Raw genomic sequence first — 254486 nt, 5'->3', positions numbered from 1 at the left:
TTAGCAATGTTTCGGGCTTGAGCCCTTCTTCAAGGTCTGAGATGACGCTATTGATAATTGAGAAATGCAATACATGGTTGTCTAAATATTCTGTTTCATGGCTTCACACAACTTGTCTTGGATGCCTTAATAGCTTTAATTTTATTATAGTAACCCCAATGAGTTTGCTTTCAACCTGTGTTAATGTGATACCTTGACCAGAGAAAATGTCCTCAATCCAGGCATGTGCTATCTCTGGCCCCTCTTTCAATCCATTGCATTGTTCTGCCACACAATGTTGAATCTGAAGTGTGGTTGATTTATAATCCTGACACATTTCACCTCCCACCACCCACCCCATTTTGCCTTCCTGGAAATGTTGCTGGAGCAATCTTGACCTCATGGGACAAACAAGAAATGCCAAAAGTATTTTGATTTAATAATGTAAATTGAAATGAACCATAATAATATTTCTCTAGACTGAAATTAGAGGTCAGTTTCATGTAACTACAGTTTTAGTCATTTGGGGAGCTATCATATTTTTTTATAAATGGTAAATTGAGGCTTGCAGAAGTTGAAACTGAAGTGGAAGGATATGCTTGCTGGTAATGGTGAAATCTACATCAATAGTATTGACATGTATTCTAGTTTAAAGAGCATGGCATGGAGGTTAGGAGGAAAGCAAAATATTTAAAGAGGAGTTAATGCAGTTTATGATGGTAAACTCAAACGTTTAAACCAGCTTAATTTTCATTTCAAATTTATTCGGGTAAATCATGTGCAGTAATGATTTAGTCAAGGTTATTGTGATTTGATTGAACAAGTACAATCAGACACAACACACATACAAGCCATACATATGTAGGTCAAGTATTAATGTACAAATAAATAAATATGGTTTTGTAAATGTGAGAGTCTCCTGACTAGTAAGGAGATATTGAGTGTCCATGATTCACAAATTGTTTAAAAAAGGAAAACTCTTCAAAGTCTTCCCATCCTTAGTGTCATATCCATGCATTTTCATCAATGTACATTGTTACATCTGTTCTCTGACACCCTTACCACCACTGTGGCACCTTGTCACTTCACACTTCTGTTGTTTGAGGGACTTCCCCTCTGTCTCAGCCCTTCAATGCCTAGTAATGGGAGGACTCTAAACTGTGGTCCTTCCCTACAGTGACCTCACGCTGGCTGTGCCAAGCCTCACTATGTCCCTCAGCAGTACTCCTGCAGCCTGGAATGTGCTAATTGGCAGCAATTCCCTTGTCGACATCTCTGCGCTGAAAGAGCAACAGTTTTCAGACAGATCAAAGTGTGTCTTTCACTGAGTTGCTGGTCTTCCAGCAGTTCTAGATGTCTGTCCCTGGGAACAGACTGTAAGTCAGTTCTCTGTCACTGCTGCTGGGTTGAACCGTAACAAGGACGCTTGCATCCTTCTCCACACAATCTTAGCTAATCTGCATTCTGCAAACAGGTGAATGACTACTTCCATTCCACCGCTGACTTCTCAGGGAAAAGGTGCTTTTGTGGGTGATGTACAGGAAGGATCTGCCGGGGAGACTCCTCTCCCCACCAGCCTGTCGAAGTTCTGATGCTTGTTAGCACTGGCAATAAGGCTTTCCGGCAGATGACCTGGATCAGAGAACCAAGTCCTCGACTGCAGGATATTCCATGCTGACCACTACTTGATGGACTTGTGGCTCAGAGACCTTTTTCCACTAAGGTTAGGTAGCGTGGCCAAATGCAATTGACTGGGACATGGCTCAATAATGGGGTCAGGACCATCCTTTGAATATGTAGAACCTCAGCGCATAGTAGCATTTGATGCCCTCATAAATCCCCATATGAAGTGAAAGACTGCCAGGGTTGAGGTGCAGGGCCACATCTGTGTAACATACAGCAGTAGTGTTATGAACTAACAACCCTTTTAATTATTTTTGGGACTAAAGTGACTGCTAGCATTAACAGAGGAACAGCAATGGAAAATTCACCAGACAATAGTTCAAAATAATTTTTTTATTAAATTATTACCAACATTTACTTATCTCTAAACTAACAACTCTAAACTTAATCACACTATGCACAAATATAAATATATGTCTCCATGTACAATTAAAGTCCCATTCTGAAAAGTTGATCTTTAAAAGTTCAGCAACATTTTAGTCTTGCTTGAAGTCTTAAATCCTCAGTTCAGAAATAATTATAAAGCGCTTTTAAACGTCATATCTTCAGGACCTTACTCACAATGTGGCTATTTTTTTCCATGATGAATTCACAAACCCAGACATGGGAGAAGCAAATGTGGTTATTTTCTTCCATGATGAAGTCACTAACCAGACAAGGATTAAACAAAGTGGCCACACAAAAATAGGCCCAGTAGAAATCTGTCCTCTTTTCCAAAGAGACAGTGAAGTGGTTTTCCTTATTTCAAAAGCCACTGATTCTGTGTTCCCTTTTCCCGGCGTAACCCACAATAGCACAATTTCTGATCACTGTGATTCAACCTTGCCTTTCATAAGATTTCAACCCCGTGTCACAGGATTTTGACTTCTTTACTCCCCAAACTAAATGCTTCCAAAACTGAACTCAAAATGTCTGAATTCAGTAATATGGTTCTCCAAATCATGTGACCATTACATCATCACTGAGGTGAGTTCCAATTCTTGGAAACTACATGACCATTAGTTTTATTTCTAATCCATAGCAATCTCTGTTCAAGAGGTTTAAGTGGCTTCCTTCAGCAGTTCTTGAATAATTAAGACCCACTTGAAATCCATTAACTCTGTCCCAGATGTGACTCCAAGAATGAATGCTCTTCTCTGAGTACCATGGTGTATCTAAATGTGTTGTGACCTGTGTTTAAAATGCTAATATGATGTCTTTGTGCCTCTGTAACCACCCAAACTAACTTACTAAGAATGCAGATACAGTATTTGAACTATAATTTACTAACATTTTATGAAATATAGTTTAACATTAAAGATTAACATAAATCCGATACAGTATCTGATGACCAGGTTCTTCCCTGTTATTGAGAGGGAGCAATGGGTCCACAGACCCAATTTCTGCTGGACCTTTACTATCTGCTCCAACCCATTTCTATGGCACACCTCAGCCCCTCCAAACTAGATCACTCAGATCTAGCTGGAGGGGATGGCGGACTGGTCGGGCCAATAACCGAAGAGCATTGCCCCATCCTCCTGGTTTACCCTAGTGCCTGCTGCAGACACTCACTGGCCACATGTACTGATCAGTCTGTGTTCGGATTATGTGTCTGAACAGAAAACAAGTGACGTTGTCCACGTACAGGGAGGTTTTGACTGGTGTGCCTTCACTGCTTGGCAACGCCACTCCTCTTATGGTCTCACCCTTCTTGATGGATTCAACAAACAGCTCCATGCATCATCACACAAATAAGGTTGGAGAGAGCAGGAAACCCTGCCTCATTCAAGACTTGATGGGGAAGCTATCTGTTTCCACCCAGTGATTCAGACTGCACTATGGATGTCTGTGTAGAGCAGTTTAATTTTCAGATTCCTTTCCCAAAGCCCATTCTGGAGAGCATGTCAAAAGCCTTTTGGTCTAAGGTGACTAGGCAGGTGTCCACCCCCTGTCCTGCACGTAGGTGATAGTATTTCTGAGTAACATGAGGCTGGCAGAGATTTTCCTGCCTGGATCCATGCAGGTCTGGTCAGATTATTTGTCCCAGGGCAAACGTGACTCGATTGGCAATGGCTTTGGACAGAATGTACAACAATGATATCAGTCTCTAGTTTCTGATCTCCTCCTTCCCCCTTCTGTTTGAAGATGACGGTGATGATGCCCTTCCTCATGGAGTCTGACACTTCCTTTAAAATATTTTTATTGATATTTAAATAAAAGGTTGGACAATCCAATTATGAAGTGTACTACAAGACCAAAAAAAGTTATAAAAATGATCATGTTCCAAAACACAATCACGATTATAAAACAGAACATAACAAAAGACGAAATATTCAAAACCCCTTCCCCAAAACAAGGTTGAAAATTAATGTTCTGTGGTGCACTGCGCAGTTGAAGAAAGCACAGCCACCACGTTGAGGGTGGTTAATGACTTTATTTGAATTCAGCGTGCGCCCCTTTTAGGGCAGTGCTGGCTCAGTCACCACTGATGTCATAATCCCTGCCCGAGGCGCTGTATACCAGTTCCACCGACGAGGCTTGCAGGTCCTCCTTGGGTGCTGTCTTGAACCCAAAGAGGACCCAAGGCAGTTTGTCTGGCCAGTCCGGGCCAGTGAGTCGGGCCAAGAGGGCGGACTTTAGGTGCCGGTGAAACCTCTCCACCAAACCGTTGGACTGTGGGTGGTAGGCCATGGTGTGGTAGAGTTTAACCCCCCAAGAGCCTTGCCAACCGGGCTCATAATGCGGAGGTAAACTGGGCGCTCCTGTCGCTGGTGATGTGCGCCGGCACGCTGAAACGGGCGATCCACTGACTGACCAGGATCCTAGCACACATCTACCCCAAAGCTCTGATCGGGATGACCTCAGGCCATCTCGTGGCTCGGTCCACTACCGTAAAGAGGTAGCGCGCCTCCCTGGACACTGGCAAGGGGCCAACGACATCAACATGGATGTGCTGGAACCTCCGCGCTGACAAGTCGAAGGGTTGGATTGGAGCCTGCATGTGTCTGTCGATTTTGGAGGCCTTGCACCTGGTGCAGTTCCTAACTAACTCTGCCACCTCCTTGAGCCCGTGCCACACGAATCACTCCACAACCATCCGCACGGTCATCTTCACTGAGGGATGAGTGAGGTTGTGGATTAGGCTAAAGACTCTCGCCCTCCACTGCGGCGGAACTACCGGGTGCAGTGGGCCTGTGGAGACGTCGCAGAGCAGTGTGTCCGGGCTGTTGGGCAACTGGATGTCCTTGAGGTCAATGCCCGAAATGGCAGTCCGGAGGGCTTGTGTCTCTGCGTTGTGTTGTTGGGCCTGGGCTAGCTGTGTATAGTTAAGGCCGGGGGCTACCATGTTGATGGATGGGCGTGAGAGTGTGTCTGCTACCACTTTGCCCTTGCCTGCTCTGTGCTGGATGACGGTAATGAATTCCAACATGTAAGAGAGGTGGAGCTGTTGTCTGGCTGACCATGAGTCCTTGGCCATGGCGAGTGCCTGGTTGAGGGGCTTGTGGTCTGTGAAGACCATGAAGGATCTGCCCTCCAGGAAATAACGGATAGCCAAGTACAGTGCCAGGAGCTCCCGATCGAACGCGTTGTACTTGAGCTCCGGCGGGTGCAGCTGTTAATGAAAAAGGCCAGCGGGCACCATTGTCCATCGAGCTATTGCTCCAAAACTCCCCCAACCGCCGTAGCTGAGGTGTCCACCAAGAGCGCCATGTGTGTGCCTCTGGGCATGGGTGCACCAGCAATGTCGCACTGGTGAGGGCTTCTTTCATTGCCGTAAAAGCCTTGTCCGCCTCTTCTGACCAGGATAAGATCTTTTCCTTCACGGCAATAAGTGCAAACAGTGGGTGCATGGTACAAGCAGCGCTGGGGATGAACCGATGGTAAAAGTTCACCATCCCCACGAACTCTTGCAGGCCTTTGAGGGTGGAAGGTTTGGGGAAACGTTGGACAGCTACCACCTTATCCGGTGCCAGAGTGGCCCCAGCCACCAAGATGGTGTGCCCCAGGAACTGCAGTGACTGCTTGCCGAACTGGCATTTGGCTGCGTTGACTGTGAGGCCGAACTCCGCCAGCCGGGCAAACAGGGTGCGGAGGTGGACCTTGTGATCTTCGCGGTTGCGACTGGCGATAAGGATATCATCTAAGTAGATGAACACAAAGTCCATGTCCCTACCCACTGCATCCATGAGGCGCTGGAACATCTGGGCCACATTCTTTAACCCGAAAGGCATCTGCAGGAACTCGAAAAGACCGAAAGGGGTGATGATGGCAGTCTTTCCCACATTGTCGGGGTGCACTTGGATCTGGTGATATCCCCACACAAGGTCGACCTTGGAAAAGAGTTGTGTGCCATGGAGGTTGGCCGAGGAATCTTGTATGTGGGGGACTGGGTACCTGTCGGGGGTTGTGGTATCGTTCAGCTGTTGGTAGTCTCCGCAGGGTCTCCAGTACCCAAACGACTTGGGGACCATGTGGAGCGGTGATGCCCAGGCACTGTCTGAATGTTGGACGAACCCCAAACTTTTGGAGCCTTGAAAACTCCTCCTTTGCCTGCTGTAGCTTTTTGGGCGGCAGTCGTCTGGGCTTAGCGTGTAATGGGGGCCTTGTGTGGTGATGTGGTGGAAAACTCCGTGTCGGGGGAAAGCGACATTGAAGTATGGCTCCAAGATGGTGGGGAATTCATGGAGTATATCGGCATACTCATTCCTGGTGGTGGCCACAGCAGTGATTTTTGGTCTGACGGCGACGGCGGTGTCCAAAAGCACGGAGTGGAAAGTGCGGGCGTTGACCAGCCTCTTGCTCTTCATGTCGACCAACAAGCCGTGAGCTCTCAAGAAATAGGCCCCCTCCACCCCGGAGGAGTCACGTGATGGAGTAGTGGGCGGTCAGGGAATTTCAGCTCTCTCCCGAAAAGTTAAAAAAAACACACAAAGCACAAAGGTACAAGATTAAAATTTACAATAAAGTAAAAATAAAGGTGAGAAGAAAATGTCAGCGAAGAGAGAAAAGTCGAAAACAACGGGAAGAAAAGAGGAAGAAAGAACGTCGGAAGAAGAAGGTGAAGGCCTTACCTGTCCGAAGAGGCCCGCCGCGGAGAGAGAAGCCCGCTCCCTCAGGTCAGTGGAAGTCCCGGGCTCGGGACTACAAAAATGGCTCACAGAGCCGAGTAAAAGTGCGCAACTGCGCATGCGCGATGCACATGAAAAAAAACACACTGACGGGAGGGAGGAACAGCTGCGGAGTCGATCTCCACAGCTGAGAGAGACACCTGCAACACAGCAGCAGGTGCAGAACACAGAAAATAGAAGAGGGTAAAAAGAAAACAAGGAAACAACAGATGGTCAACCCAGAGGAAGAAGAAGAAGAAGAACAGAAAGAAATGGAAGAAGAAGAGAAAGGCAAGACAATGGATATATCTTTTTTAAAGAATATATGGAATCAGTGAAAGAATGGCAATTACAAGAATTTAATGAGATAAAAAGAAGAATTAAGAATGCAGAAGAAAAAATGAATAAAATAGAAATGGTCATGTCAGAGATAGGAAAAAGAGTGGAAAATATGGAAGAACGAGAAATAATTGTAGAAATGGAAGTAGAGGACTTAAAAGAGAAATTAGAAGAATCTAATAAAAATGTTAAAGAGGCACATGAGCTGTTAGCTCAGAAGATAGATATAATAGAAAACTATAATAGAAGAAATAATATAAAGATAGTGGACCTTAAGGAAGATGAAGAAGGCAAGAATATGAGAGAATTTACAAAAGATTGGATCCCTAGGGTCCTCGGAAGACCAGAATTACAGGAAGAAATGGAAATAGAGAGGGCACATAGAACTTTAGCCCCGAAACCACAACCGCAGCAAAAACCAAGATCCATTTTAGTTAAATTCTTAAGATATACAACAAGAAAAAATATATTGGATTGGAGAAAGCAATGAAGAAAATAAGAGAAGACAAAAAGCCACTGGAATATAAAGGTCAAAAATTTTTTTCTCTATCCAGACATAAGTTTTGAACTCCTGAAGAAGAGGAAGGAGTTCAATACAGCAAAAACGATCTTATGGAAAAAAAGGTTATAAATTTATGTTAAAGTACCCAGAGGTACTTAAAATAGTTATTCCAGGGCAACAAAACAGACTATTCTCGGATCCAGAGGAAGCAAGAAAATTTGCAGAACAACTACAAAACAAGCAGAGAGATGAAGACATGTAATAAGAGTAAAAATGACCACGATTTATATGTATGTGTGTAAAGGGGTATATTTGTGTATGTATATAGTGTGCATACATGAATGTATCCGTATTTAGAGGAAAATATATAGAGTATAGATAAGAATTAATAAGGGAGGGAAAGGGAATAGAGGGAATAAGGAGGGAATTAAAAGAGTGACCTTTGTTACATATGAAAATTGAAATCTTTTCTGGGGGGGACTGGGTGGGGAGGAGTTACGGTCACTGCAAAATCAGTTGACGTTCACGAGTGAATTCGCAAATCCAAATGGAGAAGGGAGATGTGGTTGCCCGACAAGGGATAAAGGGCAACTCAGGAGGGGGAGGGGAGAATGGGGTTAAAGAAGTTTTAAGTAGGAGAATAAGGAAAATGTTTGATGTTTTAGAAAAGTTGTCTTATAAAGTGTTCACAACAAGAAAGCAGAAATGGATAAGAAGGAATGGTGATGATGGAGAAACGGAAAGGGAAGATAAACAAAGTATAAAATGGCTACGTTGAACTATATGACTTTAAATATTCATGGAATACATAACCAAATTAAAAGGAAGAAACTTCTAAATTTACTGAAAAAAGAAAAAATTGATATAGCATTTGTGCAAGAAACACATTTAACTGAATTGGAGCACAAGAAATTAAAGAGAGGTTGGGTAGGACATGTAACAGCAGCGTCGTATAATTCAAAAGCAAGAGGAGTAGCTATATTAATTAGTAAAAATGTGCCAGTTAAAATAGAAGAGGAAATAATAGATCCAGCAGGGAGATATGTAATGATAAAATGTCAGATATATTCGGAGTTTTGGAATCTACTCAATGTATATTCACCTAACGAAGAAGATCAAAAGTTTATGCAAGATATTTTTTTGAAGATAGCAGATACGCAAGGGAACATATTAATAGGAGGGGATTTCAACCTGAATTTGGATTCAAATATGGACAAAACTGGGAAAAAAATTAACAGAAAGAACAAAGTAACCAAATTTATAATTAAATCGATGGAAGAAATGCAACTTTTGGATATATGGAGGAAACCACAACCAAAGGAAAAGGAATATTCATATTACTCGGCTAGACATAAAACATACTCAAGAATAGACCTATTTTTGTTATCAGCTCGTATGCAAGATAGAGTAAGAAAAACAGAATATAAAGCTAGAATATTATCAGACCATTCACCCTTGAGATTGACAATAGAGTTAGAGGACATCTCTCCAAGAATGCATAGATGGAGATTAAACTCCATGCTACTTAAAAGGCAGGATTTTAGAGAATTCATTGAAAGACAAATTAAAATGTATTTTGAAATAAATACGGAATCAGTGAAAAGTAAGTTTATACTATGGGATGCAATGAAAGCATTCATTTGAGGGCAAATAATAAGTTATGTAATCAAGATGAAGAAGAACTATAATCAGGAAACAGAGCAGTTGGTAAGGGAAATAGTAAATATAGAAAAAGAATTAGCAATGAAGGAAGATACAACTAAAAGAAGAGAATTGGCGGATAAAAAATAAAATATGAAACACTACAAACATATAAGGTGGGGGAGTCACGTGATGGAGTAGTGGCCGGACGGTGAACTCCAGCCCTCTCCAGAAAAGTCAGAAAAAACAAAGGAAAACACAAAGGCATAAAAATAAAAATTAAAGAAAAGTGAGTATAAAGGTGGAAAGAAGATGGCGACGAAAAAAGAAAAATCGAAATCAACGGTAAGAAGAGAGGAAGAGAAGACAATGGAAGAAGAAGGAGAAGGCCTTACCTGTTCGAAGAGGCCCGCGGTGGAGAGAGAAACCCGCTCCCTCAGGTCGGTAGAAAGTGGACTACAAAAATGGCTCGCTGAGCCGAGTAAAAGTGCGCAACCGCGCATGCAAAAAAACACACCGACGGGAGGGGTGACCAGCTGGGGAGTCGATCTCCACAGAGATGACAGCTGCAGAACACCTGCAGCAAGAGGAGAACATAGAAGACAACGAAAACAAGAAAGAAGAGAAGAAAAGGGCAACAAAGAAACAATAGATGGCCAACCCAGAGGAAGAAGAAGAGGAAGAGGAAGAGTACAGTGAAATAGAAGAAGAAGGGAAAGGCAAGATAAAGGACATATTTTCTCTTATTAAAGAATACATGGAGTCATTTAAAGAATGGCAAGCGCAAGAATTTAATGATTTAAGAAGAAGAATAAACAATACAGAAGAGAAAATGAATAAAATAGATATGACCTTAACAGAAATGGGAAAGAGAATGGACAAGATGGAAGAGCGGGAAGCAGCAGTAGAAATGGAGGTAGAGGACTTAAAATAGAAATTAGAGGAATCTAATAAAAAAGTTATAGAGACACAAGAGCTGTTAGCTCAGAAAATAGATATAATGGAAAATTATAACAGAAGAAATAACATAAAGATAGTGGGCCTTAAGGAAGATGAAGAAGGCAAGAATATGAGAGAGTTTATAAAAGATTGGATCCCCAGGATCCTAGGATGTCCAGAACTACAGCAAGAAATGGAAATAGAAAGGGCACATAGAGCAGTGGCCTTTAAACCACAACCACAACAAAAGCCAAGATTTATTTTATTTATTTAAGATATACTACAAGATCTATTTTATTTATTTAAGATATACTACAAGAGAAAAGGTACTGGAGAAGACAATGGAAAAAGTAAGAGAGGGCAACAAGCCACTGGAGTACAAAGGGCAAAAAATTTTCATTATTCCAGATATAAGTTTTGAACTCATGAAGAAGAGAAAGGGGTTCAATACAGCAAAGGCGATTTTATGGAAGAAAGGGTATAAATTTATACTAAAGCATCCAGCGGTATTGAAAATATTTTTTCCAGGACAACAAAACAGACAATTCTCGGATCCAGAGGAAGCACGAAAATTTGCAGAACAATTACAAAATAGACTGAGGGATGAAGACGTGTAACGAGAGTACAAAAGACTGCGAACTAAAACGACACATAAGTTTTGAACTCCTGAAGAAGAGAAAGGAGTTCAATACATCGAAAACGATCATATGGAAAAAAAACTATTCTTGGATCCAGAGGAAGCAAGGAAATTTGCAGAACAACTACAAAACAACCAGAGAGATGAAGATATGTAATAAGAGTAAAAATGACCACGATTTATATGTATGTGGGTAAAGAGGTATATGTGTGTATATGTATAATGTGCATACATGAATGTATCCATATTTAGAGGAAAATATAGATAGTATAGACAAGAATTAATAAGGGAAGGAAATGGAATAGAGGGAATAAGGAGGGAACTAAAAGAGTGACCTTTGTTACATGTGAAAAGTGAAATCTTTTCTGGGGGGTGCTGGGTGGGGAGGAGTTGCGGTCACTGCAAAATCAGCTGACGCTTGCGAGTGAATTCGCAAATCCAAATGGAGAGGGGAGATGTGGTTGTCCGACAAGGGATAAAGGACAACTCAGGAGGGGAAGGGGAGATTTGGGCTAAAGAAGTTTTAAATAGGAGAATAAGGAAAATGTTTGATGTTTTAGGAATGTTGTCTTATAAAGGGTTCAAAACAAGAAAGCAGAAATGGATAAGAAGGAATGGTGATGATGGAGAAACGGAAAGGGAAGATAAACAAAGTATAAAATGGCTACGTTGAACTATATGACTTTAAATATTAATGGAATACATAACCAAATTAAAAGGAAGAAACTTCTAAATTTACTGAAAAAAGAAAAAATTGATATAGCATTTGTGCAAGAAACACATTTAACTGAATTGGAGCACAAGAAATTAAAGAGAGGTTGGGTAGGACATGTAACAGCAGCGTCGTATAATTCAAAAGCAAGAGGAGTAGCTATATTAATTAGTAAAAATGTGCCAATTAAAATAGAAGAGGAAATAATAGATCCAGCAGGGAGATATGTAATGATAAAATGTCAGATATATTCGGAGTTTTGGAATCTACTCAATGTATATTCACCTAACGAAGAAGATCAAAAGTTTATGCAAGATATCTTTTTGAAGGTAGCAGATACGCAAGGGAACATATTAATAGGAGGGGATTTCAACCTGAATTTGGATTCAAATATGGACAAAACTGGGAAAAAAATTAACAGAAAGACCAAAGGAACCAAATTTATAATTAAATCGATGGAAGAAATGCAACTTTTGGATATATGGAGGAAACAACACCCAAAGGAAAAGGAATATTCATATTACTCGGCTAGACATAAAACATACTCAAGAATAGACCTATTTTTGTTATCAGCTCGTATGCAAGATAGAGTAAGAAAAACAGAATATAAAGCTAGAATACTATCGGACCATTCACCCTTAATATTGACTGTAAAGTTAGAGGACATCCCTCCAAGAATGTATAGATGGAGATTAAACCCCATGTTACTTAAAAGGCAGGATTTTAGAGAATTTATTGAAAAACAAATAAAAATGTATTTTGAAATAAATACGGAATCAGTGGAAGATAAGTTTATACTATGGGATGCAATGAAAGCATGCATTAGAGGGCAAATAATAAGTTATGTAACCAAGATGAAGAAGGACTATAATCAGGAAACAGAGCAGTTGGAAAGGGAAATAGTAAATATAGAAAAATAATTAGCAATGAAGGAAGATGCAACTAAAAGAAGAGAATTGGTGAATAAAAAAATAAAATATGAAACACTACAAACATATAAGGTGGAGAAGAATATAATGAAGACAAAACAGAAATATTATGAATTAGGTGAAAAAACGCACAAAATCCTAGCATGGCAGCTTAAGACAGAACAAGCTAAGAAACTGGTATTGGCATCAAGGAAAAAAGACAAACAAATTACATATAATCCAAAAGAAATTAAGGAAAACTTTAGAGAATTCTATGAACAATTATACCGAACTGAAAACGAAGGGAAAGAAGGGAAAATAGATGAATTTCTGACTAAAATTGAACTACCAAAACTACAAATAGAGGAACAAAATAAATTAACAGTGCCATTTGGAACAGTAGAAATACAAGAGATAATAAAAAAATTACCAAATAATAAGACACCAGGAGAGGATGGATTCCCAATAGAATTCTACAAAACATTTAAAGACTTATTAATTCCGCCCCTCCTGGAAGTAATCAACCAGATTGATAAAAAAACACAAAGCTTACCAGATTCATGTAAAACAGCAATAATTACAGTAATACTAAAGCAAGGGAAAGATCCACTCACACCAGCGTCATATAGACCAATATCTTTACTTAACACAGATTATAAGATAATAGCTAAACTATTAGCAAACAGATTAGCAGAGTATGTACCGAAAATGGTAAATTTAGACCAAACTGGATTTATCAAAAAAAGACGCACAACAGACAATATTTGTAAATTTATTAACTTAATTCTTGCAGTAGAAGGGAATAAAGCACCTACAGTAGCAGTTGCTTTAGACGCAGAGAAGGCCTTTGACAGAGTAGAATGGAATTATTTGTTCAAAGTATTGCAAAAATTCAGTTTACCGGAGAAGTATATTAATTGGATTAAAGCATTATATAAGGGACCGTTAGCGAAAGTGACAGTAAATGGACATGTATCAATGCAATTTAACTTAAGCAGGTCAACACGGCAGGGATGCCCACTATCACCTTAAATGTTTGCGTTAGCTATAGAACCACTAGCAGAATTGATAAGAACAGAAAATAATATAAAAGGAATAAAAATAAAAGACAAGGAATATAAAATCAGTTTATTTGCGGATGATGTTATAGTGTACTTAACAGAACCAGAACTATCAATAAAAGAATTATATAAGAAATTGAAGGAATATGGAGAAGTGTCGGGTTACAAGATAAACGTAAATAAAAGTGAAGCAATGCCTATGAATAATGTGGATTTCTCAAAATTTAAGAAGGAATCACCATTTAGATGGCAAATGCAAGCAATAAGATACCTAGGTGTACAAATAAACAAAAATCTCAGCCAACTATATAAACTCAATTATTATCCACTAATGGAAAAATTACAGGACGATTTAGAGCATTGGAAAGATTTACCACTAACACTAATAGGAAGGATAAACTGTATTAAAATGAACATTTTTCCAAGGATATTATACTTATTTCAGGCATTGCCAATACAACTGACAGAGAAATTCTTTAAGGAGTTAAAGAAAATAATAAGGAAATTTTTATGGAGAGGGGGGAAACCGAGGATAGCACTAGATAAATTAACAGAATGGTATAAACAAGGAGGCTTACAACTGCCAAACTTTAAAAATTATTATAGAGCCGCACAATTAAGATACATATCAGATTTTTATCAAACAAGGGAAAAGCCAGATTGGACGAGATTAGAATTAGATAAAATAGGGGAAAAGATACCTGAACACATATTATATAAATGGGATGAAAAATTGGTACAACATAGAAGTTCTCCAGTATTACATCATCTCCTCAATATTTGGAAGAAGATTCATGTAGAAAGAAATAAAACAAATGATCAATTTCCAAAACTAATATTGACGCAAAACAAGTTACTCCCTTTTACAATAGATAACCTTTCCTTTAGAGAATGGGAAAAAAAAAGGGATTAAAAGAATAGAAAATTGTTTTTCAGGAAATAGATTATTATCCTTTGAACAAAAGAAAGATAAATACAATATAACTCAAGATACAGCGCTGGCATATTACCAATTGAGATCCTACTTGAAGGATAAATTAGGAAGCAGTTTGAGTTTGCCAGAGGGAAGTAACCTTGAATATGTGATTACAGATACAATGATAATCAAAAGATTTATAACAAATATGTATATTAAACTGCAAGAAAAGGAGAATGAGGAAACAAATGGTAAAACTAAACAAAAATGGGAACAAGATTTAATTATAAAGATAAAAAAGGAAACATGGGAGAAGTTATGTTCTGGAATGATGAGAAATACAATAAATACGAGGTTACGTATGATACAATATAACTGGATACACAGGCTATACATTACACCTCAAAAGTTAAATAAATGGGACCCAACAGTATCTGACAGATGTTTTCGATGTAAAAAAGAAATGGGAACAACAATTCATGCAATCTGGACATGTGAGAAAGTCAAAAAATTTTGGGAAGATCTAAACCAGATATTAAATAAAATTACAGAAAACAATATACCAAAAAATCCAGAGATTTTCCTCCTAAGTAACATAAAAAACAAAGAATTTGGAATTGATTTGGATGGTGCACAAAAAAGATTTGCTAAGATAGCTCTAGCCGTAGCAAAAAAATGTATTATGTCAACCTGGAAATCGGAAGATAATTTGAAAATACAACAATGGTATATAGAAATGAATAAATGTATTCCATTAGAAAAAATAACATATAGTTTAAGAAATAATATTGAAATATTTGAACAAATATGGGAGCCTTACATGAAACACAATAGCGAAAACCTACCGGGGACATTCACTACCTAAATTAACAAAAGGAGAAGGTAATGAAAAGAATTGACTCAGTGGAGTTTCTTGTTTATTTTTATTGAATGACCACATTGTTTGACTGGTTTAATGTATTCTAGATTTTGTACTCTAAATGGATGGTGAGGGGAGGTAGGGAGGGTGGGATGGGAGGAGGGGGGGAGAAAATGACACTGTATATATTTGAAAAGGAAAATGTATGTATCATGGTTAATGTGATTTATGGTGTGAAAAATAAAAAATTTAAAAAAAAAGAAATAGGCCCCCAACAGCGCAGTGCCCACCGAGGCAAACACTAACTTCCAGTGGAATTTTTCTTTGCCGATCTGGATCCGCGCCCTGCGGGTGCTGTAGGTCTTGATGGTGGAACCATTGGCTGCCCGGAGGGTTGGACCAGGTGATCTGGTGTGAGTCTCCAGTGCTGTAGGTGGTAGGATGCTCAGCTCAGCCCCTGTGTCCACCAGGAAACGACGGCTGCTAGATTTATTGGTGACATAAAGGAGGCTGTTCACGGCGGCTGGCCTGGTCATTTCCCTGGAAGCTGCAGGGTTGGCAGCACTTACGGGCTTGCACTCCTCAGTGCTGGTAATAATAGCACTCCCCAGTGCTGGTAATAATAGCACCACGTCAAATGGCTCTCTTCTAGCTTTTGCTTGGGGGAGGCTTCCGGTTGACTGGTTCCTGGTCTTGAAACCTGGTTGAGAGCTGCTTCATGCTCCCTCTTCGTGCACCAGAGGGCGTCTGCTCGGGCTGCAACCTTACATGGGTCCACGAAATCCTCGTCTGCTAGGGGCAGCTGGTTATCCTCTGGCATTTGTTCAAGTAAAATCTGGCGGAAGAGGAAACAAGACTTATGATCCTCTGCCAGAACCAGCATTTCATCCATTAACGCTGATGGGCTGCAGTCCAGGTGCAAGAGCCTGGAAGCCCGTTGCAGGGGGGTGAGGCCAAAAGTCCCCAGGAGCAAGTTCTTGAGGGCTGTGTATTTACCCTCAGCCAGAGGATGATGGATGAAGTCGTCCACCCTGGCTGCTGTGTCTTGATCCAGCGCGCTCACGACATCGTAAAACATTGTGACGTCTGCTGAGATGTTTTGAAAATGGAATTGCGCTTCCATCTGCCCAAGCCACGTGATTGCCTCGGCATTAACCTCAGCCAAATCCATGACTTTGAGTTCAGAAAGGCATTTGGGCTCGTCGGGGTCACCACTGTGGCGCACTGCACAGTTGAAGAAAAAACAGCCACCATGTTAAAGGGTTGTCAATGACTGTTTATTTGAATTTAGCGCATTCCCCTTTTAGGGCAGCACTGGCTCAGTGACCACGTGCGTAGTGACATCATAATCGCTGCCCAAGGCGCGCGCTGAGAGGGAGATTTGAGTCAGGAAGAACCCCTGATGGCGCCATCTTCCCATGGCTGCCCCGCCACATGGCGTTACACACGGAGCCGGTTTGCCATGAGAAAGTGCGCCACCACAGTTCATAAATTCATGTGGTACACTCTTAGAGAGGGACAACACAATACCAAAATTCCAGTATATCACTAAATCTTAAAGTTATAAATGAATGTGCCCCATATCATTTGGAATTTAATATTTGAATCATTGATTGTATATCTTATTTTTTTTCCTAATTTAAACAAGACCTACTGTCCCTTAGTCACTGCATGTATAGGTGGGGTATTATCTTCCATTTAATCAAAATTGCATGTCTGGCCATCAACGAGGTAAAAGATAAAATGCAGTATTGAACTGGAGTTAGCAAAACATGATCTTCTCGGAATGTTCCAAAACAAAAAGGCAATTAAAGGGCTAGGTTCCAATTTTAAATTGAGAATCGCTGATAATGTTTGAACAACTTCTTTCCAAATTTTTCTAAGCTAGGGCAGGACCAGAACATTTTTTCACATTGGGGATTTATGTCCAAATTGAAAACAAGAAAATTTAACTTTAGACATATGTGCTCTGTGTACCACTTTGAATTGCAGTAGACCGTGCTGTGCACAAAGGGGTGTCATTTAAAAATTGGAGAGTGAAAGGTTCAAATCCTGCTCCCAGGCTTTCTTGATTTTAATTTACAGGCCTTGTCTTAGACCAGCCAATTTGTCATAAACAAGAGATGTTAAGCTTTTATAGCAGGGGTCCCCAAACTTTTTAGACCATCAACCCCTTCATGGAATCCCTCATAGACCCCAGCCATGTACAGAAAAATAAATAAGATTAGCAATAAAAATGAATAGTCTCGTCCGCCCCCGGGCCACGTACCAATAAATAAATAAATAGATAATGATAATCAAGTAGATTTTCCATACTTAATTGAAAATAAAGCTCAGACTTTACAACATACAAGCAAATGATTACAATAACAGTCAAAGAAAACATCTGCTTCTGGCCAGGAAGGTGCCAAATGGAGCTGGGTCCAAATCTTCAGCATCAACTGCACTCACAGTCAACAACAGCGACTCCATTCTCAACATTGGGGGCGGTGCTGTCCTCATCGAAGAAGTCCCCTCAGGGCCCCCCCGGGGCTTTACAATTCTTTGAACTCTGAAAGATCAATTAACCCCCCCTGGCATTTATTGACCCTTGGAGAGTCCTCTCAATCCCCCCAGGGTTCGATAGCAACAACTTTGGAGACCCCTACTTTACAGAGAGGTTGTAGTTCAAAATATGTTTCAAGAATATTCACCTCAGGATACCCAGAAATATCAGGAACCTGAGATTGAATAAAGTGTCTAATTTGTAAATACCTAAAAAAAAGCTTTACATAAGTTAAATTTTGCAACCAATTGTTCAAACGATGCAAAATTGTTGTCAATTAAAAGGTCTTTAAACATTTGACAGCAGCGAATCCACACTGCTGAAGATCCAACTGCGCTGGGTAGGTCACGTCTCCAGAATGGAGGACCATCGCCTTCCCAAGATCGTGCTATATGGCGAGCTCTCCACTGGCCACCGAGACAGAGGTGCACCAAAGAAGAGGTACAAGGACTGCCTAAAGAAAGCTCTTGGTGCCTGCCACATTGACCATCGCCAGTGGGCTGATATCGCCTCAAACCGTGCATCTTGGTGCCTCACAGTTCGGCGGGCAGCAACCACCTTTGAAGAAGACCGCAGAGCCCACCTCACTGTCAGAAGGCAAAGAAGAAAAAACTCAACACCCAACCCCAACCAACCAATCTTCCCTTGCAACCGCTGCAACCGTGTCTGCCTGTCCCGCATCGGACTTGTCAGCCACAAACGAGCCTTCAGCTGACGTGGACATTACCCCTCCATAAATCTTCGTCCGCAAAGCCAAGCCAAAGAGAAAGAAAACATTTAATACCCAATCTGTGCCAACCATTGAAGGAAGAGTCTGGGAAAGAAAGTTGAAAAACTCTAAAATCTAAAAATAAAATCCTTCTAAATTGTGTCTAAATTGTGTTTAATGACAGGGTTGTCGGTTAATTTGTATAAGGAAGAGGATAGCGAAGACCCCAAGAATTGCCAACCATAGTTGTGCACTTTCCGTACAGGAACCCAACCACAGAGTCGTGTACAACTGAGCTGGGAAGCCATTGTTTCCAAAAACAAATGGAGCCTGTCAGCTCCCCCAGGGTAATTGGTTGGTCCAGACTCTCCCACTTGCTGTCATCTATAGCCCCCATGAATAGAGGACAAGAAGCTCTGGAAGGCTATTCTGCTTGTGGCCTGATCCTCTGTTTGTCTGTGAAGATGTGACTGAATCCTTCTCTTCCTCCAGGCTGTGGACCACAGAGCCCACGCTTCAGGTCTTAGCCCTCGGTCAAGGTATGAGCAAAAAGCAGGCAGGGGAGGAAGGGGATGAGTACAGGCCAACAGGTGGATCAAAGGTGGGAGGGTAGAAGAAAAGCTGAGAAGTGATAGGGGAGGGGTGGTTTTCTGAATGGAGAGGGAAGGGAGTGGGGAGCTGGAGGAGAGGAGTCAGGGATAGGTAAAGAGAGAGTCACAGGGGAGAGGTTCGAGAAGTGAATGTTATGCAGTGTGGGTGGAGAGTGCCTAGACTGTCTATTAAGTGTTGTTCCTCTACTCCCAAGCTGATGAGTCTATCCATGGCTTCATGCACTGCCAACCCCCAATCCTCGAAAATCGGTGTTAAAACAGACTGGCATAAAATGATTCCCCCCCCCCATCACTCAGCTTCCCCCCCCTTCTGCCCTCCCACCTGCGTCCATCTTACCTATGAGCCTGATATCCTCCCCTCCCCACTTTTTTCTTCCTGCCTTTTCCTCGCACCTTGCCCAAGGCATCAGGCTCGTATTGGTCATCCTTCCTGCAGATGCCAAGTGATGACCTGCTGAATTTCTCCAGCATTTTTGTGTTTTACAGGCACGCTTGGCACTTGGCTCAGTCCAGTGGGACCATGACATCAAATTTGATTTCAATAGGGACGGAGTGGCAAAAACATGAACATTTAAAATTCTGTGCACTGAATTTTAATGACTCAATAAATACATTCACGCATTTTAAGTTTAAACACACACTACCAGCTGGCTCTGCCAGCACTCGTTTACGGCTGCGACTGATCACAACTTGGGCAGTTGCTACATAACACAACCATTCCCCCATCTGGGTAGACTGAGATAACATTGCGTGAAGAATGCAGGCTGTGACAGGTTACCGCCTTGCCTGCATTTTGCTCCTACTTTGATCAAGGGCTCAAGCCCGAAACATCTTTTATGTGCTACATAAAGGACACTGTTTGACCTGCTGAGTTTCTCCAACTTTGTGTTTGTAGGGTAACCACAGAGACAAGCTGAGGGAATGATAGGCTTTAATACACAGAAGAACCTTGCTGGCCTGGATCCCAGGATAGGAATGGCAGCAAGGGAAAGGTGGCTCGACCTTTATGGCCCAGGACCCCGGTGGGGGGGGGGAAGAGTCATGGGGTATGAGTCATCGGTGGGCGGACCAGCTCCCTATATACAACCGACAATGATAACTATATACAATGGAGGACACATATCACCGCAGTGTTTTATTTTTCCCTCCTTTCAAAGTGCTGCAAAGAAGCTCCTTAGGGAAGGGCAACATTTGCAAAAGCCTCATCCTCAACAGCGTTGACTTGGGAGGCACAGCCTTGGATTTCTCAGTGTGAAAACAGATGCTCTGTTCCTGTGGCTGCGATACGGAAGGGCGCTGAACACTTTGGTTATTCTAGCCTTCATTACAATAACATGCTCAAATGGGGCTCTCGCTCAGATTTAAATACATTTCAAAATACTGCAGCTAAAGCGTATAAATATTTTTCTATTGCAATCACGTAATTTCTTTAAAACTGCTTCTCAATTCAGCCACAGACTGAACTGGCCACTGCATTTGGAGGTCCAATTGCATTCTGGGAACTGTAGTGCGGCCCTGCCCCACTGCTCAGTCAAACGATGAGCAGACGACATCTGCCATGATGCACTGGGGCCGGGTCATCCCAGGTGACTCTGGCCAGCCAATTGGCGCTGGCGTTACAGCGCAACGCTGAACGGTTTTTGTAAGGCGAAATGGCGGCGCGTCTGCCGGGAGCCCGGCTTTGACTGGGCGTTTACATCAAGGAAAAGGGGGGAAAAAAAACTCTCTACCGAGTAAGGTAATCGTATTTTGTCTTAACGCTATTTTTGGAAGGAGTTAATTTTAAGATAGCAGCCGGTCTTCTCCAAGTGACACATCATCGCCACCAAGGCTAATCTTGCAGCTTTTAACGCTGGTCGTTTTCTGGTGCACACTCACATTCCAGGGGGGCGCGGTCCGGTGAACTGATTGACAGCCAGACCCACCAATCAGAATTCAAAGCTGCAGGTTTTCCCGGGTTGAGACCAATTGGAATTGGAATTAAGGGCAGGTCGACCGCATGTCAATCATCTGGCAGTCATAACTCGCTGCTGCCCTTGGCACAAGTTCGACTTTCCAGATGTTCATTCTTCGTAAGTTGGTCAGAAGTCCACCAATTAAATACTAAATGGATGAGGCAGCTTTCAATGTCCTCTCTCTGGAAAAGGCCCTAGCATCTTGCTGTGATGGTTTGTATCACACTAAAACCCTGCATCCTTTGCCTCTCCTGTCTGGTTGCACCATCCCGGTCATTTCATCCCCTGCAAGGACCTTGTGTAAATTGGTCAGCATCTTGCTCACCATCGTTGATCATGTTCCAGGATGGGACGAATGAGGTTTCATGTTGGTTCAACTGCGTGAAAGGTTATCTGCTAATATAGATTGTTTCTTTCTAAAGAGGAATTCCAAGCATTTTAATTGTAATCGTTTACTTCATTTTAGTTTCTGGCAAAGACCATATTTCACGTTACTGATGCAGTGTTTACATAAAACGTTAATGAAAATATGCTAGTTAAACTTGACAAGTATACTATATTTTTATATATGTCCGTATAAGTATATATTTACATATGCACACACATATACACATGTATGTGTGTGCATATATGTGTGTGCGTATAGATTTATGTATAGATGTGTATATATAAACCTCTATACATACACATCTATACACACACACATATATATATGCACACACACACACACACATATATATATAGATACACACACACGCACATATATATACACACACATATATATATACACACACACACATATATACACACACATATACACACACACATATATATACACAATATATACATATATATATATATATATTATGTATATATATTTGTATGTGTATGTGCATATATAAAAGTACACTAGTATACTATAGAAAATATACTAGTTAAACACCGAATTTTGTGACTTGTTTTTGACAATAAATTCTGATTCTGCATTTGAAGTTTTAAAAATAGGAGCATATTTTGCATGATTTTTAACCGTTAAATTTATGGATTCCTGTGATGAAGGAGCAAAGGTGCAATTTTTAGGTGAAGAATGTTTTTTAAAAAAAAAATAACTAGCTTTGTTGCCTCTTTCAGGATCGACCAAATGTCACAGCTCCTGTCTCTGACAATAATCGTCATGGTCGTCTACACTTCAAAGAAAATATAATTTCAAAAATGCCATGGCAAAAGGAGAAAAAAATTAGTGCAAGAAATCAATGTTTTTGACAACAACTTTAAATGTTTTTTTTAGAAAAAAGGGCAAGGAGTTCCAGGGAGGGCTCTTGAGAGCTTAGGCCCTATGTAACTGAAGGCACAGATGCCAATGTAGAGTGCAGGCTGCAAAAGGATAGGATTTGACTCAACGTTGAATAAAATTATAGAATTAGAGAGGCGAGATCATTCAGAGAATAGTGGATGGAGCTAAGAAATTTTAAATTGTGTGAGGTGGTGCCTCAAGAAAACAGCAAAATTATAAAGGATACCAGTTGCCCTGATCACACCCTCTTCTCATTGCTACCTTCAGCCAGAAATTTTCATAAATTTATGAAAAAGCAAAAGAACTAGATGACGGAAATGTAAAATGAACATGTGAGGGAGAGAGCACAGAGTCTACACCCCAGATCTACAGCCCCCTTCCTGCCCAGTCGTGAGACATCATTGACCCAAAACAACAACTCTGTCCCCTCAACCACACCCCCCCCCCCCAAAATAGATAACATGGTTGGCGTAACGGTTAGTGCAACGCCTTTAAATCGCCAGTGATCAGGATCAGTCCGCGCTGTCTGTAAGGAGTTTGCACATTCTCTCTGTGTTTGTGTAGGTTTTCCCCAGGGACTCCGGCTCCAGTTTCCTCCCACCCTTCAAACATGTAGGTTAATGAGGTGTAAAATGGGCAGCACAGACTCATAGGGCCGAATTGACCTGTTTTAAAAAAATTAAATTAAAAAAAATTTAATCTATGGAGCACTTCCAGCAGTCCTTTCCCTTTACCAGACTCGGTCATTAATGGACCTTCAGCAACCTTGATGCCAGACTATGTCCTCCATCCTGCCTCGGTCTCTCCAGCCCTCCCCTTTAAACATAATGGTTTTCTCAGTTTTCCCAGGAAACAGGTCATCACCCTGAAATATTATTTCCCATTTTCTTGGATGCTTTCTGACCAACATTTTACAATTTTTATGCTAAAAGAAATCGTGTGTATCAAGGCACCTCAATGTTTCTGTGGAATGGAATTGTGCCCTCCCTTTCTTATCCACTTGTTACTTCTTCCCTGAGGGCCTGTACTCCTTCTCCCCCCCCCCCCACCCCCCCCGTAAGTGGCTGTCTACATTTCGCTCATACCTTGTTGAAGGGCTCTGTAGCAAAGATAAAGATGCATAACCACATTTCGGGCTTGAGTGCACTCTTTCTCCAACACGCCGTTTTTAACTTCAATCACTGTGTCTGCAGACTTTCACGTTTTACTCCAAAGTTTCATTCATCTCAGTTTTTGCCTCCCATTGATCTCTGTTGCTGAGAACGCTAGCCACCTATCTCATCCCTTTTTATTTAGATCAAGCCTTTCAGCGCTGAGAACTTCTCTGCATTCTTTCCAGTGTAATCACAACATTCCTGTGACATGATGATACCTGAGCAGCATAATATTGTATGAGGTTCTTGCATCACCCTCCTTGCTTCATAGCATCATTTATCCTTTCTAAACTATACATTTTAAATTTAGACAGAGCTCAGAAACTGGCCCTTTTGGCCCACAAACCCTGGTACATTTTGAAGGGTGGGAGGAAACCAGAGCTCCTAGAGGGAACTCACGCAGGCACAGGGGAGACTGTACAGGCAGTGCCAGATTAAAACCTGGGTCACTGGTGCTGTAACAGTGTTGCACTCACTCTCTGCGCTGCTGAATATTATTAACTTATTCCTGGTAATTCTTCTTGGTGATGGGGGCAAGTTTTCCAATTTATTTCTGTGTTTCAGTCTTATTATATTCCAAGCCTTTTTTTTCACTGTTCCAAGAGTAATCCCTCTGCTCTCTCTTGTAGGGTTTCATAAATACTGGCCTGGTAAGAAATGGAGCAACATCCGGATAGAATGAAAACTCCAGCTTTTCTCGCTGATTTGGGCAAACCCACCCTACGGGGCATTAAAAAGTGTCCAAAGTGTGGCACGTTCAATGGTACGCGTGGGTTGAGCTGCAAGAACAAAAGTTGTGGGGCTGTCTTCAGGGATGGAGCTCGAAAGCAACAGCCCAGCATCGACGCAGTTCGCATTGTCACTGGATCGTCTTCGCAGGTGTACTCCGTGAGACTTCGGGATCGAGGACCTGACTACAGAGGCTTTGTGGAGCTGGGCGCAACTGAGTCGATTCAGACAGTAGATGGGACCATTATTACCCATATAACTGGTCGATGCTTGGTCCCAACTTGCTTCAAAGTGTCTTCCAAAGGAGGCACCCAGAATCGATGCCAGCATATTAAGCTTGCGGTGGAGTGCCACATGGAAGCCACTCCGCATACTCTGAAGAGCTCCGTGCTGAACTCTCTTCAAGTGGCCACCGAAACAAAGCAGGCCATCTGGACCTTGGCGACTGAGTCAAGTGGGCCCCTGGTGCAGCGGATCACGAAGACCATCATGGTGGTGAAGTGCAAAGCCAGCCCGAAGCACAGCTTAGGATTTCTGCATGTTTCCTTTCACGAGAGGACGAGGACTAAAGGTGTTATTGAGCACAAATTCTACTGTTCTTGCCAGGCCTTCAAGGCCAGCAAATCAGGCACCAGCAAAGAAGAGACATCAAGACTTTGCATCCACTTCTATGCATGCGTTTGTGCCTTTGCAAGTGATGAGAAGTTAGGGCAGGAATTCTCCTATTTCATCAACTTTTATTCTGTTGGTAGGTACAGAAACTCTGGTAAAAATATCAACTGCATTAAATAGTACATTTCCAAATAATAATACAATGACTCTGAGTTCATAAGAACAGGGGTCGGCCATCTGGTCAGTTGAGCCCGCTCCGGCCTTCTCTGAGATCATGGCTCATCTGATTATAGGCTCATCTCCACCTTCCTACCTTCTTCCCCATTATCCCTTAAAATCTAGCCAACCTTGTCTTAACTGAGGTCACCTCCGCTGCTTCACTGGGCAGTGAATTCCATAGATTCACCGCCATCTGGGGAAATTATCTTTGTCCTTAATCTGCTCCCTTGAATCTTGAGGCGATGTGCCCTAGTTCTGGACTCCCCCACCAATGGAAACAATTTGCTTGCCTCTATCTTAAATATAGTCCTTTTTCCCTCTGGCATCCCAGTTATTTGGCTAATCAGTGTTCCTTTGATGTTTCCACTGGGCCTCTTTTAACCGGGACACAAACGGCTTTCCCACTGACCACAAGTCATCCCCGGGGATAGGAGAGTCTACCTTCAACAGTAGACCAGGGATGGAACTTTTCCTTTTTCCACTGGTTTGATCGGCACACCGGCATCAGCTGACACCAGGGATGTGAGTAGGGGTTGAGCCGTCAATCCCCAGCATGACTTGATGTCATCTAGCCCCAGCATGTTGATTGTTTCCTTTTCCAGTAGTCCTTTAATCGGTAAGTTGGCTGACAGTTCCTGGGACAAGGTTCCAGTGGAAAAGGGGCCATTGACTTTCATAATTTTGTACAATAAGATCCCCCCCCTCATTCTTCTAAATTCCAGCGAGTACAGTCCCAGATGACTCAATCTCTCCTCATAGGCTAACCCTCTCATCTCTGGAATCTACCCAGTGAACCTCCTCTGCACCACCTCCAAAGCCAGTACATTCATCCACAAGAAAGGAGACCAGAAATTCCACACAAACTTCCTCCCTTCGCCTATCTTCACCTTCATTCACTTGTATTCCTTTCTCCATTTGTACCTATCCTGGGCCTCTTATGTCATTTGCTTCAAGCACTCATTATAATTGAATGTTATACATTCCAACCACTTTTTTGTGGGTGAAATATACCCTTTAATTCAATTTGAATTTATCAATTTAATTTTGCAAAGCTAATAATCATTGTAACTTTTTTAAATTAGGGCTTCATCCAAATTCTGAGAGACAACTGCTGGCAATTTATCCTCAAGGCTATTCAGCACAGGCTGCAGGCAATGCTAATTCCAAAGCAAAAAAGAGGAAAAAGGATGAGGTTACGGGTAAGCTCTCTCTGAAAGTCACCCTACATTTTTACCTGGGCAATGTCACAAGGTGAAATCACTAAATATAGGTGCATGTGAACCATTTCCAACGCTGCAGTTTAGATTCCTCAACTCTGTGCTGATCCTGATGTGGAGTTTAAAAAGCCCTGCTGCATTCTCCAGAGGTCTGGTGTTTTATTCCAGTTCTCAACTCAAACGACTTAATTGCTCCACTCTTAGCAGCTAGGTACAGTAAAATCCCTGGTATCCAGAATTCAAGCAAATGGCAGCCTCAAGCAACAGGCAAAAATAAAAGATGAAAATTAATTGTAAAAATTAAAATAAATAAGACTAAAATAATATGTCAAAAATATGCAAGTTTAAAATTGTAAAAGTAAATGTTCTCTGAGGTAGTGCATAGACCGTTGGTGAAGATGGGGCAAATAATCAGTTGTGCTTTGCTCGTAGCAGCTGTTTGAATAAAGTTGTGTGAAACGGCAATGGTGTCGCCCAGGATGAAGAGCTGGTTGATGCCACTCGCCGTTGGGGGTGACTCTCTTAATAGTAAGAGTCACCCTGGTCAGAGGCTTTACCTTTAAACTTGGGGGGGTTGGGGAGGGGTGGGTTAATTATCCATAATGTTTTTCAGGCGGCTCCGTGGAAGGGGAGGAACCTGCAGATGCAGTGACAGTTAAATGTTTTCAAAGAATGTGAATGAAATTAAAGTAAAATGCTTTAAGGTTTATATATTCATGCAGGTAAAGTTTGTACAGTGTAAGTATAGAATAATATATTTCTATTTTTAACTGTTTATTGTTAATGCAGATGTATTAGACATTGGAAGAGTAAGTTTCAAGCATCTGGAAAATACCAATGCCCATAGATGCTGGATAACAGGGATTTTACTGTATTTTGCTGCCTTAAGCTTTGGAATCCTCCTTTCTCTCCCTTTTAATACATTTTAAATCGAGTTCTTCCACCAAGATTTTGAGTCCTACTATCTCCTTCTGTGGCTTGGTTTATTAGAATAAAGCTTCCATAAACTGCACTGGGACATTAGTTAAGTGCAGGTTGTTTTTCCTTAATAATAAGGAAGGATGCCCATCAGGAAACATAATGTCACTCAAACTCTTTTCAGCCTTTGTCATTCAGTCACAGTCACGGGACTCAAACAATAGTCTGACACATCCACACCTTCAATGTGGTGTTTTCAATCAATAGTGCAGTCTCCTCGATCATGATCGTATGATAGCTTCTGTCACATCGGTAGAAAACAGTCACCAGAGACTGCATCCCAACCATGCCCACTTGGAAAGGTGATGTTAATGTTGACATCAGATTCACAAATTCTTTATCATCAGACAAATGAGTATCGACCAGTGGCATATCAACTCCAGTCTGAGTGGTGGCATGGATACGTTTCAGTTCGCCTATCGTAGCAGCAGGCCTACAGTGGATGCATCTCACTGACTTTACACTGGAACATCTGGACAGTAGAGATGCATTCATCAGGATGCACTTTATTGATCACATTTTGGCATTTAACACCGTAATCACAAAACTGATCAGCAAACTCCAAGACCTGGGCCTTAACACCCCACTGTGTAATTGGATCCTGGATTTCCTCACCTCCAGACCCCAATCAGTGAGGATTGGTAAGAAAATCTCCTCCACTGTCTCCATCAGTACCGGAGCACCACAGGCCTGCGTTCTTCTCTTGCTCTGCTCACTTTACACCTACGACTGTGTGGCTCAGTACGACAATAACACCATCTACAAATTTGCTGACAATCACAGTGATGGGTTATTTAAAGAAAGGTGATGAGTCAGCAAACAGGAGGGACATTGAAAACTTGGCTGAATGGTGCACCAGCAACAATGTCTCACTCAAGGTCACCAAAACTAAGGAGCTGATTGTTGACTTCAGGAAGGGAAAACCAGAAGTGTATGATCCAGTGATCATTCGGGGATCAGAGGTGGAGAGGGTGAGAAAATTTAAGTTCTTGGGAGACACTATCTTGGAGAATCTTTCCTGGACCCAACCACTAATGGGATTTGTTTTGGGTAAACTTATACCTCTCATTTTGTTCATTTTAGATTGGTCACCGAAAGAAAATAGGCACACACACACACCGAGAGCAGTTCAGTTTATACAAGTCTTTCTTATTGAATCTAAAGCTGAATTCACACTACAATTATGCAAGCCTTTCCCAATTATACTTATCGATGCCTGGACTGGTCCCAACTGCCGAAGCGAGGCAATGACTGCACACTTGTAGTAGGTTGTTGAGGTGCCGGTAGCAGCTTCTCTACCTCCCTCAACTGGGACGTTAGCTGGACTCTTGAAGTTCTTCTTGCTGAGAGATGTTGCCACCTCTTGGAGAGTCTCTCACTTCAGCAGTGGGACCATGGCTTATATTATCCAAAAGTTGTTTACTTCAGATCTTATCTCTTTGAACAAATGATTTAATTATCTTCAAGATCTCCTGACAGTCTGCAACCAACAAAAGACAACTGCATCTCTTGGCCTCATGGTGGAAGTTGGATAATGTCTACTGATTCATATGCATCCCTGGGCCCCATAGTGTAAATTTAGATAATGTCTTCCTATTCAACTGCATCCTGGGCCCCATGGTGGAATTTAGGTGTGTCTACTAAATATGCATCCTGGGCCTCATAGATCCAACTGCATCCCTTCTTTAAGGGACCAGCCAATCAGCTGGTCTAGGGCCCCAGGATGGAATTTAGATTATGTCTTCTGATGCAACTGCATCCCTTCTTTCATAAGCTAGTCTAAATCCTCCATTACAGCATCATGAAGAAAACATGTCAGCGCCTCTACTTCCTCAAGAGTTTGTGGAGGTTTGGTATGACACCAGAAACCCTGGAAAATTTCTATAGATGTGCGGTGGAAACTGTGCTGACCGGCTGCATCACGGTCTAGTACGGGAACACAAATAACCCTGAGCATAAATCCCTCCAAAAGGTAGTGGAAACAGCCCAGGACATCGCAGGCAAAACCCTCCCCATCATCGAGAACATCTACTGGGAATGCTGCCGTTGGAGAGCAGCAGCAATCATCAAGGATCCACGCCACATGCTCTGTTCTCACTGTTGCCATCAGGAAAGAGGTATCGGTGCCACAAGACTCACACCACCAGGTTCAGGAACAGCTGTTACCCCTCTCAACACAGTCATTTAAGGACTTACTTATGCACTTCATTGATTTTTTAAAACTCTGTATTGCACAGTCAGTTTGTTTACATTTGTTACCTGTTTGCAGTTCTTTATTTGTTTACATGTTTACGATGTGCAGAGTTTATTTTTTGCACTACCAATAAGTGGTAATTCTGCCTCGCCCACAGGAAGAAGAATCCCAGGGTTGCATGTAATGTCACTGTCTTGGATAAACGTGTACCTCTCACTTTGATCATTTTAGATTGGTCACAGTGTTTGAGCTACCGAAAGAAAATAGACACAGTTCAGTTTATGCAAATGTTTATGACAAATTCAAAAGCTGATTTCAAACTGCAATATGCAAGCCCTTCCCAACTATGCTTATCAACGCCTGGACTGGTCCCAACTGCCGAAGCGAGGCAACGACTGCACACTTGTAGTAGGTTGTCAGGGCGCCGGTAGCAGCTTCTCCACCTCCCCCGACCGGGACGTTGGCTGGACTCTAGAAGTTCTTCTTGCTGAGAGATGTTGCCACCTCTCGGAGAGTCTCAAACTTCAGCAGCGGGACCATGTTACCCAAAAACTGCTTACCCAAGCACCTATTCCCAGCAAAGCAAGAAAGATAAGCGAGCAAGCTAGCATGCTAGGCTTCTATCGAATAACATAATTTTCAGCTTATCACTTTGAATACAATGGTTTATTTTGCATCAAGGCTAGGCCTCTGACAGTCTGTGACCAAAACAAGCAGGAAGATTAAACGTTCTTGGTACACAGATGTCCTTTCGTCAGATAACTGCATCTCTGGCTCCTCGGAGGAATTTAGCTTATGTCTGCTGATTCTAAACAACAAGCAGGTTCTCAGCCTTGCAGAAGCAAAGGCTGCAAAAGTAAAAAAACACGGTTAGAATCTTCCATTACAGTCGCTTATGCACTCTGACAATAAATCTGAAATCAAAAATCAAAGGAAGTCCCTTATTGATCAGCATCAATGGTCTCCTCAGCTGATTAATGATTGAACCACCCACTACTTGGGAGAAACACTGAGAGAAGCAAGTGGATTGAATGAGAAACTTCACTGTTTACCATCACGCCACCACTTTTCGAGTGGGCTGGATCATGAAAGAAACAGCTGCCAGACCAGGTCTGTAGCAGTGAGGACTAACAGAAAGGGTAAACCCCCTTGACCTCATCATCATCGATCCACCTTCATAGAAGGCATTATTTGGGCAATTCAAATCATTCCAGAACACACAAACAAACTGCTAATTAGGGGTATTTTTGATGTGCACTTAGATGGTGGAAAGGCTTGGTATTCTGTGGTGAATGGTTTAACTCCTGACGTCCCCAGCCAAAACCTATTTCACCCAGCAAGGGATTTTATGCTTAAAATTATCTTTGGGAGTGCATTCCAAATGCTGGATATATGGGTGTAAATTTAATAATGTTTGATTAAAGGCAACAAAGTGTTTGTGGAATTAGATCTTGAGAAAGCACCCTTACAAGAGTTGTGGTTTAGAAGATTTGCAATGAACATGGATTTTTAAGTTCTCAACAGTTTGGGGTGGTGGAGTGTTCAGTCGTTATGTCATGGATTAGTTACAAGGCCAATTCTCGTACCAGTTCCATTTCTTATTTACCAGTTGCCATCAGTAGTATTGGGTTTGATTTGCTTTCCAACATGTGAAGGGGTTCCACAGTAGTGGTAGCTTGTGCTGAGAGAAACGTTATCGGGTGCCTATAGCATGCAAACACTTTGTCTTCAGAATCAGAATTTATTGTTTTGGGGGCAGCATTGGAGATCCAAAATTGCCATAACTTACATTTTTTTAAAAAAAGTGCTAAAGAAGACAAAATTAGGTAGTTTTTGTGGTTCATTGTCCATTCAGGAATCTGATGGTGGAGGGGAAGAAGCTGTTTCTTCACTGTTGGGTGTTTGTCTCCAGGCTCCTGTACATCCTTCCTGATGGTAGCAGTGAGAAATGGACATGGCCTGGGTGGGGGGGGGGGGGGGGGGGTGGTCCTTGAGGATAGAGGCTGCTTTCTTGAGACTCTGGAGTGAAGACTGAAGTCCATGATGGCAATGGGCGAGTTCACAACTTTCTGTAGTCTCTTCTTGTCCTGTACATTGGCACCTTCAAACCAGAGTGTGATGCAACCAGTCACAGTACAACTGTGGAAAATTTCAACAGTCTCTAGTGACATGCCAACTCTCCTCATCTCCTCACGAAGTATAGCCACCTTCATCGACATGGAGGCCCCAGGATAGATCTTCAGAGATGCTGACACCCCAGGAATTTGAAGTTATTAACCCTTTCCACTGTTGACCCCTCAATGAGGACTAGTTTGTGTTCTGATTTTCTCCTCTTCCCTCCGCCTCCCCCACCCCCCCCCCACTCCCCCCCACTCCTGGTCCACAATCAGTTCCTTAGTTTTGCTAACATTGTGCAGATTTGTTAGTGCAGCAGGCTCTTGTGGATGTAGAGTGATCTTGTTTTCATCTTTCAGCTGTGAATCAACCCATAGATGAATCGCAAGTGATCATGTCATTTCAAGACTGGCTTGCAAGTGTCACCGAAAGGATCAATCAAACTATGCATTACCAGTTCGATGGTAAGCAATATACTTTTACAAAGTCCATAGCTTCATTAAAACATTTTAATTATAGAATTGTTTTTATTGATGATGTGTGTGTGGCCTCCATCGGTCATTGTTGGCCATGGGTACTGTTACTAAAGTGGAGCTGGAGTAGCCTCTCCAGGGTGCAAGCCAGGGCAAAGTTGATATGGAGATCCATCTGCTGCCCATGCAGTGGGGATCCCCCCCACCCATGCTAATGATAGATCCAAAGGAATGATGAAAGTCGTTACAATTTGGTGCCAGCAGCATTGCAGGAGTTGCCGTGTCAGCTGCCTTCAGGACTCGGACTCCAGATTTTTCCCTCAGGGTTTACTCCCAAAGCCTTTCCTATGAGCAGGTATAGCCACAAGGCAGCGAAGTTTTGAAATCGGAGTTTTCCCTCTTAAATGAGTTACCATCCGCGGTTAACGACCCCCATCTACCCGGAGCAATGGGTTTCAAGTGCCGGTGGCCTGCCTTTGCCACTTCTCCTATCAGTGAGAACAGCTCCGCCAGGCTTAAGAACTAGGCCACACGTGAAGGACAGGAGTTGGACTTGGTTATCAGAGGCTGTTTGAGACGTGCGTTATGAAGAGCATTTGTGCAACGGTGGGAGCTTGTCCCCACGACTTCCCTTCGGCTATGACAACCTTTATCCCAGTGGTTCTCAACCTTTTTCTTTCCATCCACATCCCACTTTAAGTAATCCCTATGCCATCGGTGCTTTGTGATTAGTAAGGGATTGCTTAAGGTGGGATGTAAAGGAAGGGAAGGTTGAGAATCACTGCTCTAGACCCAATTGTTACTGAACTATTTTGCTTGAGAAAATTGTCATTGGCCCATTTCCTTTGGAGTTCTGAAACTGTGCACATAACAAGTCAATGAGGTACGATTATAACAGTGGTTTTCAACCTTTTTCTCTCCACCTATATCCCACCTCAAGCATCCTTTACCACCGATGGCTTCGGGATTACTTAAAGTGGTGTGTGAGTGGAAAGAAAAAGGTTGAGAACCACTGGTTGAGAGCCCTATTGATGATGATTAATATATATTTTTATTATTATCACTTAGTCTTACTTTGTGACAGTTTTATTTAGTGCTGCCAGAAGATTTCAAAACAATACTGCAGATGCTGGAATCTGGCACTAATTTAATGCTGTCCTGTGTGATGCTGATGTGTATTGGAAGAAATTGTCCATGCTGTTTTCATATTCATTTTAATAGAATGTCGACCATGAGGTGTATTGAGGCAGCAGAATCTTTGCTCACTAATCTATGGCTCAGGAAGAAAAAACCTTTGTTCTTATTTCCATTATAGATATTGGGAGCCTGTTCAAAGTATAAAATAGTTGACATAAAGTCCAATATGCATGAAAAAAAGTAATCAAGGTATTTGGAGAATCTGTCCTTGGCAAACATCCTCTCAACAACAACAATTTGCATTTTAATAGCAACCTCCAATGTAAAGAAATAGAAACTGATTTGCTTTACTGATACTCTTTGCAGTCATACCATCTTCCCATGGTGTTCAAAATTGTGTGTGTGTTGGGTTGCATTGATATGTCTCATCATTTGGGATTGTCAATGGATGTGTTTCAAAAGATTTCTGCAGAGATCCTCTGTGCATAGACATGGTTTAAATTTTTTCCCCCTTTTGAACTATTTGCAACAGTAAGTCCTACTTGTTGCAGGAGTTCTCTCTCAAAACTCGAACTCTTTGACTGAACTGTCGATCACTTCTGCTAATTTCCCTTCCTTTGGCTTGAGATCAAAAGAATTTTTTTTGGTCCCATTACAATCCTGCAAAAACTTGTAAAGATTTGACCCCATGGACTATTAGTGTAAATTGTTGTTGTATGAGGTGCTGCAAAGTTGAAAGCTGTGCTTGACAATATTAAGGGTGTAATTTCAATGAAGGTTGTTGTTAATGCAGGCAAACCCGAGCCCCTGGTGTTCCACGTTCCTCAGGCTTTTTTTGATGCTCTGCAGCAAAGAATTTCCCTGGGCAATAAAAAGAAACGGCTTCCCAACTCCACCACAGGTAATGTGAATTTCTCAACCATGCAGGTGTCAGATTACATGAGATTCCAAGATGAAGGTGTCTTGGTTAAAGTATGTGGGGACGAAGTACCGGATATACCCTGTAATAGTTGATCCCATGTAAAAAGTCGACCCTTCCCCCTCATTTTTGGCCCCGACTGTCCACCCATCCAAGCTCCCGACGCCCTGACTGTCTGATGCCCCAACTGTCCACCCAACCAAGCTCCTGACATCTCGGTCACAGACTCTCTCCAAGGCCTCGGCTGCCTACCCATCTGAGCTCCCAACGTCCTGAATGCAGGTTAACCACTTGGTTCGGGCATCTGTGCTCCTGGCGCCTTGAACGATGCAGGTACTTAAGTCGACCCCACAAATTTGACCTGAACTATTGCATAAGTATATATGGTACATCCACAAGTACGTCAAACCGATTCGATCACATAATAATTCATATAGGTGCATTAAACTCGATGGCCAATTTTATTAAACCCAACGCTAAAAGTAGGAACATAGGTTTCATCCATTCTTTACAAGTGGCTGATGTCTCCCATAGAAACATAGGACAGTAGTGTGGCCCTATTGATCAGGGCTTTGATGATTCACCATAGCCATGATCCATTGAGCAAGGGCTAGACTGAAGACAGTGAATCTCAATAATACCTGTTTGCTGAGAAGTGGGGAGGGTTTGTGAATTAGACATCTCTTGAGTGATTTTGCATACTTGAATTTACATTTACTAATGGTTGCTTTTAAATCTGTGACTCCTGGCGCTGGATTGTTGAGGCCAGGAAAAAGCGGCAGAAAGTAACCCTGTTACATCATGTGTTTGCAGGTTTTGTTCGGAAGGATGCATTACCTCTGGGAACATTCTCCAAATACACCTGGCAGATCACAAATATTCTTCAGATCAAACAGATATTTGATACCCCCGAGGTAAAAGGTTGATGGGGTTGTGGAGAGAATAACCTGCACTGTGTTTGCATTAGAATCAGAATTTATTGTCAAGAACAAGTCACAAAAGTTGGTGTTTTACAGCACCATTACAGGTCAAACATTCATATTGTGAACCAAATTACATCAATAATATATTAAAAAATAGTGCATGAAAAGTAAGGCAGTGCCTTTCTTTCATTGAATATTCAGGAATTCAATGGGAGTGATCCATTCCCATAGATCAAAGACCAGCCTTGATCTCAAGGTTAAAAAAAGGCTCATCCTTGAATTTTCACTTTCTGGGGCGACATGAGGGAATATTCTGTGTATTTTTAAAATTTAGATATACACCACGGTATCAGGCCCTTTCGGCTCATAAGCCTGTGGCACCCAATTGACCTACAACCCTGGCAGGTTTTGAACCGTGGGCAGAAATTGGGGTATTCAGGAAACATGCAGATATTGGAAGAAGGTACAAACTCTTTACACACAGTGCTGGATTCGAAGCCTGGTTACAGCTGCTGTAACAGTGTTGTGCTTAACTGCTTCGCTCACCCTGCCGTATACTTCATTTATTGATTACGTCATGTTATGATTTTTGTCCTGATTCATGGAATCTTACTGCATATTCCTAGTGCAGGTCAGTGGGACTAGAGCAGTGGTATTCAAACTCACATCCCTCTTTAAGTAATTCCTATGCCATCAGTGCTCTGTGATTATTAAGGGATTGCTTAAGGTGGGATGTAGGTGGGAAGGGAAGGTTGAGAACCACTGCTCTAGACCCAATTGCTACTTGAATAATTTTGCATGAGAAAAATTGGGTCATTGGCCCATTTCCTTTGGAGTTCTGAAACCGTGCACATAACGAGTCAATGAGGGATGATTAAAACAGTGGTTTTCAAACTTTTTCTTTCCACTCACATCCCACCTTAAGTCTTTCTTTCTTTGGCTTGGCTTCGCGGACGAAGATTTATGGAGGGGGTAAAAAGTCCACGTCAGCTGCAGGCTCGTTTGTGGCTGACCAGTCCGATGCGGGACAGGCAGACACGATTGCAGCGGTTGCAAGGGAAAATTGGTTGGTTGGGGTTGGGTGTTGGGTTTTTCCTCCTTTGCCTTTTGTCAGTGAGGTGGGCTCTGCGGTCTTCTTCAAAGGAGGCTGCTGCCCGCCAAACTGTGAGGCGCCAAGATGCACGGTTTGAGGCGTTATCAGCCCACTGGCGGTGGTCAATGTGGCAGGCACCAAGAGATTTCTTTAGGCAGTCCTTGTACCTTTTCTTTGGTGCACCTCTGTCACGGTGGCCAGTGGAGAGCTCGCCATATAATACGATTTGGGAAGGCGATGGTCCTCCATTCTGGAGACGTGACCCATCCAGCGCAGCTGGATCTTCAGCAGCGTGGACTCGATGCTGTCGACCTCTGCCATCTCGAGTACCTCGACGTTAGGGGTGTGAGCGCTCCAATGGATGTTGAGGATGGAGCGGAGACAACGCTGGTGGAAGCGTTCTAGGAGCCGTAGGTGGTGCCGGTAGAGGACCCATGATTCGGAGCCGAACAGGAGTGTGGGTATGACAACGGCTCTGTATATGCTTATCTTTGTGAGGTTTTTCAGTTGGTTGTTTTTCCAGACTCTTTTGTGTAGTCTTCCAAAGGCGCTATTTGCCTTAACAGACTCGCCCACCTTAAGTGATCCCTTACTAACCACAGAGCACCGCTGGCAGAGGGATTGCTCAAGGTGGAATTTAAGGGGGAAGTTTGAAAACCACTGGACTAGAGGAATGATGTTTCGGTACAGACTAGAAGCATAATAGCCTGTTTTCTGTGCTGTAGTTTTCTGTGGTTCAGAGTAGAGGTCATCATGCTCTGTGCTGATTCTTTAAAAGCAAAGATGTGTAGTTCTGCAGGTTTTTTTTAATTTTTATTTTTCACACCATAAACCACATTAACCATGATACATACTTTTTCCTTTTCAAATATATACAGTGCCATTTTCTCCCCCCCCTCCTCCCATCCCACCCTCCCTACCTCCCCCCTCCCGTCCATTTAAAGTACAAAATCTAGAATACATTAAACCAGTCAAACAATGTTGTCATTCAATAAAAATAAACAAGAAATTCCACTGAGTCAATTCTTTTCATTTCCTTCTCCTTTCGTTAATTTAGGTAGTGAATGTCCCCGGTAGGTTTTCGCTATTGTGTTTCATGTAAGGCTCCCATATTTGTTCAAATATTTCAGTATTATTTTTTAAACTATATGTTATTTTTTCTAATGGAATACATTTATTCATTTCTATATACCATTGTTGTATTTTCAAATTATCTTCCGATTTCCAGGTTGACATAATACATTTTTTTGCTACGGCTAGAGCTATCTTAACAAATCTTTTTTGTGCATCCTCCAAATCAATTCCAAATTCTTTGTTTTTTATGTTATTTAGGAGGAAGATCTCTGGATTCTTTGGTATATTGTTTTCTGTAATTTTATTTAATACTTGGTTTAGATCTTCCCAAAATTTTTCTACTTTCTCACATGTCCAGATTGCACGAATTGTTGTTCCCATTTCTTTTTTACATCGAAAACATCTATCAGATACTGTTGGGTCCCATTTATTTAACTTTTGAGGTATAATGTATAGCCTGTGTATCCAGTTATATTGTCTCATACGTAACCTCGTATTTATTGTATTTCTCATCATTCCAGAACATAACTTCTCCCATGTTTCCTTTGTTATCTTTATATTTAAATCTTGTTCCCATTTTTGTTTAGTTTTACCATTTGTTTCCTCATTCTCCTTTTCTTGCAGTTTATAATATATATTTGTTATAAATCTTTTGATTATCATTGTATCTGTAATCACATATTCAAAGTTACTTCCCTCTGGTAAACTCAGACTGCTTCCTAATTTGTCCTTCAAGTAGGATCTCAATTGGTAATATGCCAGCACTGTATCTTGAGTTATATTGTATTTATCTTTCATTTGTTCAAAGGATAATAATCTATTTCCTGAAAAACAATTTTCTATTCTTTTGATCCCTTTTTTCTCCCATTCTCTTAAGGAAAGGTTATCTATTGTAAAAGGGAGTAACTGGTTTTGCGTCAATATTAATTTTGGTCATTGATAATTTGTTTTATTTCTTTCTACATGAATCTTCTTCCAAATATTAAGTGGATGATGTAATACTGGAGAACTTCCATGTTGTACCAATTTTTCATCCCATTTATATAATATGTGTTCAGGTATCTTTTCCCCTATTTTATCTAATTCTAATCTAGTCCAATCTGGCTTTTCCCTTGTTTGATAAAAATCTGATAGGTATCTTAATTGTGCGGCTCTATAATAATTTTTAAAGTTTGGCAGTTGTAAGCCTCCTTGTTTATACCATTCTGTTAATTTATCTAGTGCTATCCTCGGTTTCCCCCCTTTCCATAAAAATTTCCTTATTATTTTCTTTAACTCTTTGAAGAATTTCTCTGTCAGGTGTATTGGCAATGCCTGAAATAGGTATAATATCCTTGGAAAAATGTTCATTTTAATACAGTTTATCCTTCCTATTAGTGTTAGTGGTAAATCTTTCCAATGCTGTAAATCGTCCTGTAATTTTTTCATTAGTGGATAATAATTGAGTTTATATAGTTGGCTGAGATTTTTATTTATTTGTATACCTAGGTATCTTATTGCTTGCATTTGCCATCTGAACGGTGATTCCTTTTTAAATTTTGAGAAATCCGCATTATTCATAGGCATTGCTTCATTTTTATTTACGTTAATCTTGTAACCCGACACTTCTCCATATTCCTTCAATTTCTTATATAATTCTTTTATTGATAGTTCTGGTTCTGTTAAATATACTATAACATCATCCGCAAATAAACTGATTTTATATCCTTGTCTTTTATTTTTATCCCTTTTATATTATTTTCTGTTCTTATCAATTCTGCTAGTGGTTCTATAGCTAACGCAAACAATAAAGGTGATAGTGGGCATCCCTGCCGTGTTGACCTGCTTAAGTTAAATTGCTTTGATACATATCCATTTACTGTCACTTTCGCCAATGGTCCCTTATAATGCTTTAATCCAATTAATATACTTCTCTGGTAAACTGAATTTTTGCAATACTTTGAATAAATAATTCCATTCTACTCTGTCAAAGGCCTTCTCTGCGTCTAAAGCAACTGCTACTGTTGGCGCTTTACTCCCTTCTACTGCATGAATTAAGTTAATAAATTTACAAATATTGTCTGTTGTGCGTCTTTTTTTAATAAATCCAGTTTGGTCTAGATTTACCATTTTCGGTACATACACTGCTAATCTATTTGCTAATAGTTTAGCTATTATCTTATAATCTGTGTTAAGTAAAGATATTGGTCTATATGACGCTGGTGCGAGTGGATCTTTCCCTTGCTTTAGTATTACTGTAATTATTGCTGTTTTACATGAGTCTGGTAAGCTTTGTGTTTTATCAATCTGGTTGATTACTTCCAGGAGGGGTGGAATTAATAAATCTTTAAATGTTTTGTAGAATTCTATTGGGAATCCATCCTCTCCTGGTGTCTTATTATTTGGTAATTTTTTTATTATCTCTTGTATTTCTACTATTCCAAATGGTTCTGTTAATTTATTTTGTTCCTCTATTTGTAGTTTTGGTAGTTCAATTTTAGTTAGAAATTCATCTATTTTCCCTTCTTTCCCTTCGTTTTCAGTTTGGTATAATTGTTCATAGAATTCTCTAAAGTTTTCCTTGATCTCCTTTGGATTATATGTGATTTGTTTGTCTTTTTTCCTTGATGCCAATACCATTTTCTTAGCTTGTTCTGTCTTAAGCTGCCATGCAAGAATTTTGTGCGTTTTTTCCCCTAGTTCATAATATTTCTGTTTTGTCTTCATTATGTTCTTCTCCACCTTATATGTTTGTAGTGTTTCATATTTTATTTTTTTATTCGCCAATTCTCTTCTTTTAGTTGTATCTTCCTTCATTGCTAATTCTTTTTCTATATTTACTATTTCCCTTTCCAACTGCTCTGTTTCCTGATTATAGTCCTTCTTCATCTTGGTTACATAACTTATTATTTGCCCTCTAATGAATGCTTTCATTGCATCCCATAGTATAAACTTATCTTCCACTGATTCCGTATTTATTTCAAAATACATTTTAATTTGTCTTTCAATGAATTCTCTAAAATCCTGTCTTTTGAGTAACATGGAGTTTAATCTCCATCTCTACATTCTTGGAGGGATGTCCTCTAACTTTACTGTCAATATTAAGGGTGAATGGTCCGATAATATTCTAGCTTTATATTCTGTTTTTCTTACTCTATCTTGCATACGAGCTGATAACAAAAATAGGTCTATTCTTGAGTATGTTTTATGTCTAGCCGAGTAATATGAATATTCCTTTTCCTTTGGGTGTTGTTTCCTCCATATATCCAAAAGTTGCATTTCTTCCATCGATTTAATTATAAATTTGGTTACTTTGTTCTTTCTGTTAATTTTTTTCCCAGTTTTGTCCATATTTGAATCCAAACTCAGGTTGAAATCCCCTCCTATTAATATGTTCCCTTGCGTATCTGCTATCTTCAAAAAAATATCTTGCATAAACTTTTGATCTTCTTCGTTAGGTGAATATACATTGAGTAGATTCCAAAACTCCGAATATATCTGACATTTTATCATTACATATCTCCCTGCTGGATCTATTATTTCCTCTTCTATTTTAATTGGCACATTTTTACTAATTAATATAGCTACTCCTCTTGCTTTTGAATTATACGACGCTGCTGTTACGTGTCCTACCCAATCTCTCTTTAATTTCTTGTGCTCCAATTCAGTTAAATGTGTTTCTTGCACAAATGCTATATCAATTTTTTCTTTTTTCAGTAAATTTAGCAGTTTCTTCCTTTTAATTTGGTTATGTACTCCGTTAATATTTAAAGTCATATAGTTCAGCGTAGCCATTTTATACTTTATCTTCCCTTTCCGTTTCTCCATCATTACCTTTCCTTCTTATCCATTTCTGCTTTCTTGTTTTGAACACTTTATAAGACAACATTTCTTAAACATCAAACATTTTCCCTATTCTCCTATTTAAAACTCCTTTAAACCCAATCTCCCCTCCCCCTCCTGAGTTGTCCTTTATCCCTTGTCGGACAACCACATCTCCCCTCTCCATTTGGATTTGCGAATTCACTCGCAAACGTCAGCTGATTTTGCAGTGACCGTAACTCCTCCCCACCCAGCCCCCCCAAGAAAAGATTTCAATTTTCATATGTAACAAAGGTCACTCTTTTAATTCCCTCCTTATTCCCTCTATTCCATTTCCCTCCCTTATTAATTCTTGTCTATACTCTATATATTTTCCTCTAAATACGGATACATTCATGTATGCACACTATATACATACACACATATACCCCTTTACACACATACATATAGATCGTGGTCATTTTTACTCTTATTACATGTCTTCATCTCTCTGCTTGTTTTGTAGTTGTTCTGCAAATTTCCTTGCTTCCTCTGGATCCCGAGAATAGTCTGTTTTGTTGCCCTGGAATAATTATTTTAAGTACCGCTGGGTACCTTAACATAAATTTATATCCTTTTTTCCATAAGATCGTTTTCGCTGTATTGAACTCCTTCCTCTTCTTCAGGAGTTCAAAACTTATGTCTGGATAGAAAAAAAATTTTTGACCTTTATATTCCAGTGGGTTTTTGTCCTCTCTTACTTTCTTCATTGCTTTCTCCAATATATTTTTTCTTGTTGTATATCTTAAGAATTTTACTAAAATGGATCTTGGTTTTTGCTGCGGTTGTGGTTTCGGGGCTAAAGTTCTATGTGCCCTCTCTATTTCCATTTCTTCCTGTAATCCTGGTCTTCCCAGGACCCTGGGGATCCAATCTTTTATAAATTCTCTCATATTCTTGCCTTCTTCATCTTCCTTAAGGCCCACTTCCATATCTACAAATGTCTTTTACTTCCATATCTACAAATGTTTCTCATTTTTCCATATTTTCCACTCTTTTTGCCAATTCTGATATGGCCACTTCCATTTTATTCATTCTTTCTTCTGCATTCTTAATTCTTCTTTTTATCTCATTAAATTCTTGTAATTGCCATTCTTTCACTGATTCCATATATTCTTTAAAAAAAGATACATCCATTGTCTTGCTTTTCTCTTCTTCTTCCACTTCTTTCTGTTCTACTTCTTTCTCTGGGTTGACCATCTGTTGTTTCCTTGTTTTCTTTTTACCCTCTTCTTTCTTGTTGTCGTTATTGTCTGTGTTCTGCACCTGCTGCTGTGCTGCAGGTGTCTCTCTCAGCTGTGGAGATCGACTCCGCAGCTGTTCACCCCTCCCGTCAGTGTGTTTTTTTTCATGCGCATCACGCATGCGCGACTCCTCGCGCTTGCGCGGTTGCGCACTTTTACTCGGCTCTGCAAGCCATTTTTGTAGTCCCGCGCCCGGGACCTCCACTGACCTGAGGGAGCGGGCTTCTCTCTCCGCGGCGGGCCTCTTCGGACAGGTAAGGCCTTCACCTTCTTCTTCCGACGTCTCTCCTCCTTCTTTTCTTCCCGTTGTTTTTGGTTTTTCTTTCTTCGCTGCCATTTTCTTCACACTTTTACTTTCACTTTGTTTTGGTTTTTAAGTTTGTGCCTTTGTTTTTTCTCTATCTTGTTTTAACTTTTCTGGAGAGGGCTGGAGTTCCCCTACCGGCCACTACTCCATCACGTGACTCCCCCCCCTGCAGGTTTTTTTCAAGTGTTTATTGAATTTACGTTTGAAAGTCACAATTGAATCTGTTTCTACTACTCATTTTGATAGTTCATCCCATATCATAACAATTTGTTTAAAAACTGAAATAAAATCTTTTCCTCTTGCCCCTTTTGATTCCCTTGCCTTTTCCCTGGTTAATAACCTATCATAAACATAAAAACATTTCTCCCCATTTGATCACCTTTGTAAACAAGCTTCTTTAGTCTTGTCGTGAAAATGTAGTGGGTCACCGGAGGCCTAATCGAACTGGTTTGGGAGGTTCCGAGTGACATTATGACATCACAAAATTCTGTGTGTGTGTATATGTATGTGAGTATATATATATATATAATGTGTGTGTGTGAGTCTTAGGCAGACTGCAGGAGCATGAAGGGTTTTAAAAAGCTCTGCGTGACTGTTTGAGTAAACAACCTTTCCTGAACTTCGACTTGATTACGTGCGATCATTTTTCATTCTTCATTTTGCCCTGTTACATACTCATCCAAGACAAGAAAAACAGATGAATTTATATCATGCTATGGAGTTGGTGAAGAACTTTAAAAGTACTTTATTGGCTGCATATTATATTAGCTCGTCTTTATTTGTACAGGTACACGATCCTTTATCCGGACATCTAAAAGCTCCAAAAGAGAGAGAGACGGCAGCGCGAGTTGGGCGGGGGAGGGGGAGAGACCGGCAGCGTGAGTGGGGTGGGGGAAAGATGGCAGCGCGACTGGAAGGGGTGGGGGTGGATACGGCAGCACAATTCGGGTGGGTTTAAATCTGGCTCCGGAAAAATTCGAATTTCAGGATACACCGTTCCCCAAAGGTTCCGGTTAAAGGATTGTGTACCTGTATTGAGTGTAATACATCCACAACAAGGTCCATGAAAAGCAATGTGGCAACAATCAAATAATCATTATGATGGCTGAGGGGTAAGTAATGGTTTGGCACAGAGAAATAAATCATAATTTCAAGGCTAACAGAGAGCAGCCACTTAATGTCTCATCTGCATTTCTGACTGCCCAATAGCCCTCGGTATTGGGCTGGAGAGTCAGGCTATGTTTTTGTACTCAAGTCATGATAATAAAACTTAAATCAGAAACCTTTGATTTAAGGGGATGTGGCAAACAAGATTGGACACGGTGGGCTGCAAGGTCTGTTTCAGTGCCCTGGGAGAAGTAATTATTTTGTTCTTGAGTACAGCTGACAATGTACCTTTTCAGCAGTTGTTCTTATTAGTATCTATATATATTCACACCAATGTTGGTGCAATAATGGAAGAAGATTCAGATGGTGAGAACCTGATATGGGTGATCACAATAGTGAAATGTGAAAGACACTTCAACAAAAGAATTAGGAAAATGGTAAATAAAGAAAGTCATCCACTCAAAGTCTGAGAGACAGATATTTAATACTGCTAACATTAATTGGTAATAACTCTACCTAAACAAAATCATCTGTTTCACCTCGCAGATGCCACTGGAAATTACCCGCAGTTTTATTGAAAACCGTAATGGCACCTATGTGCCATTCAAGTGCCCGAAGGTTCAGGTGGAGCGCATTGCTGAGGCCTACAGTCGGGTGGAAAAGCAGCAAACAATTCGGCCACTGGAACTTAAGACCTTTCTGAGAGTAGGTGAGTGTACTGCTGACTGATATTTGGGTGGTGGTCTTTTTAATTTCTGTGGGTGAATATTAATACTGCCACTTTTCCTCATTCCTGAACTGGCCTTAATTTTGATTATCGATCAATTTGTGGCATTTTGTCAAATATCATCCAGGAGCCAAAGTCCTCTGGTAGACAGACATTCATTGCCATAAATTCTAATCTACAGCTGTGCAAGAATCCTTGAGCTTGCAGCTCCTGGGGTCAGCCTGATGCAATGTTACCAAGGGTATCTCAGTGAGTTGGCGGTCCACTCACTGTCTCAGAAACTCGGTCACTGTTGCTATTAAGCTTGCTTCCAGAGATTTCAGCGAATAAATTCAGTTGAATGCCAGGGAAGGCTGCACTCCTTGAGGTAGCATCTCTAAGCCGATATTCAGCTTCCTTCCTCAGGCAGATGTAACAGATCCCAAGGCTTTATATAATGAATACTGGGGAGTCCTTTAAAATATTGTAACTAATATTTAGACATCACTTTCATAAATTATCTGATCATGTGCATTGAATTCGCCCATCGTTATTGAATGAAGATCGACCGGGACCAATGCCTGAAGAGGGCGCACAAAATCAGTGACCGGTGCGGACTCGAAAGGCCAACGTGGCCTGTTTCCGCTCCGTAAATGGTTCTATGAATGAAGATCTTTGGAGAGCAGGACTTCTCCACTGGTAATTCTCATGTGGCCCAGGATATTGCAACTTGTTTCCTATGGTTCTATTGATCTTCTGCACAGTAAGATTTGCTGAGAAATATTCAAAATCCCACCCTGCTCCTGTAGCTTCACAGACAGCCGCGTTGATCTTTAATGGGACCAGTTCTCTCCCTAGCTACCCTTTTATTCGATACACCTGTTCAACACTTGGAATTTTCTTTTATTGTCTGCCAGCTCCATTTCCTTCTCCTTTGCCCCTTCTATTTTCCCTGTTAAGTGTGCTCATCAAGGAATATGTTTGTTCCGGATTGCTTAAGTCTGGTGTTTTCCTCCTTATTCTCACCTGAACCACAATATTCCTCGTCAACGATGGTTACTTGAACTTGCCAATCTTGCCCTTCACCTTAACAGGAAAATGAAGTGCCTGAACTCAGCTATAAAAATTACCCACCCCTTGCCTGAACATACCCTCTCCCAATTAACCTGCAAGTTTCTGCCTAATTGCTCCAAGATAAGCCATGCCCTAATTTAACTTGTTGACTCATTCCGTCTTTCTCCACAACCTTTTCAAAATAATGGAGTTATGCTCACCGTGCTGCCCCACAGTCACATCCAACTTTGCTCCCCAAGAGGAGGTCCAGTGCTGTGCCTTCCCGTGAAGGGTCTAGATAGAACAGATAGAAAGAAACTTCCTACTGCAGAGGGATCAAGGAACAGGAGACATGGAAAGGAAATTCTCAGGTGTTTTATGTGGCTACTTTATAATTGTTGCTTCTGAGGAAGTGTCTTAACATTGATATAGATGGACGATAGATTCAATCCATTTATCACAAATTTGACTACCTTGTGACACATTCTTCTGCATTTATTAAGAAGCTGTGTAATTGTATCATGTAGAATATAAGAGGAAGTGTACGTTTTGACATCATCTTCCCGATTAATAGTAAAGATATTTATTTAACCTTCACAATAAACATCAAGGAAGAGAGAGGTTTGTCTGAGGATGTGCTCTATATTTGAATAAGAGGAAAATGGCAGCAAGGACACTCAGCTCAAAGCCTTTCATCACATGTTTTATTATGCATGAAGATTACTAAGAATTCTTGTTATTTTGAAATAAACGGCATAGAATCAAGCTTCTGTTAAACGTTAATGAATACGACTAGTTTAGTCTGGGTTAGTAATAAAAGCCTGAGTTTAAAACAGTAAAACGCCTGGTATCCAGAATTCAAGCAACCGGCAGCCTCAAGTAACCAGTAAAAAAATTGAGGAAAATAAATTTTAAAAATTAAAATAAATACCGTAAGAATAAAATAATAGGTAAAAATACGTAAATGTAACCCTTTGGACTCTGTGTCCCTGTTTTCAGAGACAACCAACAAGCACATGTATATGCCATGTCCCCATTTTCAGGGACTACTAACAAACACATTTTCTCCATGTCCCCATTTTCCAGGACTGGTTTTGTACCCAACTACCAGCTGGTTTGTACTGGTGTTCGTACTCATGGTCCAGAGTATATGTTATGAAAGGTTAAAAATAGCTGGAGTCCAAAGAATTAACACTGTAAGAGTAAATGTTCTCTGAAGTAACACAAACCTTTGATGAAGATGGGAGCAAATATTGAGCCAGCAGAGGGCCTTGGTTGTATTTTGCTCGCAGCAGCTGTTTGAATAAAGTTGTGTGAAACAGCAATGGCGTTGCCCTGGATGAAGAGCTGGTTGATGCCGCTTGCTGTTGGGGTGACTTTCTTAAAATGTCTCCTTACCCCTGCTTAGTAAGAGTCGTCCCAGTCAGAGGCTTTATCTGTAAACTCAAGTGGGGAGGGGGGGTTAATTTTCTATAATACTATTGTTCCTCTTTCGGGTGGCTCCGTGGAGGGGGAGGATCCTGCAGCTGAAAATAAAGCAAAATGCTGTGAGGATTTTGTATTCATGCAGATGAAGTTTGTTCAATGTACGTACAATTAGTATTTCTGTCTTTTAAAGTAAGTCTCAAGCAATCGGAGAAAAAAAAACACTTATCTGGCATCTACCAATCCTCATAGGTGCTGGATACCAGGGGTTTGTTTTACTGCATCTCATCAAGAGCAACAATCTCAAGAATGCATTGAGATTAGCTTCAGGATGCAAAATTAGAACCTCTACTTTCTTGCTCAATTGAGATTGTAGCTGACTAATCTAGGGTATATTTGGGTGAGTGGGTGTGTATGGGGTGGGGGGGTTGGTGTGGCTTTTTAGCCTATATACATCCTGGGTTAAAACCATATTTTGTTTAACAATCTTACATCTGCAGATCTTTGATGAAATTTAACACGATATTAATTTATTGCTTATCGTGAAATTCACTGTGGAATTTTCATTCTCTACAGGGAACATGTCGCCTGACCAGAAACAACCCACTCCTTTTATAATTGAATGGATCCCAGATATTTTGCCCAGATCAAAAATTGGTGAAATGAGGATTAAGTTTGAATATGGTCACCACCGGAATGGACACATTGAATACAGAGAACAGCAACCCTCACTCGGTCCTTCCCTAGCCACCATCAATATTCACTGAAATCCCTTCGTTTCTACCTCCTGTGCAGGTAGGGAGGGGGAAAAGTCCAGTGCAGCATTCAAACAGGACACAATGGAAGGTCTGCAAGTTCACTTGAAACTTAAAGGAATGTGGTTCAAATGGCACAAATTTGGAACCATTAGACAGCACACTAATGGACTGAGTTTTGAGCTACTTGACATGTTTAACCCTATGCAACTGCAGCCTAATATGGTCATCGATTTAGACATTGAAAATGCATCACAATATTTAAAAGATTCATCATGTGAGCATTCAAATATGCATTTTCTCATTGTCTGGGAGGCCATCGCGAATGTGTACAGAAAAAGGAGAACATCTAATTGTACATTTTAAATCATGAACATGCCCTAATTTTGGCTTGCGTACTTGTGACAAAGATCCAAAGAAATGTATACCTCACGCCACAAAAATAGGGAATTTGATATTTAAGTTTGTCACATTTGCCGCATAGTTTGCAAGGATACTGACAGGGTGGCAAGAACCTACAGTGGAACAGAGATGTTCACTCCTTGGGACTGGCAGCCATTTGACACCCTGAAGTTGGAGCTTGATGTCAATCATTGCTAGCAGGAAAGGAGAACTTACTATACTGTGTAAAATAAAAGCTGAAAATAGTGAAAATTCTCAGCGAGCTAGGCACTATGGAAAGAGAAACTTAAATGTTTATCTCTGAATGCTGCCTGATAAGACAGCTGAGTATGTCTTGCATTTTTTTCCACATTTTTAGTTCATATTTCCAACATTTGCAGGTTTTTGCTTTGCTTTAAGGCTTTCTAAAATTTTTGTCAGATGAGAAAATTCAAGGATTTTCAACCTTGCAGTAAATTTCTAAAAGTTAAATACCTTGCTTTATCTCCTTGTTGCATACAATGTGTCTGAACATCAGACAGTGGGAAGAAATTGTTTGTGTTTATATAGTTGGGTCCTTGAAATGCCCCAAAATTATTTGTAATTATTTTTGAAGTGCAGATGCTATTTAGCGGGAAAATAAAGTTCTCTTAACTGTAAATTAAAGAAATAGGTTTTTTTTAAGTGTTAATGGTTAAAGATGGATTGTTAACCACAATGCTGTTTGAAAGTTCATGTTCAGTGAATAGACCCTGTCGTGGCTATCCCTCGCAGTCAACGATGATGACCTTCATTCCGTTGCCCACAGAGTGAAAATGCCTGAGCGTGTATTTGTTTGACATGTACTTCATACTGCACACCAAGAAGCACATGATACTTCACAAATCAACCAACTAATTCCAATGGCCTGGAAACCACGAAGTTTGATCCTACCAGGAGCATAGCTCCAGACGACATCGCTCTCGGGATCTGAGGACCACAGAAGCTTTTCCACCACGACAAGATGACAATCCACGAAGAAGCCTGTGGTCTTTGTTTAATATCTTCATTTCAGATGTGCCGTTTATTGTTAATAATGATCATTTGACCACATACCAATGTGGAGCTTGATTGGGAACCTTCTAACTGAAGGCTAAGTATTGAAGGGAAAAAGAATGCTCCTTCTTATGTCTAATTTTTTTTCCCCTGTTGATTCTCCAGCAACACGTTTTAAATGTAGAATTTTCATTTCTATATAATTTTCACAAACTCAAGACATTTGATAGTTTTTCATAGCCACTTTAGTACTTTTTAAATTTCTTTTGACCCTTTAGAGCAGGGGTGTCAAACTCAAATTCACAGAGGGCCAAAATTAAAAACTTGGACTAAGTCGTGGGCCAAACTAAATATTTATTGAAAATTTTCAACAACATCTGCATGTTTTCTCTTCTTTCAACATATGTAATGTTAAACTTTTTCTTATTAAAATAAATGTTTAATAATAGTTTTGGTTAAACTCTTTCCAGAAGAAGCATTAACAAATGAGAAATAAAATATTCAATAAATAATATTTCTCTATAGCCTTTAAACTCCTTTTAAATGTATTTTTTTTCACAAGCCAACAAGTCAAAAAAATAACAACTTGCTTCAATGAAAATCCAATCTTTCAACTATGAACAGTCCAAAGTTAAGCAAAGAAAATATGAATCCAAACTTCGCTTGCTACACTGTGATTTACTCTGATGCACTCGGGTCTAAACCAGATACTTGGCATCTCTTCTTAGATGCAAGTTCATCAAACTCTGGGGTCAGAGTTTGCCTCCCACCTGTCTTGAAAGGTCCTGTTTTCTGTCTTTCGTTTGGCCATTTTTCGTAAGGGGTTTATTACATGTGAGTTAGGCGACAGGTCACAGATGCTAATGAACGTAAACAGAGGAGGTGGGGGCGATTAACGGGCTGACGCCAATGCATTTGCAAAGCATTCTGGGATTTGTAGTATTAGCTGTGCATGTGCTATACTGGCGCAGCAGCCAGCGGGCCAGCTCTAATACATATTTGATATGATCTTGCGGGCCAAATATAATTATATCACGGGCCAAATTTGGCCCGCGGGCCTGAGTTTGACATGTGTGCTTTAGAGCATGCTACTGTAGCAGCCATTGTATGAGCAATAAAGGACACACAAATACCAATGAGATTATGTCCAGTGAATCTGAGTTTAGTCATGTTGGATGGGCAATTAAAAAAAATTGGCCAAGACAACAAAAGATCGGCCATGCTATTCAAAATAGTACCATGGAATTATTTATAGACATCTCAGAGGGCAAGTTTAACAACTCAACCAAAAGACTATCTCTGACAGTGCAGCATTCCCTAACACCACAGTAAAATGTCCACCTAAATTAGGTGAGCGACTAAGCCCTCAACTTCCCATTCCCTGATACTCTGCCACTCCCAGTTTCCACTACCCAAGCCTGAGCCCTTTGTGTGGAACTGTTAGCATCCCTTCGCACTTGTGGCTGGATAGCATTCGTCTGTACATTATCTCCGCCTAAGAAAGTACTGCTTAATTCTGACGGATTGTGCTTCACTTATTGATCATTGGGATCCCAATATGCAAACCTGATTGATGAACTTTAAGCAGGATGTGCACAATAGAAGCAATATTCCTACTGGCACAAAGTTTTTTGGTAGCAATCTTCCTTTGCTGCCAAATTATCCTGCTTCTTGGCCTGCTGCAGTGTCCACATTACTGTCAGCAGCTCTATTTTTTAAGATGGCCACTAAGTTGTTTGTCATAGTGGTCTGTTGCAAGGAGTACTTTCTACACAGCTATAAAGTTATTAAAATAACTGTTTCTCTGATGGCTAAGTGGGCTTTCAAAGTTTATTGCCCAGAATCAAAGGGGAACAGGGAAAACACAAAAGTTTGCAGACACCTTGAATTAATAACAATCCTGGAGAAATTCAGCAGATCAAACAGTGCATTTTATATAGCAAAGATGAAGATACATCACCAACGTTTCAGGCTTGAGCCCTTCATCAAGGTATGTGCAAAATGAGGGCTAGTGCCCAAACAAAATGCTGGGGAGAGGTGCACAGGCAAGAGGTAAAAATAGATGGAATTGGGAGGGGGTCACTCCAGTAAACGGGGGGATGGGCTCTGAATGTAAAATTTGTCGAGAGAAGCGGAGAAAACAGCAGTCAATGCTGTGTAAGTACCTCAAACAAGCCTCATAAGCCTTCCCCATGACATCCCAGCCTTATCCACCTATTATTCAATTTGGCAGCCTGTATTTTCTCTAATGTAGGAGATACCGTATTGCAGTTGGGTGTATCAAAGAACAACCTGCAATACCATTTTAAGAAGATATCTTACAATTACTGTATATGGAATCTAAGCATTTAAATTTCCTGAGGATTTGATCCCTTACTGTTCAGACCATAGGGAGATCAAGTACAGTCTAACTATGTCAACACAAATTTGTTCGGATTACTTCTAATTTCTATTGGATTGTTGTCATATACCAAAAAAACATGCATGAGTGTACAGAGGGCATGAAGAAGTCTGGTTTACCCCTGCCTGGTCATTTTAAAAATGATAAGGGCTTTGTGAATACATTTTGCCATGTAATGCAGTTGCATTTTGGTCTTCCTTCGCTGTGTCTTCACTAAAATATAGGATTTGCATTCTCCACACTGTGTAAGATTTGCAAAGTACTTTCACTTTTTGTTCAATGGAGAGAAATAATATTAAATGTTGTCTTGAGAATGTAAGTCAAGCTAACTCCTGTTGATGGTGAAATGTTGGCTGGCAGCTCTGTGCTCATCCCAGGTTATGGTATGGAATTCACTTTGCAGCCTTCCAATTTGTTAACTGTCATTTTATGGTACAAAAAGACCCTCACTTGGTCGAATGGAACACCTCCAATTCCTGGAGCTTTGGAAAGAAATGGTTTGTTTTTGCTGGTAGAACATCAAGGGCCTGACGATAGGGAATTATCCTTTCCTGTTGAAGGCCTCAGGCCTGCCCATTGCTTTCCAAGGATGCTGAGCTCCTCCAGGACTTGTATGTGTTGTTGCTGTAGCTTTCCTCCAAGTTTCCCTGCTAAGTAATTATTATTGGCCCAGCAATATATAAATGAGGGTTGTTGACATTGCATAGACCAAAAGCGACACTGCCATGAAATAACAGGTGGAATATGTCTGTTTTAAAAATCAAAATCCTTCAGTGTTTTGAGAACAAAGCAGCATTGAGCATTGGCGAGTCGCCATAGTGAAGAGTCGACAGGATATTGAAGTTCAGCCACAATCCTAAATATTCACCTAATAGACTTGAATTAAATTTGTAGTTTAAAGATTAACATTGTAGTGCTATCAATTTGACCTGACATACCAGAAGTTGAGATTAACAGGCTTTAATCACTATAAACAGTTATCTCTTGCATGCTGTTGGCCCAATTCCAAAGCAGTACTGAGGGAGGGGATTGAGCCTTTATTAGGAATCCTGAGGGGGAGGAGTTACAGTATCAGGGGTGGGATAACCTGTACAATACATGTATTACAGTGTTCCACCACAACCATTAAACACGTAGCCACATTTTTTTTGCCATTAAAAGGGGGGGGGTGGTGGAGAGGAGAGAAGTACTTATTGGTGAACTCAACGCTTCAGGCAGCATCAATGGTTGGGAAAAGTATTCGAGGTTAAGGACCATTATCTCTTGTCTTCCATAGATACACCCCTGACCCTCCCTCCTCCCTTGCATTCCTCCGGTATTATGTGCGTTTCTCCAGTTTCCCAGCATCTACTGTCTCTCTTGTTTACCTATTGGTGAACTTTTATTTGTCATGACTGTATATTTAATTAAAAAGAGTACTTCAAAGTAAATTTCATTCTCAATAAATAAAAATACATAGAAGCAGTGCAAGGTCTTTCACAGAGCCACGTTTGAATATACACACAGGAAAGCAAAGTAAGTCTATTCTAGGAAGCCTCCCAAACCAGGAACTGAGAGACGGGGATTCATTGCCTTGGACACATTTATACTCCGCCCCGTGGCTCTCATTGGCTGCGACCTTTCCACTCTCGGTTACACCATGTTCCTTCGAGTTTGTCAGAGGTGAGTAGAATCGAGGCGTTTGCATCGAGAAATATTCAGAGTTCAACGCGCTGTTTTCCCGATGTCCGTGGATTGGGAAATGCTGACTCAGTGGGATTTGTCTGGAAGTGCACGGGGTTTTCGCGGCCACCTTCAGCAGGGTTGCACGCAGGCCCGATCCGTGCAGGCACAATTTTATAACGCTCCCAATGTTTGATAAACGGTCCAGTTTTGCGGAAACGCTCGAGAAAGGAAGGAGTTTGCAGACCAGCTGTGGGCGTGGGAGAGACCCAAGAAAGTCATGGCGACCTCCAACATTCCGCTTTGTCTGGGACTCTCCTGGAATTAAACAATGTCTCTCTTAGATTTTACACAATACGCAAAGAAAAAATCGCGGGGGGTTTGAACGAGCCATGCTGGCCACTTGTTGGCGAGAGATTGACAGCATGAAGATCAGTAAATGGCGACCATCAAAGAGGGACCATAAAATATATAACCGCAGAACGTCCAAGTCTGAAGGAGGAGGCTGGATGTAGAAGGACTGGGGGAGACGAGCAGAGCTTAAACAGCAGAATTAGTTGGACTGATTGGTGCTGAGTGACGCACTGAGACTTGGTGCAGCCAACGCGAGAACACAGTGGGGTAGGACCACCTCCCATTCCCGTGCTGAGATCGAGGGGAAGTCCTTCAAACAAGGGGGGGGGGGGGGAAGGTGAGAAGGGGGAAGGTGCCACAGTGGTAATTGTGTACACCAGTTGTTTTCAACCTTTTATCTTCCACTCACATCCCTCTATCATCGGTGCTCTGTGATTACTAAGGGATTGCTTAAGGTGGGATGTGAGTGGGAAGGGAAGGTTGAGAATCACCGCTTTACACCCAATTGTTACTGAAATATTTTGCTTGAGAAAAATTGTCATTGGCCCATTTCCTTTGGAGTTATGAAACCACGCACATAACGAGTCAATTAGGGACGATCAAAACAGTGGTTTTCAAACTTTTTATTTCCACCCACATCCCACCTTAAGCAATCCCTTACTAATCACAGACCACTGATGGCAGAGGGATTACTTCAAGTGGTATGTGAGTGGAAAGAAAAAGGGTATGAACCATTGGTTTACATGGAATCGAATATAACCAGGCACAAGTGACGGGAATCTATGGATATGAAAGGGTGGGAACACTACGGTTTTAAATAATTTATTGTGAATAATCTATTTTTTGGTTTTTTTAAAAAAGTTTCCCTGCTGTACACAATATTGATCCACGCTGTTTCCTGAGTCTTCTTGACTTTTGCCCTCCGTATATTTTTTTGATGCTTTTTTGTCAGTAAATTTCTCAGCTACTGTGGTTCTTTCTGGTACTGAGTTCCTCACTGGCAGCACACTTTCGGAAAGGTGAAGGAACCTGCAGCCTTCTTGTAATCTTAAGTTGCATAGGGCAGCTGATCAAACATCAAACCTGGAAGATCTTGTGAATCAAACATGTTCTCAATTGCCAGAGAAGGCAAGCAGGATAAGATGAACTATGATGTGAGCAGAATTGTGAACTTTAATTAATTATTTATTGATTGTGGACTTCAGGAGGACGAAATCAGGCAGTGGCGTCACTAGGGTTGGTATCACCCAGTGCGCTAACTTATGGTGCGGTAACTCTTTCCACTCCCACCCTCCATGGGCCTCCTCCCGTAACAGAGCGTACAGAATCCTTAGTAATGTTTTTTTGTACTAACATTACTCGTAATTCCCATAGATCACTGAATGTAATTCTTCTTCTTTGGCTTGGCTTTGCGGATGAAGATTTATGGAGGGGTAATGTCCACGTCAGCTGCAGGCTCGTTTGTGGCTGACATGGTTGGAGCGGTTGCAAGGGAAAATTGGTTGGTTGGGGTTGGGTGTTGGGTTTTTCTTCCTTTGTCTTTTGTCAGTGAGGTGGGCTCTGCGGTCTTCTTCAAAGGAGGTTGCTGCCCGCCAAACTGTGAGGCGCCAAGATGCACGGTTTGAGGCGATATCAGCCCACTGGCGGTGGTCAATGTGGTAGGCACCAAGAGATTTCTTTAGGCAGTCCTTGTACCTTTTCTTTGGTGCACCTCTGTCACGGTGGCCAGTGGAGAGCTCGCCATATAACACGATCTTGGGAAGGCGATGGTCCTCCATTCTGGAGACGTGACCCACCCAGCGCAGCTGGATCTTCAGCAGCGTGGACTCGATGCTGTCGACCTCTGCCATCTCGAGTACTTCGACGTTAGGGATGAAAGCGCTCCAATGGATGTTGAGGATGGAGCGGAGACAACGCTGGTGGAAGCGTTCTAGGAGCCTTAGGTGATGCCGGTAGAGGACCCATGATTCGGAGCCGAATGTAATTAGTAGTGAGATAAACAACTAGCAAAATTAAAATTGCACCTTTAAATTGCAATACACACTGCCTAAATGTATTTACATTTTCATGGTTTCATGTGGTTAAAGTGAAAATTTGGTAAGAAAACAGCAAAATTCTAAATTAATCATAAACTTTATTTTTACACGAGGTACTTTAATGGATTAAGTATGCATAATCAATAATGGCTCAAATAATGGAGAACATTATTCAGTAACAAATGCATATGGAAATATAGTCAAATGAAAAAAATACCATAAAAATAAACAGGAACAAATACACAAGCATTTAATGAACATCTCGACTAATTTTGAACTTTCCTCGGCTTCAAAGCTGCAAACTTGTGAATCACTTCATCGAAATCAATGCCTTTCACCAACTCACTTTCAATTGATCGCGAGATTGGAAAACCTGTCTGTCCCATGGTAGATCGCAAATAGTTCTTTGAATTTCAGCTTTGAAAAGCTCCTCTCACATGAAGCCACAGACACAAAGATTGTCAGAAATACAGTAAAACCTCGTTAGAACGCGGTAGTTGGGGTCCAAGATTTCATACCATGTTACAGCTGAGTCACGGAACAGATGCAGACATGTCATGATTCAGGAAGCAGGAAAAGAGAATAATGTGACTCAAACCCTATAATAAGACCTTTAAGACTTTTAAACTCCACATATTAACATGCACCTCTTGTAAATGAGTCATAAGAATCTATTTTTGAGTTTGTGGCTGTTCGCCACTGTTAGCCTGGCATCCTAAAAGTCAATGTTTGGGGTCCACGGACACCCGTGCTATAAGCGATTCCATGGATTAACGAATCGCATTCTAACGAGGTTTCACTGTAATTTTAGGCTTAGTGAAAGGGTTGAGAGAGATACTATGATATCCCATTCAGCTGTGAATGTCAAAATGTCTAATGTTGCCCAATCTTTAGCTTCTTCCAGATCAATTTCTGCTGCTTTCAGGTGCCTTCTAAGCCTCGGATTTTCTATTAAAACTCACTCTCGGATACCTCATCATAGAAAGTGGTCAATTTTGGAATGGACACCCTTAACTCTTCTTCAGTGGCAGATAGGAGACTCTTCACTTGAACAGCCTCAAACATGGCTACTATTTCCTTGATGGCTTTTGATCTGATCTGGAGTTCCGAATGAAAGCAATTAATGCACTCAAGCAGCGCCCTCTTATTTTCTTGCAGAGTGAGTCCAGCATTGCTTGCCTGCTACCCTCCATCCTCTTCTTGAACCTGGCTCTTCACTTTACTGCAATTCCATATTCGTCTGATTTTAAAAGCGCCTGTCCGATTGCATACACCTCGTTGTGCCTCTCCTGCAGAAAAAGTCTTAGCGTCTCTCACTTTGTCTCCACCTTGTCGAGAGTTAAGACCTTAGTCTACAGGTACTGCTCTGTAAGATTAACTTCCTGAAGTACATCACACCAGAAGTACAAGTAGCACAGAACAGTGAAATCACAGACAGTAGGCAAAATACTTTGTGCTGCTTCTCTGGTGTCCAAATTTCTATGTGGATCATAAAGATCTCCTTAATATCACTTCTATTATTTACAGTATCATGCTAGAGTCACTTTCACCACTTTCTTCTATTTCAAATTCTGTCATTTCCACTCCTTGCTCTTCTGAAGAATATATGCTAGCATCAGAAGAATATCAGCTTTAATTAATTGGATACTGACGAACAGTGTCTTTTGATGAATCCTGAACATCATCCAGTCTTTTGACATATTGAAGCATGGATCCATTGTTCTTACCTCTTTTGCTGGCATCCACTTGGCCTCTTTGATACTGATTTATACTTTCAATATGGCGTGATTGAATATCCTGCACAATAAAAAAAAAGACAAATTAGCAATATTTGAAAAATATATATTGTAAAAATATAGAATAATATGTGATAAATATAGTTGTAAATTGTTTAAATCTAATATTTCTTAGATTATATGAATACTAACAACAAAATTGTTTTGCAAAATCTTTCTACATTAAATTGCAACATTATTAGTAACTGAGCGGAAGCTTTTTTTAAATTTCTCCTCTCTTTCCTTTAATTATAACTTTATTCTCAAAAAATTAATTGATGTAGGTTCACAAATACTAATGACCATAATAGTGTAGCTAAAATACCAGAAAATTTGACAAAAGCAGCGACTATAAAAACACTAGCAGTGATGAAAACAACAGCACGTGCAGATAAAACCATGTGATTCAAAGCATCATTGCAATTGGGTAATAATGACAGCTCTGACCAGAGGGCATTAGAAGGTTCAAAAAGTAAATTAGCATCAAGTTTTAGCCTTGTAAGTATATTGATATACTGGGCTTACGAAAAATGCTTTTGTTGTTATAACTAACTTCAGGGATATTTTTATTAAAATAATACATTTTTGCTGAATCACTGTACAAAAATTTTATAGAGTCATTTTGGTGTCACCCCCTCTGATAGTGTCACCCGGTGTGGTCCGCACCCCCCTCATGATGCCAGTGAAATCAAGAGAATATGAACCAGTCCTCGTTGAAAGGTCAGCAGTGGAAAAGGTTAAGAACTTCAAATTCCTGGGTGTCAACATCTCTGAAGATCTGTTCTGGGGTCTTCATGTCAATGCAATCACGAAGAAAGCTTGCCAGCGGCTATACTTCGTGAGAATTTTGAGATCTGGTATTTCATCAAAAGCTCTTGCAAATTTCTACAGGTGCACCGTGGAGAGCACTCAAACTAGTTGCATCACTGGTATGAAGGTGCCAATGCACAGGACAGGAAAAGACTACAGAGAGTTGTGACCCCACTGCTATTACAGCCATCAGTCTCCACTTCATCGAGGACATCTACATGAGGCAGTGTCTTAAGAAAGCAGCCTCTCTCCTCAAGGACCCTTACCACCCAGAACATCCCCTCTGAACACTGCTTCCCTCAGGGGAAAAAGGTACAGGTACCTGTAATGGAAGATTTAAACTGTGTCTTTTGCAGTCTTTGATTCTGTAAGGCTGAGAACCTGTTTGGAATCAGCAGACATCTAAATTCCACCATGAGCCCAGGATGCATATTTAGTAAACACCCACCATGAGGCCCAGGATGCAGTTGAATAGGAAGACATTATCTAATTTACACTTATGAGGCCCAGAGCAATTTACATTTGTTGGTCGCAGACTGTCAGGAGACCTTGAAGATAATTAAACCATTTGTTCAAAGAGATAGGATTTGAAGTAAACAACTTTTGGGGTGATATGAGCCATGGTCCCACTGCTGAAGAGAGAGACTCTCCAAGAGGTGGCAACATCTCTCAGCAAGAGGAAGATAATAAACCATTTGTTCAAAAAGATAGGATTTGAAGTAAACAACTTTTGGGGTGATATGAGCCATGTCCCACTGCTGAAGAGAGAGACTCTCCAAGAGGTGGCAACATCTCTCAGGAAGAGGAAGATAATAAACCATTTGTTCAAAAAGATAGGATCTGAAGTAAACAACTTTTGGGTAATATAAGCCCTGGTCCCACTGCTGAAGAGAGAGACTCTGGAAGAGGTGGCTACATATCTCAGCAAGAAGAAGAACTTCAAGAGTCCAGCTAACGTCTCGGTCGAGGGAGGTAGAGAAGCTGCTACCGGCGCCCCGACAACCTACTACAAGTGTGCCTCGCTTCGGCAGTTGGGACCAGTCCAGGCATTGATAAGTATAATTGGGAAGGGCCTGCATATTGTAGTGTGAATTCAGCTTTAGATTTAGTAATAAAGACTTGTATAAACTGAACTGCTCTCGGTGTGTGTGTCTATTTTCTTTCGGTAGCTCGAACACTGTGACCAATCTAAAACGAACAAAGTGAGAGGTATAAGTTCACCCACGTCAGTACCTAAGGACAAATTCCCAATGGTACAAAAATAGGTTCTTCCTCTCTGCCATCAGATTTCTGAATGGACAATGAACCACAGACACCATCTCACTTTCTCTACTTTTGCACTTATTAAAAATGTAATTTATAGGAATATTTATACCTGTGATGCTCCCGCAGAACAACAAATTTTGTGACATGTTCATGACAATAAATACTGATTCTGATTCTAAATTCTCTTGCAGCTGACTTCTGTTGGTCTATGGGGCATCAGATCCACTGTCAACAAGACCCATGGCGTCGGCTAACCATAGTTTGGACTGTGCCTGCTGTTCTAGTGACTCCTCAGTGCCAAGAAGTGTACATCAGACACTAGAAGAAATGGATTTTGACAGAGGTACAGCATTTAAGCAAGGATGTTGGTGGGGGGAAAAATATTGGTCAGTCAGCCAGGAACTCCTTCATTCTTGACTAATAGTGTTTTGGAATCTTTTGTATCTACCTGAGAAATTAGTTGGAGTCTTCCTGATAATGAAGGAAAATATTTTTTTTACTCCCTCCTCAAACAAATAATGTATTAGCCTCGAATTGTGCTGGTAATGAGTTTGCACAGGCCGATTTGCTGAATTGCTTGAGAACCCCCAACTCAACAAAAGTTGAGCAAATTTAAGTTTTTGGGAGTCACTATCTCAGAGGATCAATGGGATCATGAAGAAAGCATGTCGGCACCTCTACTTTCTCAGGAGTTTATGGAGGTTTGATATGACACCAGAAGGTCTGGCAAATTTCTACAGGGGTGTGCTGATTGGCTGCATCATGGTCTGGTATGGGGACACCAATACCCCTGAACATAAAGCCTAGGACATCACAGGCAAAACCTTCCTCACTATTGACAACATCTATAGGGAAGACTGCCATCGAAGAGCAGCAGCAATCATCAAGGACCCACACCACCCAGCACAAGCTCTGTTGTCACTGCTACCATCAGGAAAGAGGTACTATCTAGGTGCCACCAGACTCGCCCCACCAGGTTCAGGAACAGCTGCGACCCCTCCACCATCAGACTCCTCAAAGACAAACTCAATCAAAGACTCATTTAAGGACTCTGACTTGTGCATTTTATTGATTTTCTTTTTTATTCTCTCTGAATTGCACAGTCAGTTTGTTTACATTTGTTATGTGTTTATGGTTCTTTATTTGTTTATGTGTATACGCTGTGTACAGTTTTTTTTGCATGACCAATTAGTGGTAATTCTGCAGCGCCCGCAGGAAAAAGAATCTCAGGTTTGTGTGATGCCATGTATGTGCTCTGACAATACATCTGAAAATATGAACTTCTTCAGGAACTTCTTTCTGTTCCTCCTTCCCAAAGTTAGCAATGAGAAGAGCGACTAGGGTAATGGGGATCCTTTATGATGATGTCTGCCTTCATGAAATAGAGCCTCACATAGTTAACTTCCATGTGGATGGGAGGTCAGTGCCTGTGCTGAACTTTTGTATGTTTGCTCCTGTCTGCAGCCATCTTTGTTCCTGGACTACTCGAATGACCAAATCAGGCCATGATGCAACCCATCAGTAAACATTCTACAGCCCACCTGTAGCATATTCAAGGACTTGCCATATCTCCTCAGACTTCTTAGAAAGTAGATCAAATGATTGCTCCAAGTGGAGCAAGGGGCATTCAGGATGGCAGTGACAATTTTGAATTCATGTATCAGAAGTACACAAAGGATGCACCACTTCTCAGACCACCAAAATGCCCTTCCAAGCATCTCTGATTCCATCTATAGCAGAGTCCATTGGTCACTCATTTTTATCAGCCACACCTAAGAATTCACAAAACCATAGTGGATGAAAGTCATCCATGACCCTAAGTGACTCCATAAAATGAACTTGATTGCTAGACATGGAGCAGCTGCCTTTCATCTATGTTAGGAATAATATCAGGCAGGGGTAGAAGTATAAATATGAAGTCACTTTCCAGGCCCATGAATGGGTGATTCTTGAACATTAGAGAAACACCTGAATAGCAATGAGCCATTTAGATATGGAGTTAGTGGCATGTGACTAAATCTAATCAGTAATCAGGCAGGAAGTCTGCGTAGCTTTAAAAAAATACTTACATGGAGCAAGTTTTATGAGCCAAATAACTGGGAAATCATTTGACTGAGTTTCTGCTCTTTCCTCTATGTAGGCATCTGGTCAGCTGCCTGTAATGGTGAATTCAGTAGGGTGCAGAGTTTTTTGGAAAAGGGAACTGATCCTAATTCACCTGATCTATCAGGCTACACAGCATTGGTGAGTTAATGCTTTGCAAAGTGATCTCCATTGTAAACTGTCAAAGATCACCTCATTTAACTCACTGCCCAGAGTGGTAAGGGTGGAATTATCTTTGGATCACTAAGCAATTTACATCTTGGAAAAGGATTGTAAAGATCAATGCATTTACAGTGCCCTCCATAATGTTTGGGGAAAAGACATTTTTTTAAACTTTATTTGCCCCTGTGCTCCACAGTTTTAAATATGTAATCAAACAATTCACATGATTAAAGTGCACATTCCACATTTTATTAAAGAGTTTTGTGTTATGGAAGGTGGTAGCTGAATGCCCTGTATTCATGTGTATGACTTGATGGTAACTGCAGGGCTTGATAGTCCCATGAGTTTACTGCATTTTTCTATCTTGGAGCCAGGCATTGAGGGCTTTGGATGTCCCATCCTATGACCCTACGTGATCAACTGTCATGTATTTTGTACATGGAACACATGGCAGTTGTGATCAGAGAAATGGATTTTTCACTGAATGTGGCATCAATAGAGGACACAGATTGACAACAGGTTTAAAGTGAGTTCAAAATTTTTACAAAAGTGGTCAGGATTGCAAAAATAGTCATATTCATAAGGGAGTGGTATAATTCCCTGAACAAAACATTTACAGTACTTGGTGGAATGGTTAGGATAATTACTGGATAACTCTTTCACAGAGAAATGTCATCCAACATGGGGCTAATGAAAAACTAGCTGACCCAAAAGAAGAGGGGAAGTTTAATGATTAAAGGCATTTTTTTTCTCTCAGTTGAATGCTCCTTCCAGGTTACCTCTGTATTTTGTTCACAGCACTATGCCAGTCGCCGTGGTGATTATGACATCTGCGCGTATTTGCTGAATAATGGAGCAAACAGCAATGCTCAGACCAAAGGAGGGGCAACCCCACTCCACAGGGCTGCCTACTGTGGCCATCTCCTTGTTCTCAAGCTACTACTATCCTATGGAGCAACCCCGACTATCACAGATGATGACGGTGCGACCCCCTTACATAAGGTATGGTGATACGTCGGCGCCTTTGCTTTGCTCAAATATAGTCATCTTTTGTTTAGAAATCCATGTTACAGTTTCACCTTGCTCTTTGCAAAAGGGGGCTTATCAACCTCATGCAAAATATCACACTGATGTGCCAAACAAAAGTCATCCAATCCTTGATCCCACACATCTCCCTTAAACTTCCTCCCCCTCACCTTAAACACACATCCTTTAGTATGTGACACTTTTAGCTTGGGAAAAAGATTCTGACCATCCACCCTATCAGTGATTCTCATGATCTTATACACCTCTCTCAGATTATCCCTCAGGCTCGCTCGTATGCTCCAGAGAAAGAACCCACGTTTGTCCAATCTCTCCCCATAACTCATACACTCTAGCCAACATCTTCTACCATCAAGTTCATTTATCATTCGATTGAACAAGTATGACCTGACGAAACGGCGTTCTCCGCTCCTTGATGCAACACATATATAAACATAACATACATACAGACAAATGATACATATGCACAGTATGTTTATAAATAAATATTATTGTTAAGTAAAGAGTAAAGTCACTGCCCATGGGAAGAAGCTGTTTGTCAGCCTGGTGGTTCAATCCTGAAGTTGTGCCCTCTTGTCCTTGACACCTCTACCACGGGAAACAACTTTGCCACATCTATTCTGTTCAGGCCTTACATTATTCAAAATGCTTGTGAGGTCTCCCCTCAGTCTTCTGAACTCCAAGGAGTACAGTCCAAGAGCCGTCAAGTGTTCCTCAAATGCTAATCCCTTCATTCCACGAATCATTCTTGTAAATTTTCTCTGAACTCTCTCCAAGCCAGCACATCGTTCCTTAAATAAGGAGCCCAAAACTGTACCCATACTTCAAGTGAGGCCTCACCAATGACTTATGAAGCCTCTACATCATCCCTGCTCTTGTATCCTATTCCTGTGAAAGAATGTTTAATAAATATGCTTAACAAAGAGTTAATGAATTAGGTGAGAAAATATAGTAGTTTCCTATAAAATGGTGGGAATATAATTGCCTTCAAACATGACCTTCTATGTGCTGTAGTGAAATAGTAACTAACACCACAAAAATGTAAATACACCTTGACTAAAGGACACCCTGACATTTCTCAGCCATCTATAGACACAAGGGAACATGTTGTGTTTAAAAAAAATAAGAAAACACCAGCTGTGTGAAACTTGTAGGGTCTCTTACAGACGTTTGCCCAAAGGTGTATAAAAGTGCAATGAACATTCCTTATGCTTTAAGTGGGGCTTAGTATTGAGAACGAGTAACTAAACTCATTCTTGGTACCCATCACTCCCGCTAGCTTTATCAAGGTTGAATAAAGAAACTGTTGTACGCTTAATTGGTTCTGCTGTGGGTTTTATTACAGTGCGAGCTGACTTTCACATTCCTCTAGATATGAATGCCCATATTGCTTTTGCCTTCAGCACCGATTCTAACTGGAGAGTAACCTTTAGAGTATCCTGTTCAAAGACACCCAAGTCCCTTTGCATCTCCAAATTTTAGATTTTCTCCTCATCCAAATAATAGCCTTTTACCAAATTGCATGACCATACACTTTCCAACATTATATTTCATTTTCCAATTCTCCTTTGTCTCTCTAAAGCTTCTCTGTTTCCCCCTCACTACCTGCCCCTCAACCTATCTATGTATCATCTGCAAACTTAGCCACAAGGTCATTTATACCACCATCCAAAACATTAACATACAATGTAAAAAGAAATGGCCCCAAAACTGATCCCTGGTAACTGATAGACAAACAGAATAGAATATTCCCACTCTATTTCATGGTTATCAGCCAATGCTATACCCATGCAGATACTTTCTCTGTATTCCATGGGCTCTCATTTTGTGAAGCAGCCTCATATGCAACATCATCTGAGGATTTTGTCAAAGGCCTTTGAAAGTCTAAATATACAACATCCACTGCATGTCCTTTGTCTTGCCTGCTTGCGGTTTCCCATAATATTCCCATTTCCTTATAATATTTGGGTTTAATCCTTCCTCAATAAAGGGTGAGAGAGGAGGTCGACTGCATTGTCCCCATCTTCCCTCTTGTTTAATAAAATTGAGTTTGATTTTTGCTGGGATTTATTACAAGAATTCCAACAAAAGACCATAGCCCCAACCCCAAAACACTGACTATTTCTCTTTTCCCAGATGCTGCCTGTGTACCATTTTCCATTTTTAGTTTCAGACTTTCAGCATCTACAGAATGTTTTAATTTTTCACCAATTGGTAGAGAATAGCCTATGCTATTTTTTTTGTCACTATCTGTAGCTCTCCATTTGTTAGCCCAAGGTACCTTTTTTACCCATCAAACTGGTTACACACCTGTTCCAGAGTGGGTGGATGGGTCCAAGTTGCTCTTCTACTTGTAATTTCTGGATGGCAGGAATAAGAGAGGGATTCTCTCCAGGCTACTTTCCTTGCACTTCTGATATGGTTATGAAGAAACAGTCAATGTGCTTGATTTGTGCATCTCACTCAGCTTCCACTAACATTCACAGCTTAATTAGCCAACAACATGCATAGAATTGGCTCTCTCAATGAAATTATTGCAGAAAAAATGCTTTACAAGTTGTAAATCTTTTGTCCATAGGCTGCAGAAAGGGGTCATGAAGAGGTTTGCGATGTTCTTCTTCAGGAAAATCCTGCCCTCAGGACAATAAAAGACAGAAGATCCAGAGAACCTCATGATCTGGTGATCGACCATCCAACTTTGAAGGAGCATCTGCAGCCCAGGATTTCAACGTAATCACCATTTTCAAGATTTAATGAGTCTTTGCAACATCATCTGTGGATTTTGGAAAAGCAAGAGTTTTTTTCAATCACTAAGCCATGTTGGGGACATGCCTGGAGACCACCAAGCCCATGTGGCTTGACATGCTGATCATGTGGCTTGACACGCGGATCAAATCTTCTCTCGTCACTCATACTGCAGGCCACAGTTTTCTGGGTTGCTGAATGCTACAGTAATGCAACAACCAATTTGCTACCACTTTATTTTATACTGCTGAATCAGACTCATGTTAAGGTATTAAAATGTTCAAGTTAGTTGATTATTATACATTTATTTTTTTTTCCATGCTGCATTTTACCTTTTCCATCTTTAAATTTAGATATTCTGCACGGTAACAGGCCCTTTCAGCCCATGAGCCCATGCCACCCCAATTACACTCAATTGACTTACAACCCAGTACATTTCGAACGGTGGGATGAAACTAGAGCACCAGAAGAAAATTCAGACACAGGGAGCGTGTACAGACTCCTTATAGACAGCACCAGATTCAAACCCCAGTTGCTGTCACTGTTATGCTGTCACTGTTATGTTGTTGTGCTAACCGTTAGACTAACCATGCAGTTCTCTGCAGTTAATCCTAACCCAAATTAAAAAAATAATTTTATTTAACACAATATCCTCACAGGACTTAACAGGGCAGGATATAATATCAATGACCTCTCTTTCTTTTGAATTGAGGAAACACAGGGCTAATCTATTCAATCTCATACAGAAAATCCATCATTCTAGAAACTAGTCCAGTAAATCCTCACGGTATTCCCTGTAATAACATGTGTATTCATACTCCTAGAGTTTTACAGGCCAGAAATACGCCTTCAGTCCATGCTGACTAATTTGCTCAACTGCCAGGCAGTTTCTTTCCAAGAGTAGCTGTTTCAGTAGAAACAGCTTCTTCCCACAGGCTGTTAACAATCCTAGAAACCCATGAATTGTTTATATATATATATATATATATATATATATATACATATATAAATTTATTTATTTTGGATCGCTGCATATATATGTCATTTGTGTGGGGTGTACTGTTTATCTATGCGTATCTATAGCTTATCTCTGGACCATAGGCTATTTTGTCGGATTGTATATGTGAGAGTTTGAGGAGATTCGGTATGTCACCAAGACTCTTGAAAACTTCTACAGGTGTACTGTAGAGAGCATTCTGACTGGTTGCATCACTGCCTGGTATGAAGGAGCCAATGCTCAGGACAGGAATAAACTCCAGAGGGTTGTTAACTCAGCCTACGACATCTCAGGCACCAGTTTTCACTCCATCAACGACATCTACAAGAGGTGGTGTCTTAAGAAAGCAGACTCTAACCTTAAGATTCCCCACCATCCATGGCATTCTCTCTTCACTCTGCTACCATCAGGAAAAAGGTATAGGAGCCTGAAGATGAGCACTCAGTTGCTCAATGACAGCATCCTCCCCTCTACCATCAGAGTCATGAATGAACAATGAACCAAAAACACTGCCTTGAAATGTGGTTTATAGAAATATTTACACTGTGATGCTTCCACAAAACAACAAATTCTGATTCTAATACAATTAGATGACAATAAACTTGAACTTGATCGACATTCGGATTCCAAAACTGCACAATTTTTAAGTAATTTTGCCAAGTCCATAAATAATAGGGTTCAGACTTCCTTACACCTTAGTAAGGTTCTGATAATAAATGCTGACATACAGCATGTCTTCCAAGATAATTTCCCCATCTGTGGCAAATATAGATGCTGGAAAAATGGAGCACATATTGGAGGAATTAGACAGTATCCATGCTTTCTGGCTGCAACCCTTCAGCATGGTGTGTTGGTCTTAAGTGATCTTTACATAAGGACAGCAAGGGCACTTTGAACATCAACATTTCCCAAGCTGTGCTCCTGTATGTTGTGCATCAGTGGCCACATTCCAGACCGAGCTTCCACATGCAAAGAAGCGTACATCAGGTTGTTCTTTATTGACTACAGTTTGGCATTAAACACCATCATCCCCTCAAAACTGATAGCAAACTCCAAGACCTAGGTGTTAACACCCCACTATGTAATTAGATCATGGATTTTCTTACCTCCCAACCACAATCAGTGAAGATTGATAAAAACTTCTCCATAAACTTCCTGCTCTACTCACTTTACACCTACGACTGTGTAGCTCAGAATGACAATAACACAATCTACAAATTTCTCGATGATACCATGGTAGTGGGTTGTATAAAGGAAGGGGATGAATCAGTGAACAGGATGGAGATTGGAAACTTGGCTGAATGCATGATCAACAACCTTGCACTCAATGTCACCAAAACTAAGGAGCTGATTGTTGACTTCAGGAGTGGAAAGCCAGAGGTGTACAATCCAATGATCATTGGTGGATCAGAGATGGAGAGGGTGAGAAAAGTTAGGTTCTTGGGAGTCACTACTTGGAGGATCTTTCCTGGACCCAACACACTAATTGGATCATGAAGAAAGCACGTCAGCACCTCTACTTCCTCAGGAGTTTGCTGAGTTTGTTATTTCTACAGAGATGTGGTGGAAAATATGCTGACCACGTGCCAGGACAGGCAAAACCTTTCCAACTATTAAGTACATCTATTGGGAACGCTTCCGTCAGAGGGCAGCAGAAATCATCAAAGACCCACTCTCTGTTCTCACTGCTACCATCAGGAAAGAGATATGTGTAACAAGACTCACACCACCAGATTCAGGAACAGCTGCTACCCCTCCACCATCAGACTCCTCTGACAAACTCAATCAGAGACTCATTTAAGGACTCGTGCACATTATTCATTTTCTTTGTTCTCTCTGTATTGCGCAGTCAGTTTGTTTACAGTTCTTTGTTTACATGTTTTGTGCTGTGTACAGTTTACTTTTGGTAAGAAAAAGGAATCTCAGGATTGTATGTGATGTCATGTATGTGCTCTGACAATAAATCTGAAATTTGAATCTGAACATTTACAGCAGGTCTGTGTGACCCCCAGTTCCCTTTCTACACCTCATCTGAGTTTGTCTCCACAGCAAACATAAAATTATGACATTTGGCCGAATTTGGTGTATTGTGCAGAGTTTTGGTCACCTAACTACAGGAAAGATATCAGTAAGATTGATAGAGTACAGAGAAGATTTACTAGGATGTTGCTGAGACTTAATCTAGGGAAAGATTAAACAGGTTAGAACTTTATTCCCTGGAGTGTAGAAGAATGAGAGGAGATTTGATCAGCAAAATTATGAGGGGTATAGACAGAATAAATGCAACTAGGCTTTTTCCACTGAGGTTAGATGAGATACAAATCACAGGGCATGGGTTAAGGGTGAAAAGGGAAATGTTTCAGTAAAACTTCTTCAGACAGAGAGTGATGGGAGTGTGGAACAAGCTGCCAGCTGAACTGGGGTCAATTTTAACATTTAATAAACATTTGGGCAGGTACATGGATGGGAGGTGTATGGAGAGATAGGGACTTGGTGCAGGTCAGTGGGACTAGGCTCAAGGATGAAGGGCGGAAGCCTGAACCGTTGATTATGTATTTTTACCTTTGTTGCATGTGTGATAAGGACACTGTTTAACCTGCTGAGTTTCTCCAGCATTTTGTGTTTTTTTACTTCAATCTCATTGTCTTCAGATTTTCGAGTTATACTTTAGTCAGAATAATAGTTCAGCACAGGCTAGATGGGCTTGTTTTCTGCACTGTTCCATGCCCCCCCACCCGGTCCTCACTTCAGCCACAGCACTGATTTTATGTCAGCCAAGGGCAATTACCTTTAACTATTACGGGCAACAGGTTTGTTGTGTATGCACTCACACAATTAAGACTCAGGGAGTTGATGCTTTCTCATCCTTCTGTTAGACTAACATGGCTACTGACACACAGGGTTCTGCAATCTGTCCCCCACTTGAACAGAGTATGAGCAGGGGCTCAATTTTTATGATTACTCCTACCATGCGTCTTTATATTGTCTATAATCCTGTACCAGAACTCTCTTGCCCACTTCCAATGTTCTCGGTGAGGTTTGTGGCGATGCTGTTTTTTGCAATCGGAGACTCAGATCTGGATGAACTGTGGACAGCCTGGTCCACAGGTTGTGGCCAAACAAGTGGTAGAATGCGGCGTGTTTCTATATCCCAATAGGAAATCTGCGATTTTGTGTGTCCAGGAGGCATTTAGAGGTTTCATGGTTTTCAATGCTCTTTTGAACGTTTGTACAAAACATCCTGCCTCCCCATTAGTACTTGGGTGATAGGGTGCGGACAAAATATGTCTGATATTGTTGTCATGCATAAATTTTTTTAAATGTTCTGATGTAAATTGTGGCCCATTTTCCGTAACTAATTCATGAGGCAATCTGTAAGTGGCAAATATAGCTCATAGACAGTCAATTGTGAGATCTGCTTTGGTATTTTTCAGCTATGAAACTACTGGCCATTTGGAGTGTGCGTCCACAGCTATTAGGAAAGTCTCACCCATGAATGGTCCAGCGAAGTCTACATGAATCCAACGCCAGGGTTTGAATGGCCATTTCCATGGGTTAGCTTCAGCTTGTGGCATATTTGGTTGCATTGTCTGGCATACTTTGCATTCCTCTACTGTTGTTTCAATGTCTCCGTCTATGGAGGGCCACCAGACCAGTGCCTTAATTCATACCATTCCTGGATAGGTGTGGTATAGTTCTGATAACATGGCAGTTTGCCATTTGGCTGGAATAATTGTTTGGGTACCCCACAGTAAACATCCGTCTTCGACTAGCGGTATGTGTGATAAGGTTTTAGATCTTCTGGGATGACTTCAGATTCGGGCCTCCCAAAGGGTGAAGTATAGGATCTTGCCTTTTTGGGTTTCCTGTCCGATCATCTGGAAGCGCTTTCCTCTTAATCTTTTGGCGGGAATTTGTTGGGATTGTTAGGTAGTCGTTTTCTACCTTTCTTCTGTTGTTTTCCTTCTCACGTTTGGTGCATGGAGCACGTGTAGGGTTCATTTCGTTCCTCGTTGCCACGCTTGTGAATTTACTCACACAATTAAGACCCGGGGACGTGATGCTTTCTCATCCTTTACTTCTATTAGACTATCATGGCCACTGACACACAGGGTTATAGAGATGGAAGGGTAGGGTCATGATGTGGGCATCATAATGTCCAGCAGAGGGCGGGCTTCTACCCCAATAAGGTTGATGCCATGAGCAGTAACTGGTTGTATTTAAAGGGAATTATCAGCAAACAAGTTGGGAAAGTATAAAAGCACAGTGTTGGCGAAACTCCGCAGGTCGAAGTATACTACAGCTAAAGCTAGGAAGGTGTAGGTTAAGTATATTTTACCTGAGATAGTCAAGTGTGAGGGCGTCGAAAACTGCCTGCCTGCCCTCGCCGCCTCACGTGGTCCCACGTGACCCGGTCGCGTAGTTACCGCCGCCAGCGTCGCTCCTCGGTCACGTGACCACCTGCCCAGCTTCTCTCCCCCCCCCCCCCCCCCTCACGCCGACCGTTGTGGGGCTCCTTCGTCACGCCGCCCGAGGAGGGAGGAGGCCCCTGCGCTGCCGCTGGAGATGCTCAAGGTCGGGGGGCTGTCGGCCTCTGGGCCTCAGAGGTCCCGCCTCTCCGTGTCCGTGCTCTTCAGAGGTGAGGGGCGGGAGTCTCGTCGCCCTCGGTAACAGGTCTGGGGCCTGCAGTGGAAGAGCCAGCCGACCCGGGCAGCGGGGCGCACCCTGTCCTGGACACCCTAACCTGGTCTCTCCAAACTTTGCTGAGTCAACAAGAAAGTTTGCAGATGCTGGGAAAACTTTGCCTCCTTTGAACTAGAATTCAATGATATCAGACTTTTTTCTGCTGGCCCTGTATTTTCCACTGCTTAAAATATTTGACCTTCCTCAGTTGATCCCCGTAACAATATATTGCAATTATAATTGCAAGAAAATATAAGAATTTGGATCATATTCTGTAGTCGTTTTAAGGGAGACTACATCACATTGAGACCTTTCATTCCCACTAATATTTCAACTGTAGTCCCAATATGCCTAATTCTTCTGTTAATTTATCTGATACAGTTTTATTTTCTGTACTACTGCATTTTCTTTTATGTCTGATGGAAACTGAATACACTGGACAACAATCGTTCTTTCAAAAGTTCTGCTTTCTGAAAAGAAGATGAGGATTCTGATAGACAACTTCAAGATTTGCTGCATTACCGGGGAAGTTGACGAAACATTGAATGAACTTCTATTGAATTTAGCATGTTTAATGATGCTGACACATTTCAGTTCCCCATCCCATTCCCTTGCTGTCATGTCTGTCCATGGTCTGATCTTCTATCTGGGCACTCTCCAACCAGATGGCATTAACATCAACTTCCCTGGTTTCTGTAAACCGCGCCCCCCCCCCCCCCCCTCCTGTCGCCTTTCCCCTGGTTTGCTTGCTTTTTCTTGCACTCTCTCCTTTTCCCTTGTCTCCAAAATCAATTCTTACCTCTTATCATATTCAATTAACACCTTTTATTGGTCTGGATTTGTCCCCCAACCAGATTTCCTGTGTTTCATTTTTCTTTGTTTATTCCTTGAAGAAGGTCTAAGAACTGAAACACTGGCAATATATCTATCTCCTATAGACACTGTGAGACTGGCTGAGTTCCTCCAGCATTTCTGTGTGTTTTTACTACAATCACAACATCTGCAGACTTTCGTGTTTCACTCTGCTGACACATTGCATTAGTTCGACTGACCTAAAAATGTTTTGCTACTGATTTTCATCTGTACTCAACATCTGATGCCTCTTCATTGTAAGTGTCCAACAATAGATGCCCTGGTACCGCTTTTCTATGGTCGCTATCTCCTGGTGAAACCTTTCATCATGTTTATAACTGACTGCACCAAGATCAGAAGGGAAGAAAAACGAATGCAGAAAATGAAATATTCAGTGTATGCTTGTGAAGGAAATCACAAAAATTCATTATAATCTAAAAAACAGTGTGTGATAACATTTTAACACCCAAAAATGTTCAGGAAGCAAAATCTTTGCTGTCTAGTGTTATTAAAATTGGAAAATGTTGGTGAATTTTGGGCTGCCAAGGAAGATTGGACAATTCAGTGTGACGGTAGATTATGCTGGTCTATGTGATCTTTGGTTGTCTTGCACATAGAACCTTGTTTGAGGATACCTCTTTCCTGTAGGTAACTTACAATATCCTTTATAATATTTTGAACAAAAATGCTCTTTTCCTTTATTTGCTCCTGTGCTCTAGTTTTAAATTTGTAATCAAATAATTCACATGTCATTAAAGTGCACATTCCAGATTTTATTCAAGATTATTTGTACACATTTTGGTTTGACTATGTAGAAATTACAGCACTTTATACATGGTCTACTCATTTCAGGGTACCATAATATTTGGGACATTTGGCTTCACAGGTGATTATAATTACTCAGGTCTGTTTAATGGCTTAATTGATACAGGTATAAGAGAGCTAGGCTTGCTTCTTAGCATTTGATCAGCTTTAGAGTATGCAGTTGCCATTTTTTGACATGAGTATTAGAGTTGTACCAATAAAAGTTTTTAAAAAGTCCATTGAGGCTGAAAAACAAAAATTAAAAAGTGAGAAATCTCCCAAACCTTAGGATTCCAAAACTAACAATTTGGAACATCGTTTAGAAGAAAGAGCATACTGGTGAGCTCAGTAATTGCAAAGGGACTGGTAGACCATGAGTGGCCTCCACTACTTTTTTTTAAAATTTTTTATTTTTCACACCATAAATCACATTAGCCATGATATACACTTTTTCTTTTTCACACATATTCAGTGACTTTTTCTCCCCCCCCCTCCCTCCTCCCAAGCCACCCCCCCACCCCCCCCCCCTCTCATCCATTTTAGGTATACAATCTAGGTTGCATTAAACCAGTCAGACAATGTTGTCATTCAACAAAAATACACCAGAAATTCTACTGAGTCCATTCTTTTCTTTCCTTCTCCTTCCATCAACTTAGGTAATGTTTGTCCCCGGTAGGTTTTCGCTATTGTATTTAATGTAAGGCTCCCATATTTGTTCGAATATTTCAATATTATTTCTTAAACTATATGTTATTTTTTCTAATGGAATACATTTATTCATTTCTATATACCATTGTTGTATTTTCAAATTATCTTCCAATTTCCAGATTGACATAATACATTTTTTTGCTACGGCTAGGGCTATCTTAACAAATCTTTTTTGTGCATCCTCCAAATCAATTCCAAATTCTTTGTTTTTTATGTTACTTAGGAGAAAGATCTCTGGATTCTTTGGTATATTGTTTTCTGTTATTTTGTTTAATATCTGATTGAGATCATCCCAAAATTTTTCTACTCTCTCACATGTCCAGATTGCATGAATTGTTGTTCCCATTTCTTTTTTAGATCGAAAACATCTATCAGATACTGTTGGGTCCCATTTATTTAACTTTTGCGGTGTAATGTATAGTCTGTGTAACCAATTATATTGTATCATACGTAACCTCGTATTTATTGTATTTCTCATCGTTCCAGAACATAATTTCTCCCATGTTTCCTTTTTTATCTTTATATTTAAATCTTGTTCCCATTTTTGTTTAGTTTTACCATTTGTTTCCTCATTTTCCTTTTCTTGCAGTTTAATATACATATTTGTTATAAATCTTTTGATTAACATTGTATCTGTAATCACATATTCAAGGTTACTTCCCTCTGGTAAACTCAAATTGCTTCCTAATTTATCCTTCAAGTAGGATCTCAGTTGGTAATATGCCAGCGCTGTATCTCCAGTTATATTGTACTTATCTCTCATTTGTTCAAAGGATAAGAATCTACTTCCTGAAAAACAATTTTCTATTCTTTTAATCCTTTTTTTTTCCCATTCTCTAAAGGAAAGGTTATCTATTGTAAAAGGGAGTAGCTTATTTTGCGTCAATATTAGTTTTGGTAATTGATAATTTGTTTTATTTCTTTCTACATGAATCTTCTTCCAAATATTGAGGAGATGATGTAATACTGGAGAAGTTCTATGTTGTACCAATTTTTCATCCCATTTATATAATATGTGTTCAGGTATCTTTTCCCCTATTTTATCTAATTCTAATCTCGTCCAGTCTGGTTTTTCCCTTGTTTGATAAAAATCTGATAGGTATCTTAATTGTGCGGCTCTATAATAATTTTTAAAGTTTGGCAATTGTAAGCCTCCTTGTTTATACCATTCTGTTAATTTATCTAGTGCTATCCTCAGTTTCCCCCCCTCTCCATAAAAATTTCCTTATTATTTTCTTTAACTCTTTGAAGAATTTTTCTGTCAGTTGTATTGGCAATGCCTGAAATAAGTATAATATCCTTGGAAAAATGTTCATTTTAATACAGTTTATCCTTCCTATCAGTGTTAGTGGTAGATCTTTCCAATGCTCTAAATCGTCCTGTAATTTTTTTCATTAGTGGATTATAATTGAGTTTATATAATTGGCCTAGATTTTTGTTTATTTGTACACCTAGGTATCTTATTGCCTGCATTTGCCATCTGAATGGAGATTCCTTCTTAAATTTTGAGAAATCCGCATTATTCATAGGCATTGCTTCACTTTTATTTACGTTTATCTTGTAACCCGACACTTCTCCATATTCCTTCAATGTCTTATATAATTCTTTTATTGATAGTTCTGGTTCTGTTAAGTACACTATAACATCATCCGCAAATAGACTGATTTTATATTCCCTGTCTTTTATTTTTATTCCTTTTATATTATTATCTATTCTTATCAATTCTGCTAGTGGTTCTATAGCTAGCGCAAACAATAAAGGTGATAGTGGGCATCCCTGCCGCGTTGACCTGCTTAAGTTAAATTGCTTTGATACATGTCCATTTACTGTCACTTTCGCTAACGGTCCCTTATATAATGCTTTAATCCAATTAATATACTTCTCCAGTAAACTGAATTTTTGCAATACTTTGAACAAATAATTCCATTCTACTCTGTCGAAGGCCTTCTCTGCGTCTAAAGCAACTGCTACTGCAGGTGCTTTATTTCCTTCTACTGCATGAATTAAGTTAATAAATTTACAAATATTGTCGGTTGTGCGTCTTTTTTTGATAAATCCAGTTTGATCTAAATTTACCATTTTCGGTACATACTCTGCTAATCTGTTTGCTAATAGTTTAGCTATTACCTTATAATCTGTGTTTAGCAAAGATATTGGTCTATATGACGCTGGTGAGAATGGATCTTTCCCTTGTTTTAGTATTACTGTAATTATTGCTGTTTTACATGAATCTGGTAAGCTTTGTGTTTCATCAATCTGGTTCATTACATCCAGGAGGGGCGGAATTAATAAGTCTTTAAATGTTTTGTAGAATTCTATTGGAAATCCATCCTCTCCTGGTGTCTTATTATTTGGTAATTTTTTAATTATCTCTTGTATTTCTACTGTTCCAAATGGTTCTGTTAATTTATTTTGTTCCTCTATTTGTAGTTTTGGTAGTTCAATTTTAGTCAAAAATTCATCTATTTTCCCTTCTTTCCCTTCGTTTTCAGTTCGGTATAATTGTTCATAGAATTCTCTAAAGTTTTCCTTAATTTCTTTTGGATTATATGTAATTTGTTTGTCTTTTTTCCTTGATGCCAATACCATTTTCTTAGCTTGTTCTGTCTTAAGCTGCCATGCTAGGATTTTGTGCGTTTTTTCACCTAGTTCATAATATTTCTGTTTTGTCTTCATTATATTCTTCTCTACCTTATATGTTTGTAATGTTTCATATTTTATTTTTTTATCTGCCAATTCTCTTCTTTTAGTTGAATCTTCCTTCATTGCTAATTTTTTTTCTATGTTTACTATTTCCCTTTCCAACTGCTCTGTTTCCTGATTATAGTCCTTCTTCATCTTGGTTACATAACTTATTATTTGCCCTCTAATGAATGCTTTCATTGCATCCCATAGTATAAACTTATCTTCCACTGATTCCGTATTTACTTCAAAATACATTTTTAATTGTTTTTCAATAAATTCTCTAAAATCCTGTCTTTTAAGTAGCATGGGGTTTAATCTCCATCTATACATTCTTGGAGGGATGTCCTCTAGCTTTACTGTCAATATTAAGGGTGAATGGTCCGATAGTATTCTAGCTTTATATTCTGTTTCTCTTACTCTATCTTGCATACGAGCTGATAACAAAAATAGGTCTATTCTTGAGTATGTTTTATGTCTAGCCGAGTAGTATGAGTATTTCTTTTTTGGGTTTTGTTTCCTCCATATATCCAAAAGTTTCATTTCTTGCATTGATTTAATTATAAATTTGGTTACTTTGTTCTTTCTGTTAATTTTTTTCCCCGTTTTATCCATATTTGGATCCAAATTCAGATTGAAATCCCCTCCTATTAGTATGTTCCCTTGCGTATTAGCTACCTTCAAAAAGATATCTTGCATAAACTTTTGATCTTCTTCGTTAGGTGAATATACATTAAGTAGATTCCAAAACTCCGAATATATCTGACATTTTATCATAACATATCTCCCTGCTGGATCTATTATTTCCTCTTCTATTTTAAATGGCACATTTTTACTAATTAATATAGCCACTCCTCTTGCTTTTGAATTAAACGATGCTGCTGTTACATGTCCTACCCAATCTCTCTTTAATTTCTTGTGCTCCAATTCAGTTCAGTGTGTTTCTTGGACAAATGCTATATCAATTTTTTCCTTTTTCAGTAAATTTAGTAGTTTCTTCCTTTTAATTTGGTTATGTATTCCATTAATATTTAAAGTCATATAGTTCAGCGTAGCCATTTTATACTTTGTTTATCTTCTCTTTCCGTTTTTCCATCATTACCTTTCCTCCTTTTCCATTTCTGTTTTCTTATTTTCAACTCTTTATAAGACAACATTCCTACAACATCCAACATTTTCCTTATTCTCCTATTTATATCTTCTTTATCCCCAATCTCCCCTTCCCCTCCTGAGTTGTCCTTTATCCCTTGTCGGACAACCACATCTCCCCTCTCCATTTGGGTTTGCGAATCCACTCGCAAGCGTCAACTGATTTTGCAGTGACCGCTATTTCCCCCCACCCAGCCCCCCCCAGAAAAGATTTCACTTTTCATATGTAACAAAGGTCACTCTTTTAATTCCCTCCTTATTCTCTCTATTCCATTACCTTCCCTTATTAATTCTTGTCTATACTATCTATATTTTCCTCTAAGTACAGATACATTCACGTATGCACATTGTATCTATTCACTCTTATACCTCTTTACCCACATACATATCAATCGTGATCATTTTTACTCTCATTACCCGTCTTCATCCCTCAGTCTATTTTTGTAATTGTTCTGCAAATTTTCGTGCTTCTTCTGGGTCCGAGAATAGTCTGTTTTGTTGTCCTGGAATAAATATTTTTAAATACCGCTGGATGCTTTAGTATAAATTTATACCCTTTCTTCCATAAAATCGCCTTTGCTGTATTGAACTCCTTTCTCTTCTTTAGGAGTTCAAAACTTATATCTGGATAAATGAAGATTTTTTGCCCTTTATACTCCAGTGGTTTGTTGCCCTCTCTTACTTTTTCCATTGTCTTCTCCAGTACCTTTTCTCTTGTAGTATATCTTAGGAATTTTACTACAATAGATCTTGGTTTTTGTTGTGGTTGTGGTTTAGAGGCCAATGCTCTATGTGCCCTTTCTATTTCCATTTCTTGCTGTAGTTCTGGACATCCTAGGGTCTTAGGGATCCAATCTTTTATAAACTCCCTCATATTCTTGCCTTCTTCATCTTCCTTAAGGCCCACTATCTTTATGTTATTTCTTCTGTTATAATTTTCCATTATATCTATTTTTTGAGCTAACAGTTCTTGTGTCTCTATCGCTTTTTTATTAGATTCCTCCAATTTCTTTTTTAAGTCTTCTACCTCCATTTCTGCTGCTACTGCCCGCTCTTCCATCTTGTCCATTTTCTTTCCCATTTCTGTTAAGGTCATATCTATTTTATTCATTTTCTCTTCTGTGTTGTTTATTCTTTTTCTTAAATCATTAAATTCCTGTGTTTGCCATTCTTTAAATGACTCCATGTATCCTTTAATAAGAGAAAGTACAACCTTTATCTTGCCTTTCTCTTCTTCTTCTATTTCACTGTACTCTTCCTCTTCCTCTTCTTCTTCCTCTGGGTTGGCCATCTGTTGTTTCTTTGTTGCCCTTTTCTTCTCTTCTTTCTTGTTTCCATTGTCTTCTGTGTTCTCTTCTTGCTGCAGGTGTTCTGCAGCTGTTGCCGGCTGTGGAGATCGACTCCCCAGCTGGTCCCCCCTCCCGTCGGTGTGTTTTTTTTCATGCGCATAGCGCATGCGCGACTCCTCGCACATGCGCGGTTGCGCACTTTTACTCGGCTCAGCGAGCCATTTTTGTAGTCCACTATCTACCGACCTGAGGGAGCAGGTTTCTCTCTCCACCGCGGGCCTCTTCGAACAGGTAAGGCCTTCACCTTCTTCCTCCGTTGTCTTCTCTTCCTCTCTTCTTACCGTTGCTTTCGATTTTTCTTTTTTTGTCGCCATCTTCTTTCCACCTTTATACTCACTTTTCTTTAACTTTTATTTCTGTGCCTTTGTGTTTTCCTTTGTTTTTCCCGACTTTTCTGGAGAGGGCTGGAGTTCACCGTCCGGCCACTACTCCATCACGTGACTCCTCCGTCCACTACTGATGACAGAAGAATTCTCATCATAATGAAGAAAAATCTCCAAACTCCTGTCTTGGCAAATCAGAAACATTCTTCAGGAGGCAGGTGTGGATGTGTCAGTGACTAATGTCCACAAAAGACTTCATGAACAGAAATATAGAGTCTACGCTGCAAGATGAAAATCACCAGTTAACCACAGAAACAAGAAGGCCAGATTACAATTTGCCAAGAGGTGTTTAAAGAGCCTGCAGAATTCTGAAATAAGGTATTATGGACAAATGAAACCAAGATGAACCTGTATCAGAGTGATGGCCAGCCCAAAGTGTGCCCAGATCAAAATCATGTCATCTTATCTGTGAAACGTGGTTGTTAAGCCCTGAATGATCCGCTGCCACAGGTACTGACACACTTAATTGATGTAACTGCTGATGGCATTAGTGAAATGAATCCTGAGGTGTAGAGAAACACCTGCTTACGTTCGAGCAAATGGCTCCAATCTCATTGGACGACCCTTCATCCTACAGCATGACAATCATCCAAACCATGCTGTTAAAACAACAAAGGAGTCTTTCAAAGATAAAAAACTAGAAAATTCTTGAATGGCCAAGCCAATTGAGCATGCCTTCCATATGCTGAAGAGAAAACTTAAGGGGACAAGCTTCCAAAATCAGCAGTAACTAAAGATGGCTGCAGTAGAGGCCTGACGGTGCATCCTGAGAGAAGATGGTCAGCACCTGGTGATGTCTATGAATCACAGACTTCAAACAGTCATTGCATGCAAGGAATATGCAACAAAATACTAAACATGACAACTTTAATATACATATCATTGCTATGTTCCAAATGTTATGGTGCCCTGAAATGAGGTGATTATGTATTTTAAAAATGCTGTAATTTCTACATGGTTAAACTACAAATCACCTCAAATAAAATCTGGAATGTGCACTTTAATCACCTGTGAATTGTTTGATTACAAATTTAAAACTGGAGCACAGGGGAAAATAAAGGAAAAAAGTGTCTGTCCCAAACATTATGGAGGCCATTGTATTTTTAGGCTTCCCAATCCTTTTGTGCTCGTGTTTTGTGAAGAATGGGGTTTCAACACTTAACTGTATGGCTAAAGAAATGTGTGTGTGTGTTTTAAATTATATATAAAGCTCTTTTGGCACTCAAGTCACATTTTCTTTTTGCCAGTCAATATTTTTATATCTTTAACTCACACTTGCCTATCTTACTGAGACTCTTAATGTATAATAAACTAAATGGATTTGCCACTTGAATGCAGACTATACGAACCAAGTGACAATCTGGGTGACCTGGTATTAGTCGCATCCTGACACCCTGAAGGTAACCATCCATAAATCAGGAGTGTGATGAAAATATTAATTTTAAGCAGCATTGCGTAACTAAGTTATTTTCTAGGTAATAAGAAGAGAACAGGCTTATCAGAGGAAGAACAAAATGTGCGATGGAATGATGTAAGTGGAACGGCATTATTGAGATGTGAGATACTTCTAGTTTTAAACTATTCAATCATTTGCAAAAACATCCATTATTTATGAACACATATGAGGTATAATTCATAAACCTTAAAAAGGATCCACCATCTTCTGGAGTCATTTGAGAGGTTTTGGACAACATGCATAATACACCAAGATTGGATCAAGATCAATTCCTCTCAGTTATACTGAAAACCACTGATCAGAAGAATCAGAGGGGAATCTGGGTGGGGGAGAAAGGTGTATCATGGAAACGGGTGAGACACAGAGGATGGGGCGGTTTTGATCTGGGAAGATAGGAATGGAGTGTGAATTGTGTGGGGTAACTTTCAATGTAGTCCGTTGGAGAGATTATATTAAGGCAGTAATATAATTAATATAATTGTGTAATTTAACTAAAGAGAATGGAATTTTGCATACATTGCAAAATCTTAGGGGAGAGCACTGCAGTACAGTGCAGGAAGGAAGCGCAATATACATTGAGAATGAAACACAAGATGCTGGAGGAACTCACTTGTCTCGCAGTGTCCCGAGGAGGTAAAGATACATTGCTGATGTTTTGGGCCTGAGCTCTTACTCAAGGGATGAGTGAAAAAAGGGAGACTGGGGAAAAAGGGAAGAATGGGAGGGGGAGGAGTACAGACCAACAGGCAAAAGGTGCTAATTGGATATGATAAGTGGACAGGAGAGAAAGAGACTATCTCCTTTCACAGAGCCAAAATCAATTCTCACCTTTCCTCTCTCTCCAACTCTCCCTTTCTCTTTCACAGAGCCAAAGTCAATTCTCACCTTTCCTTTTTCCTATCCTCTTATCATATCCCAATGGCATCCCATCCTTTGTTGGTCTGTACTCCTCCCCCCTCCCATTCTTCCCTTTATCCCCAGTCTTCCACACTGACGCCTTTCTCTTTCTTTTTACTCATACCTTGAGGAAGGGCTCAGGCCCCAAACATCAGGTATATATCTTTACCTCCTAAGGGTACTGTGAGACTGGCTGAGTTCCTTCAGCATCTCTGTGTTTTTAATATCTGTTGAGAAACCAGGGAGAATGCAGCAACTGGGGGAAAAGGGGAGGGAAGTGACTGTGGGGAGAGAAATTTTGCAGTGCATGTGAGATAGATGGAGAGAGTTGCAGTGTGAAAGGCTGAAGGTATGTGGTGAGGGTATGGAAGTAGCGGCAGCATAGATTGAAGCAGAAGAGTGGCGTCAAGTGGCACGAATATGTGGGCACGGGTGTAATGGGGGGATGGGGGGGTTACCTCTCAATACCATTTGCTGTTTGTGTCAATTTTTTTTAGAATTGTGTTCATCTTTCTCTTTTTAATCAGAGACTGGACTTTAAATTGAAAGGAAATCCTTTAGGTGCAAAATCCTCTCTGCAACTTCAGCTGAAAGAAAATGTCAGAAGCGGAAAGGGCAGGTAACATTGTTTTTCACTTTAAGGACACATTAGTTCTCAAGCTAGCATCCGAATATACAGTAAACGTAACTTCAGTCAGGGTCCTCTAAACATATAATCTTTGTAAAAAATGACTCCATGTCCTGTAAACAACCATTGTAGCCGTGGGTCCACGGAAAGTCTGGAGCTGCTGAATAATAATAAACTCAAGTCAAATTTATTATCATTTGATTGCACAAGTACAACCTGATGAAGTTGCGTTCTCTGGTCCTCAGTGCAAAACCTGCAGACACACAACCAGATGTAACAAACATACAGACAAACAATACATATGAAGGACAAATGTTCATATATTCAAATAAATAAATAGATGTTGTTTTGTCAATATGAGAGCCTCAGATGGTGAGTGCGAGCAGTTCCTTTGGTCGTTCAGCATTCTCATTGCGTTTGGGAAGAAGCTGTTCCTCGGCCTGGTGGTGCTGGCTCTGAATCTCCTATATCTTTCTTTCAATAGTTGCATCTGAAAGATGATGTTGCAGGGTGATAGGGGTCCTCAATGATCACATCAGTGGGAGTGGTTGGGGGGGGGGGGGGGGAAGCGGGGAACTTCCAGTCATCCTCTCTGCCACTTTTTTGGTCCTGTGTAGTGACCTCTTCATCAGAATGGGAAATCAGTCTCCAAATGGATCAACAAGGATGGGTTCAGTAAAATTTAGTGGCAAAAGAAAGTAATTAGAAGTGAGACAACAATTTGAATTGGAAAATGACATGAGAAAGGTATACACATTAACTGTTGTGGTATGGTAAAAGCCTCAATATTAGAAACCTCCAGTAGCTAAACACCAGTACCTGGTGAGTAAATTAGGATCTGTTGAGAGGTCACCAGCAAAGAATAGTTTCTGCTTGATTTGGCTCGGAGGAATGAAGTAGTCTGGTACACTGGAAACAAAGGAGACTGCTGTTGGCAGATTCACTAAATTAATATCGTAAAAGTGCAGGTCCCCCAAAAAATTACAGTTCCATTGAGAAAGGTTAAAATCTTTGGAAATAGTTTTATGTAGCTGGTTGCTATAATGCAGAATTAGCAAGAGTATTAGATAAATATTTGTAGGGCTTTGGAGAAAAGAGGAAAAGGACTTTTACCTTGCACATTATTTATTACTGAATATTAATCTTTTCTTCGGTTGCAAGTTGTCACTTTGTTTCTTTATTTACATTTCTTTTTTGTATACATATCTTTTCTTGAGTATAATTTTTTTTGCACTACTGATAAGTACAAATCCAACCTGGCCTGCAGGAAAAAAATCTCAGGGTTTTATGTACTCTAACAATAAATCTGAACTTTGAAAAGAGCGGGGAAGGTCGGTAATTGGATAGTTCTTACAGAGCATGAACAGTTCTCTTGGGCCAAATAGCTGACTTCTGACTGTACCATACTGTAACCATGTTGCCACCACCCCAACCTCCCCCCCCCCCCCCCCCCCCCACTTTGAAGTAAATTTTTGTTTTGCCTCCTGTGGCAGGCTATAAAAGTTGAAATGACATGATGTGACTGATATTTATTTTGTTTATCTTCCTCAGACTTATTGGATCCACTGTTGTTCAGCTTGGCAGTCTGGTTGGAGAGAAGAGCAAAATTTTGACTTTCAAGCAAATTCCTCTCATGGATAAAAACAAGCAAAAAACTAAGGTGATATCTCTGGAATGATACAGAACTGATTTGATTCTTTGGGTTGTGGAAAGAAAATCAGGTACCTGGAGAAAACTCATAGCACAGGGTGAACATGGAAACTCCACACAGATAGAAATTGAATCTTGGTGGCTGAAGCTGTGATGCAACAGCTCTTGTAGAAAAAAAATGGCAGCACTGCCGGAACTTTTGTCATGGCCTTTACTGCCACTGGTGTGGACCCGTGGGAGTGGAGACACAGTGCTCCCTCGAAGAATCTTACGGTCCAATTCTGCAGCCAACATCTCCATACATAAGGTTTTAAGTGGCCTAGTGAAAGAACCCATGGTAATTAATTTAAAATGCTGCAACCGTAGGGTCTGGCCCAAGCTTGTGGCACCTTTGTTGGGGAGCATCCTCGAAGGGTTATGGACTGGCATAGGGCACCGGTAATGGGGAGAATATACCCCCCCATTGAGAAAAAGTAGAGGAGATCCTAAGGAGAGTGACAACAGTGGTGGACTAATGAGGGGCTCTGAAAGACAGAAGCAGACAGTGAGCTGTTGACGACTTGTGGGCGAGGAACCCCCATAGGTTGCGGGCTGCTGATGACACAAGGTCAAAGGACTTGCACCAGGCTGTGGACTGCTGGAGATTGGCTCATGGGAACCAGGTATTGGAGCTGGGATTCGAGAGAGTGCAGAGGGCAAGAAGGGCTCTGGGCACTGAAGGCTTCCTCATCATGTTGAAGGTTTGGATCTGGACTCAGGTTGCCAATGGTTGGAATTGAACTGGAGACTGTGCGGTTGCAGCAGCTGTGAGAGCGGTGGAGGTGAATCCATTGACACTCTGATTCTGAGGGGACCCTTACTTTTCTTGATCTGACTGTAAGGGGCGCCAGGCAATGCTAATGCTATAAGGCAGACTAAAGGCAATTTTGTGTAATATTACATTTCTGTTTTATTACACGACAATAAATAGTATCTGGCCTGATTGTGCTGAGCTAAAACACTGCCCTAATGCAGTAATCTAAATCAGCATGGATAAAGAATGTATTACCATATTAGCTCTCCCATTTCTTCTTACCCTCCGTTGGTTGCATCGATCATGGGTATTGTGCCTCTGGTAGTCACTGATTTGTTTAGCAGCGTTGATTGTGGCTATGGAGGCCAATCGTGGAACGGCAGGTTCTGCCACGGTTGCTGTATGTGTAGGGCATCATTGAATTGTTGTCTGTTATCCACTGTGCTCTTCGCTTAGCTCTCTGCCTCTCAAACTGACTCATGATCAATCTCTTGCCTTGCTCTAGGTGTTGATGAAGAGTACTGTGCTATTTGCCACGGTCATCTGCTGTATCCCCCCCCCCCAGCACTGTGTTGATTTTTAAGGCTTTCATGTCATGCTTGCAAAATTCCTTGAAGCAAAGCTGGGATCTACCAACATTTCTCTTGCCTATTGCTAGTGCTCTGTAGAGGATGTCCTTTGGAAGTTTACCATCCTTCATACAATGGACGTGGCCCAACCAGCGCAGTCTGTGTTGCTTAAAAGCATGAACAGCTTCTTCCCCTCTGCCTTCAAATTTCTGAATGAACAATGAACCGCAGATACTACCTCACTTTTTCTGGCACTATTTTTATTTATTTTGAAATGCAGTTTATAGAAATGTTCGCACAGTGATGCTGTCACAAAACAACGAGTTTCATCTCATGTTAATGACAATAAATTCTGATACTGCCTTGGTTCAGTTCTGACCTCTGACGCTGTCTTTGTTAACTTTGTTTATTGGCTACTGCAAACTGCCTCTAGTGTGTAGGTGAGGGATAGAATCTGGGGGGAGAATTGATGGGGATGGAAGGAGAATGGGATGTGTGGAATTTAGTGTTATGTGCTGCATTATGTTTGGAGATCAAAAGGATTTGTTTCTTTGCTGTAAATATAAAAATTAATTCCAAGAACACGGGTAATCTGTGTCTCAATTCTCTTAATTTAGACATACAGCACAGTAACAAGTCAACGAGTCCGTGCTGCCCAATTTACACCCCATTAACCTACATCCTCGGCACGTTTTGAATGGGGGGAAGAAACCGGAGCCTCAGTAGAAAACCCATGCAGACACAGGGAGAACGTAAAAATTCCTTACGGACAACATGGGATTTGAACCCTTATCCAATCCCAATCACTGGCGCTCTAAAGGCATTGTGCTAACCACTACACCAACTGTGCCACCCATATTATTAATGTATCAGTATTCTTTGTATCTGCTATACCTATCCAGATATTCCAAGATTGGGAGGAGCTGTGAGAAAAGCCATGTCAGATTGCTGCAATCAATTTTGTCGATGCACATGTGTCACTTGTTTTGCACAGGTGGTGGGGAATTCAAGCCAATTAGGCATCTGATTTGCCTATTGTGGAGTTTTGTGAGTGTTTACGGAGCGAGACTCATTCAGAAAAGTGGAGGATATTTCAGCACATTGTGAATGTGCTTTCTGTAAAGGGCTCAGGGAGTTAGTTCTGAGATACATTCATGGGGAGTGTCCTCGTAAGTGGTTGCTGGGGAGGAGATCAATGGAAACACAGTTGCTGCAAGTTTTTGAATTTACGGAATTGTAATATTGCACCTTGTTCTACACAAAACAACAGATTTCATAACATGTTCATGACAAAAACCTGATTCTGATTTGTCTAATATTCATCTCCCTTTCATTTCTAGAACACCATAAGTTTTGACATATTCTATGAATCACCTACAGCTAATAAAAATCAAAAACTGGATGGTAAGTGAGGGACATTTTTAAGCATGTATACCCTGCTTTATGAAACTCGAGCGTTCCTAGGAAACCTTTTGTAAGCTGAAATGGTGTAAAGTGAAGACCCATTCTCTACTATTGTAGGCTATTTTAGTAAAAGTGAAAACCCATTCAAATCCTTTTGTAAAAATGAACATGGCTTTCTTCATAAAAGTGAATTTTTGAGATTCGAGAATTCATACCTACTTATGTTTTAAGTTGAACAACAGACGCCACACTTATGAAGCACTTTGAGATTGTGAATGGCTCTGTGGAAATGTAAACCTATCTCTTGAGGAACGTTAATGCTTGCTGTGGATGTTTCCATTCCCGACCTTTAGTCTGAGATTTAAAGTTAATAGACCTTCCCAGTTCATGCTGACATGGTAACTCTCAGAAACTCACAGGGGAAGTAAGACATTAATGCTAAAGGAAAAATCCCAGACAAAGTTTCAAATACTCCGCTCAGCAGGGTGGGAGTGGCCAGATGTCACGGGACATGTGTAAATCTCCAATGCTTGATGAGGTTCATCTCCAGTTACTACTGAAAGGAAGGCAGTAAATAGCTGGAGCTCTGATAGAAATGTTTATACCTTCATGAGCCATGGGGTTAAGCCGAATTACAGACTTGAAGTCTAACAGTGGGAGGGACATCATTGAAGAAAATCATAAAGGGGGTGGATTTATGAATATTTGGAAAAACAGGTTTGTTCAGGGTTGGTCAGTGTGGATTTATGCATTCAGTTTCTGTCTCGTGAATGTAATGGAGCTTTTGAGAAGGTATCTGAAAAGACTGATGAAGACAGGGCTTGAATGTTGCCTGTGTGGAGGTTAGTAAGGCATTTGACATGGTCCACATGGTAGGCTGGTGCAGAAGAATAAGGCACATAGGATCCAAGGCGAGCTGGCTAATTGGACCCAAAATTGGCTTGATGATGGGAAGCAGAAGGATGCTTTTCTGATTCTAAGCCTGTGAGTTGTGACATACCACAGGGATTAGTGCTGGGATCTTTGCTGGTTGTGATAATAATTAATAGCTCGTATGTGGAGATAACACGAAAATTCCTGGTGTTGCAGACACCATGGTTGAAGTAAACACACACAATGCTTGAGAAACTCAGATCGAACAGTGTACTTTATATTGCAAAAATAGAGATACATCACCCACATTTCGGGCTCAAGCCCTTCATCGAGGTATGAGCAAAATGTAGGTAGGTACCCAAAATGTGGTGATGTATCTTTATCTTGCTTGGTAAAGGACACTGTTTGACCTGCTGCGTTTCTCCAGCGTTGTGTTTTTACTTCGTCTAAGACCATAGTAGGATATAGATCAGATACGAAGTTGGGTGTTAATGGGCAGTAGGAATTTCATCCTGATAAGTACAAGGCGATGTATTTTGGAATCAGTGTTAGGGTGTTAAGGGATGTACCTTGGTTCAAGTGTATAGTTTACTGAAAATGGCAACGTAGGTAAGAGAGGGTGGTGAAGAAGGCATTTGGAATTCATGCGTTCATGGTTTGGGGCTGCTATGTTGCAACTTTACAAAACGTTGGTTTGACTGCTCTTGTGCAGTTCAGGTTGCCCAATTACAGGCAGATGTGCTTATGCTGGAGAGAGTGCAGAGGAGATTCATTTGGATTTGTTGCCTGGATTGGAGGAATTTAGTTAAGGAAGGGATTGTTTTGGCTGGGCTTGTTTCACTGGAGCGAAGGAGGCTCAGGGGTGACCTGACTGAGGATATGAAATGATAGGAGGCAGATCATCAGAATCTTTTTTTCATGAAAGAGGTATCAAAAACAAGATGCGCAAGTTTGTGCGAGGAAGGAGTTTTAAAGGGGATTTGAGGAGAAATATTTTTATACACAGCGTTTAATAATGGGAACTTGCTGTAAAGGAGGTAAGATCGGATAGAGTCATTATGTTTAGGCAGGCATTTTGAACAGGTGAGGCACTGAAGGATGCTTACTTCCTGAAAACAAATTGGGTAAATATAGAAGGGCAAAATGTTCCACATCCAAAATGGATGTGTTGGGCTGAAGGGCCCATTTCTCTGCAGTGTCACTCTATGATTCTCTGCTTGAATAAACATGTTGATGTATTTATATAGAAGAGGGGCATAAACTATTTGTCCAAGATTAGGTGTAATGGGAAAGTTGCAACACGTGGTTGCAGTGTGTCTGTCGTGCCTTGTGTGGAGGCATGGACTGCTATGTGCATTCTGCATCTGTGTTCAATAAGAGGTGTAGCTTGTGTGTGTGTGATGTTTGAGTGACTGATATCTGTTCTTCGGCAAAACAGAACAACTGCCATCGGTAACAAATATCACTGGAATACAGGAACCAAAAGCAAGACCTCAGTCATTGCCTCCAGAACAAGATGCAGTCAGGGGGACCTCAAGGTTTACCAGGAACATCTCAAACAAATCACAGGACTTCCAGGTAAAGAGGATATAATGTCCACAATCTGTATGTTTCCTCATTTGCGACTCACTTGGCAACATTTACATGCTAGGCTGCAATGACTGTCCTTCTATCAATAATTCAGAGGTAACACTGGAAAAAGTGTGTACCCAAGCTCAACTGTTCCCATAAAATACTGTACCACACAGTGAGGATGAATCGTTAATGCTCCACTTCTTTCTTCACAAAATCCATCAGTACACCCTCTCTTAGGTTCCAACAAAGGCCCACAGGCAAAATTCAACCCTTTTGACATGTTGCTGAAGGGGAGATGAGGATATTCTGCAGTGCTTGAAGTAGCCACAGTCAGGGTTTGAAATGTGTCTACTTCAAAGCAAGGAGTATTAGGAATAAAGGAGATGAACTTAGAGCATGGATCAATACGTCGAATTACGATGTTATGGCCGTTACAGAGACATGGTGGACACAAGGACTGGTTAATTCAGCCACCAGGGTTTTGGTGTTTTAAAAGGGATAGGATGAGAGGTAAAGGTTGGGGTGGGGGTGGGGGGGGTAGCATTACTGGTCAGGGATAGCAGCACACCTGTAGAAAGGGAAGATACTGTGGAGGGAGAGTCTACTAAGTCAGTGTGGGTAGAATTCAGAAATAGGAAGGGAGAAATCATTGTATTGGGGGCTGTCTATAGGTCCCCAAATAACTCTCAAGACACTGAGGAACAGATAAGTAGACAGATTTTGGAATGGTACAGAAATTGATGTTATGGGAGACTTTAACTTTCCAGATCTTGCCTTCTGCAAGAGGGGTAAATGGGGCAGAATTTGTCAAATGTGTCCAAGAAGGATTCTTTTTTTTTTTTTTTTTTTAAATTTTTTATTTTTCACACCATAAATCACAATAGCCATGATATACACTTTTTCTTTTCCACACATTTACAGTGACTTTTTCTCCCTCCCCCCTCCCTCCTCCCAAGCCACCCCCCCACCCCCCCCCTCTCATCCATTTTAGGTATACAATCTAGGTTGCATTAATTCAGTTAGACAATGTTGTCATTCAACAGAAATACACCAGAAATTCTACTGAGTCCATTCTTTTCTTTTCTTCTCCTTCCATCAACTTAGGTAATGTTTGTTCCCGGTAGGTTTTCGCTATTGTATTTAATGTAAGGCTCCCATACTTGTTCGAATATTTCAATATTATTTCTTAAACTATATGTTATTTTTTCTAATGGAATACATTTATTCATTTCTATATACCATTGTTGTATTTTCAAATTATCTTCCAATTTCCAGGTTGACATAATACATTTTTTTGCTACGGCTAGGGCTATCTTGACAAATCTTTTTTGTGCATCTTCCAAGTCAATTCCAAATTCTTTATTTTTTATGTTACTTAGGAGAAAGATCTCTGGATTCTTTGGTATATTGTTTTCTGTTATTTTATTTAATATCTGATTGAGATCATCCCAAAATTTTTCTACTCTCTCACATGTCCAGATTGCATGAATTGTTGTTCCCCTTTCTTTTTTACATCGAAAACATCTATCAGATACTGTTGGGTCCCATTTATTTAACTTTTGCGGTGTAATGTTTAGTCTGTGTAACCAATTATATTGTATCATACGCAGCCTCGTATTTATTGTATTTCTCATCGTTCCAGAGCATAACTTCTCCCATGTTTCCTTTTTTATCTTTATATTTAAATCTTGTTCCCATTTTTGTTTAGTTTTACCATTTGTTTCCTCATTCTCCTTTTCTTGCAGTTTAATATACATATTTTTTATAAATCTTTTGATTAACATTGTATCTGTAATCACATATTCAAGGTTACTTCCCTCTGGTAAACTCAAGTTGTTTCCTAATTTATCTTTCAAGTAGGATCTCAGTTGGTAATATGCCAGCGCTGTATCTCCAGTTATATTGTACTTATCTCTCATTTGTTCAAAGGATAAGAATCTACTTCCTGAAAAACAATTTTCTATTCTTTTAATCCCTTTTTTTTCCCATTTTCTAAAGGCAAGGTTGTCTATTGTAAAAGGGAGTAGCTTATTTTGCGTCAATATTAGTTTTGGTATTTGGTAATTTATTTTATTTCTTTCTACATGAATCTTCTTCCATATATTGAGGAGATGGTGTAATACTGGAGAAGTTCTATGTTGTACCAATTTTTCGTCCCATTTATATAATATGTGTTCAGGTATCTTTTCCCCTATTTTATCTAATTCTAGTCTCGTCCAGTCTGGTTTTTCCCTTGTTTGATAAAAATCTGATAGGTACCTTAATTGTGCGGCTCTATAATAATTTTTGAAGTTTGGCAATTGTAAGCCTCCTTGTTTATACCATTCTGTTAATTTATCTAGTGCTATCCTCGGTTTCCCCCCTCTCCATAAAAATCTCCTTATTATTTTCTTTAACTCTTTGAAGAATTTTTCTGTCAGTTGTATTGGCAATGCCTGAAATAAGTATAGTATCCTTGGAAAAATGTTCATTTTAATACAGTTTATCCTTCCTATCAGTGTTAGTGGTAGCTCTTTCCAATGCTCTAAATCGTCCTGTAATTTTTTCATTAGTGGATTGTAATTGAGTTTATATAATTGGCCTAGATTTTTGTTTATTTGCACACCTAGGTATCTTATTGCCTGCGTTTGCCATCTGAATGGGGATTCCTCCTTAAATTTTGAGAAATCCGCGTTATTCATAGGCATTGCTTCACTTTTATTTACGTTTATCTTGTATCCCGACACTTCTCCATATTCCTTCAATTTCTTATATAGTTCTTTTATTGATAGTTCTGGTTCTGTTAAGTACACTATCACATCATCCGCAAACAGACTGATTTTATATTCCCTGTCTTTTATTTTTATTCCTTTTATATTATTATCTCTTCTTATCGATTCTGCTAGTGGTTCTATAGCTAGCGCAAACAATAAAGGTGATAGTGGGCATCCCTGCCGCGTTGACCTGCTTAAGTTAAATTGCTTTGATACATGTCCATTTACTGTCACTTTCGCTAACGGTCCCTTATATAATGCTTTAATCCAATTAATATACTTCTCCGGTAAACTGAATTTTTGCAATACTTTGAACAAGTAATTCCATTCTACTCTGTCGAAGGCCTTCTCTGCGTCTAAAGCAACTGCTACTGCCGGTGCTTTATTTCCTTCTACTGCATGAATTAAGTTAATAAATTTACAAATATTGTCTGTTGTGCGTCTTTTTTTGATAAATCCAGTTTGGTCTAAATTTACCATTTTCGGTACCTGTTCTGCTAATCTGTTCGCTAATAGTTTAGCTATTATCTTATAATCTGTGTTTAGCAGAGATATTGGTCTATATGACGCTGGTGAGAGTGGATCTTTCCCTTGTTTTAGTATCACTGTAATTATTGCTGTTTTACATGAATCTGGTAAGTTTTGTGTCTCATCAATCTGGTTGATTACATCCAGGAGGGGCGGTATTATTAGGTCTTTAAATGTTTTGTAGAATTCTATTGGGAGTCCATCCTCTCCTGGTGTCTTATTATTTGGTAAATTTTTTATTATCTCTTGTATTTCTACTGTTCCAAATGGTTCTGTTAATTTATTTTGTTCCTCTATTTGTAGTTTTGGTAGTTCAATTTTAGTCAAAAATTCATCTATTTTCCCTTCTTTCCCTTCGTTTTCGGTTCGGTATAATTGTTCATAGAATTCTCTGAAGTTTTCCTTAATTTCTTTTGGATTATATGTAATTTGTTTGTCTTTTTTCCTTGTTGCCAATACCATTTTCTTAGTTTGCTCTGTCTTAAGCTGCCATGCTAAGATTTTGTGTGTTTTTTCACCTAGTTCATAATATTTCTGTTTTGTCTTCATTATATTCTTCTCCACCTTATATGTTTGTAATGTTTCATATTTTATTTTTTTATCCGCCAATTCTCTTCTTTTGGTTGTATCTTCCTTTATTGCTAATTTTTTTTCTATGTTTATTATTTCCCTTTCCAACTGCTCTGTTTCCTGGTTATAGTCCTTCTTCATCTTGGTTGCATAACTTATTATTTGCCCTCTAATGAATGCTTTCATTGCGTCCCATAGTATAAACTTATCTTCCACTGATTCCGTATTTACTTCAAAGTACATTTTTAATTGTTTTTCAATAAATTCTCTAAAATCCTGTCTTTTAAGTAGCATGGGGTTTAATCTCCATCTATACATTCTTGGAGGGATGTCCTCTAGCTCTATTGCCAATAACAGGGGTGAGTGGTCCGATAATAGTCTAGCTATATATTCCGTTTTCCTAACTCTCCCTTGAATGTGGGCTGATAACAGGAATAGGTCTATCCTTGAGTATGTTTTATGTCTAGTCGAGTAGTATGAGTATTCCTTTTCTTTTGGGTTTTGTTTCCTCCATATGTCCACAAGTTTCATTTCTTGCATTGATTTAATTATAAATTTGGTTATTTTGTTCTTCCTGTTAATTTTTTTCCCCGTTTTATCCATATTTGGATCCAAATTCAGATTGAAATCCCCTCCTATTAGTATGTTCCCTTGCGTATTAGCTACCTTCAAAAAGATATCTTGCATAAACTTTTGATCTTCTTCGTTAGGTGAATATATATTAAGTAGATTCCAAAGCTCTGAATATATCTGACATTTTATCATAACATATCTCCCTGCTGGATCTATTATTTCCTCTTCTATTTTAAATGGCACATTTTTGCTAATTAATATAGCCACTCCTCTTGCTTTTGAATTATACGATGCTGCTGTTACATGTCCTACCCAATCTCTCTTTAATTTCTTGTGCTCCAATTCAGTTAAGTGTGTTTCTTGGACAAATGCTATATCTATTTTTTCCTTTTTCAGTAAATTTAGTAGTTTCTTCCTTTTAATTTGGTTATGTATTCCATTAATATTTAGAGTCATATAGTTCAGCGTAGCCATTTTATATTTTGTTTATCTTCTCTTTCCGTTTTTCCATCATTACCTTTCCTCCTTTTCCATTTCTGTTTTCTTATTTTCAACTCTTTACCAGACAACATTCCTACAACATCCAACATTTTCCTTATTCTCCTATTTCTATCTTTTTTATCCCCAATCTCCCCTTCCCCTCCTGAGTTGCCCTTTATCCCTTGTCGGACAACCACATCTCCCCTCTCCATTTGGATTTGCGAATCCACTCGCAAGCGTCAACTGATTTTGCAGTGACCGCTCTTTTCCCCCACCCAGCCCCCCCCAGAAAAGATTTCGCTTTTTATATGTCACAAAGGTCACTCTTTTAATTCCCTCCTTATTCTCTCTATTCCATTACCTTCTCTTATTAATTCTTGTCTATACTCTCTATGTTTTCCTCTAATTACAGATACTTTCACATATGCCCATTGTCTCTATTCACTCTTATACCTCTTTACCCGCATACATATCAATCGTGGTCATTTTTACCCTCCTTACCCTTCTTCAACCCTCAGTCTATTTTTGTCTTTACCCACATACATATCAATCGTGATAATTTTTGCTCTCATTACCCGTCTTCATCCCTCAGTCTATTTTTGTAATTGTTCTGCAAATTTTCGTGCTTCTTCTGGATCCGAGAATAGTCTGTTTTGTTGTCCTGGAATAAATATTTTCAATACCGCAGGATGCTTCAGTGTAAATTTATATCCTTTCTTCCATAAAATCGCTTTTGCTGTATTGAACTCTTTTCTCTTCTTTAGGAGTTCAAAGCTTATATCTGGATAAATGAAGATTTTTTGCCCTTTATACTCCAGTGGTTTGTTGCCCTCTCTTACTTTTTCCATTGTCTTCTCCAGTACCTTTTCTCTTGTAGTATATCTTAGGAATTTTACTACAATAGATCTTGGTTTTTGTTGTGGTTGTGGTTTAGGGGCCAATGCTCTATGTGCCCTTTCTATTTCCATTTCTTGCTGTAGTTCTGGACATCCTAGGGCCTTAGGGATCCATTCTTTTATAAACTCCCTCATATTCTTGCCTTCTTCATCTTCCTTAAGGCCCACTATCTTTATGTTATTTCTTCTGTTATAATTTTCCATTATATCTATTTTTTGGGCTAGTAATTCTTGTGTCTCTTTAGTTTTTTTATTAGATTCCTCCAATTTCTTTTTTAAGTCTTCTACCTCCATTTCTGCTGCTATTGCCCGTTCTTCCATCTTGTCCATTTTTTTCCCCATTTCTGTTAAGGTCATATCCATTTTATTTATTTTCTCTTCTGTGTTGTTTATTCTTCTTCTTAAATCATTGAATTCCTGTGTTTGCCATTCTTTAAATGACTCCATGTATCCTCTAACAAGAGAAAGTATATCCTTTACCTTGCCTTTCCCTTTATCTATTTCACTGTACTCTTCCTCTTCTTCTTCCTCTAGGTTGACCATCTGTTGTTTCTTTGCTGCCCTTTCCTCCTCTTCTTTCTTGTTTCCATTGTCTTCTGTGGTCTCTTCTTGCTGCAGGTGTTCTGCAGCTGTCGTTGCCGGCTGTGGAGATCGACTCCCCAGCTGGTCCCCCCTCCCGTCGGTGTGTTTTTTTGCATGCGCATCGCGCATGCGCGACTCCTCGCGCATGCGCGGTTGCGCACTTTTACTCGGCTCTGTGAGCCATTGTTGTAGTTCTTTTTCTACCGACCTGAGGTAGTGGGGCCCTCTCTCCACAGCGGGCCTCTTCGGACAGGTAAGGCCTTCACCTTTTTCCTCCGTTGTCTTCTCTTCCTCTCTTCTTTCCGTTGATTTTGATTTTTCTCCTTTTGTCTCCATCTTCTTTCCACCTTTATACTCACTTTTCTTTAACTTGTATTTCTGTGCCTTTGTATTTTCTCTTGTTTTTCCCGACTTTTCTGGAGAGGGCTGGAGTTCACCGTCCGGCCACTACTCCATCACGTGACTCCTCTCCAAGAAGGATTCTTGACACAGTATGTGGACCAGCCGACTAGAGGAGAGGCCATACTGGATCTTGTAATGGGTAAAGGACCTGGTCAGGTGACAGACCTTGTTGGGGAAGCATTTCAGGGATAATGACCACAACGCCCTGAGATTTAGCATAGCTATGGACAAGGATAAGAGCAGACAAAATGATAAAATGTTCAATTGGAGAAGGGCTAATTATGATGGGACGAGGCTGGAACTAGGGAGAGTAAATTGGGAATACATGGTCTTTGGAGAAAACCGAGAAGTGACATGGAGGGACTACTTGCACGGGGTTCTGGATAGGTTTGTTCCTCTGAGACAGGGAAAAAGGTCAGAGAAGGAAACCGTGGTTCACCAAAGAAGTGAGTCAGCTAGTTCAGATTAAGAAGGAAGCATACATTAGATTTGGGAAGCAAAAAACAGGAAGGTGTTATAAGTGAAGGTTTGTGTGGGTCCCACAGATTAAGAACCAGACCAAGATCGAGGTTCAAAATGTTTATTCTCAAGAGATGCAGAGGAAACAATGGAATTTAAACATACAGTTCGCAAGGGGATGAATATGTACTGCGGGTAACGAGGGAAAATAGACAAAACTTAGGAATGGCACAAACGCGCATACAGTAAACAATCAGATCAAGGTAACGCTACGTGCCCCCACCCCTTGACGTGTACAGACATGGCTCTAACTAACTGACGTCGGGACTCACTCCAACCTAATGCAGAAGATAATACTCACTGGCCACGAGGAGTTGACCTGCACAGGTATTGGGAGGCTAATCACCCTGGGGCAGGCTGGGCCGCATTGGCTGCTGTGACCAATGGCTCGAAACCAAAAGCAAGGGCTTGGCAGGGGTCAGCCCAGGTGATTCACCTGAACCAATTAGGTGAAGGTCAGGGCTAAGTCCAGGCAGGCTTCCTGGAGCTCAGTACCTGATAATTTTAACGAGCAAATCATGAGGGTCATCTTGATGGCTTGGGGAAAGTCTGGCCTTGGCATGCCATGTGTCCGAATAGGAGCTTGGCAGTGCCACCATGTGGCGGCCATGATCTCTCCATTGCAGAAGGACATGATAGCCAGAATTATATGATAGCCAGGAAGCAACTTAAGGACTGGAGAACTAGAAGGGGGCATGAGAAGGCCTTGGCAAGAAGGATTAAGGAAAACCCTTTGATGTTTTCATGAAGACTAGAAGGTCCTAAATTAATACTTTGATTCAGTATTCACCAGAGAAAAGGATCTTGGTCAAGGTGAGGTCCGAATAGAACTAGTTTTTGTGCTGGACCATATTGAGATTAAGAAAGATCTTCTTAAAAACATAGACGTTGATTTGTCCTCTGGACCAGATGAGATATACACAGGTTGCTATGAGAAGGGAGGGGAGAGATTGCTGGTGCATTAACATTGATCTTTGTGTTCTCCTTGGACACAGGAGAGGTGCTGGAGGATTGGAGAATGGCAAATATAATCCCCTTATTTGAAAAAAGGTAATCGGGAGAATCCTGGGAATTATAGACCAGTAAGTCTTGCATCAGTGGTTGGCAAACTATTGGAGAGGATTCTTAAAGACAGGATTTAGGAGCATTTAAGGAGTACAGTCTTCTCAAGGATAGTCAGCATGGCTTTGTGAAGGGAAGACCATGCCTCACAAGACTAATTGAGTTTTTTGAGGAGGTACCAAAAAAAATTAATGAAAGTAGGGCAATTGATGTAGATTTTAGAAAGGCATTTGACAAGAACCCCTATGGGAGACTCGTTCAGAAAGTCATGAGGCGTGGGATCCTTGTGTGGATTTAGAATTGGATTGCCTCTAGAAAGCAGTGAGTAGTAGTGGATAGAAAGTATTCTGCCTGGAAGTCAGTGACATGGATTTCTACAGGGACCTGTTTTGGGACACCTCCTCTTTGTGATTTTTTATAAATGACCTGGTCGAAGATGTAGAAGGGGGAGTCAGTAAGTTTGCGGGTGTTACAAAGGTTGGAGGTGTTGTGGATAATGTTGAAGGTTGTCGTAGGTTTCGGGATGCAGAGTTGGGCAAAAAGTGGTGGGTAGTTTTCAATCTGGGTAAGTGTGAGGTGATGTATTTTGGAAGGTCAAACGAAGGCAGTGTACATGGTTAATGGTAATATTCTTCAGTATGGAGGAACAGAGAGATCTTGGGGTTCAAATCCATAGATCTCACAAGGTTGCTGCACAGGTTGATACTATAGTTAAGAAGGGATGCAGGGCTTCATTAGTCAGGGGATTGGGTTCAGGAGTTGTGAAGTAATGTTGCATCTCTATAAATCTCTGATGAGACCATTCTTAGAATATTGGTCACTTCATTACAGGAAGGATATGGAAGCTATGGAGAGGAGATTTACTAGGCTGTTGTCTGGATTGGAAAATAAATATTATAATGCAAGGTTAGCAGAGTTAGGACTTTTTGGAGCAAACAAGGATGAGAAGTGACTGAATGTCTACAAGACAGCCACTTTTTTTTTCCTAGGTCAAGAATAGCAAACATCAAAGGGCATCAGTACAAAATGAAGGGAGGAAAGTTGTGCTTGGAATGCATTGCTAGGGGTGGTAGTGGCGGCTGGAACAATAGACTTCTAGACAGTTACATGGATGAAAGAAAAAAAGAGGGTTATGAGGTAGGTAGGGTTTCGTTTTTCATTTGGGTAGGTATGTAAAGGTCAGCAACATTGTGGGCCAAAGGGACTGTACTGTGTTGCATTGTTGTAAGTTCCATGATTTGCTGCTATTGTGAGAAGTGACAAAGTTGGTGAATAAAACTTAAGAAATACATAGATTTATGAAATAGGGGTTTAGAATAAAATTGAATGATTTCACTGAAACTTTATGTATCAACCTTATTATCAATTTGCTCTGTCGCAGTCCAGCAATGCAGGTTCAATCCTGGCCTCCAGTGTTCTTTTGTCTTCCCACTTTGACCCTGATATCTCCCACTGGTTCTGGATTCCTTCCACATCTCTCTTAGGTTGCTGGGATATTTGGCCACATTAAGTTATCTCCAGTGTAAGATGAATGGGAGGAGAATTCAGGATAGATTGATGGAATGTGAGAGGGAATAAGTTATACAAAGGTAAACTGGAGGGACTGAATTTCTCCGAGAGGCAAACATGCTCTGTACTGAAAAGCTTCCATCTATGCCATAGAAAAATACATGAAAAATTACATAAAGATTTTTTATTCTTGCTCATCTACACATTTCCAAATCATGCGTTTTCCACTATCTTTGCATATTAATCCTTAGAAAAGCACATCTCCTCGAAAGTCCTTGCTATGGCCTGCAGCGCAATGACTGCTTATTTCCCTACCCTTTCTATTGTCATGGTTAGCCCTTAGCAGAAACATTATTGAGAATTCTGGGTACTGCCCTCCAGAAAGGATGTAAAGGCTTTGAGGAAGTTTCTGTTTGTGTTTCCCAGGTTGGTAAATTATGGCAAAATGGTTGCAAGAGTTAGGAATCAAAAAAATTAAGGTGTCATTCTGGGTGAATGGGTTAACAACCAGTGAAAGTAGGTTTTAAATAATTTACAGAAAATCTAAAGGGAATTTGGAGGAAAATATTTTTATTGTGTGTTCATGGGTTAGGAATGTCCAGTGTGAAGTGGAGGTGAAAGCTGGTTATAAATAATTGCAGGAGGGATTTCCGGGAGAGGAATTTTACAAGGTTACAAAAGAAGCAGTGAATTTCACAGAGATGTGACAGATTATGTTATATTTTATGTTGTATTTTATGTTTTATAGAACATAAATTGTGGCAGTTTTTTTTTTAGTGTAGGTCATATACAAACACTTCAAAGTAGATCTCATTTAAAATGCTGGAGCTCTGCTCAAGCCAGACAGTTCAGACTCTGAGTGCCTTTGCACAAACTTGTAAGAATGCCTAGAAAGACTTCACAAGTAGGTGTTAATTGGTCATTCCGTGGAGAAATGGATTATTGTTTTGGAAAGCAACAGATGAACAAACTTGGAAGATTAGGTCCAGAGCTGCAGTCTATCTGTGCAGTTGGCTGTTCTAAGAGGGTCATGCGGTTTTTCTGTGAGAAAGAGAGAGAGAGAGAATTCAGTTCTACAGTTCAGCAGCAGCAGCAGGGACTGGAACAGGACAAGCTGGCAAGCTTGTGGGAAAACCCCATTTTGAAGATGGGCTGTGAGTTCTTAGTTCACCCTGGTCAAAGCCCTTGTGGTCCATACAAGAGGAGATGGCTGGCTGCATAATGTTTCACTTGAAATAAGGGAAAAAAAAGGAATTCTGTGATGACCTGAAAGAAAGAAGCTAACATCTGGAAAACCCTGATGGGACGTTTCTTCGGCAAGACACTGAGGTGGCTGATCGGAAGGAATCAGTCCAATGAGCAACAAATCTCTCTCTGAAAACTGACAAGCGCCTTCCTGAGTGGTAACCATTTACCTTTCAAGCACCAAAGCCTGGTGAAGATCCATAAATGTTCAATTCTGTGCACAGTATAAGAAATTGCCTGCAACCAGTGAACTTGGAAGAAGGAGAAGTGAGATTGGATTGTGAAGCAAAGAACTTTTCTTACATACAAGTGCACTTAGAATTAGAAGTTAGGTTAAGTTAATAGTAATAAGTTAAAATTTGATCCTGCTTTCATGTTTAAAGATAATTAAAAGCAACTTTTGTTTAAGTAACCATTTGTCTTGGTGAATTTTTATTGCTGCTGGGTTTTGGGGTCCTCTGGGCCCGTAACAGAGAGCATGATGGATGGAATGTGCTGTAGGCTTCTATAATTATGAGAAATTTTCATGATTAGGTTCGAATCCGGATCATCGAAGGCCGACATCTCCATGGTGTCAATATCAGACCTGTCGTGAAACTATATGTGGGAGACTCCGCTTTCCGAACCAGGATCAGACGTGGGAACAACCCAGTCTTTGATGAGGTAAAGGAAAAAACTGTTTGGCAGAAATGTCTGGAAAATTGAGACATGCCAGCTAGTGGATGGGTTGCGGGGCAAATCGCAGCATTGTCCTGGGACATCCTTGGCATTGTCCACTGACTGAGGCACTGAGTGGTAGCAAGAAAGAGAAATGGGGAGTCCTGCACAACATGCCTAAAGTTCAAATTCAAGTTTATGGTTATCATTTAATTGTGTAAGTACAAATGGACAAAACAGCTTTGCTCAGTCCTTGGTGTAAAAACATGCAAACACATATATAGACATTGCACACACATTTACAAGCAATTTATATACAGTGAATATATAAAAATAATAAATATTGTGAAATAAATAGTAGAGACTCAGAGGGATTTTATGAGCAGTTCAGCAGTCTCACTGTCTGTGGAGAAAAACCTGTTTCTCAGCCTAGTGGTTCTGGCTCTGATACTTCTGTATCTCTTTCCCAATGGGAGTAGCTGGAAGATGCTGTGTGTGGGGTGGTAGGGGTCCTTAATGATTTTGCAAGCCCTCTTCTGACAACGATCCTGATAGATCACATCGATGGGTAGGGGGAGGGAGACCACAGTGTTCCTCTCTGCCACCTTTATGATCCTGTGGATTGACCCTAGATCCAATTCTGTACAGCAACTGTACCACACTGTGATGCAACTACTCTGATGATGCTCTCGCTAGGGCTCCTGTAGAAAGTCGACAGGATGGTGGCCGGTAGCCTTGCCCATCTCAGTTTTCTCAGGAAGTGCAGTCGCTGTTGCAGCTTCCTGACAAGTGAGGAGATGTGTGTCCATGATAGGTCACTATTTAAATGGACTCCAAGAAACTTGGGACTCCCCACTCTCTCCACTATATGTAGCGGAGGGTGGTTGTCCCTAGTCCTCCTGAAGTCCACAGTTATCTCCTATGACTTGTCCACAATGAGACTCGGGTTGTTAATTTTGCAATATAATATGAGATTTTCCACCTATTTCCTGGTGAGTCTCATCGATGTTGCTGATGAGGCCAACTACTCTTATGTCATCTGCAAACGATGGCTCTGTTGAAGGTAGATCTTGTATTGCAGTCGCTGGTCAGTAGCATGTACAAGAGTGGGCTGAGCACACAGCCCTGAGGTGCACCAGTGGTCAGCATGACGGTGCTCAATGTTCTGCTACCAACCCAGACAGACTGGTCTTTCTGTTAGAAAGTCTAGAATCCAGTTACAGAGAGGGGGGTTGAGTCCCAGTGAGGACAGCTTCTCCATCAGCCTCTGGAGGATGATCGTATTAAACACTGAGCTGAACTGCAGCCTGGCGTAAGCTTTGCCAGACCACTGGGTCATGCCCAGAAACACTACTTCATAAAATCTATTGAAAATTTGAGACTGTTTCATGAAATAACATGAGTGCAGTAAATCTGTTGAAGATTGATCATGATTGGCAGATTGTAGGGATCAATGTGAAATCAAGATTAGTCAAGATCTCATTATTTGGCTGAAGTCTTGAGAGAATTTCATAAGTAAAATTGGGAAAAGAAACAAAGGTGTTCTTGATTTTGTTGTTTATCTGAGTGATTTGGTGGTAGTGAGTGAGTTTTTTTATGTTGAATGAAGATGAATACAGGTCAGAACATGGTTGGGGTCAAGTGCATCGTGATGTGAGGGTCTGCCTTTCAGCAATATGTTTGTGAGGTGTGTGGGTATGAAGGATGTGGGTGTGTTTGAGAAAGTGACATTCATGAGAGTGAGATTAGCTATGTGTTTGAGAGTACGCTTCAGTCAGTTCCTCAGTGTTCACTGTCCAGACTCTTGGGGTCCTTCTGTCCCCGTGCAGAGAAAACACTGAAACTAATTTTACACAACTTGTCAGGGTGGAGTTCTTAAAAAGGTTCCATTTTCTGCTTTTTTTTATTGGCCTTGTCTAAGGAGTGAAGTGAAACCTGCTGTGGATTTCTTGTTTTTCAATCCAGTACCTAATCCAGGGCTGCATTTCTGTTTTGCACAGATTTTCTTTCAGAATTTTCATAAAACACCATCAGAAGTCTTCAATACTTCCATACACATTCAGGTACGTGAACACAAAGCTAACAACAAACTTCTCAAATCATATCTGAAAATATTCTTTGGCATTCAACTGCCAATGTTAACTAAATCTCTCAGCCATTTTAAAGAATTGTGTTGAATTTAGAGGACAGAAACGGACATTTCTGTACAAAGGTCACCACTAATTTTTTTATATATGATTTGCACAAAGTCCTTCTCCGTGGTCCAATTCAATGATTTGTTGGTAATTTTGCCTTCAATGAAGCATTGGTAGATACTCAAGCTATTCTTGCTGAACGCTTGCATCAGTCTATGTAGTGCCCAGTCCAGACATCTCAGGGATATCACATGTGTGACATCCACCTGGCTAACTGGTGTCTCCAAACCCTAAGATGGAAAAAGATCAGTTTCCGCTTTCGATAACTATCATGTTTTGTATCTCACCCTGATTTATTTTTTAATTCTGTTGCCAACTTCTTGTTTAACACCACATAAACATCTTCCCCACTCATTTGGTTTAGTTATGATTCAATCCAAGGTCAAATCACCTGCAAACATGCTGTTTGGACTGTCATGTAAAGAAAGCACATCGATGAGTCATTGGTGGCGGCTCAAATGTTTAATCAAGATGTTCAAAATGAAGAAAAAGCTCAAAGGCAGACGGAGAGAAACTACTCCCACCACAATAGGAGTACAGAACATTTAAAATTAGAACCTGGCTGAATATTTGGTCGGAACGGGTTAGCGTAGCGGTTAGTGCAACACTATTACAGCACCAGCGACCCAGGTTCAAATCTGGTGCTGTCTGTAAGGAGTTTGTATTGTTCCGCTATGTCTGCGTGGGTTTTCCCCAGGTGCTCCAGTTTCCTCCCACCCTCCAAAATGTACAAGGTTGTAGGTTAATTTGGGTGTAACTGAGTGGCACAGGTTTAAATGGCTGGAATCAGCTTCTACCACGTTGTAAATGAATTTTTAAAAAAAATTAAATATTTGGTCTTCGTTCCCTGCTGTAATCAAATGGGAGAACAAGTGGATCCTCATTTCTTTTCTTCTGCATGTAACTTTTTCTTGATGTGTCATATTTCAATTTTTTTTTGCTTGTCAGATCTGATGGTCAATGTTCAATGTTGGCATATATTTTGGAGAGTGATTGTTATTCAACCTTTATCCTCATGGGCCTTTCCTTGTATTTAAAGGTATTAAATTCACATTCACTTCGCTCAGATTCCATGATTGGCGTTTTCAAAGTAAGTGTTTGTGCATTAAATGTTGGATGTATCACAGATTTTAGTGAAATAATTTTGTTTTTGAACTGTCCAACATGAATGTTGTTTATAGTGTCAGTAATAATGCTTTTCGAACAATGCTGTAAAGTTCTACTGTTTAGACCTGTCGAAGGGCCCAGGCCGTCTACTTCCTATGGATGCTGTGTGACCTGTCTAGTTCTTCAGAACGTTTGTGTATTGCACTTGAACCCAACATTTGCAGACTTAATTTATAAAATAAAATAAAAATGTCAGAAGAATGTATCCATTCAATCTTTGGGGGAAAAAAAAGGCATATATAGTAGCAAAAAAAGCAGGTGAAAAAAAAGTTTAAAATTGGCGCCCCCTAGTAGTCAGGTGTCATTCCATACAGCACACAATCTCAAACAACTGGCAGATTCACCTGCCCAGCATCTATAAACCCCCATGGCTGTTGTTTTCCAGGGGTTTTTACTGTACATCTGGATGTAAAACACAAAAAATGTCAAATGGCATATTTGTAATGTGAATTCTCTGCTATAGACCTAAATGGATTATCAAAGTAGCACCTACAATACGAGTCAGGCCACTCTCTTTATAAATTTACAGCAGGCAATTTTAGTTCTTGACTTTGATTCCTCAATTTCTCTCTTCCAATCTCCTAGCATTTTATCGCAACAATGCAGTTGACTTTGATTAATGTGATTTGATTGAACTTTGTCAAAAAGCTGTCTTGCCAAACTGCTCCATCTGAACTTGTGTGAAACAACATAAAGTGGAGGATTGCACGTAGCTGCAGATCTTGGGAAGAAGTAACCAATGAAGAACAAGAAAGGACCCTCTGGTCTGTTCAGCCCCTCTTGAAGTGGTGCAAAAAAAGCCGTCAAATCCTGGCTAATCTGGGAAATGTTATTGTTCTCTTTCAATGATCAATGCTAGGCTGGGAGTGTGGAACCAGGACTCTTAATATAAAAATTAGACCCAGAACTTGACAGGAGTAAAATTAAGCACTCGGTCAAAATGTGATTGGTTTTAGAGCTCTACTTATAGTAGTTGATTGACAGGTTTTCATTAGTCAGAGATATTAAGACATTGGAGAGAAAGGTAAGAATATTTAGTAAAGTGTAGTTGCGCTGTGAGCAAGAGAAAGAAGAAGTCTGACCCGAGTGGCATCCAATTGGAAAACTCTTTACTTATTCACACGTGCACGTTTTAAACATTCCTCCCAGGAACCCCCTCACACCATGGGACTGAAATGATGTCACCTTCCAACCCACAGTTCACTCTGCAGTCAGAGCCCTATCAGTCGCTGATGTCAGCGGTTCACCCATGACTTTCTGAGCTGGTTTGAACTGAGCTTAGGTGAGCTACCATAGAAGTATGATATCTCAACAAAGAAGGTGCATATTCCAGCAACCAAATGACTGGTTCCTGTACAGTGTGTTCAAACTTAGGCACTGACAGCAGACCCTCAATCATTGCCATGTAACATCATGTGCAGCTACTGATAGACGAACAGTTAGGTTTTTTTTTAACCTTTCTATTCCCTTCCTTTTCAGCTGGACATTGGCTCTGTCTATGATTTTCCAGGTATGCAGTTAATTGTCATTTTGTACCAGCTCTAATCCTTCAATTAAAAAACCCACTCAGAGCTAAAATTGTTAAAATTGAACTTGGATAGTATGCATGTATTCTCTTGAGTATGCATGATTAAGGGGTGATCTAACTGATGTGTTGGCTATGATTAAAGACTTTGATAGCGTGGATAGGAAACCATTTCCTCTGGGGGGGCTCCAGGATCTGTATAAATATAGGGACTTGGAGGGGAGATGTTGCGAAGCAATTCTTCACACAAAAGGGAATGGAAATCTTGGACTCTCTTTCCACAGATATGCGAGGTTAGAGGTCAACAGGAAATTTCAGAACTAAGATTGGTGGAGATTCTTTTATGCAGAACTTTGCAACTGTGAAAGGAGTTTCCATCTCTGCTTCCCTCTCAAGCGTGAGTTCCCTTACCACTCCTTGAAAAAAAAATCTTTCTGTTTTGGGTGCCTGAAACTTTGGTACACAACCAACAGTTCAGATTTAAAAAAACTTGTTTAAATTTTAAATGTAAAAAAAAATACATACAGCATGGTTACAGGCCCTTCTGACCCATGAGCCTGGCCAATTACACCAAATTGACCTACACCCCCATACATTTTGAAGGTGGAAAGAAACTGGAGCACCCAGAGGAAACCCACGAAGACATGGGAGAATGAACAAATTCCTGACGGACAGCACCGGATTCAAACCCTGGTTGCTGGTGTTGTAATAGAGTTGTACTATCAGCTAAGCTAACCATGCTGACCCTACCACATTGCTACCACATTGAGAAGTTATAGTGTAGATATGTTTCAAAGGGACAGAAGGAGATTTGGGTGGAAGGTAAATAGTGCCACAGACTAGATGAGCTGATTTACTTATTTCTGTAGTGTATGTTTGATGTAAATGTGTGGCAATTCTGTGACAGGTCATGCAGTTTTGCGGAAATGGCTTCTACTGTATGAAGTTGATGATACACACTCCATGGCCAAGGGTTATCTGAAAGTCAGCATCATTGTCCTGGCAGTGGGTGATGAGGCACCGGTGAGCACAACCAGATTTTTCAGCCAAATTATGATTTGTTCTCAACCTGACTGGACTGGTAGTTCAGAAAAGAAACAGCAACTTGCAACTTTACAAGACTTGTCACAATTTCCAGCCCCTCAATAGTGTTTGTAACTGATTAGGTGCTTTGTCCACATTGCCACTGCCCCAATATCAGAATCGAACATAGTAATCTGTCAGGAAAAGTACAGTACAACTCCAATTATCCAAAATGGTCAGGACCTGGCCTATGTTGGATCAATTTTTTTTTAGAGAACTGGTCATTTTTTAAAAACAGCCCAGTAGCAGCAGCAAATCACTTGTAAAAGTGTTTAAAATACAACAAACAACAAGTGAAGGCTTTTTAAGCATTAAAATAATGTTTAATTCTCACCAAAAGATGTTGGCCACCACCGATCACTAACACCTCCCCAGAGAGGTGCTTCTGCCCGAAAGCCTGAGGTTCCCATTCCTGCTCGAGCTCGAGGTTCCTGCTGCCACCGGCAGCACAAGGACCCCGCTGCCACCGGCAGCCCGACGTCCTCAGTCAGTTCGGTTCCAAAAAAATTTTGGATAAATAAGGATTTCTAATTTGTTTCCAATATCCTCATTTATCTGGGGTGTCAGACGATTTCAAGTTTATTTATCATCTGATTGTAAAAGTACAACCTGACAAAAAAAGTGTTCTCCACTCCTCAGGGCAATACACTGCAAAAACACATATAGACATAACAGAATACTGACAAATGATACACATGCACAATCCGCATGTAAAAATATTATTGTTAAAGAAATGGTAGAGTCTTGGAGGGTTTGTATGACCAGTTTCATCAGTCATTCAGCATTCTCACTGCCCATGGGAAGATGCTGTTTCTCAGCCTGGTGGTTTAAGCTCTGATACTGCCTTATCTCTTTCCCGATGGGAGCAGCTGAAAGATGCTGTGTGCAGGGGATGGTAGGGATCATCAATGATTTTGCGTGTCCTCTTCAGACAACGATCTCGTTAAATAATATTGATGTTGGAGGGAGATCCCAGTGATCCTCTCTGCCACTCATGGACCTGTGGATTGACTTCTGAACTAATGCTTTATAACAACCATACCACACGTTAATGCAGTGGGCAGGATGCTGTCGATAGACCTTAAATGTCACTAAAGTGGCCTGATCATGATTTCACCACCCCCACTCATTCACTAAGGATTGTCCTGAAGCACTCAATATTTTTGGCTCTTCTTTGCCTGTGCCCTGTGTGATTAAAGCTCTTGAACAGGTTTACTCCAATTCTTTTCCCTCCCATGAAATGAAAACTGACAAGACTCGTGCATGGTTGAAGGACATTGGGTACCAGTTACCAGAAGGGCTCAGGCCCAAAACTTCAGCAATGTGTCTCCTATAGATGCTGAATAGACCAGCTGAATTTTCCTTGAATTTCAGCGTTTTTTATTACCAGTTACTAGCTCCCTGTATCCTCCCTCATTTACATCTTTGTCAGGAGGAGTGATTTTATAGTCTGCGAGACTGAGAAACAGCTGAGTTAATTCTTATCTTACCCAGCCTCTTCATACATCTCTGACAGGTTTCATTGCATAATGCTCTATAGCAGGAATCTGAATGATCTACTCTTTCCCATGTTAGAGCACAGTCCCAATAATTTTTATTTTCTTGATTCAGCTTTCACAATTAAGTATGTTGGAGTTGTGTCAAAATTGTTGAGTCAATTGCAGCTGACAATCTGGCACTGGCTTTTCCAACTGTTGTTTAAGTATAGAGGCCTTGTTGAGGCCCTGACGCTGCTGCACAATTGAGATATACAGAGTCATTGAGATAAGCCTTCCAGGTTGGGTCAGTGAACAATTTCAGACAGGTGGACTGAGGCAAGTGGATCTGACCCATAATTCAGATTTCAGGTTTATTGTCAGAGTGCATACATGACATTGTGGCGACTCACCACAAGACAGGTGAACTGGCCCCGCTTGTAAGCCACGCGGAGGGGCAGCCGGCCAAAATGGTGCCGTCGGGGGTTTCCCTTCCTTCCAGCTCGGGGCTTTCCCTTCCTTCCAGAAACCCGCGCTGGGGAACCACGTGACGCCTGGATGACATCGGCGCCCTCCAGCGTGGTTCTCAGCCAGGTCCGGGCTGGGAGTATAAGTGCAGCCCAGCAGCCTGCAATAAACTAGTCTGCTCACTGAGCTCAACCCGTCTGGTTGCATGTGTTATTGGAGGAGCAGTGTAGCTGTCGCTACAACATTACATATAACCCTGAGATTCTTTTTCCAGCGGGTGAGGCAGAATTACCACTTATTGGTAGTGCAAAAAAACTGTTCACAACATACACATGTAAACAAATGTAGAACTATAAATAGACCGTGCAAAACAGAGAGGAAAAAAAAATCAATGGAGTGCAATAGTAAGGGAATAGAACGCAGCAGCGAGAACAGAGCGTGTGCTGGGTAGTGTGGATCCTTGCTGTTCTCCAACTGCAGTGTTCCCTGTAAATGTTCCCGATTGGAAGGAGGGTTTTGCCTGTGATTTTCAGGGCTGTGTCCACCACCTTTTGCAGGGCTTTACGCTAAGAGGTATTGGTGATTGCAGAGCACACCGTGATGTAGCCGATCAGCACTTTTTTCCACCACACATCTGTAGAAATTTGCCAGAGGTTCCAATGTCATTCCAAACCTCTGCAAACTCCTGAGGAAGTAGAGGCACGGACGTGCTTTCTTCACGATGTCCTTAGTGTGTTGAGTCTAGGAAAGATTCTCCACAATAGTTATTCTCAAGAACTTAAATGTGCTCGCCCTCTCAACCTCTGATCCCCCAATGATCACTGTATCGTGCACCCCTGGCTTTCCCTTCCTGAAGTCAACAATCAGCTCTTTCGTTTTGATGACATTTGACTGTGAGGTTGTTTGTGCATCATTCAGCCAATTTTTCAATCTCCCTCTTGTATGCTGACCCATTGCCCCTTTTTATACAACCCACTACCATGGTATCATCTTAAATCAGTAATTGAGAGTTCCAGCATCATTGTTGATGCTGGAAATCTGTAAGAACATAAAATATTGGAAACGCTCAGCAGATCAGACAGCATTTGTGAATAGAAAACCTTTTGGGTTGAAAATCCTGTGTCCGAACTGCGAAACTAAGCTAGTTTTAAGGTGCAGAGCGGGTTGGGAGAGATGGAATAGACAAAAGGAATATCTCACTTAGGCCGAGGCCAGATTTGCTTGGGTAATAAACTGTTAATGAAGCCATCTCAAGATTCCTTTTATCGTACAGAGCATGTAATGTTTCATAAAATTGCCTTCTGCCTGCCATAAGGCAGAGGGTCACCATTAGAGTCACATGGCACCCCCTACAATAAGAAGGAAAGAGAAGCAAAAGAGAGCCCCTTCAGCATTCCTGCAGCCACACAGACTCCTGTTTGATCTATTGGTAACCCAAACTCCAGATCCAAACCTTCGACACAATCAGGAAACCTTCAGTGCCCAAGCCCCTTCGGAACCCCTTCTTGCCCTCAACACTTTTCTTGAATCCCAGCCCCGATACATGTTTCCCATGAGCCAGTCTCTAGCAGCCAGGAGCCTGAGCGGGTCCCCAACTGCATCTGGGTGATAGGTTAATGAGGGCAGTTGGAGAAAAGGAGAGAGCGAGTGGGAAAGAACATGATCAAAGGTCATGAAAGCTGTGAAGTGCTGAGATGTTCAGGTTTGTGGCAGTGCAGAGAAGAACAAACTCTGAACTTAAAAAAAAGTGTAAATGTGTATTATTTTCTCATTTTAATATGTTGCTACACCAGATTGACAAGAAAGGGACAAATGAAGAGGATGATGTGGAAAGCAATCTTCTGCAGTCAGCTGGTGTTCTCTCCCGCTGGGTTACCTTCATTCTAAAGATCTACCGAGCTGAGGACATTTCACACAGTAGGTCATGGATTAATTTTAAATTTAGATGTACAAGACTGTAACAGGCCAAATTGACCCATGAGCCTGTGCCACCCACAATCTACCTACAATCCCCTGTACGTTTCAAACAGTGGGAAGAAACCTGAGCCCCCGGAGGAAACCCACGCAGACACAGGCGAACATTTTAACTCCTTACAAACAGTACCAGATTCGAACTCCAGTCCTGATCGCTGGTATTATAACAGCTTTGTGCTAACCGCAATGACATCTCTTAATGCACCCACCACCTTATACTGGACAATGAAGATATTTAATCCTGAATACTTTTGGGTATATCTTATGGATTTTGGGTTGCTGAACATGAAAATCACCTTTAAAAATTTCTTATCACATTTTATTATTTAGAAATAATCTATTTTTGTGATTTCCTGTCCTATTTTAAGTCTACTAATATATTGCCCACAAAGCAAGCTGGTTTGGTCAGTCCAAGCAGGGCTGGGCAGGCACTCAATGCAGGTGCTATGCAAATGTTGTCTTCAGCCTGGGCATGCTTAGTCAGGATAGATGCAGACAGGCTATAAAAGCAGCTCACATATACAGATGCTGGGCATTACATTGATATTGAACGCATGTTGATGCACATATTCTTCAGGCAGTAGCATAATGAGTGTACTTGACAATAGCATTTATTACCTTCAGGAAGATTTAATGCAGCAGAAATGTCTTGTCAATGTCACAACAACTGCGATACATTCTGTTACATTTGTGGCGAGTATGTGCTTAATGACAAATTCAATAAAAGTTAATTTAATGTTTCTTCAACTTCCTACAAGATACAGCAAATCTGAAATTATCTTTGTATTCAACTTGAAATTGTCTATCATAATCCCCAATTTTTTTTAATGGAAACAAACCTTTTGAAAAAATTTGTTGTCCAGTGTCATTAGAAATCTCTCTTCAGCCTTAACTCATTTTTATGCCCATAGATCAATCTTTTTGGCATTACAATTTAGTGGGATTGTACTTTGAGTGATGCATGTTTACACCAGTGTGGTTGGCAAAATGGGTTGATAGATCTCTGGCCCTTAATGGGCAAATTGTACCTTCCGTCAGGTCTCCCTGTAGAATATCCTAGTGCAGGATAGAGCCAGTTACTTTGCTTCCTTGGGGAAGGACAGTGAGCCCAACTGATGATGAGTTAACTCTGCAACAGCTCCATTGATTGATTGCAAAAGCCACAGAGTAACCAACCAAAGTGTGTGATTTTTTTTTCTCCCTCTTCTTAGAAATTGAACAAGTCTGTACAGTCCCGTCAGTGAATGTGATGTCCTTGTCCTGAGAAATCAATGGGAAAGGTTTGAACACAATCAAAGTTGAAAACATAAAGAAAGTGAGATTAGAGGGTTGGGCTTGGCTTTAAAAAAAAGTCCTGCAAATTACAAGATCAATCGAAACAATTACAATAGAAATCCAGACCTATCGGGGATTGGTTGGTTCAGTTTTTTTGATTTTCGGGCAGTACTTTTAAAATTCAAATTTTGATAGTTTATTAATTAAACATTTTAAATATATATACATGTACAAAAGAAAAGAAATATTTATTTGTTCATTTCCACACTATGCACACAAAAGCCTGCTAAATGTAAAAAGTTTGAGAGTTTTCAAAATGTCCGGATTCTCAGGTGGTCCAGATTTCTGGCATCTGAATTTTTGGATTTCCACTGAAAATGGAAAGAGGTGGAAAGCAGGGTGCAGAGTCAATCTTTATTGCCACAATTACATCTTATGAGTTGGTACACTGTTCTTAGATTTAAATTTGCAATGGTTGAGAACAGAGAAGGCTTGGATTGAAAATTATAAAAAAACTGTAAATGTTGGAAATCTAAAAGAAAAACATAAAATAAAAAATGAAAGAAAATGCCAATCAGGTTGGGCAGCATCTATGGAAAGAAAAACAATTAACATTCCAAGTTGTAAAACACACAAGTCTGCAGGCACCATGGTTGAGGTAAAAACACAATGCTGGAGAAACTTAGCAGGTCAAACAGCATCCTTTATAGCAGTGGTGTCACCCAGTGCAGTAACTCATGGTGGCACTCCCCACCTACCATGGACCAAATGTATGAGTATACCAAGCACAGGTGTATGTTCCTTGTATGTCAGGGGTGGCAATGATGCTGAGTGGTGGTGGTAGGGTGGGGGGCTCTGACCGGAGTGCATTATGATTCAAAAAGTAAATTAGCATTGAGTTTTAGCTTTGTAGTATATTGATACATGTAATCTGGGTTTATGAAAAATGTTTTTGACAGTCATTTTGATGTCACCCATTGTGGCCCACACTGTGCTTTATAGAGCACAGATAAAGATACATAACCAATGTTTTGGGCTTAACCTGTCATCGACATATGAAAAAATATGGTTCAGATTGAAATGTCTTCATTAGAACTGAGAAAGAAAGAAAACCAGTTGCAGAAAGGGTGGTGAGGGACAAATAGAACATTTCTGGTAGGAAGGGATCACATTGCCATGGGGATGATCTGTTGATAAGAAATTATGCGTGAAAATGTGATGAGTATCACAGCTAGTAGAGCAGCTGCTCTCAGCACAAGGTCTGGGTTTGATGCTGGCCTCGGATGCTGTCTGGAATTTCCATGTTCTCCCTGGGACTGCTTGGGTTTGCTCCAGTTTCCATCTACTTCTCAAAAATGTGATTAACATAGGATTATAGTAAATGGATAATGTTTGAAGCTGACTCAGCGAGCTGCAGGTTTCATATCCATGCTATATTTCTCAATGAACACAGGAACAAGGCAATTATGTAGAAAATCAACAATAGAGAAAACCTAAGTCAGTATTGAAGATGGATGACCGAAAGCAGCACTGGAGTCTTCTGATAGAATTGGAGAAAGCAAGTTACCTAAAGATTTTTGAACTTGGAATGTAGTCAAGATTCAAGATCCTTTGGCTGTTGTATAATAAAACAGATGTCATATTACATGAAATTGCATTTAGATTGCTGCAAGGCAGACAAAGATTCAACATCAGAAGGAATTGTCTGGGCCCCTTATAGTCAAAGAAAGAAAAGCAAAAGAGTCATTGAGTTTCCATGGATACGCCTCCAATGCTTCCACAGCCCCTGCAGAGCACAGACTTCACTCCAAACAATCGGCAACCTGAGCTCCAGATCCAAACCTCTGGCATGATTGGGGAGCCTTTCAGTGCCTTCTTAGGAACAGCACCTAATAGCCTGAATTTGACTGGGCTTGTCTGATCTCGGAAGCTAAGCAGGCACAGGACTGGTCAATTCTTGGAGAGGAGACCACCTCAGAATATCAGGTGCTGTACGTTTCTGTGAGGGGTGCTGGACAAAGTGACAACTTTCTGTCTGCCTTACGGTAGACAGAAGTTAAAAGAATTTAATGTACGTTACATTCTAGAAATATTATTACATGACAATAATGGAACCTTTACCTGGCATCCGGTTCTGACACCTCATACCCCTTCAACCAGCCTTGAGCCGTCTGCAGCCTGGTGAGAAGGAAGATGAGGTGCTGTTCCTCAAGCTTCTATTGGGTCCCATTAGAACCTGCATGAGGTCATAAGTCAAAAGACAGTCCCTTCAGAATTGCTGAAAGTAAACGTTCGGCGCCCAAGGCCCTTTGGGAGCTCATCTTATCCTCAGCACCTGCAGTCAATGTTGCAGATTAAGAAATGCAGCATCAAATTTCTACATAAAGATCAGAGAACCAACAATGAGGTAGTGAATAGATGAATGAGGAATGAATATTGACCAAGACACCAACACTGACAATTTGTTTTTCGTCACACTGAAATGACTGCTCCCTTTACAACTCCCAAGTGGCAGAGGGGCACCACTCCTGCTGCTGCCGCCACCTTGAAATCTGACCTCTGGTTCTGGATGAAGTTTGCATTCTCCCTGTGGCTGCATGGGTTTCGTCTGGGTGCTCCAGTTTCCTTCTCTTCCCAAACACGTGGGTTAATTTGCCATTGTAAATTTCCTTTAGTGTTGTAGAAGTGGAATTTGGGGGAAGAGTTGATGGGAATATGGAGAAAATAAAATGGGGACAGTGTAGATGGTGCTTGATGGTCAGCAGGGGGAATGCTTTTGACTTTGGGGTAATCTAAATGCTGTGGAAACAGCAGACAAGGACCTGCCAAAGTAGTCCATTGAATAAACTACATTTCTTATAGTGCCACATTCTTTCAATACTGAGATTGTCAGCCTCTGCTGTTGCAAGTCTCGAGTAGCACTTAAGAAGTTAACTGACTGAACTTCAGGGTGCTGAGCCACAGCTTTCATTGTGGACTGAAATAATATTCTTTCCATTTTCAGTGACAAGGGGACTCATGACAAACTTGAAGCACCTGTTTGGAGCGGATTCTGACAAGAAGGATGGTGTTGACTCTTTTCTTGAAGTCAGTTTTGCTGGAAGTAAGGTAAGCAACAGATCATCTTTTCTCATTGGGTTATTAAATACTGCAGTGAGCTTATATAGTAAAACCTCTGTAATCCAGAATTCAAGCAACCGGCAAAAAAAAACTGTGGAAAATAAATAGGTAGAAAATATGGGTTTAAAATTTGTGTGCCTTGTTGTTAGTTTGCCATCAAGCAACATGCAATCTCAAGCAACCATAAAATTCATTTATTTGGCATCTAAGGAGGCAGCAACGGATGGGGATTGCATCAAGTTAGAGGAGTACACAGTGTCAATATTAGCAAGTGCACCGATGACATCACCGTACCCAAGACCATCATTACTCGCCCCAACTAGAAGTCATGGATGACTGTCTAGCCCAACGAGTCACTTCCGGGACAGCAGTGACACACAGCGCATCCGTGCCCACACCAACCACAAAGCCCCACCAACTGACTGCTGGAGATGTTTCCCTCCTTTGAATGACTTCTACGCACGCTTCGAGGTGAAAAATGATGTAGCTAGTCATGGAGCACATCAAGATTCAGTTACCCCCTCATTGGACCCTCTGCAGTTGCGTACCACCCCAGCTGAACTACAGACTACGTCATTGCCTCCACGCTTCACCTAGCCCTCACCCACCTGGAAAATAAAGACTCGTATGTTCGAATGCTGTTCATAAGATTTCAGGTCAGAATTCAACACAATCATATGGCAGCACCTGATTAGGAAGCTGAACCTGCTGGGCCTAAACGCCTTCCTCTGTACTGGATTCTAGACTTCCTGGCTGGAAGACCTTAGTCGGTCTGGATCAGAAATCCCCAGGGCTGCGTGCTCAGCCCACTGCTGTTTACCCTGCTGACCCATGACTGTGCAGTGAGATACAGTTCTAAGCACATCATTAAGTTCACTGATGACATGATGTAGTACGGCTCATAACCAAGAACTATGAATCAACTTACAGAGAGGAGGTACAAACAGTAATGGACTGGTGCAGAGACAACGACCTACATCTGAACATCAACAAAACAAAGGAGATGGTGGTGGACTTCAGGAGAGCCCAGGGGGATCATTCTCCACTGACCATCAATGGCTCCACTGTCAAAGTAGTCAAGAGCACCAAATTCCTTGGCATGCACCTGACAGAGAATCTCTTGTGGTCCCCCAACACCAGATCCATTGCCAAGAAGGCCTAACAATACCTTTACTTCCTGCAGAGGTTGAGGAATGTCCAGCTTTCACCCTCCACCCTCACTATATTCTACAGGGGATGCATTGAGAGCATCCTATGTAACTGCATCACTGTCTGGTTCAGGAACTGTACCATCCCAGAATGCAAGTCCCTGCAACAGATAGTAAAAACTGCAGAGGGGATTATTGGAGTCTCTCTCCCTACCATGATAGACATTTATATGGCCACTGTTTGCAGAAAGCCATAAACATCGTGAATGACACCCCACCTGCAATCTGTTCTCACTCCTGCCATCTGGGAAGAGGTACTGAAGCATTCGAGCCCTCGTGACTAGATTATGAGACTGCTTTTTTCCCCAAGCTGTGAGGCTTGTTAACTCAAGGGAAACAAGGCTATGTAACATGATATTTATAAGTGATGTGTTATTTATTAAAAAAAAAGTTTCTGATGCAATTTAGCAATGTAAATAATCAGCTACACGGTCTGGAGAAATGCTATCTCATTTTCACTGTACACTGCAAGGTTTATGGTATGAACGACTTGACTTGATATAAAAAGAATAGTTCAAGAAAAATAAGGCAGTTGTCTTTGGTTCATTGATTATTCAGGAACCTGATAGCAGTGGGGAAGAAGCTGTCCTTGTGCCGTTGAGTGCTTGTCTTTAGGCTCCCGTACCTTTTTCCTGATGGTAGCAGAGTGAAGAGGGCATGGCCTGGGTGGTGGGGGTGCTTGATGACCACTAATTTTTTTTAACCCACTATTCAGTAATCACATGCTCAAGCCCATAGTACAATATCTTTTGGAGCTGTAGCAAGTGCAGCCCCAGACCTATAGCTTTATAAGGGGGTAGCTAATTGGGACTCAGAATTCAACTGTACCTGTATAAGGAGCATCAGCGAATAAGGACTGAGAATCAGCAATATGCCATCCATAACCACCTTATTTAGCTATTGACAGTGTAATTTTCCCACTGAATGTACCTTTGCTGAGATTTATAAAATAGTTCCTTAATTTGTCTGTCAATGCGCTTGTATATCTTCACAGTCTACTTTTGCCAAGTAAATGGTGAAGATAGATAAGGGTATTGGCCTTATCTGCCTTCACAGATAATTACCTTGATTTAAATTAAGGACTTTAGTTTCAGCAGAATTATCTCTACCTCAAATTAAATTTTAAATTCCTACATGGTGTGATCACTCTTCCCTTGGAGATTGTTTACATTGAGATCAGTAATTAATCCTGACTCTGACTCATTACAGAGTACCAGATCTAAAGCTGTGTGCTCCATGATATACAATAAACTATTCAAATATGCTGGGCAGAAAGCAGGTAGTTGAGCGACCAGAGGTTAAACTAAATGGTGTTGCTAGAGTGTGATGTGCAAAAAGCCAACAGAGTTTTCTTTTATTCACTCAAGCTGTGAGTAATGATGACATTTATTGCACTTAATTCAATGCCTTAAGCAGGTCATCATGAGCTTTTTGCTAAACTGTGCAGTTCTTGAGATGATAATGTTAAATCTTTAGGAATTCCTGCTAGGAAAGGATTGGAGTCCCAATGAAGGCTCAGCATTCTATTTCCCCCTAGATTTATCTTAATGGCAGCTTTCAGGGGTATTTCCATGCAGGCACTTTTTTATTTATTTTGACATTAAACATTTGTTGTGCACCAGTTGCTGTGGTATTCCAGGTCCCTGCACCTGGAATGAGTCATGTAAACACTAGTAAATGATCATCAAACTGAAACGCTAACTCATTTTCTCTCTCTGTAGATACTGCCTAACTGGCTGAATATTTCCAGCATTTTCTGTTTTTATTCCATGAACACTGTACCTTGGTTAGCTCCTTTGGTTTGCCCAATGGTCGGGCGGCAAATTAACAGTTTGACCAAAAACTTGGTTAAAGGTGAACATTTGTTTCTGTATCCTCCGTACAGGTGTCAACAAAAGTGGTGGAGAACCAGATAAATCCTGAATGGAACCAGGTGATTTACTTGAGGAGCAGGGTGAGGTTTAAACATTCAACATTTATCATAAACTCATAGTAGCTAGATTTCAGTTTAAGGAAGCAGATAAAATATGGACAATATTGATGATAACTTTTGTATTTTCCTCCCCACCCCCGACATAGTTTCCATCACTGAGTGAGAATATCCGGTTCACTGTTTACGATCGGTAGGTGGCTATTGTTCTGTTTTATCTCCACCGTTGGAACTGACTCCCACTCATGCTTTTAAAAAAATATTTTTTAATTTTTCGCACTATGAACCATATCAATCAAAATATGTACAAACGTTTCTCATTAAATTTACACAGTGGTCTTTTCTCCCCTTTTTTTCCCCTTTCCCTCCCTCCCCTCTACCCACCCCCCTCCAAAACCCATAAATATTCAAAAAATACAATACAATAAAACCACAAAACAATGACTCCCACTCTTGCTGATGAATCTGCATCTTCCTTCTCACAGACCATCCCAGTGATCTAACCTTTTTTGCAAATGAAGAATTGCTAGAGGAACTCAATGGGTCAGACAGCATCCATGGGTAGAAATAGCCAGACAACGTCTTGGATCTGAAGCCTGATCTTAATGTTTAAGTTGTCTTTATCATCTTCCCCACAATTCACTTCTTCACATGCTTCTTATGCCTATCTATTCCTTTGATTTGTCCAATTCTCATTAGTGTTGTCTCATTTATCTTTCTCTCTTCAGGATTGTAATATCCATTTTATTAGCATTTAGTGCCACACTCCTTAATTCTGTCCTAAATATTCCACCCTCATCCTGACATCATGACTACTTGATCCTGTACACCTCTTCCCAGAGAAGAAGTAGTCCCTTGACATCTGTCAATCCTCTCAGGGTTGTTGAGCGAAATCCATGCTGCAGTCTCAGGGCTAATATCCTTTCTAAGGTTTGGAGACCAAGGCTGCACAATATTAAAAATGTGATCTCCCCAAAGCTTCAGAATTAGAATTTATTGTCATGAACAAGTCACAAAATTCGGTGGTTTTGCAGCAGCATTTTAGTGTAAACATTCATATTATGAACCATCTTACAATAATATATCCAAAAAAATTAAAATAGTAGTACACGAAAAGTAAGACAGTGTCTTTGGATCATTCAGGAATCTAATGGCACGGGGGAAGAAACTGTCCCTGTGCCACTGAGTGCTCGTCTTTAGGCTCCTGTACCTCATTCCCAATGGTAGCAGAGTGAAGAGGGCAAGGCCTGGGTGGTGGAGGTCTTTGAGGAAAGAGGCTGCTTTTTTAAAACACCGCCACATGTAGATGTCCTATATGGAGTAAAGCCTGGTGCCTGTGATATTGCAGGCCGAGTTAACAACCCTCTGGAGTTTTTTCTTGTCCTGAAATTTGACACCACTGTACCAGACAGTGATGCAACCAGCCAGAATGCTCTCCACGCTACACCTGTAAAAGTTTTTGAGAGAATTCTGTGACGTACCGAATTGCCTCAGACACTTCCTCAGTATAGCCGCTGGCGAGCCTTCTTTGTGATGCATCAACATGGAGGCCCAAGAACAGATCCTCGGAGATCTTGACACCCGGGAATTTGAAGCTTTATGCACTTGTGACAAAATCTTCATATATTTGAACTCCAGGTCCAAACAGAAGCTAATGTTCCATTGTTTTTCAATGTACTTGTTGCATCATTTATTTTCTGCATCTGTCAAGGCAAGATTTATACACAATCTTTGACTGGTTTCCAGTCATCTAAAAAGAATCCAACTTTTTTGATTACTGCCGAAACATTACGCAGTACTTGCTCACTTCTTGCTGACCTATATCAAGGTACTCCATGATCAATCCATGATTTTTCACGCAGTCCATAATCTCCTATTTTGCTTTCATCCATGTGCATATCTAAGAGTTTTTAAAATGTCCCTATTATATCAGCTTCAACCATTACTGTAGCTGTGCATACCACTCTTTGTGTGTTTTTTTTAAAACTGCCTCTGAATCTCCCCTAAACTTTCCTCCACTCATTTTAAACTGTATTGGCTTTTACTAATCTGCAATAAAACTGGTGGCTGACCACTTTGTCTGTGTCCTTCATAATCTTGTACACCCTCTTTTACGTTGCCTCTAATACCCAGTATAGACTACCTGTGACTTTAAATCTATCAACATGGTCAGCTGTTAAGGTTCCTCAGTTCAAGACGAATAAGAATGGTGATATTGTCAGAGCTGTCTGAATTTTGTGAACAGATAAAAGAATACTCAGGCACTGTAACGTCATTAGGGTATGTTGAGGGTTGGATAATGGAGGAAGGCCTGCAGATATATTCTTTAAGTATTCAATGAATTCATTTCTCACAGCTTGTTGCTGGTGTGAATACTTACAATGAAATGAAACATGAAAGTTTGCAGATGCTGTGATTATAATAAAAGCTCAGAGATGCTGGAGGAACTCAGCCTGCATCCATAGAAGGTAACAATATATTACTGATGTTTCTGACGTGAGCAGAACGAGGTACATTAAGGAATACCTTGAAGAAGGGCTCAAGCCTGAAATGTCGATAATATATTTTCCATTCAGATTTATTCTCAGGGTACATACATGTCTCACATGAAATCCTGAGATTCTTTTTCCTGCAGGTTAGGCAGAATTACCTATAATTGGTAGGTCAAAAAAAATGTATGCAGCATACACATGCAAACAAATAAAGAAATGTAAGCAAACTGACTGTGCAATACAGGGAGAAAAAAAACCAATAAAATGCAAAAGTAAGTGTCCTTAAATAAGTCCCTGATGGTGGAGGGGTAGCAACTGTTCCTGAAACTGGTGGTGCGAGTCTTGTGTCACCTATACCTCTTTCCTGATAGTTGCAGCAAGAACAGAGCATGTGCTGGGTGGTGTGGATCCTGATGATTACTGCTGCTCTGACACCATGTAGATGTTCTTGATAATGAAGAGGGTTTTTCCTGTAATGTCCTGGGATTTGTCCACATGCTTTGCAGTGCTTTTTTCTCTGGTATTGGTGTCCCTATACCAGACTATGATGCAGCTGGACAGCACTCTGTCCACCTCACATATCCATATAATTGCCAGGGTTTCAGATGTTATACCAAACCTATGAAATCTGCTGAAGATGCTGACGAGCTTTCTTCACAATGCCATTCGTGTGTTGGATCCAGGAAAGATCTCTAAGATAGTGACTCCCAAGAACTTAAATTTGCTCATCCTCTCCACCTCTGGTTTTCCCTTCCTGAAGTTAACAATCAGCTCCTTGGTTTTGGTGACATTGAGTGTGAGATTGTTGTTGGTGCACCATTCAACCAAGTTTTCAATTTCTCTCCCATATGCTGACTCATCGCCCCTTTTTCTACAATCCACTACAGAGGTAACATCAGTGAATTTGTGGATGGTGTTCCTGTCATACCGAGCCACACAGTCATAGGTGTATAGCGAGTAGAGCAGGGGCTATGAATGTAGCCCTGTGGTGCTGCAGTATTGATGGAGATTGTGGAGGAGATGTTCTTACCAATCCTCACTGATTGTAGTCTGGAGGTGAGAAAATCCAGGATCCAATTACACAGGGGGAGTCCCAGATCTTGGAGGTTAGCTGATCAATTTTGATGGGGATGATGGTGTTGAGTGCTGAACTGTAGTCAATAAAGAGTATTCTGATGTATGCATCTTTGGTGTCCAAGTGTTCCAAGGCTTTGTGTAGACCCAGTGAGATGGCATCCACCATAGTCCGGAATTGAAACAGATCCATTCGCTGCTCTGGCAGGAGCTGATCTGCTTCAACACCAGCTTTTCAAAACACTTCATCACGGTGGATGTGAGTGCCACTGGTTGATAGTTATTCAGGCATATCTTTATCTCCTCTGGTCACTGCAAGGCCAGTTAAGTTCCTCCAGCATCTTGGTGTTTTTACTCCAAATATCCAATGCAGAGAATGTTTGCTCAGCCAGAAACTTCACCGAAAGACCAATAATTGCAGTTCAAATTCACTATCACTTGTTCTGAGGTAATAGTGATAACATTTGTTTTGTTTGTAGTCCAACTACACAACCTATACATAGAACAGCAATAATAGCAGGATTAGATTGGATGATGACTATTTGCTTCTTTTGTCAGTCATCATACGTTAAGATTTTAACTGTGCAGATTATTGAGATTTTTTTTCCCATGGTTCATCTTTTCAGGAAAAGTGCAATCAAAAGTAAACCTTTAGGAACGACACACTTAAACATCTCAAAGATCTCGTCAATGGAACAAGGGGTAGAAGGTAAGTGCTAATGTCTTGAACCTGTTTTTCAGGAGGAAAACAACAGAATCTATTGGGTGCTGAAAGCACCAGTCGACTTTTAGATTGACAGTTTGCATTACTGCTCATCCTTTATTCAGAGTTCACAGTTCCATTAGAGTCTTGGACAAGCTCTGGGAAGGAATAATTTCTGTAGGTATCTTTCACAGGATGTCTCCAAAGTACTTGACACTCAATGAAGTACAGTACTGTACTTGTAACATTTCATCACAGTATGATATTAGTTTGCATAAATAATCATTTGATACATATCTAGCTAATTTGATAGGTTAGTAATGTAAAAAGTATTGGCCAGGATACCAAGTGCAACTTCTCAGTTCTACTTTAAAGTATATCTTTATATTTTGTCCCTCCAATCTGTGGTTACAGCTATATGAACTTGTATCTCCCCTTCTTTTCTTTTTAAAATATTTTAATTAAGGTTTACAATAATACAAAAATTAAACAGTGCAATTGTATAATGAAATACAAATTACAAGAAAAAGAAAGAAAAAAAACCAAAACCCCATAAATTCAAAACTCCTACCACTATACAAGGTTGGAAAAGGAAATTAACGTGTGGGTATCAAGTGATAACAACCGGAAACAGACAGCACAGCATCGAAGGGTATGACAACCCTAAAACTTTAGATTGTGGTAATGGTCCATAAAAGGCCTCCATGTCTTTATGCAGTTAGTATTTGAATCTTTAATGGCATATCTAATTTTAACAAGACATAATATCATTTAACCGTTGTATATGTGTAGGTGGAGTGTTATCTTTCAATTTAATCAAAATTGCACATCTGGCCATCAGTGAAATAAAATATAAAATTCGGTTTTGAGTTGAAGTCCATAAAATGTCTTCATCTTGAAATGATCCAAATAGAGCAATTAAAGGGCAAGATTCCAATGTAGCCTTAAGAATCTCTAATAATGTTTGAAAAATGTTTTCCAAAATTTTTCTAAACTAGGGCAAGTCCAAGCATGTGAATCAAAGAAGCCTCAGCAATTTTACTTTTGTTATGTAGAGGATTTATATCAGTAAAAACGAGATAATTTAACTTTAGACATATGCACTCTATAGATCACTTTAAATTGCACAAAGGGAGGTAGTATTAATCCTATTACAAATAGAGTCCCAAATCTCATCAGAGAATGAAAGATGAAAATCCTGTTCCCTGTTTCTCTTGATCTTAACTAGTGAAATCAAGTAAATGTTATAAATAAGAGATATTGAACCTTACGGAAAAGGGACCGAGTGCAGATGACGTGCTTTTCTTTTCCTTTCAGGTTTTTGGTTCTTTTTGGAGGTGTATTCATTGTTATTTCTTTTTCTTTTTTGGCTTTTGCTGGTGTTGTAGGCCCCATGATGACTGGTATTGAGATAAATATTTCAAGGGTATTTGTAGCAATGGAAGGGGGTGGGAATAAATTCTGTGTGTGTGTGTGATATATATTTATATGGTTGTTGGAAAGATCGAGCTGTTGAATTCTGTGAGTCTATGAAAATAAAATATTCAAAAATAAAAGATATACTGAACTTTTATGAGAAAGCTGTAAATCAAAAAATAAATCAAGAATATAAGCCTCAGGAATTTGTGGAAAATCAGGGATCTGATTTAAAAACCCATCTGGTTCTCTAAGTTTTTCAGGGAAGGAAATCTGCTATCCTGACCCAGTCTTACCTCCTTGTAACTTCAGATGCATGTCATGTGATTGATTTTTAAATGCCTTCCGATCAAGGGTAATTGGGACTGAGCAATGAAAGTTGCCCTTGCCACTGATGCCCAGATTCTAAAAGAATGAATTTTTAAAAATGCCATGAGTTCAGACTGTTTTATGAATCCTGTTCTTTGGATTGAATTAGGGTAGAAACAGGCCACCTCCTGCAAGTAATCTACACACCCAGTGGTCTGCCATATGCAGGGGTGCAGTACTAACTTTTTAGGTGCCGGAGCTCACCAAAATCGGCGACGAGGAGATGCCTGGAGCAGCCCCATGAGGTGCCAGAGTAGGGTTCTGGTGAGCTCTGGCAGCACTGCATCCCTGATCATATGTCTGCCTTGTGCTGTGACCTCAGTGGTATACAAACCAAGATCTTTACCTGCTGTGTGATGATTCATGACCAACAATGCAATGTTGGAGTCCAAATGTTGGTATAAAGGCAGGAGATGCCACTGAGATCATTATTTTGGTATTTTAGAATTGCTGAATTAATCTTCAGATGCTGAGGTCCAGTGCTAGTGTCACTTCATTTCCCCAATGGAACCACTCCTTGCAATATGCTCCCTTTGGTCTGTACAGCACATGACCTTCCTTTGATTCTGCATCATGGTAGCATATTCTTTATTTCTTGCTTGCATAATTTACCCAGATTTCCCTTAACTATGTATGCACTGATTCTATAAACTGGTCTTTGTGGTGTGAGTGGCATTTTTTCACCACTCAAAGATTCTTCAGAATCTTGTGAATTTTATAGTAGCTTTCATATTGCTTTCAGCTTTAGGTTGTATCCTTACTCATTGTTTAGGTCTTGCCTACTTCCTGAGTTGATTTAAGCCTCACTATGGATTCACTTGGTCATGATGCATTTTGGTTTCTATCCTAACAGACGAAGACATAGGCGGGTACCTTCCTGCTTTCGGACCATGCTTTTTAAACCTCTATGGCAGCCCCAGGGAAGGTCTGGATGGTGCGGATAAGGATGATGAGTTCAATCTTGGAAAGGTACCTGACTTGATTTACTGAGCAAAATTTCAAGACTCACTGAAGAGGAAACTCAAAATCAAGTCACCTTTATTTGTCATTCATACCATGCATTGCACAGTAAAGAGGAGACAGCATTTCTATAGGACCATGGAGCAGATTGACATAAATATAAGTTAAAATATTAAGCCATATATGATACACTATCTACAAATGTTCTGGGAATTCAGGAGTCTGGGGATAAAAACTGTTGCCCAATCTAAACGCAAGGGCCCGAGTCCTACCAGGGAGAAAACTGCGAACGTTTAGAAAGATGACAAACCAGCAATGCTTCTTGAATTCCTTCATACTATTTGTTTCACCCGATCAGATAGTACATTTTCAGATCACTGTGTTTTTTTAAAAATCAACTCCCTTCTCTTTTATTGATAATTAATCTTAGCAAGATTAAAGTAGAAAACACTGGAAATTGATCTTATAATAGATTTGTTAACTAACCCAGTGATAGAGAAAGCAAGGTAGAGTCAGAGATAGATAGTGTGAAAGTGAGCAGGTTGCTTGTGTGGTTTTGTATATAAGCAAGAAAGTAGCAATAATATAGCATCAATGTGGCAGATTAAAATTTGAGGGTAGCTTTTAATATGTGCTCTTTTATTTTTAAAGAAAGGGGTGTTGCTCTGAGGAGGCAGGAATGGTATATTTTATAAAATAAACCACCTTCCTGTTTATTTTTCCACTGTTGTCCCGTTCTCAAAGCCTTGATTTTTGCTAGTTCGGTTCCCTATGCCGTCATTTTCTAACTACCCCACATGAGTTTTTGGTCTTTGGGAAGTGAAGATCAGCTATGAATCATGAAAAATTTGAGTCCATTGAAGAGTTTGCTGCTAGGGAAATGCTACTTACAGGCCAGCCATTATTATTCTTAAATTGCTCAGTTGTAGTAAGGAGCAAAGTCTACCACAATAAAGTAGTAAAAAAAAAATTTCTCTTTTCTTGCAGATCGAAGGAGTCTCCTACCGAGGTCGAATTCTGGTAGAATTGATCATAAGGATGGAGGAACATTTGGGAAATAACATTGACAATTTATCTGCAGAAGATTCTTTGATTGTACAGGTAGAAACTGCATGCTTCTCAACACAAATTATTTGCTTTCCCAAAACATAAGAAATAGGAGCAGGAGTTGGCCATCCGTCATGACGAGCCTGCTCCGCCATTCAATGAAATCATGACTGATCTGATGATCGGCTTATCTGCACCCGACCTGCCTTTCCCCCATATCCCTTAATTCCTCTACTATGTAAAAATCTATCCAACCTTGTCTTAAATATAGTCACTGAGGTAAACAGATTAAAAATGGCTATGGTTTTGTTCCTAGTATCTCAAATTGTGGTTTCCTTGTAAAGAAGTGCAGATCCATGTTGTACTTCTGTAATTAAAGTGTGAGTTGATACCAGTGGCTCCATTTGATGAATGCAGAATAAGAACAAATCTGACTTTAATATTTTAGAAATCAAAGTCCAGACTGAGGAGTTGTATAGGAAACCACGAAGCCTATTGCCATCCTGTTATGCCCTCTTCCTATGTGGCTTCTTTCTGCAGGAGAAGGAATGCAATCCTTCAGCCAATAATCAAGCCTTTCAACTCAATTTCTAAAAATAAATTAGGGAATTGTGGCAGCTTACTCCACTAGAGGAGGCCATTCAGTCCATTGTGCCTGTGCCAGGTCTTTCAGCCAGACTCCTGTAAGTTCAAATTTTTCCAACACAAACATTTTTGGAAGTTGCTATTGAATGAGCTTCATCTTCAGGCAGCACACCCCCAGATCGCAACTCATGACATTGACAACATTCCTTCATTTCTTCACACAAAAAATGCTGGAGAAACCCAGTAGGTCACATAGTGGTTTTTATGCAGCAAATATAAAGATATATAACCACATTTCAGGCCTGACCCCTTCCTCATGGTATGAGCTAAAAGCAGGCAGGCAACTGAATAAAATGGTGTTGGGGAAGGTGGGGGGTGGGGTGGAAGTATAGGGACACAGGAAGAGGTCATTGGGGTGGTAGGGCACAAGAGAAATAAAGCTGAGAAATGATAGGGGTAGCAGATCTCTTCTTCTGGTTCTTCTACCAGTTGGTGTAAATATGTCCATTTTGATTTGTGATCCACCTAGTTCCACCAAATTGTGAACACCCCTGTTAGATCATAGTGATCCCAGTTTCTCCATGACTGAAATTTCTTATCACTCTTTACACACTACCTGACTCTGCATGAAGGTGAGACCCTTCTGGTATGACCTCTGTGACACCCTGACTAAGATCACAGGAGTCACCTTTCCAATGGGTCCAGAGCTTTGCCTATGGGGAACTTTACGAGTGTTGGTAGATAGCTAACTAATTTCCAAATTAAATTTACAGAACCTGCCTTGTGTGTGGCCAAAAAATGTATAGCAGTGACATGGAAATCTTACTTCCCTCTCCTCATTAATAGGTCTTCAGAAATAAACAATTGAATTCCTCTTGAAAAGATCACACATAGTCTTAGAAAAGGATATAACACCTCCCTGAAAATTCGGCAACCTTATCAAGAACATATAAGCACATCACTGATGCCACCATAGGGTTGTGATTGCTTCTGGCTAGCCTGTAGACCGCTGTAAAGAATATAACACTATGGAAATATCATGTCTCTATGTATTTCACTGTACGTACTGACAATGAGATTTTTCTTTTTTTGTGTAATTACACAAGCAGGGTAGGGAAATGGGGTTTTCTTGATGTTGTGCATTTGGTATAACTGTTAAATATACTTAAATTACTATGGCAAATGAAGTAAGGTGCAATCACACACTGATCATGATTTTACGTTGCACAGGATTATGATCGAGATGGGTGTTCCAAAGAGGTTGAACTCCTTGATGAAACAATGGAACTCACCAGCCACACTGCTGTTTCTACCCCATTTCAACCCCATCTGCTGACAAAACCCTGATCTGTACATGTGCAACATCTGGACTTGTTATTCCCAGTGGTCTTTCAGCCGACTCTCCTCTTCCATCCATAATTGTGAGCTCATTGGGAACTGCTGCACCATGTTTCATTCACCCATCATCTTACTGTCTTGTATTTGTTCTGAATTTGGCAACATCTTAGCCTTACAATTCTCAACCCCACTTTTGAAGCTCACCCCCCCACCCCTCACATTGCTCCTCTGCTTCTATCCCTGCACCCCTTCTGACATGTATTGCTTATTTTTTGACCTTGAGTAGTTTTTCATTTCATTGGTCTACTGTCGCCGCCAGGAATTCAGCACAGAATTCCAACCTCAATAAAAATAGAAAATGCTGAAAACACTCACCAAGTTTTGAAACACTCTCTAAAAACATACAGGGTTTGTTTTTAATTATTGTATTTTGGCAGCACAAGCTTGTAGGCCAGAAGGGCCTGTTACTATGCTGTATCTTAGAACCATAGAACACAACAGCACAGAAAACAGGCCTTTCTAGTCTGTGCTGAAACATCATTCTGCTAGTCTCACTGACCTGCACCCATTCCATAACAACCCTCCATCCACATATCTATCCAATTTATTCATAAAACTACCACATTAGATGGCAGCTCGTTCCAAACTCCCACCATTCTCTGAGTGAAGAAGTTCCCTCCTAATGCTCCCCCTAAACCTTTCCCCTTTCATCCTAAAGCCATGTCCTCTTGTATTTATCTCTCCTAATCTAAGTGGAAGAAGCCCACTCATATTTATTCTGTCTATACCTCTCATAATTTTGTAAATTTCTATCAAATCTTCCCTCATTCTTCTATGCTCCAAGAGATAAAGTCCTAACCTGTTTAATCTCTCCCTGTAACTCAACTCCTGAAGACCTGGCAACATTCTCTGCCCTCTTTCGATCTTGCTGATAATCCTTCCTGTAGTTCCAGAATCACAGTGCGGCTTTCGCGCAAACAGAGGAACTACTGACATGGTCTTTGCCCTCAGGCAGCTCCAAGAAAAGTGCAGAGAACAAAACAAAGGACTCTACATCACCTTTGTTGACCTCACCAAAGCCTTCGACACCGTGAGCAGGAAAGGACTTTGGGGGGCATCCGAGGCGCTCTTGTATTTGCCAAAGTTCCTCAACATGGTTATCCAACTGCACGAAAACCAACAAGGTCGGGTCAGATACAGCAATGAGCTCTCTGAACCCTTCTCCATTAACAATGGCGTGAAGCAAGGCTGCGTTCTCGCACCAACCCTCTTTTCAATCTTCTTCAGCATGATGCTGAAATAAGCCATGAAAGACCTAAAAAATGAAGACGCTGTTTACATCCGGTACTGCACGGATGGCAGTCTCTTCAATCTGAGGCGCCTGCAAGCTCACACCAAGACACAAGAGCAACTTGTCCGTGAACTACTCTTTGCAGACGATGCCGCTTTAGTTGCCCATTCAGAGCCAGCTCTTCAGCGCTTGACGTCCTGTTTTGCGGAAACTGCCAAAATGTTTGGCCTGGAAGTCAGCCTGAAGAAAACTGAGGTCCTCCATCAGCCAGCTCCCCACCATGACTACAAGCCCCCCCACATCTCCATTGGGCACACAAAACTCAAAACGGTCAACCAGTTTACCTATCTCGGCTGCACCATTTCATCGGATGCAAGGATCGACAACGAGATAGACAACAGACTCGCCAAGGCAAATAGCGCCTTTGGAAGACTACACAAAAGAGTCTGGAAAAACAACCAACTGAAAAACCTCACAAAGATAAGCGATAAACAGAGCCGTTGTCATACCCACACTCCTGTTCGGCTCCGAATCATGGGTCCTCTACCGGCATCACCTACGGTTCCTAGAACGCTTCCACCAGCGTTGTCTCCGCTCCATCCTCAACATTCATTGGAGCGATTTCATCCCTAACATGGAAGTACTCGAGATGGCAGAGGCCGACAGCATCGAATCCACGCTGCTGAAGATCCAACTGCACTGGGTAGGTCACATCTCCAGAATGGAGGACCATCTCCTTCCCAAGATCGTGTTATATGGCGAACTCTCCACTGGCCACCGTGACAGAGGTGCACCAAAGAAGAGGTACAAGGACTGCCTAAAGAAATCTCTTGGTGCCTGCCACATTGACCATCGCCAGTGGGCTGATATCGCCTCAAACCGTGCATCTTGGTGCCTCACAGTTCGGCGGGCAGCAACCTCCTTTGAAGAAGACCACAGAGCCCACCTCACTGACAAAAGACAAAGGAGGAAAAACCCAACACCCAACCCCAACCAACCAATTTTCCCTTGCAACCGTTGCAACCATGTCTGCCTGTCCCGCATCGGACTTGTCAGCCACAAACGAGCCTGCAGCTGACATGGACATTACCCCTCCATAAATCCACGTCTGCGAAGCCAAGCCAAAGAAGAGTTTGGCAACCAGAACTGCACACAATACTCCAAATTTGGCCTCACCAATGTCTTATACAACCTCACCATAACATCCCAACTCGTGTACTTAGTACTTTGATTTATGAAAGCCAAGATGCCTAGAGCTTTCTTTACAACCCCATCTACCTGTGACGCCACTACATTTACTGTGTATTGTGATGGGCCCAGAGAACCTCAAAATCCAGCAGCAATAGAAATTCACCAAGACAAATGGTTACTTAAACAAAGTTACTTTTAATTTTCTTTAAACATTAAAACAGGATAAAACTTTAACTTATTACTATTAACTTAACAGCTTTCTGATTCTAAGCGCTTGTGCATGTAATGTGTGTGTAAGTTCAGAAAAGTTATTTGAATCACCGTCCAATCTCACCTCACTCCTCCAAGTTCACCAGTATCAGGCAATTCTTACACTGTGCACAGAATTTAACATTTATGAATATTCACTGGGCTTTGGTGCTTGAAAAGTAAATGGTTACGACTCACGAAGGTTCTTGTCGGTTTTCAGAGAGAGATTTGTTGCTCATTGGACACAAACTGATTCCTTCTGATCATTTCAGTGTCTTGCTGAAGAAACTTGCCCCATCAGGGTTTTCCAGATGATCACCTCTTTCCTTTTCTGTTTCCCTTATCTCAGGTGAAACATTATACAGCCAGCCATCTCTTGTATGCACCAGAAGGCTGAACTTGGACCTCAAACAAGCTTCCAAAAGCCATTGCAGAAAACCAGCAGTCTCTCTCTCTCTCTCTCTCTCTTTCTCTTTCTCTCTCTGTCACTCTTAGAGAAAAACCTGTTTGACTTTCTCTACTTGCAAAATCACATGACTCTCCTAAAACAGCACACTCTACCAAAACAGCTTGCTTACTTCCAAAATCAATTCATGAGAGATCATATCAGTTTCTTGAGATGGGTCCTTCCATTTGCACCTTGTGAAAATCTCTGGCACAGGAATCTATTGTCTTTGCAGACTTGTAGGCACCACCTTATGGATAACTCTTGCATCTTAAAATTAGATCTGTTTTGACGGGTTTGTATCTGTTTGTGACCTAACTAAAACCCCACAATCTATCTTCCAAGAACATAACTGCATAATATAAAATATAACGTTGTCTGTCACAGTATGTCCTACCTTGGTTTGTCTTTTCAAAATGTAACACCTCACACTTGTCTGCATTAAATTCCATCTGTCATTTTCTAGCTCATTTTTCCATTCGGTCCAGATCCATTTGCAACCTGTGAAAGGCTTACTCGCTGTCCCACAATGCCTCCAATCTTGGTGTCATCAGCAAAGTTGCTGATCTAATTTACCACATTATCATCCAGTTTATTAATATAGACAACAAACCACAATGGTCCCAGCACTGATCCCTGAGGCAGACCACTAGTCACAGGCCTCCAATATGAGAAGCAATCATCCACTACCACGCTCTGTCTTCTCCCATTCAGCCAATTTCATATCCAGTTTACAACCTTTCATGGATATCTAGTGTTTGAACCTTCTGAACTAACCTCCCATGTGGGACCTTATCAAAGTCCTTACTAAAGTCCATGTAGGCAGCCTCTCCTTCATCTACTTTCTTTGTAACCTCCTTGAAAAACTCTATAAGATTTGTTAAACATGACCTAACAAGCACAAATCCATACTGAATATCCTTGATCAGCCCTTGTATACCTGATCTCTCAGAACATCCTCCAGTAATTTACCTACTATTGATGTTGGGCTCACCGGCCTCTAATTTCCTGGTTTACTTTTAGAGCCTTTTTTTGAACAACATGAGCTACCCTCCAATCCTCCGGTACCTCACCCATGCTTAACGACGTTCTAAATATTTCTGCCAGAGCCCCTGGAATTTCTACAATAGTCTTCCTCAAGGTCTGAGGGAATATCATGTCAAGCTCTCTAACTTAAATTAAAGTCCAGCAGTATCTATGGAAAGAAAAATGTACAACGCTTCAGGTTGAAGATCCTGCATCAGTTCTATCCTTAATGCAACCTCCTTTTTGTCCGAGCTTTGCATTTTTTTTGTCACTCTGGGGTCAGATTTTATTTCATCAGTCCCTTCTGGGAAGTGTTTTAAAATGTTCCGTTGGTTCTGTGCTACAAGAAATGTCTCTCTTTCCCATTGTTTGGCTTCAGAAGTACTTACACAGACGGAGGTATAGTCTCTGCGTCATTTTCTACTCGGCCACACAGCTGCAAGACACCAAGGAACCAATCCAATTTGAGGTCAGCATGGGAAATTATGGGAATAGGCTTGACAAGTCTTGTAAACTTCATGCGTCCACCACTCAGTACAGTCAACCAGTGTTTGATGGTAAGTTACAACATCAGATGGTCCTGCGAAGGTGCCAGACCCATAGAATGAAGGGTTCTGATAAGAGGATGTTAATCTAAAATGTTAGCTGTATATATTAATATAAGTGTTGCCTCAACCAGTAGTTGCCAACCTTTCTCCACACAGAGACAATCTTGAGTGTAATTTTACTTTACTGCAGACCAACTATCACAAATTCGTGGATCACCTGTGAGGGAGGGAGGTTTTGGTGAGCTAAAGCCTCTTCCCAAATTACCAACAGGACTTTTGTTGTGTTTGTGGGAATATTTTTGAGATTTTTTTTATTAGTCAAATATATAACCTTGATTTCCTCATTAGTGTTTATCATATCATTAATGTTTGTCACTGCCACAGAGCATTAGTGGTCCACAGACCATAAGCTGAGAAATACTGCTATTGGGTCTTTCCACCATTGACCATTTTTATTTAATGTCTTTGAGATAAATCAGTTGCAAATGTAAAAACAATGCTTTTTAAGAAGTTGCTTCTAGAAAGAAATAGGGGGAGTGTTTTTTTTTAAAAGAACATAGGTACAATGCCTGGATTGTTTTATCAGTTTTTTTTTCCCTCCAGTTGTTTTTATTTTTGGTGGTAAGGGGACAGTCATTTAGAGCTGAGGTACATGGCATTCTTTTTCCTGAACAGAGAGAGACGAATCTCTGGCATTGTCTGCCATAGAGAATTGTGGAGGCTAGGATATTTGAGATGTTTAAAAAGGAAGTAGATGATTTGTCGATCTTCCACAAAGTTGAGAGCTCGGGACAAGTAGCGCAGATGAGAGTTTGGGGACTGGGACAGATCTACCATCATATTGAATGGAGGGTAAGCTTTAGGGAACTGATCGTCTCCTCCTGCTCCACGTTTTTGAGTTTGGGTGAGATTTTATGGACATCACCATTAATAAAATTAGATATTTATGATTATTTCAAGACAGCTTTGTGTAGGTTATCAATTTGTAGTTTCTATTAGTACAACCAAATAACAAGAAGAAGTACAACAATAATAATAGCTGCATATTTGGTCACTATTCTGCATGTTCTTAATCATTCCAAAGATCCCTCCCACCTCCACATCACATCTGTACTATGACATACAACAAGCAAATACAATAGCTTACACATAATAACTGCATTGTTGGACCACAACACGTATTCACTAAAATGTATCTGCTAACTCTGTATTAGCTATGCTTTTTTTCTAGTTTTTGAGATCCTTCTTGATGGCTAAAGCTGAAAATTTGAGGCCCTAAGTATAAACCGTTCGCTTGTCTGCAAAATGCTCTTATTGATGAGAATTATAACTAGGGCTCTGAGAAATAACTGCATCCATATTACTTTACATCTGATTGATTGTGGTTTTAAAAAATAAAGTTTGAATCTGACGGAGGGAAAAAATGTCCAATTGTGCCATACATGAAGGTGCTGGAGAAACTCAGCTGGTAATGCAGCATCCATCGGGAGTAAATGGTAACCTTAACCCTTTGGACTCGGCCATTTTTAACCTTTCATATTATATATTCCAGACGGATCTAGGACATTTTGACATCCACATTTTGGCCCTCTCAGATTGGCACCCACACTTTGGCGGCACAGATTGGTGTTGGACATTTTGGCCTGCTGCCCCACTCCATCTGCTGGCTGGCTCCATCCCCCCATTATTGCAGAAACTCTCTCGCCCCCAGGAAACTGCTCCACCTGCAAACAAGGGCTTTTTATAGTTTATAGTGATATATTTAAATTATTAAAAACAATAGGGGAACAATGAAAAACAAGAGCTTTTGATAAATATAATGATATATTTATTACAAATTTAATTACAAATAATGGAGCCCGATGTCCGCGCTCCTGCTGAGAGCATGAGATCCCCACTCCTGCCTGGGAGCCCAAGGCAACTTCTTCAATGTGGACATCACCACACCCAATATTGAGAATGGAGTTGCTGTCATCGATGCTGAGGACTTGGATCCAGCTCCATATGGCATCTTCCCAGCTAGAAGCAAAGGTTTTTTTTAACTATTATTGTAATAATTTGCTTGCTTAATTTACAGATTTATTACTTAGCGATTGAGGTGTTGTATCCAAGTTTGAATTGTTGCTGCGAGGCCCGGACTCTATGCATATGTTCTGCAGTTTCCTTCACTAATGCATATGGAAACTGCAGAACATATGTATTTGTATAATAAGTGATTATTTGTATAGATCTGACTGACCGAAGGCCCTTGTTCCTTGACTGTTTTTAATAATTTAAATATATTGCTATAAGCTATGAAAAGCCCTTGTTTGCTGGGGGAGAGGTTTCTTTGGGGGTGAGGGAGTTTCTGAAATGCTGGGGGTTCAGGAAGTGCGGCGGGACCTCGGCCAACAGACGGTGAGTGGGTCAGGGAGCCGGGTCAAAATGTCCAGTGCCAAACTGGGGGCACCAAAATGTCCGAAGGGTTACAAAGTCATTTTTTTTTGCCAAAATGTCCATTGCCAAAATGCGAGCACCAAAATGTCCGGTGCCAAACTGTGGGCACCAAAATGTCTGATTCCAATTCTGGACTGAATCCATGGGTAAACTACAGTATGAACACCAATATGACCAACTGGTGGTTGGGTATAATACCAGTCCCTGAAAACCGGGTCACAAAGTATATATGTTGGTTCGTAGTCCCTGAAAACAGAGACACAGAATCCAAAAGATTAAGAGCATATAGCTGATGAAGAGGCAGGTCTGAAACGTTGTTTACCCTTTACTTATTATGGCTGCTGCATGAGCTGCGGAGGTTCTCCAGCATGATTGTACATTGCACACCCTCAGCATCTAGAGGCTTTCTTGCTTAAATCGAAATATTTGGGGTGGCATGGTTGGTGTTGCGATTAGTACAATGCCTTTTCAGTACCAGCAATTGGGACCAGACCAGGGTTCAAGTCCCACACTGTCTGTAAGGAGTTTGTAGGTTCTCCCCGTGGATTTTTTCTGGGGGCTCTGATTTCCTTCCACCGTTCAAAACGTACCAGGGTATAGGTTGATGGAGTGTAAATTGAGCGGCATGGACAAGTGGGCCGAAGTGGCCTATTTCCATGCTGTTTGTCTAAATGTAAATATATATATATATCTATAAGGACACTAACCCTGTGTTACCCTATGCTTGCAGGAAACCACTATTATTACCTCCTTTGGTGTGATGCAAAACCTGTGGCTGCTCTAACATCATACTGGGAAAATATTGACCACAGGCTTGATAGATTAAATATTTTGCTTAAAATCATAGATAGACTGGTGAGTATTTAACGCAACAAATTGAGCATACTACAGACATCTGCAGGTTCCATGAAGAGAAAAGCAGAATTAATGTTGCTGGTCAATGAGTAGTCATTAATGTGACGGGCCAGAAGACTCCAAAACCCACAACATGAAAACAGGATCAAACTTTAACTTATTACTGTTAACTCCCAATCTCACTTCTCACTCCTCTAAGTTCACTGGTATGAGGCAATTCTTATACTGTGCACAGAATTTAACATTTATGAATCTTCACCAGGCTTTGGTATTTGAAAGGTAAATGGTTACCACTCAGGAAAGCTCTTTCAGAGAGAGAGATATGTTGCTCGTTGGACACAAACTGATTCCTTCTGATCAGCCACTTCAGTGTCTTGCTGAAGAAACATGCCCCATTGAGGTTTTCCAGATGATCACCTCTTTCTTTCAGGTCACCACAGAGTTCCTTTTCTGTTTCCCTTATTTTAAGTGAAACATTATACAACCGGCCATCTCCTCTTGTATGGACCACAAGGGCTTTGAATAGGCTGAACTAAGAACTCACAACCTGTCTTCAAAATGGGGGTTTTTCCACAAACTACATGACCCTCTTAGAACAGCCAACTGCATTCAGGCAGACTGTGGCACCAGACCTAATCTTCTGAGTCTGGTCATCTGTTGCTTTCCAAAACAATAATCCATTACTCCACAGCATGTCTAATTAATACCTACTTGTGAAGTCCCTATAGGCATTCTTCAAAGATTTTGCAAAGGCACCGGGACCCTGGACTATCTGGCTTGAGCAGAGCTCTTGGCATTTTAAATGAGATCTGTTTTGTGAAATATTTGTATCTTTTTGTGACCTAACTAAAAAATCTGCCACAATTTATCTCCTTTAAAACATATTTTTATACAATATTACCTAATATGTCACACAGTGAACAAAAGTGTATGAATCAGGTCTGAGCCCTTACTTGGGAGAGGTTAGGAATAATAAATGGAGAAAAATAAATATAGTGCATTGTAAAATAAAATTAAACTGAGATGTGTAGAAGCAAAAAAAAAATAGACTCTAATTTTTCTGGTGGACATAAGTAGGAACCGTATGACCTGCAGAGAACTTGTATTTTATAGTATTTTCTGCAGCCATTCTCAAAAGTCATTTTAGAACAGACTCAATTCTACCTTTATGTTAGATGCTCTCACTTATTGGGATTAAATTCCATCTACCACTACTTCTTCTTCTTCTTTTTCTTTGGCTTGGCTTCGCAGACGAAGATTTATGGAGGGGTAATGTCCATGTCAGCTGCAGGCTCGTTTGTGGCTGACAAGTCCAATGCGGGACAGGCAGACACGGTTGCAACGGTTGCAAGGGAAAATTGGTTGGTTGGGGTTGGGTGTTGGGTTTTTCCTCCTTTGTCTTTTGTCAGTGAGGTGGGCTCTGTGGTCTTCTTCAAAGGAGGTTGCTGCCCGCCGAACTATGAGGCGCCAAGATGCACGGTTTGAGGCGAGATCAGCCCACTGGCGGTGGTCAATGTGGCAGGCACCAAGAGATTTCTTTAGGCAGCCCTTGTACCTCTTCTTTGGTGCACCTCTGTCACGGTGGCCAGTGGAGAGCTCACCATATAACACGATCTTGGGAATGCGATGGTCCTCCATTCTGGAGACGTGACCTACCCAGCGCAGTTGGATCTTCAGCAGCGTGGATTCGATGCTGTCAGCCTCTGCCATCTCGAGTACTTCACTACCCATTGTATTAACTAATCAATATCATGCTCTAGCCGAGCCATTCTCAATGGGGCCTCAGCACATTAAAGAGGGGCCAAGTATAGAAGAAACCAACTAATCTTGACTGCTTCAGAGGGAAGGGGGTCCATAAACTTTGAGCAGAGTCCTAAGGGGGGACCATAGCCTAAAAAACAGTTGAGAATGGTTCCTCTCGACTACAGCTGTTGTTCTAAAATAAATCTCAACAGTACATTTCTCCGTATCTGAAAAGCTTGGGACCAGATGGTTTTCAGTTATTGGGCTTTTTCAGTTACCGGAACAATGGCTTTAAGCAGCTCAGTCTCTTCAGCAGAATACTTGATTCAGCGGTTAAACAACAAAAATAATGGCAGGGTTTTTGAGCATGAAATAATGTTTAAATCGTACCAAAAAATAATTTGATCTCTGCTTACCATGATCCACGAGAGCTCTGTTGTTATCAAAAAGGTGCCAACAGCATCAGAGCCCCACATGAGCAAGTCGGGTGATCATTTTTTTTCAACTTGTGACGTCATGTTGGCACCACAAAAAAGTTCAGTTAATTGATCATTTCAGTTAATGAAACTTCGGATAAGGGGAAACATACTGCATTATGTCATCTCCATACCTCCTACATTCATATCCAAATTGTTATGGCAAACAGATTCTATCACCAATGTGTATATGTACAGATGGTAGTGTAGGATGACTGTGATTGGCTGAGAGTGTAGCCACACCTACTGGCAGGTCTTAAAGGATTGCTCCTAGCCAGATCAGGTCATTCTGGACTGGTCAACCTACTTGTGATGTGCTCCAGTTAATAAAAGCCTTGTTTTGGATCAACAATTCTTTGGTTCTTTCTTCGCACTCTACCTACTGGCAGGTCTTAAAGAATTTCTCCTAGCCAGACCAGGTCATTCTGGACTGGTCGACCTACTTGTGATGTGCTCCAGTCTTTTAGTTAATAAAAGCCTTGTTTTGGATCAACAATTCTTTGGTTCTTTCTTCGCACTCTACCTACTGGCAGGTCTTAAAGGATTTCTCCTAGCCAGACCAGGTCATTCTGGACTGGTCGACCTACTTGTGATGTGCTCCAGTCTTTTAGTTAATAAAAGCCTTGGTTTGGATCAACATGTCTTTGGTTCCTTCAACACGCGTTACAACAGTAGATCAGGGAGGGTAAATCATGAAATATTAGATAATTTTTTTGATAATGATGTTTTATGTTCTTTAGAAAACTAATTTGGAGAACATCAAGCAGACTATGCCAGCTGAAGGAGCTCGCCTCACAGGGTCATGGTTAAAAATGCTTGACCATGTGGTGAAAGATTGCAGGTAAGTAGTACCAAGTTCAATCCACTAAAACGTGTGCATCAAATATTTAAATTGCTTTCATGGAGCATAGCGGTTACCACATCGCTGTTACAGCGCCAGCAACTGGAGTTCCAATCCGCCGCTGTCTGCAGGGAATTTGTATTTTCTCCCTGTGTCTTCATGGGTTTCCTCCCTCCCTTCAAAACGTACCGGGGGTGTAGGTCAATTGGCTGTAATTGGGCGGCACCAGCTTATGGCACTGGTCATCAGAAAATGGAGAGGACCCCTCCCCCCACCCCCAGTCTGAGAAGGAGAAGGAGAAGCAGATGAGTTACAGGACAATGATCATGGTGGCGGACCAGCGAGGAGTTCTGCTTTTGAAGAAAGACACAGGCGGTTGCTGTTGGTGACTCGAGGCGAGGAACCCATGCAAACTGTGGGCTGCTGGAGACTGTGGTCAAGGGACTTGCACCAGGCTGCCGACTGCTGGAACCTGGCTCAAAACTGGCTGGAGGTACCAGGTATCGGAACTGGGATGCAAGTTTGCTGAAGGGTTCCTAATCATGTCAGAGGTTCAGATCTGGAGCTCGGGTTGCCGATGGTTTGGACTGGACTCTGTGAAGCTGAGGGAGCACTGGAGGTAAATCCATGGACACAGTAACTCTGGAGGGAGCTCTCTTTGGCTGACTGTGAGGCACCAGGCAATTTCTGCCGATGGCAAAACTGTCTGCATTACAGCAGACAAAAGGCAATTTTGTGTAATATACTTTTTATTACATGCAATAAATTGAATCTTATGGGCCAAAAGGGCCTGTTTCTATGCTATATGTCTTTTTTTTTTAAATTCTAGAAACCAGATGTACTTTGGGCTGACAAGATTAAATCTTTCCCTCTAAGTGTGGGTGGATTGTCTTTCTGTCAGCAGTTTTTACACTCTTCACTGAACCTGTTGTTCACTGTTTTTCAAATATGTGTGATTGGCATAAGCTATATATTATCTACATTTTTCCCCATATTGTCTATGGGAAAGTAAGAGGACTAATTTTGAAAGTTATGTTATGAGCTTGGCTTTGGTTGGAGGGGTCAGGTCGCAATCTCACAAACAAGGGATTCTCACTAAGGGCAGACACAAGAAGTAATGCTCAACTCAAGAGGGTTATGAAGGCCCAATCACAATGTATATAGGGCAGGGATTGACAGATTTTAAAAGAACATAATAGCACAGCACAGGCCCTTCAGCCCTTGATGTTGTGCTGACCAATGTAAATCTGCTCCACGATAAACTAATTTTTCACCCACCTCATACCCATGACCCTCTATTTTTTCATGTATCCATGTGTCCATCCAAGAATCTTTTGAATGTCCCTATTGTATCAGCTTCCACCACCATCCCTAGCAATGCATTTCAGGCACCCACCACTCTGAGTAAAAAATTCTTACCTCTGACATCTCCCCTAAACTTTCTTCCACATTAAACAGATGCCCTCTGGTATTTGCTATTGTTTCCCCAGGGAGTAGGTGCTGGCTGTCCACCATACCTGTGCCCCTCATAATCTTAAAAACCTCAATAAGTCACCTCTCATCTTTCATCGCTCCAAAGAGAAACCATAGCTCTGTAAACCCTGCTTCATATGACACATTCTCCAATCCAGACATCATCCTAGTAAATCTCTGCACCCTCTCCAAAGCATTCTACTTCACTCCTGTATTGAGGTGACCAGAACTGAACACAGTGTGGTTTAACCAAAGCTTTACTTCTCGGCTCATGAACCCAATTTCCTGACTACTAAAGGCCAACATACCATACATACTTCTTAACCTATCACTTGTGCAACACCTTGAGAGATCGATGGACATGGATCCTCTGTTCCCCCACACTGTTAAGAATCCTGCCATTAACCACGTGATCTCCTTTCAAGTTCAACCTTCCAAAGTGCATCACCTCACACTTATCCAGATTGAACTCCATCTGCCACTTCTCCACCCAACTCTGCATCTTGTCTGTGTCCTGTTGTAACCTACGAAGTTGGTGCATCATACGTGTGCCTCTACTCTACTCTGCTTAAACCTTCTGGCTAATCTGTTTTATTATTCTTTTCCTCCCTATTGCAGTCAGTCACTGCCATCAGTGAAAAGGTTGCCCAATGTGACTGTCCTCGATCAGTACCTGTATAATCAGCAAGTTTCCACTCTCAAGAAAATCAGGAAATCTGCTGAGAAACTGAGGGATAAAGCTGTTGATGTTCAAGACAAGCTATCTGAAGTCGAAGACTGGATTGAGAGGCTCACATCAGTAGCAGTGGAGGTTTGCTTTCTAGTGTTTAATACAAATGTAAAAAGATGACTATTCCTAGTGCAGAGTTGCATTTTGGCAAGTTCTGAACAGTTTGTACATTGAACACTACAGTACATAGGCCTTTCAGCACTCGATGTTGTACTGACCCATATATTCATTTAAAAAATGTACTAAACCCACCCTACCCCATAACCCTCTATTTTTCTTTCATCCATGTCCCTGTCTAGGAGTTTCCTAAATGCCCCTAATGTTTTAGCCTCCATCACCATCCCTGGCAAGGCATTCCAGGCACCCATTCTCTGTCTTTAAAAAAAACCCACATACCCCTGATATCTCCCCTATACTTCCTTCACTTTGTACAGATGTCCTCTGGTGTTTGCTATTCCTTCCCTAGGAAACAGGTGCTGGCTGTCCACCTTATCTATGCGTCATAATCTTATAGACCTCAGTTAAGTCTCCTCTCATCCTTGCATTTGAGATTGGATTGTAAGGTAGCATAACATGTTTTGGGAGTGCTTAAAACTGGTTGACTGGTAGGAACTCTAACACGTAAGAAGTATTGGGTGTTGCACATGAATTAGAGTGGGATCCTGTGCACTTCTGAGAGAATCAAAGAATTTAATAAAATTATGTATATGGAAGTAGATGGGCATGTTGAGAGGGTGATCAATATAGCACATGAGCTCCTGACATTCATAAATGTATGAACTACAAACCCAGAGTGTCCTGTTCAAGTCAGAAAACATTGAGATGATGCTCAAATCCTGCAGAAGATGCAAAAATGATTTAAATTTTAATTTAAAAAAATTTAGGCATACAGCACCGTAACAGGCCATTTCGGCCCCACGAGTCTGTTCCACCCAATTTACCAATTAACATACATTGTACATTTTGAATGGTGGGAAGAAACTAGAGCCCCCTAAGAAAACCCACGCAGACATGGGGAGAATGTACAACTCCTTACAGACAGCGTGGGATTTGAACCTTGGTCTGGTCCCGATCACTGGCGCTGTAAAAGCATTGTGCTAACTGCTATGCCAACCTTGCTGCCCTACCAGTGCAGTTCCATAGATTTCAGTGATAAGTTAGATTGGAGAAGCTGGGGTTATTCTTTTGGTGCTGAGGGGATTTGTTGAAAGTGTATTAATATCAGTATTGATTAGAGAAAGTAAAAAAGAAGAAACTGTTCCCATTCTCAAATGGTTTAAGGCCCAAGGGCCATGTTAAAAATGATAACCTGTACCAAGAGAAAAATGAGGAAAAATTTTGTAATGCAAGAAGTAGTTGTGATCTGGAACTTGCCCTAAGTAATTGTGGTGGAAACTGAATCAAACAATCCAATCCAATGGATTGGCCCTCAGGAATAATATGTGGTGCTCTAGGCTAAGACTGATGGGATGCTCTACCAGGAACCAGCAAAGAATTAATGGAATGAATCGTAACCTCTTGTGCTGTAACAATTGTGAATCACTGGTTTCCGCTCCCAATTGGTTATCCATTGACTGGAAAGTGCACCTTCCAACATCAAGTTAAAGGACTGGATAGACTAAGTTATGGTATGTCTAAAGCTGGATGTTCCAGAGCTCTTACTGCAAGCTCCCCATAAGAGGTGAGGAGACTGATAAAGAAGGTCAACAGAAGAAATAAGCCTGGAACCAATAAGTAACAGCTTGTGCATTCTTTTCTGACCTTCTAGCCCCAGAACAGCCTGCCTGACATCATAATATGGATGCTGTGTGGAGAGAAGCGAGTTGCTTATGCCCGCATCAAAGCACAGTCAGTTCTGTTTTCAAGCGATGACAGGAAATGTTGTGGGAAATGTTGTGGGAAGTTACAAACAGTGTTTATGAAGGTAGGTCAGCATGTCCTAGAAATGTTTGGAGTTTGCTTGATGTTTCATCCCAGAGTTTTTTTTTCCACATTTTTTAAATGAAAGCCAGTGAAGATTACTTGCTCAATTATTGCACTGATATTAACAGTATCCCCTGGACAAGATGCATGAAATGAGGACTGCAGCTCAGGTCCACCTTTGGATCTGGTTGGGGTTGTCTTCAGATGAAGAGGAATTTGAAAAGCTCATTGATGGAAAATTTATGATTGCTGCCGAAAGAGTAAGTTGAATTGTGCTGTAACAGCTTAACAATCATTTGACTCTTACTACTCCAAGATCATTACCCTAATTTTCTTATTCAATAAGACTTGATATAAGATTTTGGAGCTATATTCTGAGCACATTCTCTGGGACAGGTGGCAGGTTCTAAACCCTATTCCAATAGCATTCAAGTTCAAGATTGTTTTATTGTTATGTAATAATACATAAAAATGTAATATACGTGATGTACTTCAACATTTGGCTGCATTTAGGACACCACGAGCCTTGCCAGGTGCCTCTAACATTACGAGAAAGAGAAGCAAATGAGATTCCCTTCAGAGTTACTGAGTGTCCATGGATTCGCCTCCAGTGCTTCTGCAACACACAGACTTCTGTTTGATCCATTGCCAACTTGAGCTCCAGATCCAAACCTCCGATATGATCAACACCCAAGGCCCTATGAGAGCACTTCTTGCCCTCAGCACCCTCTCAAATCCTTTCAGCTCCCCATTGCATCGCACTTGGAAAGGCTGAAAGCATCCGCCAGTACCCTGATTCAGTGTTCGACAAGTTGGTATTGTGTGTGGGACTGAGTTCTTCTTCTGGAGGACTGGTTGTTTTCCTCTTTCCCCTTTGGTGGACTGGTGTACATTTTGTTTGTACATTTTGTAACTGCCTTAACTGAGTTGCCGTTCTCTATAACCAAGCCTTCATTGGAGCAATATGTATCTATTTTGCTGTTAGGCGTTTGTTTTATTTTTCAGTACGAAAATCAAGCTAAAGTCATGGGCCATTGGGGTACCAGTGGATTACTGCACCACCCAATATTTTCTGATGCAATGGGTAAAATACGGCTTTCAAAAAGAGATTTCTACCCTCTGAAAGGTTGGCAATGGGATGGAAAATGGACCATCGACCCAGAACAGTGGTATGCTTGTTTCTTTCTCATTGAGCTATGTAGTTGGTGTTGGGTGTTGTGGAAGGGAATCTTACAAGGGGAGTGGAATGGTGCAGTAGTTAGCATGCTGCCTCACAACTTCAGCGATGCAGGTTCCATTCTGATGTCTGGTTTGCATGTTCTCAGTATCATCGCATGTGTTCCTTCTGGATTTCCAGCTTCCTCCCACACCCGATAGATGTGCAGATTGGTGGGTTAATTGACCTCCCTGGTGTTGTATGTTCAGGAAAATCAGGGTGGAGTGGGCAAATAGGGTTGCTCTGAGAATCAGTATAGTTTGTTGTTCAAATAAAAGTATGGGTTTTCTGATCATCTTGTAGTTTTTAATCACAAAAAACCCATCTCCCTTCCTTTAAAATTAGATGCAATCTAAGTTGTCAAGTTATTAAGGACAGGCACCTTTCCCTTTTTTCCTAATTCTTGATTATCAATTTTTTAAATACAAGACCTATTTTGAAATTCAAATATCTAAAACATGTTCAACTGTTTCTATGTTGGTAACATTATCCGATTGATCATAAACAGATTAATGTTGTGGAATGTTGGCACACATGGCTGAGATTTCAAGTTCCAGTCAAGAAATTCCATCCTATCTGGGATGATACTCCACTGCTGTACTCCTTCCTGTCTTTCAAATTACAGTAAAAACTCTTGGCATCTTTGGGGATTGGTAGATGCCCGATTAGTGAATTTTCCAGATGCTTGAGGTTGTGTGTTCTGAGAGTGGCAAACTAACCGAGGCATGCCAGTTTTAAACCTCCGTATTTTTTACCTATTTATTTTCCATGATTTTTTTTGCCAGTTTCTTAAGGCTGCCGGTTTCTTGAATTCTGGATAACAGGTTTTACTGTACACTTTAAACTGATACAAAAGATCCTGCAGTTTTTTTCTGGTAAAAAAAATCTGAAGGGATCTCTCAGTGTTCTGACCAAAATTATTCCTCAACCAACATTACTTAAAAGTGCAGCTGCCTATTGTCACATTGCTCTTGGTAGGATATTGTTTTATGCAAATACATAGATTGCTGTGTTTTCTTTGTTAAAGCCAGTGACCACAATTCAAAAAGTGCTTTATTAACTGCAATTACTGAGGCTGTAAACAAAAACAATGCATGTCTTGCTTTGTAAAGTGAATATTCCTTTTCCTGCTGAGTGAATACTCAGATACAGTAACTTGGACTTGAATTCCAACTACTGGGGTCATAAGCAAGTATTCCTTTTGAGATGGTATGAGTGGCTTGTTTCAAATGTGAGGGTTCACTGGTTTCTTCCTTTCTTTAACAGTTTGCTGTTTGATCCTGATGCCGGCCACAGTGAATTTATAGATGATGTGTATGAAAATGAATATCATTTGTCTGGAGGAGAGTGGAGCCCAGCTTTTGAACATTACACTGATGTAGTAGGTGTTTCATAAAATATTTCTTTTGCTAAACCTGCAATCCAAATGTTCATTATGAGGCCTTTTAGGTCAATCTTCGTAACTGAATTATTTCATTTTCAGCATATCAAAACTACGTAAATTTCTTGAAGTACTTCAGATGGTATAATTTCAATTATTGAGTTTTACGGCACAGAAAAAAGTGCCCTTTGGCCCAGCTTGTCCATGCTGACCTACCCAAGCGAGTCCCATTTGCCTCCCCAAGTGTTCGGCCATATCCCTCCTGTGCACGTACCTGTCTGAATAGCTTTTGAAATGTATGATTGTATTCACCTCAATTTCCTCTGATAGCTCATTCCATATACCCACCCTCTATGTAAAATAGGTGCCCTTTAGGGTTTTTGCTGAGTATGTGCAGAGACCACTTTCTGTGGTTGTGAGAAGTTTGCAAATCAGCTCCAAGTAATGTAAACTCCCTTCACTTGACCAGTAAATTATATCAGACTTGATGGCACAACTTTCACACAGTGTTCTTCCAGGACTCTGCAATATTTAAATTGAAATATTTAAATTTTATTTAAAGCATGGTAGAAGCTGGTTCTGCCCATTTAAACCCATGCTGCCCAATTACACCCATATAAACTTACAACCCTATATGTTTTGGAAGGTGGGGGAAATCAGAGCAACTTACAAACTCCTTACAGACAGTGCTGGGTATGAACCTGGGTCAGTGGTGCTGTAAAAAGCATTGCACTAACTGCTATGCTATAACCATGTGAAAAAGATGCTTCTTGCAGTAGGTAGAGAAGAGAAACTTGCATTTTGGAGTTAAAAGGGCAGTATGCTCATCGTTCCTACTGCTGTTTCAGTTCTTTCTTTGGAGATGATGTGTATTTTACAAAGCATTACTATTTTGGAGTACTGTATAGTTTTTTCTTGTAGAAAGGGAATAGACACCGATCAATGGAAGAGATTGAATGTCCTGATGGATGGGAGTGGAAGGAAGAATGGAACATAGATCTTTATCGAGCAGTGGATGAAAATGGTATGTTGGCACATAGCCAATGGGACTGGCCTGAATCAGTCATATTGAATTATACATAACCGTTCTGAATTGTTTTCAAAATGTAGATGAGATTAACTCCAGGATGCCAAGACCAAAATCTTTATCCTTTTGAGTTCACGGAGGCAATTGCAAGGTTCTGAGGAATCTCTTTGTCTCTTCCACTGATGATGTCTTTAACATCTCGTCTGAAAATGATCTCACCACCATCAGGGCTTTGCACAGTTTAGAACTGTAACAAGAGTTTTGGATGAGGTTAAATACTCAAGTTTCTGAAGAGAGATTGGCATTCATAACCGTCTGATTCAGAAGGAAGAGTGTTTCCCCATGTGCCATAGCTGAAACTCATGATGCAGAGGGATAAAATGGTTTATACTAATATGAAGTAACATACATCTTATTCTCCAGGAGACAAAGCTATGGGATCACTTTAAGCATGTGTCTAAAATGTTCTGAATAAGTATATTGCCGATCTCATCTGTTTTGTTGTAAATACATTTGATTAAAATTGCCCTGATGGATTCAAACTCTTTGCTGTCTGAGCTTTCTAGTTTATCAGTTCCTCTTTGATTCAACCCTCTCTAAGCTTCCCTCTGTTCCTTTAGGAGTATAAGTGCACCTTCTCTGTTCCTCACAATTAAAATGGCACTTTCTAGTCTGAATCCAAATGTTTGAGTAGGTGGAGACACAAGATACTGCAGATGCTGGAATGTGGAACAAAAAAAAACTGCTGGAGGAACTCAGTGGGCCAAGTCCTGATGCAGTGTATCAACAAAAAACATCAACAGTTCCTTTGCCCCCAGAGATGCTGCCCGACTTGCTGTGTTCCGCCAGCATGCTTTTTCCTTTTGGTTGAGTATTTAATTTAGTCTCAAGTCTCAATAAAGAACTGAGGGAATGCTGCATGGTGGGAGATGCTTCCTTTAGGCTGCGATGTTAAACTGAGATACCATTCTTGCCTATTGCAGTTAACCTATCCCAAGGAACCATTTCATAAAGCAGATGAGTTATCCCTGGTGTCTTGGCCTATACTTGCTGGAATTTAGGAGAATGAAATATTTTGAATGTGGAAAGGCATGGACAGAGGAGATGTAGAAAGGATGTCTCCCATGGTGGGAGAGTCTAGGACAAGTGTGAACAACCTCAGGATTGAAGGCCGTCCACTTTAGAACAGAGAGGTGAAGGAATTTATTTCACCAGAGGGTGGTGAATCCATAGAATTTGCTACCACAGGTGGTTGTGGAAGCCAAGTCGTTGGGTGTATTTAAGGCAGAGTTAGTTAGGTTCTGAATTAGCCAGGGCTTCAAAGGTTATGTGGGGAAGGCCAGGCACTGGGGCTGAGTTGGGAAAATCGATCAGCTTATGATTAAATGGCGGGCAGACTCAATGTGCTGAATGGCCTATTTTGATGACTTGTGGCCTTTTGGTCTTGCATCTGTTTTTCAAATTTCATGATAAAAATCTCTGGTGATTCTGATGATGTTTGCGGGAATGTAATATGAACAGATTAACTGCTACATTTCATCTCTCCTCCAATTACTGGTTTGAACTTGGGTGCCTTAAAAGGCACTACAGAAATGTAAACCTTTAGGTTTTGAGACCCTCAGAAATGCTGTTGCTCTAGCTCAAACAACTCCTGGACATAAAGACTATTTTCATTCCAACCCTTCCTTAGATTTCTTTTTAACCCCCCCCCCCCCCATCCCCAAACCCAGACTGTTTTGAAATCCAACCTTGGTGACTAATCAAACTTCTTTATTCATCACATGCTTTCCCCTCTGCTTGCATCTTCAGGAATCCCAGGCACTGAAGTCTCATGGAGATAATATGCTGAATGTTCTTTAACATGTTTTCTACCTCTTGAAGGATGGGAGTATGGAAGACTTATTCCACCAGACAAGCTGCCAAAGACCTGGAATCCCACTGAAAAAGCCTATCACACACATCGACGTCGTCGATGGGTACGAAGGCGAACCAGGAGAATTGAGTCTTACCAAATTAAGGTACAGAATTACTGGAATCAGTTTTAGATTTCAAAATGTATTTATCACATTAGTCCTAGATTTGTTGCGAACAGCTGAGCTTTATTTCACATTTGTTTCCCTACCAGGTTAAAATCTTTTTCATTATGCAACGTGTTCTCCACTTCTTGCTGACCAAAGTATATGACTGCTGTATTAAACAAATTACCGTATAGTTCAGCATATAAGATGACCTTCAGATAAGATGGTCCTTATTTTCAGCCTGAATTTCACGGTTTTATCATATATCGGGTGTATAAGACAACCCACCAATTTTCTGCAAGGAACGTGTAGGAGATTGTTGTCCGGGCCTCCCGGTCCCAGCAAAAAACCAAACTTTGTTCCAACACCTCAATCTCTAAGTAACAAATCTGTAAATTAAGCAAGTAAATGATTACAATAACAGTAAAAAAAACCTTCAGTTCTGGCCCGGCAGATGCTAAATGGAACTGGGTCCAAGTCTTCAGCATCAGCTGCAGCTGGAGTCAGCAATGGCGACTCCATTCTCAACATCAGGCTCTACAATTGTAAAATGTTTGGGTAGGTTATGGTGGTGGTGGGGAGGTGTTGAGGAGCAACAGCGCTGGCAGTGGGGAGGTGCTTCCGGGTTGTCTTACATGCCGAATATTGTCGAGTGTTTTGTTTAGTAGAATATTAGGTTTAGTTTTTGTATCTGGCGTATAAGATTACCTCTTATTTTTAGTGCTTTTGGGTGTTTTGAGGGTTGTCTTGTACACTAAAATATATGGTATTTGACCCCTTAAATCCAAAAGATTGTAATTTGAGAATCTGTTAAATCACAGGAAGAAGACTTTGATCCTGATGGCTGGGAATATGCCCCTTTGTTCGGTTGGAAGTTCCACGTAAAACCGAACACAGGAGACACTTTCCGTCGCAGACGCTGGAGGAGGAAGATGATCCCCAAGGAACAACTGGGTCCAGCGTCCATTTTCAGACTGGAAGGTTCTTTAGTATGTGATTTATTTTTGATGTAAATTAAAAAATTTTCATTGAGTGAATGGAATCAGGCATACTGCAGAAGCAGTGATTGAATGACCTGTGGTGAAGAAGCATTTAATGGGGGTTGTCCAGAACTCAGTGATGCTGCCATGGAGCTATGACAGCTGCTGCCATGGAGCTATGACAGCTGCTGTGTGATGTTCTTATGGCAGAAAACAATTTTCTCTGGTGCTTCTGTTGGTTGTAGGATTGGAGGCAATCCAGATGAGATACACCAGGCTAAAATCAGAATCAGAATTTTTTTGTCACGAGCCAGTCACAAAATTCAGTGTTCTGCGGCAACATCATAGCGAAAACATTCATATTATAAACCATCTTACAACAATAAATATAAAAAAATATAGTATTGCATGAAAAGTAAGTCAGTGTCTTTGGTTGATTGATTATTCAGGAAAATTCCTGGTGTATCTGGTCCATGCTACATATTTGATTTGGCAAAAGTTTGCAAACTTGTCTGTCCAGGATAAGATTGACAAATAAGAAAGTAGGATAATTATTTGGACTGAGAAGTAGATTAAGAATGTCTCCAGTGATGGTGTTGCTTGTCCGTCAAAATAGCTTGTCTTTTATCCCCCAGTGTCGTGAAAATATTGATGCCACGGAAGATGAGTTTGTGACTAAAGAGAAGCCAAATGAGAATCACAATCTTTATGGATTAACTGCACCCTTTATTACTTGTCTCCTGGACCGTGAGTTGAACTATTTAATCTGTCAGTCGGTCCCCAACACATCTCCACTGCCAAAGTCAGTCCCTGACACCTCCCTGCTGCCAACTGTCCCAACTACGGTCCCCGCCCCTGCCCAGGAGCCCGAGGTCCCCGCTCCTGCCCGGGAGCCCGAGGTCCCCGCTCCTGCCTGGGAGACCACTCTCCTTGATGATGCTGGGACAACGGATTCTTCTGACTGCTTGCAGCTGGAGACAGCGGCGTATATTTTTTTAAACCGAGTACAGCGGAGGGTAAAGAAGAAGTGGAAAGAGAGAGAGGAGGGAGTTAACTGAAACGAGGACATCGATATCCATGTCCTTTAGTTTAAAGGCTGACCCTCGCACCTAATTTCTCCCCATGCGGTGTCTGACCCACCGACTTCCTCCAGTTGCTCCCTGATAGCTTGAGATTCCTGCTTGCTTCTCTGTGCCAACATCTAGCCATTTAGCGTCTGTCTGGTTCTGAGCTCTGTTGTTATCAAACTAGTGCCAGCAGAGCGTCAGAGCCCCACATGGGCAAGTCAGGTGGTGAATTTTTTTCAACTTATGATGTCATGTTGGCATTTAAAAAGGTGCATGAAAGGAAATTTTTAACGTGATTTCCCTGATCAGCAGCCCAAAATGCATAAAATGCACCCAAAAGTGTTCAGGAAGCCAACTTTTTGTTGTCCAATGTGATCTGACTGATATTGCTGGTTATGGGTGTAAGCTGTGTATAAATCAACTTTGCCATTTCCTCTATAGCAATAGTGACTGTATTTCAGCTAAATTGAAAAGGTTTATCACAACTTGAGATTGTAAAAGTCACATCTCAAGTGTAAACCATGTTCTTTTTTAACCTCTGCAGTGTCGTGCAGCCATTCTCAATCTTTTTTTTATATATGCCCCCCTTAGGACTCTGCTCAAAGTTTATGGGCTTACTTCCCTGTGAAGCTATCAAGTTTAGTTGGTTTCCTCCATACTTCTACCGACTGCATAAAAACATTTTATGATTTCAGTCCATGGCCCTCTTTAAATATACTGTTGTCCCCAGCAATGGCTGGAGTAGTGCTGTGCCTAATGTTGGACTGAAGGCTAAGTGAAGAGATAAGGTTCGGTGAATTTCTTTAGCAATGATGAAATTCCTCCAATCCTGAAACAATGGAAAAGAGCAGAGGCGGGGATGGGCTAACAGTCTTTTACACCGAACCTTTCTTTAAAAAAATTGTACTGAAATTGATAATTATGTGCATTTTTCTGTTGAGATAAGATATAAAACCTCCGAGTGATGTGCTGTCACCCATTTGACAAAACTCTTGTGTAGTTACTTCCATTCCGAGAATTTGAGGATTGAAATGATTGCTACTTGGTGACAAAGAACTGAACAATCCTCCTGACAAATGTCATTTTCTATCTTTCCATTCAGCTCCCACGTCTTTCCAGCTCCGTGGCTACATCTATCAGGCAAGAGGTTTGCTTCCTACTGACAGGAGTAACTTTGCAGGTTAGGATATTAACAAAACTGCAGGGTTGTATCTTCTAGATTGTAGGTAGAGGTCTGCAATTTGGGAGTGAGAGTGTCTATGTAAGTGTCCCATATGGCAGGATGTGTTTGCATGGGAGTTTTTATGGTTAAATCTTTTGTCACAAGATATGTTGTTTGGTTTTTGGAGCTGTGTGCCAGGGAATGGGCCCATAGCAGAAAGGAAGCGGATAAGTTACAGGAAGTATAAGAATTACAAGGGCTGCTTGAGATAGCATCGTGTCGTTCCTGGGCTCACTGTCCCATCCAATTTCATTAGTTGAGGCGGCACTCTCAATGATTTTGCTTTTTGTATTATGGCAGGGGACTAAAATCAGTTCCATCTCCCTCTCCATTTTGTTGCGATGGGGTGGGTTGTTGTGCAGTACTGGCTGTGTATCAGATCCACCCTAACCTAGTGAATCAAAATGATGGACCTTCAGGCTGAAGTATGGAGACATCTGCCCCAACTCCAACTACCTCAGATTTCAGATTTATTGCCAGAGTACATACAAGACATCACATACAACCTTGAGATTCTTTTTCCTGCAGGCGAGGCAGAATTACCACTTATTGGTAGTGCAAAAAGACTGTAACAGTGTATAAATTTAAACAAATAAAGTACTGTAAGCCTATAACAAACATCAACAAACTGACTGTGCCATACAGAGAGAATAAAAAAATGTGCACAAGTAAGAGCCCTTAAATGAGTCCCTATCCTACTGTGTTTGAATTTGAATTTTGTTTCAGATCCTTATGTCCAGATGTCCTTCTTGTACCAGAGCAAAAAGACTGCGGTTATCAAAAGCACAGTGAGTCCAACATGGGACCAAACATTGATAGTTGAGAACATTGAAATCTATGGCAACCTCAGGGAAATTGTCGAAAACCCACCGTGCATTATGCTCGAAATGTTTGACAGCAATCGTGTGGTAAGCTCCAGTTTAAAAAAAATTAAAAATAACTTTATCTTAATTGATTCTATTAGTTTTCAGCTGCCATTCTCAACCTTTTTTTGGCTATGCCCACCCTACCACCCCCCCCCCCCGCACTTAAGGACTCTGCTCAAAGTTTATGAGCCCCCTTCCCTGTGAAGCAGGCAAGTCTAGTTGTTTTCTTCCATATTTCTCTCCTACCGACTAAATAAAAAAACATTTAAAAAATCTTATAATTTCAGGCTGTGTCCCCTCCCCCATTTAATGTGCTATCATCACAAGAGGGAGGTGGGGGGCACAACCCCCATTTTTATGAATACTTTAGAGCACAGTTCCAATAGTTGAAGTAACCCTCTTCACGTGCTGTCAGATCTTCTGTGGGGTGGTCTGCAATAGGTGGACAGATGTGATGCCACTTAATGGCAAGAGAATTGCACCATCCATTGTGCTTGGCCTGTTAGAAGAAGATGATATAATGAGTTGCATGAGGCAATCTGTGTGTTGATGATGGACTTGAGCTTGGGGGCAGTTTAGTGTGCCTCAGTCTTCTGGTTTCTTACCCCCCTTGCAGTCAATTGCAGGAAATGCCACTGATCAATAAGATGGATAGCAAAGACTAAGTTTCCCAGTCATGTATTTTGAGCTGCTTAACTGCTTTAGCATTTCAGATCTACGTGCTCACCAGTTGCCTAATTCCAATACATAGTAAAACCCCTGGAGATTGGTAGATGCTGGATAAGTGTATTTTCCAGTTGCTTGAGATATACTCCAAAGAGCAAGTCTCAAGTAACTGGAAATCTCTGGAAGAAAGATCACAAAGACCCTGGCCAATGCCCTCCGCTGGCTGAACATTTGCCCCCATCTTCACCAAAACTTGATGTGTTATACAGAGAACATTTACTTTTATAATTTTAAAATTTTATTCTAGTTTTTTTTATATATTTTTAATTATCTAACAAATTATTTATTTTCCTCAATGTTTTTGCTGGTTGCTTGAATACTGGATAGCGAGTTTTACAGTATGCTGTTGATTGTTATGCAGTTCTTATCTATGTCCAGCTGTTGTGCAGTGCATGTTCACATGCCACTTGCACATCTGTGTCATTTTATTCATTGATAACCTTTCCTGGGAAAAGTGGGAGCTCTCCCCATCCAGTTCCAGAAAGAACAATTTAAGCCAATTATGGTCCTCTGCTTTATATTGATTGGAGCAACAGTCTTGAGTTGATTAAAATACCTTTATCCAGGCCTATCTACTGAGAGCTGAGCAACTCACGCCAATGGATAGATTTTTGCTCCACAGTGCCAATCCTGGCACTTCAGTAGAACAGTCTGATTTATTCTGTTATCTTGTGATTTGTCATGGTAGCACTTGTCATATGGAAAGAGCTGCATTAATATTTATCTGTCTTTTTTCAAGGGCAAGCATGAGTATATGGGTGGTACCCTATGCTACCCAAGTGTGAAATTGGATTCTTCATTGCAGTACATTCCTGTGCTTCATTGGTATCCAGTATTCAAAGAAGAGAGGTTTAGTGGCGAACTCTTGTTCTCCTGCGAACTATTTTTGAAACAAAAAGTTCTGGTAAATTGATGCTTTTGAGTTTAACAAATCTACTTAATGTGAACGTGTCATGTGAAAAGGTCTCTAAAGAGATCCAAAGTTTTATTTCCCAGATGATCATTTTGAACAACTTTTTAAAGTTCTTAACCTTATGAGGAGTTCTGATAGATTAGATAGGATATAAATATTACCACCAGCAGAAATTAATAACACAGGTGCTTGGGAAAATATTTAAACAGAGATTAAACAATGTGGAATACACTAACTTTTGAAGCATCACAGGTGATATGATTCTCTGATAGGGGATCAGCTGTAACCATACTGAATGGTGTAGCAGGCTCTACAGGTCAAATGTTTGAAAAATGAATAATATGCAATTTGACTAATGCTTGAAGGCTATAAAGTATTTAGGTTAATCAGAAAATTGGGAAAATGGGGCTAATTGAAAGATTTGGAGATCTGGTCTTCACATGATCCCCTTTCAGTGCTGGAAGATATCAGGTTATAAAATGCCTGGCCAATGAGAATGCCACCGATTTTGGAATAGAAAGGTGATATATTGACTCACTTCTCTGCGGGTGTGCGATTAGCCCAGTGGCAATGAGAAAGATCCCTCTTTCCTGTCATCACACCACACAGTAAGGGAGACAGAGAACACTGGCCATTCATGGGATATATGAAGGAGAAAAGGCAGCGTTCCTCTTCTCCTTCCACCCCCATTCCATTGTGTCTCAGAAATTCTCTCACAGAGTGACTGATGACTCATCTCCAATTTCCCACCTCCAAGTCAAGAGCCACCTCATACCCAAGGCCTTCCTGTTGAACATGAAGAGTAAGGTGGGAAATGGATGAGGGTTAGATGTTCTGGTGCTGATTTAAGGGAAGCTGTTTCCAATGTCATCAGCTTAGTGCATCAACTCCACACCACAGATGCTGCCTAACCTGATGAATATCTGCAGGTATTTCCGCAGAGAGCGTTTGCAGGGGGTTTTGCTGCAGGAGATTGAGATGCTTCTCTGTTGCAGGATGAGGATCAGAACTTGCCCCCTCGGCCTCCGATGAAGGACTCTGAGATATTGATGGTGCCACCAGGAATCCGACCACAGCTACAGATGACCATCATTGAGGTGAGCTTGCCTAATCTGTACCATGGGCTTCTCTTTCTCCTATACTCCAAATTCCTCACATAAAATGCCCACTGCCACTATGCCATGCTGCTCCTCAGCTCTCCCACCCCAACTTTGCTCCCTCTATCCAATTTGCTCTCCTTCCGCTTCTTTTACTATTGCTCATTCCCTCCCTGCTTAGTCTTTGTGCCTCTCCTCCTTAGCCCTGCAACCCCATCTAGGACAGATGGAGGCTAAATACCCATGATATTGTTTAGTGGTGTGGGAGACTTCTCCCAATTTCCTGAATAGTTTTCCTTTCTCAACGGTCATTAATTATTCAGTTCTCAGGATCTTGACATGTATAGTTTGTTTGCTACCTATGTTACGCCAAAATCACTTCAGGGTGGTACGGTTAGCATAGCAGTCAGTGCAACGCTATTACAGCGCCCAGCGATCTTGGTTCGAATCTGGCACTCTGTAAGGAGTTTGTATGTCCTCCCTTTGTCTGCATGGGTTTCCTCTGGATGTTCCAGTTTCCTCCCACCTTTCAAAAAGAACAGGGGTTATATGTTGATTGAGATATTAGAGCAGCACAGGCTGGTGGGTCAGAAGGGTCCGTTAGCGTGCTGTATGTCTGAATTTAATCAATTACAATTTAAAGTTAATTGGCAGTGAGTTATTTTGGCGCACTTGAGTTTGTGAGAAGTTCTACAGATTTGTTACTCAGATCTGATTTGTTTCTCAGATTCTTGCCTGGGGATTGAGAAACCTGAAAAACTACAACATGCTGAGAGTGACCTCCCCGAGCCTGGTGGTGGAATGCAGCGGAGAAATGATCCAAACTCCACCCATCAAAAACTACAGGAAGAATCCAAACTTTCCAAGCTCCACCTTTTTCATCACAGTGGTGGGTTGAAGTCTTAATTCTCTTATGTTCTCAGCATGAAAGCAAATCTGTCAACTTTGCAGTTTGGATTCTTGTTTTGATCCATTACAATTTCAATTCATTGCTTCACTTGTTAGAAGTATCATTCCGTTTTCCATGCCAACTTCCACCCATAAAGTTGCTTGTTAATGATCTGTCAGCTCCCTACTTCACATCCAGGAGAGTGAGTGACTGATTGGGAGAAAAGTCCTAGCAAATTTCAAGCGGACAGGATTTTGGGCAATGTTTCCGGAGTGCTGATTTTTAACTCTGATGAATTTCCCCCTGCTCTAACCCAGGGATCATGTACGGGGATCCTGCAGGTTTCCACATGAGTCATCAAGGATAGGTATATTGGCTGAAATTCCTTTCATTTAACTCACTGACTTTTGTCATTGGTCAAAAGCACCATCTGCTTTTTCACCCCATCTCAACTATCCATGGGTCACAGGGCAATGATGAGGCACAGGAACTCTGGCTGATTTTCTCACTCTGACGTGTGTTTAGATCAGCCATTCTCAATCTTTTTTTTTATGGCTATGACCTAGTTAGGACTCTGCTTAAAGTTTATGGGTCCCTTCCACGTGAAGCAGTCAAATTTTATTTTTTTTCTGTTCTCCTCTCCCACTGACTACATAAAAAATATTGATGTTACGTGAGGTGAAAAGGAAACAAGGTTTTAACTTAAATGTGCTGTGGCCCCCATTGAGAATGGCTGGTATAGATAATATTCAGCACTTGGGAAATGAGGTGAAACTTTTGCGTGCTCAACCCTGAGCTACTTTACAAGGTTCTGCTGCCTAAACATCAGCAATTTGAAACCAGAATAGACTTCCTGGTGTTCCTGTGAGGCATAATTGCAATCAACCAGATTTTCTCAGGATTCTGCATACAGTTTTGGGCTATTTTCCTTTGTGGTGGATAATAAGGAGACACAAGAAGCTGCAGATGCTGGAGGCTTGAGCAACAAGGAAACTGCTAGAAGACCTTAGCAGGTTGAGCAGCATCTGTGGGGGAGGGGGAGGAATTGACAATATGTCAGAATTGAGCGTGGAGAAGGAAGATGCCCAGTGTAATGGGGAGGACATTCACCAGAAGGTGATTGGTGGACTCTGAAGAATGACGGGGTTGGGAGGGGTGGCGTTGGGAGACAAAGGAAGGTGAATGATTGGTGAAAACAGACAAAGGAAAATAAAAGGCAGGTGGAACCAGGTTAGAGTCAGAGGGAGGGGAGGGGGAAATGGTTATGAACAGGAACACCAAGGCTATCAGTGTTGGAATCTGATGAGTAAGAAAGATGAAAGGGGAAACCATTGCGAGCGAGAGATGTGAAAGGCAAATGGGGAGGGAGATCCAGCAGGAAAATGTGGGTGGAACCAGGAGGAGGAGGGGAATCAAAATAGGTGAAGGGCCCCTGGAGGGGGGAATTGGGAGAAAATGTGAGGATGAGAAATGGATCGGAAGGAGGGAAGGGGAAGCAGAGGAAGTAAAGGTTAGCTGACATTGTAAAATTCACTGTTCATACCTTTGGGTTGTAGTCCACTCACAAGGTAGATGAGGTGTTGTTCCTCTAGTTTGCATTGAGCCTGGCCCAGAGACTGTGCGAGTTAGTGTAGGAATGGGAGGGGAGTTGAAATGGCATGCAACCAGGAGCTCAGAATGGCCACTGCGAACAGAGTGCTAGTACTCTGTATATTTATTGCCCAGTCTGTATTTGGTATCATTGATATAGAGAAGGCCATATTGGATGTACTGAATGCGGTTGATGAGGCTGGAGGAAGTGCATATGTATCTTTGCCTCATGTTGAAAGACCATTTAGGTCCCTGGATGTTGGTCAGGGAGGAGGTATTAAAAAAAAGTGTTATACCTCCTATGGTCCAAGGGGTCAGGAGAGCTGGGTGTGAAGGGATGACTGGACTGGGGAGACTTGGAGAGAGTTTCTGTGGATGGCAGAAGGCAGTGGGGAGGAGATGTGGCAAATCGTGAGATCCCATTACAATTGGTGGAAATAATGAAGGACTATTTGCTGAATTCTGAGTCTCGTTGGGCGACGTTGAAGTCCGGGGGACTATCTCTTATTTGGAAGGGATGTGAGAGCAGAAGTCTGGGAAACAGGCAATGCAAGAGAGGGTTCTAACCACAGGAGAAGAGTAACCATGGAAAAGGAGGGCATTTCAATTGTCTGGAATGGAAGGCCTCATTATAAGAGCAGATGCAATGGAAATGGCGAGTCTGGGAGATGCAGATGGCATGCTTGCAAGAGACTAGGTGGAAAGTTTTTTTAATCTTGGGAGTTATGGGAGTCAACAGGTATAAAGTAAATGTCAGTAGATATGATAAGTGTTTGCAGCTTTGTTTTATCAGCTAGTATGTGTCATGGGTTTGCGAGATGTTGTCAAAGCAATAAAGAAGATATTCAGAAGTGAAACTATGATTTATGATCATCACCTTGCCTCAGTTTCTACCTATAGATCCCATGTACAGTCCTCCCATTGTGATCAAAGTGATGGATTATCGAGCATTTGGATATAGACCAGTGGTAGGACAGAGTTCGGTGAAATCCCTCAGTGAATTCATCTGTGATCCCTACGCTGGATCAGGGGCTAGTGAAGGTAATCAAGCTGAATTCTTTGTTCTTCACTTTGACAATTGCCTGTTCAAGTTGCAACAAACCACACATACACCTCACCTGAAAAATGTTTACTGCGGGAATGTTACTATTCAGGAAGACAAATGGTGAAACTTTTCAATATCCATTCTTTTTTAAAAAAATTTTTTTTATTTTTCACACTATGAACCATGTTGACTAAAATACACATAAACCTTTCCCTCTTGAATATACACAGTGTCATTTTCTCCCCTTTTTCCCCCTCCCTTCTCACCCCCCTCCTCACCCACTCAACGTTCAACATATACGATACATTAAACCCATTAAACAATGTCATCATACAATGAAAATAAACAAGAAAATTGTGTCATCTACTTTTACACACTGGGTCAGTTCATTTCGTCTTCTTCTCATTCTGTCATTTTAGGGGGTGGAGATCCGCAGTAGGACTTCTCTGTTGTGTTCCATGTACGGTTCCCAAATTTGTTCGAATACTGTGATGTTATTTCTTAAATTATATGATATTTTTTCCAATGGAATACATTTATTCATTTCTATGTACCATTGCTGTATTCTCAGGCTATCTTCTGATTTCCAGGTTGACATAATACATTTTTTTGCTACAGCTAAGGCTATCATAATAAATCTTTTTTGTGCTTCATCCAAATTGAGGCCAAGTTCTTTACTTCTTATATTACTTAGAAGAAAGATACGGTACAATGTTTGCATACCACCAACTGAAAACCTACTTGAAGGACAAATTGGGAAACAGGCTGAGGTTACCAGAAGGAACCAGTTTTGAATATGTGATTACAGACAGAATGATAATTAAAAGATTTATAACAAACATGTACATCAAACTGCAAGAGAAAGAGTACAATGAAATAAGCTGTAAACCCAAACAAAACATAAAGATAAAGAATGAAACATGGGAAAAGCTATGCTCCGGAACTATGAGAAATACAAGAAACACAAGGTTACGCATGATACAATATAATTGGTTACACAGGCTATACACCACGCCCCTAAAGTTAAATAAATGGGACCCAACAGTATCAGATAGATGTTTTCGCTGTAAGAAGGAAACAGGAACGACAGTACATGCAATTTGAGCATGTGAGAAAGTGGGAAAGTTTTGAGAAGGTCTAAATCAGGTATTAAATAAAATCACAAAAAGTAGCATATCAATATGCATTCTTGATGGTGAAACCTCTCTCATCAGCTACCGAATCCAGCCACTACTTATTCATTCAAACATCAGAAACTAAGTTCCAGGTCCTTTTCATCTCATTCATTGAAGCACATAAGAGAACAGGCGACAAAACTTGTCTTTGTTTTCCAAGATCTCCTGAACTCGTGAGAATGTTGCAGTTTGTTCAGGATGTGCATGGCATTAAACATTTTGTGAGCCTTCAGGAGTGTGAAGAAGAGAATCATCTCCTCAACTACACACACCTGACGATGGCCTTACCAAGTACTTTGTCTCATCTGTGGGGGAGTCTACAAATCTCACATTAGCCTCATCAGCTAGCTCCAAACCCATGGGAATGTAGTAGGAGCAAGTCACCCTCAATCCCAATAGATTGCCAAAGAAGCTTGCAATTCTGAAGAGTAGCACGAGAGTTCTCCTGGGTCTTGGCTTAAATGTATCCCTCATTTAATGTTGCAAAAACAAATAACTTGGACGTGAACTCATTGCTGCCTGTTGTGTGTAAATTGGCAGCCATGAGACTTGCAACAATGACTGCACCAAAAAAAATTCTTAATTTGCTGGAATTTTTTTGGAGTTTGTGGGTGTCTTTTTGTAAAGAAGTGGGTGGCACGGTTAGCGTAGGGGTTAGCACTACCCTGTTACAGTGCCAGCGACCCAGGTTCAAATCCTGTGCTGTCTGTAAGGAGTTTGTACGTTCTCCCCATGTCTGCCTGATTTCCTCCAGGTGTTCAGGTTTCTCCCACCCTTCAAAAGATACCAGGGGTTGTAGGTCAATTGAGTGGCATGGGCTCATGGGCCAAAAAGGCCTGTAACCATGTTGTGTATCAATTAAAAAAAAATGCAAGTCTCTCCCTTATTTAAATTGATACTGCTGATCTAGAAATGGTCCTGTGCCTGCTCAGATTTGTACCATTTCAGCTGCCATGTTAATTCAGTTACATTAATTTAACATCATTATTATGTAAGATGAATGTTATGCAATGTGACACTACAGGTACACAATCCTTTACCCGGAACCCTTGGGGGACAGTGTGTTCCAAATTTCGGATTTTTCCAGATTTCAGAACAAAAGCCAGTTACCCCAGATTGAAGTCCACCCGAATTGTGCTGCTGTATCCACCCCCTTCCAGTCACGCTGGCGTTTTTCTCCCCCCCCCCCACCCAAGTTGCGCTGGTGTCTCTCCCCCCTCACCCACCTGAGTCGCGCCGCCGTCTCTCCCCTCCCTAGCCCACCCGAGTCGCGCTTCCGTCTCTCTCTCCCCTCGCCCCCACCTGAGTTGTGCTGCCGTCTCTACCCCCTGCCCACCCGAGTCGCGCTGCTGTCTCTTTCCCCCCATGCCCACCCGAGTTGCGCTGCCATCTCCCTCCCCTTCGCCCACCCAAGTCACGCTGCCGTATCTCTCCCCCCTCGCCCACCCGAGTCACGCTGCCATCTCTCTCCCCCCTTGCCCACCCGAGTTGCGCTGCCGTCTCTCTCCCCTTCGCCCACCCAAGTCGCGCTGCCCTCTCTCTCTCTCTCAATCTCTCTCTCTCTCTCTCTCTCACACTCTCTCTCTCTCTCTCTCTCTCTCTCTCTCTCTCTCCCTCTCTCCCTCCCCCCCCCCCCCACCCCGCTCTCTCCGCAGTACCAGCACTAGGGAAAAAAATGCCGGATTTTGGAGCTTTCTGGATTTTAGATATCGGGATAAAGGATTGTGTGCCTGTACTACATTGCAATCTGTTAAATGTTTCATCGTACACAGTTTCATATTATTATAGAGGTAAGTGTGAAACGATGAAAGTATATAAGGTTTCCAGAGATGCCTCCAGAATTGGATGCTTCTGACTGGACGCTTTAGGATTTACAAAACAGAAGGTTAAAGGTGACCTGCTGGTGACCTATGTAAAGCTACAGAGGCATTTTGGAGTTTTAGAGAATATTTTCCACTAGTGCTGTCATAGAAAACTAGAATTCATAAATAAAAGTCCAAACTGGTCCAAGTCCAAGTTGTAGACTCTGCCTGTGTTCAGTTAAGGTAAACAGCATTGTGAATTCTTGGGGAATTTGAACAACCATCAGGTTAAAATGAACTTGAAGCCTATGTGGATATTATGTTGCTATGTGCAACAGAATCAGAAAGCAGTTGGACCAAATGGCCAAATTGTCTGTCAGGGAGTCTGCTGGCTGTTTCCACTCATCCTTCCATGGTTCCAGATGGCCTCTATTCTTGATGTGGTGCAAGTCTCTATTTTCTCAAACACCATTGCCAAGCCTCCCTTTGACACAGGTCGAGATGATGAATTTTAACCACTTCACAAACTCTCTTTTTGCAATATTTTCTACAATTGTGCAGTCACCAGCAGAGGTCAGAGTTATCCTGGCTAATTATTCCTCCCATTAGTTTAGAGAGAAATACGATGATTGGTAACCCATTGGGTAAAAGAACATCTCTAACGAGCTACCTGCTGACCCCCAAATTTGTTTTGTGATGTAAGCTTCATTTCAAAACTAAGTTTATGTATCTTTAATGGAAATAATCTTTTATCTTCCTAAGTCACTGTGATGCGTTCCACTGCAAGTTTTCATGTTGAATCACCAAATATTGAGGTATGATGCTTCATTTTCAAATTCTAGAAACTATAATGAATCGAGATAATTATTTAATGTTCTATTATTTGTTTCAATGAGAACCTGATCATTCTTCTTAACTCCAGTGAGTACCTCCCAGAGAAATCAAATGTCCTCATTCCGGGGATCATTCTCATGAATGTCCTCTGGACCCTCTCCAATGTCAGTACATCCTTCCTTACATAAGGACTCCAAAACTGTTCTTAATGCAAGTTTGGTCTGACCAATGCCTTTTAAAGCCTCGACATTACATCCCTGCTTCGATATTCTTTTCCTCTCAAAATGAATTCCATCATTGCATTTGGCTTCCTTACTACCATTGGATGGGACGGTCGGGCACTTGGACCCCATGGAGAATGAATAGCCTCTTTTCCACTGGCACCTTGTCCCAGGAATTAACGGGGAATTAACTGGGACATGGTCAAGTGGAAAAAGAAAACAATCAGCACACAGCGTCAAATCACATCAGGGATCGACAGCCTTGTCCCCTGCTCATATGCCCAGCATCAGCTGATGCCAACGTGCCAATTAAATCAGTGGAAAAAGGACAGCAGAAAATCACCCATTTTCTATTGAAGATAGATTCTCCGATCCCGGGGATGAGTTGTATTCAGTAGAAAAGCAGTCAATCTCCTGGTTAAAGGGAAACAGCAGTGGAAAAAGCACAAAGGGCTATCCCAGGACACTGCACAGCCAGTGGAAAAAGGGCTACTGAAAAACTAAGTTGTAAACACTTAATGAACTTCTAAATGATTAATGAGTATGACCACTCAATATAAATATTTTTAGAAATATTCCAGTTTTTTTCAGTGCACATGTACATTGTGCAATGAACATACCAATAAACTCATGTCCACGGTCATTATCAAATTCTGCTTAGTACTGGATTTGAGTTTCAAAGCTCAGCTGCATTTTTTGCTCATTTCACGTGATATATATTTATTAGTACAGTAATTCCCCCGTTACCTGGAATTCAAGCCATCAGCAACCTCAAGCAACCGGCAAAAAAAAGGAAAATAAATAAGTTGATTAAATAAGAATAAATAAAAGTTTTAAATTGTTAAAGTAAATGTTCTCTGAAGTAACACGTTACCCTTTGGTGAAGATGGGAGCAAATATTCAGCCAGCAGAGGGCCCTGCTCGTAGCAGCTGTTGAGTTTGAATAAAATGAATGAAGAGCTGGTTGATGCTGCTCGCCATTGGGGTGTCTCTCTGTAAGCGTCTTTATCTTTATTAGTATACTGTTGAGTATATTAGTAAGGCTTTATCTGTAAACTTGGGGGAGCTGGGGTTAATTATCTATAATATTATTGTTCATCTTTCTAGCAGCTCTAAGGAGGAGGAACCTGTAGATGCAGTGACGGTTAAATGTTTTCAAAGAATCTGATTGAATATAAAGTAAAATGCTTTAAGGTTTATATATTCATGCAAGTGAAGTTTGTTCAGTGTAAGTACTGTACTTTTGTCTTTTAAACTGTTTATTCTTAATGCAGGTGTATTAGTTAGGCATTGTGAAAGTAAGTCCTAATCAACTGAAAACTTGCTTATCCTGCATCTACCAATTCCTGTAGGTAACAGATACTGGGGTTTTACTGTAGTATGATTGGGATTTAAATTGGAAACAAAGGTATTGCAATGCATATTAAGAGCTCGAACAGTAAAAGATGAACAGGAGAATGGACAGATCTTCAGGCTGTGATTTAACACTTATTTCAGTCTGATGGGTTGAAGTTGCATTGTCTTTCAGAGTTCAGAGGAAGAGAAATTGGAACAGGAAGCCACTGAAGGACATTTGGTGAGTCCGTGATTGGAAGGTTGGCTGGTTTATCCAAATTAGGGACCTGGTGTTAAAAATTTTGTTGACTCCTGCTTCTGGATCTTTTCCTAAGTCTGGGTCTCTTCTGGACATCTTCCCATTTTTGGGACTCTAGTTGTTGTTTACATCTCCCCTTTCTCCAGCACTTTGACAAGCATCTGTCCATCACAAGTAGGTCAAGGTGATGAGTTTTTCCAACCAACAGAGATGCTTTCTTTTCCAACAGTTTTGTATTTCTCTCCAAATGAAGAAAAAGCACATAAGGAAAAACCTTGAATGCCCTGTGCAAGGAGCAGGACAGATAGATTGATTCATCAGATAACTATCTAGCTACAATGTCCTGTCCCAGCATTGCACAAACCTATGAACAGAAAATAAATGCAATCTTATTTTTATAAATATAAACTTTGATCCCTGATCCACAAAATTCTTTCCATAAAAACAATTTTTTTTTTGTCTTTTCAAGGAAGTTGACTCTCTTGACTGGTGGTGTAAATTCTACGCCTCGTTGGGGGAGCAGAATGAATATTCGGACTATCTATTACTGGGTTACGATACCATCAAGGTAAAGTGGGTTATTTTCCCAGGTCCACCTGGTTCCTGGCCTCTTGCACCTTATATGGTAAACCCCCGTTATCCGGAATTCAAGCCACCAGCAGCCTCAAGAACCAGCAACAAAAAAGGAAAATAAGTAAGTAAAAAATAAGGGAATAAAATTTCTGTGCCTTGCCATTGGTTCACTATTCATGCAATGCACCATCTCAAGCAACTGGAAAATTAACTTATCTGGCGTCTATCAATCCCTACAGGTGCCGGATAACAGCGTTTTTCCTGTACATGGCATTTAAAATTGGCTGCGCTACTTGCTCCAACCCCCATTCATCCATTACTTATGTCTACTAATCTACATTGGCGCAGCCCAGAAAAACGTTGACTTCTGTGTCCCTTCTTTCAAATTTCCCATTGCCTTTATCCCTCCTTATCTCTCTAATCCTGCCCATCTCAGCAACTTTGCAGGAACCATGCTTCAATTTTGACCTCATGCCAGGCTCCAAGTGCCCCAAGCTCTGAAATTGCCTCCATATATTTCTCCATCCTTGAGATTGTCATTAAAAGGGATTATTTTGATTGAGTTCTTAAACTTCCGCATTTATACTACAAAAGGAATTGGTTTTGAGATGTCCTGAAAAGAGATGTGGAAGATACTCAGAAATATGTCTTCATCTTTTCCTTTCCTACTTTCTTTCCACTGTCCATTCTTTGCTGACAAGGTAGATAATGAGAGGATGTTTTCCCTTGTGAAAGAATTTTGAATTCGAGGACAAGGCACAATTTTATGATGAGGTACTTTATTTGGAATTGAGGGATTTCTCTTTTCCATGTTTAATTCTTGGAATACTCTTTGCCAGAGAAGAGTGAGGTTGCAGGAATAATGGGATAATAAGTGGGAAAATTATTGGTGTAATCTTACATTTGGTAAGATGTCATATTAAGGCAAGTTGTCATTGCACCCTGTCTTTCCTGCCAGGAACTTCCAGACAGGTTCAACAGAACAGAAACCCCTGACTAAGATACAGTGCTCCAGAACCTGAGATTTGTTTTAGTCTTTTGACAAACTGCAGTTTGTAAATCCAACCTATTGGGGACAGAAATGTGTTTGCCAAGCTTTGTTGTGACCAGTGGGGTGTTTCCATGGTCAGAATGTGAGTTGCACAGTGAAACCCCTGGTATCTGGCTCCTACAGGAATTGGTAGACAATGCATAAGTTAATTTGCCGGTTACTTGAGATCTTGTGTGCATGATTGGTCAACTAACTGGTAGGGGACACTCATTTTAAACTTTCATATTTTTTTACCTATTTATTTTCTGCTTTTTGTTTGCCGATTGCTTGAATTCCAGATAACGGTGATTTTACTGTATTTGACTTTGATACCTTGGGTCATTAGAGATTTTACTGTAAGTTTTACTGTTTTTCTCTCCCTCTCCCCTGTCCTCTCTTCTGTTCTCTGTCACAGGTATATCCATGTGCACTCGAAGATGTACCTCAATTCAAGGGGCTTCAAGATTTCTGCAACACCTTCAGGCTCTACCGAGGGAAAGTATATGGTGAAGTAGTGGATCCACTAGTAGTGGGAGAATTTAAGGTAATTGATACAGTACATACATTTCTTTCAGCTGCAGCAAGTAAGAACGTTGCTGCATGCTGTCGTTGACAATTAATTTATTGTCATGTACAGTAAAACCCACGGTATCCGGGCCCTATGGGGACTATGGGCGGCACGGTTAGTGCAACACCTTTACAGAACAGTGATTGGGGATCAGGGTTCTAATCTCATGCTGTCTGTAAGGAGTTTATACGTTCTTCCTGTGTCTGCATGGATTTTCCCTGGGGCTCTGGTTTCCTCCCATTGTTCGAAACATACCAGGCATTATAGGTTAATTGGGCGGCATGGACTCATGGGCCAAAATGGCCTATTACCATTCTGTATGTCAAAATTTAAAAAAAACTTAAAAGTAGATGCCAGAAAAGTGAATTGTGTCTTGCAAGATTGATGAATTAACCATTGGGGCCCCAATTTTAAACTTTCATATGTTTTACCTATTTATTTTCTGTAATTTGTTTTGCTGGTTGCTTGAATTCCAGATAACGGGTTTTACTGTACATTATACAATGAGACAACAACATTTGGAGATTCAGAATGTTGGGGTTACTAGATCAATAAACTCAGTCGATTAAATGTTTCCACTCACTCTCATAGTCATTCTCGTTTGACATTTATTGTTTTTTCAGGGTTCTTTTCGAATTTACCCGATTCCAGAAGACCCTTCAAAGCCTCTACCCCCAGCCCAGTTCCGCCAGTTGCCTTCTAGTGAACCTCAAGTGTGTTTAGTAAGAGTTTATATTGTCCGAGCTCTCAGCCTCCAACCAAAGGATAGAAATGGGACGGTATGTTTTTGCTTTTTTCAGAGATGAGGAAATTCTGGAAGTAAGAAGGTAACAATTGTTAAAAGATCTATCAGCCTTTGGAAAAGAAAATACCGACAAGTGTTCTACATTTAATTCCAGTGTTTTTTTTTTTGTTGCACAATAAGTTGTGATCTGGAGCTAATACTTGATAGGGCAAATGTAAGTAGATTCACTACCAACTTTCAGAGGAAGATTGGACAAATATTTGAAAGAGAAAAGCATACAGGGATGGAGGGAAATTGTAAAACCAACCTCTTTCTTCCCCTTCCCCCCCCCCCCCACCTTCACCAGCTTCAGTAAATAAAGCATCAACATCTCTGAGTCAATCCTCTCAGAATCTGGTGTGTCTCAATGAGATCTTCTCTTTCTTTGAAACTCTTGTAATGTCCAGTCTTATTTAGGCCAATCAAGTGTGCTCCATCGACAAGCCAGGTAACGACTGGCTGGTGAGCCTAATATTAGTAGTGGGAAAATTAATGGAGAAAATTCTGAGGGACCGTATCTACCAGCATTTAGAAAAGCAAGGGCTGATTAAGGGTAGTCAGCATGGCTTTGTGCGTGGGAAATCCTGTCTTGCAAATATGATTGAGTTTTTTGAGAAGACAGAGGTAGTGGGCGTCGTCAACTTGAATTTTGACATTCTCTCATGACAGACAGACCTGAGAGGCTAGATTCACATGGGACCCAGGGGGAACTTGCTAGTTGGATTAAAAATTGGATCGGTGATAGGAAACAGGGTGATAATGGAGGGTTTTTCAGATTGAAGGCTTATGACTCAAGGGAGATGCTTGTAGCCACTCTTGTTCATGATCTATTTTAATGATTTGGATGAAAACATAGTCAACATGGTTTGCTGATGACATCAAAATAGGTGGTATATTGAACAGTAAAGGAAATTGAAGATTACTCCACGATCCAGTTGAACTTGGAAAGTGGGTGAAGGAATAGCAGATGGAATTTAACTCTGACAAATTCTGGTCAGTTGAACCAGGGCAGGGCTTGCACTGTAAATTGCAGGTGGTCACTTGCCTCATTTGGTCAGGGCATTGAGTGTAGGAGTTGAAAAATCATATTGCATCCATATGAGGCGAGGCCACATTTGGAATATTGTGCTCAGTTCTAGTTGCCCGCTATAGGACTGTAGGAAGGATATCATTAAACTGGAAAGGATGAAGGAGAGATTCACAGGGATGTTATCAGACTGAGGTGCTTGGATTATAAGGAGAGGCGAGATAGGCTCAGAAACCTGGAACCGAGGGCTGAGATAAGATTTTGAGGGTTCTTAACATATGGTTGTGGGAAAATCTAGAACTGGAGGTCACTCTGAGGATATTTTTTGTTTTCTTTGGAATCAGTCTTTGAATTGTTCTGAGGTATAGTTGGGTGGATTGTAGTAGTTAAGAGGATTGGGTGGGGGAGATGAAATTTTATTGAGGATCAACAAGAAAATGTAACTTTTTTTTCTGATCACTGGTGCTGTAACTGTGCCGTCCTAATTGTTATTGTAGTTACATCAGCCATGATCTTGAATGGCAGACTAGATTTGAGTGACCAGATGGCCCTCTCCCGCTCCTATCTATAGGTTCATAATTCATGAAAAATACCTTGTCACATTTTCCTATTTCAAAGATGTTATACAAATGTAATTTGTTACTCCTGATGTAGACTTTTTCAGCCCCTCACCAGCAGTTTGAATGATGAAATGTCCTGTTTGTATTAGTAGTTTGAGGAACAGTTAGACTGTGAGGTACCTCTTACGAAGAACAATCAAAACTATTGACTGTAGCTGTTCTTTTGACAGTGTGATCCCTACACGAAGGTCTCACTTGGAAAGGTGTTAGTTGATGATCGTGAACATTATGTTCCCAATACCATCAATCCTGTGTTTGGCAGGTAAATTGCTTCCTAAATTCTATTTTAATACTGTGCAGTAAATTTAATTTGAGTAACCAAACTGTAAAAGAGACAATAATTTATTCATTTGCCATTTCAACCCATCTTGAGTATAGACCTGTTAGTTTCCTAGAGCATCTGCTAAATTGCCACCACTACATAGCCACTTTTATTTCTTTCATCAGATGTAGCTATCACTGGCAAGACAATATTTTATTGCGCTTTCTGGGGACAGTTAAGAGTTCTGTGCTCATGCTCCTCTTTTCTCTTTCTCTCTCTCTCTCTCTCTTCACCCCTCCCCCCCAAAAAAGCCTGTCCACTCCCGTCCCCTCCTGCTGGGGTCACTCAATTTCATTCCCCTCCCCCACCCCCTTCCATCTGCCTAATACCCACACACTGCACTTGGTTCTCCTATCCCATCCCTCGATATGCTCCATCTGCCCATTATCTATCCCTTACCTGATTCCACTGATCACCTCGCTTACAAATTCCAGCATCTGCAGCCTCGGTTTCCACATCTTGCAGCCTTGGTCTCTCTACCACCTATCTGCATTTGCCCACCTCTCATCTCTCTGTACCTCTCACCCTTCAGCCAATGTCTCCTGACAACAGGAATGGAGATTTTGACCCAAACAACAGTTGAAAAATATTGCTTTCTGAGTCCCTCCAGTGTATTTGTCTGTTGGAGAGAGGAAGCTGCTTTTCAAAAAAAGTTCCTATTGTAAAATTTATTTCCACAGAATGTTTCAACTTTATGCCACCATTCCACTGAATAAAGATCTCAAAGTTGAGGTGTTTGACTATGATATGATCACCCAGGATGATAAAATTGGTGAGACGGTTATTGACTTGGAAAACAGATTCCTGTCATGTTTTGGCGCACACTGTGGCCTGCCCCAAACATACTGCACGTGAGTAGACACATCAGGGGAGAAAGGTGATCACTGTAGGATAACACTAATTTCCTTTCCCCCCCATTCTTTTTGCCCCTTTCTTAGAGGCATCTTTTCTTCCATCTCGGCCCCAGATTATGGAGTTTCCTCATCCATAATAATTCAACAAATGAGAGTACAAGGAGGGCTTTGTCATTCGTAGAATAATAGAATTGTTAGGTTCAGAAGGTTTGGTCCACTGAGATTTCTTGTTGTTTGCTCATTCAGTAACATCACCAGTCCCAGTGTACAATGAGATAAATAAAATGACCAGATTTAATATATTTTTTTAATGGCAATGATATAAGGCTGATCTAAGGCATCACAGCGTCAGTGACCTGGGTTCATATCCAACCCTGTCTGCAAGGAGTTTTCATTCCATGTTTGCAAGGGATTTCCCTGGGTGCTCTGTTTCCTCCCACCCTCCAAAATGGACGGGATTATAGGTCAATTGGGTGTAATTGGGCGGCAAGGGTTTAAATGGCCAGAACCGGCTTCTACTGTGCTGTAAATAAAATTTTAAATATTTAAATTTAAAGGTATCCATATCCAATCCCATCTCTCTACTGCTTTCCTTGCATTGGATTCCTCTGCTTCTCTACATTTAAACATTCCATAGAACTTTGCTTCTCTTGTGGGCCACAATGTGGGGAGTACCGATTCACAACTGAGGGAAGGCTGCATGTGAAAGGAAGTTACTTTGCCTGTGTTTGATCTGATGCCATAAAACTTTGTGCTGTCAGGAGATTATTTGGATTACAGCCAGAGCAATCTCCCCCCCCCCCCCCCCAACCCCCGCCCCCTGCCGTGCTGGTGAGAGAATGAATGGAAGAATCTTTGACACTGTTGAAGTTGTGTCCAGTTCCTAAGCCTGATCCACGATTCATTATGATCACAGCTGACCTGCCCAAGCCTCTTCTCCTGCGTTGGTTCCCCATTGCCCTCAATTCTCTGATCTTTCAAAAATTTATTTACTGTTTGCTAAAAATCCCCAACAACCTATCTTCACAACCCACCTGCTTGAGAATTCCAGAAAATCATCACTCTCTATAGGAAGGCAGCAACGAGAATCCTGCAGGACAAGGGTTGTGGGCTTTCTTCAAGACTGGGCTTCAGAGATTTTTCAATATGCGTGGAGTCCATGGCTATGGGATAGGGCATGAACATAGTGTTTAAATGTAGACATGCTGCATGGTTTTGGCCCATGAGCCTGTGTCACCCAATTGACCTAAACCCTGGTATGTTTTGAAGGGTGGGAGGAAACTGGAGCACCTGGAGGAAACCCAGGCAAACACACGAAGAACATACAATCTCCTACAGACAATGCAAGATTCAAACCCCATTCTCTAGTGCTGTAACAGCTTTGCTAACAGTCCGTGCCTAAATTGAGGTAGATGATTAGATATGATCTTGTAAATAGCCTATTGCTGCTCCTATTTTTTTAATGGGAAGAGCTTTAGGATTGTGCAGTTCAGTGGTATATTTGCATGGTGAGATATTTGGTCCAATTGCATAATTAAGGTTAAAGATGAAGGGCCTTGGAGCCTATATATGAGTTTTACCTTCCCTGCATGTTTTGGTGAAGAACGGGATGGAAAATACTGGCCAGATATTTCTCTTCACTGCATGCTCTGAAGTTGGTTGGGAGAGTGATGGAATGTAAGCCAATTTTCAGAAATATGGAAAGTAAGAGGCTGAATTTGGTATCCTTTCCCCCCAGAGGTGGCCCCACTCAGTGGCGAGATCAGCTGAAGCCTACAGAACTGCTGAATAACCTGAGCAAACTGAAGAACTATGCCCTGCCTATAATTCATAACGCAGGGAAGAAGATAAGTATTGGAGACAGGGAGTTCCTGTTGGAGGACTTTGGTAAGTTGCTAGTCTATGTCGAGTGGACTGGTGGGGGCGGTTAGAAGAGTGTATCATGTGTGTCAAGATAGAGTGTGGAATGATCACATGTAAGTAATTGGAGAAAATTGCAAGCTGGAGCTGGTTGTGAATCAAGTGCCAGTTCTGAAAAGAAACCTTTGCTAAGACCATATGCTTCTTGTCTGAAATGAATGATATAGGACAGAATGAGGTTGCTTGATCCATGATCTCTTGGACAAAACTATACAGCTCATCCCATTCTCTTTGTATTTTCTTGATTGTTCACTGTGCATTTCCATGTCCTGTTTGAGATTAACTATTGAACCAACTTTCACCACCTTTTCTGGCAGTGCATCTCAGATCACAACTTACATGATTATTTTCTCCCTATTTTGCCTCCGGTTCTTTTGTGTCATCTCTAATTCTGGAACAGTTCATCTTCATTCCCTTTGTCAAAACCTTTAGTGACTTTGAACAGCCCTGTTGAATCTGTTGTATTTATCACTGCCATCAGGAATCAGCCCCAGTTTCTTTATTTGCCGATGTTTTTCATCTAGTTAATCCCCATTGCTACTCTTCATCGCTGACCTTCTCTGAAAGTCTGGAGCCCAGCATTCACCAGAGTATTGCAGCTGGGATCTAACAATATTTTCTAATAAATTAGAATTATAGTCTAAAACTATTTTGAAACAATTTTGATGGTAGATTCCTCTCCAGTGAGTGAGCACTTGGACACCATAATATGTGCTTGGATGAAATCATTCATTTGGCAATGAGGCTCCAAGCAGTTACAGAAGAATAAATCTGGAAGTTTTTCTCCTTTATAGAAGCTACACGTTTACAATTTTCTAAGACACAATCAGGACATTCATCACAGACAACTATTCCTGGCACCGTTGGTAAATGTCAGAACAATGCTCACACATTCTGGGATTCTAACTGTTTTTGTTTTTCCTGGCCTGATGGTGCTGATCTGTCCCATTCATTATTCTTGTTTGTGCAAATGTATGGCCAACAGGAAATAGCTGGCAGAAGGTTATGTACTTTAAGTTATAGAGTTCATAGAAGTATTAAGTCTGATGTTTATTGCTCACCAAAATGGAGGAATCTCAAGATGGTGGAATGGAATACTTTTCCTGCTGGGAATCACATTTTGAACATTGATAATCTCCAGATCAAAAATGAAAGTGGTTAGATGAAGTTAGAACCTCCTATGTAGTGTAGCAATGTGTTTTTGTCTCCAAATGCACAGTAGGACACTTCCCATCATGTAGATTCGTAATGAGTTATTTAGGACTGATGTGCATTACGATTGAGATGGAGGTTATTTATACCCATGGATTATTGGAGCAGCTGAAGAAAGGCAATGTAATAATTTTTTTTGTGATCAGACATCCATGCCCCAAATTCTGCAATTTTCCCTAAATCTCCACTTTAAAACCTGCCTCTGTCCAAAAGTTAGGCCATTTACTTCCTTGAGGAAATAGTTTGGGAGGATTGCTGTTTATCATACAAGAAATATAATAATGATCTATTAAATTATTGTCTGTTCAGAAAGGTGATGGGTAATCTGATCTTTGATCAGACCACTTTGCTTCCCAATCCCTGTAACCCTCAATTCCCAGAGAAGCTGGAGTCCTACAGAGGCAAGGCTCCTCAACGCTTAAAGGGGTAGCCATGGGTACCCACATGGGCCTCAGCAATGCCTGCCTTTTTGTTGGCTACGTGGAGCAATCCATGAAACAAGCCTACACAGTCAAGGCTCGTCAACTCTTCCTCCACTTTGAGGCCTGCTGAGTTCCTTCAACATTTCTATATTTGTAAACAATAGTGTCTGCAGACTTTTGTGTTTCACAAAAATCCCTGGGTCTGTCTCTCACTGACTGAACATACTGTCCTCTTTACTTTTCTGTTGTATAGAGGCGAAGAAGGTTCCTTATGCCTTCCCAGGCCCCCCGGAAGAACGGCTGGCATTGCATATTTTGCGACTACAGAATCTGGTGCCTGAACACGTCGAAACAAGGACATTGTTCAACAGCATTCAACCAGGAATTGAGCAGGTTAACTCCATGATGTCTGGTGCAGTAGTAATGTTCTTGGACCATTTCTACTCTTAGCTTCTCAGCATGGTACAGGACTGTAAGGGACTTATTAAATCCCATTGAAATGACAGGATTTGTATTGTCAAGCCACTGTTAGAATCCTGTGCATATTCCTGCCATTCCCAATATAGAAAGGTAGCGCAGATATAGGGAAATGATGTTGTCCTGCTACTAAAACTGAAAGTTTACTATTCCAGAGAATTAAGTAGGCTGGGCCACTTTTCAAAGAATGAAGGAAGGTTAGGGGTAAGTTAAAAGAGGTCTTTAAAATTTGAAAATGACTGACAGAGAAAAGGTAGAAGAGGATTTGTGTGTTCATGTGGTTACCCATGAAATAGGCTGCAGTTGGCAGGATTTCTGTGGTGCTTAAACACAGCATAGCTTCTTTTAGCCAAATGCACTTGTGTTGTGTCATGAACTTTAAAAAAAAACGCTAATTTAGTGCAAAGGAGGAATTTACCAAAAAATGGGGAGAAGTGGCATGTACAGAAAAGCATCAACTTAACTTGATTTCTTGTGCAGGGGAAAATACAGATGTGGATTGACATCTTCCCCAAAAATCTGGGGCCTCCTGGTCCACCATTTAACATCACCCCACGGGCCCCAACCAGGTGAGTGCAGGTGTCGGCTGGATCATGTGCCAAACGCTGTGCGTGTTCTTCGGCCAGATAATAACATAAATCCAAGACCCTGCATTCTAGTTAATCTCCTGGGTATTCAGGAGCATTATTAAATCCCTGCTCATGTACCTTCTTAACTTGGTTCATTTACTTTGCTACAAACCTCCTGCGAACGTCTACCTAGCTGATCCTGAACACCTAGTAGATGTTCTCGGGGTGATCATCAAGAAAACTAGATGCAAGATTGCAGACACACAAGGAAATATATTGATAGGAGGAGATTTTAACCTTAATTTGGACCCAATGTTGGATAAAACTGGACAAAAGATGTAAAAAGAATAAAGTAGCCACATTTATGGGTAAATCAATGCAGGAAATGAAACTTATGGATATATGGAGGAGGCAACACCCAAGAGAGAAGATATTTTCATATTATTCGATTAGGCACAAAACTTACTCAATGATTGATGTTTTTGTTGTCAACCCATATTCAAGGGAGAGTTAGGAAAACTGAGAAAAAACTAGGCTACTATCAGATCATTCACCCCTATTATTAGCAAAAGAACTGGAGGACATCCCACCAAGAACATATAGATGGAGGTTAAACTCCATGCTACTAAAAAGACAGGAATTTAGGGAGTTTATTGAACGCCAAATTAAAACATATTTTGAAATAAACAGGATCAGTGAAAGACAAATTTATATTATGGGACGCAATGAAAGCCTTCATTAGAGGACAGATAATAAGTTATGTGACTAAGATGAAAAAGGATTACAATCAGGAAATAGAGCAGTTGGAAAGGGAGATAGTAAGTACAGAAAAGGAATTAGTAAAAAGGGATGATATAATGAAAAGGAGAGAATTGGCAGACAAAATAATTAAATACAAAACATTACCATCGTACAAGGTGGAGAAGAACATAATGAAAACAAAGCAAAAGTATTACGAACTGGGAGAAAAAACACATAAAATATTAGCCTGGTAACTTAAAACAGAACAAGCTAAAAGAATAAGCATCAAGGAAAAGGGACAAACAAATTACATATAACCCAACAGAGATTAATGAAAACTTTAAGGAATTTTATGAACAATTGTATCAAACTAAGAACAAGGGGAAAGATGATAAAATAGAGGAATTTTTAGCTAAAATTGATTTGTCGAAATTGCAAGAGGAACAAAACAAACTAATTAAAACCATTTGAAATAGAGGAAGAACCGGATATATTAAAAAAGCTGCTGAACAATAAAACACCAGGAAAGAATGGATTTCCAATAGAACTTTATACAACATTTAAAGAGTTATTAATTCCTCCTCTCCTGGAAGTAATGAACCAGAGAGAAGAAACACAAAACTTGCCAGCTTCATGTAAGACAGCAATAATTACAATAATACCAAAGACGGGGAAGGATCCATTAACACCAGCGTCATATAGACCAATATCTCTACTTGACTCAGACTATAAGATAATAGCAAAATTATTAGCAAACAGATTGGCCGATTGTGTACCTAAAATAGTAAAACAAGATCAAACTGAATTTATTAAGAAAAGACAAACACCGGACAATGTCTGCAAACTTATTCATCTAATCCATGCAGATCAAAGAAATAAGAAACCAACAGTGGCTGTTGCTCTAGATGCAGAAAAAGCCTTTGACAGAGTAGAGTGGAACTACTCATTTAAAGTATCACAGAAGTTCAATCTACCAGAAAAATATATAAATTGGATTAAAGCATTGTATAATGGACCGTTGGCGAAGGTAACAGTAAATGGATATGTATCGAGTCACTTTAAATTAAGTAGGTCAACTAGACAGGGATGTCCACTATCCCCCTCATTGTTTGTCTTAGCAATAGAACCTTTGGCAGAACTGATAAGAATAGAAAGTAAAATAAAAGGGATAAAAATAAAGGAGAAAGAGTATAAAATCAGTTTATTTGCAGATGACATCATAGTATACCTAACAGAACCAGAAATATCAATAAAAGAACCACATAAGAAATTGAAGAAATATCAGGGTACAAGATCAACGCAAATAAAAGTGAAGTGATGCCAATGAGTAACGCAGACTATACAGAATTTTAAAAAGAATCCCCATTTAAATGGCAAGCACAAGCAATCCGATACCTAGGGATCAGGTTAGATAATAACTTAAGCCACTTGTACAAACTAAATTATCAGCCACTAATAAAGAAATTGAAGGAAGACTTAGAACATTGGAAAGAATTAACGCTAACGTTGATAGGGAGGGTAAACTGCATTAAAATGAACGTGTTCCCAAGGATACAATACTTATTTCAAATGTTACCAATTCCTTTAACAGAAAAGTTCTTCAAGGAACTAAAGAGAATAATAAGGAAATTCTTGTGGAAAGGGAGGAATCCAAGGGTAGCATTAGATAAATTAGCGGCGAGGTATAATCAAGGTGGTTTGCAGTTACCAAATTTTAGAAATTATTATAGAGCCGCACAATTAAGGTATTTATCAGATTTTTGTTTACCAGATAAGGGAAAAACCAGACTGGACTAAGATAGAACTAGATAAAATAGGGGAGAAGATACCGGAACATATACTTTATAAATGGGATGAAAAGCTGGTGCAATATAAAAACTCACCAATACTGCATCATTTACTTAATACATGGAAGAAGATCCACTTAGAAAGGAAAAAAACGAATTACCAAATACCAAAATTACTATTGATGCAAAATCCGCGATTCCCTTTTACAATAGACAATCTTTCCTTTAGAGAATGGGAGAGAAATGAATCAAAAGAATAGAAAATTGTTTTCTGGGAAATAATTTATTAACATTTGAACAGTTGAAGTACAAATATGGAATAACTCATGGTACAATGTTTGCATATCATCAATTGAAAGGTTATTTAAAGGAAAAATTGGGGAACAGCTTGAGATTACCTGAAGGAAGCAGCTTTGAATACGTGATTACAGACACAATGATAATTAAAAGATTTATAACCAACATATACATTAAGCTGCAAGATAAGGAAAATGAAATAAACTATAAACCTAAGCAGAAGTGGGAAAAGGATCTAAACATAAAGATAAAACATGAAGTATGGGAAAAGTTATGTTCTGGAACTATGAAGAATACAATAAACACAAGGTTACGAGATAGACAACAGACTCGCCAAGGCAAATAGCGCCTTTGGAAGACTACACAAAAGAGTCTGGAAAAGCAACCAACTGAAAAACCTCACAGAGATAAGCGTATACAGAGCCGTTGTCATACCCACACTCCTGTTCAGCTCCGAATCATGGGCCCTCTACCGGCATCACCTACGGCTCCTAGAACGCTTCCACCAGCGTTGTCTCCGCTCCATCCTCAACATTCATTGGAGCGCTTTCATCCCTAATGTCGAAGTACTCGAGATGGCAGAGGTCGACAGCATCGAGTCCACGCTGCTGAAGATCCAGCTGCGCTGGGTGGGTCACGTCTCCAGAATGGAGGACCATCGCCTTCCCAAGATCGTGTTATATGGCGAGCTCTCCACTAGCCACCGTGACAGAGGTGCACCAAAGAAAAGGTACAAGGACTGCCTAAAGAAATCTCTTGGTGCCTGCCACATTGACCACCGCCAGTGGGCTGATATCGCCTCAAACCGTGCATCTTGGCGCCTCAGTTTGGCGGGCAGCAACCTCCTTTGAAGAAGACTGCAGAGCCCACCTCACTGACAAAAGGCAAAGGAGGAAAAACCCAACACCCAACCCCAACCAACCAATTTTCCCCTGCAACCGCTGCAACCGTGTCTGCCTGTCCCGCATCGGACTTGTCAGCCACAAACGAGCCTGCAGCTGACGTGGACATTTTACCCCCTCCATAAATCTTCGTCCGCGAAGCCAAGCCAAAGAAAGATGTATGATACACTATAATTGGTTACACAGGGTTTATATCACTCCTCAAAAATTTTTTTAAATGGGATTCAACATTATCGGTAGATGTTTTCGCTGTAAGAAGGAAATGGGAACAACTTTACATGCAACTTGGGCATGTACGAAAGCAAATAAGTTTTGGGAAGAACTAAATCAGATACTAAATAAAATTACAAAAAACAACATACCAAAAAAACCAGAGATATTTCTTTTAAGTAACATAAGAAGTAGAGAACTGGATAAAGTGCAAAAAAAATTCATTATGGATCATTAGCGATAGCAAAAAAATGTATAATGTCAACTTGGAAAATGGAAGAGAACATGAGAATTTGGCAATTGTACATGGAAATGAATTGTATATGAATTGTATTGTATATGTTGACTATTTAGAGGGGGGTGGGTAGAGGGGAGGGAGGGAAAGGGGAAAAAAAGGGAGAAAATGCCACTGTGTAAATTTAATGAGAAATCTTTGTACATATTTTGGTTGATATGGTTCATGGTGTGAAAAATAAATAAAATTTAAAATAAAGAAAACTAGATGCTGGAAATTTAAATCAAAACAGGGTATATTCAGTAGGTCAGGCAGCTGAATGAAAAGTATCAATGGGAAAAGAAACAAGAATTAATATTTCACATTGAAGGCTCTTCTTTAAGGGCGGTACGGTTGGTATAGCGGTTAGAATAATGCCTTTACAGCGCCAGCGACCAGGACTGGGGTTCAAATCCCGTGCAGTATGTAAGGAGTTTGTATGTTCTCCTCATGTTTGCATGGGTTTACCCTGGGGCCTCTGGTTTCTTCCCACCGTTCAAAACCTACTGGGGATGTAGATTAATTGGGTGTAAATTAGGTGGTACCTAAATGGCCTGTTACCATGCCGTATGTCTAAATTTAAGTTTAAATTTTAAAAAAAATTAAAATAGGGTTCTGATGCAAATCCTTTGACCTGAAATATTGATTCTTACTGTCACAGAAGAGGTTCACTCCAAAAGTTCATTTACAAGATATCATGGAGGGAGTACCTGCAATAGTCTTAACCACCATCAGAACTCAGTCAGTGATTACAAGTTCATATTTATACAGTGGAAAATAGACAAGCTGGCCTGATTGTTTTTATATTCCTTACTAAGTGTCTGACGAATCTTTAATTGGGAAGTGTCTGAATTTTACTATGGGTTAACTCAATCAGTCTCTTACCATACTTGTGTCTTAACAAGTTTAGCTCCCATTCTTATCAGGACCCAGGATTAAATCAGTCATTTAACACGTGTAACAGTTTTTGGAGTCACTGTAGACACTTCTTCCTCAAAGATTTCATGTTTTGTTTATTGGAACTCTTGGCATCCTGCCTATCAGCTCACATTAGTAGTTTTAAATTCAGCTTGCTTGTAAAAGTCAAGTATCCGATCCTGCATTAGGTTATGTTAAGCCCTTTTTACCACACTTACTTCTCTTCCCATAGATGCAGCCTGACCTACTGAAATTTTACTGACAGTTGAGGGAAGTTCCAGTGATTGGTTTACTGCTGGTCAGGCAAATTCACTTCCTCCTTCCCCAATTTTCTCCTTTCCCGTTTGTCTTCATCTTGCACAAGGCTCTAATTTGTTATTCAGATCCCTAGTTTTGGTGGATTACTGTAGCCTTGCGAGTTAGGGTTGAAACCAGAAAGTCATCCCCAAATGCTCATTCCACCACTCCAAATCTCCTTTCTGTATCTCTTTTCACACAGAAGCTTTGGAATTGTTCTGGAAAAAAAATAGCTACTTGCCTTCGGTGTGTCCTGATGTTGGTTACACAGGGGAAATTATAGGGCACTTTTACACAGACTTCCTGAATTGTGGAGTTTGTCAAAGGGGGAACGTCGCATTCATTAGGCCTGTTTGTTACAGAGTGACTGCGGTCAACTTACACTGCAGCCGCTCCATAAAAATGTGTATGGATACGAATGGAAAAATTACGGGATGAAATTTGTATTAAAAAATTCCGTCCTGAAAATTGTGCCACTGGAACTGAAATTTTCCTGAAATTTTCTGCTGTTCAGTGGTTTGTAAAAGAGCCTTCTGACTTCAATGTTAATGAACTCAGTCTTTGATTGACTCTCTGCCTGATTAACCTTTGCACCAGTGACCATATACTGCCTGCTAATGGAAGGAAGTTGAACAGGGATTGTTCTTGGCTTGGCCACATTGTCTGGACCTTTTCTGATGAGTTTCCTCTGGTCTTCAGGTATGTCCTCCGCTGTATTGTATGGAACACGAATGATGTTGTTCTACAAGAAACCAGTGTCATGGGAGAGAAGATGAGTGATATCTATGTTAAAGGGTAAGAAGAATCTCCAGTGGATTAAAAACAGAATTTCACATCAGCTAGCATCTATAGAAAGAGAAACAGTGAAAGGTTTGGACATAACTGCAACCGTGGGTGTAACACACATTCTCCTTTGCACAGTCACTCTGACCTTTTCTGTCTCTAGCCTCTTGCACTGATCTAATGAGGCCCAACATAACAGTTTGAGTAATGGCACCTCATTTGTCTTTTGTTGTCAAAATTAACTTTCAGCTCAGATTTTTGATACATGTTCAAATAATGTGGCTTCAAAGTACAGAAAATAAGTGACATGGATCTTTTTCTGAAGGCCCAAACCATCCCCCTCACCTCAAAGTAATGTGGGGGTGGGTCACCTGTAGTTTTCATATTGCTATGTATTACTTATCATTGCTGTCTGAAGTGAGATTAATTGTTAAACCTATTTTTCTTTCACTAGCTGGATAGCTGGGTTGGAGGATAATACACAGAAAACAGATGTCCATTATAGATCACTGGACGGAGAGGGTAACTTTAACTGGAGATTTATTTTCCCTTTTGAATATATAAAAGTGGAACGAGTCCTTGTCGTTAGCAAAAAGGTACGGACTAAGTAATGGAATAACTGTATAACTTGTTTATATTTCCGGAAAGTATTTGACAAGTTGCCACGTGAAAGGCCTTTGTTCAGGATAAGAGCTCACAAGTTTGTGAGCCGTTCTGAAGGGTTGTCATTGCATAGAAACAGAATCAGAATAAATAGATCTTCTTGATGCAAGGATACAAGGGGTGCTGTGAAACTCAGTTCTCGAGTCTCTTCCTTATTCCGTTTGTACAAAATCAGAGTTTCTCATCCAGTGTCAATGTATAAAATTCTAGTGAACTAAATTCTTAGCATTCTTCATTTCTCTGTTGATTTCTATTGCACAATCTGTTTATTTTAGATCAGCTCATATTACATAGGGACAAAATGCATGGGAAGAGTAAATCCTTTGAGACATTTGGTTCTTTGAAGACCGTGTTTGTAAATTCAGTTTGTTTTAATGTGCTTTGGAGATGGAAATGAATTAGTGTATGCATTAATGTATTTGAGTAAATCGCCCATATTAAGGTTCAAAGTTCCTTTTTTGTCAGATAATAATACATTAAAAATGTGACATACATAACTTTTAATTTTTTGTCTGCTCTAAGGCAAACAAAGAATCACCATGAAGAGAAACCAAACAGAGTCTGCTCAGAGTGACTGAGTGTCCATGGTTTCACCTCCAGCACTCCCACTGCCTCGATAGCTACATAGACTCTTGTTCAATTAATCAGGAACGTGAGCCCAGATCCAATACGATCAGGGAGCCCTTCTTGTCCGCAGCACCCTCTTGAATCCCAGCTCCAATACCTGATTCCCATGAGCCAGTCTTCAGCAGCCTGCAGCCCGAGCGGGTCCCCTGTCTATAAGTTACTTGCAGCCTGCGTGGGTTCCTCAGCCACTGTGCCCCTTGCTGGTCCACTGCCATGGTCGCCATCCTGTGGGATCATGTAATTATGCTTCTTCTAAACAGGAAGGGGTGCGTTCTCCTGCTTTTTGGTACCCTGCACTAATCCACACCTCCCTGGAGTCTGCAATCCCTCGTGGCCACTGCTGAGCACAGACGCTGCCATCTTGGGCACAGATTTCACAGTAGCAGAATTTTACTTACAAACACCACTGGGTCTTTTAACAGGAGTCTGCCAACATTAGGAACAGGCGGTTGAACCCTTTGCAACACTGATGTGTCTCTGCTTTCCACTCTTCCAGGACCGCACCATAGGCAGCACTGACGCTATGTTTTTATTTAATTATTTTCAAATTAATTATAGTCATGCAGTGTAGAAATGGGCCCTTCAGCTGACCCATTGTTGAATTCCATTGGTGATTTTTATTAAAGTGCCAAGTGGTTTGATCCAAATAAATTCATCACAACTGATGCTGCACTTGTTTCTAAATGCTTCCACGAAAAATGATCTTGAGGAAGTTTTCTGCTTCTTTTAGAATTATATTTGGAACTTAGATGAGATGGACGTGAAAATGCCTCCGAAGCTAATCATCCAGCTCTGGGACAATGACAAATTCTCCTTTGATGATCATTTAGGTAACGATCAGAGATCTATTTATTGAGAAAAAGTTTGAAAACAACTGTTTTAATTGTCCCTCATTGACTCGTTATGTGCACAGTTTCATAACTCGAAAGGAAATGGGCCAATGTCAATATTTCTCAAGCAAAATATTTCAAAATTGGGTCTAGAGCAGTGATTTTTCAACCTTTCCGTCCCACTCACATCCCACCTTAAGCAATTCCTTATCAATCACAGTCCACTTATGGCATAGGGATTGCTTAAGGTGGAATGTGAGTTTAGGGGGGCAGTTTGAAAACCACTGATTTAGACATACAGCACAATAACAAGATAGTTTGGCCCACGAGTCCGTGCTGCCCAATTTACCCCCAATTAACCTACACCCCCAGTACAATTTGAACAGTGGGAGGAAACCGGATAAAAACCACGCAGACACAGGGAGGACATAGAAACTCATTACAGGTAGCACGGGATTCGAACCCTGATCTCTGATGCTGTAACGGCGTCGTGCTAACTGCTATGTCGACCCTGCTGCACAATTTTTTTTCATTAACCAGCTGAATTCCAGAAGAGAGTGACTGCCTTTAGCATTGAAGAAGTACATGACTAAGGTGAAATTGAGCATCAGAGAGATGGGTGCAGTTGCTGGAGCTTGTCAGCTTGGTTCAGGACATCACTGAAGGAATCCCTGAGAGCAGAGTACATGATTGAATCATCTCCAGCTACTTCATCTCCATCTCTTGTGGACCCAGTCATAAACAGCACTGCAACAACCAGCTACAGTTCTGGTGGAAAAAATAAACAGGCAGATTATTTGGTAAATTGGGAAAAAGTTGAAAATACCCAGATACAAAAGGACCTGGGAGTCCTTGTGCAGGATAGCCTAAAGATAAACTTGCATGTTGAGTCGGTAATGAAGAAGGCAAATGCAATGCTGGCACTCATTTCAAGAGGAGTAGAATATAAGAGCAGGGATGTAATGTTGAGGCTTTATAAGGCACTGGTGAGATGACATGGAGTATTGTGAGCAGTTTTTCACTCTTCATTTAAGAAAGGATATGCTGACGTTGGAGGTGATTCGGAGAAGGTTCACAAAGATGATTCTGGGAATGAAAAGGTTATCATATGAGGAATGTTTGACAGCTCATTGCAATTTAGGAGAATGAGGGGATCTCATTGAATGTTGAAAGTCATGGACAGATTTGATTTCGAAAGGTTGTTTCCTGTGATGGGAGAGTCTATGACAATAGGGCACATCTTCCAGAATGAACGGCATCCACAGAACAGAACTGAGGAATTTCTTCAGCCAGAGGGCTGTGGAATTTATCGCCACAGGAGGTTGTGGAGACGAGGTATTGGGTGTATTTTAAGGCAGAGATTGATATGTTCTTGATTAGCCAGGGCATCAAAGGTTATGGGAGAAGGCCGGGCAGTGGGCCTGAGTAGTGAATTGATCAAGTCATGACTGACTCAATGGGTTGATTAGCCTAATTCTGCTCCTATATCTTATGGTCTACAGATTTTCAGCAGTTTCCTGCATCCCCCAAATCTCAAAACCTCTGCTCCTTTGAAGAACAAAGGTATGATAATGCCATCTCCTCTCTCGTCACTGGCAAGGGTGAATGATCCACAAGTGCCCTTCTCTTAAGCCCATGAGGAGACCAAGATGGTGATTCTGGACCAGTTCTCAACTCACCAGCTTAAGCAGATTCAGCAAGACCAGCTTGCTTCCCGCCAACTTGGTCACCTCGAAACACTTGGAATCATGTTGCATGATTAGCTTCCACACCTCGCCCCAGTAAGATGTAGGCCATGATTAACTGGTTCCTGTTCCACATTGCTGCTTTTATTTTATCCGGCAGGTTACCTTGAGCTTAACCTGAATGCTTTACGAAGTCCAACAAAATGGTCAGATAATTGCACCTTAAACAGGTTCTTTAAGAAGGAAGGCTCCTCATCAGATGATTTGCAGAAGTTGGTTTCACTTTTCAAGCAAAAGAGTGTTAAGGGCTGGTGGCCATGCATTACATACAAAGAAGGCAAACCGACTTTAACGGTAAGATCGCATTCTTCAAGAATTTCCACCTTCTTCCATGTACATGCTACATAAGGGAAGGAACTGCTCCTTTGTAGGCACAATTCCTAACCCTTTTCCATCCTTCCTCTCCATGAAGGATCCTGATGCAATTTTTTGCTCTCCTTTCCACTTAATTCTAAAGGTGTCGCTTGCAATAAAAGTCCTAAAATCCGGGCTGCTCGGGGATGGGGTGGGTCTGGATTTTCTAGATTCTTGGGCCAGAACTTTAAATTCAAATTTAGGGAGCGATAGAGAACAGTTAAATTTTGATAGTTCATTAATTGGCAAAGCAGGCAGTTTTAAAGAAAAATAAAGTCAACACTTGATAAAAATGTAAACAAATCTTTTTCAGTACCAAAAAAGAATGTTTAATCAATGATTGAAATTATATTTAAAAATGAATCTTTGCTTTGGCTTGGCTTCGCGGACGAAGATTTATGGAGGGGGTAAATGTCCACGTCAGCTGCAGGCTCGTTTGTGGCTGACAAGTCCGATGCGGGACAGGCAGACACGGTTGCAGGGGAAAATTGGTGGGTTGGGGTTGGGTGTTGGGTTTTTCCTCCTTTGCCTTTTGTCAGTGAGGTGGGCTCTGCGGTCTTCTTCAAAGGAGGTTGCTGCCCGCCAAACTGTGAGGCGCCAAGATGCACGGTTTGAGGCGATATCAGCCCACTGGCGGTGGTCAATGTGGCAGGCACCAAGAGATTTCTTTAGGCAGTCCTTGTATTGTAAACATAAATATACAGTACACGAATTAATTTTTCTGATAGGACTACCTGTATTAAGCGTGGTCGCTTGTTGCCACTTTGCAACTGTGGCTTACACATGCACATAAAAGCCTGCTAAATTTTTTAAGTTTTTGAGAGTCCAAATCCTCAGGTGGTGTGGATTTTTGGCATCCAGATTTTTGGACTTCTACTATATTACATTTCCAACTTTTAGGAAAGATATTATGCCTTCCGTGTTCTTGAATGGAAGTAGAAGATCTCACAGCATTTTTTGCAAGTGTAACTGGATTGGCCATTAATATTCCCATGTGGGTGTCTGAGCCCAGTGGGTTAAACTGTCACAGGGAGTACCGAATCTGTGCCGTTACCTGATGTCTTGCACCTGCGCTAATTTGTTCATTTTGTCTGCTAAGGGCAAGATCGAGTTGACTCTGGAATTGGTGACAGACATTGAAGCTGAGGAGCGGCCTTCTGGGAAAGGGAGAGAAGAACCCAACATGAACCCCAAACTGGAACCTCCAAAGTAGGTTTGCCCAACAGATTCACCAAATAATTGCTCGTTGAAATTTCACCTTGTGGCCAAAATTTTCTTGGGCCAGTAATTTAGAACAGAACTGAGCATGGATCTTCAGTTGGTGAAGATTATAAACAGGCAAAATCCTGTATGTTCACAATTTATTTGTTCATATTTTGTTCTTCTAATTAGTTTTGTTAACAATCCCACAAATTTCAGTGGATTTAGGCTGTGATATAATTAAGTTCATAATTGAATAAGTTTAAATAACAACATAGATATGTTTGAAAGAGAGAAATCACTTGGATAATGCAGACTGAAAACAGTCACCCATTGGCAGATACATAGAGGACCCTTGGGTATAAAATTGGGAACAGATCTATTGAAGCCTGAGTACCTACAGCTTGTATTCGCCCAATATGGCTTGGCCATCATTTCACTTCATGGCAACACCTTCACCTTTCACTATTGCGTTCCTATTCTCTTTCTAGTTTCTTCCAACACTCTGCAGCTAGCTTACTCTCCCTCTTTTTCCTGGCTGTTTTTTCTTCTCCACTCTATCGCGTATTCTGCATATACATAGAGTCAGCCTGACCCAAATGGTCCATAACAGTATAAATGCTGCCCACCCCCAACACCAGTAGTTGAGTCCTGTCAGACATGGACAAGATGATTAGGCTCTGTAATTTAAGGGCGTTATGGTTGGGCCTAATTGTTAGCTCAACGCCTATACAGTATCAGCAATGAGGTCCAGTCCGGGGTTCAAGTACTGCACTGCCTGTAAGAAGTTTGTACGTTCTCCCTGTGTCTGCATGGGTTTCCTCCAGGGGCTCCCCTTTCCTCCCACCCTTCAAAACGTACTGGGGGTGTAGGTTAAAGGGGCCGCATCGACTCGTGGGCCGAAATGGTCTGTTACCATGCTGTACGTCTAAATTTAAATTGTAAAAATGTTGTATTGTCTTTCTCAAACTATATATGAGATGTCTAATTTGTATGCTTGCAAAATAACCTCTTGTTACTGCATCTTAGTACATATGTCAATAAACTTGAGCATGTTCTCATTCTATAACTTGCTGACAAATTGGTAAGTAACACTTAACTCCATAAGTTGAGGTATTTAAGCAAGAGTTTCCCCTTTCTCCAGCTCACCTGTTCCCCTCCTTGTTGTCCCACAGCCGGCCAGACACCTCATTCTTGTGGTTCCGGTCTCCCCTGAAGGGATTGAAGCATATTGTCTGGCGCAAGTACAAGTGGTGGGTGGTCTGTACATTTCTGCTGGTAGTGCCTGTTATCTTCCTCATCTCTATTCTCAACGCACTTCCTGTGAGTATTCTCTAATTTCAAATGCAAAGCCACATAATGAGTCTTTGTGAACAGACACCTCCCAAAGAACAGTGAGGCCTTCAAACTTTGCATGCAAGCTACATTGAACCTCTCTAAAACAACATCACGTGCATTTTACTAAACAAATTAGGGGAAGCAGTGGTATTGGTGGATGAAATGGTTTTTTGGAACCTGAGGATAATTGATAGTGTTTTGCAGAGAAACTATTGGATTAAGTGCCTCTCAATGCCAGGAGCAATTGCTGTAACTCCCCACTTTATTGAAAACTTTACCTGAAACATATATTGTAAATAAGAGTCCCAGCCTCTACAGATTCAACTGTCCTGGAAATGCAGACTCTTAAAATGGACCTTCTCTTTTAAGAATCTGAGTGATCTGTGAGCTTGCATTGTTGCTTTGCAGGTGCACCATTCATCCAAACAGTAATAGAACATTACTGTGCCAGTCTATATATAACCTCATATCCCTTTTTCTTTCATCCATGTCCCTGCCTAAGAGTCCCTTAATTGCCCCTATTGTTCCAGCCTCCACCACCACCCTTGGCAATGCATTCCAGGTGTCCACAACACTCTTAAAAAAAAGAGAAAAAAATGTACCCCTGGTGTCCCCCCCTAACCTAATTCTGCCCTGGGCTATCTATCTTATGTATGCCTCTCCTCATCTATGCCTCTCATAATCTTATAGACATCTATTAAATCACCTCTCATCCTTCTTTCCAAAGAGAAAACCTCCAGCTCCACTAACCTTGCCTTATAAGACATATTTTCCAATCCAGGCAACATCCTGGTAAATCTCTTCTGTACCCTCTCCATTGCTTCCACATCCTTCCTGTAATGAGGTGACAAGAAGAGAACATGATATTCTAAGTGTGGTCTCACCAGAGATTTTTAGAGCTGCAATATCACCTTACTACTCCTGAACTCAATCCCCTGACTAATAAAGCCCAGCATACTATAGGCCTATCAAGCTCCATGGCAACCTTGAGAGATGTATGGATTTGACCCCAAGGTCCCCCATTTCTTCCACACTGTTAAGTATCTGACCATTAATCATGTATTCTGCTTTCAAATCTGACCTTCCAAAATGCATCTCTTTACAATTATCCAGATTGAACTCCATCTGCCACTTCTCTACCCAACTCTGCATCCTGTCGTAACCTACAACATACTTTTATACTATCCACAACATCTTCAACCTTCATATCATCCGCAAATTTGCTGACCCATCTTCGTCCAGGCTGCAGTATCAGACCTGCACTCAGCAAATCACAGACATGGTAACAGGCCCCGTGGCCCAACTTGTTGACGGCAACCAAATTGTCCACCTAAGCAAGTTCCATTTGTTTACATTCAGCTTGTATCCCTCTGAACCTTTCCATCCGTACCCTTGGTGTAGCCCTCCTTTTTTCCTAACCTGGCCTCCGTATTCCTCATCAACCAGAGCTCCTTAAAGCAGGCAGCCTTGCCTTTCATTCTATGAATGTTGTTCCTAAACTTTCTTATTTCACTTTTAAAAACCATTCATTTTCCAGACATCCTATTACCTATGTCTCTCCATCATCTTTTTGGGAGTTCATGTTTGATGCTATCAAAATGAACCTCGACCAATTAAGAACTTGAGGACCAGTCCTATATTTTTACATAATTTTTTAAACTAATAAACATATGATCACTGGTCCCGAAGTTCTTCTCCCAGTGACACACCATTCATTTGCCCTACCTCTTTTCCTAATAGGAGGTTGACGATACACCCTCTAGTGAGATCCTCTATATATTGCCTGAGAAAGCTTTCCTGGATACATTTAACAAAATCCTTTTATTTGAATATTTTATTTAAAATATAAGCAACTATGATTACACCAATAATATAATAAATACAAATATATCCTTAAATGTGACATGGTTTTTTTTAGATATATATATATTAAAAACAAAAAACCCTTCTCTCCACCCCTAACCCCTACAATAATATACCCCCCATCTCTCACCCTACTTACCCCAATTAACCCCTAAAAAAGAAAAAGGAAAAAAAAAGGAGAAAACCAAAACAAAAATTAATACATCGTGGAATAAGAGAATCCCACTACATCCAGATCAAATTTTCCAATTAAAATAATCCAAATATGGGCTCCAAACCTTCCCAAAAATATAATCTTTATCTCTCAAATTATACGTACTTTTCCAACAGAATACAAGACCTTAATTCTGAATGCCATCTCTGCAAATTAAGTTCTATCTGATCTTTCCACGTACTTGCTGTACATTTCCTCGCCACTGCTAATGCCAGTCTCAGAAAAGCTATTTGATATTTATCCAATTTATATACCAAACAAATTCCACTTGTATCACCAATTTTTAAAAAAATTGAATCTAAAGAAAGTTTTATTTTCAAAATATTCTGTAAACAATCCTTAACACAAAACCAAAAAGGTTTAACCTTATCACAAGACCATACTGAGTGTAAAAACGTACCTTTCTGATCATTACATCAAAAACACAAATCAGAAAGAATCAAATTATATCTTTTTAAATGCTCCAGAGTTAAATATAATTGATGTAAAAAATTATAATTTACAAGTCTATACCGGATATTTATAATTTTTCTCATACTATCATTACAAATAGTTTTCCAATGATCTTTATCCAAATCAACTCCCAAATCTTTTTCTCATTTTAGTCTTGATTTATGCAAATCAATTTTAGACATTTTCTGTTGCAATAATTTATACATTTCAAATATAAATCCTTTCTTCCCTCCATCACAAACCAACATTTTGAATTTTGACTCTTTTGGAAGAAACAAATTCTTCCCAAAGGAATCATATAACATCGATTTAATTTGATAATAGCAAAAAGAATCTGAGTTGGTACTTGATATCTTTCTTTCATTCTTTCAAATGAAATAAATCGGCTTAATTCATAGCAATTATTTACTATTTTAATCCCATAAAAGGAAAAGGTTTATTCTGATACAAAAGAGTATATCTAGATATTTTACCTTGAGTACCAATTTCATTATTTATTTCATCCCCAAATATCTATCAAATGAGATAAAATTGGCGACTTATAAGAACCTAACAATTTAAAATTCCATTTATAAACAAATTGATCTCTTCTATCCTCACTAATTCTATTTAATTCTATATCCGCCCAAGTCAAAGGACTATCAAGATCAAACATTCTATTAATAAATTGTAGCTGAGCGGCCTTATAGTAATTTAAAAAATTTGGAAGTTGTAATCCCCCTAGTTCATATTCCTATGTTAACTTATGAATAGATACTCTTGCCATTTTACCCTTCCATAATAATTTCCTAACTACTGTAAATAAAATTTTAGGAATATTACAAGGAATAGGTTGAAAAAAAACCTGAAGTCTAGGAAATACATGCATCTTTATACAATTCACTCTACCAACAAAAGTTAACAGCAATTCTTTCCATTTAATTAAATCCTCTTTAATTACGGGAAAAAACGGCAAAATATAAAGTAAATTGGAATAAAAGTGAACTTATGCCATTGTCTGAAGCCGATTATTCTGTTTGTAAAAGAGTAGCACATTTTAAATGGATTGATCAAATGAAATATTTAGATATTAAGATAAACAAAATCCTTCCTGTCCAGGTCCTTCACACTTTGACAGTTCTAGTCAGTATGAAGGAAGTCTCATACTTTTACAGCCCTATTTTCCTTACAGCTGTTTGATCTCTCTACATACTTGCTTTTCCAATTCCTGCCAACAATTGGCCTAAAAAAGCCACCAAAGTGATCCAAACTCTACCTATATAGCCTCACTGGATGAATCCTCAAAAATATTCACTCTAAATACCCCTGTAATGTGAGTTAAGCACAAAAGTCTGCAGACACCGCAATTGATGTAAAAACACAATGCTGGAGAAACTCACCAGGTCACATAGTGTACTTTATATAGTGAAGATAAAGATACAAAACCAATGCTTCGGGTTTGAGTCCTTCATCAAGAAATCTTCTGATAGGTCATTGGGCCATTGTATCTGTCCACTTCTCTTTTACTTCTCTCCTTTGAAGTCTCCAAAGTTGCTCATCCCACTGAATAGAAAACATAACAATTATCCATATCATGGAAACCTGCTGCATGGTAGGTGGTTATTTAACCCTTCATATCCAGGTTAACCTCAGCCTTGCAGGTTATGGGCCCTTGCTTACACATGGCAAGGTGTTCTGTTCCATTACTTTTCAGATATTAAATTGCACATCGCCTAAATTATTTCTGTTCCAATCTATTCCATTATGTTAAACATCAAACAACAAATTGCATATATTTTGAACATAGGAGGTTCCAAGACACTTTGCAAGAATGTGTAATTCTTGTACCAATTAATTTAAAATCTTCACCCTCTAATTACTTATTTTTCTGCTAAAGCAAATTAATAGTTTTTCTTTTGCTTAATTTTATACATCTCAACTAAATCTCAAAACCATAATTTAACACTAATAGAAACAGTAATTGCTGGAAATATTCAAGTAGTCAGCTAGCATTTACAGAGAAAGGAACATGCTTGGGGTTTCAGGCTGATGTCCTTTCTCTCCATAGATACTTCACCTGCTGAGTATTAACAGAATTTCATTCTAAATTTAGATTTTTAGAATTTGCAGGGTTTTTTTTATTTGCCTTTTAATTCTCCAGAGTTGGGAACTTTGTAAATATATTCTGTATCCTCCCTTGTACTCTTAAATCATTCTTGTAGTGTGGTGACCAGAACTCTGCCCCTCTGCTGTTGCCAGTACTGTGGTCCATTTCTAATGTATAAGAGCATGTTGTATACTGCCTTGACCACACTACATAATCTGCTTCCTTTAGGGATTTGTGCACATGCACTTAGGTCCCTCGATTCCAATACATTTCACAGTATCCAATTGTTTATCGACCTCCTTTGCCTTCTTCAAATGCATTACCTCACACTCCTCCACATTTGTTGCTTGATGTCATCCTGAAGTCTGGAACTTGCTTCCTGACTGTCGACACACTACTAACTTTGCTATCTTACAATTATTGCTCCTACATTCAAAGTTAAACTGTTGGGATGGTAGAACAGTGAAATGGGGGTAAGAATGACAGGTTTCCTTTCTTGAGGTTCACTGGCTAACTCGAGTTTTTCTTTTAACTCAAGGATAGTTTACCCATGCCATCTCATCAAGCTACAATGGGGAGATTTCAATTTGCAGTCACTAGAGCATTTTTTTTATCACTCTTCATGAAATATGTCAACTACACGAATCTCTTTTTCTCAAACAAAAGCATCAGTTACTTTTTATCTGATTCAAGGATTTTAGAACACTCATTTAGAATAGTTATAGAGCATGGAAACAAGTCCTTCACTCAAATCCTCTGCACTGGCCAATGCAGTCAAACAGACATCATGGACCAAAGGGCCTATCTCTTTGTTGTGCTCTTCTATATAAAAAAAAAGGTTACATTAAAATGTTGTTTTACTGATTCAGGATGCACTACAGCCTTTGTGATGCCCACAGGCCCCAGATGGCTTCCTGTAAGCTGGTGGCCCCACCAATGTAACTATGGAAGAGGGGCAGGCATCCTAGACCTGTGAACGGCCACGTCTGTGCCTACAGGCTCCCTTCTGCACCTTTGAACGGCCACGTCTGTGCCTACAGGCTCCCTTCTGCACCTGTGAACGGCCACGTCTGTGCCTACAGGCTCCCTTCTGCACCTGTGAACGGCCACGTCTGTGCCTACAAGCTCCCTTCTGCACTGCCCAAAGATCAGGAGTGTGGAGCCACACTGTCTCTGTTCTGGGAGTGTTTGAGAATTGGAGCTGCACTTTGTGCTGTTCATACCATGGGGATTTTGATGCTATAAATGAAAGATGCTTGAGTTCATTAAATCCTTAAAAATATGCAAACATAGAAATGAATGGACTCCGGAGGTTTCTCCTATAGGAAAATAATTATATTCTCTGAAAAACTTTGTATGAGACTATGTGTAGTAAAACACAAAAGTCTGTAGTCACTGTGGTTGAAGTAAAAACTCAATCAACGTATTTTATAGAGCAAAGATAGATGCATAACCAACATTTCGGGCTTGAGCCCTTCAACGGGGTATGAGCAAAATGGAGACAGGCGCCCAAACAAAAGGTATGAAAAAATGCTATATAAAGTACACTGTTGACCAGCTGAGTTTCTCCAGCATTGTTTTTACTTACACGAGACTATTTTGATTCAAATGAGGCTCATTAGTGATATTTGACAGTTTTCTTGTATAATTCATGATGCTTTCTCTGTAAGATTTGCTATTACTACTGGTTGAAACAGGGATGTGTGAACATAAATCTCAACTAGCAACTAGCTTGGAATCTAGTGTTACAGTGTTAACTTTATTACATGGTCTTAGTTTGTCTTCTCTGCACTTCTGTTGATGCATCATGTGAAATGCCTGGTTCCTGCTTTGTATCAATCACGACACGATAATTGGTCACCATGCTCCTGGGCCAGGGAGAAACGAGAAAAAATATGCAGATGTTACTCAGCTCGATGGCTTTCTGCTGGCAATCGCTGGAGAGTCAGAATTTAGTTTGGGCTGAATGCCTCCCAGCGCCTCTGTACAAAGATTCACAGATTACAAGTACCACACACACTATCTGACAGTTTGTACACATCATACTCATGTGCGTTGTGGAGGACTGCCTGTACTGGGGAACATCTGGATCTGAAGTAGTGAGAATTCAATGTGAACTAGTTAAAAAAAAACAGGCACGCTCCAGCTGAATGCTGCAGGCGATCTGGCCACTGAGAGGCAGAGAACAAGTTGACAGATCAGTCTGTTGAGATTCTTCCCATCCCTGCCGCAGGCTATAAATTAAGACCTTACTACCACCATGTAATAAACTGGGATCTATTTTACTATTTTTTTTCTTGAATTTGTTTTCTTAACAGAACGCTATAGCAAACTTTTTGTTGCAGTCCACTAGATTTCATAGAACGAAAAAGTGACCAGGAGCCACTCAAGCCAGAAGCCAGCCAGTCTCGTGGTGAGCAGCTGGGTCCAGAGAGCAGCAGCACAGGAGTACGTTCCCAGCATGTTAACTTGATTACTTTTGCTATTGGCCCTGACTGGAAAAGTTGGGTGTGTGCGGGAGACGAGACACGAGAGTGTACAATCAACCCTCATTTGTGTAGATTCCAGAAGATTCCCAACTAAGGCCAGGAGGTTTCAGTCACCAAGGCTGCCTCCACTGCTGTGATCGAAACAAAGCTCCTGCTGAAGAGTTTGAAAAACAAGGGTTAAACTCGTGGGAATCACTCATCTCGTGCAACAAATGTAGTGTTTATGCTTGCCAGTATTTTCCAGAAATGCTCCTTTTACCTTCAACTTTTGAAAGTTTATAAAAGGGGGCTTTTGCAAAGCATTTGCTGTAATAGTCTAAAAAAATAAGATTTCTACTGTTGTATATCCAATGTAAATAAATCTAAATGCCCTATGATTTTGCTTAATATTGGTCTTGTGTGTAATATTGATAAAAGTAGGCACTTGGGAGATTAGAGGGGAGAATGGCATCTGATTGGAGGTTTAAACATTCTCAATACAAAAACAGAAACGAGAATGAGTCTCCAGACTCTGATTGTGGTAAAAACGTAGAGAAATGCTGGATGAACTTGACCGGTCTTGCAGCGTCCATAGGAGGTAAAGATATATTACTGACATTTCGACCTGAGATGACCTTCAAGGTATAAGCAAGAAACAGGAAGGCATCAGAATAAAGACTGAAGACTGGCTGGGGGAGGGCTCCAGACGAACGAAAGGTGTTAATAGGATACAAGAGGAAAAGTGAGAATTGGTTTTGGCTCTGAAAGGAGGCAGAGGGAAAAGGAGAGAGAGCTGGTGGGGATGTGGGGTGACCGGAGAAGTCGATGCCACCCTGTTTGGAAGGTGCCCCAGACAGAAGATGAGCAGCTATTCTCAAAGTGGGCACTTGTTTGTAAAAACCTTATTTTCCTTAACACAAGTATTTTTTATGATCTTTATGTAGTCGGTAGAAGTATGCAACAAACCAAAACTGGACTGCTTCATTGCAGAGGGGAGAGGTGGGCATAGCCAAAAAAAAAGGTTGAAAATGGCTGAGACATAGTGGAGGAGGAGAATCAGTAATTAATTGAATAACATTGTATTTTGGTGTCATCCAGCAAAGAAAAAAATAGCTGATGTCCTGATCTTTAATGATCGGCTATTTGGTCTTTTAATCGTCTTCATGTGATGTGATGATTGTAATATGTGATCCAAGTTTGCCATCCAGAAGTTGAAGCCGATAAAAAAGAACAAGTTTGTGCGTTAGTCCATTATTTTTTTTAATTTAAAATTTAGACGTACAGCATAGTCACAGGTCAGTTCAGCCCATGAGCCTGTGCCACCCAAATACACCCAATTAACCTACACCCCTGGTACCTTTCAGACGGTGGGAGAAAACCTGCACAGACCCAGGGAGAACATACCAACTCCTTACAGACACCGTGGGATTTGAACCCCTGTCCTGATCGCTGGCACTATAAAGGCATTCAGCACTCCTATCTGAATAAGACGCTGGTAACCAACGGCCATGAGTGAGCCCAAACTGCAGACGAGCACAGTGCAGTAGTAACTGCTGCACCGATTAACATTGCTTCCAAAAGGTGGCACCTTAGAACATCCCCATGTGGCTAACCCGGTGGACGGAAAAGTTTGTGAATGTTAGTTCACAGAGGAATACAAAGATGTTCCGTCCTGAAACCTTGATGGTCTTATTCTGAAGACAATATCTGGACAGCCTCCTCTATCCAGGCGACAAGACAGTGAAGTGTCAGGAAGAGAGGTAGTGATATGAAAACTAATCCCACGCTGGGTTAGTTTTCTTACACATAGAACAATACAGGCCCTTTGGCCCTTGATCTTGTGCCAACCCATATATTCCTTAAAAAAAAAGTACTAACTCTCTATTTTACTTTCTTCCATGTGTCTAAGAGTCTCTTAAATGCCCCAAATGTTTCAGCCTCCACCACCATCCTTGGCAAGGCATTCCAAGCACTCACAAATTTAAATAAAAATGATGTTTCCCCTAAACTTCCCTCCCTTCACTTTGTATATAAAGTCCTCTGGTGTTTGCTGGCCCTATCCTTGGAAGCAGGCACTGGCCATCCACCCTATCAATGCCTCTCATAATCTTGTCGCCCTCTATCAAATGTGAAAGTCCCAGCTCTGCTAACCTTACCTCCTAACACTTGTTTTCCAATCCAGACAACATCCTGGTGAATCTCCTCTGCACCCTCTCAATAGCTTCCACATCCTTCCTATCATGAGGTGACCAGAACTGAACACAATACTCCAAGTGTGGTCTCACCAGAAACCTCTACTCCTGAATTCAATCCCCCTATTAATGAAGCCAGCATCCCATTGGCCTTCTTAAATATCCTATCAACTTGTGCAGCTACCTTGAGGGATGTATGGATTTGAACCTCATGCTCCCTCTGTTCCTCCACACTCTTAAGTAATTGACTGTTAATCCTGTACTTCTGGTTTGTCCTTCCAAAATGCATCACCTCACACTATCTGCCACTTTTCTACCTCTTCAGAGAGAGCCTCAATATAGAGTGCAGTTTTTCCAAGTGGTGCAGGGGCAAAAAGGAAGAAAAAGAGGAGTTTCATTGTAGAACCTGGCAGGCCCACATAATAAAGCTTGTCTACAGCCTCCTGCATTAACCACCAAACTAAGTGCATTTCCTCTCTCCCCCCTTCCCCCCCCCCCCCAAGTGGACAGCAGTGTGCATCCATTTGTAACACAGTGGACCAGACTAAATGAAGTGATGTCCAATTATCTAAATGTTTTTGCTGGATTTTAAAAAAAATTTAAAAAATTCTGATTGAAACAGACTCCTTGTCTTGGATGCATTTCCATATGCTGTGATATCCACCAGTTCAAGGCCTCCAATGAGGTAGTGGACACAACGTGCTCCAACCCCTGGGAGACCCCGGCACAGGAGTAGTTGGGTGGCTCACTGGTCCCTTCAGCTGCTGTTGAATCTGATGTCAGCTTGCCCAAATTCAGGAGCAAGCTGAAGAGAAAGGACCCCAAATGACTTTTCCCTTAGCTATATTGGTAGCACAGTAAAACCCCTGGTATCTGGAATTCAAGCAACCAGCAGTCTCATTCAACTTCCAAACAAAAATGAAAAAAATACATTTAAGATAAATAAATAAGAATAAAATCGGTAAGAATACACGTTTAAAATTGTAAAAGTAAATGTTCTCTTAAGTAACACATAAACCTTTGATGAAGGCAGGAGCAAATATTCAGCCAGCGGAGGGCCTTGGTTGGGCTTTGCTCGTAGCAGCTGTTTGAATAAAGTTGTGTGAAACAGCAATGGTGTCGCCCAGGATAGAGTTGTTTGATGCCACTCACAGTTGGGGTGACTCTCTTAAAGGGTCTCCTTATCCCTGCTTAGTAAGAGTCGCCCCGGTCAGAGACTTTATCTGTAAACTTGGGGGGAGGGGTGGTTAATTATCTATAATGTTATTGTTGGTCTTTTGGACAGCTCCATGGAGGGGGAGGAACCTACAGATGCAGCGACAGTTAAATGTTTTCAAAGACAGAAGTAAAATGCTTTAAGATTTGTATATTCATGCAAGTGAAGTTTGTTCAGTGTAAGTAGAGTATTTTTTCCTTTGGCTTTTAAACTGTTTATTCCTAATGCAGGTGTACTAGTTGGGCATCGTAAGAGCAAGTTTCAAGCAACCAGAAAATCCATCATCTACCAATCCCCATAGCTTTTACTGCATTGGACATGGCAGAATTCTATAATCTTTTCCCTATCAGACCAGGGCAAATCTGTTGTAAACCCCCGATCCTGTACCTTTTGCTGTCTTCTGTGACCACATCACTTTTCTTGATCAGTGCGAAGTCGCTTGGTAAATAAAACAAATATTGGCTTTGTATCAATTTCCACTTGTTATGTTTAATTACATTTAAACAGTAGCATAAACAACATTGGGTTCCACAATGTTTAACTTAACAGTGCTGAGTGAAACACAAAAGTCTGCAGTCATTGTGATTGTAGTAAAAACAAATCCTCTGCGGTCTCGCAGAGTCCATAGGAGATGAAGATATATTACCGATTTTTCAGGCCTGAGCAAAGGGCTCAAGGTTGGACTCAGGCCCAAAATGTCAGTAATATATTCTTACCTCCTATGGACGCTGCGAGACCGGCTGAGTTCCTCCAGCATTTCTGCATGACTTAAAAGTACTGCCTACTTAGGGCAATATTCAGCATTAAAGCAGTTCCTCCATGGGTTTCTCATTCTGAAACATTAACATAGCTGCTGGAGGAACTGCTGAGTGGTTCCAGCACTTTCCATTTTTATTTCTAGGTTTCTCGTGTCCTGCCTTAAAAAAAAGAACAAATTCTGAACCAAATATTAGACAGTAACTATGCCTTGTGCATTTTTTTCCCAATTACGTAGGCACTGTTTAACTCTGAGGCACGTGGTGCTGTGAGCAAGTACTCTCAACACCTGCCCATTATGAGACTGTAGATGCTGGAGGTTGGAACCAAAGGCAACCTGCTGGAGAAATTCAGCGGGGTCAAGCAGCATCGGCGGGTAAGAAAATTGCCAACGCCATCATGAAGGGTTTCGTCCCAAAACACCAGCACTTGCTGCCACTGAGGCTGCTCGACCCGAGTTCCTACAACGGACTGTTTCTGGCTCATTTTAATCAAAAATATAAACAGCAACTGTTGAAACTTTTGTAACTATCTAGAGCCATTCCTCCCAAATCTCTCCTATTTATTGAATTGCTGAAATTTTTTGTTTGTTGCCACATTTTGCTTCTCTATGGAACTGGTTTGTAGACAGCGACAGATTAGACATTGAAAACCTGAATGATCCCGAGGGTATTTTCACCACATCTCCCCCTGCAGCAAAAGAGTTAATTAATTTGTGCTGTTTCCTCGTGGGCTTCAGGGAGAGTTGCCGTCTTACAAAAAGCACCATCTCGCAAAGTTCTGCCATCTTTTCTTAACTGACCAATTTTACATGATGAAATTTGTAAGGCAACTTCTCAATAGCTCTCATGGCCAGTGACAGCCTTGCTCTCCTGTTGGTGCTTCATGCTTCACCAGCTGCATTTAAAGAATGAATTTTCCACTCGGCATTAGTGTGCTGTATCTCTGGTGACAATGCCTACCTCTGCCATCCCTCCTGCTGGTGATGTTTTTGCCACCACCAGGGCGGCACCTTTTAATTCAATCACTGTCCAGATTTTGATACCACTGGCAAAGCATTTATTGCCCCTTCCCAATAGCCGTAGGTGGGGGCTCAAGGCCAATTGGATTGCTAAGCCATTGCAGAGCCAGGATATTTGTACAACAGGATTCACCTGCAGTTAAGGACAGGTCGGTATTTAAATAATGATCCAGATGCCTGGAACTAAATAATGCGGTTGCTATTGTGGGATTTGAACTTGCACCTCTGGGTTATTGGTCAGGTGAACAAACCACAAACACATTGAAATGGTATTTACCTTGCCAGCACTCGCCATTTGGGCAGTTGGCCACCAGGCAGCAAGTAGACACCAGAGTTTTCCTGCAGTGACTTCGGCAGGTAGGATCAGCAGAAGATGGAGGGTGACCAAAAGTAAAAACACAAGGCTGGAGAAACTTGGACAAACCGTGTACTTTAAGTAGCAAAGATATTTGGGCTTGAGCCGTCCATTCTATTACCAGTTCTCAACTTGGCAAGAGAAACCAGCACAAAAGGGAGTTAACCAGGGTCAATACTCTAACGGATTCTTCCCAAGAACTTCCTCATCTCAAGTTAGGACCCTGATTTCTGGTTTAGGATACAAGCAGGAAACATGATATTTTATTTGATTTACAGTGGGCTCGGATTGAGAACATTTCTGATTAGTGTTGCAATGTGAGAAAGGACTCTCCATCCACTAGTATATTAGAATAATTGGTCATGATCACAGTTTAGTAAAGAGCTCACCCTCAGTACCACTGTTACCTCATTATGTGGCCAATGGATTAGAATCCTGTATTAGTAAACTCTTTAAACAACATAGCAACAATATCTGATAGAAGGGTGGAATTTTTTGGCAGACTATTATTTGGATGGGGAGAAAACTCAAAACTCAGAGGAAAAAAGGAGCAGGATACCGTAAAGGTTAGCCTCCAGGTTGAGTCGGTGGTGAAGGCGGCGAATGCAATGTTGGCATTCATTTCTAGAGGGATAGCTATATAAGAGGAGGGATGTAATGTTGAGACTCACAGCTGAGACCTCACTTGGAGAACTGGGTACAGTTTTGAGTGTCTTATTTGAGAAAGGATGTGCTGACGCTGGAGGGGCTTCAGAGAAGATTTACTAGAAATGATATCAGAACATGATATAGCACATGATATATCATGTTCTGATATATCAGTACATGATATAGTACATGATATATCAGTACATGATATAGCACATGAGGAACATTTATCAGTTCTTGGACTGTACTTGTTGGGAGTACAGGAGGAGGGGGACCTCACAGAGACATTGCAAATGCTGAAAGGCCTGGATGGAGTAGATGTGGCAAGGATGGTTCCTATGGAAGGGGAGTCTCGGACAAGAGGGCATAATTTCTGGATAAAAAGGGGTCAGTTTAAAACACAGTTGTGGAGAAATTTATTCAGCCAGAGGTCAAGAGTCTGTGGAAGTGAGGTTGTTGAGTGTACTTAAGGCAGAGATTGACAAGTATTTGATTAATCATGGCATCATGGGTTATGGGAAGGCCTAGGTGTGGGGCTGAGTGGGAGAATGGATCAGCCGAGAAGAATGGCAGAGCAGATTTGATGGACCAATCAGCCTACTTCTGCTCCTACATCTTGTGACCTTACCATAAACCAATAACGAAATTTACTGGTTTTACAGTATTTCCTAGTCACAACTTCTCTCAAGAGCTCAGCATGCACAATGAATTGCACAGACAAATTAGTAGGCCCTACCTACACAAATTAACAAGTCTTCCACTGCCAAATTACTGTCACATACAGGCAACATTGAGGAAATAATCTAAACTGCAAAAGAGGCTCAACCTTTGGTCAATGGTGCCAGAAATGTATAAACATCTGAAGTAAGAGCAGGTCTAGTGTATTAATGCATCAGCTGAGCCTGTCGGACTGACTAAAATCTCTCCTGAGGAAAGGCCCCATGCTATGCTGTGTGCTCGATATTTTATTTCTGCCTATTGCACACTGGCTTAGACTAGCAGCCAACTACCCAAGCAAATCCATTTTCCACACCACAACCTCCAAACAAAAGCTCAACACCTCAAAACAGGGACCAGCAAACTGTCCCATCAGATGTAACTCACAGCGGTAACAATACCCCAAATAGCAGTGCTCTCTGTGCAGACAGACCGGTGCAATAATGACATAATTGCAAAGTTCCAGGCACAGTTAAAGCACATGGCATTCAGTCCTGAAACACCTCCTCCTCACTGCACCCTCCCCTTTGACTGTGGAAGTAATCATGAAGGGAGCACTCAAAACAAAAGCAGCTGATTTCCAGTTCTCCCTGCCTTTGAATTTCCAGCAGCTATTTGGGCATTTATTCTGGTACATTAACAAACATAAATAAGACATTTCATCTTGCCCACACAGGAATCAATCACAACCCCCGTTCCAACACTCACCTTTAATATTAACACCATCACAAAATATTTCAAGTACATCTTCTCACCGTCCTGAAAAATAACAGCTGAATGTAACAAACTCACACTAAAGGCACAGCAGTAATCAACTGCATGCAGTTCAAGAATCCTTTCAAGGTTCGAATAAAAGGGGAACAAAAACAGCCGCCTTCCTCGCTTCAGTTTTGCTTATCCTCAATATTTTCCTTCGACAGTGATTTGTTCATCAACTCAAAAACCTTGCGAAACACATTAGAACTCTTCAATGCCCACTGTAGTGGGTGGAGGAGCACTGAGATTCTCCACCACATTTAGGGAGGCTCTGTACTGGATGTGCAGTCATCCAAACATCCCATTCACAACACACAGCAGACTTCAGGGAGAGAAAACCCTCCCATCCCTTTTGAATTCTAATCTGGTTACTTCTGCAGTATTTATTCAAATAAATAGGAGACAAGTTCTCACAATTACAACTTTTTTTCTAAACCGTAGAATTCACCCTTCCAATTGCATTGGGAGACTCAAAGTACTTTCCCCCTCCACAGAGTACAACACAAATGGATAGAGCTCCTCTTGATAGCAGTACACATTTACAGTGAAGAGCCAGTTTTGTCCTGCTGCATCCCTGAAGGTGAATACGTAGTGTGTCTGTTCCCAGTCACAGCCCACGGCCTCTTCACTGCCCGGGTCTTAGTAGAACCGTTTACGGCTCTGCTCCTGCCACTTCTGGAAAACGATGATTCCAATCACAGCAAGCACCATGACACCCACGAGGGAGAAGAAGCTGATGAAGAACAACGTGATCCCGCTCATCTGCTCAGACTCCAGATCATCTGCTCAAAGCAATTAGTGGGTGAAAATTAAATCAAACTTCAGTGACACATCGCACAAGAAACGCTGGGCTGCTGGCAGATCCTTGCCAACCAGCACAATTCTCTGTTCTCCAATCCTTCTGCACATAACCATCTCTTGCCTCGCAATCCCGCATCTAAGAAATCTGGAGCTGGGGTCATGGCTTCACCTCAGAGCTGGGTCATTTAGGACTGAGATGGTTCTTCACAGGGAGGTGAATTGTTGGAATTCTAAATTCAGTAGAACTACAGGGGTTCAATCACTGAGATCGTTCAAAGCAGATGAATAGATGTTAAAAGACAAGGGATAAATGCAGCAAAGTGCTGAGGAGTGAGTCAGCCATGAACTTGATGAATTATGCATTCGGATCATTAAATAAACTGGCCTGTTTGTGCCTTGATTCTCATCTCTACATTTCCCCAAAACGTATCTCCCCTTGCTTCTCACCACTGCCTTCAAATGCCTTGGCCCCAAGCTCTGGGATTTGCCCCATCATTATTGCTACTCTCCCCTACTGGGACACTTCTGGAATCCTGACTTTGGCAAGGCAGTTGGTCACTGGATCCATCATTTCCTTTCTTGGCCGTCCACTGAAACAATTTTGAACATTCCAAGCTGCCAAACAAAATGGAAAACAGAAACAAAAAAAATCGAATGCTTATGTGACCAGGCACCGATCAGCTGCTCGTCATTCTGTTTAAACTCAATCCTTGTTTTTTTTATTTTTTTTTTAAAATGAAATTGTTCACATTTATTAAGCTAATCCTAATAGGTGACCCAGCTCTCTTGATCTCCTCGGCCTCTGTTCCTGCTCCGCAGGTGTATTTATATTTGTCCAAAGATATCAACTTCATCTCCTGGAGGGAGTGATAGCACAGCTGTAACACTTCCTGTCACTAGGACAAGGACACTGCAAAGGCAGTGCAGAATCCCTGATTTTCTCGCAACTTTTCAATTTAATTCCATTAAAATTGGGTGGCACGGTTGACACCACGCCAGCAACCTGGGGTTTGAATCCTGTGCTGTCTGTAAGGAGTTTGTACGTTCTCCCTGTATGTGCGTGGGTTTCTTCTGGGGGCTTCGGTTTCCTCTCACCCGCCAAAATGTACCAGGGTTGTAGCTCAATTGGGCAGCATGGGCTTATAGGCCGAAAGGGGCTGTTACTGTGCTGTGTGTCTAAATTTAAAATTAAAATGAAGAATTTCTGCTTCTCTTTTCCTGTCTCCTGCCAGGTTAACTGTCACTGGTATATCAGCAATAACGTCCTTTCAAAATAAAGGTAATGTGACTGATGCTGTGAATGGCTGCTTTATGTTCCACTGGTAAGTTATGGTCCACGGTCTCTGGAGGACTATATTGACCCACAGAGAGTGTGCTATTTTACTTCACAACCTGGATCGACCTTGGATCAGGTTATTTTCTGAAATCCACCTTGCCCTGTTAAGCTTCAAGCCAATTGCTGCATACAAAGGACAGCCACAAAGTTGAGCTGAAGTCCCCATTCCCTCATAACTGGTGTTGTGGCTCCAGCATCAGACCCTGAAGCTCTCTATTTTTGTCTTCCTTCATGATGCATCTTAAAAACGACCTCTTTTGACCAAGTTATTTATCATTGTGGTTTGCTGTTGGAAATTGTTTTGACTCTCGTGCATTTCACAATGTGAAAGATTGTGCTTTAAAAGCACTGGTGTTATAGGCTGATAGAAAATGAGTGGTACATTCAAGGAACAAAATCTTTTACATCATCAATAATCAGGGTGTAAAAGGGGAAAACAAGTGTTGATTTATTAGTCTCTCTCTACCTGTCGCTCTCACCTTGATACTAAGGAACTGATCCAATTCTTTTTTTGACTTATTACTGAATCTGCTTCCCCATTTTATGGGACTTTTATGGATGGTCCACTACCCCGACACTCTTTAGTGCCTCACCAGCTTCCTTAACATACTTGATTATCACCCCCTTCCTATTTCAAATTTAAATGTTTATTTTAAATTTTAAAATGTAAAAAAAATATATTTTTAAATTTACTCATACAGCACGGTAACAGGCCCTTTCAACTCATGAGCCTGTGCCACCCAATTCACCTCCAACCCCCCCCCGACCCGGTACATTTTGGAGGAAACCGGAACACCCTGAGGAAACCCACGCAGACTCGGTGAGAACGTATAGACAGTGCCGGATTTGAATCCCGGTCACTAAGGTGTAACAGCATTCCGTTAACCGCTACGCTCATCGTGCTGTCCTTTCAAGGGTCCTGACCCAGAATGCTGACTGACTTGTCTCTCTCTCCATGGATGCTGCCTGACCCATTAACTTCTTTTAAACTGCAGCACCTGGATCACCCTCCTGGGACCCGGGTGCAACTACTGGGGCAAAGGCGATGAAAGAACCTTTCAAATTGCAGGGGGATCCACCCATTAAATTGCCAACCTAGCAATTTAAGGGGGATCCCTCCCCCACAATGGCATATCATGTACTCACCGAAAGTACTGCCGGACGTTCGGATGCTGGCTGCCCGGTGACGCACGCACCCAAGTGTCGATGTCACCGGAATAAAGTGGGTTGGCCCTTTTCATTTTCAAATCGCCTGTGGACGCAACTGGGTTCCATGACTACCTCTGAGGTAAGCCGGGGCCCCGGTTGGATTCCAACAGGGTTGACCGGGTCAGACCCTTTAACTGCCACATAACTGAGGCGCCAACCAGGCAAATTGCCAAGTTAACCCCATTTTACACGCAGTTTGAAAGGGCCGACTGAGTCCTCCCACTGTTCATTCATCAATTTGTACCATCATCAAATTTCTAATGTGCCATGAGGAAGCAACACTGACACAGTGCTGCAGCTTGTACATGAACATTGGTAGTCAATGTGATACGGAACTGACAGTCAGCAGAAGGTCCAACTTCTGCATTGTTTTAAAGAGTCTGGGTTTGGCATGCAGAGGGCTTGAAGAATTTGCACTAAATGCTAGTTTCAAATATGCTCTTTGGTGCCTCCAATTAGGCCACGTAATAACTAATTAATGTTTAAGAAACATTTGCACAGATACATGGGTAGGATAGGTCGGGAGGGATGTGGTTCGAGTAGGTGAGGCCAAATTTGGAATAATGGGTACAGTTCTGGTCACCAAGTTATAGGAAGGACATCAATAAGCTGGAGAGAGTGCAGAGAAGATTTACTAAAACGTTGCCTGGATTTCAGAATCTAGATTACAAAGAAAGACTGAGTAGACTGGGTCTTTATTCATTGGAGCGTAGAAGGTTGAGGGGGGGGGATTTGATAGAGGTAGATAAAATCATAAGAGGGATAGATAGAGGAGATGTGAATAGGCTCTTCCCCTTGAGGGTAGGAGAGATTCAAACAAGAGGTTATGAGTTAAGAGTCAGGGGGCAAAAGTTTAGAAGTAACATGAGAGGGAACTTCTTCACTCAGAGAGTGGTGGCTGAATGGAATGACCTTCCGGAAGAAGTGGTCACAGCAAAGTCAACTTTGTCATTTTTGGAAAGGTTGGATAGGTATATGGATGAAAGGGGATTGGAGGGTTATGAGCAAAATGCAAGTAGATGGAACTAGAGGAGATCACGAGGATCAGTTTGGACTAGAGGGGCCAAGATGGGACCTGTTTCCATACTGTAATTGTTATATGGACATTGGTCAGTGTGGGCGATTTTAATAAAGGGCCTGTTTTCCACGGAGTACGAGAACATTCGATGAAATTGTAGGCAGCAGCATGTTCTCCAGAAACTTTTATTTTTAAATGAATGGTGTCCTTTTAGCAACCAATCCTAATGTATAATTTGGCTCCCCTGCACACATCTGGGTATTAAACTTGTTCTCAATGTAAAATAATAGTCAAAAGAGCGTAGGTTTGCTTGGGTCGGGTGGGGAAAAAAAATGTCCCATAAAGATTCAGTAATAAATCGAAAAAGGGATTGGATCAATGCCTTAGCATCAATCATTTGAAGCTCGTCAGCCGAGGTTGTGACTGACTGCAAAGCAGGTGTTTGCAAACAATTCATCTCCTTTGCTCCCCTCCTTCTTGTCTGGTTGTAATTCCGCCTTCCAACGACTGGTCTCGTCTCTACTTTTGAGGAAGTCTGCTGTTTTCCCTTACCTCCCTGCAGCCTGAAGTTATCCACACTGGGAGTCAACACTTCCTCATCGTCTTCCCCCTCTTCAGGTGTTCTTTCCACCATTAGCTGATAGACCTTTACTGATATAACGTCGTGATTATCTGCACAAAAAAAAATTCAAGATTCACCTTAGCGACTTCCACAGGCAACTCAACACCACATTTCACCAGGAGTGGTCTGGATCGGGAATCTCCTTCCCACTCTGGCTGCCCTCCATGCATTCACTGAGATTGGTATGGGCATTAAATCTTCTGTGGAGATTCCAGCATCTACATTCTCCCGTGTCCACAGAATCTTTCCTGTCTGTCGGAACCAATTCCATGCTAAATGATGCCTTTGCAAGCCCAAAGAGACTGATCAAATCCACCCGAGTTCCAAGTCACCACAATTTCTACTGTCTCACTCAATAGAAACAGCATAATTGAATTTGCTGGCATACAACACCCACTTTTTAATCCCAAAAGAAGGGCTCAAAAATATTCCCAGGGTCTTGCGTGCGAAGTTGAAATTAGGGTGATAGCGGTGATTAACGCCGACAGTGACCACTGCCGCTGCATGGTTCGCTAGCATCACCGCCATCTTTCGTTGTGCACTGAAATACAAACGTCTAGTGATAGAGGTGGAAGATGGCTACGGGTGGAATGAGCTCAAGCTACGCTATTGTAAAAGTAGTAAACTACGCTAAGGAGCTCGGTAATCGAGCGGTAGCGAGAGATTTTGGGACACCGCCTGCAGCAAAGATGATACGGGAATGGAGAAAGCAAAGACAACAGCTACAGACTGCTAAAGAAAGAGTCAACATAACCTTCGTTGTCCAGTTCCACACTGGCCAGAACTTGAGAAGGAGTTAAAAAAAAAAACTGGGTGATAAATTAGAGGGATTCAGGGAAATGTGTTTCTACCAAAATGATAATTGATGAGGAGAAGAACAAAGGGATCAGAGTTTTGGAGGGACAGAAGGTTGGTGTTACCAGTTCATGGTAACCGTACTGGTAGTTTGTTCTCTTATAAAATGTTTTCAGCTATCGCTAAGATGCTTTTATTTTCTCGTGAATTCCAACAGTATTATTATTAAAAAGATGTTTCCTGTTGTCCTGGTTGCAAGTTTTGTCCCAAGTTTTAAATGCTCACTCATAAATACGCTTAAAAAATTCTTAACATTCTCTGCTGAAAAGGGGGTCTTACATGCCCGTGGGGTCTTATATGCCTGTGGGGTCTTATATGCCCGTGGGGTCTTATATGCCATCAAATATGGTAATCCTCCACCAATACCAGCCCTACCATCCTATTACTCCATGAGTCATGCACCCAATGAATCAATAGTCAAGAGATTGTGTGTTCAGCTCCCACACCATAAAATCTATGTACAACAGTAGTCAGGTCAGGGACACTAAGACGATAACCACACTTACTTGGCAGCGCGGTTAGCGCAACGACAGCACCAGCAACCCGGGTTCAAATCTGCCGTTGTGTGTCAGGACTTTGCACGTTCTCCCCGTGTCTGCATGGGATTCCTCCGGGTGCTCCGGTTTCCTCCCACATTCCAAACATGTATGGGGTTAGAAGGTTAATTGGTCACATGGGTATTTTTGGGCAGCAAGGGCTTGTGTAGCCAAAGGGGCCTGTCACCGTTCTTTATCACTAATATAAAAAGAGCCATTGGTGCCCGGCCAATACGTGACCCTCAATTATCATCCCCGTTACAATACACTGCCTGACCATTATCACATTGTGATGGCTTGCCAAGCAGAAACCAGCTGCCACATTTCCTGCATTGACCAACTACGATGCAAAAGTACTTCACCAGTTCTAAGGCAGCGAGGTATCTCAAGGCCAAAGACTCCACACAAATGGGAAGTCCTTCCTTTCTCACGCACTTTCCCAGAACATGAAGAGGAGGGAAAACCTACCGGTCAAGTCTCCAGTGGCAGAGGAAGCACCAAAGTAATAACCCAGCGGCAGTCTGACACCTGCAATATCAATACAGTCTTTCCATTCATTCTTCCCATCAATATCAATCATCACCTGTGAAGGAAGAACACCCTCGACTCAGTGCTTCCAGCTTCCTTTAGTGTTTGACCACTGTCAGGAGAAAAGATTCAGAACATAGCTGCTTCATCCAAAACTTGGGTGAATGGCAAAAGGAAACGCTTAATTTGTTCTTTTGGTCAGGGTCATTATCACTGGAATTTAGAGTTGGGGGGGGGGGGGTCTCAGAAACATTTAGAATGAAAGGCATGGACAGAGTAGGTGTAGAAAGGTTGTTTCCCCATGGTGGAAGAGTACAGGACAAGGGGGCACAAGTTCAGGACTGAAGAAATAGAAATGTGGAGGAATTTCTTCAGCCAGAGGCTGGTAAACCTGTGGAATGTCCTGCCACAGGGTGGGTGTGGAGGTCAAGTCACTGGGTGTATTTAAGGCAGAGGTTCTTGATTAGCCGGGGCAACAAAGATTATAGGGAGAAGGACGGGGAGTGGGGCTGAGTGGGGAAATGGATCAGCTCATGGGGCAGACTCGATGGGCTGAATAGCCTACTTCTGCCCCGAAGTCTTATAATCCACTACAATTATGACTCAAGACACTCTCACATTCATGACACAAAAACTCCCTATCTCGCCCCTTGCTTGGGCAATTGGTTGTTAAACAGGAAGCTACTTAGATTTCAGATTTATTGTCAGAGTACATATACAACATGACATAAAACCCTGAGATTCTTTTTCCTGAGGACGAGGCAGAATTACGACTTATACAAAAAAAACTGACTTAACATATGCATGTAAACAAATCTTTATGGAAACTGACTGTGCAATACAGAGAGAACAAAGAGAAAATCAATAAAGTGCACAAGTACAAGTCGTTAATGAGTCCCTGATTAAGTTTGTGGTTGAGGAATCTGATGGTGGAGGGGGAGCAGCTGGTCCTGAACCTGGTGGGGCGAGTCTTGTGGCCCTGAGACCTCTTTCCCGATAGCAGCAGCGAGAACAGAGCGTGTGGGTCTTTGATGATTACTGCTGCCTTTGACGGCAGCGTTCACCAAAAATCCAAAAGGAAATCCAGAAGAAGCTACTTTTGAGTAGTAGGAACAAGGAGCTCAATTCCATGGAGTGGCTAAAGCAATCAGTACTAATGAATGCAAGAGTAGACAGGGAACATACACATAAGGGGGGGGGGGGGGTGAAAATAGAGGGATTAAACTAATAGATTTAGTTGAGAAAAAAAGACAGGAGGCTTGTAGAGTATAAAGGCTGTTTGGGCTGGGATTGGTCCCTCTACATCTGCGTAATCCTACAAGACCTGGGCTCAGTCCCAACCTCCAGTGATGTCCACATGGTGTTTACACGTTCCCCCAGTGAATCCACTGGGTCACCTAGGTGCTCCAGTTTCCTCCCACAGACATGCTGGTTATTTGCCTGTTGTAAAGCATCTCTGGTGCAAGTGGCTGGGAAATAAAGTAGGGGAGAGTTTTGATGAGATTGTTCCAAACTGGTATAGGCTCGATGGGCCTCCTCAGTCATAAATAAATGCCTCACATGACTGCTTTCTAGATCACTTTATCCAAACACATCAACATAACCTTCTACTTCCTTACCTCTCCTGTTCACCAGATTGAACAATGTGTAGGACAGTCCCCTGCTCTTCCCAGAATAATATCACACACTTGAATGCCCATTTGGGACTCTCCGTTCAACGTCCAATCCAAACAATGGTACTTCCAGCACCACAGGACTACCCTGCAACTGAATCAGCCTGAACTACAATCTCGGCAGTGAAAAATCAAACCCACGAGTTTGTCTGAGTGGCACATTTAACCACATCCAACACCTACATCGGCTCACTGCTTACTTCCGATGGACACATTCTGGCTAAATGTGTCTCACATTTCAATTTAAAAACAGATTTCTATTCAGGCAACAGAGTTAATATAACAGACAACAGTCCCTGGTCTGGTGGAACAGCAAGAACCCAACAGGGGCTCTCACAACATCACTGCCTGTAACTCATGTTGGAAAGGTAGAATTGACATTTATTGGGCAAGGATCTAAGAGGGAGGGAAAAGACAGGATTCTGGGGAAGACCACAAATATTTCTTCCTAGAAAACCAGAACCTTTGGACAGTTTTAAACGACTGGAATCTGGGTTTCCAAGCCAACACTCACCGTGAGCCTTCTCTTCAAGTAACGAATCACAACAAAGGTGTCATGGTTGAGATTTCTCACAAGGGCAGTGCATCCTCCAATAGTCGTGCGCCTACCGTCTTGTGAGTGGTCATAAGACATGCTCCCGTTGTTCACCATTGCCGAAATATATGGGAAAATACGCTATGAAGCCAAAATCAAAATGTTAGACATCAGTTACACCCAGGCAAATCCTGAAGAACAGATTAACAACTTCAATGGTGGATGGTTCCAATAGCTTAGCAGTTAGAGCACTGGTCTTGTAAACCAGGGGTCATGAGTTCATTCCTTGCTGGGGCCCGAGGGGTGCTGAACAAAGTGGCAACTCTCTGTCTTCCTTACAGTAGACAAAGTTAAAGACTTTCATGTATGTAACACATGTAGTATTACATGACAATAATGGAACCTTTTCTTTAAATAATTTGATATATAATGTTCTTCGTCTCCAAACCCCATCCCTAACAGCACACTCTCTCCCATGAGTAAATCACTGCACTGGTGATTTAAATTATTTGTACGTTCTGGACATGTCAGAATCTCGAGAAATATTGGAACGGAGTATTTCAAACTTTCTCTGTACTTCTTAAAGTTAATTTTAAACCTAATCCCTTAGCTGCTTTATTTGGAATTGTTGGCAAGAGTGACATAACTTTAATATCCTCTGAGCTGCATGTATATGTTTTTATTTCTCTTATGGCTAGGCAGGCAGTGCTGATCAGATAGAGGGACGTTACCCCGCCTAACCACGCTTAATGGCTACGTGACATCATGTCATGTTTAAATTTAGAGAAGATGAGATGCTCATTTTCCAATTTGAATGTAAAATTTCTGAGGTATTTTTATAATCTTTGAAGGTAGAAACGTTGACTCCTGAAGTAATTTATCACTCTGGTAAGAATTTTCTCTTTTTTTTTTGCCAAACTGCTTCTTTCTTGGCCGTGGGTTTAGATTTTCCTTTTTTATAATAAAATATCAATATAATCTGTTTGATTAAAATGTGGGTAACCTTAGATGGAATGACATGATTTAAGTGTAATGTATCTTTTTGAATTTCTGTCCTCTGTATTTTTGGATGTGAAAGTTCAATGTTAATAAAAATATTGAAAAATAATTATTTAGTTACTCAGTGTTGTGGCCTGCAACCCTGCCAAAACTAGCACGCTAACCCGTCTCCAGTAGGACAGAGATCTGAGGGTTTGGAGACCTGTCATTGTCCATTTCCACCAACACCATCAAGGTGTGGTGGGTATTGCAGTGAGGAAGCTGAGGAACAGCCATGACAACATAGGGCATTTGTCGAACTGTTACCTCACATCACCAGAGCCCTGGGTTTGATCCTGACCACAGGTGTTGTCAGCATGGGGACAGTATGACCACCTAGATTTCCTCGGATGCTCCGGTTTCTTCCCAAAGAACTGATCACTAAAGTCCCCCCTCCCCACTCCCCCCCCCCCCCCCCGCTGCGTATAGGTGAGTGGAAGAATATACAGGAAGAAAATCAAGTGGGAGTATGTAGAGTAAAACGTGAACATCTGCGGACACCACAATACTCAAACTCAGCAGGTCAGTCACTGTCCTTTATGTAGCAAAGGTAAAGATACATAGCCAATGTTTTGGGCTTGAGCCCTTCATCAAGGTATGGAAAAAAGTAGGCAGGTGCCCAAAACAAAAATGGAGGGGGAGGAACACAGTCCCAAAGGCAGGAAGTAGTAGGTGGATACGGGAGGGGGAGGCGCTGTGAATGGAGAGGGAAGAAGGTGGAGAGCTGGAGGAAAGGAGACAGAGGGACGGGGAAGAAAGGGAGAACGGGGAGTGGGTTAACAAAAACTGGAGAGGTCGACGATAACCCCATCTAGTTGGATAGGGCCCAGGCGGAAAATTACTCCTCCAATTTACGGGTGGCCATGCTTTGACAGGACACAAGGTTACTCTGCTGAGGTCCTGTTGAAGGGGTAAGTGTCTGAGGGCTGTCGTCTGGCCTGGGCAAGGTAGAGCTCAGTTATGTAATGTAGAATAATTAGTGCCCTAATGAATGCTCCTTGAACATTTAACACATCTGCACTCTCAGAAATCTCTTAAAACACAGAGGATGGAATTCCTCTAGAATAGTTTGGCAAAGACACTTGATGACAAGAGGGTGTTGCAAAACAAAACCAATGCATGAAGGGGCTAGGATTTGTAAGAAAATAACTCAATGAAACACACAGATAGGCAAAAACAAACATTCACTCATTGAAAAAGAGGAAATTAACACATGCTATGGAGCATGAAGATTCAAAGCCATAACACAGGACTACCTGAGTGGAAGGTGCATATCTTCTCTTCTTGGACTGCATATCCCGGAAATAATGGCAAACAGTGGTAACATGAGATAAAACAGGGATTTCAATAACTCATCATTGCTTTCAAAGTGGCATGCATTTCCTGCAAACAGCAATCTACCTCCGGGATCACTTAGCTGCACATTGACAGGCTGTGAATGTGCAGGCATTTCTCAGCTCAATCTGAAAGACCGCGGATTGTTCATGATTCCATTTTCTGTCAGAGATTTACAGTAACCCATTACAAGTGTGACTTCAAACAGTGGCAATTGATATTTAATCTACGGGTGGTGCAGTTAGTGCCAGTGACCCAGGTTCAAATCCGGCGCTGTCCGTGAGGAGATTTTACATTCTCCCCGTGTCTGCGTTGATTTCCTCCGGGTTGCTCCCACCCTCCAAAAATTGAACTAATGTTGTAGCTCAATTGGGCATCACAGGCTCAAGGTCTGAAAGGGCCTGTTACCGTGCTATATGTCAAAACATTTTAAAATAACACTGACCCAAATTGTTCATTTCTAATTCTTCCTTGCCACATTTGTAGACCAATCAAACAATATAGCTCCAGTCAGACCCAATTCAAGCAACAGGTTGGCGTAGCAGTTAGTGCCATGCCTTTACAGCACCAGCGATCGGCACCTGGGTTTGAATCCCGCACTGTCTGCAAGGAGTTTATACGTTTTCCCCGTGTCTGCGTGGGTTTTCCCCGGGAGCTCCAGTTTCCTCCCACCCTTCAAAAATGGGTGTATATTGAACAACATGACCTGTTGCAGTGCTGTATGTCTAAATTTAAAGTTTAAATTTAAAAATTTAAGCACCAATCCCAGGCACAAAGCCCAATTGTAATCATCAAGGAACAAAGACAAATATCAAGTAATGGAAGTTCATCAGACAAGAATCATAGAACTAATCCCCCTTCTTAGCAGTCATAGGTGGGATTATGTTGTTGGGAAGTGACCTATCAGTCCACAGAACAGAAAAGGGGATACACCACCCCCCCCCCACCCAAACAAGAAAATTAAATTCAAGTGGATAGTGAGGCTCCCTTTCTAACTGCCCACACTTCCACTTGGTTTTAATTGGCTTGGTCATTCACAACCTATATCTGCTGCATGCAAAGTGTCATGCATTTTCCACTGCCAAGCCACGTTCACCTGTGCTGTAGATTTCTCAGTCACACTGCCAGCAATAGATACGAAAGAATCAAGGCATCAGATTTTCCATTAAGTCATTTAATTATAAACAGACAAAAATAACTAAGCAGGTCATTCTCTTCGTCTTTGACAAGCAGGGCTGACACCGATGATAATTCACCATCTAGGTTGTTTCCTCAAATCTGTGCCATGTCCCCTTCTCAGTTTAACTTCTATTTCTTCACTGGTCCAGGACTGGAGTTCAGAATCTGCTTTGATTGGTTAATGGGCTGCTACGTTATTGGAGGCTTCAACAGTCAGAGTTTCTATTGGTGGACAGCTGTCCCATTGTCCTGGCTTTTAACCTCTCCCTGATCACCTAACATGAGGAAACGTACCTCAATATCAAAGCAAGTTTGCCTTTCGTTAGGGCTTTTAATCCAACCTTTTTGCTTATTGACCTGCAGGTTTATGGCTGCACTGGTTTTTACCCAGAGTTCAATAGGGAAATTTGAAAGACTCTTAGAGGGGGTTATGGGCTGTGAAGGGAGGGAAAAGTGAGATCCATCGTGGAGTTGGATCATATCAGTCAGCACAACTTTGTGGGCCAAAGGGCCCCCCACTGTGCTGTTCCTTTGTTCAACAACTTTAGGGGCCTGAAACCCCCTAGAGTAGCCATTGGACCACAGAGGATTACAGCACAAAAAATGGACCCTTCAAGTCATTCTCAAGAGCCCCTTTTACAGACCCACTTCAAGGTCTTTATTGCGCCATGCCTTCTGTGTCAAAGATCCGAACACGAAATGGGGAGGGTATTGAAGTGCGCCTTTAAGACAGCAGCAGAGGTAGCCACAGCGCCAAATCGATGTCTGCATAAAGAGGGTGAGCCAGCAGGCCAGGAAAGGAAGTGTATTTTTATACATCACAATAGACACCGATGCTGTGGAGTTATAAGTCACGCCTCCTTTAGTTCTGGAATGCTTTGTAAAATGCCGGCATTGTTTAGTTGAGTGTAAACAAGCAATGGGTCTTCTTTACGGCAGTATTGCGGGATCTCTGTGTAAAAAGGGCTAATGATTTTTTTGTCTATGGTGGCCCTAGGACTCAGCTCAAAGTTTAGCTTAGGCTATCGTTTAGTTGTTTTATTTTCCCCTACTTCTACCGACCGCATAAAAAAATTTCACGATTTCAGTCCATAGGCCCACCCCACCAATGTGCTGTGGCCCCAGGGGGAGTTGGTCACACGGCCCTTACTGAGAATGACTGCTCTGGAGCGCCTTAACTCAATGCAAAGATGTTACTGTACTGACCATGTTAGTGCCACGTGGAAGAAACAGATGGCATCATGCAAGGTGTGGGTGAATTACAGAGGGAACCTAAAGTTTCACTCCAGTATTGATGAACAAGTGTGTACCCCATCAAGCGTGCGCAAACACGAGTGAGCTTGTTCACGTTCTGAATTTCTAAATTCAGGACACATTCACGTCAAAAGAAACAAATTTAGTTCTTGCCATTGCTTCCATATTTAAAGTACTGTACATTTAAATAATAAAAACACTTGTTAGATTTAAGTAACGCAATTACTACTTCAACACAGTACAATGAAGAAGGCCTTGCGTTCTGAAAAGGAGCTGATAAATGCAAGGGCAGTAGATTATTCGGAGTTAAACAGGAAAGTCTGCAGATCCCGAGATTGTTGTGAAAAGTGCTGGAGAACATTTGCCTAGTGCAGTGGTCTTCAAACATTTTATTTCCACTCACATAAGCATCCCCTATGCCATCAGTGCTCTGCGATTAGTAAGGGATTGCTCAAGGTGGGATGTGGGTGGGAAGAAAAAGTTTGAAAGCCACTGTTTTAATCGCCCCCTCATTGGCTCGTTATGTGCACGGTTTCAGAACTCCAGTGGAAATGGAGTGGAATTGGGTCTAGAGCCGTGATCTTCAACCTTCTCTTCCCACTCACATCCCACCTTAAGCAATCCCTTACTAATCACAGAGGGATTACTTAAGGTGGGAAGTGAGTGGGAAAAAAACATATGAAAACCACTGGTCTAGTGGTTATTTGAACATGAACCGCAATCCTGCACTTGCCTCGTGCTGCTTCTCTTCATTTGGATAAGTGTCCAGGAATATTCCAAGGCCAGAAAAGAGATCTTTACTTCCAAATACTGGACCTAGTGAAGAAATAGTTAGAAGTTAAATGTAGTCTGCCATCTGTCACCATCACTCCTCCAAGAACACAATGCGCCTTTCTCCAACCAATCGCATCCCCTCGCCTAGATGCCACTGAATGATGCAGGAGTGCAGGCAGCTGCCATTTCTAGCCTCAGAGTTATTGGCAGATTCTTCCAGCATTTGGAGGAAGAGAGGATGATGATTCTGTGTCGGGGGGGGGGGGGGGTGTGGAGGTTCCTACAAGGTGAGATTAAACAAACTGGGCTGACTCTCTCCAGAAATTAGAAGAATGGGCAGAGATCTTTATAAGCAATAGGGAACAACAGACCCGTTAGGAAGAATCCTAGAATCGATAGTATACCCTGCTTTACGAACACTCAAATTACAAAAATTCACTTCTACGAAAATATTTGAATGGGTTTTCACTTATACGAAAATAGCCTCCAATGGGTCTTCACTTTATGCCATTTCAGCTCACGAAAGGTTTCATAGGAATGCTCTAGTTTCGTAAAGCAGGGTATACCCGGACCTGGAACAGGATAATAAAAATGCGCAGATATTCTACCAGTGGTTATCAACAAGTAGGCCACAGCATGTTTCCATGTTTGTTTAACATTGTGTTAAATAAAATACTTTAAATTAGATAAAGATGCGTTTCTTACAGAGCTGCCTTTGACTTGAAAATATTCCTCAGTCATTGACACTAGTCAGGCCATGACATATCAGGCTGGAAGCCGGGTGGGCCTCAGAACAAAAAGGGTTGAGAACCACTCAACTAATGATATAGAACATTACAGCCCTTCAGCTCACAATGTTGTGGCGACCCATGTACACATATCAAAATAAACTAACCCCTCCCTACCTCATAACCCTCCATTTTTTTTCTTTGAAAGGGAATTCAAGTTTGATTAAGCTAGCCCTTTTGAGAATGTGAGCAGCAGAATAGTTAAGGCGAGGTTTTATACAGATGAGAGCACGTGGAATCGAGGGTACCTGGTTGCATGCGATCTTTGGTGTACCACACGGCAAGCCCGTCACCGTTCAGATTCTTCTTCCCTTGTCCATGCACTTTGAAATGTACCTGCACCTCCCAGTCTCGCATTAAACACGCCTGCAGACAGAATCACACTCCATCTTAAGAGATATTAAACTGTGAACACAGTCCATAGAGAATACATCGCCTGAGGACCTGAAAGAAAAGTCGACTGACCAAGTACTGGGCATTGCAAGCATCATTCCCCAAATTTTATACCTTAAGCTAAGCCTTGGATAGCTCGCTGAGACAGGAAGGAGGAAGCAACAGCCCGTTTCAAACTCCTGGAGTATTGCGAGCAGTTTTGGGCTCCTCATTTAAGAAATGATGTTGGAGAGGGTTCAATGGAGATTCACTAGTATGATTCCGGGAATGGAAGGGTTATCACATGAGGAGCATTTAACAGCTCTTGGCCTGTATTCGTTGGAATTCAGGAGAATGGGGGCTGGGGAGGTGGGGAAATCTCGTTGAAATATTTTGAACGGTGAAAGGTGTGGACAGAGTAGATGTAGAAAGGTTGGTTCCCATAGTGGGAGAGTCCAGGTCAAGAGGGTACAACTTCAGGATTGAGAGGCGTCCGCTTAGAACAGAGGTGAGGAGGAATTTCTTCAGCTGGAGGCTGGTAAATCTGTGGAATTTGTTGCCACAGGCAGTAGTGGAGGCCAGATCATTGGTGTATTTAAGGCAGAGATCAATAGGTTCTTGATTAGCCGTAGGGCATTAAACGTGATGGCCAGGCAGTGGGGCCGTGGGAAAATGGATCAGCTCACGATTGAAGGGCAAGGCAGACTCGATGGGCTGAATGGCCCATTTCTGCTCCTACAGCTTATGGGTTTATCCTAGGAGTCTTCGACGCAGCAGCAAAGACAGACCTTAACTGTTTATATTTTGCTGGTCCCAAGAGCTTTTGATGAGACAATATGAAGGAAACTTTATGCTTCACCTCAAGTACAAGAATAGATTTGCTCCGCATTTAGTTATACACCATCAGTGTAGGGGGGAGTTCATTCTATCTCTAACTACGCTCTAAGAGTGTTTGATGATATAGTGCAGGGTTTCCAAACCCAGGACCCAGGCTCGTGAGTCACATGTAGCTCTTTGACATAGAATGTGCGGATTGCAAGAATATGTTGGCTGAGACAGGAATCGTATAAGCCACACATTACATGCAACACAGCCGCAGGTGACCGGGGACTCTCACCTAGGCCGCTCGCCCATCCAAGCTCCCGACGCCCCAGCCACCCTCCCATCAAGCTTCCGATGTCATGTGCATGAAAGAGTAAAAGCATGTGGGAAATATTTTTTTCATGCCTTGCGGCTCTCAGACATCTGCCATTCCTCGGTTAAGCAAGTTTGGCCACCCCGATATTCTGTATAGAGAGAGAGCTTATTTTGCCTCTAATTGCACGTCCTGGGAGTGTTTGATCAGACAACATTGCCTTCCAGAGGTTTACAGAGAGGCCTTTGCTCCTTGCCAATGTTCAGTCATCCGTGCTTTTCCACTCTCCAACACACTTTAAAAAAAACAAATTAAAAGCAGCTCTTACTACACGGTTCCAGATCGCTCCCTGTTTGCTCTGCAGATCAGGTGTCAGCCGTACAAAGTGAGCCGTTACCATGGTGTTTCCAGTAATATCCCAGTAAGTGCCAGCACTCGAAGCTCCCAAGCCTAAAAGGAGACACAACAACCTGATAGTGAAGAAAAGGGGACACACACAAAAGCTCTCTTCAAGTCAGTTTCCTGAGCACATCCCACGTGGAGAGATGGGTCTGAAAAAACCTTTATTTCTGGAAATAAGGAAGTTAATACATTGGTCAGCATAATGATTGGGTGGCACAGTTAGTGTAGTGGCTAGGGCAACACTGTTGCAGCGCCAGCAACCAGGGTTCGTGGGCCATGTAATTGGGCGGCACAAGCTCGTAGGCCGGAAGGGCCTGTTATCCTGCTGTATGTCTAAATTTAAAATTAAATGAGTCTCAGTTACATCAAGGAGGGGAGAATGAGGAAACAGACACACGTTTGTAAGGGCCACTACCTTTTGGACTTTGAGGGAGACCTGGTAGAATGAGAGAGTAGTCGGTCAGGAAGTTCAGCGGACTTTTTTTTTAAGGTTTCCAGTAAACTAGAAAAGTCCACCAACATGGGATCAACAATTAAAACTTGCATAGACCAAATGTTATACAAAATTCAGTAATTGTTAACAGGGTTTTACAAGAGAGATACCAGGGCTCTTGGAATAACAGTAAATAAAACAACTTAATGACAGAAGCTTAGGGAAATCTCAGAGTAGGATGTACCTTAGAGCATCATGTGCCTTTGAAGACGACCCATTCACGCACAACGTGACCACGAAATGAGTCAAAGAACATTAACAATGGTGCCCAGTTTATGTAACTCTCCTTAACAGATTACTTTTATCACAAGGAATGTTGGTATTCCCAGGAGAAAGGCTAGTTCAGTCTCCAAATATTTCCCACTCAACTCTCCTCCCCTCCCACCCAACATAATGCTTTCCCGCTCCCTCATGTGCTTAGCTGGCCTTTCCTTAAATGCATCTGTGTCGACCACCACCACGCCTGTGCATTTTTGATTCTGTCACCCAGAACTTTATAGCAGTTCACCATAAAACGCCAAGCATCTCCTGACTCCAACGGATGTAAATGATCCAATGGCATTGGTATTCAGTCATCCACCAAAATGGGCCTTTATTTGAAGGGTCCTCGCTGCCTCTTCCTTCTCAAGTAGTGCTTCATTTGTCAATCCCAACACCCCAATAATCCCACACACAGCCTAATAAAAAATCAACACTGCATGGGAGATTTGTTCCTCTAGTTTGCGTTTGCCTTCTAATCTGACAAGGGAGAAGGGCCAAGGATTGACAGACAAGTCAGTGTGGGAATGGAAAACAGAGTTGAAATGGCATGCAACCAGAACATCGGGGTGGCCATCACCACCAGGGAGCAGGTGCTTTGCGAAACAGTCCCCAAGCCTACTCTTGCACTCATTGATGCATTGGGAGCAGTAGGTGAGGTTGCCAGAGGAGCAGGTACTAACAAAGCTTCCCAACATTCCTAACCATAAGACATTGGAGCAGAAATAGGCTATTCAGCCCATCAAGTCTGCCCCGCCATTCAACCATGAGCTGATCCATATTCTCACTCAGCCCCACTGTCCGGCCTTCTCCCCATAACCTTTGATGCCCTGGCTAATCAGGAACCTGTCAATCTCTGCCTTAAATACACCCAACGACCTGGCTTCCACAACTGCACGTGGCAACAAATTTACCATCGTCTGGCTGAAGAAATTCTCCAAGTGGACGCCCTTCAAACCTGAAGTTGTGTCCCCTTCTCCCACTCTCCCACCATGGGAAACAACCTTGCTGCATCTACTCTGCCCACACCTTCCAACATTCAAAATGTTTCAATGAGGACCCCCCCCCCACCAAATTCAAATGGGTACAGGCCAAGAGATGGCAAAAGCTCCTCATGTGATGTAAAACACTAAAGTCTGCAGACAGTGTGGTTGAAGTAAAAACACAAACGCTGGCGAAACTCAGCAGATCAAACAGTATACTTTATCTAGCAAAGATAAAGATACCTTGATGAAGGGCTCAAGCCCGACATGTTGGTTATGTATCTTTATCTTTGCTACATAAAGTACAGTTTGACCAGCTGAGTTTCTCCAGTGTTGTGTTTTACTTCTCATATGATGACCCTTTTATTCCCAAATTGTGATAAGATTGGAGGCATTGTGGACTGTGAGAAAGATTTTCAAAGCTTGCAGAGGGATCTGGACCAACTGGAAAAATGGGCCAAAAAATGGCAGATGGAAGTTAATGCAGGCAAGTGTGAGGCGTTGCATTTTGGATGGACAAATCAAGGTAGGACGTGCACAGTAAATGGTCAGGCACTGAGGAGTGTGGAGGAACAAAGGGATCTGGGAATACAGATACATAATTCTCTGAAAATGGTGTCACAGGTAGACGGGGTTGTAAAGAAAACTTTTGGCATCTTGGCCTTCATAAATCAAAGTATTGAATGCAGGAGTTGGGATGTTATGGTGAGGTTGTATAAGATATTAGCGAGGCCAGATTTGGAGTATTGTATGCAGTTCTGGTCACCAAACTACAGGAAGGATATCAGTAAGATTGAAAGAGTGCAGATGTTGCCGGGTCTTCAGGAGTTGAGCTACAGGGAAAGATTAAACAGGTCACTTCTTTATTCTTCAGAGCATAGAAGAACAAGTGGAGATTTGATAGAAGTTTCCAAAATTAGATTAGGAGAGATAAATACCAGAGGACATGGCTTTAGGGTGAAGGAATTACCTCAGGAATTTGGGTCGGACTGCCATCTGATGTGGTAAGTGCAGGCTCACTCAAGTTTTATGGATAGAAACATGGATGGGCGAGGTCTGGAGGGTTATGGAGTGGGTGCAGGTGAGTGGGACGAATGATGTTTCAGCACAGACTAGAAGGGCAGAATGGCCTGTTTTCTGCCCTGTAGTGTTCTATGGTTCTATCGTCTGCCATGAGGAGCCCACTTGTGTTTTGAACCGTGACAAACGTCCTCACATAAAGTTTCCATGCGATAGGCCACCCAACCCGATTGACAGACACTGCCCAGGTGTCCGACAACTCGCCCCCAGAGCCCCGGCTTGTTTACCGCGGAGTGAAGGAGGCGCTTACCCTGGTACGGCTTGGTCAAGCTGTGCTCCCGCTTCAGGAACTCCTCTGTCCCCGACTCACTCCGGCCCCGGGTGCAGAAAGCCAGCCACAGCACAGCCATCCCCAACACGCACCAACCCCATATCGACGCCATTTTGCATCTCCGGAGCGGCGGCGTAGCCCTGCCCCCAGCCGCACCTCATTGGCTGCTGACCGGCGCCACCGCCAGGGGATTAACTGCCGGCGCTGTCCATCACGCCGTGCCTCGCAAATCCAGTCCCGCCCATTTGCGCTGTCATCATTGGCCGTCCGGCTCCTGGCGTCACGGTTGGAATGTTGCCCTGGATGGATCAGCCAGCGATTGGCTACAAGCCACGTCAATCAGCTGCTACAGGTCGCCCGGCAAAGATAAAGATACATAAACGCTGGTTACTTTACCTTTGCGACATGTTGAGTTTCTCCAGCGCTAGGTTTCTACGGTGTCTGCAGTTTTATGCCCGGCTTGAGAGTTTATTTCTGGGACCTGGGCTGGAATATAGTGTGTTATTTCTGACCTGCTGAGATTCCTCTGGAAAATAACACTTAGGGACCCCCTTCAACTTTGGTATTCTTCATGTTACTTGACAAACTCAAATATTCACGACCCATACGTTTATTGCCCTGTTCATAAATACAATGTACGGATGCATCGAACTTGCTACAGATTTTAGATTTCAGATGTATCATCCCCTCAAAATTGATCAGCAAACTCCAAGACCTGGGATTCAATACCCCACTGTGTAATTTGATCCTGCATTTCCTCACCTTAGTAAGGATTGGTAAGAACACCTCCACAATCTCCATCATTAACGGAGCACCGCAGGCTACATTCTTAGCCCCCCTACTCTAATCGCTATACACTGATAGCTGTGTGGCTCTGATTAACAACAAGACTGTCTACAAATTCGCTGACAGGTAGTGGGTTGTATAAAAAGGGGCGATGAGTCAGCATACAGGAGAGAGATTGAAAACTGAAGGGGGCACCAAAAACCACCTCGCACTCAGTGTCTCCAAAATCAAGGAGCTGATTGTTGACAACATGAAGGGAAAAAAGAGTGATCATTGGGGGATCAGAGGTGAAGAGGATGAACCAATTTAAGTTCTTGGGAGTCACTAATTTGGAAGATGTTCACGCTCTCATAAATTGACATTTCAATAGTGTACACTATTTTGGCGGTTGCAGAGAACTTTATGCTTAGATACAGGGAGTTTCACGAGCCAGATATTTTGTTAGACACACAAAACAGTAACGGGCCCTTCCGGCCCATGATCCCGTGCCACCCAATTACACCCAATTAACCTACAACCCCCATGCATTTTTGAAGGGTGAAAGGAAATCAGAGCACCCGGAGGAAACCCACGCAGACACAAGGAGGACGTGCAAACACCTTACAGGGAGCGGCCAATTCGAACCCCGGTTTCTGGCGCTGTAACAGCGTGGAACTAACCGCTAACGCTAACCGTGCTGCTCCAGATTATGGAGAATAAAAAAACATGTGTGAATGTAGAAGCATTGAACTTGGCAGGTGAGGCTTGAAGGGGCAGGAGTGCCTGTCAGCCGTTTCAGGGCACACATTCAAACCCTATAAACTGACTGAAAGGAACCATCACCATCCTATGGGATCGATAGCCAGAGAGAGAATGGAATGAAAATGTTTGAAAGCCACTGATTTAAGGTAAGATGGGTAAATTTAAATGAAACCTGAAGGGCACCATTCTTCACATAAGAGAAAGAGGAGGTTACAATTAAAATGTTTAAAAGACATTTAAGCAGGTCCAATGGATAGGAAAAGTTTTGAGGAATATGGGCCGAATGCAGGTAAATCAAACTACCGGCAGTCCCCGGGTTACGAACGTCCGACTTATGGACAACTCGTACTTACGAACAGGCTAGCATGGCCTCCAATGCGTTGGCTCGAGGAAGGAGTACGCTGTCGCTATTTTGTTGGATCATGTTGGTGTTAACACAGTGTTACCATTAACATTGTGCCTGCTTCAAGAAATTGACTCCAGTAGTTTTATATGAATAGAAAGGTAAAATATATACTATTTACTAAGGCAAACATTTGACTAACTGACTCTAAATAAGAACTGTATGTACCCTATTCCGCCTTATTGCAAGTTTGACTGCCTTTAGTTGAGGACCAAAGGGCCTTAATAAAGAAGCCCATTAGTTTCCACACTGTGAATTCTTAATACTATAAAACATCTCCTGACCCTATTGCCCGTCGTTCTAAGTCCCAAGAATTTATTTCAAGTATTGTAGCAACATTGTTTAGGGCAGTGGTCCTCAACCATTTTTTCCCACTGACATACCACCTTAAGCAATCCCTTATTAACACACATGTCAAACAATTTGGCCCGCGATATAATTATATTTGGCCCGCAAGATCATTTCAAAAATGTATTAGAGGTGGCCCGCTGGCCGCCGCGCCAGTATAGCGCATGCACAGTAATACAACAAATCCCAGAATGCATTGGCGTCAGCCTGCTAATCACCCCCACCTCCTCTGTTTACGTTGCAGGGTCTCACCATGGACTCTGGTTTTGGGGCCTGGCTGGTGTCAGGGGAAGCCAAGGCCGCTTCCCAGCGCCCGGAACCGGAGGCCTCGGGCCTGACCTCGCCAGGACTGTTGCCCACTCCCCCTCCCTGCCGCAGGCCGACCCGCGACTTACGGTGACGGGGCCGCTGATCTGCCGAGATGCCGCCCTGCAGCGAGAGCCGATGCCCCAGCACTATCGTGTCCCCCTGCCTGCCCCCCCCACCACCTGGCCGGTGTCAGGGGAAAACAAGGCCGCTTCCCAGCGCCCGGAACCGGAGGCCTCGGGCCTGACCTCGCCAGGACCGTTGCCCACTCCCCCTCCCTGCCACAGGCCGACCCACGACTCATGGTGATGGAGTCGCTGATCCGCTGAGATGCCGCCCTGCAGCGAGAGCCGATGCCCCCGCACTGTCGTGTCCCCCCACCCGCCCCCCCACCACAGCGCGGCCTGGCTGGTGTCAGGGGAAGCCAAGGCCGCTTTCCAGCGCCCGGAACCGGAGGCCTCGGGCCTGACCTCGTCAGGACCGTTGCCCACTCCCCCTCCTTGCCGCAGGCCGACCCGCGACTCACGGTGACGGGGCCACTGATCCGCCGAGATGCCACCCTACAGCGAGAGGCGATGCCCCCGCACTGTCGTTGTCCAACCCAATCGCCCGCAAACCCCGCCCTCCCACACACAGGCCTGAGTAAGTATTAAGAACTTTAATCTCAGGATAAAACGATCTTCCAATAATTTCATGCCACAGTGATAAATATATTCCTGGTTAAAAATGGTCCTGCACCTGGATACACGCTCATTAGGCATAAAACTTGAAAAGTGTGTAAATCAAAGGATATCTGTACCAATGGAAAAAGGGCATGGCAAATAACCCTGCTAGAGTTCATGCCCACAATCAGTCACCCATTTGATTGTTTCAGGAATCATGTTATTCTCCCACATTCTCAATAGCCCTCAGACTTTACTATTCGACAGCACACTAGCAACATTTGACAAATCCTCTCTAGAGAAATATTATTTATTGAATATTTTATTTCTCATTTGTTAATGCTTCTGGAAAGAGTTTATCCAAAACTATTATTAAACATTTATTTTAATAAGAAAAAGTTGAACATTACATATGTTGAAAGAAGAGAAAACATGCAGATGTTGTTGAAAATTTTCAATAAATATTTAGTTCGGCCCTCAACTTAGTCCAAGTTTTTAATTTTGGCCCTCCGTGAATTTGAGTTTGACACCGCTGCCTTATTAACCACAGAGAACCTATGACATCCTGTGCCACAGGTTTTCTGTGGTTAGTATGGGATTGCTTAGGGTGGTATGTGAGTGGGGGTGGGGAGGGGTTGGGGAAGGTTGAGAATCACTGGTTCAGGATAACCACAGGAGGAACAAATGATCATGGTTCACTGAGAAATCAATCCTGAGCATATTTATAAATAGCCATTCCTATTTCTGCAAGTGGACACTGCAGTTAATTACCAGTGTTCATTTTAGAAATGTGTTTGTTTAACAAGGACAATTCATTATTACTAAGATCCTGGAATTCAAGTGAAAATAAATTGGTGAAAATATCCTCAGCTTTTCCATTTTTGTGCTCCCTCCAGGTTTCTCCCCTTACTTTTCTGAAGATGTCCATTTGTAATGGATACATTTAGTGGGTATCATCAGAGCAGATTAACAATTAGGCTAAGTGGACTTAAGCCTAGGGGCCTAGAAGGGAGGGGGGCCTGACAGCAGAAAAAAAGTTTTAATTGAGTGCATTTTGGATATATGTTTGCATATATTTTTTTCATATCTGGAATATTACAAATGCTATTTTGTTTTCTAAATTAGGCTCTAAACTATGAACATTTAGAAGTAATGCTTTTCAGACTTCATACTCTAGCCACGAGATTGTGTTTACCAAGATGACATTATTACATCACAAGTTGCCATTAAAATGCACCTATGCTAGTGAAAGACAGGGAGTGAAGCCTGTTGGTACATGAATGCCAGTATTATGAAATCTATAAACTATGACAGTAAATGTCTGCCTGTCCCACATTGGACTTGTCAGCCACAAACGAGCCTGCAGCTGACGTGGACATTTACCCCCTCCATAAATCTTCGTCCGCGAAGCCAAGCCAAAGAATTTAGTAAGTCCATGTTTTACCGCTCCCTTACAAATAGCAAGAAAAATCAGAAGTTGGTTGTGCACAGGTAAGGCATTCAGTTTTAACTGGAAACCATTTTCACGTGAAGACCATGTTTGATTACTTGACAATACCAGTCAGAATGTGATTACATGAAAGCGCTTCTGGAAAGGGGTGTTGCTACAATTAAATTTCTTGTTTGTACATGTAGCACATTGTACAAAGTATAACAATATAAATTATTTTACGAAACAAAATCACTTTATTCTATTCAATGAAGGGTGGGGCAGGAGGCAAGGTTAGGGGGAGCCTTACTAAAGCTCTGCCATTGCATCAGTGATATTATCACTGCAATACTTGTCACCTGGTTATATGATTCATCACATAGTAGGATGACGGTTCCTTTCAGTCAGTTTGGGGTTTGAAATGAGGATACCCCACTCCACAGAAAGGAACAGCGTGTGTGTGAATGGATTTAGGTGAGTAGGGGGTTGCACAGGTCCAGATCCACCCTCACAACATCCCCTCTCAGACCCAGTGGCCTGGTGAGGTCCAAGACACCTGGAGGGAAGATCTGTGGCAGTGAATGTCCAGACCAAGCTTCGATACAAGGGATTCCCTTTCCGGGCTTCACGGCATGTGTTTGCTAGATGGCCGTCGACCCTACGAGAGGGTTCGCCCGCCCTGTGACAGATCTTGTTTGTTATCCTGTGGAGTGTTTAACCACCCTCCACACCAGGCCAGCACAGTGGGGGAGCCGGTTTAGTCGCCGACCACTGTTATTTGATTACACTGGGTATCACAGTTTAAAAAAGTTCTTTTGTCCTCCACAGTCAGGAATTACTGCATATTTCTGTATCTTCCAGGTCTACTGTCAACACACAAACCAATAAGTCTGTCTTGGTTGAGATCCGTGAAAGTTAATCAGTGACGACTTGTTCAGTTCCACATTGGGAGATGAAGTTAAAATGACCTACATCACAATATGTGAGAAATGTCCCAAAAATTAAATGTTACACTCCTCTAGAATGACTATTTACATGACACAACGCCTGAAGCAAAGGCTCAAATGGAAGTCGCATGCTCTCTTTAAATTGTTTTAATAACCATGAAGAACTCATTGATCTGCTTTGAACAAGTTTCTACAGTTAAATGTTACTGACCTAATAGTTTCAGTAAAAAACACTGTAATAAAGTTGTTTGTCCAGAATTACAGAGAAAGGAATAACTGGCTGTCTGAGTCAGAAGCCCTAATTGGGATTGAGAACATTGAAGATGGCGTAAGAGTTATTTTCTGAGTTTATTTCATTGGAGATTATTTTTAACAGTGGGGGTATGATTTATTTCTAATGTAAGGAATTTTAAAGTGGTTCATTGAAAATATTTTTCTAATAATGAAATGTAACAAAATCCATGTCCAACTAGATTCAAAATTCAAAATTCCTTTATTGTCATGAAATAAAAACAGTGTAATATTACATGAAAGGAGGACAAAGATTCGCCATCAGTAGAAATTGCTGGGCATCTCTTGCAGTCAGAGAAAGAGAAGTAAAAGAGAACCACCCCTCCACCCCCACCGCCACCATCGCCCCAGAGTCACCAAGTGTCCGTAGATTCATCTCCAGCGTTCCTGCATCCACAGAATCCAAAGCCATCGGCAACCCGAGCTCCAGAACCAATCCTCCAACACGATCAAGAACCCTTCAGCATCTTCGACACCCTCTTGCGGGGAAACAACCCTTTCCTTTCCAAAGTCCTTGAACGTACCTTCACCTCCCGCATTGCTTACCTATCATTTCTCGAATTACTATGGGTTCTGATGCAGGACATTGACCTGAAACATCCACTATTCCTGTACCTTCCTGGTTGCTGCCTGGCCCTTTGTGTTTCTCCAGCAGTTTGTTGTTTGCTGTGAGACTCTCCAGTAAGGTATATCAACTTGCCACAGAATGAAAGGTAAAGGTAAAGGTTCCATTATTGTCACGTAACATTACATTTAAAATGAAACATACATGACTTTTGTCTACCGTAAAGCAGACAGAGGGTCACTACTTTGTCCAGCACCCCTCACAGAAACCTACAGCACCTGGGGTTCCTTGGTGCTCTCCCCTCCAAGTACTGACCAGGCCTGAGCCTGCTTAGCTTCCGAGATAATCTCATGTGTATTCAAGCTATTAGGCTTCTGTAAGAGATGCATCTACACTTATAATTGCATGTAAGTCAAGTTTATTGTCATCTGATTGCACAAGTACAATCAGATGAAACGATGTATTCCGGTCCTCGGTGCAAATCACACAGACAAACTAAAATACAGAAGCAGGACAAGTATTCAGATATTCAAATAAATATTGTTTTGTAAATATGAGAGTCAGGGATGGTCGGTGTGAGCAGTTCTTTTGCTCGTTCAGTATTCTCAGTGCCCATGTGAAATAGCCTTTCCTCATCCTGGTGGTGCTGGCTCTGATCCTCCTGTATCTCTTTCCCGATGGGAGCAGCTAAAAGATGCTGTGTGCAGGGGTGGAAGGGGTCCTCAATGATTTTGCGTGCCTTCTTCAGGCAATGATCTCGGTCGATCATGTCCATGAGGTGGGGGTTGAGGGTGGAGGGGGGGAGGGAGACTCCAGTGATCCTCCTTGCTACTTTTATGGTCCTGTGGATTGACCTTGATCCATTTATCTGCAGCAACTGTACCACACTGTGATGCAGCCGGCCGGGAGGCTCTCAGTAGTGTTCCTGTGGAAGATTGACATGATGGCTGGTAGCCTTGCCTGCTTCAGTCTCCTCAGGAAGTGCAGGCGCTGTTGTGCCCTCCTGAAAAGTGAGGAGATGTTGTGTGTCCATGATAGTTAAATGAACTCCAAGGAACTTGGTCCTCTCCACTCCCTACATTACAGAGTTGCTGATGTGCAGTGGAGGGTGGTCCTCCTGAAATCCATGGTCATCTCCTTCATCTTGTCCACATTGAGACTCAGGTTGTTATTCTAAAACCACATCACAAGATTTTCCACCTCTTCTCTGTAGTTGTTGCTGATGAGGCCGACGACTGTTGTGACATCTGCAAACTTGATGAAGCTAGATCTGGCAATGCAGTCAGGGGCCAGTAGTGTGAACAGGAGCGGGCTGAGCACACAACCCTGATGCGCACCAGTGCTCAGCGTGACGGTGCTTGATGTTCTGCTACCCGACCCGGACAGATTGTGGTCTTTTTGAAACACGATAAGCTTCAGATGCTGTGATTATAGCAAAACTGCTGGATGAACTTGGCCGGTCTTTTCAGCATCTATAGGAGACAAAGGTATATCGCTGACATTTCGGGCCTAAGCCCTTCTTCAAGGAAAAATCAGAAAAGACAGAAGCCGGATCTATCAGAAAGTCTCAGAATTCAAACAATGGATGACGAATCCAGACCAACAAAAGGAGTTAATTGGATGAGATAAGGGACTAGGTGGAATTTATCATGTCTGTGCAAAGGGAGGCAGGAAATGGAGAGTCCACTTTGGGGGGGGGGGTGGAGATGGGAATGAGGGGGGGGGAATATTTCTAACAAAAGCCAAAGGTCGATATTAATGCCATCCATTAGGAGGTCCAGAATCCGGTTAAAGGAAGGGATGTTGAATCCCAGTGAGGACAGCTTCTCCACCAGCCTCAGGGGAATGATCATTTTAAACTCTGAGCTGAAGTTGATGAACAGCAACCTGGTGTATGAGGTGTCGATCTCCAGGTGGGTCAGGACGGAGTGAAAGGAGAAGGCTATAGCATCTTCTGTGCAATGGTTTCTTCTGTAGGCAAATTGAAAGGGGTTAAGTTTCTGACTGTGACTATATTAAACAATCCCTTCCTGTCTGCACAATGGTTAACCATAAAATCCTTTCCCATTTATTAAAAGGTAAGAGATGAGGTCCAGTTGGTGTTTAAAGGGACAAAGGTATTCTGAAATCACAGTGGCATTGCTGATGGGTAACATGGAGCAAGCAGTCAGGGGGAAAATTAGCCGTTATTCCAAGGCATGGAAGGATATGAGAAGATGTGATTAAACAGCTGGGTGCCCATCTCAAACTGGACATGATGGGCCGAATGGCCTGTTTCCCTAGCATAGCACTCTACATACCTCTTAAAAGGACGACAGGCTAAATGCGGGGAGCATGATCCCCCAAAGGAGACTAGGATCACTTTGAGAATGGGCTTGAGCTATTGAGGACTAAAGTGGGAAGAAAAATCTGTATGCAGAGACTGGTTAACCTCAGGAATTCTGAAGCACAGGTGGTTATGAAAGGTTGGTCTTGATGTTCATTCATTAGGGAGGCCAATAGGCTATTGAGCGGAATCAAGGGTTTTGGGATAATGATGGAGGATGGCTCTGAATGGGAATATCAGCCATTGTTTTGAAGAACCAGAGAGGAACTTATTCATTTTCAGATTTATTGTTAGAGTACATACATGACATCACCTATGAGCCTGAGATACTTTCTCCTGCGGGCGCGGCAGAATTACCACATTTATGTAGTGCAAAAGAAATCTGCACACAACATACACATAGAAACAAATAAAGAAATGTAAAAAGACTGTGCAATACAAAGAGAAAAAACTCAATAAAGTGCACAAGTAAGAGTCCTTAAATGAGTTCCTGGTTGAGGTTGTCATTGAGGAGTCTGATGGTGGAGGGGGAGCAGCTGGTCCTGAACATAGTGGTGCGAATCTTGTGGTACCTGTATCTCTTTCCTGATGGCAGCAGCGAGAACAGAGTGTGTTCTGGGGTGGGGGTGGGGTCCTTGATGATCGCTGCTGCTCCCTGACAGAATTTCTGTTCCTATTTCACATTTTAAAACCATTTCATCTGGCTGGGAATTTAAGCATCTGGTTTTATTTTTATCCATCCAGACATCCTCAGAAAATCATTTATAACAGATGCTTCTCCTGCTCCCACACTGTTATCGCTGTAATTTCCCAGAGATCTATTCTTGGCTTCTTCAGTATTTCTGTCGTCACGCTGGCCCTGGTGACCGGAATGAGAGGGAGACCAACTCAGACTGAAGGAGGAAAACTTGCGTCCTTCAGAAGATGGTGAAACTTTTTTTCCCCCAAAACACTGAAAGATTTCTGGTCATTAAGGATATCAAGGGATGTTGGATCAAAGCAGGAAAATAGTACTCAAGAGACCATCAGCCTTGCCCTTGTTGGAGTAGGGTTGATCCTGTTCTCAATCATTATGTTTGTTCAAGTTTATCTGCCACAAAATACCTAGTACAGAGAAAAGGGTCCCTCTTTGAGCAGACTAATAGGTTTTATCTATCATTCATACAGGAGAGTGGAAGAGTTGACAGAGTGTAGGATAAAAACGAAAAGGAAGGGGGGAGGTCACGTGATATGGTAGTGGAATCTTGGAGCTACCAACAGTTCAGGACGAACATTAGCAAAAGAAAACTTCCGAAGAATCACCGAATGCCATTAGAAGACAGGAATTCGTGCAGAATATAAATATGACAAAAAATGGGAGAGAAGAGTCTTTGAAGCCGGGATCTGGTGTGGAGGCACCTCATGGTGCCATGTCATTGCCTGCTGAAAGAATGCCCCCTTCCAATGGACGCTCTGTTGAACAGGAGGACCCCCTCCTGGAAGAAAACGCCACCCCAGGCTGTCAAACTGCAGTAGACAGCCCTGGATCAAGCGGTGGAGGAAGAGAGAGGTCCAGTATTTCCCCTCACTCCCCCGTATAGCGCAGGTGTCGGAGCGAATGGCCCGGTGGAGTGTGGGAGCAGAGCTGCAGTCCCAGTGGGCATGAAGATCGCGGGTCAAGGGAGCAGAGCGCTGCAGGAGAAGACATGAGTTGATGCGCAAAGAGGTCAGGGAAGGCCGTTGCTGAACCCGACCTTGAGAAGAGCGGCGCTCGTATGAGTCTCAGTGCACTGGATCTGAGCAGCATCCCAGCTGGCGCAGAGACCGCGGCACAGAGGAGTAGAGTGCCGTGGAGAGAGGTGTGAGTCGGGGGGCTGCTACCGGTCCTGACCCTGAGGGAAACAGCAATTACCTGGGTCCTAATGAAAGGTCTGTCCCCAAGCCAAGGGGAGCGGCAAGTCAGGCCCGACGTGGAAGAGCTCCGGTGGCAGATCTGGCTGCAGGATGGATGAGGTGGCTTCAAGCAATGTCGGGGTGGTTGCAAACAGGAGCTGTAGCAAAGTGTCCAGCATTGGATCTTCTGGAGAACAGAGCAGCAGCAGTGACGGTGAGGAGGTTGGGGACTCTGGGGGGGGGCCGTGGGTAGCAATGACCCTGGAGAGGGGAGTCTGCAAGGAGCCTTAGGGCTCTAGAGGAAGCCTCACTGAGGCAAAACACACAGGGAGGCTCAGAGCCTTCCCTGCGTGATGTTATGTAGGCACTTCCTCTCATGGAGAGCAGGCTATCCTGGCCCATGGATAAAAGGGCTGAGGTGGTGGGTACAAAGTTGGATAAGGTACAGGGGGCCTTCTCAGGATTAATGGGAAGGGGATCAGAAGTGGAGGAGAGAGTGGGGGTAACAGAGGACACTATTAATAGAATGGGGAGTAAAATTGACATTACTGAAAGAAAGGGATCAGATACGGGGAAAGGTAGATTCCCCGGAAAATTTCAGCAGGAGAAACAACGTCAAAATAGTGGGATTGAAGGAGGGGCCGAGGGTCAGAACACCACAAGCTTTTTTCAAACATGGATCCCCAAGGTGCTGGGCGGAGGTGCGTTGGGACAGAGGGTGGACAGGACCACGCTCTGTCTTGGTAAAATTATTACAATACCAGACAGGGAGGAGATACTGAGGGCAGCGGCAATTGGGGTGAAACAGAGAGGAAGGGGTCCTATGGAGATAGATGGGAACAAGATCTATTTCTACCCCAATATCAGTGCGGCGCTCTTAAAGGGGAGGAAGGCACTGGAGCCAGCGAAAAGGGCAATTAAGCAGAAGGGCCATGAGTGCATACTGAAGTACCCGGCCACTTGGAAAGTGGGGGAGAGGAAATTTGTTACAGATCCCGAGAGAGAGCAGCAAATGGTGGAAGATTTACCCACACGTGTGGGGGAAAAGAAGAGCCCAACCTGAAAAGACAACTAATCTGCAGAAGTATATAGACTCACTGTGAATTATAAGATACTCAGGTGTTTAAATGAAAAGACGGCGTGAGAAAAGAGGACAAATGGAAGTAAACGTTATGACAGTAATTATTTTTGCCTGGAAGTATGGGATTTGGAGGGAGGAGATGAAAGGTGCAAACTGCACAACTTATTGCTGAGGGAGTGGGGTGAATATGGTGGGTGGAAGAGTAATTGGGGATTGAACGAGTGTATGGTTACACAGGGTATGTATGTTTGTCTTTACCTTTTTTTGGCTAGTTCCCTTAATTTTTACTTTTTAATTTTTACTCTTGTCTTTACTAGTGAAGCGTTGTGAGCAAATGAGTGTGTGGTGTTTCTCTTGTCCCAGCTCGGATGGAGCGGAACAAAGGGTGGATGGAAAGAGATTCGGTGTGTGGGGGAGGGGGGTTGGTGGTGGAGGAGGGGAAGCATTTAGGGGAGGAACCTGGGGGTAATGGCTAAGAATGTAAAGTTTGCTACCTTTAATGTCAATGGCTTAAACGATCCAGTGAAGCAAAAAAGGGCCATGGCACACATTTAGAAAATGGAGATAGATCTGGCCTTCTTTCAAGAGACATATTTAACTGAGTGGGAACATCAAATGCTAAAAATGGGGTGGGTGGGTCAGGTTATATTGTCCTCGTTTGGCTCAAAGGCAAGCAGAGTGGCAATTCTAGTGGGGAAGAGTGTTCCAGTGCAGGTGCAGAAGGTGATTACAGACAAAAACGGGAAGATTTGTTGTGGTGCACTGCAAGGTATATTCAAAATCATGGACCCTAGTGAATGTCTACGCCCCCAGTTATGATGATGAACAATTTATACAGGACATTTCCCTACGATTAGCAGAGGGGAATGAAAATATTCTAATGGGGGTGACTTTAATCTATGTCTGGATCCTGTACTGGATAAATCCACAAAATGGATAACTAGGACCAGGGCAGTGAAAGCCACCACTGTCTGCATGAGAGAACTGATTTTGATAGATGCATGGCATAGAAAGCATCCAAGGGAGAGGGATTACTCATTTTACAGGAAACAACATGACTTCCACTCTAGAATAGATTTTTTTATGGCTTCAGCCCATTTGGAATGTAGGATCGTGGAAGCTGAGTATAGGACAAGGCTTCTCTCAGACCATTCCCCCTTGGTTTTGGCTATAGATATGCCAAATAAGCAAGGCACAGCATACAGGTAGCATCTTAACACTTTGTTGTTGAAAAAGCCAGAGTTTTGTAGTTTTATAAGAACTCAGATAGCCCTGTTCTGTGAGGACAACTGCCCCTCTACTCCAGATAAATTTCTTCTATGGGACACCCTCAAGGTGCACTTGAGGGGCCAGATAATTGCGTATTGGAGGAATTGGAAAAGGACATTACCCAATTAGAGAAGGATTTTCAGGAATCAGGCCCAGAAGACCATTATAGAGCTCTCACAAACAAGAAATTGGAATATAATATGCTTCAGACATATAGTATGGAGAAGGCCCTTATGAGGTCAAGACAAAAGTATTACGAGTAGGGGGAGAGAGGTCAGTTGAGGGCAGAACAAGCCACAAGCCTCTAGAACAATTAATGCAATACAAATGGGGAATGGCCAGGTCTCGTATAAACCAAAGAAAATTAATGAGACTTTCAGGGAATTCTATGAAGGATTGTATAAATCTGAATTGACTGGGGATCCCAATCAAATGGATGAGTTCCTGGCCAGATCTGAATCCAGAGGAACAGGTGGGATTAGATCTTCCTTTTACAGAGGAAGAGCTGGGTAAAACATTGAGTATGCTACAAGCTGACAAGTCTCTGGGGGAGGACTGATTCCCACCTGAGTTCCATTGAGAATTTAAGGATTTATTAATGCCTCTGTATATGGAGGTGATAGACCAGGCTAGGGAAACATGGACCCTCCCGGAATCTTTCCCAATGGCAATTGCTATGACAATTTTGAAGAAGAATAAAGATCCACTTATGCCCTCTTCTTATTGGCCAATTTCCCTGCTGAATACTGATTACAAGATCCTAGCGAAATCCCTGGCAAACAAATTGGCGTTGCATTTGCCGAAATTGATAAACAAAGACCAGGCAGGTTTTGTGCAGGAGAGACAAGCAGTGGACAATATTGGCAGACTGCTGAGTGTAATGCATTTGGCACAATCCAGAAATGAGAGGGGAATGGCCGTTTCCTTGTATGCAGAGAAAGCTTTTGACAGACTGGAGTGAGAATTTTTACTTAAGGTGCTGGAGAAGGCGGGATTGGGATAATCTTTTCAAAATTAGATCAGGACACTGTACCAAGCACCCTAGGTGAAAGTTATAACCAATGGGCAGGTCTCTTCAGCCTTCCCAATTACCAGATCTAGTAGACAGGGGTGCCCGCTGTCACCAGCTCTCTGTGCTGGCAATAGAACCTCTGGTGGAGGCCATTTGTCATATCCAGACATTAAAGGTTATAGAGTGGGCCAAGAGGAGCACAAAATTAACTTATTTACAGATGATGTACTGATATATCTGACAGACCCTGAGACTTCTCTGCCTTGACAGCACATGGTACTGGAGGACTATGGAAAACTTTCTGGGTACAAGATCAATTGGGAAAAGAGCAAGGTGATGTCACTCACTGAGGGTAATTATAGTCACTTTAAAGAAAATAGTCATTTAAAGTGGCTGCAGGAGAGGATCAAATACCTAGGAGTTAATATTGATAGTAATTTGAATAATCTATACAAGTTAAACTACATCCACCTTGCTGGATAGAGTCGAGGAAGACCTAAAGAGGTGGAAATCCCTGCCCATCATATTGATAGGCAGGGTTAACTGCATAAAATGAATGTGTTGTCAAGATTCCAGTATCCTTTCCAAACATTGCCTGTGCCATTGCCCCGGGGTTTCTTTAAACAGCTGCTACATAAGGTTAGAAAGTTTCTCAGGAGGGGGAAGGTGCTAAGGGTCTCTATGAAAAAATTAACATGAGAATATAGTCTAGGCAGATTGAGGATGCCAGACTTCATTGGGCAGTATTATTGGGCAGCTCAGTCAAGATACATTGCCCCTCTCTTTTGGGGAGGAGGCGTACCATCCTGGACACAAATTGATTTGCACTTGGTGGGCAAGAAGATAGCAGAGGATTACAAATGGGACACCAAATTGCAGTCAGGGAAGAAGGGTAGCTCCATACTAAAACAAGTGATTAGTATCTGAACACTAAATGGAGCTCTCATCAAAAACACCCCTGACTCCTAATGAATTAATACCACTAACAGTAGGTAACAAGATCCTAGACATCTGGCACTATAATGGCATCAGATGCATAGAGGACGGTTATGAGCAGGGGCAATTAATGACATTTGAGCAGCTAAAAAATAAATATGCTTTGCCAAATCAGACATTTCACTGCTATCTTCAAATAAACTCTTTTCTCAGGGACATATTGGGTCCAAGTATGGCCCTACCTTGATGCAGTAACATAGAGGCCCTGATTCAAAAGGGGGTGCAGTAAGAAATTTATTTTGGCAAAGTATTACCTGTTCCAGTCAGAGGTGTGAGAGATGAGTAAAACTAATATGAAAATATGAGAGATGAAGAAAGCTAGTATGGATATATGTGTAATGAAGAAAGCCAGTATGAATAGGATAAGGGTAGATAATAGAATGCAGGAAGTAAAGTTAGACTGAATAAGATAAGGGTCTTCTAGCCTTAGAGAGTCAGCAAGTTCCGCATAAGACAGAATTAGCAAGTTCTGCATATAAGAGTTAGTAAGCCCTGAGGGTTGGGAAGGTGTGAATAAGGACAAAGGCAGGTGAATAAGGACAATGACATGATGGGACACAGACAGGATACCCCCTGGTCCTCCAAATTCACAGAAACAGCACGTAGGCAGACAGGATTGCCTAAAATGCCAAACTTATCCAGGAGGCAGAAGAATGTTAGGGGGGGGAGGGTACCTCTACACTGAAATGAACTGTATAAAAGTTGGGTGAGCCCCAGTATGTGTGTGTATTCCCAGGGTAAAGGGAAGCACCCAACTTTGCATTGTTGTATAATAAATGTTCTTTGTTCTCAATTTTTGTCTTGAGCAAATTCTGTGAAGGTACTTCTGTTTCTCACAGAGGGACTCAAACTGGGCCTTCATAGTTTGAGAAAAAGATGGGAGTTGGACTTGGGCAGTACAATTGATGAGAGATGCTGGTCCACTTGTGCTGGGACAGCATGACCATGGTCATCAATGCAAGGTACAGGCTGGTGCAGTATAACTTTTTTGCACCAGTTGTATCTAATGCTGCAGGAAATAAACAGATCAAAACCAGAACTCTTGGACCAATGCTTCAGATGTGGTGTTGCGTCCAGGATGTTCGTGCATGCAACCTAGTCATGTACCAAGATGAGGCCCTTTTGGGTAGATCTAGGCCAAATCCTGGAGAAAATTATAGGCAAGCGATTCCCACGGGACCCGGAGATGTTCCTATTGGGAAATATAATGGACATAAGGCTTACAATGAAGCTGTCCAAATTTCAAATCCAATTTGTGTTAATCGCATTAACAGTGTCCAGGAAGTGCATTGTGGCGACTTGGAAGTCTGACTCTAGTCTTAGTATCAAATGATGGAACAAGAAACAGCAGAGATGTGTTCCCCTGGAGAAAATAACTTATAACCTGAGAAACAAATACGGTACCTTTCGTAAGATCTGGCAGCCATACATCCATTACATAGGCGTTGGGCGGTGACTGGTTTCCCTATTCCTTGCTGCGGCTTCCTCTCCCTCACACTGATCCTGATCAAGGAAAGTCAGGAATGAATATCGGCCCAGCTGAGCTGTGACAATCCCTGCCCCTTCTTTATTATTTATTTTCATGGTGTTAAAGTTTTGTTGTTGTTGATTGAAGTGTGAGTGGGCTATCTTGTTTTATGTGAGGGGGAGGGGGGTATATAGTCATAAAGAAAATGAACATATGTATATTTGAATGTGAACTCCCATTGTTGACAGGACACTGTATATGGTCATATAAGCTTGTGTGAAAATATAAATAAAATATTCAAAAAAAAGGAAGATCAACCCCACTGGCATGGGGTTCACTCACGAGCCAGATGGCTGCAGGAAGAAACTACCTTTAAGTCTGTTAGTCCTCGCTTTCATCCTTTTCATGTAGTGCCATTAGCGCAATGCTGTTACAGCGTCAGCAACTCAAGTCGAATCCAGTGCTATCTATAAGGAGTCTGTACATTCTGATCCTGTGTCTGCGTGGGTTTCCCCCGGCTGCTCTGGTTTCATCTCACCTACAGGGGTTGTAGGTTCGTTGGGGTGGCAAGGGCCGAAAAAGCCTGTTACCCTGCTGGAGGTCTAAATTTCAATATAAATGTAATTTAAATCCTTCTTAATCTTCTTCTTGATGGGAAGAGGGAGAAGGGAGTGTGTTCCAAGTGCAATGGGTCTCCCGGTGGGTTGGCTGCCATTGCTAGGCAGCGGGAAATGTAGATGGTTCACGGAGAGGAGGGAGGTTTGCATTCACCACCATTCTTGAGCAGAGAATGCCCATCCCAGGTTATGATGTTTCTTATTGGAAATGCAGAGTCTGCTTCTCCCACCCTGGCCCTTATCCCTCCAGTCCATCTCCCAATCTCCAATTTATTAGAATGTTTTTCAATATCAAATGCTGGATGAGCTGAACTTTTATCCAATTTAATATAGGTCTAACATGTCTTCAGTCATCATGTCATCATACTTGGAAGTATGATGTGGTAGCGATTAGTGAGACATGGTTGCAGGAGGGATGTGATTGGCAACTGAATATCCCTGGGTTTCGTTGTTTTAGGTGTGATAGAGTCGGAGGGGCAAGAGGAGGTGGGGTTGCATTGCTTTTCAGGGAAAATATTACAGCGGTGCCTAGGAAGGATAGATTAGAGGGCACATCCACGGAGGCTATTTGGGTGGAAATGAGGAGTAGGAAAGGAGAGGTTACACTTGTAGGGGTGTATTATAGACCACCCGGAGGGGACCGAGACCTAGAGGAGCAAATCTGTAGGGAGATAGTAGATATTTGTGATAAGCACAGGGTTGTAATTATGGGAGATTTTAATTTTCCACATATAGATTGGGAAACACATTCTGTGAAAGGACTGGATGGGTTAGAGTTTGTGAAATGTGTGCAAGATAGTTTTTTACAACAATATGTAGAGGTGCCAACCAGAGAAGGAGCAGTGTTAGATCTACTGTTGGCAAATGGGATGGGTCAAGTGACGGAGGTTAGTGTTGGCGAGCACTTCGGGTCCAGTGATCATAATGCCATCAGCTTCAATGTCATTATGGAAAGAGAGAAATCAGGGCCAAGGATTGAGGTTTTTGATTGGGGAAAAGCTAGATTTGAGGAGATGCGAAAGGACTTGCAGGGTGTGCATTGGGACAATTTGTTTTATGGGCAGGATGTAGTAGAGAGATGGAAGTCTTTTAAAGATCAGATTTTGAGAGTGCAAAAGCTTTATGTTCCTGTTAGGTTAAAAGGAGGGGCAAAGTTTTGAGAGAGCCGTGGTTTTCAAGGAATATTGGAAACTTGGTTCGAAGAAAAAGGGAGGCGTACATTAGATATAAGAAGCATGGAGTTAAGGAGATGTTTGAAAGATACATTGAATGTAAGAGGAATCTTAAGAGAGGAATTAGGAAAGCTAAAAGAAGGTACGAGAAAACTATGGCAAGCAGGGTGAAAACTAATCCAAAAGAGTTCTACAAATATGTTAATGGTAAGAGGAAAGCTAGAGACAAAATTGGTCCCTTAGAAAATCAGAGCGGAAAACTGTGTGTGGAGCCTAGAGAAATGGGGGAGATATTGAACAGTTTCTTTTCTTCGGTATTCACTAAGGAGAAGGATATTGGGAGATGTGAGATAAAAAAAAGGAAATTGGGTAAATATGGGGAATATAGAGATTACAAAAGGTGTAGTTTTAAGGCTTTTGAAGAATATAAAGGTGGATAAGTCTCCGGGACCAGACGGGATCTTCCCCAGGACATTGAGAGAAGTGAAGGAGGAAATAGCAGAGGCTCTGGCGGTAATTTTCCAAATGTCATTAGATATGGGGATAGTGCCGGAGGATTGGCGCATTGCGCATGTGGTTCCGTTATTTAAAAAGGGTTCAAGGAGGAAGCCTGGCAACTATCGGCCTGTAAGTTTGACGTCTGTGGTAGGTAAGTTAATGGAGAAAATTCTTAGAGATAGTACTTATAAACATCTGGATAGACAGGATCTGATCAGGAGCACTCAACATGGATTTGTGGGAGGAAGGTCATGTTTGACCAATCTGATTGAATTTTTTGAAGAGGTGACTAGGAATGTGGATGAGGGTAGCGCAGTGGATGTTGTCTATATGGACTTCAGTAAGGCCTTCGAAAAGGTACCACATGGAAGGTTAGTTAGGAAGGTGCAGTCTTTAGGTATAAATTTTGAGATAGTCAAATGGATTGAACATTGGCTGAAAGGGAGAGGCCAGAGAGTGGTAGTGGATAATTGTCTGTCAGGTTGGAGGCCGGTGACCAGTGGTGTGCCTCAAGGATCTGTATTGGGCCCATTGTTGTTCGTTATATACATTAATGATCTAGATGATGGGGTGGTGAATTGAATTAGTAAATATGCAGACGATACTAAGATAGGTGGAATAGTGGATAATGAAGAAGGTTTTCAAGAATTGCAGAGGGATTTGGGCTGCTTAGAAAAGTGGGCTGAAAAATGGCAGATGGAATTTAATGCTGATAAGTGTGAGGTGCTTCATTTTGGTAAGAAGAATCAGAATAGGACATACGTGGTAAATGGGAGAGCATTGAGGAATACAGAAGAGCAGAAAGATTTAGGAGTGACGGTACATCGTTCCCTGAAGGTAGAAACTCACGTGAATAGGGTGGTGAAGAAGGCTTTTAGTATGCTGGCCTTTATCAATCATTGCATGGAATATAGGAGTTGGGAGGTGATGTTGAGATTGTATAAGACGTTGGTGCGGCCTAATTTGGAGTTCTGTGTGCAGTTCTGGTCGCCTAATTATAGGAAGGATATAAACTGAGTGGAGAGAGTGCAGAGAAGGTTTACCAGAATGTTACCTGGGTTTAAGCATCTACAGTATAGGGAGAGATTGGACAGATTAGGTCTTTATTCTTTGGAGCGTAGAAGGTTGAGAGGGGAGCTGATAGAAGTATTTAAGATTATGAAAGGGATAGACAGAGTGGATGTGGATAGATTAAGAGGAGGAAAGATTAAAACAAGAGGACATGAGTTAAGAATTAAGGGGCAGAGGTTTAGAGGTAACATGAGGGGGAACTTCTTTACTCAGAGAGTGGTAGCCGTGTGGAATGATCTTCCGGGAGAAATAGTGGCGGCGGAATCAATTTTATTATTTAAGAAAAGGTTGGACAGGTATATGGATGAGAAGAAGATGGAGGGTTATGGGCATTGTGCAGGGAGGTGGGACTAGAAAGGGGTGTTTGGTTCGGTGCAGACTAGAAGGGCCTAATGGCCTGTTTCCGTGCTGTAATTGTTATGTTAAAAGATAAGAAGTTCGGGGTACATAATAGGAAACTTTTCCCCATGGCAGAAGTATCCATGGCCAGATGATGTAGGTTTGAGATGGAGAATAATCGGCTGAGAGGAGATTTTTTTTCACCTGGAGAGTGGTTGCAATCTCCATGAGAATTAGAAGGATCCTATCCCAACATGTAAGAAAAATTTTGGCGAGTGCTGGAATTTACAAAGCATGGAAATCACTGGCAGAAATACTTGATTAATATAGATGGGCTGGCATGGCCATGGAATGCTAACGGGCTTGTGACTGTGTTGTATGAATCATCCTTGTTTTCAGTTCTCCTCATGGCCAGGACATACACTAGGTAATATTCTCAATCTATTCTGCATTCCAGATCTTAATTCTAATCTGTGGAGATTGTGTTTTCAGATCTTGAGGCTAAGAGTTCTTTTCCAAAGCATCACTACCTCTCTCTCCTCCTTAGACCATGGCTAAAGGTGACTTGCTTTCCCTCGGCTTATGTACGTTGTGAGGTGTTTGATGAGGACCATATGGGGACTGCAGGGTCTTCCAAGGATGTGACACACGAGCGTCCTGATGGGATGGGTAGGTAGGGAGTTTCTGATTGCCTACAAACTTTCCTGGGCTTCTGTGCTCTCCTGTTGTGTGGATTGTGGAGGGTCACGTGGCCTCTCCGTCTGGAACTTGCTGGGAATGTGGATTGTGGAGAGTTACATGGCTTTTCCGTCTGGAACTTGGTGGGAGTGAGGATTGTGGAGGGTCACGTGGCCTCTCTGTCTGGAAGTTGGTGAGAGTGTGGATTGTGGAGGGTTATGTGGTCTTTCCATCTGGAACTTGGTGGGTAAGTGGATTATGGAAGGTCATGTGACCTCTCCGACTGGGACCTGGTGTGATTGTGTGTCTAAATTTTTTTTAAAATTTAAAATCTAAATTTAAAAATTTTTTTTAAATCTAAATTTCTATTTAAATTCAGTTTTGATTAATCTAACCAGTTTTTCATCTTGAAAAAGAGCAAGCTCCACACATCTTCATGTGTTAAGCTGCAGTTCTTCCTGCAGTGATATGTAATTACACCACTAGGTCACCAGGGGTCATCCCGGTGACCTTGTATATAAAGCAGTCCAGAGCTACACTTCCTTTATTACATATGCTGCTACACCTTTAAGCCATCTTCAAGCATAATTTGCATTTCAAAGAAACTGGTATATTCAGTAATAAATTCCTGAATGGCAACGCATCACTGAAGTGACATAATTGGGGAAAAAAAATCCAATGCAATTGTTTGTGCTTTTCAGTAATTTACAGAACACTTTGCCTCAAGGTGTGAAACACGAAAGTCTGCAACTTGCTTTCAGTGCAGTAAAAACACACAGAAAATTCCTGTTTTTTGCTTATACTTTTGCGAAGGGCTCAGGCCCGAAACGTCGGTAATATAGCTTTACCTCCTATGGGCGGTGCAAGACCGGATGAGTGCCTTCAGCCTTGCTGTGTATTTTTGCCCCCAGGGTGTGATTGGGTTCAGCTGAACTAGAAGTCAGGCTTTGTTCTGGAGCTGATGAACCATCCAAATCTGGCAGGAAGCTTGTTAGAGCTTTGTGCTACACAGGAGTACGATTATTGATGTGTGTGACAGTGGGGTAGATATTTGCTTAATCAGCTTAAATCAGATGAAGATATTTAATGTCTATCAAAATAAAGTCTATTTTTGAAAAAGAAAGTGCTATCCAAAACGAGGTTTTGGGAGGAACCTGATTTTGGACACAATAGTTACTCAGTCCTAACTAATGGGCAGGATTCATAAATCTTGATCAAATCTGAGTTGATAAAGCTGCTCTGTATCCCGCCTTGTAAAAAACTTCATAAATGTAGAACGAGCTCGGCAGGTCTTACCACGTCCACTGGTGCACCTCAAGGATGCGTGCTTAGCCCACTGCTCTACTCGCTAGACACCACGACTGTGAGGCCAGGCACAATTCCAATGGCACCTACAAATTTGCCAATGACACCACGGGTTGTCAGCAGAATCACAGTCGGCAATGAGGTAGAGTACAGGAGGGAGATAGATCAGCTCTCTGAATGTTGTAACGACATCAACCTTGCGCTCAACATTAACAAAACCAAGGAGGTGATTATGAACTTCAAGAAATCAGGAGAACACAACCATCCTCATTAAGGGGTCAGCAATGGAGAGGGTCAACAATTACCAGTTCCAAGGAGTCAACATCTCTGAGGATCTATCCCGGGGACCCCATGTCAAAGATATCATGAAGATCTCACCAATTTGGTATGTCACCAAAGACTCTTGCACATTTCTACAGGTGTAGCATGGAGAGCATTCTGACTGGTTGCATCACTGTCTGGTATGGAGATGTCAATGCGCAGGACAGCAAAATATGACAGAGAGTTTTGAACCCAGTCAGCAACATCACAGGAACCAGTCTTCACTCCATTGAGGACATCTACAAGAGGCGGTGTCTTCATAAAACAATCTCTATCCTTAAAGACCCTCACCACCCAGGCCTTGCCCTCTTCATAGTGCTACCCATCAGGAAGAAGGTGGAGGACAACTACCTTGACTACATTTCTTCACACCCTGTCCCCTGCAAGGATTCTTTTCCCTTCTCTCAATTTCTCCGTCTCTGCCCCATCTGTTCCCAAAATGAGGTTTTACGGTCCAGATCTTCCGAAACGGTAGCCAATCATTTCAGCTCCCATTCTCACACGTCTGTCTATGCTCCATCCTGCCAAGATCACATGTAAATTGGAGGAACAACACCTGATTTTCTGTCTGTGCACCCTCCAGCCAGATGGCATGAACATTGACTTTTCCGTTTTCTGCAAACCCATTCTCCTCTTTCCCCTTTTCTCCCCCTTTCCAGGTCTCCTCCCCCCACTTCCCTCTCTATTCACCCCTTGATTGCTGCTGTCCCCTCCCTCCCTACGTTCTTCCTGCCTTTGCGACCACTTCATCCACTGTCTGCAGATTTTTATGTTTTCCTTCCACGAAGGTGAAAACCCAGTGGCAAAAATACAGCTTCATCCCCTCTTCCATCAGATTTTAAATGGACCATTCTTTTTGCATGAATTAATTTATTTTTAATGTTTCCACTGTGACGCTGCTGCAAGACAACAAATTTTGTGAAATGATCATGACAATAAATTCTGATTCTTTTTCTAAGAGGTGAAGATATATAACCAACTTAAGGAAGAAGATTCTGGCCCGATACATTGCTTGTGTGTCTACCTCTTATGGATGCTGCGAGACCTACTGAGTTCCTCCAGCATTTACTTCAACCACAGTGTCTGCAGATTTTTGTGTTTCACTCTGTGTCCCTTCTGTCTTGTTTGTGAGTTATATCAACCTTTTTTCTGAGTACATGATGAATGATGAGAATCCAGGGCAGCAGAGACGATCAGGCCAGCTTCCCTGTCATTGTCTGCTTGAGGCCCACTGTCCATCAAGAGCAAAAGAAAATGGATCCTGGATAAATTTAAGTTCTTGGGAGCTGCTATCTCAGAGGACCTTTCCTGGACCCAACACACTGTGAGGAAAGCATGAAGCCATTACTTACTCAGGAGTTTGCAGAGGTTTGGTATAACATTAGAAACCCTGTCAAATTTGGTGGAAAGTGTGCTGACCAGCTGCATCATGGTCTGGTATGGAGACACCAGTATCCCTGAGCGTAGAGCCCTGCAAAAGGTAGAGAACACAGCGCAGGTCATCACAGGCAAAACCCTCCCCACTATTGAGTATATCAACGGGGGACGCATCTGTCAGAGAGCAGCAGCAATCATCAAGGATCAACACCACCCAGCACACGCTCTGATCTCGCTGCTGCCATCAAGAGCTATTGGTGCCACAATACTCACACCACCAGGTTCAGGAACAGCTGCTTCCCCATCACCATCAGACCCCTCAACAACAAACTCAATCAGGGACTCATTTAAGGACTCTCACTTGTGGACTTCATTGATTTTTTTTGTCTGTTCTCTCAGTATTGCACAGTCTGTTTACATTCATTATCTCTTTACAGTTCTTGTTTGTTTACATGTTTACATTGTGTACAGTTTATTTTTTGCTCTACCCTGTACCAATTAATGGTAATTCTGCAACGCTCACAAAAAAAGAATCTCGGGATTGCATATACTCTGACAATAAATCTGAAATCTACTCCTGCATTCATCAGGAACATGGCCAATCTTTCACCCCAGCATCATTTACATACATGCATATGCAGACATACAGCATGGTAACAGGCCCTTCCAGCCCTCAAGTCTGTGCCGTACGTTTTGAATGGTGGGACGACTGGAGCATGCAGAGGAAATCCATGCAGACAAGGGGAGAACATACAAACTGTGGACAGTGTGGGATTCGAAACAGTTCTCTGGCAATGTGACAGCATTGCACTAACTGCTAGACTAATCGTGCCATCCATTTCCCAACATTGTCTCCATATTGCTTGATTTCCTTAATATCCAGAAATGTACTACCCTGTTATGAATGTACTTATTGACTGAACCTCTATAGCTCAATTGTTCGAGAATTTGAAAGACTCACTGCTTGCTGCATGAAGACATTTTTCTCATAGTCACTCTCTTATTCTGAGATTTTGACCCTTTGTTCTACTCTCCTCAGCCAGGGGAAAAATCCACTCTGCCATCCTGAAAGAATTTTGTAGGTTTCAATAAGATCTCCTCTCATTTATTTCAAACTTTTCTCCAGTGGTTTCAAACCTTTTTATTTCCACTCACATACCCTATGTCATCGGTGCTCTGTGATTAGTAAGGGATTGCTTAAGGTGGAATCTGAGTGGGAAGGAAAGGTTGAGAATCACTGCTCTGGACCCAATTGTTACTGAAATATCTTGCTTGAGAAAAATTATCATTGCCATTTCCTTTGTAGTTCTGAAACCGTGCACATAACGAGTTAATGAGGGATGATTAAAACAGTGGTTTTCAAACTTTTCCCCTTACACTCCTGCAGGTACAGAGGTTGCTCCCTGCAGTAGGCCGGTGATGTATCACCACATTCACTCCCTTCTTTAAAATTGTCCCAGAGGTGGGGGGAGGGCAGTAAAAAGGAATCGCACCCTCTATATACATACAATATTTACAGGTCGAGACGATTCGGCGGCCGCCGGGGTCTCTGTGACCATCGTAGGACTGGCTCCTGGTCACTGGTCAGAGGGGAAGTGGGGGGGCTGGTGGAAGGGGTGTGTGTGGCTGGTATGGTGGTGCTGCGCGGAGTGTGGCCGGGGGAGCGGGGGTCAATGTATGCAGGTCATATTGGATGGGTGGGGGGGGGGCAGGTTTATCTCCTAAGGCTGAAGCGGGCCCATGGTGGTCAAGGAGACCCTGCGTGCCCCGTAGCTGCCTGGGGACGGGGATGTATGCCTGGTCAGCGTCGTCCTGGGTTGGTGTGGTGGGTGTTCCTGCTGTTGCCAGAACCCTGTTTTTTTAGGTTTTTTTTAAATTTTTTTATTTTTCACACTATGAACCATATTGACCAAAATACACATAAACATTTCCCTCTTGAATATACACAGTGTCATTTTCTCCCCTTTTTCCCCCCTCCCTCCCCACCCACTAAACGTTCAACATATACAATACATTAAACCCATTAAACAATGTCATCACACAATGAAAATAAACAAGAAAATTGTGTCATCTACTTTTACACACTGGGTCAGTTCATTTCGTCTTCTTCTCATTCTATCATTTTAGGGGGTGGAGGTCCGCGGTAGGACTTCTCTGTTGTGTTCCATGTACGGTTCCCAAATTTGTTCGAATACTGTGATGTTATTTCTTAAATTATATGTTATTTTTTCCAATGGAATACATTTATTCATTTCTATGTACTATTGCTGTATTCTCAGGCTCTCTTCTGATTTCCAGGTTGACATAATACATTTTTTTGCTACAACTAAGGCTATCATAATAAATCTTTTTTGTGCTCCATCCAAATTGAGGCCAAGTTCTTTACTTCTTATATTACTTAGAAGAAAGATCTCTGGATTTTTTGATATGTTGCTTTTTGTGATTTTATTTAATACCTGATTTAGATTTTCCCAAAACTTTTTCACTTTCTCACATGCCCAAATTGCATGTACTGTTGTTCCCTTTTCCTTCTTACAGCAAAAACATCCATCTGATACTGTTGGGTCCCATTTATTTAACTTTTGGGGCATGGTGTATAGCCTGTGTAACCAATTATATTGTATCATGCGTAACCTCGTGTTTATTGTATTTCTCATTGTTCCGGAGCATAGCTTTTCCCATGTTTCATTCTTTATCTTTATGTTTAGATCTTGTTCCCACTTTTGTTTGGGTTTACAGCTTATTTCCTCGTTCTTTTTCTCTTGCAGCATGATGTACATGTTGGTTATAAATCTTTTAATTATCATTGTGTCTGTAATCACATACTCAAAATTGCTTCCTTCTGGTAACCTCAGTCTGCTTCCCAATTTAGGCTTCAAGTAGGTTTTCAGTTATACCACCGTATGCAAACATTGTACCGTGAGTTATACCATATTTGCACTTCATTTGTTCAAAAGATAATAATTTATTTCCCGAAAAACAATTTTCTATTCTTTTAATCCCTTTTCTCTCCCATTCTCGAAAGGAAAGGTTATCTATTGTGAAGGGGATTAGTTGATTTTGCTTCAATATTAATTTTGGTAGGAGGAGTCACGTGATGGAGTAGTGGCCAGTCAGGGAACTCCAGCCCTCTCTTGAAAAGTTTAAAAAAAATACACAAAACACAAAGGCACAAGAATAAAAATTAAAACAAAGTGAAAGTAAAGGTGGGAAGAAAATGGCAGCGAAGAAAGAAAAGTCGAAAGCAACAGGAAGAAGAGAAAAAGAAAGAACGTCGGAAGAAGAAGGTGAAGGCCTTACCTGTCCGAGGAGGCCCGCCGTGGAGAGAGAAGCCCGCTCCCTAAGGTCATTTGAAGTCCCGAGCTCAGGACTACAAAAATGGCTCGCGGAGCCAATTAAAAGTGCACAATCGCGCATGAAAAAAAAACACTGACGGGAGGGGGGACCAGCTGAGGAGTCGATCTCCACAGCTGAGAATGACAGCTGCAACACAACAACAAGAGGAGAACACAGAAAATAAAGAGAACAAGAAAGAAGAGAGTAAAAAGAAAACAAGGAAACAACAGATGACCAACCCAGAGGAAGAAGAAGAAGAAGAACATAGAGAAATGGAAGAAGAAGGGAAAGGCAAGACAATGGATATATTTTTTTTAAAGAATATATGGAATCAGTAAAACAATGGCAATTACAAGAATTTAGTGAAATAAAAAGAAGAATTAAAAGTGCAGAAGAAAAAATGAATAGATTAGAGATGGTCATGTCAAATATAGGAAAAAGAGTGGACAAGGTGGAAGAATGAGAAACAGCCGTAGAAATGGAAGTAGAGGACTTAAAAAAGAAATTAGAAGAATCTAATAAAAAAGTTAAAGAGACACAAGAGCTGTTAGCTCAGAAGAGAGATATAATGGGAAATTATAATAGAAGAAATAATATAAAGATAGTGGGCCTTAAGGAAGATGAAGAAGGCAAGAATATGAGAGAATTTATAAAAGATTGGATCCCCAGGGTCCTAGGAAGACCAGAATTACAGGAAGAAATGGAAATAGGAAGGGCACATAGAACATTAGCCCCGAAACCACAGCCACAACAAAAACCAAGATCCATTTTAGTAAAATTCTTAAGATATACAACAAGAGAAAATATATTGGAGAAAGCAATGAAGAAAATAAGAGAAGACAAAAAGCCACTGGAATACAAGGGTCAAAATTTTTTTTTCTATCCAGACATAAGTTTTGAACTCCTGAAGAAGAGAAAGGAGTTTAATACAGCAAAAACGATCCTATGGAAAAAAGGATATAAATTTATGCTAAAGTACCCAGCGGTACTTAAAATAGTTATTCCAGGGCAGCAAAACAGACTATTCTCAGATCCGGAGGAAGCACAAAAATTTGCAAAACAACTACAAAACAGGCAGAGAGATGAAGACATGTAACGAGAGTAAAAATGACCACGAACTATATGTATGTGTGTATATGGGTATATATATATATATATATATATATGTACATATATATGTGTGTGTATGTATATATGTGTGTACATGAGTGTATCCGTATTTAAAGGAAAATATATAGAGTATAGATAAGAATTAATAAGGGAATGAAAGGGAAGAGAGGAAGTAAGGAGGGAATTAAGAGAGTGACCTTTGTTATATATGAAAGTTGAAATCTTTTCTGGGGGGGCTGGGTGGGGAGGAGTTACGGACACTGCAAAATCATTTGAGGCTTGCGAGTGAATTCGCAAATCCAAATGGAGAGGGGAGATGTGGTTGCCCGACAAGGGATAAAGGGCAACTCAGGAAGGGGAGGGGATAGTGGGGTTAAAGGAATTTTAGATAGGAGAATAAGGGAAATGTTTGATGTTTTGGAAATGTTGTCTTATAAAGTGTTCAAAACAAGAAAGCAGAAATGGATAAGAAGGAAAGGTGATGATGAGGAAACTGAAAGGAAAGATAAACAAAGTATGAAATGGCTATGTTGAACTATATGACTTTAAATATTAACGGAATACATAACCAAATCAAAAGGAAGAAACGGCTAAATTTACTGAAAAAAGAAAAAATTGATATAGCATTTGTGCAAGAAACACATTTAACTGAAATGGAGCACAAGAAATTAAAGAGAGATTGGATAGGACATGTAACAGCAGCGTCATATAATTCAAAAGCTAGAGGAGTAGCTATATTAATCAGTAAAAATGTACCAATTAAAATAGAAGAGGAAATAATAGATCCAGCAGGGAGATATGTAATGATAAAATGTCAGATATATTCGGAGTTTTGGAATTTACTCAATGTATATTCACCTAACGAAGAAGAACAAAAATTTATGCAAGATATTTTTTGAAGATAGCAGACACGCAAGGGAACATACTAATAGGAGGGGATTTCAACCTTAATTTGGATTCAAACATGGATAAAACTTGGAAAAAAATTAACAGAAAGAACAAAGTAACCAAATTTATAATTAAATCGATGCAAGAAATGCAACTTTTGGATATATGGAGGAAACAACACCCAAAGGAAAAGGAATATTCATATTATTCGGGTAGACATAAAACATACTCAAGAATAGACCTATTCCTGTTATCAGCTCGCATGCAAAACAGAGTTAGGAAAACAGAATATAAAGCGAGAATATTATCGGACCACTCACCCCTGATATTGACAATAGAGTTAGAGGACATCCCTGCAAGAATGTATAGATGGAGATTAAACTCCATGCTACTTAAAAGGCAGGATTTTAGAGAATTCATTGAAAGACAAATTAAAATGTACTTTGAAATAAATACGGAATCAGTGAAAGATAAGTTTATACTATGGGACGCAATGAAACCGTTCATCAGAGGGCAAATAATAAGTTATGTAACCAAGATAAAGAAGGACTACAATCAGGAAACAGAGCAGTTGGAAAGGGAAATAGTAAATATAGAAAAAGAATTAGCAATGAAGGAAGACATAACTAAAAGAAGAGAATTGGCAGATAAAAAAATAAAATATGAAACAATACAAACATATAAGGTGGAAAAGAACATAATGAAGACAAAACAGAAATATTATGAACTAGGAGAAAAAACGCACAAAATTCTAGTGTGGCAGCTTAAGACAGAACAAACTAAGGGAATGGTATTGGCATCAAGGAAAAAAGACAAACAAATCACATTTTATCCAACGGAGATTAATGAAAACTTCAGAGAATTCTATGAACAATTATACCAAACTGAAAACGAAGGGAAAGAAGACAAAATAGATGAATTTTTAACTAAAATTGAACTACCAAAATTACAAATAGAGGAACAAAATAAATTAACAGAACCATTTGAAATAGTAGAAATACAAGAGATAATAAAAAAACTACCAAATAATAAAACACCAGGAGAGGATGGATTCCCAATAGAATTCTATAAAACATTTAAAGATTTATTAATTCCTCCCCTCCTGGAAGTAATCAACCAGATTGATAAAACACAAAGCTTACCAGATTCATGCAAAACAGCAATAATTACAGTAATACCAAAGACAGGGAAAGATCCACTCGCACCAGCGTCATTTAGACCAATATCTTTACTTAACACAGATTATAAGATAATAGCTAAACTATTAGCAAACAGATTAGCCAACTATGTACCTAAAATAGTAAATCTAGACCAAACTGGATTTATTAAAAAAAGACGAACAACAGACAATATTTGTAAATTTATTAACTTAATTCATGCAGTAGAAGGAAATAAAGCTCCAACAGTAGCAGTTGCTTTAGATGCAGAGAAGGCCTTTGACAGAGTAGAATGGAATTATTTATTCAAAGTATTACAAAAATTCAGTTTACCAGAGAAGTATATTAATTGGATTAAAGCATTATATAAGGGGCCATTGGTGAAAGTGAAAGTAAATGGATATCTTTGGCTTGGCTTCGCGGACGAAGATTTATGGAGGGGGTAAAAGTCCACCTCAGCTGCAGGCTCGTTTGTGGCTGACAAGTCCGATGCGGGACAGGCAGACACGGTTGCAGCGGCTGCAGGGGAAAAATGGTTGGTTGGGGTTGGGTGTTGGGTTTTTCCTCCTTTGCCTTTTGTCAGTGAGGTGGGCTCTGCGGTCTT

General features: G+C 41.4%; 4 protein-coding genes across 21 annotated transcripts; 3 read left to right on the top strand and 1 right to left on the bottom strand.

The window, feature by feature from the left end:
• The first annotated feature begins 20760 nt into the window (after window positions 1-20760).
• On the top strand, window positions 20761-49461 carry c2h2orf42 (chromosome 2 C2orf42 homolog). Of its 2 annotated transcripts, none has more exons than XM_069917602.1 (8): window positions 20761-20861; window positions 24161-25008; window positions 26174-26290; window positions 31955-32059; window positions 33999-34106; window positions 34938-35038; window positions 44259-44421; window positions 47473-49461. In XM_069917602.1, the coding sequence occupies exons 2-8, from the start codon at window positions 24189-24191 to the stop codon at window positions 47661-47663; spliced, it is 1605 nt and encodes a 534-aa protein (XP_069773703.1). In that variant the 5' UTR covers window positions 20761-20861; window positions 24161-24188; the 3' UTR covers window positions 47664-49461. The 2 variants fall into 2 exon arrangements, with proteins under 2 accessions (XP_069773703.1, XP_069773702.1); XM_069917601.1 differs by having other exon boundaries at window positions 20761-20866.
• Window positions 49462-52997: 3536 nt separating this feature from the next.
• ankrd39 (ankyrin repeat domain 39) lies at window positions 52998-65724 on the top strand. Of its 3 annotated transcripts, none has more exons than XM_069917603.1 (5): window positions 52998-53130; window positions 59563-59714; window positions 61512-61615; window positions 62435-62638; window positions 65259-65724. In XM_069917603.1, the coding sequence occupies exons 2-5, from the start codon at window positions 59612-59614 to the stop codon at window positions 65412-65414; spliced, it is 567 nt and encodes a 188-aa protein (XP_069773704.1). In that variant the 5' UTR covers window positions 52998-53130; window positions 59563-59611; the 3' UTR covers window positions 65415-65724. The 3 variants fall into 3 exon arrangements, with proteins under 3 accessions (XP_069773704.1, XP_069773705.1, XP_069773706.1); XM_069917604.1 differs by lacking the exon at window positions 52998-53130 and adding an exon at window positions 53228-53751; XM_069917605.1 differs by lacking the exon at window positions 52998-53130 and adding an exon at window positions 58011-58417.
• Window positions 65725-70922: 5198 nt separating this feature from the next.
• On the top strand, window positions 70923-199226 carry LOC138753961 (myoferlin-like). 10 transcript variants are annotated; one of them, XM_069917588.1, is made up of 55 exons: window positions 70923-71061; window positions 80508-80563; window positions 81913-82004; window positions 83565-83673; window positions 86366-86429; window positions 88741-88880; window positions 100531-100659; window positions 102654-102716; window positions 103888-103938; window positions 105495-105525; window positions 106448-106563; window positions 110360-110483; window positions 114820-114923; window positions 118029-118076; window positions 118223-118266; window positions 122266-122348; window positions 124981-125096; window positions 126075-126188; window positions 132639-132816; window positions 135974-136098; window positions 139058-139158; window positions 141250-141442; window positions 143130-143285; window positions 143413-143544; window positions 144290-144453; window positions 145767-145881; window positions 146803-146905; window positions 148790-148926; window positions 149748-149915; window positions 150542-150653; window positions 152076-152153; window positions 152922-153103; window positions 154527-154691; window positions 155696-155797; window positions 156525-156686; window positions 159164-159317; window positions 162152-162286; window positions 163061-163113; window positions 164882-164929; window positions 165417-165515; window positions 166966-167094; window positions 167742-167897; window positions 169720-169811; window positions 170552-170722; window positions 172464-172612; window positions 174533-174672; window positions 175237-175325; window positions 181451-181546; window positions 181989-182130; window positions 183555-183654; window positions 185500-185693; window positions 186853-186962; window positions 188129-188276; window positions 194342-194427; window positions 195253-195773. In XM_069917588.1, exons 1-55 carry the CDS (start codon window positions 70989-70991, stop codon window positions 195488-195490), a joined length of 6459 nt encoding a protein of 2152 aa, XP_069773689.1. In that variant the 5' UTR covers window positions 70923-70988; the 3' UTR covers window positions 195491-195773. The 10 variants fall into 10 exon arrangements, 9 of the variants coding, with proteins under 9 accessions (XP_069773689.1, XP_069773688.1, XP_069773692.1 ...); XM_069917587.1 differs by having other exon boundaries at window positions 118029-118097; XM_069917591.1 differs by having other exon boundaries at window positions 118029-118097; window positions 195226-195299.
• On the bottom strand, window positions 189042-223671 carry LOC138753962 (VIP36-like protein). Of its 6 annotated transcripts, XR_011351527.1 has the most exons (10): window positions 223491-223668; window positions 220353-220474; window positions 218766-218883; window positions 217689-217771; window positions 212129-212290; window positions 209882-209996; window positions 207953-208072; window positions 199171-199221; window positions 192201-192363; window positions 189042-189125 (listed from the first exon to the last, which is right to left on the bottom strand). XR_011351527.1 is itself a non-coding variant. In XM_069917598.1 (9 exons), the coding sequence occupies exons 1-8, from the start codon at window positions 223621-223623 to the stop codon at window positions 199208-199210; spliced, it is 867 nt and encodes a 288-aa protein (XP_069773699.1). In that variant the 5' UTR covers window positions 223624-223668; the 3' UTR covers window positions 190278-192363; window positions 199171-199207. The 6 variants fall into 6 exon arrangements, 5 of the variants coding, with proteins under 5 accessions (XP_069773699.1, XP_069773700.1, XP_069773698.1 ...); XM_069917598.1 differs by lacking the exon at window positions 189042-189125 and having other exon boundaries at window positions 190278-192363; XM_069917599.1 differs by lacking the exons at window positions 189042-189125; window positions 199171-199221 and having other exon boundaries at window positions 190278-192363.
• Window positions 223672-254486: the final 30815 nt, after the last annotated feature.

This window comes from Narcine bancroftii, chromosome 2 (genome assembly GCF_036971445.1).
Source record: "Narcine bancroftii isolate sNarBan1 chromosome 2, sNarBan1.hap1, whole genome shotgun sequence".
NCBI classification, from domain to species: Eukaryota; Metazoa; Chordata; class Chondrichthyes; order Torpediniformes; family Narcinidae; genus Narcine; species Narcine bancroftii.
Note: the sequence above shows the minus strand (reverse complement) of the source record. Positions and strands in the feature narration are given on the sequence as shown.

Bases quoted from the DNA above. Each gene is read 5' to 3' on its own strand.
- c2h2orf42 (XM_069917602.1), top strand. From the start codon at position 24,189: ATGGAGCAACATCCGGATAGAATGAAAACTCCAGCTTTTCTCGCTGAT. The intron at 34,107-34,937 runs GTAATGTGAATT...ATGTGTTTGCAG, and splicing joins GCTTCCCAACTCCACCACAG to GTTTTGTTCGGAAGGATGCA. The intron at 44,422-47,472 runs GTGAGTGTACTG...CATTCTCTACAG, and splicing joins TAAGACCTTTCTGAGAGTAG to GGAACATGTCGCCTGACCAG.
- ankrd39 (XM_069917603.1), top strand. From the start codon at position 59,612: ATGGCGTCGGCTAACCATAGTTTGGACTGTGCCTGCTGTTCTAGTGAC. The intron at 59,715-61,511 runs GTACAGCATTTA...TCCTCTATGTAG, and splicing joins AGAAATGGATTTTGACAGAG to GCATCTGGTCAGCTGCCTGT. The intron at 61,616-62,434 runs GTGAGTTAATGC...TTTTGTTCACAG, and splicing joins TATCAGGCTACACAGCATTG to CACTATGCCAGTCGCCGTGG.
- LOC138753961 (XM_069917587.1), top strand. From the start codon at position 70,989: ATGCTCAAGGTCGGGGGGCTGTCGGCCTCTGGGCCTCAGAGGTCCCGC. The intron at 86,430-88,740 runs GTAAGTGAGGGA...TCGGCAAAACAG, and splicing joins TAAAAATCAAAAACTGGATG to AACAACTGCCATCGGTAACA. The intron at 126,189-132,638 runs GTAGAAACTGCA...GTTTGGCTTCAG, and splicing joins AAGATTCTTTGATTGTACAG to AAGTACTTACACAGACGGAG.
- LOC138753962 (XM_069917596.1), bottom strand. From the start codon at position 223,623: ATGGCGTCGATATGGGGTTGGTGCGTGTTGGGGATGGCTGTGCTGTGG. The intron at 220,475-223,490 runs GTAAGCGCCTCC...GTCTCCTTTTAG, and splicing joins CTTGACCAAGCCGTACCAGG to GCTTGGGAGCTTCGAGTGCT. The intron at 218,884-220,352 runs GTAAGAGCTGCT...TTCTGTCTGCAG, and splicing joins GAGCGATCTGGAACCGTGTA to GCGTGTTTAATGCGAGACTG.